At 39.7% G+C, this 288,358-nt stretch overlaps 4 protein-coding genes and 1 non-coding gene across 9 annotated transcripts in view; 2 read left to right on the top strand and 3 right to left on the bottom strand.

Moving 5' to 3' along the window:
* Nucleotides 1–28,215: 28,215 nt before the first annotated feature.
* Eqtn (equatorin) lies at nt 28,216–43,107 on the bottom strand. The gene is made up of 7 exons (XM_076841363.2): nt 43,101–43,107; nt 42,671–42,865; nt 39,010–39,096; nt 36,496–36,540; nt 35,485–35,544; nt 32,955–33,108; nt 28,216–28,507 (listed from the first exon to the last, which is right to left on the bottom strand). Exons 1-7 carry the CDS (start codon nt 43,105–43,107, stop codon nt 28,216–28,218), a joined length of 840 nt encoding a protein of 279 aa, XP_076697478.1.
* A 20,817-nt stretch (nt 43,108–63,924) lies between these two features.
* Mob3b (MOB kinase activator 3B) lies at nt 63,925–249,849 on the bottom strand. Of its 2 annotated transcripts, none has more exons than XM_076845927.2 (4): nt 249,648–249,849; nt 182,371–182,986; nt 95,521–95,723; nt 63,925–69,271 (listed from the first exon to the last, which is right to left on the bottom strand). In XM_076845927.2, the coding sequence occupies exons 2-4, from the start codon at nt 182,786–182,788 to the stop codon at nt 69,242–69,244; spliced, it is 651 nt and encodes a 216-aa protein (XP_076702042.1). In that variant the 5' UTR covers nt 182,789–182,986; nt 249,648–249,849; the 3' UTR covers nt 63,925–69,241. The 2 variants fall into 2 exon arrangements, with proteins under 2 accessions (XP_076702042.1, XP_076702043.1); XM_076845928.2 differs by having other exon boundaries at nt 249,661–249,849.
* Trnae-uuc (transfer RNA glutamic acid (anticodon UUC)) lies at nt 178,799–178,871 on the top strand. The gene has a single exon. It is a non-coding gene; the product is annotated as a tRNA-Glu (tRNA).
* Nucleotides 244,085–244,684, top strand: Ifnk (interferon kappa). The gene has a single exon (XM_076841360.1). It carries the CDS (start codon nt 244,085–244,087, stop codon nt 244,682–244,684), a length of 600 nt encoding a protein of 199 aa, XP_076697475.1.
* A 20,516-nt stretch (nt 249,850–270,365) lies between the features above and the next one.
* C9orf72 (C9orf72-SMCR8 complex subunit) overlaps nt 270,366–288,358 on the bottom strand; it is a 26,693-nt gene continuing 8,700 nt past the window's right edge. For 3 of the 4 annotated variants that reach the window (XM_076843359.2, XM_076843360.2, XM_076843361.2), the window contains 8 exons: nt 286,144–286,239; nt 285,361–285,425; nt 284,068–284,140; nt 281,268–281,384; nt 277,024–277,259; nt 273,581–273,638; nt 272,396–272,505; nt 270,366–272,280 (listed from right to left, as the gene is read on the bottom strand). In XM_076843359.2, the coding sequence (XP_076699474.2) occupies nt 272,094–272,280; nt 272,396–272,505; nt 273,581–273,638; nt 277,024–277,259; nt 281,268–281,384; nt 284,068–284,140; nt 285,361–285,425; nt 286,144–286,239 (942 nt within the window). In that variant the 3' untranslated portion in view covers nt 270,366–272,093. The remainder of the gene's footprint in view (nt 272,281–272,395; nt 272,506–273,580; nt 273,639–277,023; nt 277,260–281,267; nt 281,385–284,067; nt 284,141–285,360; nt 285,426–286,143; nt 286,240–288,358) is intronic. The other variant, XM_076843362.2, reaches the window with a different exon arrangement.

Raw genomic sequence — 288,358 nt, 5'->3', positions numbered from 1 at the left:
TTTTCAATGATATAATATCAGAAAATTTCCCAAATCTAAAAAATGAAATGGAAAATAAAATACAGGAGGCTTACAGGACCCTAAATGTGCAAAATTACTACAGACCCACACCAAAGCACATTATAATGAGCATGACTAACATACAGAGTAAGGATAGAATTCTATAGGCAGCAAGAGAAAAAAAATCAAATTACACATGGGGAGAAACCCATTCAGATCTCAGCTGATTTCTCAACCCAGAATGTCAATGCCAGGAAGTCCTGGAATGAAATCTATTAAGCTCCAAAAGAAAATGGATGCCAACCAAGAACCTTGTATCCAGCAAAACTAAGCTTCAGATTTGAAGATGAAATAAAAACCTTCAATGATAAACAAAAGTTAAAAGAACTCACAACTAGAAAGCCTGCACTGCAGAACATTCTCAGCAAAATATTTCACAAGGAGTAAATGAAAAAGAAAGAAAGAAAGAAAACCAGCAAAGGGAGAAACTACACTAAAGGGAAAGTCAATCAAAGGAGAAAATAAGTCAAGTTAAAAACCAAAAATAAACCAAAATGACTGGGAATACAAAGCATATCTTAATAATAACCCTAAATGTTAATGGCCTAAACTCATCAATCAAAAGACATAGATGGACAGATTGGATTTAAAAAAAAAAAAAAAGACCCAGAATATGCTGTCATCAAGAGACTCAATTCCTAGGAAAAGACTGAAGGAAGGTGAAATGTTGGGAAAAAACATATCACTCACATGAACTGCTTAAACAAGCAGGGGTTTCCATCCTCATATCAGATAAATGGACTTCAAACAAAAGTTAGTTAGAGGTGATAAAAAAGGACATTTCATACCGCTTAAAGGAATCATACATCAACAAGACATAACAATTGTAAATATATATGCCCACAAACAATGAAGCATCTGTGTACATCAAACAAACCCTTCACAACAACACAATAATACTGGGTGACTTCAACACATCTCTCTCACCACGAGATAGATCTTTCAAACAAAAACTAAACAAGAAACTATAGAACTAAATAATACAGTGAATAATTTAGACTTAATGGACATAGAGTATTTCATCTATCATCAGGCAAATACACTTTCTCAGCAGCACACAGATCCTTCCAGACCATATCTTATGCCACAAAGCAACTCTGAGTAAATACAAAAATACAGAGATAATACCCTGCATTCTATCAGAACATAACAGAATGAAACCAGAAATGAATGATAATATAAAAAAATAGAAGCTACTCCAATATCTGGAGACTAAATAACATGCTATTGAATGACAAATGGATAGCAGAAGAAATTATGGAGGAAATAAAAAATACTTAGAGGTAAATGAGAACACCAACATATCAAAATCTCTGGAACACTATGAAGCCAGAGCTAAGAAGAAAGTTCATTGCATTGACCTCATTCATTAAAAGAACAAAAAGTCAACAAATAATGACCTAACATTACATCTCAAAGCCATAGAAAAAAAAAGAACAAATCAACACCAAAAGCAGTAGAAGACAGAAAAAAATTAAAGTCAGAACTGAAATCAATGAAATTGAAACAATTCATAAAATTTGCAAAACATAAAGTTAGTTTTTTGAAAAAAATGAATTGATAAACCCTTGGCTATAGTAATAAAGAAAAAGAGAGAAAACTCAAATTACTAAAATTCATGATGAAACAGGAAATATCATGATAGACTCTACTAAAATACAGAAGATAACTAGAAACTATTTTGAAAATTTATACTCCAATAAAAATAGAAAATCTCAATGACATAAACAAATTTCTAGAGACATATGATCTACCCAAACTGAATCAGGAGGACATACACATCAATTTCTAAACAATGAAATAGAAGATGCTATCAAAAGCCTACCAACCAAGAAAAGCCCAGGACCAGATAGATTCTCAGCTGAGTTCTATAAGACCTTTGAAGAAAAATTAACACCAATACTCCTTAAATTATCAATGAAATAAAAAGGAGGGAACCCTTTCAAACTGATTCTATGAAGCTAGTATCACACTGATACCAAAATCAAACAAAGACACATCAAAGAAAGAAAACTTCAGACTTATATCCCTGATGAACATATATGTACAACTTCTCAATAAAATTCTGGCAAATCACATACCAAAACATATTTAAAGGATAGTTCACCACAATCAAGTGGGTTTCATCCCAGGGATGCAGGGTTGGTTCAAAATATGGAAATCAATAAATGAAATTCATCACATCAATAGACTCAGAGATAAAAATCATATGATCATCTCAATAAGTGCAGAAAAAGTATTTGACATTATATAGCACCTATTCATATTCACAACGCTAGAAAAACCAGGGATAGTAGGAACATACCTCAACATCATAAAAGTTATCTATGCTAAATCCAAGGTCAACATCATTCTAAATGGAGAAAGATTGAAAGCATTCCCCCTAAAAACTGGAATAAGACAGGGATGCCCTCTTTCACCTCTTCTATTCAACATAGTCCTTGAAACTTTAGCCAAGCCATCAGACAGACAAAAGAAATTAAAAGGATACAAATAGGAAAAGAAGAACTCAAACTATCTTTATTTTTCAAAGACATGATTCTATATTTAGAAGATACAAAAAATTCCATCAGAAAACTTCTAGAACTGAAAATGAATTCAGCAAAGTAGCAGGATATAAAATCAATATCCATAAATTAAATGCATTTCTATACATAAGTGATGAATCCACTGCAAGAGAAATTAGGAAAACTACCCTATTGATAATAGCCTCAAAAAATATTTTGGAATCAATCTAACAAAAGAGATGAAAGATGGGGCTGTGACTCAGCGCTAGAGCACTGGCCTAGCATGTGGGGCCCTGGATTCAATCCTCAGCACCACATAAAAATAAATAAATAAATGAAGGTTAAAAAAAAAGAGAGAGAGAGATGAAAGACCTCCAAAGAACACTAAAGAAAGAAATTGAAGAAGACCTTAGAAGATGGAAAGATTCCCCATGCTCTTATATTTTGACAATTAACATTTTTAAAATGGCCATACTACCAAGACCGTTGCATAGATTTTATGCAATTCCTATTAAAATACTAATGACATTCTTCATATAAATAGAAAAAAAGCAATCATTAAATTCATTTGGAAAAATAAGAGACCCAGAATAGCCAAAGCAATCCTTATCAAGAAAAGTGAAGCAGGAGGCAACACAATACTGACCTTACACTATACTACAGAGCAATAGTAACAAAATCCACATGGTATTGGCATATAGACCAAAATAGACATGCAGACGAATGGTACATAGTAAACCCACATAAATATGGTTATCTCATACTAGACATAGGAGCCAAAAACATATATTGGAGAAAGATAGCCTCTTAAACAAATGGTGCTGGGAAAACTGGAACTCCATATGTACAAAATAAAATTAAACTCCTATCTCTAACCCTGCACAAAAATCAACTCAAAGTGGATCAAAGAGTTAGGCATATATGAAGAAATGATCAATATATCTAGCAATTAGATAAATGCAAATCAAAACTTCTCTAAGATTTCATCTCACTTCAGTCAGGATAGCAGTTATCAAGAATATAAGCAACAGGGGGTGGGGATGTGGCTCAAGTGGTAGCGCGCTCGCCTGGCATGCGTGCGGCCCGGGTTCGATCCTCAGCACCACATACAAACAAAGATATTGTATCCGCCGATAACTAAAAAATAAATATTAAAATTCTCTCTCTCTCCTCTCTCACTCTCTCTTAAAAAAATATAAGCAACAATAAGTGTTGGCAAAAATGTGGGGAAAAAGGTATACTCATACATTACTGGTAGGACTGCAAATTGGTGCATTATGGAATGCAGTATGGAGGGAGAGAAGGGAAATTGCAGGGAAATGGAAGGAGACCCTCATTGTTATACAAAATTACATATAAGAGGAAGTGAGGGGAAAGAGAAAAAAAACAAGGGGGAGAAATGAATTACAGTAGATGGGGTAGAGAGAGAAGATGGGAGGGGAGGGGAGGGGAGGGGAGGAGGGATAGTAGAGGATAGGATAGGCAGCAGAATACAACAGACACTAGTATGGCACTATGTAAAAATGTGGATGTGTAACCGATGTGATTCTGCAAGCTGTATACGGGGTAAAAATGGGAGTTCATAACCCACTTGAATCAAATGTATGAAATATGATATGTCAAGAACTATGTACTGTTTTGAACAACTAATAATAAAAAATTAAAAAAAAAACTTGGAATGGAAAAAATTTGACCCAGTTATCCCACTCTTCACTTAAACCCCAAATAAGCATAAGCTTATTAAAGTCAGCATACTACTGAGATGCAGCCACGTCAGTGTTTATAGCAGCTCAATTCACAATAGCTAAACTATGGGACCTAGCTACATGGATATCATATGGATATTCAACATATGAATGGATAAAATATGGTACATATACACAATCAAATATTACTCAGCCTTAAATAAGATTGAAATTATGGCATTTGCAGGTAAATGGATGGAACTGGAGAATATCATGCTAAGCGAAATAAGCCAAACACAAAAAACCAAAGTCTGAATGTTTTCTCTGAAGATGCTAATCCATAATAGGGGTTGGGGAGAACGAAGGAACTTTGGGTTATGTAGAGGGAGTGAGGGGAGGGGAAAAGGTGTGGGGATGGAAAGGATGGTGGAATGAGATGGACATTATTACCCTATATTCATGTATGATTACATTACTGGTGTGACTCTACACCATATTCAGTCAGAAGAAGGAGAATTGTGTTCCATTTGTGTACAATGTGTCAAAATTCATTCTGCTGTCATATATAACTAATTAGAACAAATTTAAATATAAAATAAAATAAAAAAAGACAAAAATGTATTACAACAGTAAAACTGAAATCCAGAGGATCCTAAGGAAATATTTTGAAAACTTAAATTACAACAAATTGGAAAATCTGGAAGAAATGGAGAAATTTTTAGACACACAGACCTAACTGAACTAGGAGGATATAGAAAACCTAAACAGACCACTAACAAACAATAAGATTGAAATGGTAATTAAAAGTCTCCCACTAGATAAAAAATAATCCCAAAACTGGACAGATTCACAGTTGAATTTTACCAGATCTTTAAAGAACTAATGACAAGATTTTATTCTCTTTTATTGCTGAGTAATAATGGCATTTGCAGGTAAATGGATGGAGTTAGAGAAGATAATGCTAAGTTAAGTTAGCCAATACCAAAAAAACAAATGCCAAATGTTTTCTTTGATATAAGGAGGCTGATTCATAGTGGGATAGGGAGAGGGAGCATGGGAGAAATAGACAAACTCTAGATAGGGCAGAGGGGTGGGAGGGGATGGGAGGGGGAATGGGGTAATTAATGATGGTGGAATGTGATGATCATTATTATCCAAGGCACATGTATGAAGACATGAATTGGTTTGAATATACTATGTATACAACCAGAAATATGAAAAACTGTGCTCTATATATGTAATAAGAATTGTAATGCATTCTGCTATTATATATAAATAAAAAAATCTAACGTCAATACTCCTCAAGTTATCCCATGAAATTGAAAGGGAGAGAATGCTTCTAAACTCATTCTATGAAGTCTGTTTCACCCTGATACCAAAACTGGATAAGGACATTTCAAGGAAAGATAATTATAGACCAACATTATTGATGATTATAGATGCAAAAATCCTCTATAAAATATGAACAAATCAAATTCAAGGACACATTAAAAACACTATATACCAAAATCAAGTTGGTTTCATCTCAAGGATGCAAGCATGGTTCAACAGATACAAATCAATAAATGTAATATACCACATAAATAGAAATAAGGACAAAACCCATATGATCATCTCAATAGGTGCAAAAAAAGCCTTCAGCAAAATTCAGCACCCCTTCATGGTAAAACCCCTGAAAACTAGGGATGAAAGGAACTTACTTCTTCAACATCATAAAGGCTATGTATTATAAACTCAAGCCAACATAATACTGAGTGGGGAAAATCTAAAAGCATTTTCCCCAAAAGTAGGAACAAGAAAAAGATACCCACTTTTATCACTGCTATTCAATATAGTACTTTAAATTTTAGCCAAAGCAATTAGGAGAGAGAGAGAGAGAGAGAGAGAGAGAAAGAAAAGGGATATAAAGAGGAAAGGAGGAAGTCAAATTATCCCGATTTGCAGATGATATGATCCTATACTTAGAACACCTTAAAGGTTCCACCAGAAGATTGCTAGAACTGATAAACAAATTCAGCAAAGTAGCAGGATACAACTCAGCATACAAAAATCTATATACCAATAATGAATCTACTGAAAAAAAATCTCAGGAAAACAATTTTATTCACAATAACTTTAAAAAAAAATACTTAGGAATAAACCTAACGAAGGAGATGAAGCACTTCTACAATCCAAACTACAGAATACTGAAAAAAGAAATTGAATAAAGTGCTAGAAGAGAGAAAGATTGTCCGTTTTCATGGACAGGCATGATTAACATTGTTAAATAGCCAATGCAATTACCTTCAAAATACCAACAATAGTCTTGACAGAACTTTTAAAAAAAATCCTAAAATTTGTGACAGAACAAAGCATCCATAATAGCAAGAGTAATCCTGAGCAAAAACAGCAATGCTGGAGGCAACACAATACTTGATTTCAAATTAGACTACAGAGCCATAATAACAAAAGCAACAAAGTACTGGCAAAAAACAAACAAGTAGAACAGTGGAGCAAAAAAGAAGACAGAGAGAAATCCACACAGTTATAATCACCTGACTCTTGATGCCCAAAATATACAATGCAGAAAAGACAGTCTTTTAAAAACTGATGCTAGGAAAACTGGATATCCAGGTGCAGAAAACAAACTAGATTCCCTGCATCTTACCCTGTATAAGTGAATACAAAATGGATCAAAGATCTAGGAATTAGACCAAAAACTTGGCAACTGTTAGAAAAAAAATAGGGGAAATACTTCAGCACATAGGCACAGGCAAAGACTCCCTGAATAGAACCCCTATAGCTCAGGAAGTAAAACCAAGAATCAATAAATGGATTGCATCAAATTTAAAATCTTCTGCTCAGAAAATGAAACTATCAAGAGAATGAAAAGGATCCTATAGAATGGAAGAAAAAAAATTAATCTTACTCTTTTTAGTTATATATACAATATCAGGATACACCCTTTACATTATCACAAAGGTCAGGAACTGAACCCACTCCAGTTCAATCTCCAGTACCCCACCCTGCCCTGATCCCCACCCTGCCGCTCCTCTCCCTCCACTCCACTGATCTCTGCTCAATCTATTTAGTTTTTTTTAATTAGTGTCCTATGGATATCCCTGATGCCAGGATCCATGGAGCCACATCCATGCATGCACATACAAAAGTTTGGTCAGATTCATGTCACTGTTCTTTCCTTTTCCTGTCCTTTCTTCCTTCTCCTCAATCTTCTTCACCTACTCTACTCATCTTTCCTCTATTTTGATGAAATTTCCAGGGAAAAAATTTTGGCAGCTACTCTTCCAACATAATTTATAAAGAACTAAAAAAAAACCCTCAAATCAATAATATGAAAAGACATTCAAATCTTTCAAATCTTTAGCCATCAGGGAGATACAAATCAAAACTATACTGAGATTCCATCTCACTCCAGTCAAATTGGCAATCATCAAGAATGCAATTAACAATAAATGTTGGTGAGGATATGTAGGAAAAGGAACATTTACATACTGCTGATGGGAATGTAAATTGGTACAACCACTATGGAAATCAGTATAGAGGTTCCTCAGAAAGCTAAAAATTGAACTGTTAAATGATCTAGCTCTAGCACTCCTTGGTGCAAAAGAATTAAAGGCAGCATACTTTAGATATACATGCATACCCATGTTTATTGCTTCACAATCAATAATAGTCAATCTATAGAATCAGCAGATGAATGTGGTATATATACATGATGAAGTTTTCATCAATCATAAAGAATAAAATTATGTTACTTGAAGAACAATGGATGGATTAGAGATCATAAAATTGAGGGAAATAAGTCAAACTTGGGGAGAAAGGTATCATATATTTTTCTCTTGAATGAACAGGGAGAGGGAAGAGGGAAAGGTAAGGGAGGTAGTGGGGAGTGAATTACATACACAAATATGCCACAATGAAAGCCAGTCTTCTGAATAAGTACCAAAAAATTGAAAAGGAAAATCCAAGAAAAAAAAAGCACCATATCCTTATGCTAAATGACCCTGAGAATCAATTACTAAGGAAATTCACAGAAAATTGTGCAAGTATATAGCAGCTGCCAGAGTAGACTTGGCGATGTTGAATGTTATCACAGTTTGTATTGACATTATCAAAAAATCAAGTAAGAAGCATTCACTTGAACTTTGTTACACTATGGAACACATCAGCTTAAAATCCATATAGCTCAGTAACAATCAAGATCTCCCACATATACTTCAATTTAATATACACACAAAGAATTCTACTCTTAAGAGTCTTCTGTGAAGTTGGTTACAGTTCAAAACTAATATATTATCCTGACCAAGAAGACAAAGTAAATTGTGTCAAGATGGTGCACAGAAAACATGAATATTTCTCTAAAATTTCATGGATGACAGAAAACTTTGAACATACATGAATATATATGTTTAATATTTATATATATTAAATTTCTTCAGCAATACACATAGAAAAGATGGTGCCATTGCTGTATTATCATTTGGGGGGGAATTGTGGACCTATGATGTAGACCTATGGAAAAATAAAACAAAAGGAAATCACAGGCTAACATTCATGTTGTGAACTGAGAAAGTATAAAATAAAAATGCTCTGGTATTTTTATGAGAACAGACAGATCAGAAAAAGAACAATAAAAATGTATCAATTGACCATTTTTCACATGAGAACTACATTATATTAAATGTGAGTCTCATGTAAGTAGAGAATCAGTGTTAGATAATCAGGTTTCCTCTTTGAAAATATAATGTTTTTATTTTTGCCATATACAAAAATAACTGATTTAAGGTATAAGAGTTAAAAACAAAAATAGGAATTATTATAAAAACTTAGGAAAATAATTTAACATATTAGATTGGATAAAGCCTCTTCAAGCAAGACACAAAGTGCAGAGATTATAAAGGAATTAATAAACTTAGTAAAACTGAAAAATTTCTCTATGATTAAAGATACTCAACAAAGTTTAACAATAAAGCAACAGATTGTGAAAAACTGTTAATACTTTTATCATAGAAAAAAGGATTAATATACTACATTTAAGAGAAGTCCTTACAAATCAACAAAAATAAAATCTGATAAAAACAGGTAAGAACATAAATAAAAGAGTCACAAAAGTAAAAAATATTCAATAAATACAATGATATGATTAACTTCACAAGTAATTACAGTGCAAATGACAAAAAGCACTGAAAATATATTTCACACTTAGAAAACTCACAAAATAGGAATCAGCCACGACCGATGGCATACACCTGTAATCCCAGTGGCTTGGAAGGCTGAGGCAGGAGGATTGAGAGTTCAAAGACAGCCTCAGCAATTTAGCAAAGCCATAAGCAATTCAGCCGGAATCTGTCTCTAAATAAGATCTAAAAAAGGGCTGGGGATGTGGCTTAGTGGTTAAGTGTTCCTGGGTTTAATTTCCAGTGCCAAAAAAAAAAAACCCTCACAGAATAGTATGATTTTTTTTTTTGTAGACATTCATATTGGGTGAAGTACTAGAGCATTCATGAGGGGTGTAAATTGGGGAACAATTTTTGGGTGACAGTTTGGTGCTATCCACCAATATTTCAAAAGATTTTTCCTTTTATTCAACAATTTCAGTACTTGATTTCTAGCCAAAGAGAGATACACCCAAGTGTATGTCTAAGAAGAATAAATACATACGGGAAAATTGCCCACAATCTAAGCATTCTAAAAAGAGACAATTGATACATTAAGTAACATTATTTGGTGGAATATTGGATGTCCATTAAAAATAGTGAGGTTGATGTAAAAAGAGCTCCAGTGTTTTTTTAATATTTATTTTTTAGTTATAGGTGGACACATATATTTTATTTTTATGTGGTGCTGAGGATCAAACCCAGTGCCTCACGCATACTAGGTGAGCACGCTAGGCTAGTGAAGACCTCCAGTCTTCTCAATAAAAGTCCTTAGTACGATCCCATTTGTCTGAGTACTGTAAAAAAATTGGAGAGCTTTTAAGTTTTTCTATCAAAGTAATTGTCAAGCACTTGATTTATTGATCCTGTTTGGTTCAAAAAGAGGCACATATCCTGAAGAGGAACTATTTCAGCTGCTCCATTCAGCACACAGAAGAGGTGACCCAGAGGTCATCTAGACACCACTCCTGTCTCTATTCCTGCTAACTACACCTCTGTGAACATAAGAGATGTTTTTTACCTATAGAAGAGAGATACTGATTCATCAAAGAGATAACAGCAGTACAACTTATTGTTTATAATTTTCATGGCCCTAGAATTATATATGTATATATACATGCCATATATATGGCATATATATATATATATATATATATATATATATATATATACATTGTTTTTCTATTTTTTAATTTTTCTTCAGTTAATGTTAATAAAGATCCCAGGGTAATTGAATGTAATCTGAGTCTTCAACAATAATTTCTTATGAACTTTTCAATTTTTAGAATAGTACACCTTATAACAAAACGTGGAAAGGAAACCCACATAAAGGAATGGAGAGTTATAAACTGAATTTCAATGGACCTTCCAACCATCTAGAAGTAATGTTGTTATAGGTTGAACTGTATCCACCCCTCCCAGAGCCCCCTCCCCCCAAAAGGCTGTGTTGAAGCCTTAACTCCTGGTACCTCACAATGTGGCCTTATTTGGAAACAGGTTTGTTGCAGATGTAATTATGATGAAGTCATACTGCAGTAGGGTGGGCTTTTAATCAGATGGCTGATGTCCTTACAAGGAGGAGGAAGTGTGGACACAGAGGCACAGGAAGAACACCCTGTGAAGAGGGTAAGGCAGAGACTGAAGAGAGAGGTCCTGCCACAAGCCAAGGCACACCTGGGGCTGAAGAAACTGGAAGAGGCAAGGAGGGATCCTCCCCTAATGGCTTTGGGGAGAGCCTTTACTTGATCCACTAACATTTGGAATTTGGACTTGCAGCCTCCATTACTGTGGGAGAAGAGATTTCCACTGTTTTGAGCCTCTGAGTACTCACTATGGTACTTTGTTTTACAAGCCTTAGGGAACCAACCCAACACCTCTGGATACATTTTGCTTAACTAACCATCAAATGAGGTAATTTCTTACTAATGTGAGGTAAGTAGCCACAATGCTGTGATGAACTACCATAGTTAGAATAATCTCCAGGAGAACCCTGCTAAACTTCCAACATCTCAGGAAATTAACTGTAGGAAAATAAGGATTTCATTTTAGACGCTGAAAAGTGTATATGGCAAATCAGAATTTAAGAAATAGGAAACCAAAAGATATGGGCATTTAGAAGGGAGAGTTCAAGTAAATCAAAGCTGTAAAACTCTATTGTTGTTGCAGGTTTTTTTTTATACATTGTTATTAACTTAAAAGTCTTACATTGTTTTATATCTCTGTAATAATTTCCAGTTTTCTCATTAGCAGGAGTAGTTTCCCCATGAAGTTCATTAGCAGGAGTAGTTTCCCCATGAAGTTCATTAGCAGGAGTAGTTTCCCCATGAAGTACTGTACTTGGATGAGGAGTAAAACTTATATGAGTTTCTTCTTTGTGTGCATGATTAATTGTAGTTCCGTCTCCGTGTGCATGATCAATTGTAGTTCCTTCTCCGTGTGCATGATCAATTGTAGTCGTGTGTTCATCATTGAAAGATGTCACATTGGGTAACTCTAAAAAAAAGTATAACACATCATGGATCAGAAATATGTTGTTTTCCTTTGCAACTTTCTATTTTTCACTGCAGTGTTTTACAAACAATTTGAGAAAGCAATTTAAAATCTAAGTTATGCCATGTCCCCCAATAAACTTTACACCATCCTGTACAAAGCTGCCACATACCAGTGTTCCATGGTTAAGAGTCATCCTTCACATCTACCATTCTGTGATATTTGAAATGTCTACTCACCTTCCATGTTGGGTTTCAAGTTGTTAATTCCTGAGGGAAAAAACCCAGATAAAAAAAATAAAAATATAAAACTCATGGGGAAATTGATGTGATTTATCCAGTGATTTGTGACTTCTCCTCAGAGCCTCGTATCTGTGTCACAGGAAGTCCTATGACTAGGACATTATGACATCATTGCTTGTGGGAGTCAGAATGCTGGAGAGCCTTCATCAGAGCTTTGGGACTCGATCTCCACACTATTTCATCTTTGGCACATAGAGAGAATGAGAACATCATGTGAAGATAAGATAAAGGCAGAGACAAGGGGATGCAGCAGAAGCCAAGGAAAGCCAGATGGCCAGCAAGCCACCAGAAGGTGGGAGAGGCCTGGGACAGGTGCTGCCTCTCAGTCTTCAGTCCTCCCAAACCATGAGATGATACATTGGTGCTGGTTAAGTCACTCAGTTTGTGGAACTTTGTTCTGGCAGCTCTAACCTACTAATACAACAGAGAAACCATTTGGGGGTTTGAGGAGCACTTGTCTGATTTAACATTGATACTATTTTGGTTTGGGTTATTATTGTTGTTTTTAAATAAACCATTATAAGAGTTTCTCTGTAAGTTAATAATTGGTTCCTGGGTTTTAAAGAATCATTGATATTCTGTGTAGTAAAATGAAAAGCGACCATTTTGGTTTTAATACAATTACAATATGTTCTTTTGGATAAGTTGCAATCAAACTACGTGCTATAAAAACTAGTCAGAGAAAGCAAGATTCAATCCAAATGTCGTGCAAGTTCTGGTTCATGAATTGTTTAACTACAATTCTTTGGGATTCTAAAATCTAGATCCTATAAAATATCTTTGTTTTGTTTCATGTATTTCTATTAACAAAGTCCATGTTTTACTTCACATTCAGATTGAGAAAGGAATATAAAATTTCAGTGGTCAGAATAGGACTTAGGAATAAATAGTAACATCTTCATGGATTATTGATAGTATGTATTCATATACTATCTCAAGTAATAAGCCATAAAGACAGGAAAGCAAATGGACTCAATTTTTCTTCATGATATTAAAGGCTCACGTATCTTTCCATCTCAGTTTTAGCTGTAGTTCATCATAGCCTCTCAACACTAAGTAACAGTGATAATCAAAATACCACAAGCATCAGGAAAATGCAGGATGACTGTGAAAGGACTTGAAAGTTTTCCAGTGCAGAGAAAGCTCACAAATTAAGTTCAACCTTTGGTTCTATCCTGAACATGACCTAGGGAAATGGACTCAGCAGAGTTCAATTGCCTAAGGTGAGGAACAAGCAGAGAGGACTTGTCAAAGGGAAAAGATGTCAGTCTAGCAAGCCTCAGCATGGGAGCCTTAGTCAACCAAAGGCAAGTGGACCCATGTATAGCACTGGTTTTCTTTTAGACCCTTTAGCTCATTGTCAAGCGAAAGCTGGGAGAGGGGAAAGAATCTGAATAAAGAGCTGGCAGATCTTTGGAGGCCTTTCCTTTGGTGTCTAACAGGCTGCAACCCACCAAGGGCTTGGGAGGACACAGCCATGAGGAAGCTTGGTAAAGCACCAAATTTCACAGGAGGAGGAGTGGCATCTCATGGAACCACCAGCTGGACCTGGTGATACCCAGGAGACAGAATCATCCAGAGACATATCACTGTGTGCCCCAAATCTGCCCAGGGTTTGCAAGTGTGCTTGGTCAATGAGTGCTTAGTTCAGAAAGCACTCAAGTGCCAAAAGTCAGCTTTGCATTTTTTAACACCATATATTCCTCTCTCTGTTGAGTCCTCTTCTAGTCCCAGGACAGTTATTTTTATTTGCTGATATGACAAATGCGCTCCACAGGTAATTGCCTTGGTAGAGCCCAACTGTGCTAGACTTATTTTAAAACTATTTCAGTTAGTTTGAATATTGATTCTAATTTTCCTCTGTGCCATGATTCATCCTCCTTCTGAAATGTCTCAATAGATGTTATTAGTTGAACTGTATGCTTCCAGATTCCTATGTTGAAGCTCCAACCCCCAGGCTTCAAAATGTGGCCTTGCTTGGAGATGTGGTTGCTGCAGATACAACTTGTTAAGAGGAGATCATCCTGCAGTAGTATGGGGCACTAAAACAACATAAGTGGTGTTCTTATGAACAGGGTGTGATTTGCACAGAGGGACACAGAATGAGAACATCATGTGAAGATAATGGCAGAGACAAGGGGATGCAGCAGAGGCCAAGGAAAGCCAGATGGCCAGCAAGCCACCAGAAGGTGGGAGAGGCCTGGGACAGGTGCTGCCTCTCAGTCTTCAGAAGAAACCCATCTGCAGACACTTGATGTAGGGTTTCAGGCCTCCCAAACCATGAGATGATACATTGGTGCTGGTTAAGCCACTCAGTTTGTCGAACTTTGCTCTGGTAGCTCTAACCTACTAATACAACAGAGAAACCATTTGGGGGTTTGAGAAGCACTTGTCTGATTTAACACTGCTATTATGAAACAGTATGAAAGAATTGCAAAAAAAAAAAATGTAGAAAACAAGTAAAATTCAAATTGAAAAATAATTTCAAGTTTCCCATTGTTTAAATGCAAAATAAAATACAAGATATGGAATTGTCTAGATTCACAAAGAGGTGAAGTGAGACTGCTGAGTGTACCCTACTCTCTGAATGTTTTCCACGTGGTGGTCACTGGTTTCACTGTACTGCTGTTGCTACAGTCAGGTTCCCAAAGCAGAGATTTGAACTTCTCATTCTCATATGCATACACATACATACACACTGCTCTCTGTACATTCCAATGCGAAAATTTCCTTTGAAAAAATTGAAAAGACCTAAATTAATCATACCCATAGATGTTTAGATGTAAGAAAATACCTAAAATTTCCAAGGATACAATAGGCCAAACATCTAAAAATTGCACAAGCACAGATCATATCATAAAATGAAAATAACCATATTTAATAGTAACTTAAATATGTTGATATTTCTTTTCAACAGATCAGGCATTTTTTGAATTAGGGATCAGAAAGAAAAATACAGCCTCACCTCCAGAGGCTGAATATGAAGCCAGATGTGATGAGATGCAATTCTTGCGTCCATACTTGGTTTATGTTACCTTTACAGGACAGAAAGAATGGTTTCCACAGGAATGTCTGAAATGCTTCATTTTGTTGGTGAACTTTCTCTAGCTACAAATAAAATTCCCCAACAAAATGTCCCCAGTAAATGTAAAGTAAACCTTGACATAACCACATCCAGATGAAAACTGTATGAGTGAATTTTCTAGAAATTTCAGTAAATTAAAAAAAAGTTATATTTTAATGACACTGGTCCTAAATGTTTAGGGTTTATTTTAATAATTAATAAAAGTTATAACACTTCTTTTTGAATAATTCAAACACACACAAAAAATCCCAAAATATAACACCAGTACATATTAAAAAAAAACTTAGATAATTTATAATGCAATTTGTTTCAAACAATACTTAAAATACTATCATATGTAAGGTTATAGTTAGGGATAAACAATAAAATATTCAAGAATCATGTCAAACTTTTCATATAAAGCTGTGTGTCATTGACTATAGTTTGCAATAAATGGATTTTAGAAGAAATATTTGAATAAGAAAAAAATCTCACTTTGAGTGGAAAATAAAAGGTTTTCCTATACCTTTCCTTTGGATCTGAGAGGTTGAACATGTAAACACACTTTCATCTGCTTTTAAGTGGCTGCTACAAAAGCCTGTCTACCCTTAATGGTAGCCTTTATCTGTACTGCCTTTGATGGGTTATCATGATTAGGTGGGTATCATATTAGGTGTCTCCCAAAAGCTCATGTGTAAGACAATGAAAGAGCATTCATAGGTGAAATATTAGGGTTACAAGAGATTTAACCCAATTGGTGAACTAATCCCTGATGGTATTAATTGAATGATAACTAAAGGTGGGTAGGGGATATTCGGAGGAGGTGGGTCATTGGGGATGTGCCTTTGTGTTATCTGCTTCCTGATCATCATGTAAACAGCTTCCCTTTGCCACTCTCTTCCTAAATTCTGAATCTGCAAATAATGAGGACAGACATTGATGGTTAAAAGGCTATGTGAAGACAATACACTTACTTTTAATGAAAATGGCAGATAATGGGGAAACCTAACACTTGGAAAATCCTCACAAGTAGGAATCAATTTACTGACTGCCCACTTGTGCCCCCTGGTGAAAGGTAATATACCAAGCATTGAAATAACTTTAGAGTTTACAAGGTAGTTGTGCTAAAGTTTTCTGCCAGGTGGAGGTAAAGAAGTAAATGACTCGTGTCAAATCGGTGTACAATTCTCCCTTTTGCTTCAGAAGTGATTTTGAGATCTTGTGGGGAAAAGGATCAAACAATTTTAGAATAGTGAAAGCACAGTAAATTTAGCACATTTCTTGAAAATCCACATGGTTCTATGCCTACAAAAGACAGTCCTAGATATTAGGATAAAAATGTATAAAAGCACTGAATTTGGATAATTTCACATGCATAATAGATTCCTGTAAAAAAAAGAAATCTCTAATTTGTAAAAATTGACTATGAGTTACTGATTATGAATTCTGGCAAATGTTAACTCTGCAAGATAGTATGGCTGGTCAATGATCAGGTCTTTTTCCTTTTCATTCCAAAATATTAGTCATCAAATTACTATATATATATATATATATATTTCATAAAGATACATATATAATTTATATTTAAGAAGAAAAATAAGTAGATGGAGGGAAAAATTCACCAACCTGCTTAGTATTCTTTCCCTTCTGAGCTTCATTTTCTGCGAACTCACTGAAAACTCCAAGACCTTCCTACAATGTGCCATCAGAACCAGATCAGGTGTCACTTTCAGGAAGACCCTAAGCAGAACCATTTTCCATTAATTTTCTGTTTTCAAAGCTAGGGAAATCTTCACTCCCCTCTCACACTCCCAGCACACTGTCCTTGGCAAGCTCATCTGCATCAGAGAACGGGGGCTGGCTCAGAGAGCACCAACATTCACTTTCTTTCCCTGAAGTATCATGAATGGTTCTTACACGCCTTTGGTTCTTTGGACGACTTTCTTTAGGACTTTCTCACTGACCTTCTGAAATAACAGCCACACCTTTTCTCCTCACCAAGGCCTCCCATCTTAGACACATGGGTATCAACAACTCCATAAACTCACATTACTTAACATTCAGTGGAGTTTCCTGAGAGATTTAAAGTGTTTCTGATTTGTTACTGTCATCATTTATTGTATGGTCGTTTTACCTATGTTTTCCTCTTCTGTGCCACCAGTTTGAAAATGTCTCTCCCCCCAGGGCGAGTGATATGTATCCTTTCATCCACATTCTGGTGTCTGAAGTCACTGAGTATTTTGAGGAGTCATGACTGGAGGTAACTCTATTATAAGATCATCTTCATCAGCTTCATGAAGATTGACTGTAATTCTCATGGGTAGAAACAAAGTCTTTGGGTCTCCAGTTTATGCCAATTTCTACCCATAGAGTTTTCAAGTGGCAGAAATGCTCCTGATGGGTCTCATCCCCCTTGGCTTTTGATACTCCAGGCAGTTTGGCAGAATAATTGAGCCAAGAGTCACATTCAAGATCATGTGCTGAGTGGGGCATGGTGTCACAGGCCTGTAATCCCAGTGTTCAGGAGGTTGAAGCAAGAAGATCACAATTTCAAAGTCAGCTTCAGTACTTTAGTGAGGTCCTAAGCAATGTTGTGAGGTCCTGTATCAAAAAAATAAAAAGGGCAGGGGATCTGGCTCAGTGGTTAAGCACCCTGGGTTCAGTCCCTGGTACGTACAAACAAACCAATCAATCAATCATGTGCTGGACATTTGGGGGTGATCACCTACTTTCTAGGTGGATTGTCTTCATTCTTAGATGATTCAGGACATTTTTCCTTTGGGAACAGACCGTCCTCAGGAAAATCTTGCCTCACTTGTGTCAGTTGGGGAGGCCAGAAGACTCTGAGTTCAATGCCAGTGTACACCAGTGGACAGTTGCTTCTCCTTTTCCTTAACCTCAGTCTTGATGGACTCAGTGTTTTTCTTGCTGCTTTCCCATACTTCCATATCTGCACCTATTGCTGTCAATAGAAAAGGGGGGCCACTTACTGGTAAATGCATACTGTCTTTGGCACCAAAACATCTCCTCTGAACGCAAGAAATGGTTATTAAAAGCATTAGTCTTTCTATCTTTTAGTGAGTCTCAACATTCGAAGGCTCCTGAGTCCACAGAATGTTTCAAACACCAAACACCACTCCCCAATATCCATAAATACCTAAAAATCATCAAGAGCAAATTCCAGCAAATTCTGTGGGGTTCACAGGAGAGGGCCAGCAAGACACAAGGCTTGAAGGAGCATCTGTCCCCAACACCCTGGCAGCCTTTCCTGAATTGATGCTACGAGAATCAGATCCTCTTCCCTCTTTATAAGACCACTTTCCTATACCAGTTTTAGGATAATTTAAACATTTTCCCTTCTCCCAAACAAGAGATTGCAGATATGAGATGTGGTCCAAATATGTTTCTTAAAACTCAGTTTATTTTACATAACACACAAATGCATCCTCCTTGGGCAACAAAGATTCTCTTGGTTGAGAGCCTTTCAACTTACCATTCCTTTTCTATGAAGAAATTAACTCCATTGAAATCCCAAACAATGCACCTGGGAAGGTAACCTTCCCATGGAGGAGGGAAGGGAAGACCAAGGAGGAGAATGAGACTGATGCCAGGATCCAAATATAAATGCTTGGGTTTAAATTTTCTTTAATAAATTGGAATGGGCGGAAACCTCTGTATAAACAGCCAGAGATGCTCTTGGATGCTAAAGCCAGATCCTACTAAGCCCTGGTGATTCAGAAGGGCTGGTAAACAGTGGTGGCTGACACTATGAAAGAAAACAGCAAAACAAAAAAACAAAAAACAGTGGTTATATTTCATGAACACAAGGAGTTTTAGCTTTCCTACCTCACCAGCAGCTTGATTTGGAGAGTTAATTTTGAAACTTGAAGGCACACTTAGAATCTTTGCTCAGGCATAGGTGGTTCAGAACAGCTGGAGTTGGAAGATAATGACTCTGTGCTCCTGTCACATGTAGCAAAGGCTGAGCTGACTGTTCCTCCCCCTTCATCAGGGGTGTCCTACTCTCTACACCAAGGTCCTCCACCTACCTTTCACAGAGCACAGGACACCCCTTACAAGAATCCCACATTGGGAATGGTGAAGTGAGGAAGGGTAGGACCCTGTAAGACCACTCACGTGCCCCTGACAACCTGCAAATACCACACATGATATTTTTAGAGTCCTCTGGGGTCCAGTTCTCCCAGGAGTAGCCACGTGCTCCACCTAAGCATACACCACCTGGCTCTGAGTGCTTCCTGGACCCAGATCTCCAACTGGCCTGGAATATAGGTGGTGCCTGCAATCCTATGGGATCTCTCAGGTGCAAGGCGTTCTTAAGTTCTTTTCTCCTTATTGGGTGGTGGTGCCAGCTCCTCCCAGGGGGAAGAAGGGATGTGCTGGAACTGCCAGCCCACACCTGCTATCTTTCCCATCAAGGGGATCTCTTCCAGACAACCCAGGGTCTCAAGAACTGTGTGACCACCCAAAAGGCCCATGGGACATTCCCCAAATGGGCCCTCCACATCAGCACTTCACTGTTCAGCACAGGTTGGGACTTGAGCAGGAGGGAGAAAGAGAAGAAATGGGGCTTGCAATTAAGGTTCCTGGTCCAGGTGTATAATGCAAGGGAGGCTGACTCTTGGGGATTCTGGGAGAGCTTGATTCCTACTTCTAAGGCAAGTGCTTGTGTTTCCTCACCCACCCCAGCCAATCTAGAGGAAATGACCCCCAAGTGCCACAGAGGGAAACACAGAGCAGCAAAATGCAACTCTAGGAATAGAGGGACAGAACTGAAATCCTCAGTGAGGGAAGAGGCAGTAAGGGAAGAGGCAGATTGGGGACATCAGGGAAGGAAATAAGGGGGCTTTTAGAATGGGGAGAAATCCACAGACTGAGGAGGGACTGCTTTGCTGCTGAAGCAGCTCAGAGGTCCAGAAAACCTATCCAGGAAATGCAGGTATAGGACTGACCTGGAGGGCCAGCGTGACAAATGCAAGACCTCTCCCCACCAGCCTGGGCTGAGCCACCCTCTCCTGGCTTGCAAAAGAGGGGACAAGAGACCAATAGGGACTCCCTGACATCCTTCCTGTACCTGACCCAGCTCCCTCAGATAGCTTGCTTGCATTTTTACAATAATACCTCAAGCTGTGCCAAGGAGTCTGAGGGTGAGAAGGCAATTTTTTGAAATATGGTTAACATGTCTCTTTCAACCATTTTAGAGATTTAGCCTGGATCATGCTATTCTCATTAACTAGCTTTCTCTACTTTACTGTAGAAATAGAGACCGATTCTATGATTCAACTTGGACCCTTACACCCATTTCCAACCTAAAAAAGTTCTTAGTGCCTCTCCAGGATAGTGGACAGATGGATAGAGAGAAAAGATGGTAAGAGCTGGCAGTCAACCCCTGCCCAAGCCCACCTGACAATCTTCCCACAAGCCCTTTCCCACCTGTGGACTCAACAGGGCTGCTTTGCATCTGGAGCACCTCCAAGCAGCTGCAACCACCTGCCATACTGGGTCTCCACCACAGCTCCGGGTGCCTGAACTGGCAGTATAGACCCTGGCACCCAACCCTGGGCTGTCCAAAGGGCATAGAAAATGGTAAAAGTAACCAGCAGAGGGTAGCATGGGCTGCTGCTGAAGGCCACCCGGCTGCCTCAGACACTGCCAACTGTTAATAGGCAGAGATTAGGCAAAAGCCAGCCCCTGTCCTTCTCCCTCTTTTTCATCTAGAGTTGGGTCTTAAATAGTCCATGTCTACTTGGGGTGGAGCTTCATCTTCTTCTCAACCAATGGTGAGTGAGACTGAGGAGAAAATGGAAACGGAAGGGCTCCAGAGTAGAAAGTAGAAGAGGCAGGTGAGGGTAGTATGTGTCTGTTCTGCATGGGGAAGGAGGATCAAAGAGACCTAGTAAGCCAAAGGTAGGGAAGCAACTTCCTGGAGGATGGGGTTGAAAGAACCCCTGAGTTAAGGAACCCAGTCCTCTGGGCTAGAGGGCTTACATCCTTCCCAACATCCTTTGACTTGTGTTGTAATTTTGAATATTCACTTTCCTGAATTATGGAGAGAGACTTAGTTGAGAAGAAGATTGTAGCTTTGTCCCTCTTAAGCACAAGGCCTCCAGGAACATATCTAGCTTATTTGAGTTTTCATTTCTTTTTTTTAAAATATTTTATTAGTTGTTGATGGATATTTATCTATTTATGTATTTGTGGTGCTGAGGATTGAACCCAGTGCCTCACACATGTCAGGCAAGTGCTCTACCACTGAGCCACAACCCCAGCCCTGAGTTTTCATTTCTTAATTGGTAAAATAAACTCACATTTCATAGGATAGAAGAATTCAATGTGATACAATGCACTAAAATGCCTAGTATCAAGGAGGCAACTCAGTAAGTGGGAATGTATATCCTGAAAATCCTCAAAATGCCCTGGAAAGGAAAATAGGTATATTTCCTTATTTATGAATGAAGCAGCTTAGAATGAATATTTTTCATAAGTCTCTGTCTAGGATGCTTTTCCTTATTGAGTTTTCCATACCCTAAATTATTTTTACATTTTAAATTACTTTTTACAACCAAAAGTTTATATGTGTGTGTGTGTTGTTAGGGTGCAAACCAAGGTCCTAAGTAGCCAAGTCAATTGCTCTACCACTTAGCTATACCCACAGTCCACAAGTGAGATAATTTTTCATTGAATATATGGAAGGAATAAATGTTTCTTGTTTTGGAGATTTGACAGGCTCCATGCCAGGGAAGGTACACCACAGTGAACTTTGGTGATCCTCTATCCTTCCATTTGTTATTTAAATAGTCATTTGGCCCCTGTTTACCAGTAATTGTGAGATAAGACTCTAAGGACTAGTATTCACAGCTTTTTTGGGGGGGATTTGTTTTTATGGAGAGTATTTTGTTGCTTTGGTTTGGCTTTTTCTCTTCTAACTACTTTTATGTCTAGAATAAGTGGCTCAGTTTCTTCAATACCATCTAAGAGTCCTGTGAGCTACAAACTGAGTGGATAGCTTTCAGCTCTGATTCTACGACTAAGCAGGATTTGGCGTTATGTTGCAACAAACTGTTGCCAGGATGTGTTTGATCTTGATGAAAGGTGACTACTTAATAAATCTTCAAGTTTCCATACTATTTTACAATCAGAATTGTTTTGCCAAAGGTCAAGTAAATGGGATGAAACCCTTTATACACTAACTTTCATGCTCATTCAACATGAGGATTCTAACAAAGAGGGAAGTAGGTTGATGGTTGAGAGAGCAGGAAAAGCCATTATTCCTCTCCTGAATTATGAAACTCAGGTGGAAGAGAAACATAAAGAAATTGGTCTTTTAAATGCTTTAAATCTGCTCCCTGTTGGTGCAGGTGTCATGGTACCACCTCTCCTATGAACAATTGATGAAGTGACACTGGAGCTGTACCTCCTCCAAAATATGAAAGTGAGGCATGAGCTGTCTCTCCCTTTAACACCCACAAGGCACTCAGTTTGGCCAGGGAGCATCTAATTTCCAAGCAAGAAAATATCGTCTAACCTTAATGGCCAGCCAGCAGGATATTATTACTGGACTTATAGTCCATTCTCACCTTCAGATTTGTTAAATTTGAAAGTGATTTACATCACTGTGGCCAAAATACCCAAGAACAATAACTTACAGGAGCAAAAGTTTATTTGGGTTTACAGCTTCAGAGATCTTAGTTCATAGACAGTTGACTCCATTCCTTTGGGCCCAAGATGAGGCAGCACATATGGGGAAGGGCCCAGTGGAGAAAAACTGCTTCGCTCATGGTGGGGTCAAAGCAGAAGGGGGGCGGAGGAGACTACAAGGAAGAGGTACTCTTCCAGTGCATGTTCCAGTGACCCACCTCCTCCATCATGCCCCACCCTACCCACAGTTCGCACCATGTCAGCCCATTCAAACTAGGATGAATTGATTAGGTTATAGCTCATAATCTAATCACTTACCTCTGATTATTTCTGCATTAACAGAAGCTTTTGAGTGATACCTCACATCCAAACTGTCAAAGAAAGGCTCTAATCCACCATATAAAGATGATCCTCAGAAAATGACTGCATTGTTCTATTTTTGCAAAGTGGGCTATTTTTTTTTTTTTTTGGCTACTTACTGCAGGACTGAACATGAGAAGAAAAAAAGAAAAAGGAAAAATGATTTCAGAGAAGTATGAAAAAAAGACCCCAGAGGAAGGGATCAATGTGCTTGTTCCAAAGAGGAAGGATACTGAAAGTGTGATTGTGTGAAATTAAAGGAGTAGGGAAAGAAAAAAAAGCACACAAACAGATGGTGACACAGGACTGAGACTTGAATGATGAATGAGGAAGCCCAGAGGCTCCCTGCAATTTTTCAGAGCTGACTGTAATTTCCCCACAGGAGTCCTGGGTACAGCTGACAGTGGGGAACCAAATGATTGACATTCTAGTAGATACTGAAGACACTCTGAATAGTCAAAAGACAGTATTAATTGCAGGCATAGCAGGGAAAATGCAACAAAAGCCTGTCCTCTGACTTATGGAATGTCAGCGATGGAATTTTAGATTGAAACAGTTTTCTGTGCATTGCCAGAATGTTCAATTCCATTATTAGGACAGAATTTGCTGGCAAACTAAACACTGAAGTGATTTTCTCTTCAAAAAGCACTTCTCGCCAGAACAAGCTCTAGGTTTACAGCAGCTCCTCTCACCCGGAGAAGGAAACAAGGATCCTTTTCCCCTGAGATCTATGAGAAATTCAGTGAAGCTCTGTGGGTGAAGGAGCCCGCAGGTTGAGCCATACATTCACTACCTGTAAATAATGACTTAATAGAGGGAGCTACTATACCACATAATGACTTAATAGAGGGAGCTACTATACCACATACCTCTCAAAAAGGAAGCTTTCGAAGAAATTCAGCCAGTATTACAGAAATTTCTTAAACACGGAGGTAGGGCAAATAGCAAAGATCAGGCTATTTTACTGAATAATACAAACGTTATCTTGAAAGCTACTGCAGCCCTAAATCCAACCACCTTGCTCCCAAATAACAGAAACTGAATCTGATTTGGAAATACAACTGTCTATAAATTCTTGATGCAGTCTATTTCAGCAGAGTGGATTTTATCAAATCAACCGCTGACATCTCATAAATGCGAACTATACAATTGAAGCCAGAATTAGACAGACGGTCAGTGTAGATAGGTAAATCGAGTCAGGTCGGATGAAGGAGGCCAATTTTGAGTGAGTCTGGGAAGTTGGAGACTGTCCCCTGAGGGATCTTATCAAGAACCTGCCCCACCTCCAATCCATTGCCAAGGTAACCTGTCCCAGGAATTTCCCCTCCCTACAAGGAACTATAAGGTTGTTGTTGTGTCCTTGGCTACTCCACCCTGCCCTTTCCCCTTCAGCCCACCTATTTCTCAGCTTTGGGCCATCCCACCAAGCATTCCTGGGCCTAGTCACGTTTGCAGGAAGGAGAAAGGGGGAAAAGGTAGGAGAACAAAAGAAGCCTAGGACATATAATAAGGGCAGAACACCCCCCCTCTTGGGATAGCATGATACCAGCTATGGCCTCCTTCCCCTTTCTCTCCCAGGAGAAGTCTATGGTACCTCTTTTTAAGTAAACCCTGCTACATATGCTTGCCTTGGTGTGCTTCTCTAATGTTCAAACTTCAACACGTGGGGAAGCAGGATTCGTCACTGGTAAATGATGGTATCACAATGATGGGAGCGGCTTTGTGGAAAAAATATACCGCAGTGATACTGCATAAGGCACTAGAAGTCCATGCTCTCCTGATCAGCACATGTACACAAAAAGCTAAATTATTACATTCACTAGAGCTTTACAGTTGTCACAAGGAAAACAAGTACACATCTATACTGACTCCAAATATGCCTTTATGATAGTATACACACATAGAACTACTCGGAAGGAGAGAAGGTTATTAACTAAGGAGAGAAGGAGAGAAGGTTATTCCCAAAGGAAATAAGGACATCAAACATCTGATGGAAATTCTGGCCCTAATAGAGGCAACTGCTTTCCCATCCCAATGGGCTATTAGGTACTGCCCACGACACCAAAGTGGTGATCCCCACATGACTAGAGAAAACCAGAATTCTGATAGAACTGGTAAAGAAGTCCAAGAATGTGTCTTCACTGATATGAATTCACACTTAACTGTGGAAAATTAATAACCACAGGATCAGTTTACTCCCTGAAGGTCTGGCATATTCAATTTTAAAACACCTTCATGAAGGGACAGATTATGGCAGAAATGTACTGATGGATTTAATAGGGCCTTATTTGAAAGGTCCACACCTATAAGGTCCTTGCTTAGCATCTAGATGGCCATCTTAAGTGACAGCCGCCATTTTAAGGAAAAAGTTTCACTTTCCCATCCAAGGGCATTTCTGAGAAAGGCTCACCACTCCCTCATATAACCCAACCCCTAACCACAGGCATTAGGATTTGCCCTGGCTTTGATTCCTGAGCCTCCCGCATATTTGTCACCTTTGACAAATAAATTCTTGTTTGTATGTCTGCCTGGTCTCCATCTTTCATTTCTTGCTTACCTGTGTCTCGTTCCTTACTTTCTCTTCAACATCTTCACAAGGATATCATCTTCACACAAGGATGTCATTTATGTGCTAAAAATAATCCAAAGACTGAACACATCTCATATCAGAAGTAGATGGAGTAGTGAATATGATATAAAGGGTTATGTCCCTTTGAACGCAGGCAAATAGACTTTGAGTCTTTTAAAAATTTTATTAGTATTTATGGATACATTTTCAGGCAGGGTACAAGCACATCCTATTAAAACTAAGATGACAACTGAGGAGATTAAATTTTTGCTCAAGTAAATCATTCCCAGGTTTGGACTTCCCCAGCCAATTCAAAGTAAAAATGGACCATCGGTCTCTAAAGTCACCCCCAAAGTGAGTAAAGCTTTACAAATAACTTGGAAACAATATTCATTATGGAGACTGTAATCCACAGAGAAAAACAGAAAAGATGAATCGTACCTTAAAAAGGACTTGGTCTAAACTTTGTCAATAGACTCATTCAAAATGGGATAAGGTTTTACCTATTTCTTTGCTCCAAATTAGGACAGCACACTGATGTGGGCCTAAACTAAGCCCTTTAAAATTCTGTATATACGTTCTTTTCTAACCTTTAAGATAGGTGCCTTTTAAGTTAGAAATCTTTTAAGTTAGAAAATGAATCTGGGATTAAACAATATGTAGGACGACTGGGGTAGATATTAATGACCTCACATCACTTTGCTCTTTCAAGATTTGCCCACCTGATGGATCAGCCATTCTGCCCCTTCCATCCTGGAGACAAGCTTGTAGGAGTAAAGCCTTGGGGTCCATCGCTCTAGAGTCAAGTGAGCTCTGGCAATGGAAAGTCTATCTGCCCCTTTTCTCCATATCCTGCCTGGAACTACACCTTGGCAGAGAATCTTAAAATACATATTCAAAGAACAATATAACTAAGATAAGTGATGGTGAGTATATCGCCAACTTAAAGGAATCTGATGATTCCTTGGTAAAAGAATGATAAAGTTGTGGACAGGGATGCTGGAAAATTGTGAATACATTCTGCTGCTTATATATTGATATTTCATCCTAAGTAGAAATGAGCATTGATAAAATTAGATGACAGGCTACTTGACTACCAAAGACTTTAGAATATGAAACTCCTTTTCTACAAGGAGTAGACTTGTTTTCAAATTTATTTTCTTAGATGCCATCTGAGAACAGATCCATCCTTGAAGAATGTTTAACACCCCTAATAATAATAATGGGAGCCTACATAAGGATTTATTGTATTATACTACAAAAACTATGCAAATGAATGCCTCCTACAGAACCACCCTTTCCCTAAGGAAAAATAAATGAGAACAAAAATTATGTATTTCACCATGTCAAAGCCTTCTATTCCAAAAATCTCCATCCTTCTGCATTCAGCAGGAAGTAACCAGAATTGAGTCAAAGGCCTACTTTCCGTAGAAATGTAATGAAGGATCTACAGTGGGAAATCATAACAGTGACCACTCCTTTGGGAGTTGTCCTTGACAGTTACTTTTGCTTACTCTCTCTGATTTTTTTTTTTTTTGCAAGGTATCTTTCCCTCTTTAATTCTTTTGACATCTCATCCTTTTCCCCTGGCATTCTAAATTCTAAAGAATAACCCCAACTAAATGGGGTTAAGATGTTAACTGCTATATAATCTTTTTTTTTTTTAGATTTACAGAGACCAGAACATCTGGTTACCTTCAGATAATAGGAGAATATACAATGCCACTCCTGGTTCTTTTAAATCTATGCATCAACTAAAGCAAAGCATATATACACAGTTATAAGGACTAATTTGCATAAAAGAAACATTTGTCTAAAAAGAGTTATAAGAATTAGCCCCTAGGAGTTTGAGGTCCATTGCAATGTTTCAGAGAAAAGGGAAAAAGAGAACACATGCCCTGGATAATAAAGACCTCCCTCAGGCTGGGGTTGTAACTCTTTGGCAGAGCACTTGCTTAGCATAAGTGAGGCACTAGGTTTGATCCTCAACATCACATAAAAATAAATAAAGGTATTGTGCCCATTTACAACTAAAAATAGTTTTTAAAAAAGGACCTCACTCAACATATAGCATTTCTGCCCCTGCCTGCCTTTTCTTTCCTATAAAAGTACTTCATTCCCTGGATCCCCTAAGGTGGAGCTTTGAGGACAGTAGGCCCCACCATCTTTCAAAGTGCTGGACATCTAGTGAACCTGATTCATTTCAACCAACTCTCACCAAATAAAAATTGGTTTTCAAGTGGTGAGCAGCCCAGATCTCAGTCTGATAAGATGGAAAAACAAATTAAATGTCTCAGCAATTTCAAAATGATGACATTAATGTGAGACACAAAGATCTTTTTTTATGACAAAAGAATTAAAGTTATCTATTTCTCTTCATGGCTGTCCTCACACAACTCTTCACGGTTAATTAGTAAATATGATGCCTCAATTAAGCCCGCATCATTTGAGCATGTGGAAACCACATCTGTTATGGTTTTAGATTTTGATATCCTTGTTCTTGATGGTTTCAGCTCTGGAGAAGTGGCATACAAATATGTGCTGCTGTCTTCTGCACTCTTAGAAAAAGATGTATCTGATACACCTTCTGATGGATGAAAGTAAGATAGGGTTGCCAGCTCTGGGTTGATGGAGTATTGACTGTCATAAGTTTTATAACTGAAAAAAAAAAAAAGAACAGATAACAAAAATTGTGTTTGTGCACATTTGTAACTAATTCAATATAATTCAATTATATTTTATTTATAAGAAATAAAATATAATTGAATTGTAATATAATTGTCCAATATACTAGTTCATAATAACAGTATGTAAATGATATAGCTTTTCTTTAATAGTAATCTTATTATATTTAAAGCCTATGTAGATGAAGCATTTTTAAACCTTAAGACTAGAATGAAGAAACCTATTTACTGAAACAATGAAGTTTGCCTTAGCAAAAGTTTAATAAGATGGAAATGGTGCTGTATGCTTGCAATTCCAGCTATTTGGGAGGCTGAGGCAGGAGAATAACAAGTTTGGAGCCAGCCTGGGCAACTTAGCAAGACTCTGTCTCAAAATACAAAATAAAAATGGCTGGGGTATGGCTCAGTGGTAAAGTGCCCCTGGATTGAATTACCAGTACAACTAAATAAAAGAAAAAATATTTTTTAAAATTTAAGAGTAATAAGAAACATGTAAAATGACATGGAATTAGAGGGACTAAATACTTAGCATCAGAGTTTTAATGGACTAAAGAAATATATGTGAAAGACCCAAGCAACCACATTTTACTTGGGACCTCATTTTGCTCTGAAATTTAACCCCTGACCTACTGCAGTCCTAAAGTCAGGAAATACCACAGAAAGCTCTGTGCAAACAGTTCTCTCGAAAAAGCCACAGACAGTGATTGTCTAAGATAGGCCAAGATATCGAAATATCTGAAATTTCAGATGGCTCTCACCTAGGTGGGGTGACCAATATCTAAACCAGAAGCCCTTCAGCTTGGCATGTACCCCCTTGGGACACCCTCATGGTTTAAACCAATCTTTTTTTTTTTTTTTTTAAGAGAGAGGAGAGAGAGAGAGAGAGAGAGAGAGAGAGAGAGAGAGAGAGAGAGAGAGAGAGAGGAGAGATTGTTTTTAGTTTTTGGCGGACACAACATCTTTCTTTGTATGTGGTGCTGAGGATCCAACCCGGGCCGCACGCATGCCAGGCGAGTGCGCTACCGCTTGAGCCACATCCCCAGCCCCAAACCAATCATTTTTAAGAGCATCAACCCCTTGAACTAACCAATAATCCTTTCCAGATTCTTTCTGGCCTCTTGATATGCTAATCATGTTTTAGAGTTGTTATTTGATTTTCCCGCGGTGTGTGATGATTTGCTAAGAGATGCTATGGTGTATGGAAAGTCCCTGCCTTTCCCAAAGAGTGTATAAAACTGCTGCAAACCCTGGGCTGGGGCCTCTCAGCATCACCAGTTGCTGTGTGTGCGTGCGGAGGACCGAGCTAGCTCGCAATAAACACCTCTTTGCTGCTTACATCGATCTTGGTCTCTGGTGGTCTTTTAGGGGTCCTGAATTCGAGCATATCATCTTTCCCTTTCTTCCATGGTGAAGAGAATGCGGAGCAATTTTGGGCAATCATCCCAGGTAGGCTGGTGAGTAAACATAACACTATCCAGGAGAGAGATTAAACTCTTTGGGCTGTCAGAGTAATGGGGGATTTTGATTCTTCCAATTGTATAAATCACTAGTGGAGAAGGGCCAATACTGAAGTCTAGGGTTCTCGGTCTTGTCAGGGGGCCCTATCTCCCTGAGGGGCAAGATCAGGGTGGTGTCAGGATATTGGGCAGGGGACAGGGAGCTTTGGGCTCTCCCTCGGGTTCCCACTGCTGGTCTTTCCAGTGCCCCGTCTGCACTACTCTTCCTGCTCCTCCCTCTGCACCCCCCTCATCAGGCTGGTTGGGGGGGCACATAGGGAGGGGGCGCAGATTCCAAGAGAAGCGGGTCCTTGCCCCCTTGGAGGACTGGATACTGGGGGGCTGACAGTTGGGTAGGTACCGGGGTTCGTGGCCTAGAATCAACCTCTTTTGCCACAAAAATGTCGGCCTCATGTGCCACATGTAAAAAGGGAGTTAGCCAATGGACTCGAGTAAGTCCATCCACCCTAAGATATAAGGGATCTGTTATGGATGTCCCTCTCTTCTCAGGCGAAAAATCACGTTCTTTATTCGGAGGACTGCACTTTTGTCAAAGGTCCCCTCTGGTGGCCACCCTACCCCAAAGTAACTAGCTTTCTTTCCTTTATCTCTATTCCCAAATTATGTCCTCTTTCCCTAACGTCTGTGAAATGATCAGTCAGTACGGTCAAAGGAGTAGTCTGAGTTTGTCCCATGTCTAAGTGGAAAGAGAAAACAGCTACAACTATTCCTCAAATCAAGATCATAACACAGACGGTTATGTGCAAATGCCTTGCATAGCATTTCAAAGAGGATTTCAGAAGGCAGAGTAGATATTCCATTGGACTCCCCTGGTGGCTTACGACCTTCGAGAATTCTGAGGGGGATTAGTTCCCTTGCCAGGGTGTCAAGGTGGAGGCAGACAGGACAATAGAAACAAACACAGAGAACACAGAATGCACAGGGCTGTGTGGAGTGCTAAACTGAGACTACAAGCGGAGGCAGATGGAGGATCTGTTAGCTGCAAAATACAGACGCCTTTAGTAAAGGGCGATCCACTCAGAACCCAGAAGGGGCTAGGGACCTCTCCCACAATCCCCCGTCAGCAGCCCTATAGTGCGTTCACCAGGACCTTTTGCCCACCAGAAAATACAGAACCAAAACCTGCAGGCAACCAGAGTACTGAAAATTACACATCTGCAATGCCTTAATTTACCGGCCGGGTTTTCATCACCTCTGGATCGAGATGTCTGGGAAGGCTTCTAAGGGGGATCCCGGACGAGCCCCCAATGATATGCTTGAGTTCCGGACCCCCCAAAAGACCACCAGAGACCAAGATCGATGTAAGCAGCAAAGAGGTGTTTATTGTGAGCTGGCTAGGTCCTCCGCGCACAGAACAGCTGGTGATGCTGAGGGGCCCCGAGCCCAGGGTTTGCAGCAGTTTTATACACTCTTTGGGGAAGGCAGGGACTTCACATACATCATAGCATCTCTTAGCAAATCATCACACACCGTGGGAAAATCATAAACCAACTCTAAAACATGATTAGCATATCAAGTGGCGGGAAAGAATCTGGAAAGGATTATTGGTTAGTTCAAGGGGTTGATGCTCTTAAAAATGATTGGTTTAAACCATGTAGGTGTCCCAAGGGGGGTACATGCCAAGCTGAAGGACTTCTGGTTTAGATATTGGTCACCTCACCTAGGTGGAGGGGGGCGTCTGGAATTTCAGATATTTCGATATCTTGGCCTATCTTAGGCAATCACCATCTGTGGCTTTTCCAAGAGAACTGTTTGCACAGAGCTTTCTGTGGTATTTCCTGACTTCAGGACTGCAGTAGGTCAGGGGTTAAGTTTCAGAGCAAAATTAGGTCCCAAGTAAAATGAGGTTGCTTAGGTCTTTCAATATGATTTATTAAAAATACAACAATCAAAAGAATTACTGTTAACTGTGAACATAAAGCAATTCTATTAGGATGTTTGAAAATAATCGGTCACACTGTATAAAGGAAAATTTAAAAAACAAGCCCCTTATTCAGGTTTAAGTTGATTTTTTTTTTTTTAATTTTAGTTGTAGATGGACACAACATCTTTATTTATTTATTTTTATGTGGAGCTAAGGATCTAACCCAGTGCCCCAGGCTTTCAAGGCAAGTGCTCTGCCACTGAGCTGCAACTCCAGCTCCAGGTTTTAGTTGAATTTTTTTTTTTTTTTTATGAGAAAGAACGAATGGATAAACTTCAAAGTTTAAATGAGACAGAGGAACAAATGGATAAACTTCAAAATATAAATGAGACAGCGGATCTGCTTTTCCTAAGAGTATCAGGCAAGGCTTGCTTTGGTGAAAAATGTTAGACCCTAAGAAGATCTGCTATTAAGGGAAAATATATATTCCTTATAAGTTCCTTGCTTAGCATCTGGATGGTCATTTTAAGTGACAGCTACTATTATAAGAAAAACTTCCCTTTCCCGCCCAAAGGGACTTTCTGAGAAAGGCTCACCACTCCTTCATATCAACCCCACCCTTAACCTCCTATATTATAACCCACCTGGCTCTCCTCCCTGAACCTGCCCCATAAAAGTCCCAAGCCTGTGTTGCCTCTCTCCGTCTATGGAGAGATGGCCTTTATTTGTCAGCTCTGACAAATTCTCCTATGTATCTCTGCCTGCTCTCTGTCTTTCATTTCTTGCTTGCCCATCTCCCAGTTCCTTGCTTTCCTTTCATCCCTATTGCTGACAATTTAAAATATTGGGGAAAAGTTCAAGTAGGATGTTGCCTGAGATGGCCCCATGCTCCTTGGGAATAGAGGAAATGGAGTCACACTGAAAGACTGACAGCTCCATTATTCAGGCATTACAATATGCTAACAATTTACCCAGGACAGGAGGGACTGAGCTTGATAGCATGCATCAGTTATAAACACTGCAGAGGTTGGTGGGCTTACCTTAGCTGCTTCAGTTTGTACAGTGTGGCACTACAGAATGCCAAGAGAGCGACAAATAGGAAAAGGGTCATCAATGAGATGCCCAGCATTAATTTGATCTTGATATCCTCTAGATCGTCTGATTTGCTTATTTTTGTAGTGTTGACATCAGATTCTGACAGGAAAGAAAAAAAAAGGCAATGGAGAAGAGTGGATTCTTGATGTTTTCCTGGAGACTGAGGATGGTAGAAGATGCAGAGAAGCCCCATGCCACCCTCAGTGTCCACTGCTCATTCTCCTACCACAGGCAATGCAGAGAGAAAGCTACTTCCCATGCCAAGCACTCCTTCCTCTTTACCCTTCACAGCACTCTTGGAGGAGCTGTCCTTAGCTCCATTTTACAGGATCTCAGCAGTTCATGAATTTTCCTCTTGCACACAGCTAGTAAGTGGCAGAGTCTGACTTTAAACCCAGGTTACCAGATGTCAAAATGTGTATGTAGCAGACTTTCTCCCTGACTTTCCTAGAAACCAGTTAAAGTAATTGATCATCTCTGTAGAGGTGACAATTAATATGATCAATGTACACACAAGGCACCAGTGTTTCACAAGAGAAGGGTGATGTTCTGTTGTCGCAACATGTACTGGTTGTTCTTTGAAATAAAAGGATGGTGTGTGCAGGCTCTCTCCATGAGGTTTAAGGGCTAAGCTTGCCTTTAATTACTGAGATGACTAAATCTAATGTACTTGACATTGCATCAAGAAATGCAAACATTTCTTAACTCTTAAAAATAAGTTAAATCAAAAAGTGATGCCTGGATCCAGAGACATGAAGAAAGTTATTAAAACTAGTAATAAAAAATGCCTCTTTACTGACAGATCTGATCTTTTCCTGAATATTCATCTGACTTAATAAACTTGGTTGTCACTTCCTTTTTTCACAGTTCCTCCCACCCCCATTCCAAATGGTCCAAAGATCTTTCTTTTATGTAATAGTTAATAAGCAATAACAAATTCCCATGTCTGAGCTCTCTGATAAAACTTAAAATGGTCAAAGTGTGATCTTCTTCCCTGTGGAAGGAGATATATAGAGCAGTCAATGGCTGTTAGCTGACTCTGAGACCAATTGTTTGGAGAATAATCCAACAAATTGTTAAAATGGAAAATTCTCCTAAGTTGCTTTTCTGCCTCCTTAAAGAGTCATTCTAAAGAGGCTTGTTCATAGTGCATTTATCAAGGTCATGGTCAGAACCAGAGAAGAGTTTGGAATTCCTAATCACTGAAATAGCCAGTTACAGGTGTGTGCAGGGTTTTGCTCTAAGCCTCAGTTTCTTTCTCTATAAAATGGAGATAAAACCAACTTCATGGAGTTGCTGTGAGGATTGACATAATAATGCAGCTAAGCACCAGAATACCCTTTGTGTGCTCAGCAAATGACAGAAAATCATTCAAGCCACATTTAATCACTTCAGTTAAAGAAACAATAAAGCGTTTCTAAAATGACCCAGCATTAGTGATCCCTGTGGATAGCATTTCAAAACAAAAAAGACTCACTCCATTTTCTTGAAGCACCACAAGGCAAATGGCGACATTCTTCAAATAATTCAGTACAGAACTGGGGTGACAGGTCTTGGATATATCACCAGATATATTTCTTTTTCCATCATTTTTTGTAGGACAGGCATTTGGGGGAAAATTAACACATTGCTTTTTCATGAAAGTGTCCATTTAAATTAGGAGTTGATTTAAAAATGCAATTACTCCATTAAGGTAAAGTGTATTCAGCAACAGGAACTCACATTCATTACTGGTGAGAGTGTGCCATAGTACAGCCACTCTGGAGGACAATTTGGTAGTTTCTTATAAAGCTAACTTGTATATTATATTTTGATGATGGGCACATGAAATTATGCATTTTTCAAAACCCAAAGAACTGTAAAATACAAAGTGTGAACCTTAATGTAAACTATGGACTTTAGCCAATCATACTCTTATTTCATAAATTTTAACAAATGTGACACACCCATGCAAGATGTTAATAATAGGGGAAAATAAAGAGGCGTAGGATGTAGGACCCCTATGTACTTTAAATTAAAATTTTCCCTAAACCTAAAATTCCTCTGCAATTAAAGCTTTTCTCTTTCTTTCTTTCTTTCTTTCTTTCTTTCTTTCTTTCTTTCTTTCTTTCTTTCTTTCTTTCTTCCCTTCCTTCTTTCTTTCTTTCTTTCTTTCTTCCCTTCCTTCTTTCTTTCTTTCTTTTTGTTTAAAAAAAGATTACCTTCTCTGTATTTCCACTCACCTACTACTCTATTTTGTTTCTCTGGGTCAGGAATAGAAGCTATGAAGCATTCATCTGCAAATTGGTAACTGAAGAAGAATATTCAGGAATCATTACTCTTCTAAAACAGGAAATGTCCTCTTTCATGTGATATTGGCCACCAGGACACCCTCCTGCCTGCACTACACTTTACTAGGAAAATAGTATCACCAAGGGACAATAAACATGTGAGTGTTTATGTTTATGTATCTATTAACTGAAGTACTCTTCTTACCTGGAATTGGTTGAAATAATTGATCTCTATCATCCATGCTCACTGTTGTTCCATTTATAGCTGTTAAAACAATAAATTGATGGTCATGGCAAATAACATTCTCTAGGTAAAATTAATATATGTGTATGATTCATGTGTTTACAGAGGATGTAGGTCCTGTTCTCAATATTCATGCTAATTATGTTCTGCACAGTAAACAGCAGTTATAACTCTGGCTTGAAGAAAGCTTACCCACCACATACATTTTCTCCATTAGACACATCACTGCCTTCTTGCATTAAAGAAAATTAACCACCTAGTTTAACACCATACTTGGGGGCCAGCTGAAGGGATGACTGAGTGTACTTATCAGGACATTAAAAATATATGAAGTTCTGCTGATGTCTAAATGGCCTTGAAGATGCTGAAAGCATTGATTTTGAGTGACAAAGGTATCATGGTGAGTAGATGATACAGAGTATAAATACAGAATGCACAAACAGTGAGGATTGACTGAATATTGTATATATTTCACATTTAGCATGCATGTATATCTGTGTGGTACATATATATATGCATAACTACATGTGCACATACATACATTTATTTATACATGCATGCATATACTGATTTGGACAGGTGTGCATATATATTTATGATACTATAAATTTTGTGCATGTATATATCTTGATAAATATTTTGCATGTTTACAAGCATCTCTGTATGTTTATGTGCACCCTGTTGCAAATACTAGAGGGCCTATATTGTGCAAGAACCTTATTTAAAAGTTTTAATCATGAATTAAATTGAATAACTAGATTTTAACATCTATATGAGAATGAGCCTTTGGGGGAGTGGATTAAAAACTCTCTTTAGCACCTCTCTGGGTTTGTTTGGCATCTGCTATTACATATGGCAACAAAACACTGACTTATTCTTAGCACTGTACATATTTAGACTAATCATGGCTTTCTTATACAAGATTTTAGAGAACCAAATCTTTTTTCCCAGCTGCCTATGATATGAATTTACCTCTAGCTAACATTGTCCAAAAATCTGGAACATTTGGAGTTGTTTCTGTAGGGAAAAAAATGATAAGTAAGAATACATTGTCTTAAATTAGACACCTAGTTCAAGATTTTAGAGTAGACCTATCCTGTATTGTTATGATTTTACAAATATTTCTTAAGGAACAATAATCTTGGCAGAAAAGTAAAGTGGTAGTGTTGATTTTGTAAACTTTCACTCACAATACCTTTTCCTTTAATAATTTAGGAAGCCCGTATCATTGACTCTATCATGTATATATTTATTCCTCAAGCAGGTAGATTTTTACGTTATTATTAAGTTACATTTAAATATATCTAATACATTGATATGTATATAAGTAAAAACTCAGATATATATGTAAATATTTTAAGTTGGTAAATGTTTTCTTTTATACAATATAAATATATGTTCATTTAGCAGTATGTATTTTATGTAGATACAAACATAACACTTTTTGAAAATAAAATTTATAAAAATCCCAGTACCTACTCCTTGCCAGAAACATCTGAAATGTGACTCAAGACATTTATCACTTAAAAGATTTTATAGTGACTTTAAAATGTAGTAGTATAAATTCTTTAAGCATGCTATTCCTTTACATAATGCTCAGAGTGGTGAATATTATAATTTTAAATCATATGACATGATCCAGATATGAATACAATATAGTAGTTTTAATACTTGGCCTTTTGCGACGAAAGTGTTTTTCTTCAGTTGTTATCCTGGCAATTTTACCTAGGAAGAGAGATAAAGAATTATCAATATATGAAAATATTGGATAAACATCTACGATATTAAGCATATTTTGAAGCAAAAATACAACACAGACAAGGAAAGAGAAGAGATGGAAGAGAAAGATGAAGTTTTCCTGAAATAACTTACAGAGGAAAAAGGAGCAGGCACTGAAGAATAAGATTTGGGGATGATGGGCTGTCTGAGGTGAGGTTAACATGCCTGTAACTTGAGAGAGAGGAAAAGCAAGGCACAGGGGGCCAGGCTCCTCTGGAGGTCTGGGAGATCACTGGCTAAGACACTTGGTTTCAAAGGTCAAGGCACAACCTTAAAATGACAGCTGCAGTCCAGAGCAGCCTGGTTGTTGTTCAATGGAATGACATGAAGAGGAGGCACCAAGAGTGTCCTTGTCAATTGGGAACAGTTTGGAATATAAGGATTTGGGACTGCACATTGGATCGGCAGGCCTCATTCAGCACCCATCTCAGTCTATAATGTGTCTGTCTGGAGGTACATCACTGAGACAGGTGTGGGAACAATTGAGACTGGAGGCCTATTTCCCCCATGTAGTTGGCAATCTTGTTTTTAGTTAACTGTTGAATGCAGGAGCCAGTGCAAGTTCCATATGGAGTTCAGACCCTCCCAGGAGTGGGGAGTTGAACAGAGAGGCAGAATGAATCCAGACTGAGCCCACAAACCCCTTTCAGGTATCCTGCTGACAAGGAAGGATGGAAAGGGAAACCCACTACCAGAGTTGATGCTGACTCAGGGGAGACTCAAATGAATGGTAAGGAATCTTTAAACTCTGCTAGACAATCATTTTCTTCTTCTTGGGAGAGGAGCATCTGGTGGCACCAGCTCATTCCCTTTCTCTGCCAGCATTAGGGACTCTACTTCACCCAGTGATCTTCAAAGTTATCAGGGAGATCTCCATTGCCTCCAGGGACTCTCCTCTAGGGCATCCCTCCCATGACAGAGTGTCTCCTCTATCACAGTCCCCTTGAACACTGCAGGAATTCCTTATCCCTATCCATCTTTTGTGACAGTCCCTTGAGGGCCTGGATTGTGGGGATACAATTTAGTTTTGGATAGCTTTTTCTTGTGTCCTGTGGCTCTCAGTAGCACACATCCTGAGGGGTTGTGAGGTACTGCACTGCTTGAGAGATGGGTATCTGGTTCTTATCCCACATACTTCAAGATGTTTGCTATGCAGAAGCCAGATTCCTATGAGGGAGTATCTAATTAATGTTTGCCTCAGCTATGTCACTGTCTCACAAAGTTTGGAATTGCTCAGAAATATTCCATGATTGCCAATGCCTAATTATAATGGGGCATTTTCCAGTGTTGAAAATGCCACAGCCAGAATCCTTCTCTCCTCTCTGTTGAAGGCTTTTGAAGGTCTACAAAGTAGAAAGGAGCAAAAATGTAGGTTGAAGAAAGATGCATCATTTCCTAGAATCCTCAATTCAGTTATTTGACTTTCCTTTCCCTGCAGACCCAAAATATGAGGTTTAGAATTGTAAGAGCATCTCTGCCTTTTGAAATTTTCAGGGCAATGGACCTGAGCCTCCAGGGTATAGAGTGGGAGGAAGAATGAGAAAAACCTAAAGGATAACCCAGAAGTAGATGGATCCCTGCATGATAGCATCTACTTTAGAGGGAGAATTTTAGTCTGTTTAGGAACAAAGACTTCTTTCCTACACACCAATGTCTTGTGGTGCTTTAAGGGCTTTTATATGTTCAACAGTGCCTTTCAGGACTTACGGTGCTTTACAGCAAATCTCAGACCAGTTGTTGCTGTGACATTTATTTCGGATTCTGTACCATTTGGATTTTTTGTGGTGAACACATCTGAAAACAAAATTAAAAGTCTTCAGCAAACAGATAAGTCACTTATTCATTAAATTTTTTCTCACAGGAATTTTTTCTTTAAAACACATTCAATAATTTTTAAAAATTATAAAATATTTGAGTCATTTTTCATCTTCAAGAAAGATAGTAAGAAAGGAAGGAAGGATGGATGAGGGGAGGAATACACAGGGCACAGTAATACACTGCAGGAATCCCAGCTACTTGAGAGACTGAGGTGTGAGAATTACATTTTGAGGTCAACATGTGCTACTTAATGAGATCCTGTTTCAACATAAATAAAATAGGAATAGAAAATTAGCTCAGTGATAGAGCACCTGCTTCACATTTACAAGGCCCTGCGTTCAATCCCAAGAACTGCAAAAAACAAAAACAAAATGAAAGTGGGCCAGGGTCAAACAGAAAATTCATATGAAAAAAAAGCCAAACTAGTATGCTTAAGCTGAATGTCTTTAAGAAACAATTATTGAAGAAATTCTTGGAAAAAAATATGTTGGTACAGATAGATGCCAAAATAAATTTGTACACGTGCAATATAATCATTTTTTGTACTGATATTATCAAAAAACAAGGAAGAAACATTCATTTATATCTTCTGGGAGACTATGAAACACTACAGCTTAAAAACCAAGTGGATTAACAGCAAATAGGTCTCCCACATATATTTCCATTTACCCATGAACATAAAGAATGCTACCCTAAGTGTCATTGTCAGGTTGGTTACAGTTCAAAGCTATTGAACATATTCACTCAACCAAGGGGTAAAAATAATTTAGGGCAAAATTGCAAACTGAACATATATAAACACGTGTTTCTTCTTTCCAAAATATCATGGATGACAGAAAATTTTGAGCACACATAAATACATGTGCATGTTTAATATTTACATAATGTATTAATTTCTTTAAGCATATAACATGAAAAAGATAGTACCATTAACATACATAATTTGTTATAAAATTTCTGAGGTGGATCTATGGGGAAAATCAAAGGCCAACATTCATATTATGAGTTAGAAAAATTAAAAAATTTAAATACTTTGGTATTTTCATGCAGAGAATTCAGATAAAGAACAATAAATAGAGCAACAATGGACCCAATTTCACATGACAATGGGATCATATTAAATATGAGACTCACATAAGGAGAGAATCAGTGTTAGATAATCAGCTCTTCTCTTTGAAAAGTATGTCTTAACATATGTTATGCCATATTAAAAAATCATTAGATTTAAGTTAAAAACAAAAGTTGGAAATTATTATAAAAAGTTAGGAAAATATAACATCTTGGATTAGATAAAGCCTGTCTAAGCAAGACAGAAAATGCAGGAATTATAAGGGAATTAACAGAATTGATTTTATAAAACTCAAAATTTTCTCTATGATACTCAGTTTTGAAGATAAGCAGTAGACTGGGAGAAAATTGTTAATACTTTTATCATAGAAACAAGGTTAATATACTATATATAGAAAGAGCCCTTGCAAATCAATGAAAATCCATACTAAGAAAAATGAACAAGATATTAACAGGTTAAGTCACAGATGTGTAAATTAAAAATACCCACTAAGGATTAAGGAAAATATCAATCACACAAATAATTAGAGTGCAAATTACAAAAGCAAAGGAAATATATTTGTCACTTATCACACTCAAATATTATAATTGTTGCTATTCATTGTGGAGAATTTTGGGGATGTAAACTGGTGAATAATTTTTTGCAAAGCAATTTGGGTTATCTACCAATATTTAAAAAGATAAGACATTTATATTCAACAATTTCAGTATATAGCTTTTAGCCAAAGAGAAATATAATCAAGAATATTAGGGGGAATTGAACATAATCTAAATGTTCTCTAATGAGATAATTGGTATATTAATGAACTTCATTTTATTGAATACTGTGTATCCATTAAAAATAATGAGGTAGATGTTAAAAGAGCCAAAACTTATTAAAATAAAAAAAGTACTTTGTGGGCTGGGGATGTGGCTCAAGCGGTAGCCCGGGTTCGATCCTCAGCACCACAAACAAACAAAGATGTTGTGTCCACCGAGAACTAAAAAAAATAAATATTAAAAAATTCTCTCTCTCTCTCTCACTCTCTCTTTAAAGAAAAAAAAAAGAAAGAAGTAATCAGCTGTGCCAACCCTCTTGATTTAAAAAAAAAAAGTACTTTGTATAAGCTCATTTGTGTTTTGTGTATATTATGTATAAAATTTCAGAGTTTTTAAAATCAAAGTAATTGTCAATTAATTGCCAATTGTCAAATTGATTTATAGATCCTGTTTGGTACAAAAAGAGGTACATCCTGAAGAGGATGTATTTGAACTTTTCTGTTCTGCATATCTATATGCAGAGGTGTTTCAGAGGTCACCTAGAACTACTTCTGCCTCTGTTCCTGCTATCACACCTCTGTGATTAGGGATGTATTTTCACCTACAGAAGAGGGATACTGATTAATAAAAGAGAAAACAATAGTACAACTTATTGATTATAATTTTGAAAGCACTGGAATGTATACACACACACACACACACACACACATATATCTTCATTATTTTTTCTGTTGTTCTTTGGTTAATGTTAATAAGGATCCCATAATAATTAAATCTGATCTTAGTCTTTAGTTTTAGTAATAATTTCTTATGAACTTTTTACTTTTTAGAATAGTACACCTTGTAAAAATTGCGGAAAGGAAACCCATATAAAGGAATAGTGAGTTATAAAACTGAATTTCAATGGAACTTTCAAACATCTAAAGTAATGTTGTTATAGGTTGAATTGTGTCCACCCTTCCCAGCCCCTCCGAAAAAAGCTTATGTTGAAGTCTTAACTCCTGGTACCTCACAATGTAGCCTTATTTGGAAACAGCTTTGTTGCAGATGTAATTAAGATGAAGACAACTGCAGTAGCGTGAGCTCTTACTCAGATGGCTGATGTCCTTACAAGGAGGAGGAAGTGTGGACACAGAGGCACAGGAAGAACACCCTGTGAAGAGGGTAAGGCAGAGACTGAAGAGAGACTTCCTGCCACAAGCCAAGGCATACCTGGGCTGCAGAAGCTGGAAGAAAGGAAGGATCCTCCCCCTCACGGCTTTGGGGAGAGCCTTTACTTGATCCACTAATATTTGGATTTTGGACTTCCAGCCTCCAGAACTGTGAGAGAAGAGATTTCCACTGTTTTGAGCCTATGAGTACTCACTGTGGTACTTTGTTGCACAAGCCTTATGGAACCAACACACCCCTTTGGATAACATTTTGCTTAACTAACCATCAAATGAGGTAAGTAGCCACAATGCTGTGATGAACTACAGTCATTAGAATAATCTCCAGGAGAATCCTGCTAAAGTTTCAACATCTCAGGAAATAAACTGTAGGAAAATAAGGATTTCATTTTAGATGCTGAAAAGTGTATATAGTAAATCAGAATTTAAGAAGTAGGCAACCAAAAGATTATGGGCATTTAGAAAGGAGAATTAAGGTAAATCAAAGCTGTTAAAATCTATTGTTGCAGGGTTTTTTTTTTTTTCATATATTGCCATTAACTTAAAAGTCTTACATTGTTTTATATCTTTGTAATAATTGCCAGTTTTCTCATTAGCAGGAGTAGTATCCATATGTATTTCTTCTTCATGTTGTATAAAAGGAATACTTTCAGCATTGTTTCCTTCATCACTTATGGAAATATTATTATCCACATTTTCATCTTCTTTATAATAATAATCTCCATCAGAAGAATTCACTTCAGGAAGCTCTAAAAAACATACAACACACCATGGATCAGAAATATGTTGCTTTCCTTTGCAACTTTCTGCTTTCCACCTCAATGTTTCATAAACAATTTGAGTAAGTGATTTAAAATCTAAGTAATGCCATGTCCCCCAATAAACTTTACATCATCCTGTACAAAGCTGCCACATACCAGTGTTCCATGGTTAAGGGTCATCGTTCACATCTACCATTCTGTGATATTTGAAATGTCTACTCACCTTCCATGTTCGCTTTCAGGTTGCTAATCCCTGAGGGAAAAAACCCAGATAAAAAAATAAAAAATATAAAACTCATTGGGAAATTGTTGTGATTTATCCAGCGATCTGTGACTTCTCCTCAGATCTTCCTTCCTGTGTCACAGGAGGTCTTAAGACTAAGTAGGACATTATGATATCACTGCCCGTGGGAGTCAGAATGCTGGGGAGCGTTCCCCAGAGCTTTGTGACTCGATCTCCATACTATTTCATCTTTGGCACTAAAATGGGTTTTAGTATTTTTTTCCAAATAAACCATTATAAGAGTTTCTCTGAAAGTTAATAAATATGATTTCAAGAAAGAATGTTAATTATTGGTTTCTGGGTTTTAAAGAATCATTGATATTCTATGTAGTAAAATTAAAAGCGACCATTTTGGTTTTAATACAATTACAATATGTTCTTTGGGGTAAGTGCAATCAAAATATGTGCTAAAAACTAGTCAGAGAAAGCAAGATTCAATCCAAATGCCCTGCAAGTTCTGGTTTACGGATTGTTTAACTATAATTCTTGGGGAAAATTTTAAGGAACTCTAATTTTGGGATTCTAAAACCTAGATCCTATATAAAATATCTTTGTTTTGTTTCATATATTTCTATTCACAAAGTCCATGTTTTACTTCACATACAGATTGAGAAATGAATATAAAATTTAAGTGGTCATAAGAGTACTCAGGAATAAATAGTAATATTTCATGGATTATTGATATAATATTACCATAGATTATTCATATACTATCTCAAGTAATAAGCCATAAAGACAGGAAAGCAAATGGACTCAATTTTTCTTCATGATATTAAAAGCTCACCTATAGTTCATCATAGCCTCTCAACACTTAAGAGACAGTGATAATCAAAATACCACAAGCATCAAGAAAATGCAGGATGACTGTGAAAGGACTTGAAAGTTTTCCAGAGCAGAGAAAGCTCACAAATTAAGTTCAACCTTTGGTTCTATCCTAAGCATGACCTAGGGAAATGGACTCAGCAGAGTTCAATTGCCTAAGGCGAGGAATAAGCAGAGAGGACTTGTCAAAGGGAAAAGATGTCAGGCTAGCAAGCCTCAGCATGGGAGCCTTAGTCAACCAAAGGCAAGTGGACCCATGTATAGCACTGGTTTTCTTTTAGACCCTCCAGCTCATTGTCAAGTGAAAGCTGGGAGGGGGGAAAGAATGTGAATGATTAAAGAGCTGGCAGATCTTTGGAGGCCTTTCCTTTGGTATCTTTCTAACAGTCTGAAACATAAGAGAGAAACCTGAAGCAAGCATACCCCATGGGGCTACAAACCACCACAGAGCTTTGGAGGACACAGCCATGAGGAAGCTTGGTAAAGCACAGAATTTCACAGGAGGAGGAGTGGCATCTCATGGAACCACCAGCTGGACCTGATGATACCCAGGAGACAGAGCTAGCCAGAGACATGTCAACCACTGTGTGGCCCCAAATCTGTCAAGGATGTGCAAGTGCTTGGTCAATGAGTGCTTAGTTCAGGAAGCGCTCAAGTGCCAAAAGTCAGCATTGCATTTTTGAACACAAAAGGGAATTTTCTTGTTTCACCATATATTCCTCTCTCTGCTGAGTCCTCTTCTAGTCCCAGGACAGTTATTTTTATTTGCTGATATGACAAATGCGCTCCACAGGTAATTGCCTTGGTAGAGCCCAACTGTGCTAGACTTATTTTTAAAATAACGTTAGATTTCATGAAACTATTTCAGTTAATTTGAATATGGATTCTAATTTTCCTCTGTGCATTGATTCATCCTCCTTCTGAAATTTCTCAATAGTATGCTCCCAAATTCCTGTGTTGAAGCTCGAACCCCCGTACTTCAAAATGTGGCCATCCTTGGAGATGTGGTTGCTGCAGATACAATTTGTTAAGATGGGATTATCCTGCAGTCGTATGGGGCCCTAAAACAACATAAGTGGTGTTCTTATAAACAGGATGTGATTTGCACACAGGGACACACAAAGAGAATGAGAACGTCATGTGAAGATAAAATGAAGACAGAGACGAGGGAATGCAGCAGAGGCTGAGGAAAGCCAGATGGCCAGCAAGCCACCAGAAGGTGGGAGAGGCCTGGGACAGGTGCTTCTTCTCCGTCTTCAGAAGAAACCCATCTGCAGACCCTTGATCTAGGACTTCAGGCCTCCCAAACCAGGAGATGATACATTAGTGCAGGTTAAGACACTCGGTGGAACTTTGCTCTGGCCGCTCTAACCTACTAATACAACATCCTTAGTGGGAAGAGATTATGGAAACAAAAATTGAATGTTTCCTCCCTGAAGGTTATGATTTTGGGCTGTAATTAATTCAATAAAAGTAGATAGTCTATTACTCAATATGTTAGAAACTTCCCTTTACAGGAGTGTGTTCATTTTCTTTATATTAAATAATATTTTAATTCTTTAACAAAAACCTTAAGAAGTCTTCATTGTCAGTGCCAAGAATGTTATTGGATTATATTTTCTTATCTCTGAATTGATTTATTTTATGTATGATTTCATGTTTCTTGACCACATCTGTATTATAAACCCCCTCGTATTTTTGTATCTTCTTCTACAAGATCATTGGGCTCAGAGTAAGATGGCTTATATTTGAGTTCAGCTCCATTACTTTTATCCATAGGATCATGAACTAATTATCTTTTCTCTGACTCTGAGTTTGCTAATCTGGAAATTTGGAAAATTAAATTTCACAGAAAGTGGATTCTTTAAATCTCTATTGGGTTGAACTTATCTGAATTTGCCAAGTACATATGGACTAAGAGTGGCCAGATTTTCATTTCCTTTGGGTTGAATTTACTTACTAAACTTTCCATGTATGTAATGATTAGGAGTGGTAAGATTTTCACATATCCTGTTTTAAAAAATATATGTATACTGAGGGTTGAATTCAGGGGTGCTGCACCACTGACCTACATATCCAGCTGTTTTAAAAGTTTTCAGTTTTGAGACAGGGTCTCACTAAATTGTTGAGGATAGCTTAAAGTTGCAATCCTCCCGCATCAGCCTCCATGGTAGCTGAGATTACAGGTGTGTGCCACCACACTCAGCTCATATACCCTTTTATTAAGAAGCAGAGCATGTCAGTACCTTACAAGTAGAATAGGCAATGAAGTTGAAGACATACACAATTTCAGAAGTAAAACAATGTCACAGAATAGTTCAAAACATATTTCAAAGAATGTTGACTTAGTAATCCTTACCTTTAACGAAATTCATTAAATGCAGATAAATTCTACAAGATCTTAATTAGTTGTTGTGGCCCATGAACATAAGCCACAAGGCCTTGCTTAAAATGTTACTTTGAATGTTATTTTCCTTAAATCCAAATAATAAGTTCACACACTGCATAAAATAGAATAAGTGATTAAATAAATGATTAGCTTCAACCTTATAATTTTATAAAACTGAGAATAATGAACTGTGTTTCATCAAAATGGTCAAGTTACATATCATAAAGGATATTAAATTTTCAAAGAACAAAAATATTTTAGTAAAATCCAAGGAGCCTCTTTTGAATAGAATGTCATCTCTTTTCTTTCTTTGTCACACTGTCAGGAATTTATAGTACCTTCTGGATTCTCAACTTCCATTTTGTGTGCTAAATTAGAATATTAAACCCCTGCTGTGACTAGAATACAAAGCAGTAACAGTATTTCTCTCATTCTGAAACCATTCTCATGTTGCCTAAATCACCTGGAGATGATACTTAGCGGCTAACAGCCCTCCAACCATCCACTGACTCTAAAAACAGATTCCAATATGGCCCCTCATGATCCTCTCCTAGTTACTCATGCTTTTGTGATAATTTCCTCTTTGTAAGTATGAGTGAAACATGTAACTTGCTTCTAACAACTAGAGCATGGCAACAGTGATGGGATGCCACTTTTATGACTGCATCACACCAGATTGTAACTTGCATTTTATAAATGGATTATCCCCTTTGCTGACTTAGGTCAAATAAGCTGCCATTTGGGCAGATCCATGTGGCAAGACACAGAGTGTTCTCCAGAGCCATTAGCTAATAAGCAGCTGAGGCTCTCAGTCCAATAGCCCTCGAGAAACTGAATCCTGCCAACAGCTCTTAGGGTCTGTAAACAAGTCAAGATGGCGCCTGGCATTTTGCCAGAGGGAGTTGTTTGAGAAGTAGAGCCATTAAGATGATAGAGATTCCTTAATGACTGTTATGTCTAGATTATGTCAATTAAGTTAAGCTGTGTGTAATCATTAAGATGATGAGGATTCCTTATTGGTTGACTGCTGTATCTAGTTTATGTTAATTAAGATAAGCTGTGTGTAATTAGTTAAGTATATATACCTCTGCTGTCCTGCAATAAAGCGGCTCCCACTGTATCAATCTTCACAAGTTCCTTATCGCCCGCCCCCTCCCCTTCCCCCCCCCTTCCCCCCCCCCCCCCCCCCCCCCCCGCCCCTGGTTATTTCGCCCAGCCAGATTGCGGCAAACAGCTACATGGGTTTAGAAATTAATCCTTTCCCAGATGATACCTTCATTGTAGCCCTTGTAAGAGATCCTGAAACAGGGCACACCTACATCATGGTGAGATTCCTCAATTCCAAAAGCTATGAGATACTAAATCTGTATTATTTTAGGCCAATAAATCTATTATGACTTATTACATAGCCATATAGAACTGATACAGTGGCACTCAAAGATGGATGTAAATAAGGCCTTTAGTGGTCAAAGTCAAGGGGGAGTGAATTAGGTGCTCTAATAAATGCAAATTTCCAAGTCCCACTCTCTGGATTCTGATTTAGTAATTCTTGGGCAAGGCCCAGCAACCTACTATCACCAGCCACCTGTGGGTTGTGTGTGGACTGTCAAAGTAACCTCCTGAGGAGGGGACAAGTGGCATTGAAAACTCCCTGTGGCACTCCCCACAGGGATTGACCGCCTGATGCAGGTGAACTTCTCCTTCAAGGTCTGCCAAAGATCCCACACAGCACCTGAGATGGGTGTGATCTGCCAAGATGTCAGTCAACCTGCTGACTGCAAGACATCATAAGGCAAGACTCCCCCTTGAAACCTTATCCCTGTCTTTGATGGACCCCCTTAAATAAACCACCAGAGCCATTTTCCCTTTGTCTAGTTCCAGAACCCATGTGGACTAGATATATCAGGGGCCTCATTTCCTGTAAATATATTTTTGAGTATTTGTGCTTTGTTATTTGCTAATTATCTGAGATTGTAAGTTTTAGGATGGCTTGGGTTCCCCTGGGAAGAAAGAACCCTGCAAAGAGACGTTGGCCATCGTTCCCTCCGAAAACCTACCTCTTTAACCAGCACCCCTGTGATTTTGAGACAGGTAGCCAGCCCTCTCACTACATCTTGAGAAAAATTCACATAATCATTATGGTTACTATATGGAATTTGACTGTTTATAAACAAATATTTTTAAAAAACAAAGAATATCATTTGGGATCCATCCATACATGAGGGTAAGATTCATTATTCCTGATGCTACAGAAATCCAATGAAGATTATTATTTAAGTCAGTCTTTGTACTGCTGTGACCAAAAGACCTGACAAGAACAATTTCAGAGGAGGAAAAGTTCATTTTGGGTCTCCTGCTTCAGAGTTTCTCAGTTCACAGATGGCTGGCTCTACTGCTCTGGGTCAAAGGTGTGGCAGAACATCATGGTGAAAGAGTGTGGCAGGGGAAGGTAGTGGCTCTGGACATGGCCACCAGGAAGCAGAGAGAGAGACTCCACTTGCCAGGTACAAAATATATACTCCAAAGGCACACCCCCAGTGACCCACAGCTACACCCTATCTGCCTATAGCTACCACCCAGTTAATCCCTATCAGTGATCAATATACTGATTAGGTTAAGGCTGTCACAATCTAATAATTTCACCTCTAAACCCTATTGAATTGTCTGACACATGAGTTTTGGGGAACATCTTACTTTAAACCATAACAATGGTATTTCCAAAGTGTGTTCCATCAACTGTAGTACCATAAAAAGCTTCCACAATTAGCTAGTTTGGAAAACACTTCCCTTGACATGTATGCTTCTATTAGATAGTAATGGTGCATGTTAGAGCCTACAAAGTTTCAAAAGTTCTCTAGTAGGAAATCTTTTTCTAATGTTTTGCCAAAAATGTTACAAGCTTATTTGACCATAAAAATTGTGAAATCTGTGGAATTCTAACGTTTGCAGATAGATTACTATAACTGACTAAGAGCCTAGGAAGAGTGCTCAGCCACAGCAGGGGTGAAAATGTTAACTGAGTCAGGTTGGATTTTTCCACGTTTTCCAGTTTTGAATATTTGCACAACCAGATCTGAGGAGAAATATCTTTACTTTCTCTCCTCAATACGTAATAGTCTTCCCTGGAAGGCAATAGTCTAGCCAGGAACAAGACTGTTTCGTGGGGCCCTTGGGTGACATGAACCCCTCTGATAGGGACCAAAGGGGCAAGAGCTCCCCTGGACTCTTGACTGTATAGAATGTGTAGGGGCTTAGCTTCCTTCCTGGCTTGCTTGGTTAGCAACCTCTGAAACAGGAGCGATGAGCCCACATGTTCCTCTCCCTCAATGATTTTAAGTTTCAGTAATTGTTTTTTATCAGACTCATCCTTTTTTTTATACTGTGAAGGAGGGATTCACTATACCTTGTGAAATTTCCTCATCTTTGCTTCCCAAGCTTCTGTGGGCTTTTGAGGGGTAATTTATTTTATGATCCTCATGGTGTAAGAAGCTCTGTCATCAGCTTAACAAGCAAACAAGCTGAAAGGAAGAATAATCTGTGTGTGTGTGTGTGTGTGTGTGTGTGTGTGTGTGTGTAACACAGTGATTAAGAAGCTCTGGAGATAAACTGTTTGGGTGTGTATCCCAGCTCCACCACTAACCAGCTACATGACCTTGGGTAAGACTCTTACCCCTAACCCTCAATATACTCACCTGTAAAATGGAAATAGTAACAGGACCTGCTTCCTAGGATTGTGACGAGAATTAGTTTATATACTCTAAATAAAATGCATGATGCATAGCTCTACATGAGGACAGGGATTTCCCCTGTGTGAGCTACCACTGTCCCAGCATGCAATCAGTACCCAGATTCTACTTTCACAGACTAGTGAACTGTCACCAATACTTCCCTCCATAAATGTTACAAAGATGGGATGAGACATAATACATCCAGAGTCAAGCACAGTGCTTGGCACCAAATTAATCCTCAGTAAATAAATTCTGAGCCTTTCTTTCCCCTAAAATGCCTTTCTAATTCCTGATAAGGCACTTAGCATACTCATCCTGCTCTGTTCCAAGTCCTTTCTTCTTTTTTTCCCCACATTTTTTAATGGTACATTATAGTTGTACATAATGCTGGGATTTGTTTTGACATATTCATACATATACACAATATAACAATATAATTTGACCAATATCACTCCCCAGAATTTCCCCTGGTTCTCCCACCTCCCACTCCTTGGACCCTTTCCTCTATTGGTCTCCTTTTGATTTTTTTGAGATTCCCACATCTCCCTCAACTTTCTTTTCCTTTTTCCTCTCTAATTTTCACATAAGAGAGAAAAATATGACCTTTGGTCTTCTGAGTTTGGCTTATTTTGCTTAACATAATGGTCTTAAGTTTCATCCATTTTCCTGCAAATAGCATGATTTCATTTTTCTTTATTGTTGAATAGAACTCCAATGTGTACACACACACACACACACACACACACACACACATCACATTTTCTTTATCATCCATCCATTGATGGACACCTAGGATGATTCCTTAGTTTGGCTATTGTGAATTTTGCTGCTATAAACATGGATATACATGTATCCCTGTAGTAAGATGATTCTTTTTAATTTTTTTTTCAAATATTTATTATTGTTCAGTTGTAGATGGACACAATGTCTTTATTGTATTTTTATGTGGTGCTGAGGATAGAATCCAGGGACTCACATATGCTAGGCGAGCGCTTTACCACTGAGCCACAACCTCAGCCCCAAGATGATTTTAATTTTTCAGGATAAATACCGAGGAGTGCATCAATATTTAGCTGCATCATATTGTCTTTCTTGCCTAGGCTTTTGAGGAAACACCATATTGATTTCCACAGTAGCTACACTAACTCTCAATCCCATCAACAGTGTAAAAGAATTCATTTTCTCTACATTTTTTTCCAGCGTTTTATTATTGTTTGCATTCTTGATGACTACCATTCTGACTGGTATGAGATGAAATTTCACTGTAGTTTTGATTTACATTCCCCTAATTGTTAATTATGTTGAACATTTTTTTTTCATGCATTTGTATTTCTTCTTTTGCCCATTTATTCATTAGATTTTTGGTTTAAAGATTTTTTTTAGTTCTTTTTTTTATATTAATCCTCTGTCAGAAGAATAGCTAGCAAAAATTTTCTCCCATTCTGTAGGTTCTCTCTTCACATTCCTGATTGTTTCCTTTGCTGTGCAGAAGCTTTTTAATTTTAGGCCATCCCACTTATTAACTCTTGGCATTATTTCCTGAGCTGTAGGGGTCCTATTGAGAAAGTCATTGCCTGTCCCTATATGGTGGAGTGTTGACCCTAGTTTTCTTCTAGAAGTTGCATAGTTTCTGGTATTATTCCTAGGTCTTTGATCTATTTTTAGTTTGGTCTTTGTGCAGGGTGAAAAATAGGGTCTAGTTTCATTCTTTTACATTCCCAGCACCATTTGTTTATTATTTTTATTATTATTTTTAAATTTTTTTTTAATATTTATTTTTTAGTTTTCAGCAGGCACAATATCTTTGTTTGTATGTGGTGCTGAGGATTGAACCCGGACCACATGCATGCCAGGCGAGCGCGCTACCGCTTGAGCCACATCCCCAGCCCCAGCACTATTTGTTTAAAAGTCTGGTTTTCTCCAATGTATGTTTTTGGCATTTTTGTCAAGGATCAGATGACTGAAGTTATATGGGTTTTTTTTTTTTTTTATTCTGCACCATTGGTCTATGTGTCTGTTTTTATGCTGGTACCATGCAGTTTTTTGTTACAATAGCTCTTTAGTATAATTTGATGTCAGATATTATGATACTTCCAGCATTGCTGTTTTTTTTTTTTGGCTTGGAATTGCTGTGGCTATTCTGGTCTTTTATTCTTCCAAATGAATTTTAGGACTATTTTCTTCTAGTTCTGTGAAGAATGTCATTGTTATTTACAGGTGAGGATATTGAAAAAAAATTGAAATGAAAAAGACACATTGAATGTGTATATTGTTTTTGGTAGCATGGCCATTTTTACAATATTAATTCTGCCTATCCATGAACAATATTAATTCTGTCTATCCTTCTTTCTACTGAGATCTTTTCATCTTCTGAGGTCTTCAATTTTTTTTCTTCAGTGTTCTGTAGTTTTTATTGTAAGAGACATTTCTCCTCTTTGGTTAGATTATTCCTAGTTTTTATTTTATTTTTTTTTTAGGTTATTGTGAAAGGAATTGTTTTCCTGATTTCTTTCTCAACAAATTCATTGTTTGTTTTTATGGTAAGAGATATTTCTCCTCCTTGATTAGATTATTCCTAGTTCTTATGTTTTTTTTAGGTTATTGTGAATGGAATTGTCTTCCTGATTTCTTTCTCAACAGATTCATTGTTGGTATATAGAAAAGCTATTGATTTCTGTATGTTGATTTTATAACCTGCTACATTGCTAAGTTTGTTTATAAGTTATAGGAATCTTTTGGTGGAGTTTTTTGGATTTCTAGTTATAGGTATATCATCTGCAAATAGTGATAATTTGATTTCTTCTTTCCCTATTTTCATACACTTTTATTTTCTTCTCTTGCCTAATTGCTCTAGCTAGAATTTCTAGTATTATATTCAACAGAGTAGTAAAAGTGGACATCCTTGCCTTGTTGCAGATTTTAAAGTAAATAAATGCTTTCGGTTTTTCCCCATCTGCTATGAGATTGGCTTTGGGTTTTTTCACATACAGCCTTTATGATGTCAAGGTAGGTTCTTTCTAACCCTAGTCTCTTCAGTGTTTTTATCATGATTGGGTGCTGAATTTTATCAAAGGCCTTCTTTCCTGTATTAGATGATTAAGTGATTTTTGTCTTTAATTCTGTTTATGTAATGAATCACATTTATTGATTTGTGTATGTTGAACCATCCTTACATTTCTGGAATAAAACCAACTTGATTGTGATACACACTATTCTTAATATATGGTTGAAAACAATTTGCTGATATTTTATAAAGATTTTTGCATCTACTCATCAGGAATATTGGTCTGTAGTTTTCTTTCCTTGAGGTGTCCTTTTCTGGTTTTGCTGTGTGATTCTGGCTTCATAGAACAAATTGGGAAGTGTTGCATCCATTTTTATTTCATAGAAAAATTTGAAGAGTTTTGGCATTAGTTCTTTCAAGGTTTGATAGAATTCATCTGAGAATTCATCCATTCCTGGCCTTTTCTTTGTTGAAAGACTCTTTATTACTGCTTCTATCTCATTACAAGTATTGGTCTATTTTTTTACGTCTTCTTGATTCAGTTTTGAAGACTGTATTTTCATAGAAATGTATCAATTTCTTCTAGGTTTTCCAATTTATTGGAGTGTAAGTTTTCAAAATAGTCCCTTTTGGTCCACTGAATTTCTTTGATGTCTGTAGTGATTTCGCTTTTTTCATATCTAATTTTATTAATTTGTGTATTCTATCTTTTGTATTGTGGTTAGTTTGGCCAAGAACTTATCAATCTTATTTATCTTTTCAAAGACAGAAGTCTTCATGTCATTAATTTTTTGTATTGTTTTTTATTTTTATTTTTTGTACATTTTTAATTCTCAAGTTCATTGATTTGGGCTCTGAACTTAATTATATCCTTCTTTCTAAACTGAATTGGTTTGTTCTTCTCTTTCAAGGGCCTTGAGATTCATCATCATGTTATTTATTGGGGATCTTTCTGATTTCCTTATGTAAGCACTCATACCTCTAAACTTTCCTCTTGGAACTGCCTTCAAAGTGTCCCAGAAGTTCTTGTATGTTGTATCACTATTCTCATTTAAATCTAAGAATTTTTAAATTTCTCCATTGATTTCTTCTGTCACTAATCATTTAAAAGTGTATTGTTTAATCTCCGTATGTTTATATAATTTCTGTAGGGTTTTGTTGTGTTGATTTCTGATTTTATTCTATTGTGATCTGATAAGATGCAAGGAATTATGCCCTTTTTTTCTGTATTGGCTAAGGTTGCTTTGCAGCCTAAAACATGGTCTGTTTTGGAGAAGGTTCATGAGCTACTTAGAAGAAAGTGTATTTGGCTATAGTTTGATGAAATATTCTATAGATGTCTGTTAAATCCATTTGATTTATAATTACAAATTTTGGGGGTACAAAGAGTCTTACTGAGTTTATGTCTGGAGGACCTATCTAACGGTAAGAGAACTGTGTTGAAGTCATCCAGTATTATTATACTGGAGTCTACCTGAGGCTTCATTTTGAGTAGTGTCTCTTTTATGTAATTAGTTACACCCACATTTGGGTCATAAATATTTGTTATTGCTCTATCTTCTTGTTGGATTGTTCTCTTTATGAGTGTGAGGTGACATTCTTTGTCTCTTTTGGTAAATTGAGTTGAAGTGTGCTTTGTCGGATCTGAGAGCAGCTACTTTTGTTTGTTTTAGAGCTCCATTCATGGGGTATATCAATTTCTATACTTTCAGTTTCAGCCTCTGGCGACCTTTGCCTGTAAGGTACAGTTCTTGCAAATGACATATAGTTGGGATTTGTTTTTTTTTAATTCATTCTGAGAATTTATGTCTTTTAATTGGAGAGATGAGACCATTTATACTCAATGTTATTATAGAGAGATGTTTATTAATTTCTGCCATTTTGATTTATTGATGTTTAATTTGGTCTCGTTTCTCATTTTCTTAGCTCCTCTTCAAATGAGATTTGTCATTTCTGAGCTCTTGAGTTTGTTTTATTTCTTTCGTGTTGAGTATTTCTTTAAGTTCTGTAGTCCTGTTTTAGTAGTCATGAAGTATTTTGTTTTCTGCTTATCTTGGAAGGTTTTTATTTCTTATTCAATTTTTAAGAATATCTTTGTAGGATATAGCAATCTTGGTTATTTCCTTTGAGGACTTGGAACATATCATTATAAGCTCTCCTTACTTTTAGAGTTTGTGCTAAGAAATTGGAAGTGATTCTGATTAGCTTGCCTCTAACTTATGACTTGATGTTTTTCTCTTGAGGCTTCTAAAATTCTGTGTTTTGTATGTTGGCATTTTAATTATAATGTGACATAAAGAGGTTTGTCAATGGTGTTCTGAATGCTTCCTGTATCTGGATATCCATCTCATTCTCACAATTTGGAAATTTTTCTGATAATATTTCCCTGAGAAAGCTATCCATTTCATTAGCCTGCATCTCCCAACCCTCTTCAACTGCAATGATTGTCAAATTTAGTCTATTAATATTGTCCCAGAGTTCTTTTATATTCTTGTTCTGGTTACTTGTTTTCTTTTCTTTAAAATCTGACTGTTCAAGACTGACCAGTTTGTCTTTCAGCTCTAAGATTCTGTCTATTAGCATGATGTACTCTATTAGAGAGACTTTCAACTAAATATTTATTTGATTTATTGTCTTTAATTTCCATGATTTTTGTTTGATTCTTTTTCAGTATTTCTATCTTCTTATTGAATTTCTCATTCGTATCCTGTAGTGACCCCTTAATTCGTCCAATTGTTTTATTCTGTTCTATTGGAAATTCATTGGTCAATTTTATAATCATTCTTTTGAATTATTTATCTGATATTTCATCCACTTCAACATCTTTTGGGTCAGTGGCTGGTGAATTATGAACTTTAGGAGGTGTCATGTTACCTTGTTTTTTCATGTTTTGTATCCCTGTGTTGAGTTTCATGCATCTGTTGGGAGAAGGATTTCTCTTCCACTCATATGTGGGCCTGTTTAGGGCAGAGTCTTCATTTGCCAATATGTCTTAGAGTGATCTAGATTGAGATCCCCTTTGTGTTAATTCTCTCTGTTTTTGCTAAAACAGTGGATGCCATGGGTAAAACCTGTTCTATTTGGGGCCTGGTTGTTAATTTGTGTTTTTCTCTTTTCTAATCTTTGTATTACAGTATAGCTAAAGATTGAGTGTCACTACTTTGTGTAGCAAGGTATGCTATATTTTGGTTAAGTTGAGCTCAACAACAGAGTCAGTACCCTATAAACTTGTCCTGTCTCTGTAGGAGACCTCATAGTAGGGGGAACCAAACAATAGCAACAAACAATGCAAACAATATATAGTATTAAAGTAAATACCTGGTTCCTACTATGGCATCTACAATGCTAATTACCACAAAAAAACAGAAGTTTAGGTTCAACAATTGCCAACAGCAAAAATAATAAGTAACCATAAACTGGATCCTACATTAAAGTCAACAACAGGTGTCAATGCTCTCATCTACAGCAGCAATAATTGCAATAGTATGAATGATGGAGGCAGGAGTTATATAAATGCCTCAGTTCCAAAGATGGTAAAAGTGCAGTTAATTAAAAGAAAATAAAATGTGATAGGAGTTTATAATTTCAAAAAGTGAACAGAGACGGCAGAAGAGGGGTATTAGGTGATAGTTTTAAGAAAGGAGGAGAAAAATAGGAAAAATAAAGTAAAGGGAAAGAGAAAGAGAGAACAAAGAAATCTGGCTATTAGCAGGAGAAGAAAAGAGAATGAGACAAGAGAAATAAATAAATAAAAACCAAACCAAACAACCCAAAATACACAAACTAAAAACTCTAACTCTCAAACAACAAGGCAAGGAAAAATAACATCATTAAAAAATGCTATTCATGAGAAAAAAGAAAAAATATGTATATGTCCATGAACCAATCAGCACAGCAAAAACACACACACACACACACACACACAGAGAGAGAGAGAGAGAGAGAGAGAGAGAGAGAGAGATTCTTAATGAAGGAATCATTTCCACCGAGGTGGTCAAAAATAGTACAGGAGAATGGATTGTCATAGTCTATGCCCAATTGTCTTTCTTCCCATTTCCTCTTGGGCTATGTACTAAGGAGGGGGGGCAGTTTAGGGAAGTGGTAACCACTTCTTTTTGTGTTGCTCACCAGGATGCCCAGTGTAGTGACCTAAGGCTGAAGGTGGTTGAAATAAGTTTCAGCTTCCCTTATCATCAGTATGAGGTAGGATGGGATGACCAGTACTGTCAATTGGAATTTTGTCTGCGCAGACCAGATCTATGCACTCCCAGGGTGGGGCTGTTTGAGTTCTGTGAAAGGAGTTCTGGGGCTGGAGTTTAGGTCTAGTCAGCCTTCGGGACTTAGTTGAGTGGTGTCAGAGAGATGAGATCAACATACTACCAGAGCCTGGCAGTTGTTGTGCTCTGTCAGAAGTCTGGATCTCTTGAGCCTCATGGAACAGGGGAGCCAATCCTTCACACACTCTGTTGCCCATAAACAAGTCTTTTCAGTCTTAGTCCCTGAATATATTCACACTTACCGGTTCAGATTCCTGGACTTTTGGGGCTGGTCACGTGAGCCACCAGACTCAGAGGAAAAGCAAGCTGGGTTCCCCTTCACTTTTCTGACTGAAATCCCCGTGGGTACCATCTTCTCTGTTCTTTTTTACTCCCATTCTGCTAGATACACCCTGGGCCACAGGATAGGTGCTTGCCTGGTCAGAAAGTCAATGTTTGTTCTGATCTTCTTGCTCCCTTGCAGTTACAGCATGGCCGCCTCAAGATGGCTCCCGCCTTAGCTCTCGGCAGCCAGCTGAGAAACAGAGCACTTTTCAAATACTAGTTGGTGATGCAGCCTCTGGATCAGCTAAGTTCAGGCTGCTTTTCTGATCTCAGTTTCTCCCTCCCTCTGTGGTGAACCAGCACTACTACCACTGTCACAATTGACTTGGCTCCAATGTACACTTTCTTCTTTGTTTAGTGTACCCAAATTTCTGAGTCTCCAAGACACTTTGACTGTCCAATAATAAATTTTAGTGAAATCCATCTTTCACCCACCTCTCTGGGAAGCAGTACTCCCGCTGCTTGAATCCTGAGCCACAGAGCGACTAGGAATGCAGCCTTCTAGCCTGCCATCTCGAATCTCCCCTAGTCCTTTCTAAAGCAGTAACTCTGGAATGCATGAGTAGCAAGGATGTTTATTTTAAAATTACTCATCTTTCTGTCCTTTTTACAACAGGTGAGGGGCTTGAGTACCTTCCTGTTATATTTCTCTATCCAAGTGACACAGAAGTTTTTTGAAGTCACTTAGGAGAGATAATTTGAATTCCAATTAAATATTATGAGACCGAAGGCTTACCTTCTTATGAATGCAAACAGGACAGGGAAATAATTGGTTTATGATTCTTAGGGTCTTTTGGAGTTGGACTTTTTTTTTTTTTATTATTTCAAACCTGTAAGATCACAGGGTTTTTCTGAATTCATGGTCCAGATTATTTCCTGCTAGTGCTTATACTAAAACTATACTTCATGCCATCTGTACAATCTCATGCTGAAATTGTACTACAAATTGCTCCTTAGAAGTGTAGGGTGAAGCTTGCTTTTTTGAATGAATTTTTCTTACTTTCGTGCAGCATTTGCTTATCTAATGGTTTAATATATTGTATATATGTGATTTTATGATATGATTTATATTTATTGACTTAAATCATTATATGTTATATTCCATTCGTTATCTGTTCATCTCTTGATGAATGCTTCTTCCTTCGATGTTCTGTGGTTAAATTCTTTTGTGAATAATATCAATGAAGCCCTAGGAATGGACATATTTATTTCATCCAGCATATTTATTTTCGTCACAGCATATTTATTTCATCCAGCCTTAAAACCTATGCCTGTATTGCTTCCTGACATATTAAAGATCTCCCAATGGAATCAGGAACCAGAGAACATTTATGGTCCGTATAACTTCCAGTGACCTCAAAGGAAGTTTGAGTGAATCAAATTGCTGCTTTTAACATATGATGAATTCCTATTTATTTCTGAATTAAGTAAATGGAATATAAGCAATAATAATCTTACTGCTTTTCAGCTACAAATTTCTGATGGTTCATGTACCCACATATATTATAACTGAAGAAGTAATGCCACTTAATTTATTTAGTGGAAGAGAAAAATCAGCAAAAATTAACTGTGATAGTTTTTCAAATTATTGATTATAAAATAACATCTCATGCTTTGGGTATTTCTTTTTATTAATTTTTAAAAGCCTGTTTGGATTCCTGTGAGTGAAATGTTTGTTTTGCTTAAATTTTAGAAAGCAAGGAGCAAGACCCAGAAATTTCTTATGTACTTTTCTGTCATAGCAATACCTTGAACCTATCTTGGGAAATTCTTTATGGACTTTTTAAATTGGTTTCCACCTCCTGCTCACTTGGGAGCCCCCCTTTAGCCTTTAGTCTTCCCCTCACATCACCAATGAACAAGTCATTCTGACAAAATTGGTTTCCCCGTCCAATCCATTTTCCCATCTTATTTTTGATTCAGGGTCTCCTTTATAGTCTTGAATACCTGTTGTATGAAAAAAATGTACACTCTGATCTCAGATGGACTGATCATAGAAATGCCAATGGAACCATAGAACATATGACCAGGAAAGAAACTGAAGACTGGATTGCTAACGGCATGGAGTGTGTGTCCAGAGAGGGGACCAGTCTGAAAGAGTGTCCAGTGCCAAATGGGTGAAGGCATCCCTCCTAGTGTTAAGAATGTGGGTACTTGGGGCTGGGGATGTAGCTCAGTACTAGAGCCCTTGCCTACCATGTGGAAGGCCCCGGGTTCAATCCCCAGCTCTGAAAACAGAAAAAGAATGTGACTCCTCTGGAGAATTGTGTGAATTAAATCCTGCTTCATCATTTTCTTGCTTGTGACCTTAGATGAATTGCTTAGTAACCTTGACTATAAGGCAAGGATATGCATGGAGAAGCAATTTCATGTCATTGCCACAACCATGTAAAATGCTTAGTGTGTACTTAGTTTATGAAAAGCACTCGATAGCACTTAGTTGATATATAACTTTTGGTGTTACAGCATCAAATTGATGTTATCATTATTATATATTGTTTTGGATTAATCTTTCTCTAGAGATTTTAATTAGGCATTTATCTCCCATGGGAGTTTATTCATCTGCCAAATGTTTGTTGAGCATGTACTATGTGACAGACTATATTCCAGGTGATACATATCTATACACAATATAGCGATTCTGGATGTCATGGAGTTTATATTCTAGTGGGAGGGGGTAGCGTACAACAAATCTAATTTAAAAAATGGTATAAGTGTTGTGGAGAAAAGTGAAGGAATGTGAAGAAAGGGGGATTGTGAGTGCTGCAAGGTGTGATCAGCAGAGTTGTCACTGAGAAGGTGGCATCTCAGAGAACTTGAAGGCAAGACATTAGAGAAGGGGATTTGGGGGATAAATGTCCAAGGCAAGTGAGTGACCCAGCGTGTGTACCCAGCCTGACTGAGCCCAGCAAGGAGGGCTCAGGTTGAGGGAGTGAGTAGGGGGCAGCTGGAGCCCAGGCTTATAGTCTGAGTGAAAGGGGGTCATATTGCAGGGTTTGGAGGATGGGCTGCATTTGGATTCACAGACGGGTAAGGAACTGTGGTCGTCGGCTTTTGGTTTCTGTGATCAAAATACCTGACAAAGACATCTTAGAGCAAGTTAATTTTGGCTCCTAGTTTCAGAGGTTAAGTCCACAGTCAGCCAGGCCCATTGCTCTGGGTCTAAGATAAGGCAGAACATCATGGCAGAAAGACTGGCAGAGAAAAGCTCCTGGGTACGGCAGCCAGAAAACAGAGGGCAGGGGAGAAGGGCCAGAGGGAAGATGAACCCTTCCAGGGCACTTCCACAGTGACCCACCTCCTCCAGCCATGCCCCAACCACCTACAGTTATCATAGCCTGTATTTTCCAGCAGCTCCGGAGGCTGAGACGGGAGAATCAGGAGTTCAAAATCAGCCTCAGCAACAGTGAGGCGCTAAGCAACTCAGCGAGGCCCTGTCTCTAAATAAAATTCAAAACAGGGCTGGGGATGTGGCCCAGTGGTTGAGTACTCCTGAGTTCACTCCCGGTACCAAAAAAAAAAGTCAGTCCATTCAAACTAGGATGGACTGATAAGATTACAGATTTCATAATCCAGTCATTCTACCTCTGAATATTTCTTCATTAACACAGGAACTTGGGGGGGGGGCACCTATATCCAGAGCATAATAAAGACTCAGTTCTTTATTTTCCAGCCAATGTGACCTTCTCCAATTCAACTTTATCCTGACTAAAAGTTCTAAGCATCTTTACCAAGGTTTTGCCTTCATATAGACTCATGTGGACCAAATATCCCTGTTGTACCTTTACATAATTATACTCCTGATTAAGATGGTCCTAAGTGAAATTGGGTATGGTAGTGTATACTGTAATCCCAGTAGCTCAGAGGCTGAGGCAGGAGGATCACAAGTTCAAAGACAAGCTCAGCAACTTAGTGAGGTCTGTCCTAAGCAACTTAGCAAGAGGCTGTCTCAAAATAAAAATAAAAAGGGCTGGGGATTTGGCTCAGTGGTTAAGTACACCTGGGTTCAATCTCTGGTACAAAAAAAAAAAAAAAAAAAAGAAAAGAAAAAAAAAAGAAGAGCCCTAAGTGAGATAGTTAAATTTTAGATAAATAAATCAGAATCTGTCAGTTCACTAAAGGCTTCTGCCACCTGTGAATATCAGCTATCAAAAAGTTTTTGGCAATACAAAATACAAAGACATATATCAGAATGATATGCACAGTTGTGGGGAATGTTATCCCAATAAACACAATCTTATTCATACTCATTGTCCTGTATGTTCTATATATTTCTTGAAAATGTGTAGATTGTTCTCAATTGCTGATTTGATAATATGTGAGGACAGATCTCATACATATGATATCATCTGCTGTAGAACAGATATTAAACTTAGTCTAATAGCCACATACAAAAACAAAGTTTAATTAGGTTGACTTCCTAATTTAGCTTTTTTTTTTTTTTGTACTAGAGATTGAATTCAAAGGCACTAAACCACTAAGCCACATCTCCAGCACCCCCTCCCCCCATCTTTTTTGTATTTTTTATTTAGAGACAGGGTCTTACTGATTTGCATAGGGCCTCACTAAATTGCTGAGGCTAGCTTTGAACTTGCGATCCTCCTGCCTTAGCCTCTTGAGCTGCTGGGATTACAGGCATATGCCACTGAGCCTGGCCTCATTTAGCTTTTAATCTATTAAATACTAGAAATTTTTGCTTGGTTTTGTCTTCATGAAAACTCAATAAGATGATGAATGCAACATTAAAACAATGAGCTGTTTTTAACTAAAACATCTCATTTTAGTTAAAACAATGAGATGTTTTAGTTAAAACATCATATTCTACCAAAATCTGTTTAGTGAAAGTAAAACTAGATAAGATATATAAATAATATTCCCACTGCTTTTCAATGACATTTATTTATCATTTTGGTCAATGTAGTGAAGAAGCTTATTTGAAAGTAGACTTGAAGATTTAACATTTATGATAATTAAAAGACTAGACAGATTTAATTACCACTTTAATTTCTACAAAGGAAGTGAGTTTCTATGAGAGTATTGATTTTTGTTGGGTGGGAGACTTAAGGCATCTGGTTTGAATTTATTTTTTTCTATGACTTTTTCATTTGTCATCATTAATACAATGTTGTTGCTAGAAAAAAATTAATATGGCAGATATTCAATGGGGGTGAGGAGTTCAAAAATTAAAAGGTGATCTTTGTAGACATGCTGTAACATGGGTTGCAACCTGAGATGTAAATGAGTGCAGACTCCTGGTGAAAGGAGAAATAGTAACTGCCAGTCAGCCTCACAGCTGGGAGGCAAGTACAGGGTGGGACTGGGCTAAATTGAAGAGCATATATGCTGTCTCAGTGATTCAGCCACCTTTCAGCCAATTTCTGTCCCATGAGAAAAAAAAGCTTGGTATTGCTAAATCTGATTTTATAAGAGAAGCCCAAATTTCTGATTTTTTACATGTCAAATTTCCCAATTTTTAAATGGCAACAAACTTAAAAAGAAACATTTTTTTTCCAGATATATATATATATATATATATATATATATATATATATATATATATAAAAAGATACAAGAAAACTCTGGAATCAGAACACAAGAAGCTAGTATGACAGCTTAATTGTTTTGATTAGAAATGGACTCTGCTTCCCTGTATGTTATACAAATCCTTATATCACTGAAAAAAAATATATTTGCTACCAGTTTTTCAAATGTTTCCTTATTCTCCTAAAATAAGTTATATATGAGCAAATCTATAATCCCAGTGGACAGTTCAGGCATGGAGCAATCAAACTACCTAAAAAACAAGTAACATAGTAGCCAGCCAGAGATTAAAAATAGAGTTTGCATGCTCCGATCAATGAACTTTTTCTATGATCTGGTTTTATTATCTTTATATACTGGGTTATCATCAAATCAATATTAAATCCTACTACAAGAAAAAAAGTATGTCTAACACTAATCTGTTGAGAAACTAAACTATATGCTTGAGGTCTCTTAGAAAATTCTGTAATAGGATAAAGAAACTTCTGCTAAATACAAATATGTGCATGTGTGTTTTCAAATAAATTTTGAATTATGTTTTGTAGAATTTTTACTTTTCCGCTTATTAAACTATTCCAGGACAGTTTTAAGATGAAGAAATTAAATACAATAGATATTAATTAAATATTATTAAATTAAATAAATAAATAAGTCAAGGATTAAAAAAAGGCAGACCAGATGATGGTTACATGTCTTTTATTTATGACATTTGAATTTCTAAGCCCACATAGAACTGATTTTATAAATATCCTTTAGTTTTATCTTGCTTTTCTAATTGATTTAATTGTGTTAGTCTATTTTTCTTATAGTCAAACCCTTAATTTAATAACAAATGGAACTAAAAATATAGTCAACATTTTTTTTTTCCCAGAAGTAGGTAAAAAAGATACAAGAAAACTCTGGAATCAGAACACAAGAAGCTGGTATGACAGATTAATTGTTTGATTAGAACTGGACTCTTCCCTCTATGTTAAACAAATCCTTACATAATGTCACTGAAAATTCTTACCCAGAATTAATACCTGCCCAGAGGGAAATAGGTCTATTATAAACGTGTTTTGCTGATATATTTTTTTAAAGCAGGAAAGCAATCATTATTTCAAAACACACTTTGTTTGGCTAATTCTAAGAATCACCAATTTCTTCAAACCAAAGTGATCACAGCAAGAGGAACAACGTTATTATCCAGATGACATCGCCCTCTCCCCTTATTAATTGTGCCTTTTTACCATTTCTTGAAGACATGGCCATACTTTTCCTACAACTTTTTTTTTTTTTTTCCCTTACAATGTGATACTCATCGAGTATGGAAGAGACACCAGGTTAGAGACCATAGGAAGTGATGTGCTTCTATCACTGATAGATTGGCATAAACCACCACAAAGAGATGAGTGGAACTCTAGTTCCTTCATGTTTTCCCTGTTAAAGAGGTGATTGAAAACAACAACCCAACCCAAGCAGTGTAATCTAATGAGATGTTAAAAATAGGAAGAAAGAAAATTCAGGGAGGTTAGCCAAAATGGTTGGTTATAACATAGGGAAGAGTTTTGTATGGATACTTAATTTCTTTTAAAATTCTATAAGAAGAAAGTCAGGACTTAACAAAGACACAACAGGGTTTCTAGAAGGCATGAACTAATTTCTTATCAGATTTATGGTTGGTGACATTCATAATGCAAACTTGGGAAGAGCTTTGGGAAGCTTTCCAGTTGAACAATATAAATGGTTACCAATAGGTCAGCCAAGAAGGTGCTGTCATTCGGAGAACTCTAAAGGAAACAAGATTGAAGGACCATTGGGAACAATCTTGAAAAAACTTCACAGATGTGCAAATGAAGTTCTCTTTATTATGTAATTACTAATGCTGCACTGTCCCTGGATTTTTTAAAGGTGGGACACAGAAAAGATGTGCTGAAATTCAAACAGTACTTTGCTGGAATCAAAGTGGAAGGATTTCAGATATTGTGGAGTTTCAGTAGGTTCTACCAGAGGATGCTGCAGAATTTCTATGCCTGGAGATCTGTGAGAGGAGAACAGATTTTCAATGGGAGTGTCACTGACATGGCCTGGGAGGTAGAAGGAATGGATTAAGAAATCTCTCAAAGTTCCTCCCATTCACCCTGAATCTAAGACTCTGGGTCCTAAGAAATGAGAAAATACTCAGGGAAGAAAAAATTGACAACCTAAGGAGCAGGAATGACTCTAGATGAGTGTTTCTTAGTCTACTTTTTTTTCCCCATTATTTTTCTACTGAGGAACTTTTTTGGCCTTTTACTCCTACTCATGTCCTCCCACCCCTTATTCCATCCTTCATAAGATTTTAAAACCACATAAATACTTTGTATCTGATTATGTGCTATGGTCCTTTGGAGGGGCTACAACATATTATAAGATCTAAGATTCTCCCTCCGAGAAACATTTGGAAATCCCTCTCAACAAGAAGGTTCTCTGAATAAGCCATGGGTCCGAGTGGGAAGTCACTAAGGATAGTAGGATACAATGTTACATGTATTTCAACTCTGGCTACATGACCATACAAATTCTCATCAGCCAGCATGCCCACATATTGCCCACACAGGTAACTGTCCTGTTTCTCTTCCTTCTGTTAAATGGAAAGGTATGAATCCTTTGCCACTGATATATCATTTAACTGCAGTGGGTACTCTCTTTGGGGATCATGGACCCTGGTTATTAAGAAATGGGTGCTTACATGTATAGCTTCACCCTCTATAAAAACTAGGCTTAGTGAATTTCAGAGCTTAATAATGAATCATAGGCGTTGATAATGGTTGGACCAGCCAGACAGCACCTGCAGCCACTGACCCTTCTTAATATTATGAAGAGATGTTAGATTTGTGCTTCCTGATGTGATGCAATAGGAAGAAACAACCTGACTTATATAGTATTCTTGGAAAAAAAAGGGGGGGGGGAGGGAGGAGCATAATGAGGAAACAATCAGGAAACCAACCAAACAAAATCCTCCAGATTTTGGGACATTCCACGAGTAAAGTGGCTTGAATTCTTTAATAATGTCAGTCAGCTGGGTACAATCTCAGCAAGTTGCAAGGCTGGCATGGGAGAATTACAATTTCAAGGTCAGCCTCAGCAATTTAACAAGACCCCGCCTCAACATAAAAAGATTTTAAATATGAACTGAGGATGTTGTTCAGTGGTAAAGTGTCCCTGGGTTCACTACCCAGTAGGAAAAATGATAATAATAATCATAATGATGATGATGTCAGAGTCATGAACTGATAGACACACTGCACCATGTACACGTAACACAACACAGTGCCCCACAAACACAAAAGGGAAACTCTAGTCCATTATCGGATACTAAAGAGAAAGGCAATAAAAGGCAAAGTGTTATTCTTGATTGAATCCTAGATTTTAAAAAAAATAAACTATAAAGAATATTTTGAGTCAATTGAAGAATGGTCAGTTTTTTGGAGGTGATAATGATACTGAAGATGATCAGGGCAAGGATATTAAGAGGAGCTTGATGAAGAATCTTAAAGTTTTATGATGTCTACATCTTATTTTCAAATGATTGAACACTCAGAACATGTATTTATGGTAAGAAAGAAAATGGGGCAAAATGTTAATTGATGCACTTAAGGGCATAAGGATGGATACTCATTATAATCTTTTAACTTTGAAATTTTCACTCCCCCTACTCCCACCCAAGTGAGAAAACGAGGAGAGGGGACCAGGTTGGGAGAAAGAAGCAGGGTTGCCTGTCTCTGACCCAGAGGAATGGAGAAATCTGGAGCCTTCCAGAAGCTCAGATTCTCCATTTGCAGTAAGAGATTTGTGGAAGACAAAATCAGGCCAAAGAGTTAATTTTTTTTTTTTTTCCTATGAAGACTTTCCTTAGAATTTGCCAAACAAAGTTCTGTGGGAATAGGAACATCCTGTAATTAAAAAATACAAGAGCAGTTTTCTAGAATTTACTCTAGAAGAGCTGATTAGTGCAATTAGCAACATAGCCATGAGAAGAATGTTTCAAGAAGTACAAAAAATGTTTGGATGTTTAAATTTATTTCATACAGTTAGTAGACAACAACTTTATTAATGACAAATGTCTTCAGATTCTAGCCTTCCATTGATTAAGCATCATTGAAAGGCAGGAACATGTTCAACTTTCTAAATGCAAACATCCTGTGGTTTTCCATGGTACAAGAATCTCAAGGGTATGGGCTCCATTTCTTTGTCCCACCATCCTGCATTCCCATGTGGTATTGCATATTACACATTTCAGGAATTAGGGGCTCTTGTTTCCTCTGTATCCTTAAGACAGTTTCCCCCCACTCCAGTCAAAAGTTAGGATGAGAAAAATGTTTGCCTATCGTGGCCTTTCAAAGTTACTTAAGAGAAAAAAGAAAGTTTATTGTTGACCAGCGTGAACAACATGGAGAGAGGTAGCAGCGTTTGGGTTCCATGAGACAATGTTTATAAGACAGGAAGCAAGGATCTGTCCACGTGGCTGGGTCAGTGTCGAAGGCCACTGTGCACACAGTCAGCCCCTTCTTGGTTTGGACAGAAATTTCATGCCCTCTAGGTTTTCGCTGCAGCCACAAATGATGTTAACACATTATGTATGATAAAAGAAATCCAGAGTCGCTCATTGCTCTTTTAATTGTTATTATATTAAGTGTGCTAATACATTCTTATCTACTTCCCTCCACCCAACAGATATTTCATTAAACTCAAATATCACTGGAAGTATTATTACCCCCTCGTCACAGGCTGGGCTGACAGGACTATGGTTTTTGTGAATGAATCAGAGAAGTCGACATTTCATCAATTACAACTATGTTAGGTTTCAAAAGGCAGGGCACAGTGCAGACTGTGTTATTCTGTCTACTGAAAGAGAAAAATTGGGGGAAAAATGGAATAATGAAGTTAGCTCCAGCTCTACTGCCACCTTGGTAACTGGGCACAATCAATGGGACTTTCCAGAAGTTAATTTTGTGCCATAACATAACATGGCAGAGGAGAAAGAAAAGTGGTTGAGTTTCAAGCTCAGAGAGCCAGTGAGTAAGGTGACAAATTCAACAGAGTGGGTATATCATTGACATACACCAAATAACCAATTGTCCAGCCAGGACTCCCTGCTCTTTACAGAACAAACACCGCACTAATGTGGCTCAGGGATCTTACTGACCATTCTTGGTCATTTGTAACTTTCTTTTATTTCTCTTTTCTGGGAAACAGGAAAGAATATCAATAGGAGAGTCAGGGAATGATGCTTACTAAAAAAAAGTACATTCTGATCAGGGCAAACTGGTAACTTGTTAGCTTTCTGCGAGTGGCCAGTCTCTTCCCTGGAGTTAGATTGTGAAGACCCTGTTTGGAACAGAGACAAGCCAGGCCCTGGAGTGGTCCCTGATAGAACTGCTTCTTAGGGAAATGGCATGGATGCTGCCAGATGGGCTTCAGATCTCGCAGCTCCACAGCCCTGCAGCATGTGAAGCCACAGGATCAGAGTGGGAGCTTTCAGAGACCCAAAAGGAAGGCTTGTTATAGAAAAACTTGCTGTGTATCCAAAGTTCCCAAATTCACTTGGTACTTAGAAAACAAATGACAGAAAAGTCAACCGGCTGACAAGACAGATAAATGGAAAGGTACTAATAAACATCTCAGTCTTAAAACCTGAATTCCAGTAAAGCTTAGGCGGCAGGTCACAGGCAGAACCATGACATGCACGGAAGTGCAGAGGCCCCTCCTGGACGATTCCTGAGCCGGAAGGGTCAAGGGCTGGTCCTTCTTCCATGTTGTGGTCTTCTGGTCCACAGGTCTGGTCTAGCAGCACTCAGAGGGTTAAGAGCACATGAAGTGAGTGGGGAACGTGTCTCTCGGGGGTCACTGATCGACTCCACCTCTTCTGCTCCGGGAAGTAGGTGCACCATTTCATCCAGGGAGGTCCGCTTTCTGTCCACCTGGGGCTCCAGGAGGAAACGGCTTTCCTTTCTTCCGAAGGACGAGATGGAGCATTAGTGACACATCCTGCTCGTCATCTCTTTCTGGAAAGCAAGGAAAGAAGGATGGTTAGAAGAAACTACAGGCACAGCAGTGATGGGATGAGGATTCTGAAGGCACTCTCAGGACCTGCAGGTTGCAAGCATGGCCCATGAATAAGGTTCAGGATGAGGATGTGTTTCATTCAGTCCACAGGCTTATTTATTTATTTATTTATTTATTTTAATTAAGGTACTGTTTAAAGAGTTTTACTGTTTTGCCAAAAATTCAAGTTGCTTGCTTTTTCAGAGACTTTGTAAGATCTGGAGCCACTGAGCAGCTGGAGTTGAAGAATGGCTGTCCTCTTCAGACAGAGAAAATGCTCTCCAGATTGTCCCAGTCCACCCCCACCCCACACACTCCCAGTTGTGTCCCCAAGGGAAGCATCACTTGCCAACCAATATGATAAGTGGATCTGGATGGCTATTGTTAGAGAACAGCTTCTCTTTAGCTAAGTTTCAGTCAAAGTTGGGAAAATGAAGAATAATTTCAATATGTAGAAGTCAAGAAAAAGCAGGAGAGAAGACATGGAAATGAAGACTGTACCACAGTGTCTGATGTGCAGTCACCTGACATTCACCCACAGACATCATGTGCCTGGCCTTTGCGGGCATTCACGGATCCCAAATGTGCCATCCTTTCTCTTCCTCTGCGACTCTGCATGGGCTGAACCCCTTGCCTACGACCAGTTCCTGCCACATCCCACCTACCCCTCTTTACTTGGTTAATTGACATTCATTTTCCCAGCTCAGAAAAGATGACTTCCACCTGCCTGAGAGAGCTTCTGACACTCCATCCCAACCACAGTGGAGACATCCATTCCCTCCACCTGTGCACAGCTGGTCCTTGCATAGGGTGTACTGGTTGGAACCTTTGTGAGTGTGTGTGGGTGCTGGGCATGTCTGTGGGCTGTACTGGACTGCACATTACTAAGGGTCCAGAAGAGGAAACACTTCTCATATCACCACACATGCTTCCACCTTTTCCCCCATCGCTAGCACAAGACTCTCCACCCCCTTTGGTCAGTTTCCTCCGGCTAGGGACTCCTCTTTCATCTCCAAGGACAGTGTGGGTAGCAAACTGAAAATGAGCTCTGTGCCATTCAACATTTCAGGAGGACAAGGACAATGTTATTTTAATTAGATGAGTGAGTTGTTTCCAAGTTGCATCTCTTGCAGAACTGACTGTAGCCACCACATCGCTTACATGCTGATCCAATCACCTTGGCCTACAAAGCAGGCAACATCCGAATCAAAGGAGCTCGACATGGAAGGGCCCAGGTGCTCAGAGAGAGTTATGTTCCAAAACCATACAAATGTGTTGGTTAAAGAAATAATATACAGTGCAGAATCTAGGCACTTTTGCATCCCTGTAATATTATTAAATATGGAAAATGACATACAAATGCATATATTGAAAAATTAAACATTTACTTATACATATTACTCATACTGCGTAGATGCCTGGGAGACAAGACTGATGTATTCATGGAGCTGCAATCCATTGAGGAGAAAGAGGTGTGGATCACAAGCCAAAGCACCATGACATCAATGCAAGAATTTATCAGAGGAGAGGCTATGAAGCACAGAGCTACCAAGCTCACTTGGATTTCAGTCTTATTTCTGTCACACACTGCCCACCTGTGTGATCTTCCCAAACCTCCAGATCTTAATGCCCGGTTTTAGGCACACTTCCTCTAACCCCAGAGACAGGGTATATTCCCCTCTTCCACCCTTTCATAGCACCCGCCTTCACAACTGGACTCATCTATTGTTATTTTCCTTCCTCCTCCTGGATTCATCCTTTGTAAGATCCTGCAGATCTGAGACAGAAGGGTTGTGACTGTTGTTTGCTGTTGCATTCCTAGAGCTTGGCAATATTTTGTTTGATCAAGGAGTGAACAGGGTCTTTTATGTCCTCATCTGTAATGCAGAGAGTAATACTGACTTGAAAAGGTCACAGCAAGGTCAAATGTATTAACATATGCGCAAAATACCTTAATACTTTTTCTGATCTCTTCTTACAGAAAGATGTGGTTCAGAAGCGAGAACATGGAGGCAGTCTTTCTTGCTGTGGGGAGGAGGCCTTGGAGGACTTCTCTGATTACCCACTAGAGAGATGCAAACTTTAGAAGGGAGGAAACTGACCAATGGGGGTGGAGAGATGATACCTGACTAGGTATCTGGTGTTGCTATGGTTGAAGCAGGGGGAGCCGTGACCATAGCAGGATGTGGATAGGTGAGTGCATAACTGTGCAAAAGAAGGACCCACGCTTCTGGTGTGAGGAATAGATAAACACCATGACAACTCTGCAACAAACATGCTGTTCCTTTTTAAGAGGCTCTTATTCTTCTTCTTCTTATTATTATTATTATTTTTTTTTTGAGAACAAGGCCTCATTAAGTTTCTAGGCTGGCCTCAAACTTGTGATCCCTCCTGCCTCAGCCTCCCAAGTCTCTGGGATTATAGGCATGTGCCACCCCACTTGGCAATTGAATTGAAATGTCAAGTGGGTTAACTTTTGATGAAAGAGGAAAAATGAGGTAGGAATGTCACAAGGGTATGTGTGTACATTTGAGAGAAAAATAAAGGAAGATAGTAAATATGGGATGGACACAATTTTAGCTTTATATCAAATACTATAATTATTTGCAATGGGTTAGCACTTTCAGAAAGTAAGAAACTAGTGTTTGTTAAACACCCATAAAGTGCCAGGTGCTTTGGGGTGGTTATGTCTTTGCATCTGTATAACCTTAAGAATGAATTATGATCTTCATTTGGCAGAAGAGTCCTGGTCTCTGGGCAGGATGATTTGCTGAAGATAAATAGGAAAACTGCAGAGACAAAACAGGAGCAGTTGCGTCCATTAAACAGAAGCATCTGTGTATCAGTCCCAGTGTCTGCTGTTCCGCAGGTGTTATGTCACGTAACCCTGACCCTGACACATGAAAGATGTGCCATCTCTATGGAATTATGAGGAGGCAAGTTCAGGGAAGGAGAGTAAATTATCAAAGTCACGCAGAATATGGCAGGTGTGGGATTTAAATTTAGGCCTATCTGGCTGCAAAGGTCAGCTCTTTCCTCTCTACTATGCAATTTTAGTTTAAAGTTTTTCAGACATTCTTAGAAATATGCATTCAAGAGCTGTTGATGTATAAATTAATGACAGGTAGCTGTAAATCATTTTCTGAATTTTCAAGATGCCAGAAATATTTTTTTTCTCCACCTGGACTTATACCAATTTGAATCATAAATTGCAATGAAGAAATACTAAAACAATTGTGCCACTGAAAAATTGTGGACACTAAAAATATGAAAATGGTTTAAAAAAAAAAAGGTGGGTGAGGATGATCAGTTTCAGAGAGGATCTAGACTTATCCAAGGTACTGAGTTAGTTTGTGAAAACTTAGGATTGGGGCTTTCCTCACAGTGCGCTGCCTCAACATGAAGGAAAAAACAAAAATAAAAACAAAACCCTGTTTCCTGGGATGGCTGTTAAACTTTACAGGGAAAGAATGGTGGGATGGCAGATCAGAAACTTGACATTTCAATTGGACCCCCTTCAAAAATCTACAAGTCCCCAAGTTGTATTCTAGGACTTGTCCACTGGATGGCGCCAATCCGCTGTTTAAAGAAAGCTAGTCTGCGGTGTGGGGTGCGGGGGCGGGGGAATCCAGCGGCCGTCCCCATCAGAGCCCTCCCGCAGGCATCCAGCAGGGCCAAACACATTCCTTCCTCCAGGGGACAGTGGTTCAAACAACTTCTAAGTAGAGCGCTAAGACGATGTTGCCATTGTTGGAGTCATGGAAAGCCAGAAGTATTAAGACAGACCACTGAAAGAATTCCAAAAGGTGCTTTTGGTTTCCGCAGAGGTGATGAGAATTTTCGGAGAAATGTTCATAGAGCCTTACTCGACTAGTATATCAAGATTTTTTTTTCTTTCAAATACCAGATTTTTTTTTTTTTTTTTAAATGTGTCCTTACGGAAGGAATAAAGCAGAGGTTTGGTTGAGCCACTCAGTATGGTTTGGTACCTGGTTCTCCACTGCCAACAGCTTGACAAAGGCTGTGGGTAGCCAGGTCCCTCCACCCTCTACTGATCTGCTAATCCCCACCATTCACCACCCCAGCCAGGCCAACGGGGCTTCTAGCAGTTTCTGGGAGGCTGTTTCTTCTCCCTGGTAAATGCTTTCTGCTTTTCTATGCCTGGCAAAGGTTCACATCCTTTAAGTTTCAACTTCAGCTCCCAGAAAGCAACTAATGCCCCTTGTGGGTTGCCCCAAGGCCTTGCTCACATGCCTTACATCACTTTCTATTAGAGTGGGAATTCATTTCATTTTTGCCTCAGTCTTAGAAAACTCTTAAAACTTTGTTTTATATTAATGTATGAAGAGGGATATTTCTTTCCAAGTCACCCGCAGCATAGATGGTTTGAGGGATCCAGCTATTTTAGGGACAAAATAGAAATTATGGGTCTGACATGAGTTTTTTTTTTTTTCTGTCTAAATGTAATTATGCATGTTTTCTATTTCTGATGTTTTGAGTTTTGCATAGCCTCTGAATTTTTATTATTAATACTCATACTTTTTCTAAAAAAACAAGTTATAGTAATTTAGAGAGAAATGAACAGGGAAGTAGGTGCAGACTCCAGATTGAATCATATTTGGTTTTAGAAATGAAGTTACAGTGACCTTTGCCCCTAGCTTTTGTGGGGAACTTCTTCAATGTATATAACCTCTTTTTAAATTGAAACTGTTCTCCATTTGGTGGCCATTTCAAGAAGTCTTGGTATCCACAGACCAAACTTCCGGGAACTCTATGAGTCAGGTGTTACTCTTATCTCTCAGCTTACCTATTTTTATAACTAAAGCAGAATAAATGGTCAAAAGAAATGCAATCACTTGAATGAACAATTTCTGACCCAGTCAAGTCTACAAAGAAGCCAACTCTAACTCCTATTTTACAGCACTCTGCCATTGCACATTTTAGCAATCTATTTTTTACGTAAAATGCATATAGAAAAAATATTTACTAGATGTTGGCCATCATGCCAGCATAACAATTTCAATAGGTTGTCTTTAAGCATTATGAAACAGGTTCTGAAAAACTGACATCAACATAGTGGACTCATAGACCACTGCTCAGGCAGGGAGGAAACAGGGACATCATCCAGTCCAATGCCTTCACTTCAGAGATACGGAAACTCAGATTGTCAGACAGCAAGTGTCCTCCCCACTATGTGGATCTGGAAGAGGAAAACTGTGTCAAGGAGTCCTCAGATTGGGTTTGGTATGCTTCAGTTAAAACCCAGTGTCACAGGATGGCACCCCTTAGCCTAAACTGCTGTCAGGGCTCTCCACGACTTTCCTGTTAATTCCCAACTGCAGCATCCACTGCATTTCCTGAGCGGGGCTCCTCACACCCAGCCTCACCCCTGCACTCCCCATCATTCCTCCTCTCTTGACGCACCCATAGCCATTCCCCTACGGATGCTTTCACTTGTGCCTTTCTTCCCAGAACATCCTTCTCCCAACTCCATCACCCCCCAATTCTCTCAGTCTGTTGTCACCTCCTCAGGGACATCTCTTACCCTACCTCACTCCCCCTACCATCTGCAAGAGGTCTCAGATGCTCCTTGTCCAGTTTCCCTTCATGCTTGTAGCACCTTCCAAATCATTCTGTGACCATTTATTATTTTTGTTCTAGCATGAGGCTACTCTCAAAGAGATGGATCAGATCTCATTTTATCTTGAACCTTGGTGCAAAGCACACATCAGGTGCTTTGAAAATATTTATTAGACTAAAATTCAATGAAAAGCAATAATCAGATAGGCCAAGTAACATGAGAAGCGGTGGTGGTGGGGGGAACATGCAGTGAGTAGCTCCCATGGTAGAGGGATTTACACTTAATTCTGTGCACTTCTCTCTCACCCTACTGACAAACTAATTTACAGATGAGGAGTCACAGGCTCAGAGAACTGGAATATTGAGTCACTTTCCCAAGTTCACCTAGCTTGTAAGTACAAGAATAAAGACCTGAACCCAGACTTTGTTGACTCCAAAACAAGCAAACAAATAAAAACCATGCTGTTCCCACTACTTGGTGGGGGGAGGAATAGTATCTTAATATATATATATATATATAAAGTGCTGCAACAACAGCATCTTGAGACCCATGTCTTCCTTTTGTTCACCCACTTTCTACTAATTCTAAGAAACAAGAAGGAGAAAATGAATATTCCAATAAAGAAGTAACCGAGGAAGAAAGTTCAGAGACAAAAAGAAGGTGGGTGTCAAAGGGTCAGCAGGAGTTGAGAGAAGCTTCGCGACCTGACTTTTATGTACTATGTACTTGAGCTCCTCCCCTCATCAGCCCCCTCCCCTCACTAAAAATCTCATGACTTAAAATAGGTAGTGAAAAGTATACAATATAATGTTAGATTTGGATCTAATAGAGAAGCAAGTTGCCTGTCCGCTAACATGGTGCACTGGGTACAGGACACACATTCTATCTATATCTGTATCTGTATCTGTATTTCAAAGTAAAAGGAGACAGAAAACAGGAGAGCTTCACTGCCCGGAGCACCTTCCCAATCAACACATTTTAAAGGTTATGCAAGATGATGGCTGCTGAAAAACAGTGAAATTGAGTCCACCAGTAAAAGCTGTGGAGGCAGCAGCACAGCCTCTGGGGACCCCTTCCCAGACCCCATGCTGGAGTCTGGCCTCCTCTCTTCTCCCCTCCTCACCTCTGTTCTCCTCTCCTCTCCTCAGGCCCATGCTCCACTAGAAAGAGATGGATCTAGAATGGGCTTACACAGAAGTTCAGGGCGGACATTTCTGCTGGGTTGGATGTGTATCACCAACATCCTATAACTGGGAAGGTTAGGCACTTTGTCTGTAGAGGCCAGGTCAGAAAGATGGTGTTAGGTGGTACCTTTCACCTTACATTCAGACTCTCCATATCATATTCATATTATATCCATTTGTTTCTTGAATTATGAGCTGTGTTTTTCCCCTCTTCCAGAAGTGTATGGAATAAAAATTTTGGCCATCTCAAAAATTCCATTTATCTCACAGGGGTCCCCTTTTCCTCCATTCTGAAGAGCTGTGCTGGTAAGATCTGTGCCAAGGTTTCACCCATCCTCCCTGCCTACCCTCTCTCCTGTCAACACCCATCTTTCCCTCAGGCCAGATTTCTACACTCAAATTCACATGGGTATTTAGCTGTTTTCTCCATCTCCAGATCTAATCCCTTATGCAAAAGCAAGTCCTTTGGTCCGGGCAGTGTTCTTGAAGGGGTGATGAGGAAGAGAACTAAGAAATGTGGATTGGCATCAGCACGGAATGCTGTGGGACTCGGCTGGTCTGAGATAATTCCTGTCAGTAGACAGCAGCAAGGATCAGTGAGGTTCCTTCTGCCATCATGGCCCCAGGAGAAGCGTGGTGATGCTGACATCAAGGGTCTTCCAGCCACGGGCCAGCATGATCTGAGGGACTGTAAAACCAGAAGAAGTAGCTATAAAAATCAAAATCAACTGATCTCTCTTCCTCTAGCTGAAGGACTCAGAAGTTCGCATGACCACGCACTGCCATGGAATGACACCAGTGAAGACATGTAATGACACTGCTGAAGACGACTCTCTAAACCCTGCCAGTATCTTTAGCAGTGCTGCCTAGAAAGATGAGGCTGAAGATACGAAGAGTTAAGTTTAAACCTGATCTCCATCTCTTCCCAGATAAAGTATCAGCAACTTCATGTGACCTTCATAATTTTAGGACCTGCCTCCCTCCCTTGGGCAGCCCAGCACCCAACCAGCTTCCGTATGTTTCTGAACTGCTCTGCATGGAGTGACCAGACCACTCCAGCTCACACTTTTAAGTCTATGAAGCCACCTAGCAATTTCAAGAAAGGGCACAGGACTCCGGTGTGAGGAAAGAGAAAGAAAAGCCCAGTAGCTGGTTGCTAAGGACATAGCCTGGCAGCTGGCCCTCCCTCAGACAGGGGCACGGTGCGTTGCAAGGGAGATCCAGGACAATTATCAGGCTGTTTGCTGTAGGGAAATCCCTAGAAAAACAAAAGAAGGAAAAAAATTAAGAAAAACAAACAAGCAAAATATAAAACATCCCAAACAACTCTTTGGTCAGTTCCCTGTGGGGAAGCTGGAACTGTTGACGGGTAGAGATGGTCTTTGAGCAGCTCTCTCGTGGCCTTGGGCCTCAGGGAAGCTTTGTCACAGGGCCACAGTTGTCCAAATTAGGATGACTTCCACGCTCAGTGGTGAGGGTTTCCCCTCTGGTTTTCTAGAATCCAAATAGCTTCATGAATCGGAGGTGGTAATGCTGGCCTTCTCCTAAATACCTTGACAATTCCAGGGACAGGGATCTTCCCCCTCCCCCCAACTCTTGTGAATGTGCGGGGAACCCCACCGGTGGGGTGGGGACCTGGGCAGGACCTTCTAAGGAGTCTTCAGTTCCATCTGGGAAGTGTGAGGATGCAGCCTGGCTACACAGAATGCTCTCTTGGACCCTTCCAAGCTGCTTCCCAGGATCCCGTGGGGGGGATGCTGCAGGTGGGGAGCTCTGTGTGCCGCCAGGGAGAATCTTCATGTCCCACACTCAGAGCTCTTCATTGTGGCCCTGGGGCCTCTGAGGCAAGGAGCATCTAGCTCCTCTGCAGCCATCAAGAGGGCAGGGCCTCTCAGCTGGAAGCTTCTGTTCAGAGGAGGCCAAACTGACCATCGAGTAAAGAGCACATTCCTTGGGCAGGGGTCAGGCATGAGGCCTAAACATTATTTACAAAACTATTTTTGTCATGTAGTTGTCTGTTTGACAGGGCCTGAGAAAGAATTCCAGTAGGAGACTGACAGTAGTGACCCTAAATTTTGGAACAAGGCTTTATACATACATACATACATACATACATACGTGTGTGCACGCACACATTTAAAAGCAGCTTGATACATGGCTCGATGGAAGAACAAATAAAGTAGTAGCAGGCCACAGGAGAGTGAGCAAGATAGAGCATGATAACAGAACCCCAACTGATAAACAAAAGTGTCTTCCTCTTCTCATAGAGAACTATCATTCCCTGTGCCTCTCCTGTGTGCCAGGCACTGTGTTTGGTGTCGCACATTCATTATTATTCTAGTCAGTCCTTATAGCAGTCCTGTGTGGCAAGAGGTCTTGTCCTTACTCTAGAGAGGGGAATCTGAGGGTAAGCACCTTGGCCAAGGTCATATAAGTAGTTATTAGGATCACCAGGATTCAAACTTGCCCATCGGTATCCCAAGGCATCCTGCTGAACACCTTCATTTGTATCTTTTTTTTGTTGTTGTTTGCTTTATTTTTTTTTATTGGTTGTTCAAAACATTACAAAGCTCATGATATATCATCTTTCATACATTTGACTCAATTGGGTTATGAACTCCCATTTTTACCCCAAATACAAATTGCAGAATCACATCGGTTACACACTCACATTTTTACATAATGGCATATTAGTGACTGTTGTATTCTGCTACCTTTCCTATCCCCTACTATCCCCTACTATTCATTTGTATCTTCACATCTTTCAGCTGGGTGTCTGAGCCAGCAGCCCCGCCACACCCACACGGGCCACAGACATGGGGAGGTGCAAGCAGTAATGCGGACATGCTGCAGGGAGGTCCACAGGCAGGGATACTGTCTTTCCTCGCTAGCTACAAGGAAAGTCTGAACTTGAAAAGGAAGGCAGGGCGGCCAGATTAAAAAAAAAAAAAAAAAAAAAAAAAATTAAAGTTCTCCAAACTCTATAAATAAATGTGAGCTCTAGCTAGCACATAGGAAATGAAAATGTTCTTTCTGCTGTCTTTTAGGAATGTGGGTGGCAAATAAGCCAAATGAAATAAAAATAGAAACACTCCAGGCCAGACCTCCCTAAACTGGAAAGAACAATATTTATTTGATTAATTCTGTTCCTAAACAGAAGCCCACATTACTGACACGGAGGGTGTTTCCACAATGTGTGTGTGTGTGTGTGTGTGTGTGTGTGTGTGCGCGCGCGCGCGCGCGCGTACATGCACGTGCCAACAAATATGCAGGCTCTCAAGTGCATGTGTACATGTGAATGGATAAACACATACCCGCCACCCACGGAGAATATTTATCCATACTGGTGTAAGAATCAAACTGTTCTTTTTTCAAACCCTACAAACATTAGAAATAAGTCACTAGAGGTAAACATATCCAGCCTCTGGATTTGCACTGGTTCACAGAAAGGCAGAGCTGCGTATTTCTTAAGTCCTCTCATTGAACCACGAGAGATGAGTGACAGACAGGTGGGGCTGCCTCAGTGCCTGAGGAGAGCCAGAGTGTGAATCAAAACTGCTTCTCAAAACTATGTAATGTTTTGAACAACCTACAATAAAAATTAATTAAAAAAAATAAATAAAAAAAAAATAAAAAATAAAAAATAAGTCCAAAAAAAAAACTGCTTCTCAAAATCCCCTCCCTGGAGCCCTGCAGGGACCTCATGCAGATTGACCCACTGGCTCTGCAGATTGACCCACTGTGCCTTGCCATGCTGGTGCCCTGTTACCCTGACTAGGACAGTACAGTGGTGCAGCATGATTTCTGCATCAAGTGATGCGACCTGTGACCCAGCATGGTAGCCCTCTCTGACTTTCACCGCTGCTCTCTCCCACTAACACCCAGCTGGCCTCAGGAGGCCCCCAGGAGGTCTGCGCAGCTATAAGGGTCTAGCCCCTCACTCCCACAACTGCATTCATCAGCACAGCTGGATGGGTGGCTGGCAGAAGCTCCTTGTGCCCTTATTTGGGGATGAGCCACATCTTCTATGAGGGATGGAAGATTTAAACATGGCCCACTATCCACCTGTGCCTGACTCTTTGAAAGCTGGGTGTGGGAGGGCAGGTAAGGAATCCTGACCTTGACTTTCATCAGGGATAGGCGGAGGTGAGGCTACAGGACCAGGCTTTCACCAAATGTCAGACAAGCTGAATGGGCCTAGCTTTAATGATATTTAAGAAGCCCTGAAGAAACATGATTTGTCATTTTGGCGGTTTTCTCAATTTCAGGGCATGGGTCCCTGAAGGAAGAATTTACCTCCCCCTGGGAAAACAAAGAATCCCATAGAAACTGCCAGCTCTGCTGAACTTCACTGTGGGGCAGAGCTGCCATCACTTCATAAGACCTCTATTGTGTGTCTGATGAAAACATATGGGGAATTTTCATCCTCAGTGAGCCTGGAATTTAGGAAGTTTTGTCATTTTTTAGAAGGCTCATTGCTTTGACAGAAACAAAGTATTACTTTGATGAAGTAAATAGACCTGGAATAAACTGGAAATTTTGTTTTAATAAACTCAGATCCATAGATGCTTCTCGACGACTTGCAATGGGATTATGTCCTGATAAAGCCATCACAAGTTGAAAACAATGTAAGTCGAAATGCATCTAATACTCTAACCTACCAACCGACCATCCCAGCTGAGCAGCACAGAGCCCTGCAGAGTGAGGTCTGTTCCCCCAAGCATTGACATGGCTGATGGGAGCTGAGGCCCACGGCTACAATCTGGCATCTTGACAGAGCATCTTAGCACATTGCTAACCTGGGAAAAGGTCAAAACTCAAAATCCAAAGTGTGGTTTCTACTGAATATGTGTGTTACTTTTGCATTATCATAAAGAAAAAAAAAAAACGAAAAGTAAAAAGTTGGACCATCATAAGTTGAGCTGTTATAAGCTGAGCTGTTGTAAGTTATTTGAATACCACCGACTGAAATGTTCTCCAGCTCCCAGAGAGAAAAAATCGAGGATCCTCAGAGCTTTAGCATCTAAATCACGATTTTGTGTCCTACTTTATCACTGACTCTCCTCTCTGTGAGGTGGCCAATGGTGTTCCCCCTGTGGAGAAACTGGAACTTGGTTTGGTGACTTGCCCAAGGTTATGTGATTAATACTTGGCAGAAAAAGAATCTGAACCAGGACTACCATTCAGATCTTGTCAACAGGCCTTGGAATCCTCCTGTTTTCCCTAATTTGTATCAGGGACCAGAAAAGTACAGCTCATGAGTCAAATCCAGGCTTTACCTGTTTTCATGTGACCTATAAACTAGGAATGTGATTGCATTTTCCAACAGTTGAAAAAAAAATCAAAAGACTATTTCATGTGCATATCATATGAAATTAAAATTTCAATGTCCATAAACAAATCTTACAGGAACACAGCCACACCCAGGGGCTCTGTATTGTTTGTGACTGCTCCCATACCTCAACAGCAGAGCTGAGTAGTGGCGACAGAGACTATATGGCTTATATGCCCAAACTTTCAGCACTGGGCCCTCTTCAGAAAATGTTTGCTGAGCCTGCCCTGCACCAGGCCAACACCACAACCAGAGGGGCTCTATAAAGTCCACATGGTTACAAATGGATGCCCAATCTTTCTTTCCAAAATTGATCTGGCAATAAAAAGCCCATTATTTCTCCTATCTCAGGAGACCAGTCATGCCACACCATTAAGTTCCTACACACCTGAGGCAAGAAAGGAGAGAGCTCAGCATACCTGCAGTCCTTGGCAGGTAGATGCCTAAGGCTTCAGAGGAAGGGGGAGGGGCAAGTCCTTTTATTTCCTTATTCTCAGTCTCAGGAGTATGGATATGATATGAGCTATACCTTTAAGAATTCTGCCTACCAGGCTAAAGGTGATTTTTACCTAGTGGATTTCCTTATTCATTTGTTCTTCTGATATCTTATTATGAGAATGGAATTTTAGACTTTTTAGCAATAAGGAACATTATGGGCTATTGTGGTTATTCTGTGTTTTACTCTCAATAGAAAAGGGAAATTGCCTAATGTATTGGTAGGTAGCAGTTTGTAGTAGCACTACCTCAGTCCAAAAGAAATAAAAGTTGTCCTTTTTCTTTGCATACTTTTGGTTCCCAGTTCTGGCCTCAATTGTATCTCCTAAGACCTGCTCATATGTGAGAAACAGCAACAATAAAAATAAAAATTACAGGCCTCAAGAAGGAAAGATCTAGAGCTGGATGGTAAGTAATGGTTGCACAACAAGGTTAGTAAAATTAATGCCACTGACCTGTGCATGTTACATAGTTGATAAATTTTATCTTATATATATATTTTATCACAATTAAAAAACATTTTGAAAGCTTCATAGCTATCGATTTTGGAAAAAATTAAATCTTCAAAAAGGAAGATTTTTACATACAATTCCATTAGCAAAAAGTTTTTTAAAAAGTTCTCAGAGAAGGGGCTTTGGAAGATTTGAAGATTTATTGGGAAAAAATTAACACTACTGTGTGTTCGCGTGTGTGCTTGTGACAGTAAGTGCTTATGCATGTACATGTGTTTACCAGAAAATATCCATTTCCAACTAATTTAATTCCCTCTGTTCCTGCTGCCTGTCTTGGAATTAAAAATGTTTTTAAAAACTCTTCCATTTAGAATGATCTCTATCAGCACAAAATGCCGAGTACCCTTTCACCAGAAAAAGAAACCAAAATAGAATAACTATGTCTGAGAACTGCTTAGAACTTCGCCATCGAAAACCAGTGACACCACAGGCAACCAGCACAATCCCTGAGCACCTCCTGAGAGTCCCCTGCAGTGCACAGAGGAAGGCTGTTAAAGAGTGAGTTCCAAAGAAAGAAAAAAACCACAATAGAAACCTTAAGCTGAAAATGGAGTTCAGCCATGGGCAGGAGTGCCAACCTTAATGAGAAGTCTTCATCTTTAATCACTGGGCTGTAAAGCTAAAGCTGAATGTGCATGTGGTCAAACATCATAACCATTTCCCGTCAATTTGCCAAGTTTTCCAAAGATCCATAGGTTAAAACCTCTCAGCGTGTGCTGCGAGCACTCTGGTGCTTTCCACCAGCTCCTCAGAGCACGGGGGGTGTGGGGTTGGTTCTGAAGACTCTTCTGTGTGGAGCGCACACAATAGCAACAGCTGCTCACAGCCCGGGCCTGGCAGCGACGGGGTCAACACTCTCAATGCCAACTGGCAGTGAAGCTGATGACAAAGGAACAGCCATGCTCTGTATCCCTTGGTGTCTTCAGCAAAACAGTCACTGCAGACCAGCAGTACCCCTCCAGTACAAGGCAACATGTTATGAAGTTGACACTAACTCCATCAAATGACCTGTCTTGTCTGCTTCATCCAAGCCCTATACAACCCAGTTGTCCCCTCTGTTCCCAGCACACACACAAATACTTCACTTCATCTGCTTGCAAATTCTGGATTTTCAAGATCAAGAAAATTTCTTAAAACAGTACTGTAAGTGTAGACACTGTATATGGGTAGCCAGGTTGTAATGGGCCAGAACCTCTCTTACTTCCCAGGGGCTCCATCTGAGGGTGAATGGATAACTCCTGAGCAAATCTGCACTCCTAGAAGGAACACTTTATGCCTGAGATTTAGAAATAAAAGAATTGCTCTAATTAATTGCCACCACTTAAAATTCTTCACCTAAAATGTTCTAATTGCCTTTGGTTTGGAAACACTGGGTGTCTATGTCCACAATGAAACCATTAGCTGGAGATGCATGGTGGATGCTCCCTCAGGGTGTGACCTGTTAAGTCATATTCATTACCTATCTGGCTTCTGTAGGCTAAGGGTTTGGATCTTTGGATTCACAGCCATTAAATGTGCTGAGGGCAGGGGTCATCATGTCTTTTGAGTGATCTTAGCACTTGGCGCCAGCTCTTTACACACCATTATCTCATTTGAGTCCTTCAACCATGAGCAACGCATTGGCTGCCTGGATCACAAGCATTGGAATTACCTGGGTGCCTATTAAAAATGCAGACCCGCGAGCCACATACTGAGGCATCATATGTAGTAGCACAGCCCATGCATCCAGGTCCCTCACAAGCTCCCCAGATGCTCGTGTACAGGAAAAAATTTGAAAAGCCCCACTCATAATCTTACTGGGGCATACCTAGGGTGTCTATGCGAACCACCTGGAGAGCTTTACTTTATCTTGGAGATTCTGATTTAAGGCTGGGATAGAGCCTGAGAATTGGTATACCTGAAATTGCCTCAGGTGATGTGAAGCAAGGAGAGAGAGAAACCGCCTGTAAACACCTGTTTGCATACCTGGAACAGCTATGGTGTATGGGGACTTAGGGCCCTGGGAGACAGATGCATTTCTCAGTCATGGCATCCATTGGGGCCAGTAAGAAGGCTGAGAGATGAGCGGTTTGACTCCTCTGGGCACCCTCTGAAGAACCCCACACAGGCCTTTCCATCCAGCTGCTTTGGAGCCTGATGTTTAGGTCTGATGCTTTTAACTTTAAAATGTATAGTAAGAGACTGACAAAGAGCTAAACAAAAAGTTTCCTGCCAGTGGGTTCCTCATGTCTTTCTCTGTGACATGGATCACCTTTTTGTTATTATAACCAACTGAAATGCAGATATTCTAATTGACCCTTAGAGATGAATTGCTACTTTTTTAGTTTTGTCTTACTAATTACCCAGGCAGCAAGGAAGTCAAAAGTTTTCAGCAAAGACTTGTCAAAACATTGATCTTCTGAATACTGAAGGTGTTTTAAAAATATGTTGGGTGCATTTCCTAAGAATACTTTTTAAAATAAAATTTATTGAGGTATATTTTGTCTTCAGTAATATGCTTTTATTTAAATGCACATTTTGATGAGTTTTGACAGATGTCTGGTCCCATGTAACTAACACCATAATTAAGGTACAGTGTTTCTATCACTCCTGAAAATTCTCCCTTGCCCCTTTGTATTCAGGTCCCTTGACCAGTTTGGGGCCCCTGCCAACCACTGATCTGCTTTCTGACACACTGGATTAGACTGCTCTAGAATTTGACATAAACAGAATCAAACTGCATGGGCCTTTTGCATCTGGTTTCTTTTACTCAGTACAATATTTTTAAGAACTCTCCAATAGCATGAATTATCAGTGAATAATATTTCGGCTGCTTCTTTCATGTACTGGGCGTAAGAGCACAAGGGCCACAGGATCCTACTTCAGTGGAAAGAGCAGGTTTCTGGAGTGGACAGCAGGTTACAGTGAATTGAAAGGGAAGTGAGAAAGCAGAGACAACTGGCTAGATTGGCTTCTTCCCAGGAAGGGGAAGAGGCAGAGATCACAATGAGGTAATGGGAGTTTTCACTGAGGCAGGGGATTTCTAAATGAATAGAAAAGGGTGGAAAGCATGCTTTACCATTTCGGACACTAGTCCATAAAAGATGATGGCTTCCATCTTGGTTACCCTCTCTGGGATCAGGGCACCCTGGGAGTGAGCAGGGAACTAACTTGTAGAGTGAAGGATAGTCATCCCCTAGGAAGGGACAGGTAAGCTGAGACCTGCAGAATTAGCAGGACTTAGGAGAACACGAGGTGGAGTGTTTTGTATACAGAATGGCTTGGAGGTGACAACACATGGCCCATCATTCAAGGAATGCTGGCAAGTTCCTTTTGGAATAGACTATATCTCTTTTCATTTAGATCTACCTGCATGCATTTATTTTTATTTGTTTTTCCAGTTAGATTCATGCTATAATTGGAATCTATTAACACTAACATGGTGGAGCTAGTATTGATTCTTACTCTGTCCCTCTACTACATATAGCTGTACCTTTGCCAATGGCTTGCATATCTGACCTTCATACATAAGATTACATCATGAGAAAAGGTTCTAAGACCATACAAGTGGCCATGTGAGACCCTAGATGGGAGCCTGTCTGTAATCTTATCCTCATGCCTTTATCTTGGTGGGACAGATGGGTGATGAGAGAAGAAACAGTGTTACATTTCAATAAGTAAATCCTTCCTTCCTTCAAGCCAAAATACTCATTTGATGGTTTTTGGAGCCAAAGAATCTGGTCTTATCTGGCCGGGAAATTTGAACTAGTCTAGACCACACATAGCAGCCAAAATTTGGCAGGCTTGCATTTGGGCACCAAGCCATACTGACTATTCATTCACATTTTCATATAAATGCTCAGGAAGATGAATTAATCCCTATTGCGATTGACATTTTGCAGCAATTTCCAACACTGTAGAACACAGAAAGAGAGGCAGTGAAATTCAATAAAGAAATCCCAGAGACCAACAGCATTCCTAATATTTTAAGCTCTTTCCTGACATGGAAGGTCTGATGTGAGTCCTGTGGAGAAATGTTAAGCTGACAGCTTTGAGTTTTATCTATTCTGTACCTGTAAAGTGGGAGAGAAGTGGCTTAGCAAAGAGAAGCAGACCATACCAGGGGCTTAAAGAACAAAATGGAAATGCCCCATTCAGGTAGCATAGGAACAATTTAGAATACATGGGCAGCCATCAGTGGTGGGAGGGTATCCCTAGTGTGTTGTGGGAAGGACCTCTTGAAGACAGAACATTTGATCTGGAAGTGTTGGACAGAATGTTCCAAGATGATGAAAATGTTCAAATAGTTCAAATGTTCAACACACACACACACACACACACACACACACAAATTTCTGCAAACAGCCCTAGTCATCACATGTGGCTTTTGAGCATTTGAAATGTGGCTAGCAAGATTGAGAAATTATATTTTACTTTCATTAATTTTAGTTTAAATGGCCACATATGGCTAGTGGCTACCATTTAAGGTGGTACAGCTCTAAGAATTAGACAAAAGGATATCATTCTTTGAAAATGTAAGCTTCTTACAGAATGGAGATGTGTGTTACTTGACTGTTACTCTGTGCTCAGCACAGTATCTGACATACAAACGTGTTCTTTAATAGACACCCAGCAGCCCTAATAGGGGCTTATAGTACAGAAGGTAGATCACATAAGACTGTGTAGTCAGAATTTCCCAAACGGTATTTCAGAGCTTCAGACTTACAGAATGCTTGGTGGAAGAGATTCCTTGATCAAAGAAATGCTGCACATTCTATGTCTTTCTTAGAGAGTCAGGATGCACATTAGCAAATTGAAGAGACCTGAATTGCAGCATTAACTCAGTGTTTCCCATACTTACCTGACCATGGAACTCCCTTTTCATATAATTTCTTTTGACCTCCCTTAGATCTAGTAGGTTCTGAGGAAAATACTTTGGGTAACAATGAGTAACGATGGGAGTAAAAGGAAAACTTCCAGTTAATTCCTAGAAGATAGGAACCCTTGATTTTCAGCACATGGCCAGCAGCAAGTAATAAAGGTTTACTGAATGGTGTAAAAGGCACTCTGCTCCAGGCCAAATCAGAGGCAGCCCATAAACCATCTCCCCAGCCGAGGTCAGAGAGAGGGTGGAAGTGTGCACGCAATTCTAAACATTCTCAGGCTGCCATAATGGGCACCTGCAGAGCACCACAATAATCCAGCACCTGAGAATTGGATGCAATAGCAATTCAAAACAGAAAAAGAGAGTTATGGGAATATATTAATTGTTTTTAAGCCTGCATTTTAAAATCTAAACAAAATGGCTAAATATTGAGAATTTGTTGTAATTAGAATATCAACCCCCATATAAAGGAAGGATCAATCAGAGATATCGGATGGTGTGAAGCAGGAGGGGGCATGGACATTAGTAGAAAATAAAAATGATAAAATGGAAATCTGAGTGAGACCAGGACAGAGGTTTGTTCCTTAGTACTTTCTGGGCTTGAGTTTTGCTAATATTTTAATAAGGATGGATTGGAGTTAAATATAATTAACTATAGTTTAAGCTAAAAATTATTTCTAATTATTGTTCATGCACTTATCCTTAAATGTAATCAATTGTGTAAAGGCCATTACTTGGTATGGATTAATTTCTTTTTAACAAATCCCTTTTTTTCTCTTTCAAAACTTAAAGTTAGAAAAATCAATATAAACAAATCTCTTCAGATCAAGTTAAGGAATCTGAGCCTTTTATTTTCACTTAGTTTTAATCACCAGAGATAGGAGAGAGCCAACATAATTCTCAGTCCTGGACCTATAGGCCGCTTGTCCTGTGAGCTCCAGTCTTTGTTGTAAAGGCCTTTTACATGCTTGAGGGTTACTGATTACATAAATGATACATGTATGTGATGGAAAACCTGGAAAGCCCCAGAAAGTATCAAAAAGAAGCATTGCCCATAATTCCATCCAGAGAGAATCACTATTGACATTTTTTGCTATATTTTCTTTTTCCACTATGGACATATGATTAATGATTCTCCAATACAGCGCTGGAACCTGCTTTTATTACTTAACATTAAGTGCTGACAACTTCCTTTGGGCACCATTTTCAACCCTAATTGATTATATTTTTAGGCCTGGAAATTAATTGAACCATATCTTACCCCTGACCTGATTAAATACAAACAACAACAAAAAAAAAAAAAAATAAGCAAACAATAAAGAGCAGAAAAATGAAACCCCAAACCAATCACCTACCATACTACAAAACAGAAGTAAAAGCTCCCTGGACATCAACAGGGATGAATAAATAGAACTGGCAAAGACATGCGGCTGAGTTTGCACAATGCAGCTCCCTGAGAATAATGACATATTTCTTTGCTATTTTTCAAATTGACACATTTGAATTTATCTGCCAAAGCTCCTAAAATGATCTCTGGCAGGCTCTACATCTCACCTCTGGGCTTTTGGGTTGCCCTAAGCAACCAACCACTAGCTAATACCAACACACACACACACACACACACACACACACACACACACACACATATGCACATCATCCAAAGAGAAAAAGTCCTGTGGATGCAGACTCCAGCTACTGACTGTACCATGATGGGCTTTAATCCATGAAAATCCACGAAGGCCTCTCTAAGCAGAGAGAGGTTAGCTTGGATAGAAGATAACAAGCCTTGAGACATGTCAAAGATGGTAATCTCAGTCAGTCAACATGGGGGACTCTAGAGATTATTTCTTTTACAGATGGGAAAACAGAGGCCCAGAGACATTACAAGCCTTGCTCCAGATCAGACAACTAATGTGGTAACTTAATAGTGGAAATGCCATTGTAAAGGCCAAATTTGCCAGACTCATGGGCTGAAGATCTTTCTTCTACAAAGGCTGTGTCCATGTTTGAGCCATTTGGCTGAAAGTCAAGGAACCTGCCTAACAAAAAGCAGTCTGCAGGCTTTTGTACAGATGATGTTTCAAAAGAAAAGGTCTTTTCAAAGACCCTACAATGGCTTTTCATTGCCAGCTATTGTGGAGAGCTGCTTGGCTCATGTGAGAGGCTCTGCTTCTTTTCAAGCCCTGACCTGATCTTGCCACTGCAGGCCAATCTTGGCTACTGCACTCACCCAAGCTTCTCCAAGGGAAGTACAGGCACAATCTGGCCATGTCTTAAGGGAACACAAGGTCTGCTTTTGCTTAGGCTCAGATGGTGGGTTTCATGATGTGAGGCTTTCTACATCTTTGGTCTTCAAATGTCTAGTCCTCAAACTGCTTTAAAAAGTTTCCGTCTTAAAGGGATGAAGCCTAGTATGAATGTTAATCATTCGTCAAGAGTTGGCAATCTTGTAGGTGGGGTGGGACCAGTGCCCCAGTGTGACAAAATGTCAGAATGACAAAATGGAGAAGAATGTGGCTCACATGATTAAAAACTGCCCACCACACCTCTCTGAAGTAATGGCGACAAGTGTGAGGGTAAGAAATAGCAGAAGAGTTAACAAAGTATCTGGAAGTCAAGAAAGGGAGTCGCTGCTTATTTCTTGAAGACACTTGCCCATGGTGAGAACATAACCATGGGTGTCACACCACGTGGGAAGACTGAGGAGAAAGAACCAGTAGGACTGGGCTTTGAAGGCCTCTCAGATGGAGCTTCTCTTCCCTCCTCGTTCTTGCTGACTTTCCCTCTTCCTCACAGGCTTTTTGAGGAGCACTCCTGGCAAATACTGATCTTTAGATGTTTCTCCTTTGTTTCACTTTCCTGCCCCACTGAACTAACTCGCAATCCTAGAGGAGAAAAGACAATGTGCCAAAAATTGTATTTCTGAAATTTGAGGATAATTTTCCTCTCAGGTCTTTTTTTTTTTTTTTTTTTAAGCGTGGTCTGCAAACCAGCAGCACCACTGTCACCTGGGAGCAAAATGAACACTCTCAAGTCCCATCCTGTCAGACGTATGGAATCAGAATTTGCATTTTGGCAGATGATTCCGATGCATGATACAGTTTGAGACGTACACTGAGGATGCTTGGTATTAGGCACTAAACCAGATGATTCTGATTTGCATATCCTGGACGAAGCTCAGATCTGCATGTTTAAAAACCCCATCCTCAGGGGATTCTGACGCAGGTAGTGTGTGGACTCCTACAAAGAAACACTGACTGAACCACAGATCTGTGGCCCAAGCACCCAGCCAGAGGTAACAGAATAGCCCTGCTGTAACCCTTGGTTTCACAGCAGTACCTCTACAAAGTGGGTGATGGTATAATCATTTTCCTGGTTAGCAATAAGGAATGGGGTCTGGGAGAAAGAATGGGAAGGCTCTGGACCTAGGTCACTCAAGTGTCAGCGGCTATAGTAGGGTGTACCTTCCTGTCTGTTCTTCCCACCTTGCCACTCTTCCCCTTCCTGCCCTAACCAGCTCTTCATTCACAGCTACTGCACTGCTAACAACCCTCATTGAGTCTGATTTTGTTTTTAGTTAAAGGCCCACAAAATACTGCTGGCTGTTTGTGCTTCTTCAATCAGGGCCTGGCCCATTTTCCAATTACCAGCGTCATTTGGGCTCCTTTCCTCCAACTCTGAACTTGCTTGAGTTCAGGTCATCTTCAGCTGATGCATTTACATGAGAAACGGATGATCTGTCACATCTGTCAGTGTGCCAGCCTCCCCCTCCCTGTCAGACAGCAAGTGAAATGACAAGTGTTTCCCTGGGTTCCCAGGCTGCTGGCTGCAGAGGTGGAGCAGCAGGTCCCAGTGGGAGCCACAGTGCAAGCCCTGGAGGCTGACACACATGCTGGCCTTCACTGTGCTGGCCAGTGTGACCTTTTCCCAGCTTCTGAATTCCAAACTGTATTCCCACTAAGAGGACTGAGAGGGTGACCAACTATCACAATTTGCCTGGGACCAAGGTTTTTCCCATGTCATGGAATTTTCAGTGCTAGAATTGGTAGGGGTGGTCACCCTGTTTGGCATACCAGGACACAAAGGCAGTGTGAGAGCATTCCACATTTCCTGGGTGATCTATCTGGAATCTGGGACAGAGATCATTGAAGGCTGTGGCCACCTTTTTCTCTGTCATGTCTGAAGCTTACAGTGCTTCCCTTCACTCATTTATGCCTTATTTTGTTTTTAATCTCTGTTACAAATTGGATAAATTGGGTAAAGTATTATTTTCAAAAAGTAAATGGCTAAGTGAAGGTCTGCAGGCATGTTCTGAGGTAAGGAAGGTACAAAGGAATGGCGGGGGGTGCAATCCCTTTGTCCCTAAAGTACTCTTCCCAATTCAAAAACATATTAGGTATTTATGATGAACTAGGGACCATGGAGGTTTATGTCCTCTTATTCCCAGTCCTCAGAGAGCTGACAGCCCCATGGGAGAGACTGATTTAAGTACAATTAATTATACTTGCTTCAAGGCTACCTAGGGGTTCATTAAGAGGGAGAAAAGGCCGAGAAACCTAGGGAAGAATTAGGGTAATTCTTCCATACTATGTGCTAAGTACATTTCTTACATTTATGTTGTCATTTAACAGCTAATATTTCTTAAGCATTTACCATGTCACTAACCCATTTCATTTTTAGAACTCTATATACTTATTCCATGAATGAAGAAAATGGGGCTTTGAAAAGCTAAGTATCCTTACTTAAGGTTGCAAATTAATAAATGAGGAGTCCAGGGTTGGAACCCAGAGAGTCTTGAGTCTTGTCTCCTGCCTTGTATGACACTGAATCTCCTACCCTTCAGTGTGTTGGATCCTCAAAGTAACACATGCCAGATACTCAATCAACGTCAGAAAAAAGCAGCTGGTTGGTCTCTGGGAGCAGAGGGTGGCTGTGCGTGGTGGAAGCACAGAGGAAAGAACGTGGTGGGTCTCTGAGTTCTACACTGGAATCCCAAGGCATGACTCCAGGAGCGCACCACTGGTGGTGTGAAACCTCTGGGAATGCTAATTTTCTAAAGAAAACTGTCTGGACAAAGGCTGCCCTTCTGGCCCCTGGCTCTAGTAGAGTCTAAAGAATGTATGAACAGAATGTGAAGGCACAGACTGATTTCTTCCTCATCCTTCCAGGGCTGAAGTTGGGAGAGATTCATTATATTTTATTTCCCAGCCTGCTTTATAAGCTTCTGGAGAACCTATCTTTCTTACGCATGTAGAATATCTGAGCAACTTGCTTTGTGCAAAGAGAGTACTTGAAATAGGCAAATCAGACAAAAATGCATTGATTTGATATGCCACATCTGATCATAACGTGTTCATTGCAACAGCAGACTCAGAAGTCCGATATTCCAGTACCATCAACTTAACGTAAGTTTTATCAATAAGGATCCACAAGTGTAGCACTCTTCCTAGACACCAGATTAAGCATCCAGAGCCTGACATCATAACACATCCTCAAAAACTGTCACAGCATCTATTCTTGTGCTTTATAGGTTTTGGTTTGGGTGAAGCAAATATATCATTTCAGAAAAATTAAGTATTAAAAATACTAACATTAATTTCCCTATAACTATAATTAATAAAACATAAGTGTAGGAAGAATATTGTTCCTACGAAATTTATAGAAATAATAAACTCCTGGGGAAAAACTGATATTTTCTTGCCCACTTCCACTGTTAATAATTCCTGGTTAATCTAATCATAGTTTTTCTCTCAGACCCCAAAGTGGGCCTGTTCAGGGCCTGCCTGTGACTCTGAGACTTCAAGTCAGCTCCTGGCACTGTGAGGTGCTAGAATTCCTGGGGCCGTTCTTCTTCAGTTAGAGAAAACAGATTTTTTTCTTTTTTTTGATGGCAAAGAAAGGCTTTCTCTACTTGCTGATTTATACTCAGCTTTATCCTATAATGGTCTTTATGCTTCTGTGCGTAAAGGAGAAATTGACTTTCTGCTCTATCCATCTGATGTTCTGTTACTTTAGCTCAGCAACACTGAACAAGTGGACACTCAGGACAGGCCTTCTTTAAGGAAGGTGTTTTTCTTCCACCTGTTGATGCTCACTAAAGGGAACTGAACTCAAACCCTTAGATGCAGAACCATGTCCCCCCACTTCTTCATTGACATGGCCCCTCTCCAATCTTTCTTTTGTCCTTGACATTTTATGAAATTAGCTTTATCAATGGTTTCCAGTCTTTTAACTTCCCTGAGTTATTTGCGCAACCTTTTCTTCTTGTGGTGGCTGTTTACCCAACAGCCTTTATAAAGGACAAACTAGTAAAACTCCACCATCAATGAATTTTAGTTTATTTCTATTTCAGTTTTCTAACTATGTACAGAGATAACTTATTTTCTGCCCCCACCCAGAGCTTTCTAGAAAACTGTTGAGAAAGAAAATGAAGAAGGTTAGCTTTTCTTTAGCCAATGATGTAACTTTTTTTTTTTTGTTTTGTTTCAGGGATCGAATTCAGGCGTGCTTAACTAGTGATCCACATCTGCAAACCTTTTTTTATTTTGAGACAGGGACTTGCTAAGTTTCTTAGGGAGGGTCTTGCTAAATTCCTGAGGCTGGCTTTGAACCTGTGATCCCCCTTCCTCCACCTCCCTACCTGCTAGGATTATAGGTATGCACCAGGCTGATACATCTTAATTGTATGCAAAAAGTCTTGCTGTATTTCAGAAGAGTTTAGTGATGCAAAGAAAAATATTTTTTGACACGTACTCCCACAGCACGATCATAGATTGTGAACTGAGAAATTCTGAAGGTGACATAAAGTTCATCAATATCTTCTTTGCCAAATACAGGTGCTGTACTATATTAAACATGTCTTTTATTTTTTGTATTTTGGTTCTTTTACATCTGGGCCCTATTGATCCTGGAGGCGCTGCCTCTCCCAGCAGCACTGGCTAATTCCTAGAGACAGTAAACAGCTCTTACCCAAACTGTTCACACAACAGCCAATACAAACCAGCCAATCCAGAGCCCACCTCCTCCACCAGGCTCTCACACCAACAGCCCCAGGGCCGGGACCAGACAAGTAGGGACAGCTCCTGTGCCCCAGAATCTGCTGAGATTACTCAAACTAGTGAACCCTAAACCTGTTTATCCTGCCATTCCCATTCCTTCTCATGGAAACTCCAGAAAAGGCTCTTGCCCGTTTTTTCCTTGTTCCCTTGGTCTCCTGGCTGACCCTTGCTTTTGGGTTGTGTGAGATTTAACAAAATCTTTTCAATGGCAGTTGTCTGACCTGTCAACCTAGATGTACCTACATCATAGAAAACCTATAATTAAAAACATGTAAATAAGGAGATTCGGGGTAGCAAAAACAGACATCCTGTCCCCAGCATTCCGGACGTCACTCAAATAAATTCAGATGAAACTTTGGTTGCTCTGTGAGCTATACTAAGCAAAACTACCACTTTAACTGTTTTAAGAAAGAAATGTTGATTTTAATACAAAGCAAAGTATGCTACTGGATAATAAAGTACTCAATCAAGTGGAAATTGCTGTGATTAAAGTGTTTACATTAAAGTACCTACGGATTCCAAAGGGGATGGAGTTTTTAGGGTCCTAGAATTCCAAAGCACCCCTTGAATCCAATGGTCAAAGTAGCTTAGAAAGAAAGTGAAAATAAGCCTCACTCACCTATACACAAATCCTAGTGCTTCATCTTCAGTGTTCTGAATTCTAATACATTCACTATAATTTCACTATAGTGGATTCACTGTGAAGGGCAAAGTCTCTATGGCACTAATTCTTGTTTAAGGCTTACTTCCACTCTGTCTCAAAGGCAATTTTACTTAACTTTGTATGCCCAGCAGCTGGCACATAGTAGGTGTTAAAATATTCATTTACTGATAGAGGAAATAATTCTGAAACATCCTTGTGAATAATGTAAGTGATACCATGAGAGATCCAAGATGCCCCCTTAGGATATTAAGTAAATAAGTGAATGGTTTCAGAGTTGAGAATTAAAGCTACTTCCTCCAGCCCAAACCACCATATCCCCCCTACATTATGCCACCTCTCAGGGAGCAATCTCAGACACTTAATGGCAACAGTGGACATCTTGGCATCTCTGGGCTCAGCTGACTACTGAGCCCTCTCGTTCTGCAACTCTCCAGCTAACATTGTAGGCATTTTCCATGGGTCTGGCAATGCACTGTGACAAATGGCTGAGCTCCTGGGGGTGATTTGGGTAACACTTACCAAGGGCTCTAGCTCCTTGCGGTCTATGAGGTTCATCTCTGTGACGAAGTAATAGAAGTGTTTGTAGCAGGTGTTGACGTGAGCCTCTGCGCCCATCACAATGACCCGGTCAAAGTGGTGGATGTAGACATGGACGAAGACTCGGAAAAGGCGGCACAGGATCTTCTTGCAGATCTGAAGGAAGTTCTTTGGGAAGGGAACACCTAGAGAAGCAAAGAGGGAAAGGCATGAAACCACAGTGGTAGGAGGGAGCAGTGGGGAGGTGGCAAGTTAGGAAGTGCTTTTCTGCTTCTGTCCAAGGGGCAGCTGCTGCACTCTAGCCCAAGAGGCCAGAAGGGGATGGAGGATCAAGGTTATTAGAGCTTCTGATTTCTCAAGATAATTCAGAAACCTGCTGTTTTATGTGAGTCTGCTATGTGTTTTTTTTTTTTTTTTTTTTTTAATGTTAAGTGGAAGTTTAAGAAAAAAAAATACAACACTAAATAGATGATAAAACAGAACATCTCTCTAGGTTAGGCTTGATCTGCAAGTCAGCTTGTTTGCACATTCTGGTCCAAAACCTCTCCCAAGGTACATTGTTTCTGAGGTAGGCAAATTCAGCAAACTCCCCAGATACTATGCATTGGTAAGAGTTAGGGGTTATGTTTCCTAAAACAGAAAGGGGGAGCGATTGGAGAGTCACTCAGATTTCCACTGCTCTCAACTTGGCCAAAGCAGCACAGCACAGGGCAGAGTGGCAAGCCCACCTCCTTCCTCCCTCTCAAACACTATTTAAACTCTTATTATTTACACTGTCTTTAAGTGGCAGCATGTTGTAATGGATTTCTAAGTTAAACAGACTTTGTTTGAATTCTTATCTTCTCCTTTTCCAGCTGTTTGACTGTGGGCAAGTTATTGAACCTCTGTTTTCTCGTCTGTAAAAGAGAAATGAAAACAAAACAAAACAGTCATAGTAAGACCCTCCATGCAGTTGGGAGGATGTTACCATGAGTAAGAGCCTCTACAGTGCCTAGAACTCTACAGGAACTCACTCAGTGGGACTCCCTACTCTTCTTTCTGCAAGGTAAGGTCCGGAGCACCTAGCTTCCGGAAAACTTCCTCATCAAGAAAAGACAGACAATGACCAGCCTTTCAGCAGAATCGCAGAGCTCTGCTCAGGGAATGCCCCGGGTTCCCAGGATGCCCAGAGTTTTGCTGTCCTTGCCTCCATGGGGACCTGGGGCAGTTGCCTGCTGTGAGACTCTGTAAAGGGATCACCTGGTCCCCCAGGGCAGGATGAGACAGACAGGACACAGCTGGCAGTCGGCAGTGACAGGATCTGCCTTCCCCAGGGTCCCCGCACTGATATTGGCTTTTCTTTAAAAACAAAATGGCAATATATCAAATGAACCCAGGGAGAGTCTCAGGCAAGGCTTGGCATCTGACTCTCTGGGTAACAGATGCTGGGGGTGTGAGCGTAAGGGTGAGGTAAAGCCAGGGGGAAGGTGGAGGGCAGCCACTTGCACAGCCTATGGGCTTTCTCTGCTGGACCAGGGCCGCTGAACCCCTGCTTCAGGTTAGGGAGGGTCTGGAGCCTTCCACAAAGCCCAAGTCCCAGAGGGGATGGAATCCCTGCTAGGATAGGTGTGTTGACTTCAGAAGATGAGTGCTGTAACTCTTCCAGATCTTATTAGTCCCATTTCATAAGATGACCAACTCTGAGACTCTGAAGCATGATTCAACTTGCTAAAAAGTGGCAGGTCTGGGATTTAAACCAAGTCAGCTGATTCTCAAATTCAAAGTGTGAGTACATCAGGAGTGTGACTGGCTCTCTTGCCTAGGTTAGAGGCACCACACAAAGGGGCACCTGAGGCTTACTCCTGTTTTTTTTTTTTTTGTTTGTTTGTTTCTTTGGTTTGTTTGTTTCTTTGGATTGAACCCAGAGGAACTTAAGTACTAAGTCAAATCCCCAGCCTCTTTTTATTTCTCATTTTGAGACATGGCCTTCCTAAGTTGCTTAGACTTTGCTAAGTTGCTGAACATGCTTTGAACTAGCGATCCTCCTGCATCAGCCTCCTGAGTCACTGGGATAACAGGTGCACCACACTGCACCCAGCTGAGGTTAACCCTTCAGTGGTGCAGAAACATAAGTATGCATAAGAAAAGAGATGGAGAAAGAAGGGTCCAGAAAAAGTCCACAGGGTTGAAAACCACATCTGGAGGCAATAGAAAGTCAGCTAATGTACTCTGCTGCCTACAAGGAAAAATGTGCTTTTCTTTCCCAGGCCTTACAACCGTGGACCTGGGACTAAGAGTGAAAGCTAATATTTACTGAGCACTTAATATGTTCTAGGGCCCATGCCAAGACCCTGGTAAGTGCTGATAGAGCTCTCAGAACAGCCCTTAAATTATTATTTCCATCTTAAATTATTATTTCCATCTCACAGATGAGTAAATAGACTCAGGAAAATTAAGCAGCAGCCCAAGTTCACCTAGCAGGCAAACAGAGGAGGTATTTGCACCCAGGTGGCCTGACTTCAAAGGCATGAGCCCCTGGTACCCTGAAACCCAATGATGCTGCTCTAGGGCTCTACCCACACCTCCAGCTCCACAGACCTTCCTTTCTAGGTTACCTGGACTTCTTCAGCTTACCATTCCCTCCCCCTGGCTCTCTAGTCTGGTGGAGGTTCACCAGTTGCCAGGGGACATGAGGAGTTCCAGCTGTGCCAGTCCCTCTTCCTGGCCCCAAAGGCAGTGCCTGCACCCTATGTGCTAACCACAGTGAGGCAAAATCAAGGATAAACAGAGGATGTTCACAGCAATTTCTGCATCCCTCCACATTATTCCCAGGCTGCTTTTCTCCATCCTGCCTCTGCTCAGCTCTGAACCCCTGGGCTCTGTCCTCTGTTTCTTACCTGGTCTCTGGCTTTGTCTATGGCCTTGATGGCATTTGCCCTTGTCACTTCCCTTTGGGTTATAGCTTTAGTGTGATTGAGAGAAATTGATATCAGAGTCTGGAAGACCTAGTTTCATATCCTAGCCCTTCTGCTTAGTGGCTGAATCAGCAAGTCATGTAATCAATCTAGTTTATTATAAAATTGATAAACATATTTACTTTATAGCATTCTTGTAACAATATATATGCTGTGCCTAGACCTTTGTAGGAACTTTGGAACTAAGCTTTATTTTGTTATTTTCTATCTGAATTCTTTGGATACATAGGTATTCTGGTTTGGATCTAAAAATATCCCCCAAGGAGCTCATATGTGAGGTAATGCAGCAATGTTCAAAGGTGAAAAGACTGGATTATGAGAGTTGTAACCTCATCAGTGGATTAATCCCATTTGATGGGTTAATAATTTGAATGGACTATTGGATAGTAACTGTAGGCAGGTGAAATGTTGCTGGAGGAGTAGGCCATTGGGGGGATGCCCTTGGACTATAAGTGTCATGGCCCCTCTTCCATTCTCTTATTTTTGGACACCATGAGCTGAGCAGCTTTCCTTTGTCATGCCCTTCCAACATGACGTTCTGTCTCACCTCGGTCAAGAGCAATGCTATCGACTAACCATGGACAGAACCTCTGAAACTGTGATCCTAAAGTGAACTTTTCCTTCTCTAAGGTGTTCTTCTCTGCTATTTTGGTCACAGCAATGAAAACTGTAGAACCCCAGGCTCGGAATCTCTTGGTTCTGGCTACACAGTTGGGCCTGACTTGCACTATTCCTTCCCTTGTGTGTGCTTTGTTCTCCAAGAGTGAAAGCTGAAAACGGCTCAAGTCAAGACAAGCTCAGCAGGCATGACTTATCACCCCAGGCCAGTTCTGAAAGCTGAGCAGCAGTTGGGCATTCTAGGGCGTCTGGAGCCAAGGGGGTTTCCCACTAAGCTAGAGATAAGATGCAGGCCACAGAGTGTGGGGTTCAAAATAGGAGAGCTACAGGCATTTGAGAAACTTGTTTGATCACTCAGGAGCCAGTTCTATAGTCCGTATACTATGTTAAGCCTTTCCTCCCTTTCTCTCCTACCTTCCAGACATTCAGATGTGTGTGTGTGTGTGTGTGCGCGCACGCACATGAATGTATTTTAAATGAACCTTCAAAAGATGGGAAGTAGAAAGGATCATTCCCCTAGATATAAAGAACCTGTATGAACCGCCTCTTTGGAAGATTCTGGAATTTCTCATCCTGTGTAACTGGCCTTATGGCAGCAAGATAAGGCCAGAGTTAATCCACTGACCCAATCCCTTCAGTGATAGAAAACTGACTGATCTATTTTCTTCTTGGTGCTGCGAGGAAGTATCTAGTCTGCATTAAACGGCCACAAAAAAAGGGAACCCTGAGTGATCCTGAGATATGCATGGATGTCAGTGAATTCCAGAAACAACCTGAGCAGTGGTATTGTTATTTCTGTATGTCAAAACAAGGATCCTGAGGCTTAGCTCAGCTAAAGAACATTTGCTTCGTGCCACACAACTAAAGGAGATGGAATAGAGATCAGAGCCCAAGCTCATGTGCATCCTGTGCCTTCTGGTGCCAGGGGACAGATGATTGAGTGTCACTTAGCTTACCTGTTAAGTGGTGTCACTTAGCTTACTTGCAGAAGAAGCTCAAAAAAAATTTTTTTGTTGTTGTTCTTTAAAAAAATATAGTAAGAAGAATGAAAGGCTAATGGATTATCTGAAATGGATACCTGGCTATTGACAGGGGCAGCCTAAATATGAGCAGTGTATTCATGGTGGAGTCTGAGCTAAAGGCAGTGTGTGGTCCACAGGGCACCATTCGCTTTCCTCCTGACCAGGGCCAAGCCCCTCCTTCCACCCTTTCCACTTCTTTTGAGTATATAATATACTATGTGCCCTTTACTTCAGGATTTTTCAAGATGTATTTTTTAAAAAATCATAATCCTGGTAATCTTGACTGAAAAGGGAAGGCCATGAGTTCAAACATATTTGCAAAAATGCCATTTTCATAAAAGTTTATAATATAGCCAAGTGTAGTAAAGGATCTCAGAATACCTGTAGCAAAAAAATCCCTTTCCTCATAATACCTGTTGGTTTAAAACAGTCTGTAATCAGTCTGCTCAGGTTTCATTTCTGGCTTTACCACGTAAGAACAATGTAGCCATATGCAAATGGTTTAGTCATCCTAAACCTCAGTGTCCTCATCCCAAAAAACCCAGGATATAGTAATGTTACCTGTCACTCAAGAGGTTCTTGTGAGGATCGAATACATATGCATATAAAAAGCTTTCCTTAATGCCTTGCAGATGGTAAGCACTGTATTGTGAGCTAGTTTAATATCCCATTGACCAAATGTTCTTTGCAACATACTTTGGGATTAAATTCCCTGTATGTTTATTTTCAGGAGAGCAGTCTTGGTATTAATACATCAATTCTGAACTTGCAGAAACTTAAGAGTGGCAGATACTCAATTAAACACTAGGTTATACTCTGCTTTACATTATTTTCTCATACATATGTACTTATGTATTGCTGTAAGTACTGGGGGGAAAAGACTGTCTTATACTTTGATTCTACTCTTTAAGAATACCTGGTACGAACAAGGCAGGTGATATATCATATCGAAATTGAATCAGAAAAGACCAGTGGCATTATTTAGTCAAGACATGAATCCATCATCTCCTATTTGGGAGAGGAAAAAAAGCCCACAGCAGAAATATAGCTTTTTTTTTTTTTTTTTGCCTGTCTTGATATAGTCCTGGCTTGGAAGGCTGCACACTACTTTTGGGAGGAGAACTCTCTGATGCAGAATATTTTTGATCCAGTTTTGGGGTGGCAAGAAGGAATCTGAAACTCCTCTCTTTATCATTCAAACCTCCTTTCTCTTTTCAGTCCAGTTTTTCAGGTGATGAGAGTTAATTTTCAGTCACTGTACTCCACTAGAAAGTTAATGCCAGACAATATTAACTGAAATTATTTCAGTCTTAACTGAAATCATATATCTTAAGGGTTTGGAGTTAGACTTTGACCAGACTTCGCATTCAGACTTTGAACTCTTAATTACACAGATAGACTGATGACAATAATTCCTGACAGGTAGATATGAATCAGTAATATAGAAAGCATCTAACCAGAAGTCTTTAAGTGACTTGTAGTCACTCACTGAATCTTGGAGCATGCTCTTCGCCCTTCCTTTTTCTCACCCTCAGGACATCCTGTGACTCTCAGATTAAAGCTGGGAAATTTCAGAGTCCAAGAAGTTGACCTGAAATGAGAAAATGAGTCTAGACGGGTGCTCCACAAAGAAATGGTAGGCATCCAGGTGTGGGAAGATGACCTGAGGCTCGGATGACCCTAGGTCATGTGGAGTGGCTTGGTCTGGTGGGTAGGTCACTACTGAAATGGAGTTAGTGAACCTGAAACAGAGCCAGGTTGAGCTCTGATTTCAGAATGGGGCCAGGCATCCAACACGCCTGGGCAGAGGTCAGGATCCAAACGCGTCACTCCTATGAGATTCCGGCAGGAAATTGCCTAACAATTAGACCGAAGGCAGGACCAGAGATTGCAGGGAGGAGGCTGGCCCTGGAGCTGGGGCAGAGGGGGAGGGGGAGGTGAGTGCAGGCCTGGGGACTCTCTGGAAGCAGGAGAATTTGGTCCTCAGTCAAGAAGCCAGCCTCTGACAGAGCCCTGCAGAGTTTATGCAGTGTCTAACCACAGCTTTCTGATCTCTAAGCCGAATTCAGGGAGAGAGCTAAATGGAGCATGGAATACAATATTTCTCTGGAGCCCGCCTGTGGATTTGCTCTCATCTCTGACTTAGCAAATATCCTTTTTCCTAAGTGAAATTCAATAAAAATTCCAGCAATTTCTCAGCTTCGAGCCATTTTTCTTGCTTCTTCTATCTCTCCTCTTCCCTCCTTTTCACTAAGTCCTCAAGTGCCCCATTCAATTCTTCCTTTGGGGGCACTCCAGAGAGGAAATCAGTTGCCCATGTGGCTTGTGTTATTCTTTTTATCCTGTTACCAAGACCACAAAGGGAGAGTCCCTTACACAATGTGTAAATGCTTTGGATGACAAAGCCAGACAAGATCTGGGGGGTGTTTCTGAGCGATGGGCTGCTCAGTCCTGTTTTCATGGTTTTCTCTTTGCTTCTGAAGAGAAAGGCTGATGCTTGCCAACGAGACTCTCTCCTGTGGTCAGTGCTAGGCTGAACTTGGGCTTTGGAGGTATGGAGCTTAGGACTTGTCTCCATGGACCCCAGAAAACTGCCCTCAAATACCTCCAGTTCTGCAAGCAGTTGGAAGATATTCCACCCTTTCTCTTTCCTTCATCAATGTCCCTTCTTTCTTTAGGCCTTAGCTCAATCTTCCCTTATCCCACATTCAGGGTCTCTGGCATCTGCTGCCCTGCTCCTGAAATTTTCCTGAGCACAGATCACAAGTGGTGACCCCACAGTATCTGTGGGCATCCTTGCCTCAGGTCTGTGCCCAACCGCCCCCGGCCTTCAATCTCCCTGAGCACAGGGGCTGGGTCAGTCTCAAAATGGTCTCCTTAGCGCCCAGCAGGAAGCCTTGAGTGGGACGGGTGTGAAATCAATACTTGATACCTCTTGGAATGAGAGTCAAACTCCTCTGCCATCTGCTTACCTGAAATCAAAACTCAGAAAGATCATGGGGCAAACTTTTAGGACTTACAGAGCTAAGTCATGATAGAAAGGGATCTGAATTCAAGTCTGCCTTGATTCCAAAGCCTCTACTCTTTCCACTCTGCCAGGAAGCTTTGCAGAGTCCACATGGCTCCTTTTATCTTGCTCCAATCCATTTGTCAGAATTAGGGAAACAAAACTTATTAAAAGATGAAGGTAGGAAAGGGTTGTCTGGTTCTTACTTCTCCAAAGTTTTGTGCCAGGGTTAAGGACACTGGTTAAGTATTTGGCTCTGGAATGCTCCTACTTGGGTTTAGATTCCAGCTGTGAACTTCCATGCTTGCTTGCCCTTGAGCAAATCTGCTAACTTCCAAAAGGTTCAGTTTCCTTATCTGAGGAATAGTGACACTGATACCAGCTGTTCAAGTGATTGAAGCCCTATGCCACAGGCACACAGAGGAATCCAGTGAATGGCAGCTGAACCTTAGAGATGGTTCTTCCTCATCATGGTACCAGGTGAGAACAAGTAGAACAGGAAGTGAAGCTGCCTTTTCCCCAAAGGACAAACTCTTTCCTGGAAATCTGATAAGAAGAAATGCGATATATGGGAACATTACAATAGCTGTCCTGGGAGCTTCTACGTGATACATGACAAAAGCTAATGCTGGCCAATCTTTTGGGGACCCCTGATGGCATATCATGACAGTGACAGGAAACGTCCACTTTTATCCTTTAAACTGCTATTCATTTCTGAGAACATTGGCACTGTTCTTTCTGTCTTTGGAGTCCAGGAACAGGGGTGCCACATGTGAAAATCCCTCTACAAGTCATAAAAATCACTCATTTTCAATAGCTCATGAATAAAAACAACATCCCACACACGTGGGAAAAGAAAACAGACCTCTTCTGGCAGCGTGGCAGAGAACACACTATTTCCAAAATCTTGCAAAACAAAACACAATTGGATCATGAGGGGAAAAAATGAATACAGATGTTTCTTAAAAATATGCAGTCCCCTCCTCATAGTTTACTTTCCTCCTCCTTCATATGAATATTCCCATTCCCCACCTCTTGCAAAATGTAACTATCTACGGGTATATATTTATCAAAAGAAGCCTCATGCTCTTGCTGATGCCGATGAATTCAGCTGCCGAGGACCAATTCCTTCTAGCAGATGTTTTGTGTTATCTCAATATGTTCCTCAAGAAAGTGTCTGTTCATCATGCCAAAGAAAACAATCCCATGCTGCAAGACTTTGTTCCTCTGCCTTTATATATATATTTTTTAAAAAGTCCCCAAACAAACTGACAGCTGCAAATGGTTAGAAATAAACTGGTTACTACTCTGTTCTCCACCTCCCTTTCTCTGCCTTTCCTTAGCTCCCTTGTGCTACCCTCCAACCTACCATGGTGGTTAGACTCAAAGAAAGGAAAAGAGACTAACCTGTGATTATCTGTTCTAAACGGATTGTTAATTCTTCCAGACATGCTATTTTCCAGGGACAGGAAGTGCTGTTTCAGCCACCCAAAGGAGTGACTGTAAATACAGTGTGCCTGCTTGTCACACTTCCTGCTGCTCCCTCAGTGCCACTTCTCAGCCATCAGAGGCTCCCCTCTGCTCCTCTCCAGAATGGCTGCCTTCGCCATCTTGCCCTCTCTCACATGGCATGCACATGGGTGGAAGCCAATTAAGAAAACTTGAGAAAAGTGTCTACTGTGGATGGACAACATAAGCCACTGAAAACAATCCCTCACTCATGCAAACCCGCCCAGTTTCCAGAAAATCAAATGGTCCCAATGCATGAGATGGAACAAGCAGAGAACAAGATGTTAGTGAACTTCAAGTTAGGTTAGAGAACCACTAGTTTGATCATGAGCCCCAGAATTTGAAAATGACCTAGATTCCTTATCTTGGATGTGATATTGTGAGTATATTCATAAATAAAACTTCTTTATTCACCAGCAAAATCTTTCTCCCATTATGTGAAGGGCAATTAGTACTAAGTCTTACTTGAATAGTTTCTAGTTCATAAATTTCTTTCCAACTCTCAACAGCCTCTTCCCTAGCTCAATCTACCATCACCTCCTGCCTGGCTTATGTGGCTCTCCAAAACCGAGCTTCCTTCTTCTAATCCAATTTCTAATTTCCAATATCCATGTGGCAAGAATGGGATCTGCTAATATGCAAATCTAACCAGGAAATCTGTCTTGCTACATAAAACAATAAAGCAGCTTCCTACTTCCTCCAAGGTGAAATCAAAGCTATTTAACATACATTCATTCACACACATGTATCTCTCCATCCTCATTTTCTGAATCCTCTCAACTTGTATACAGAACTCCAGACTCTTGGAGCTAAGATGCTCTGGCTTGTTCCCTTCTGGGTGTCTTTACATGCAGGAGGATTGGCAGCTGGAAACCTCTTCCTCATTTCTCTTTTTTTGTGTGTGGCTAACTCCCATTTGTTATTCAAACCTCAACTAAGCTATCACTTCCCCAAGAATTTCCTCCTTGCCCACCACACCTTCAGTCAAGTTAGGCATGTCGTAACACTCTGTACTTCCCCTACAATTATACTTGACTTTGTATTTTATTTAGAGACAGGGTCTCACTGAGTTGCTTAGCACCTTGCTTTTGCTGAGGATGGCTTTGAATCAGTCATCCTCCTGCCTCAGCCTCCCAGCCCACTGGGTTTACAGGCATACATCACTGTGCCAGGCCAAGAACTGGAGAATTTTGAGGAATGCTGCTCAGATGCTTCGCAGAATGTTCCTCATTTAGGTTTTGTCTGATTTTATTTAAAATTTTAATATTTATTTATTTATTTATTTGTTATCGGCGGACACAACATCTTTGTTTTGTATGTGGTGCTGAGGATCGAACCCGGGCCGCACACATGCCAGGTGAGCGCGCTACCGCTTGAGCCACATCCCCAGCCCTTGTCTGATGTTTTAATCTTGATAGTCAGATAGCATTGGTATGTTCTGAAGACAAACACCACAGAAGCAAAGTGGCTTTTCCTCCCATGGTATCAAAGTTATGTGCTATGAACCTGATTTACCTGTACTAGTGTTAGCTGTGACCACTAACATTTTATTTAAAAATTGGGAAATAATAATATGAAGTTCAAGAATTCTAGCTTTCCTCAGAAAACCTGGCATATCTGGGAACTAAAATTCCCACATGGAGATAGCAGTGTCTGTTCCCTATGCATGGGAGGTACTGTACTTACCTGGGCAGCTCCATTCATGTATTCAAAAGATTGAAAGGATTACAAAAGAATCGTCTTATAGTCTTTTCTGTTTGTTTCCCAGTGGATAAAAATTTTGTAATGACAAGGAATGAATCTGTTCACAGTTACATCTCTGGCATCTCATGCAGGCCAGAACATGGTGGTTCTCAATAAGTATTTGCTGGGTGAAAGAAATAAACTGGATGTTCATAATCCTCCTCAATTTTGTGTTTGAAATTCTAAACCACAAGCTGACGATATCAAGGAGGTAGGAGCTTTGGGAGATGATTAGGTCACAAAAGCAGAAATTTCACAAATGGTATTAGTGCCGCTATAAATGAGATCCCTTTTCCATCTCCTGTGTGACATTTTGGAAAAAAGACTGCCATCTTGAACCAGGAAGAGGTCCCTCACCAGACACTGAACCTGCCAGTGCTTTGATCTTAGATTCACCAGCCTCCAGAACTACAGAAATAAATACCTGCTGTGTCTAAGCCACATGAGTTTAAGCTATTTTGTTGTAGTGGCCCAAATGGTCTAAGACAGTGAATAAATGAACAAATGACTACACAATCCACAGTAATGTGGGGGTGATGAGGAGCTTTCTCTGTTTGGGTTCCCATTACTTTTTCCAACTCCCAACAGTGGCCCTTAAGTCACAGTTTGTAACCATTGCTCTGTAGAAAGATTCCCAGGAAATTGTAATAGGCTCATGTTTACCTTGATATGCAGTGAAAATTAATGCACATTTATCTCGTAATAGCTCTGAAAGACATGCATCTTTTCATCAGGTTTTTAACTGATATTGAGGATAAAACTTCTCCTTCCACAAGTTGCATTGCATATTTACTAATATTCAAGTGCCTACTTTCATCTAAATAGAAAGGTGTGAAATGTGGCTTCCCAGAGTTTATAAAGTTTACAACAAGCTAGGATTGATGGAAAAATAACCCTGAAATACATAATGACGAGAGAAAGGGGTAAGAGAGAACACAGGAAAAGTAATTGATCCTCTTTAGTGAGGTGGGAGGATCTAGTAAGAATGATGATTGGAACCCAATTTGAGGGGTGCTTTGCAGAGCCAGAAGAAAACAGTGACAGGGAGAAGTCATCTGAAGCTGAAATACAACTGTTGGGGGGATCTTCTGCAAACAGAAGGGGTCTAACAAAGGGAAACTTGACAAAGAAGTTCAAGGCAGACTCCGCCTGCTTATGCATGTAAGATCCAAGAAAGGTAAAGTTGATTGGATCCAAATGAAACCAGAAATGTTCTAAATTCTGATCATGGATCAGCGTTGACCTACATTCATGGACTAAACTATGTCATTTAAGTAAATTATTTACTTGAACATGTTTGAACCAGGAATCCTGTATTCAAAAGATTTAAGGTGTTACAAAGGAACATAAATGAGTCAAGTAGGCTGGGTTTAATATGATAAGGAGTGGCATATACTTTGACAATCTACAGAGTACACAGAAATTATACAGGAAAGAGTATCTAGAGTGACTCAGGAAAGAAGCCTCTCAGCCTTAGCTAATTGTTACACAGCAAGAAAATGGGTCCAGGATCACCAGACCCCCTGGTCTTCAAGAGAGTCCAGAAGTCTAGACATGTCTATAAAATCTTCTCATAATTGAGTTGGGTTGGTTAATTAAAAAATATTAAACCATTTTTCCAACATTTTACTTAACATGATTTTTATATGTTTAACTCATCCTGGAAGTCAACTACAAGATGACGAGGGAATGTCAAAGAACCGTGGAGACAAATATGAAGGAGAATGGCCCAAGCTAGGACCATCTGAGCAACTAAAGAAACACAGTAGTACTAGATTATAACCCAAGAATGTTAAAACTAGATTACAACATTCATGAACCTACACTGATATAAATAAATGGTTGAATAATAAATTGGAAGTTGACAACTTTCCTGTGCAGCAGAATTTCAAATAATTTATGCACATACTCTCCTCTGCAGGAGAAGGGGTCCTTGAGAGTGGGCTACACATGATGACTTGCTTTCAATGGGGAGAAACCTGACAAACAGGACCTCAGCCAAGCGGTCACAGCTAACACCAGTACAGATAAATCAGGTTCATAGCACGTAACTGTGATACCATATGAGGAAAAGCTACTTTGCTTCTGTGGTGTTTGTCCCCAGAACACACCAGTGCTGTCTAACTATCAAGATTAAAACATCAGACAAACCCCAAATGAGGAACATTCTGTGAAGCATCTGAGCAGCATTCCTCAAAATTCTTGAGTTCTTGGCTGGGCACAGTGGTGTATGCCTGTAAACCCAGTGGAGTAAGAGGCTGAGGCAGGAGGATGGCTGATTCAAAGCCAGCCTCAACAAAAGCAAAGTACTAAACAACTCAGTGAGACCCTGTCTCTAAATAAAATACAAAATAGGGCTGAGGATGTGGCTCAGTTTCAATCCCCAGTACCTGCCAAAAATTCTCACTCAGTTCTTCAAAAATAAGGAAAAACAAGGAATGTCTGAGAAAAATATCATAGTAGAGGAGCCCGGGGAGACATGGTGACTAAATGTAAAGTCCTAAGTATCCTGGATGGAGCATGGACAGTAAAGGCATTAGGGGAAAACTAGCAAAATCTGAACACAATGTAGTTTGGTCATAATGACATTCCAATGTCAGTTCCCTAATTGTGACAAATGTAAAAGTAACGTAAGATGTAACCAATATAGGGAACTAGGTAAGAGACACGGATCTTCCTCAAATATCTTTGCAACTTTTCCATAAATCTAAAACTATTCTAAATTACAAGCTTATTTATATGGGCAGGGGAGAGGCACTTTGTGGGTCAAAAATATTTGATTGGTTCCAGGGGCTGTGAGTTTGTCCCTCTGATGTATGTGCTGACATTTCTGTGTTTTATTGACAACAATCTCTGATCAGGTCTGTGTACATAATTTGAAGAGCCCCTTGTTCAAAAATTATTCAGAATTTCAAGACAGTGACAACAGAGAATTAAACCAAGCACAGGTTCCGTCTGAGTGCGGGTGATGTGTGTTGGTGCAGGGTGTACACGGGGGAGGACAGTGCTGGCTCCCTTTGTACCAAGATTCCAACAGAGCTGTCCTGGTCAAGAGGCATCCTTGCCAGATGAAATCCCACCACATGTGCTAGATACTGGGAAATTAGCAATAGGCAAAAAAGTTAAATTGGGTGATAAGTCATCTTATACCTAAGTGAACTCTGGCATTGAAAGTGACCCCAAGACCCCCCTCAGGTGCAGATACCCCTCAGGTTCATCCCCTCACCCCCTCTATTTTCTCCCTTCTCAACTGCAACATGATCTATTAAGATGGAACTTCTGAAGAAAGTGTATTTTTTAAATTCTAAAATTAAATACATAAAAGGTTCTTAAGGTTGTTTTACAACATTGATGATTAAATGTTTTAATTACATTGGCTTCTAAGAGAAACTTTTACTTTCTGAGAATCTAATAGTATGAGATATTAATATATGTTACTATCTTTACCCAAATCCAACCAATCAGTGACCCAGGGTAAGTTATTTCTCCCATTTTACAGATGAGAAAATGGGAAGCTCACAGAGGTTATCACTTGTCCAAGTGATACAGGTAGTGGAGCTGGAATTTTGACCCAGATATAGCCTGCTCCAAAGCATCAATTTCCCAAAGAATATACCGTTTACCCCTCAAAAATCAAGGCAGTTTCTTTACAATCATCTTTTAAATTAACTTCATCATCAAGAAAGTACCTCTCAATAGTTAGAGTTTTGAAATCTCAATTGAAATAAATTACCAATTAGGCCATTAGGGAATTTTAAGGTCCTTATGAAACATGAACTTGGAGAAGAATCTAAGAGTTCAGGAAATTTGTCTTTTAGAATTTGGAGGACTGCGAGGATGCAAATGACCAAACCAATTGCCCCTGAGATTCCAAGGCAGAAGTGAGACACTGAGAGCTGTAGCCTAAGTCAGCCAGCAAGAGTGTTTTCTTTGGACTACATAGTTTTGAAATGCTGCCAACATTTAAAAATTGAGAAGCATAGTATGAAGTTCAAGAATTCTAGCTTTCAGAAAAACTCTGAAAACCTGGCATATCTGGGAACTAAAATTCCCACATGGTGACAGCAGTGTCCGCTCCCTATACATGGGAGAAGCTGGACTCACCTGGGCAGCCCCATTCATGCCACTCTTTTGTTTTACCCAGCCTGGACCTTTAAAGAAAACAATGCCTGTGGCTACAAATTGACTGTACAAATGGTAGGCACTGATGTCTTTTTCTTGGGACAGGTCTTCTGCTCTCTAGGCAGGAGGGGCTCTGTCCACCATGGGCCATATCAGGATGGTGCCCACTGGCCTACCATCTGCTCCTTTAGGCTGGATCACAGTCTCAGCCCTTGTAGAAGCTCCTGCCCAAACACTTTTTGCTTGTTTTCTTTTACAAAACCTTGGGGTGGTTGGTTACATAGAAAATATCTACTGACCAGAATTGGAAAAATCATTCCCTTAGCAACACTGCCTCTGAGTACCTCAGACTTTCAGATTTCTTCTTTTACCAGGCACCACTGAGCATTGTAGTGGAATAGTCCCTTTCACATGTGGTAGTTGCCACAAATGTGCAGAAGGCATCATTGGACAGTTGTCTAAAGATAACCCAGGGGGCATGGACAATTAGACTTCTGAGAGTGACAAAGTAAATATTCTTGGTATTTTGCAACAGGGACAAATATCTTCTCCCTATGTCTTTTCTTTAATATTTATAAGTCATTCTCAAGTTACATACACTTGACTTTCTTATTACCTGCATACTGCACAGTACATGTGGACATTGCTAGACCTCTTTAATATGACACATTCGATCTAGGATACATTAATACAGTGATGCTTTGGTGACATTGCACAGGAGCACAACTGGCCAGCTATACTTGTTGGAGGAGAGAACAAGAGCAAAAGCCTACCCCATCCCTTGCATCCTGAAAAGCCCAGGGAGCCACCTTGCAGAGCAAAAGTCCTCTTGCTCAACACCATGTCCCTAGGTGCCTTTGAAAGTTCTCATCTTTCCTGGGCTCAAAGGCATAATAGTATCTTTTGGGACTGTAGTTAAAATGTTTTCTAGTTCTCTGAAAAAGTTTCTAACTTATAAATCTATGGTTTGTATTTCACATAGGTGTTATAGAACACATTTTAAACAGCAGGTAAATGCCCAATTTCTTTTTTATTCTAAACATAAATATAATATTGTTTAAAAACTTGAAAATGATGTCAAGTATAAATATCATTATCATTCATAATCCCACCAGGAAATAGCTTCTGGAAATATTTTGGTGTTAACTTCTGTTCTTTTTGCTGTGTGTGTGTTTCTTTAAAACATAAGATTAGAATCATACTTTATATTCAGCCTGTATATTCCTTTCAGCACCTAAAGTTCATTATAAGTATTAATTTTCCTTCCTTCCTTCCTTCCTTCCTTCCTTCCTTCCTTCCCTCCCTCCCTCCCTCCCTCCCTCCCTCCCTAAGGATTGAATCCAGGGGCACTTAACCACTGAGCCACATCCCCAGCCCTTTTATTTATTTCTTTTTTCATCTTTAAATTTGAGACAGGGCACAAAATTGCTTAGGACCTCACTAAGTTGCTGATACTAGCTTTGAACTTGCCTCAGCCTCAGCCTCCTGAGTTGCTGGGATTACAGGTGTATGTCACCATGATAGGCCTAAGTATTCTTTAAGAACTCATGAAACTTAACATCAAAACAAGTAATCCACTAAAAAAAAAATGGGCAAATAATCTGAACAGACACTTCTCAAAAAAAGGAAAGAAAGAAATTCAAATGATTTGGTATGGTGTGACCCACCTATAATCCCAATTATTTGGAGCCTGAGGTAGGAGGATTGCAAGTTCAAGTCCAGTCTGGGAAACTAGTGAGACCCTGTCTTAAAATAAAAAGTAAAAAGGAGTTAGGATGTAGTAGTGGTAGAAGTCTGGGTTCAACCTCAAGTACCACAAAAAAAAAAAAAAAATGCTCAATATCTTTAGTTATCAGGGAAATGCAAATCAAAAGTACATTGAGATTCCACCTTGTTGAGAGCCACAGCCGAAGGGGCTCCAGCAAACTTTCAGACTGCCAGCTGATGACTGGCTCACAGCGGCCCCAGCAACACCTAGCTGATTGGCTCCTCTGTGGAGATGCTCATTGAGCTGTTTCCCTGCCCTTTCAGACTACCAGCTGATGATTGGCTCACAGCAGCCCCAGCAACAACTAGCTGATTGGCTCCTCTGCGGTGATGCTCATTGGGCTGTTTCCCTGCCCTTTCAGACCACGGAGCTGCTCATTGGGGGACTTTTTTGGCTCCGCCCATGCGACCCAGCCAATCGGCCTCAAGAGCAGGAGGATTGTGGGAGGAAGTTGTTGTTGGAGTGTGTGCTTGTGGGAAGCCGGTGGTGGCAGTTGGGCTCTGAGGGTTTTTTCCTGAGGAGCTGTTTTGTTTATCTTGTGTGGTTCTAAAAATAAAGTTAGTTTCTTTTGACAAGTGGCTCCTGAATTGTGCCCAGCCAGACTGTGGCACCACCTCATTTCAGTCAGAATGGTTATTATAGATGGCTATTCATATTATGTAGAAAAATGATAGAACTGGGCCCAGCATGGTGGTGCACACCTGTAATCCCAGCAGCTCAGGAGGCTGAGGCAGGAGGATCTCAGGTTCAAAGCCAGCCTCTGCAACTTAGCAAGGCTGTAAACAACCTAGCAAGACCCTGTCTCTAAATAAAAAATAAATAAATAAATAAAAAGGGCCGGGGATGTGGCTCAGTGATTAAGCATCCTGGTACCAACAAAAAAAAAAAAAAAAGGAGGAGGAGGAGGAGGAGGAAGAGGAGGAGGAGGAGGAAGAGGAGGAGGAGGAGGAGGAGGAGGAGGGGGAGGGGGAGGAAGAAAAAGAAGAAGAAGAAAAGGCAGATGGGTGATGGAAGTGGAAGAATCATGCTACATGAAATAAGTCAGACACAGAAAGACAAGTGTTACATGTTTTGTATGTTTTCTCACATATGAGAAAACTGAAAAAAAGGAGAGAGAGAGAGAGAGAGAGAGAGAGAGAGAGAGAGAGAGATCCGAATGTATAAAAGGGAGTATTAAGGAAGTAGAAGGGCAGTGGTAAGAGATGGAAGGGAAGGTGGAAATGATTAAAGCAAGATATATACATGTATGCAAATATCTCAGTGAAACATATTGCTTTGCATAATTAATAAGAATTAGTATTTATTGTAATAATAAAAACGGACACAAGTATTCTTATTGTATATTTCTCCATTTAAGAAACACATTGTTGCTTTACAAATTCAAAAAAATTAAAATTAAATCAATAAGGATGTGGAAGGTGGGGATTAAAGGCCGACTGAAACCAATGAGCCCAAGCGCATTTCAGATGAACACCAACCACACGAAAACAGTCTGGGTGGTAGGAGGACTGCAAACAAATCCTGAAGTTCTCTTAGGAGGTTTGTTTTTGTGGTGTTTGGAGCAACGCAATTCTGAAAGTATTTTGGATATACTAGGAGAAGAGCAAATGACTACATATACTAATGTTTCTGGGAGCCTGGATTCTTATGTGAAAGGAAAGCAAGAAAGAACTGACGGGGATGGACACGAATACTGAGGAGACTGTGTGACTTTAAAATACATAAAGCTGGCCATCCTTATCCTTGGATTTCGCATTCAACATTTGAGCAACCACAGATCAAAAATAAACTTTTAAAAATTACTCCTTAATGAAAAATTAATAAGTTTTTCTTTGAACAATGAAAGATAGAATCAATAATTATTAGGACAAAGTAATGTCTAGAAGACACTACTACTATCTTTGGCAGTTAGTCTTCCTTGACTAGACGCCTAGGAGTGGGTTGTATCCCACGCTTTATTATTAAAAGTTCATTCACATTTTACATTATACTCCATGAAAGATCTGTTTGTTTTATAGAAAATATTAAAATTTCCCCAAATCCTGAATAAAATCAGGTAGCATTATTGATCTTGCTGTGTTCACGCTCCCTGGCACACCACTGAGCTCCCCGGCTGTGTGCACACCCCTGTTGGAGAAATACTAATATGGACTCAAAAGCCGAAGCCCTAAACAGCAGTTAGAGCAATCAGTGCTCTTCCTTTGAGTACAACAGTAGTTCTCAACCCTAGCTGTGTGTCTGAGTTATCAAGGAAGTAGAGAAGAAAGAAAACTGAAATGCAGTGTCCTACACTAGAGCAACCGAGTCAGAAATTCCCCAGAACTTCCCTAGCCTAGAGCAGGGATCCTTAAAGTGTGGTCCCTTGACCAGTAGCACCAGTAGTATCTGGGAACTAGTCAGAATACAGCACTGAGTCAAACACTTCTGGAATAGGGTCCAGCAACCTGTCCTAAGATGTCCTCCAGCAATCCAGATCCATGCTAGATTTAAAAATCATAGGCCTAGAATGTTCCTTTTTGTGTAATCCTGCTTAAGGAGACAGCCTTCTTAACCATGTAGTGAGATTGGTTGGAAATTCACAGAATCTGGTGCCAGACAGACTTGATTTCATGCCCTAGCCTGCTAGTTACTGGTCATGTGACCTTGGGTATGACATCCTCTCTGAGGCTCAGCTTTACCAGGTAAGGCATGGAGTATCTACCACCTCGGGTTGTTGTGAAAATAAAATGAAAAATAAAATAGTGAAAGGTATTTTCCAATGTAGGTGGAGCTTGCTAAGTTTTGGCTATTATGACACATCAGAGAGTCATTACCAGTGGCCTAGGGATCTTGAAGTAAGCTCTGGAGGTGGAGGAAGCCACTGATCTAGAGATCTGAACATAGGAAACAGATGTTTTTATCCTGACCTAAGCTTAAATTGAGATGACACCTGCCATAGGCATACACAAATGACTCTTCTGGAACAGCTGTAAGTCATTCCCTTAGGTGCTGTCTCTAACCTGTGGAAGTGCTGGCAATACAAGGCTAGAGAGCCATGAGTGCTCACCTGGACCCAAAAACTGCCAAGGGTAAAGAAGGGAGAGAGCACCCTCCTAACACTTAGACCAGCATTCTCCAACGGGAGCCATGAAAAGCTCTGAAAAGGCTTGTTTAAACATAGACTGCTGGGCTATACCACCAGGTTTAAGTGGTTCTGGTAGTTGGGTGGGGGTCCAAGGATTTGCACTTTTAACAAGTTCTCAGATGATTCTCCTACCGACCTGACCACACTGACTAGGCTGAACTGAAAACACTATCTGGGAGTTTATGAAACTGGAAGACAACTGAACTGAGACTAAAATCAAAGCTTAAGAAGTGGAAGTTGGTTTGGGGGACTTTCACATTTCTTCTGTTAAATTCCAATTTCCTTTGACATGCTATTTAGATTTGCTCCAGAATATGTCTGGCAAGTTTACAGAGTCAGGGTTGGCAACACGTATATCGGAACTGCAGGTCCCATGGAGGTTGGTGGAGTGGGGTGACGGGGCAGGCTGGCTGCTCTGCCCTCATGGGTGGTAGGGAAAGAACTCAATCATTTACTAACAGACCACCAGATCAGTTAGGACCTCCTCCCCACTCCCAAGAGGCTGACACGTATCAATCCTTTAGGATGTTAAGTGTCATCTATTCCTTCCGGCAATCCTATGATGTTTTACTTGTATCCCCATCTTAGAGAAGTAGGAACTGATGCTCAGAGAGGAAACAGACTTTGGGAAGTCATGTGCCTAGTAATAGGGATCTTCAGGTTGAAACATCAGATCTCAAAACCTTTGCATTTGTCTTTCGGACCCACACAATGGGAGAAGATTCCTTACTCCTAGACTGAAATGACCAATGCCTGAGGATGAACCAGGCACAGTTGGTGGGGACATCCTGCATCTGAGCTAGATCAGCTAACAAGGATAGACTCTGTACCTGTGCCTGAGTAAGCAGGGGGCAGCCCTCATTCCTGCCCCACTACCTTCCGCCATGCTCTGATCTCAGCATCTGGACAAAATGACCAGGAGGGAGAGTTGGCTTGGACCCCATTCAGTGTCCTCAGGAATGTGGCCAGGATGACTACATCCCCTCTTAGTCCTAACTCCAAAGAAACACAGCCAGGGATTAATCCAAGAACTCTAAGAATCAGAGGTCAGCTTGGCCAAATGATCATGCTGGTGGAGGATGAGAATTTGGTGTGCCAGAGACTGTTCACCTCCCTCTCCTATGGCTCACTCCTTGGATTTCTGGTGTATTCTCCCAGCCCTGGCTGGCCCTGATGCATTCCCTGGCACAGAACCACTCCTGGGGCAGTGGTAGAGTCTGGGCATGTGGCTGAAGTGTAAGGGGAGTTGAGGTCTTAGATAAGGAGGGTAGAAGAAGTCTGGAAGGATAGGAAGGACAGTCATTTGGAAGATGAAAGGGAGAAGAAAATAGCAAGCCACTTGCCCAGAGTCACAAAGCTAGCAGGTGCTGGACTGGACTTTAAGGCTATTTCTTTCTGACTTTAACACTTGTCCTCTTTCTACTACTTTATCCTGCCTCCTTATTGCCCAAGGCAACCTCTTCATTTTTAGATCAATGTGAAAACAACCTTCCATACTGCCTGAAGGATCCACACGGGGATGTCTCCAGTGATGGTAAGCTCTCCAGGAGGTGTTCAAGGAGAAGCCTGGAGAGCACTCGCTGAGGCTGGAGAGAGGATTCAGACAAGAGAAGATGGGGTTACACATGACACCTGTCTGTGTTGCTTGATAACAGAATTGATTCCCAGACTCCTTTCTGATTCACGTGTTCTTGAGGGCAGTTAGAAATATGGAATTTTATAAGGCACCATATCAGGGATTCTAATATGTTTTTATGAATCATTGTGCTTTCCTTTAACTCTGAAATACTGACTCTATAGAGGGTTCATGTTGGTGATAACAATGTCAACAACGCCTGTTATAAGTCCTGAGTGTTAACTCCAGGCCAGGACCAGCAAGCAGCTCATGAAGTCCTCACAATGACACCTACTGCCCTCCCCTAACCCCAGGCACTTTTCAAGAAGAGGACACAGGCAGAGGAAGAGTATGTTCCCTGCCCAAAGTCACAACACAAGGTACTAGACGAGCCAGGTTGTGAGTACAAGCAGTCTGAACTGATCCAAAGCTATTAGGTCCACGAAAGGTTCTGAATGGAAAGCCAGCAGAACCTAACCTCCCAAGTAACAAAAACCGTACCAGGAAAGTGAAATAGACTCTGTTTAGGGTGAATTATGCCATAATTATGTCGTAAGTCTTAAACAGACTTAGAGGTGACTATGAGTTTAAATTGTTGCCAAGCTCTCAAGGCATAAAGAATTTTATTTTAGAATGTCTTTGGTCTAAATGTATTGTATTTGTTTTTCAATTTAAACATTCCAGCATTATCTAAAGTGTACTCAGGTGATTCCTACTTCCATTTCTTCATTTAAAAATAAAACTTGCTGCCAGGTGAAGTAGAACACACCTATAATCCCAGCTATTCAGGAAGCCGAGGAAGGAAAATCCCAAGCTTGAGGTCAGCCTGGATAATTTAGCAAGATCCTGTCTCAAAAAAGTGAGGCGGCGGGGACAGGCTGTGTAGCTCAGTGTAGAACATCTCAGCCCCCAATCCCCAATACCATGAAAAAAAAAATTGCTCATTAAAAATGGTTTTATCCTCTCATGGAATTTTCAAACAAAGTTTCATTAAGTTTATTGACACAATGGTTAAAACATTAACCCCAGTGAAACCTCCTGATGTGTTAATTCAACAGAAACTCCCATGCTTTTCTGGGAAAAGCCGGGTCAATACCTGTACCTTACAAGATGTGTCCCAGCCCTCACCCACCAGTGGGTCTGGAGGCCATACCAGGAGAGCAGCACTTTCTCAACCAAATGTGTTCTTATTTCCTCTCTCAGGGTGAATCTTAAAGTTCTAGATGGAACTAGAGCAAGCATGGAGAAAGACAAGAGAGTTCTATATTATGAGGGCTAAAGCCAACAGTGACTTTCTCGGTTAAGTGCCTTATCAAATTAACACTGTCACTAAAGTAGATTCTGGGAAAAACGGGGACTGGGGGAAGTGGTCCGTCTCCTAACCCCCACCACACAATGCAAATCTCCCTTGTGCCTCCTTTCAGCCCAAGGCTCTGAAACTATTCTAATTTTTTAAGGTTATTTCTCTCTAAATACATATCTACTTAGGACTAAGTGAACTCCAAGGTTGTTTCAAAATCTGATGAGTAGGAAAAGAAGCCCCCCGACACACACACACACACACACAAAATAAAGTCCAGGGGCTTAGTCAAAGTCACCCAGTTGTGTGGGACACCCTTTGCTTCAGACAGCAGATCAATATTCTTTCAACATAAACTTTTCTGCCTCAAGCCCCAGGCTTCCCATAATACGTAGGATCAACCTAATTATTCCCTGACTCACTCACCCAGAAACCAGAAAGGATGTGTTTTTTCAGAAGATCTGTGCCAACCCTCTCCTCTCTTCCCTCCACCCCCATGGCTTAAGGCAGAAAAATAACACCTAACAAATCAAGGCGCATTATAAGTTCCTCATGCTGACTCAAGTAAATGGCTCCTTGGTTCCTACCTGGGCTGAGTAAAGACAAAACCAAGAATTCCCGGAAACTTGACTTAGCAAGACATAATAAAACCTAATAAATGCGAATTTATAGTGAGATACTATGGCTCTCTGGGACATGAAAGATGAAGGGATATATGCAGGGGCCACTCATGGTGTTGCTACAGAGCAGAACTGGCAGAAACAGGGTGCTACCTGCAATTCCTCCAAGGGGAGAGAAATGACCAAAACTCTTTTCTCCCCGTGTCCTATTCAAAGTCCCATAACACTATCATGAACTTTGAAGACTTGGTGCTATGTGGTCTTTACGGGTGAAACACACAAATGACTAAGCAAATAAAAACGTACTAAGAAAAAAGGTATAGGGTGGGGGAGAATAAACTGGATTATAAGAAATAAGAGCTGCACAGGGAGAAAGGATGTAGAGAAAGAAGAAAATGTTCAGTACACACCTACCATGTGCTGGCCATGATACAGGCTTTTTATATAAAAAATTAAAGCAGTGAAGAGTGTTTAATCTGGGATCACAGCCTGCCTGAGTTCACACTGTGGCACATGGGTGCTTGCACACGTTGCCCCTCCTCATGTGCCTTGGAGGTAGTACCAGAATTCACCCACAGGGTTATAATGAAGACAGAAAGAATTCATTTATATTGGAGTCCTTATGAAAAAAGTGCTATAGAAGGAATGCTAACATGCATAGGGGTTCTCATTTATTCTCTCCAACTCACGTTGATTTTTATGAGGGAGTTATAGTTGGAGAAACTGAGGCACACAGAACTTATCTAGAGTCATGGGAATAGAAAGTGGAGGTTTAAACTCATTTGAACCTAAGTTCAATTAAATAAATAACACAGACTCATGAAGGTGACATGAAAAAAAAAAGTTGACTTTTTTTGTTAACGAGTTGACAGATGGGCTAGGGTGGGTCCTGCATCGAGCCTAGAGGCGCATCGGAGCTGTTCATATGTGCTTGTGAGTAGAGAGGGGAAACTTTCCTGGAAGCAGATTATTTTCCCTTTAAATCAGGACGGAAATACTCTGGGAACCCAGTAGGCTGGTGCCTTTGAAGTGTGTCATATATATATATGTAGGTACATTTCCTGCTTGGGTAATAGTGGACAGCAACCTTCATTTGATATTTATACTGCATTCCATCGTAAACAGCATGGGCACTTGATAATGATTGGGATTCTCCTTACCTACTCCTCTGTGTTGGCATGAGATTAAATTTACATGTATTATCCAGCATTTCTCAAAGTCTGTTGTGATAATACAAGATGTTCCTTAAAAAATAACGGCAATCAGAGTTAAATAAAATGCTTTTATTTTAGCTCTCTAGAAAATTTCCTGGTGTGTGTATATATGTATTATAAAGATTCTGAGAAATTTCACAGTAAAGAAAACTGCTTACTTTTAAAGCGATGTTGCCTAAACCTATTTAGCCATAGAACTCCCTTATATGTAATAGAAACTTTGGGGAAACTGAAACCAGCTGATTGAACTTTGACAACTCTACAAAGGAGGAATTATTAGTCTCATCTTCCAGGTAAACTAATTGAAGCTCATCCCGTAGATGGCAGAGTCATGGCTAAGACACCCAAGTCTCTGCCTCTGGAACAGAGATTAGCTTTAACTTTTAGTTAGCTTTTTTTGTTTGTATGTTTCTTACCTTGCAAACATGAAGAAACAAGCAGCCATCATTGACAAGAATGGTTTACACGTACTCCAGCCTGAAGCTAAGACTTGGACCAGCAGCTGACCTCTGCTGACATCGAGGATTAGCCCCATGGAAGGGACTGGGAAGACTGTTATTTCAGAACTCAACAGCTCAAACAATCCCAGTCCATTTGTCTTAGCAGCTCTGTGGCCTTATTGACTGATGAAAAATAGCTGGTCATTTGGCAGGCCAAATCACTCTCATTAAAATGATTGTTGTGCAGTGATTCTTATTCTTCCAGAGAAAACAGCAGTGGAGGCAAACTCACTTTAGATCTGGAACTTACACAGAGCAACATTCTTTCCAGCATTTCCCTGGCACATCTGAGTATTGGACAGGATCATCCCTGTCCCTGAGGCCTGCCAAATGCCTTGTAGCCCAGGCCCCCCGCTGATCTGTCAGAAAGTAACATCAGCGACCAGGGCAAGTCCTTCTGTCCAAATGGCATCTCCATACCCAGGGAGATGAGCTTGGGTGAGGATGAGGAGCTGAACCTGGTCCTTGGCCAGCAGCCCCAGTCTATAGCCCCTCTGCTGGGATGCAGATAGTTTCTCCTAAGGCACATAGTTGTTAAGCAGGACCCATCAAGAGGAAGCAGGGTGAGCTCCTGGGGACAACTAAGGGTGGAGATGGGCATCTTTCCCTGGAAATTAGCATGAAGTAAAAACTGTGTAATTTCTGCTCCATAGTCCTGCAATGGGTCAGGAAGCAGGAGGACTAGGAAGGAGGAAAAGGAAGATCTTCAGAGGAAGTTCTCCGAAGGTGTTTTCCAGTTGAGTCTTTTCCATGGGGTTTAATGTGCTCCCCTGAATCCTTATATTCAAATAACACTTTTTAAGAAACAAAGCAGGACACAAAAGAACCGTGCTGTTTCCCTAAGTCATATCAACCCAATCTAATATAATGAACACTTCAGAGGGTCAGGTCCTGTGCTAGATAAGGTGAGATACAGTGGCAATAAGATACAGAAGAAAGTAGGCCAGAATAGACCAGTGGTCTTAAAACTGTACTCTGCTGGTTTTACATAGGCACCTAAGAGGCCTTCAAGTAATATGGGGGTGGTGAGGGGCTGACAGAATGGGGTCCTTTTCCTGCCCACCTGCCCCCTCTCTCATTCTCTTTCCCCACCAACTTAAGCAGCTCTTTTGTTATCTGTTCTGTGTTTTTCCCTGTAGGAGAGCTGCTGGGAGGTTTAATTTATTGATGTCTGAAAAGCCTTTGGGAATTTTTGATGGTTTTCTGCTGGACTGGCCTGGGAGCAGGATTCTTATTAAGCATGCAAAGGCAGATGCCAATATTGATTGCCCTAATGGGTTCTGGCACAGAAAACAAACTTAGAGTTCAGCGTTGGCTGAGTCCTTTCAAGTGAGCACAAGCACCAGTCAGGCCTGGCACTTACTCAAGCATCTGCTTGCTCCCTTCCACAGTTGCTTGTGGCAGCTGCTGGCATAAAACCCTGAGGTTTGGACACGTCTCATGCAAACAGCTTGGAGAAGGACACCCTCCACACCTTGTGCATGGGAAATGAAGAAAGTTCTCAGATGCTTTCCCCTCACACATGTCTAGGGGTGGTTTGCAACCTGGTGATCTCTGCACCTGGATATCTGTACAGAAATACAAGAGGCACAAGGACAATTCATCCTGCTGCCTTTTTCCTTGGGCTGTGGTGCTCAAAGGCGAAAGCATGTGGAAAACACTAGGTGCCCAAGAATGGGTTCAAGTTTCGAGTCCTGGCCTATGACTGTCTTACTTGCGATCTTGGGCAAGTGACTCCTGTCATTATGCCTGTGTTTTTTCATTTGTAAATCATGGGACTGTGACTGTTCTTATCTCATGGAATTTAGGGGTTAATGTCTCCACATAAATAAAGTGCATGGTAAGTGCTCCATACATTTTAGCCATTTTTAATATCATTGTTATTATTATCAACATATCCAAGAGGAACAACTCAATAAGACCAAAGAAAACGTCCAATAACAGCAATAACTCATTTGATGATGTTGGTCTGGAAGCGATGCTTGTCAAACCAAAAACTAAAGCACATTGAACAAACTGCTTTGTTGATGGCAATTTTCTTTCTCTTCAAGAATGGTATGAAGAACTTCTTACATTTTTTTCAGATGCTAAAATGAATAAATCCAAGAAACTTCTTTCCTTACAGAAATTTACCAGATGGAAGCTTTTTTCAAAGGAATTTCAAAATCTATATATGTAGCACAACAGGGTCATGTGGAACCCTGTACTGGCTGTCATCACATTTCTTGATGGCCCTTATGGCTCAGGCAGCCTGAGTTCCTCTGATATTTTATTAGCTACAGGAATTGCATTTTAGAGCAGGTTTTGAAGGAAAGCATCACAAGCTTGTCTTTCCAGGGACTAAGGCAACCATCAAAGTATCACCTCAGGGCTTTGTGTTATATCCCTCATCCAAGTACACACCTCTCTGTCATCTATCTGAGGAGTGTCACGAAAAAGTGTGAGCGCTCAGCCCCACAAACCAGAGACGCTGCACACCTGTAATCTTACTACTGCCTGCGGTTGCCACATAATACAAATATTTGTGTTGACTTCTCTGTACGATCTGGAAATAGCAGCAAAATGTGGCGGAGTTGCTTCTGGGTACCAAAAATAACAGTTACAAGTCACAATTGCTGTGACTTAATTGAAGTCTTTGCCCTAAATGTGGCTTGCTACAAAAACTGAAAGTGGATGCCCTCTTTAAACAGAATGAAAGGAGAGAGATGAATGAATGAATGAATGAAATGCCCATTTAAAATATCATTGGTGGGAATCAACAATTTCTAAAATTCTACAGAAATTTTTTACTGAAAGAACTTTTAAATTTAGAAATATGAGTCAGGATTGAAGGTAATGAGCCTTAGCAAGAAGAAGATTTTTACACACTCATACTCTCTCCCATCAGATGACTGCCCCTTCTTTGGAAACACAGAAGGTAAGACCCTATATCTGCTGTCACTTAACTAACTATCTGTGTGATCTTGGGTAAGTCATTGCACCTCAGTTTCCTCACTTTAAAATGGAGATGATAATAACAGTACCAAAGTCATAGCATTGTTGTGAGGATTCCATGAATTAACAGGTTTGAAATGTTTGGATCTGTGTATGGCACACTGGCCTATATAAATGTTAACCACCACAACTACTGTTATACCATTATGATCTTCACCAGATTCTCCTGGTACATTCTTCCTCCTCCAAATACCCTGAAGTTCCTTGTAGCAGCAATATCGACGGGACCATTTTAAGGCTTTTAAGGCTAACGGTGTCTTCACCAGAAGGTCATTACGAAATCTCATTAATCAGTGACCTGGGTGGACATTTCAAATGGATTGAAAGTCACGTTGGAAGACTGGGAAGCTGGCAGTGAAAACAATCACATTAAATGAGGAAGAGTTTGTCTTTGGGGCGAGAGGTACCACCAAAGGGTTGAAATGTCCTCTTAGGGACATACTTCTCAATTGTTCTCCTGCAGGGGATATTTTGTAAAGTCTTGAGACATTTTTTTGATGGCACATTTGAGAGGGGGTGTTACTGGCATCTGGAAGGCAGAGACCACAGATTCTTCTAAACATTTCACAATGCACAGGATGGTTCGCCATTGCAAAGAATTATCCCATTCAAATGTCAATAGTGCCAAAGCTGAAAAGACTGTTAGGTAAACTTTGGTGTAAAAGCCCCCTGGACCCACAGATGCTTGGATATATTGTCAACTTCCAGCTGCCAAGTGCTAACCAAAGGTGCCTGGCCCAATTCTAAAATGGTGCACATGAGGTGCTACTCCTGTAGTGTAGCAGCAATTTATTTCAGATCAAAGACTTAAGATCTCACTTGGTCCCCTCAAACCCATATAGTTCTCATTTTAGCACTGACCAGGAGACTATTTATTTCCTTCAATACTTTTAGTTCATGTACTGAAGCTTCTATACATTCTAGGCTCTGATCCTTCAGAGATGGTTCTTCCAATGTGACCTGTCTAAAAATATCCAATTTATTCTTTTCCTCTACCTCCTACGCATGCTCCTGCCCCAATATTACCCATCTTAATAAATGCTTTGACCCTCTTTCTTGTTTCTCAAGGCAAAACCCAGGCATGTAATATCCTCCACTTCCTGTTGCACATATCACATTAGATGTAGATCACATTGTCTCCACCTCCTAAATTCATCTTGAATGCTTCCTCTTTTCTCTGCAGCCATTGCCCTCTCCTGAACACTGTGGATAACTTCCTAAATCATCTCCTCACTTTTATTCTTGATAATTTCTAACTCATTCTCTACACAATGGTCCAAGTCATTGTTTTAATAATAATAAATTAAAGGTTATCACTCTTGACTCCTTTGATGGCTTCCCATTAATGCTCCAAAGGAAATTCAAACCTCTTATAGGGGCTTGAAGAAGCCTTACAGCGGGGTTCTCAAAGAATGGTCTCCAGACTAGCTGTATCACCTGGAGCTTGTCAGAAATACAAATCTCATTCTACCTCACTCAAGTAAGAATGGCAATTATCAAGAATACAAGTAAAATAAATGTTGGCAAGGATGTTGTGGGGGAAAAGGTACACTCTTACATTGCCAATGGGACTGCAAGTGTTGCAACCACTCTGGAAAGCAGTATGGAGATTCTTCAGAAAACTTGGAATGGAACCACCATTTGATCCAGTTATCCTACTCCTCGGTCTATACCATAAGGACTTAAAATCAGCATACTACAGTGATCATATCAATGTTTACAGCCACTCAGTTCTCAAATAGTAAGCTATGGAAACAACCTAGGTGCCCTCCAACAGATGAATGGATAAAGAAAATATGGTGTGTGTGTGTATGTATATATATATAAAAGTATGGCTTTGTGACTTTTTGTGGGTAAATGGATGAATCCAGAGACTATCATGCTAAGTCAAATAAGCCAATCCCAAAAAACTAAAGGCCAAATGTTCTCTCTGATATGCAGATGCTAACACACAAGAGGAAGAAAAGAAGTTCAGTGGATTAGCCAAAGGAGAATGTAAGGGTTCTTTCTTTCCTGGATTCCTCTTCTAATGGATTTACAATCTACTAAGAATCTTGTTGGACTAGACATCAAAAGACTTGAGAGAGATAGAAACAGAGACAGAGACAGATCTCTCTCTCTCTCTCTCTATATATATATATATATATATATATATAGAGAGAGAGAGAGAGAGAGAGATGCTTGAGATAAAAAGGAAGATAAAAGACTTTAATGGATGGACCCCAGCATTTTATTTGCGGCTCCTCTCTTGCTTTAGATTCTGATGGAGTTCCTCATTAGAGCAATCTTGGCACCTTCTACTGAGTGTCTGAAACAGCACTTCTCTGCCTAGTTTGTCACATGACGCATGGGGAATAATTAAATAGCTGTCACACATGTTTACAATGCTTTTTCTCTTATGCCTCTTCACAAATGAGTTACTTCCCCAAAGTAAATACAGGCCAGGTAATCATTTGTACAGGATGAAGAGATGTGTGTATATGCATACCTGTGTGCTTCTGTGTATGTGTGGGTGTGTGGGTGTTGTGGAAGGCAAGGAGGGGGTTGCTCAATTGTGCAACTCCAGGGGCACCATTCATACTTTATTCTAAGGGAACAATGTCCCATTGTTAATCATGACCCTAGGAATTGAGCAAGATAGTGGATGAGGTGGAGAAAGGGATATAGATAAATATTATTTCACAAAGACCTCAACGTGAACTCCAGGAATTTGTTAAGATAATTTCAGAGCCAATATTTTTTGAGTGCTTATGTGTTGAACACCATCCTAAGCACTTTATGTGCATTGTCATGTTTTATCCCTCACAAAACCCTGTGGTTATTATCCCCACATTCTACCTAACGAAACCAAGTCTTTAGTAGTAGTCACTTGCTCAAAATCACCCATGCTTGTCAGTGGCAAACGCAGAATTTGAAACCAGGTGTGTGGAACCAGAGTCCAAACTATACCACTTTTCTGAACCATCCGCCAAGTAGAAAACACAGGGAGAATGGAGATCTTGTTTCATATTAATTAACTCTCATGGAGGATTGTTTTCCCTTCTTTCCTTCCTCTTAGAAGGCAGTTGGCTAGGTCTGGCTCCTATTTTACCTGTGCCATGATAGGAAATAACTGCTTTGTTCAATAACCTGTTCAATAGTCCCTCTAGCAATGGTGTCTCTGTTTCATTGGGGCAGGGACACTTAAGCATTCAAGGTTCTCTCAGAATAAGTTGGTCATTGTACGCACAACCCCCCTTCTTCCAGAAGGAACCACAGACGCTCTGCTGAACTGGAAGAAAGTAGTAGCTAAGCGTCCTGTCATCAAGCCTCCTCCACGATCCCTCTGGTCAGTGGTTATTCTGGAAGTGGCTCTAATCTGTCATGGTAAGCAGCTTTTGGAAGACGCGCTTTATTAGCTACCACCAAGAGCTAATAGACCATGTCAGGAAGTCTCCGTAAGCTGTAAAAACATTTCCAAAGGTCACTGCCAACACTCCGGACTTCAATTACTTTTTAAAGGAAAAGAAAACAAAAGTGGAGGTCTAGAATTCCAAAACACAGAACTCCCAAGTGAAGCGTTCTAAGTGGGCTGTCCAGGCCATCCTCCACCAGCCAGTGAGCAAGCCCTGTCCAGAAGCTGTCTTGAAGTCAAGGACTAAAAGCCCCAACCCAGCAGTGGGGATGATGGTGAAGAAGGAAAGAGGACACAGTTGTCCCTGGGTATCCACAGTGGATTGATTTCAGGAACTGGCAGTTACCAAAATCTGTAGATGCTCAAGCCCCTTATATAAAATAGCACAATATTTGCATCTAGCCTGGGCATATCCTCCATTACACTTTAAATCAATTTGAGATTACTTACAACACTTAATACAATATAAATGCATGTAAATAATTGCTAGGCTGTATTGTTTAAGGAATAACTACAGGGAAAAAGCCTGCACATATTCAGTATAGAAGGAGCCACCATAGGCCTGACTTTTTGATCCACAGTTGGGATGAAACTACAAATACAGAGGGGGCCAAATGATTTCTCTTGGTTATTTAGATTTGGTGCATGAGGCGTCTAACCCTCATTCCTACTCACACTTCCAGCACCTAACATGGACTCCTTTGTAAGCAATGGTAGAGAAGTGATTAATTTGAAATTAACCCCAATGTATTATGCATTCATCTTAATAAATTACATTTTTCTATTCTAATAGTAAACAGACATCCTAATTTTTTTAAAAAAAAAGTAGTAAAACACATAAAGAAGAATGAATTACATTGCCTTAAAACCTGACAGTCTAGTTTGAGGCCCACTGGATATTTCTTGCATCAGGAGGTTTGCTTTGATTTGGGGATATCTCAAGGCAAGTGACTGTAAGTCAGGGGTCCTACTAGATTGGAAACACGGGTAAGCACTGAGATTTCCATTCACTGCTGTTCTGAGGTCCAGCCACAGAGGAGACAATAATGTTTCATTCTGGCTCAGGATAAGAAATTTAGTCTTGAAATCCATATTTTGGGGTTGAGGGAAAGGTCATCTGTAGAGTTATTAAGTCAAGGTATCATATGGGAGAAGCATCCAAAAACTGCTGAATAGGGAGATGTTGGTCAAAGGGTATCAAGTTTCAGTTAGAAGGAATAAGTTCTAAAGATCTACATACTGTATGCTGGCTAGAGTTGATAATAATGTATTGCACTCTTAGAAGATCGCTAAGAGGTTTGAAATGTTCTCACAACAAGAACGTATGAGCAGTGAAATATAAGTTAATTAGCTTGAGTAATCATTCCACAGTGTATACACATGTCAATACACCATGTTGTACACACTAAATATATAAAATTTTTGTCAGTTTAAAATTTTAATTAACTAATTAAAAACAAAACAAAACAAAACAAAAACATTGATACGCTGGTTTGTCCCAGATGGAGAGAGACAGGTTCTGTCCTGCTTCAGAGCAGTTCCTGGCCTGTTCTGAAGCGCACATTGCACATGGCTGTCCTCAGTGATTTATTGCAGGTGTTCAATAGGAAGCAAACGTGATTCAAACCCTAAACATTCCAGTGTTCAGTGATCTAGTCAATAACGGGAGATCCTGCAGGGCTGAGCTGCTCCTTCCACTCTGCAGTTCCTGTTTTCTTTCTCCTCTCTTATTTTTTAATAAAGACAATCAAAGTACTAAAAGAATCTGGGCCTGGGGCAGGGATGTAGCTCAGTGGTAAAGCTAGTGCCCAGCACCAGGCCTAGTTCAATCCCCAGTGAAGGAGGAGGAGCCGCTGCCTAGGCCTTACCGTCCCTGCTCGGCCCTGTGCGCTTCTCTCTGTAGGTCCCTGTGCTGCTCCACTCAGCTGCATCTTCACCACGGACATCACGACAGGACAAGTCTCAGGTGCACTTAGAGGGTTAAATGAGACATGCTCTTAAGGCATGAAGCTTGGCACCTCATAGGCATTTTAAAAAGTGAAGAATCCACAATCATTGTGTTGCTAGATGAGGAGCTCTGAGAATAGGGGTCATGTTCTCTCTTTTGGAGTCTGAGCACAAGGTGCCTGGGACACCCAAGGGAGAGGAAGGGGCTCTAAAATGTTCAAGAGTAAATGAATTTGGCTGCATTTATTTCAATTCCTTTCCTGGTACATTTGTGTATGTGTGTGTGTGTGTGTGTGTGTGTGTGTACATACATATGCACATACACACACACATACACATATACATACATATATATATATATATATATATATATATATATATATATTTTTTTTTTTCTTTTCTAAAACAGTAAACTACATTTTCTCCTGCTTCGAACAGTTGTATCATCAATAGTATGGGTAAGGTTATCCAATTCTCTCTTATTCTTATTCTAGAAATATTTATATTTCTCATTATTTTTTCTATCCAGCCCTCTTTTCCCCTCTCTTTTTTGTAGCTTTCCTCCCCAAGGCAGTGATTATTCCTCCAGTCACTGGAGTTCCAGCAAGTGCACCATTTTGTTATCTACACCCTCATACCTATGCACCCCTGGTCTCCACATACCCATAATTATCAGTGATTCTGATAAATCCTCTTTCCTATTCAGGTTAGGCAGTCAGTTCCTGTTGCTTGCAACCACAGAGCCCTACCTGACATGAATCTTGTTTTTAATTCCTTTCCAGTCATGTTTCTTTTCTACTTCATGGATGGTTTCCCATACCATTCTTTGACCATCCCCCACCAAATTGAACCTTCTCCACTGAACCCGGCTGAATTTGTTACATTCTGTGAATGAGAGGGGCAGCTGTTCTCTTCTAGTATGTTCGGCAGTCCTCTTAACTGTAGAGTAGTTCCACAAAATTCAGTTACCCACAGGCAGTCTGAATTTTTTCCCCAATTTTTTTCCCTATGTGCCCAAGGGTTTGGCTCTAACAATTCCAAAATGGTAATACACAAGAAGTAGCTACCATTTGCTTTGACTTTCCATTTTACCCTGAGGAAAAAGGAGGAGAACCTTTTAATGACTTGAGCAAATCACTAAGGGACAGATTAGAACAATCTCATGATATTTGATAAGGTGCTATCAAATCTTATTAAGAAACTTACAAGACAGTAAGTATATCATAAAGTATTTTAAGAACTGTCCAAGCAAATGTCTTTGTAAAGTTGTAACATCTACAAAATAATCTTAAAATACAAACAGCTAAATATTGTTCAAAATAAAAGGAGGTCAGGGAAGAAAGAAATGTAGGAAGGGAGAGAGGTGTCAGGAAAAAATTGCTTGGTATTATTTCTTAGGTAATGCAGAAATCCTAAAAAACTGATTACTCCAAGTCATGTGGCAGGCTAGGATGAGATGTTATGACTATGAGAGGGAAAAAGAGGGCTGGATAGAAAAAAATTATACAAGAAATATAAATATTTCTAGAATAAGCAAATAAGAGAGAATTAGATAACCTTACCCTACTATTGATAATACAACTCTTTGAAGCAGGAGAAAAATGTAGACTGCTTAAAAAAAGGAGTTGTTTACTGCCATGTAAACAACTCCTTTTTAAAATAATTAATTAATTGATCAATTTTATTGGTGAACTATAATTATAAAAATAGTGGGATTCATTGTGACCTATTTGTACACGCACATAACAAGATTTGGTCAATGTCATTCCTTTGAATTCAAGGTTTTTCTTCGATTGAGCCACAGACTAGAGTTAGTACAAACATCTGAAAGCATTACCCAAATAAATGCAAATCATTCAGCTCTTCACTGATTATTCCATAAAGCAATATATTACAAAGGAATACATCAACCTGCCTTAGTATTTTGAAGTTTTCACTAATTCCAAGTGGCTACCTCCTCCCTTTACTCTGATGAGTACAAACTGTGAAAAGGATTACATCTCTTTCCTTACTAAAATATAACTTTTGGAGTTCAAAGAATCCAATAATAATGATAGAGCCTCCCTTTTGAGGACCTATGTCATGACTAGTTTATAATTCATAATTTGTAGTCATTGTCTATGTGTGTGCAAAGAAGTGCTTCCAAAATTCTTGAGAGTTCACAAAACCGATCGGTTCTCTTAGACCAGGTGAATGGTTTTACAGGCAAGTGCTCTTTAGACCAGGGTGTCCTCACCTAACTCAATGCACATTTGGGGCAGGATAATTGTGTGAGAATCTGTCCTGTACATTGCAGGGTGTTTAGTAGTAACTGCCCACTAGATGCCAAATGTAACAATGAAAGCATATCTAGACATTGCTAAAAGTTCCCTGCAGAGCAAAAATCACTCCCAGTTGGGAACTTGTGCTGTAGGCCATCACCAGTTGCTTATTAACTTCTCCTTTGTCTTGATAGATAATCCAAAGATAAATTTTATGGTGTACTGCCTCCCCAGCCCAAAGATTGCCCTTCTGGCTACCTGAATAGTCATTGAAGTGGTTTTACCTTTAACTACAGAGCATCCCTAGGAGGAGCTCATGTGTTATCTTCATTTCATTGTTGAGAAAAAGAAACTGATGTCATCCAGAGAGTCAGAGATATACAGTGTGTCCTGAAATGCTCCCCCCACACCCCGTCACCTCACCCAGTTGCCTTCTTCCATTAGGGATATAAAGTTTGCCCTGCAGGATTTCATGGTTCAGAGAAAGAAATAACCAATGACAACCATATCTTAGGTAATGTGGGGCAAGTGATCTCATCTCTTAGAGCCTCAGTTTTCATAGCTATAACAATGAAGACAATAATTATACCTCTAAAGGTTGTTGCTTGGAATTGAGACACATGGCTTACATAAAGCAGAGTCCAGTACACAGTAGGTGAGCACAATGTTAGGTCTTTCATTCCCTCCATGTGGGGAACCTCAAACCAGGACCATGATATGATCTAATTAGGAGTCAAAGGGCTGAGTGGAAAAGCAAGCAGAGCATGTACCACCTACCACAGACTGGAAGAAAGGGGAGACTCAGCAATTATGGAAGAAAGCACCTCTGAGCATCTTAATATTGACTGTGTAATACTGCCAAGTCTTTTTGAAAATGTAGCAAATTATTCAAAAGGTACATAAAATTTCTCTCACTTTCACCTCACAATCTTGATTCTTAGCTGTTTCTAAGTTGGCGCAACCAAGCATATGAAACTGCTGAGGGTTGATTCTATTTTATCTGCAAATGGCAATTAGTCAGGGGTCAACTTAAATTGGGAGGGGATGGTAAACTCATATATTTGAAATATTAAGTCTCTAAATGATCAAATAATTTCTTAGTTATGGGAGAAAAATGCTGAGGAAACCATGCCCATATTAGATCTATCAGGATGTGTGAAATTCCATTCTTCCCCATCTTTCTTTCATAAACCAAAGTTGCAAATTTATAGAGCTCTCTTAAGATCCTACAACCAAACTGGGCACGGTTGCACATACCTGTAATCCCAGTGGCTCAGGAGGCTGAGACAGGAGAATCACAAGTTCAAAGCCAGCCTCAGCAACAGGGAGGCGCTAAGCATTTAACTCAGTTAGACCCTGTCTCTAAATAAAATACAAAATAGGGCGGGGAAGTGTCTCAGAGGCCCAGTGCCTCTGCCTTTGAGTTAAATTCCTGGCACCACACCATCCCCCACAAAAAAAAAGATCCTACAACCAAAGAGGCAGGAGGCAGGTGCTTGATATCAATTCCCAGTAGCACTCTGAATTAATCATGGGGGAGCGTGTCCCATCTGAAACTGCTAGTAAGCTATTGAATAAAAGAGATGGCACATGCAGGTCACACGAGGCAGGTGGAAATGCAGGTTCGGCCATTATGGGCTGGGAGCTAGTTATCGTCCCACTCCCAGCTCACTCATCTCCTTTTCCTGTTTAGGAACAGAAAGCACTGGAGAGATGCGCTAGAGTTCCAGGGTCTGACCTGAGAGGCAAGTCACTGAATTTTAGTATTTTATTCACCAATTGTACTCTGACTGATGCGGCCTGGAGACCGTTCACTAAAACAAATCTTGAAAACTACCTTGCATGCCTCTCTAAACCCTTTCACTACTCAGGATAGAGCGATAAACACTCCCAAACCTGTAGGTTCAATCCTGACTCCTTCCTGAGCCTCAGACCAGTTTTCCTATGCCTTTATGTCTCATATGGGTCTCAAATTAAATATGTCATGAAACAAAATCATATCCTGCTACTGTTCTGGGACCTGGGTTGTGAATCTTGGCAAGGGCTATCACCATGGACTCTACCTTTAAAGAGGAAGCCCTTCATATCTGGCTCAAGATTCATTTCCTTTCTCTCCATATAGCTTAATAATATTGCCTCAAAACTGTCTCAGGCCCAACTGCTCCTGGTGATCCCACAGCCACCACCTTGGATCAGTGGCTTCTTTCTCACTTGGACAGTTACAGCTGCCTACTGCCTGCCATTCCTGGTCTTCATCTCCCCTCATGCTAGTCTTCTCTCCAAACTGCCCCCAGAGTCTTGGTATGTAAAATGTGGTTTTATTTTATTTATTTATTTTTGTGGTACTGGGGATTAAACTCAGGGTCTGGTGCATACTAGGCAAGTAATCTACTACTAAACTACACCCCCAATCATCCAAAAAGTGGTTTTAAAACCTTTACATTGGGTGGACATTATCCACATCACATGTTTGTGGCATTTATTTAAGTGAGAATGTACATATAAATTATTTACTTTGCCTTTGGTAGAGAATAATGAATAACACTTATAATAATTATTAACTGCATTGTTAATTATATATATAATTTTTCAAAATCTGGTCCCACCAAACCTTTTTTTTTTTTTTTTTGCCTCTCATGGGAACATCTGCTTTTCCAAGGGAACGAACTTCCTCCCAGTTCCATGAACTCAACAAGCTGTTGAATATCTTCCTGCCTTTGAACATTCTGTTCCTGTACCTTGAGGGCCTGCTCCATCCTACATTTTCAAAACACCCTTTAGGAGTTCAAGAATTGAAATTAGTCATTCCCTTCTCAGAAGAACATTTTCTTATCTTTACCACAGTAGCTCCCATATCGTAAGTTGACTCATTTGGTTACTTGCCTCTGTGTTAGACTGTGAATACTTAAGAACAGGTGAGACATTACTCATATCTGTCTGCCTGAACCTAGCAAGGAGACCTAGGTGCAGTGATGGTTCTCCTAAGGTTACATTAAGTACTTACTTAAAAGGGACAGCTTTTCCTACCTCCTTCCCATTCCTTCTCACTGTGATACATATTACCTGTTCCTGAACATGCATTTTGATCTATCTATGACAAGGAACAGAAATCTACTCAAGCTATTCAAGTCAATGCGGGATTTGTTGTGATGGAGCACAGTACCCCAGGACACAAGATGAAGCACAGAGGTGGAACGGGGTCAAGGAGCAAAAGAGGGGGACTAGAAGCTCTTTTCTCCCCACAGGCTATGTGGCCTCCCTTCTATGCCTCAGTCCAGTCCCTGGAGCCCTTATCTCCTCATTTTCCATCTGTGAGACTGTACTTCCTCTTCATGGGACATAAAGTAAGCCATGAATGGCAGCCTTGGCCTGGTTCCCATTGCCTTTCAACTTAATGGCTAGCACTGGACTAATGACTTCCCATTGGGCCTTAGCACAGAGGGCCTGAGAGAGGGCTCTAGTTGACTCAGCTCTCCTTCTGGATGGCACACAAATCACATAAGCACAAGCCAAACCACTGGTGAACCTACGTGTCTCAGGTCAGGTGTCCACCCTGGTCCAGTCACCTGTGCTAAGAAGGGGTGGGATCAAAGGCATAGATGCCCCCTCATCTGGGACTCTGAGCAAGCCCAGATGATCTGAGAGGGGTCACAGGCAGCACAAACACCTCCAGTGGTGCGTTCTTCCCCACCCCAAAGAAACTTGCCCTACATGTTTTTCCTCACCCCCTCATTCCTGGCAGCTCTGCTAGTATCCAAGGGCTAGATAGAGCACATCCAGCTGCCAAAAGTTAAATCCTCCTAATATAATAATGAGAATTCAAACCATTAAAGAAACTTCAAAGCAAGGAAAATACAAGACAAACACAGGTAAACCCAAAGCCAGAAACATGTGGCGAAGGTAGCAATCTATCTCCTATCTCAAAACAGCCTTTGAAACATGAGCATCCACAATGATTCAGGGAACTAAACATTATTTCATCTATGACTCTACATAAAAGGTGGGCATTATGCTCCATCTATATCCACTGACCCTCTACAACAGCATGGCCCATAACGTGAAGCTATTTCTGGACTTGTGACCAAGGGAAATTCATCTAACTTCTCAGTTCCAGTTTCTTTATCAAGTGGAAGTAATAAAATCAACCCTGTAGGGTTCTAGTGCATGTTAACTGTGACAATTACAAGGCTCATATTCTAATGCCTGGTGCACAGGAATCTGTCACTAAACAGGAAGTATTAGATTGAACCATATGGGGTTGACATTTTGGTAATTCAAGCTCATATTGTATGTTTCCTCTGTCAGGGGACTTATTATCTTTATTATTATTCTGTGTTCATACTTTTCTACCGATAAATGGTAAGCTCCATGTGACCCTGAACTCTGCCCATCTTGCTTCCCACACAATGCCTGCCACAGAGTTGGCAGGTAGCAGGTGTTTTATCTGTATTTATTGAATGAATGAACGCTGATCATAAGATTGATGCCAATACACCTGGGGACAATTATCAACAATATAGGACTTTACCCCATTGCCTGGTATATATTAGGGCACAATAAATGTCTTAAAAGAATTAATGAGTGAGCAAGGTAGTGTAGCAATAAAATTTCAAGACCATAATAAAAGGCCAAAGAGACCACCAAGTCAGTATTCACTGCTATGACACTGGTTTCTGGGTATCACCATCAAAAAGCACTGAGTAGCCTACCTTTGTTTTCATGTTTCCGGCAGGTTCTCTGGTGTCATGTCAATACTATCAGTGTGCACTCAGCCCTGTGAGCCTCTAGGTAAATGAGAGAGGCAGTGTGTGAACTGCTTGCCTGATGAGCCAGGGGAATTTAGGGCTGTTGTGTGTAGATTCAGAAGCCTGCTGGGTTTTGTCTGCCCAGAGACAGCTGACAGTTTTCTACCCTGCAGTGAGCTTTGGATGGAAGAGACCTGTCCAAGGGACTGTGAGTGGCTCATGCTACTTAACAGTTTTGTCCTAAGGGCCTGCTGGGTTGATTCCCTGCATCTTCCACCAAACTTTCAACTGTCTAGAGAGGAACAGATCAGAAAACAACAAACCAAAAAAACAAGCCAAGTGTGGTGGGGCATATCTGTCATCTCAGCAACTCCAGCAACTCTGAAGGCTGAGGCAGATGATTGCAAACTAGAGGCTAGCCTGGGCAACTGAGCAAGAGCCTGTCTCAAAATTAAAAAATAAAAAGGGCTGGGTATGTAGTTTAGTTGTAGAGTGCTTCTGGGTTCAAGTCCCAGTTCTGTTAAAAAAAATGAATGAAAATATAAATATAAATAAATGAATAATCTGGTATCTGGTCCTAATGACCACCAGGAAAACAGGAGAGGGCCTGGAATCAAGAAAACAGGAAAAAGAATTACAGTAAAAAAGGAAGACTTAACCCATCCATACATGTCTTTAACATTTCAGGTGTTAGCCAGTTTATGTCTCTGCATTTAACAATGGAGTCACATTTAGGTTGGGTGTGACAGAACACTCCCATAATCCCAGCTACTTGGGAGGATGATTGCAAATTGGAGGCCAGCTACTTGGGAGGAGGATTGCAAATTGGAGGCCAGCCTAGGCAATTTAGCAAAACCATCTCTCAAAATAAAAAATTAAAAGGGCTGGGAATGTAGCTCAATGGTAGCGCATTTGCCCCATATATGTGAGATGTTGGGTTCAATTTCCAGTATCTCTCTCTCTCTCTCTCTCTCTCTCTCTCACACACACACACACACACACACACACACACACAGAGTCACATTTTAAAAAGGGGAATGTTTTTTCTAGTTCTGACAACACATAAAGGAGAAAAATGTATCAAAGGCAGAACATACTTACATTTAGAAGAAAATCAATCACTTTATATAAACTTCAGAACATAAGTATACACATATAGAGAGAAGGGGGGAAGAAGAATCACTGAGGTCTACAAAGATGAACATGTTGAAGTTCTGTCCAAGTATCTCCAACACAGCTTAATGCTTGGACCCAATCCTTGTGCTCTCTGTACCTTCCGGGTTTAGAAAAAAACTCAGAGCAGAACATCAGGGACTCATTTCCAAACGAGGCTGAGGTTGCTGCCATTTCTCGGGGTTCTGGAGTTGCTTTTTTTCAACTCAAGCTTCTGTTTACAGAAACATTACCACAGGATTATAATTATGGGTTTCGCTTAGGTATAAAGAGGGTCTGAGTCCTCCATCAAAGGAAGAGGAAACAACTCACTCTCAGACGTGTGGAGTGAATCTTTCACACTCACTGCCCCATGGAATTCCAGTGGTCTGCAGGGACTGGGGCCAAAGCATGAGCCCCTGAGGCATGGAGAGCTTCAGCTCATGCTGAACTGGAGGGTCCCTCTGGAGAAGCTGTGAGGCTGGGGGAGGCTAGGAAGCTCTGGGCTCCTGCGGGGCCAACTCTCCCCGCTGTCAGACTTCTTTCTGCTCATTTCTTCTGTAACATTTGAAACCAGAAGTTCCCTCACGCTCTGAGGGAAGGCTGTCTTGGTTCCAGGAAGGTCGGGAGAGGCTTCAGGGTTTTTCTCTGGCAAGACAGTATGGATCTCCAGAACACCTATTTGCCCCCAATATTGCTTCCTTTCAACTTTTTTCTTCTCCTTCTTTTTCTCTCAATCTTGGCCTTGACCCTGAAACTTGGCCTCTACATTCTTAGATAACCCGTCACATCTTTGACACCTAGAACCCAAGCCCTGATCCTTTTTCACCCAAGCTGGTAGCTGCACTGGGTACTCACAAGCCTCTCTACCTCTAGTGGCTGTTTTTGGCCACTGAGCCTGGAGCCCACAATGCTAAGGGCTCACTGATGTCCTGAGGTCTCCTGCTGACCTCTGACCAAAGGATCACACAGCAGGTTCACAAAAAAACCCTGTGCCTTCAAAAGAATGTGGTGAGCAAAGCGTAGAATCTTTGGGATTCCTTCCTCATGAAAACTGCACAGATTAGCATCTCAGGTGACTCAGCCACTAGAATAATGAAGGCACTGCTCAGAAACACCCAGTAGGCTCTTGTCAAGTTGATGAGACAGGGAGAATCTGGGGGTGAAAGTGAGAAACATTCTCTTCCTAGAGAAATCTGCTTGACACTATCCAGCATCCATACTGGACAGGGAGCAGACAGTCTTCAGTCCATCTGTGTTCCCAAGAACCTACATTTCTGCATTCAGGTGAGAGAGAGATATTTCTATCAACTCTGAGCAAAGGAGAAATCCACAGCCTTTTCAGTCTACTTCCTCCTGGGGCCTGGGACATTTGCATTCCATTAACATTCCGTTACATAAAGCTAATTTTTCCCAGTGCATTATTATGCATCTTGAAAGAATGTGGTAGCTGTACTCACAAGACCTATCATCAATCACTGGTCATTAATCCTCATTGAATGTGACTCCTGCTGCAACCTATCCTGCCGGTTTTGGCTTAAGGTTCCATGGCTGGGACAACTGAGAGCATGCCTCCTGGTTCTCCTCCTTTTGACTCCCCTATCACCGACCCCCAGCATCATTGTCAGGGAGTGCACTGGCTCTGGGGAGCTTTGGGCTTAATGGATTTTGCAGAATTTCCCCTTCCTTTCTGCTACAAAGCTCCAGCTTGATGTGAAAGCTGCCCATGATCCTGAACCCACGGCATCTTGTGTCTTGAGGAACTCACTACATTGCCTTAACCTATAGAAGCAGCTCCCAGCTTAGAAGTAACAAGTATACTTAATGGAGTGCTCACTGTGTGTCAGGCAGTATGCAACTCTGGATGGTGTCACATACATAATCGACCCTGACAGAGGGCATGACTTTATAGTTGAGGACACTGAAACATGTTATTAAATTAGGTCAGGTCACATAGCTAGTAAGTGATGGACAGGAACTCATCCATTCAACAGATATTATTATATTGGGGGGAGAATTGAATTCAGGGGTACTCAACCATTGAGCCACATCCCCAGCGCTATTTTGTATTTGATTTAGAGACAAGGTCTCACTGAGTTGCTTAGCACCTTACTTTTGCTGAGGCTGGCTTTGAACTTGTGACCCTTCTGCCTCAGCCTACAGGGCTGCTGGGATTACAGGTATGCACCACGGTACCTGGCCATTCAATGAATATTATTTACCCCTTACTATGTAAATATTATTTACCCCTTACTATGAGCTTGGGGAAACTTTAGTGATCCAAAACAGGCTTCCCACACAGAGCTGACGTCCTACTGGGTTTAAATCCAAAGCTACCTGATCTCAAAACTGTACCTTATAACCATTTATTTCATGGCACTCCCTAGTTCAAGGAAGGCCACAGCCCCACAAAGGTTCACTTAAAAATGTTTGATCATAATCACAATGAGATATCACTTCACATCTATGAGACTGGCTACTAGGAAAAAAAAAAAAGCTAAGTGACAAGTATTGGCAACAATACAGGAAATTGGAACCCTGTGCATTGCTAATGAGAATGTATAATGATGCAGCTGCTGTGGAAAACTGTTTGGCAGTTCCTCAAAAATTTAAACATAGAATTATTGTAAGCTTGGGCAATTCCATTTCTAGATATATCCCCCAAAGAACTGCAGGCAGGGACTTGAACACATACTTGTATGCCAGTGTTCATAGCAGCATTATTCATAATAGCCAAAAGGTGAAAATAACTCAAATGTTCATCAAGAAGTGAATGGAAAGTGAATGTGAAATATAAATATGACTAAAAAATTATTCAGTCTTTAAAAAGGAAGGAAATTCTGACACTTGCTATGACATGGATGAACCTTGAAAATATTATGCTAAGTGAAATAAGCCAGACACAAAAGAACAAATGTTATATGATTCCACTTACACGAGGTATCTAGACCTTGCAAGCTCATAGAGACAGAAAGCAGACACTGAGGGAGAAGGAAAAGAGGTAACTATTAATGGGTACAGAATTTCAGTTCAGGGTGATGAAAAAGTTCCAGAAAGGGACAGTGGTGATGACTGAACAACATTATGAATGTGTTTAATGTTACTGGATCATACACTTAAAATGGTGAAGATAGTAAATTTTATGTTGTGCATGTACTACAAAAAATAAGTAAAAAGTTTGATCATAGTGGAAATCAGCCCAAGAACAAGAAGCCAGCACCAATCTTAAGAATCTTGGGAGTCTGGAGCACGTACCTATTCTTTGTCATTTGTTTTAAAAATGAACAAACATTTCTGACCAGGACACTTAGGGAAGTAAAAATGTTCACTCGTTACAACCTTAGCTCTTCTCCTATCCAGTGTGCCATTTATTCTGAATATAGTCAGATTAGTACCAAATATAATGAATAAGCCTGATAAGGAGGGTGGCATGGGAATATTGGCACCTTTGAATCACCCAGTTCAAAAGAATTTTTAGAAGCGCCTATAAGAGAATTGCACCTGACCGGGAAAGTGCTTAGAAAAGAGGAAATTTTGCCTTGTGTTTCTGGAAGGCCCTTCATTTTAAGAGCTCAGATGCTTTTAAGATGGGTGTATATTTTGCATCTTTCTGGAGAGAAGCGCAGACACAGTGACTGCTCAGGGTTTACAGTTCTAACCAGGGCTTTGCATCTCCACTACTCCCTATCAGACTTACTATGGAAAAGAGAGTGACTGTTGATCTTTAGGCTAAGCACATTGCCCCCAAGTAGCACAAAGACCAGTATTGCTTTCTTTAAAAATAAAGACATATTGCTGGGATTGTGGCTCAGCGGTAGGGCGCTCGCCTAGCACGGGCGGGACCCGGGTTTGATCCTCAGCACCACATAGAAATAAAGGCATTGTGTTGTGTCCATCTACACCTAAAAAAAACAAATAAAAATAAATAAATAAAGATATTATGTTTCTTTTCCTGATTTATAGAATTAACAATGCTCACCACAGAAAATTTGGAATATGTGAAAACAAACAAAAAAGATCATAATCCATCAAAAATGTTGCCCCAAATTTAAAATATTCCTTAAAAATATGATTTTATGGATGTCTAAAATTGTATAGTATGTGTGATTCAATATTATGAAAGAGAAGACAGAGCTTGGTACAAACTTGGTATTGTTGAGAGTCTGTGAGGAAAAGATCCTCTTATTCCTTTATGCATGCAATTCTATTATATGGATATTATGTTTGTAACAGGGTTTGCTATGGCCATTACTAAGGCATGCATTAGGGACAGGATCTGGAACTAGCAGGAGAGGTTTTCCCTAAATAATGGCTTCTTTCCTGGCATCCTTTTTTTTTTTTTTTTAGGAAATCAGCACATTGCTTTCTCAGTCTGAAATCCAGTTTCTGGGAAAGTCCCAGGATTTGAGAGAAGGGTACTACTATTGAGGGAAGGACTCCAGTTCTTTCTCAAATTTTCTGAGAATGAGCATTTCATAGTGAATCAATATTTTCTAGTTTTTCCATCAAGTCACTTGAGGTTTCTACCAACCTCTTGGAATTAGTGTGGAGCTCACAAGCCAGTTGTGAGGTCATAGATGGTCAAGAGAGCCTGGAGGAGCAGGACAGTCACCATCAGAGCACACATGTTGCCTCTTTTGGACCTTTAAATCGTCTGTGAATTTCTATCTGATCTCCCTTAGGGTTTGGCAGAACTTTTAGAAAATTTGAAGCAGCAGAAAATGAACCAACAGAAAGAATCCTGCTCACACTTGAGGAATGACAAAGAAATAAATAAACAATTCAAATTATAAAGAAGAGAATGAAGAGGGGAGCCCAGGGGGATTTTATGGCAGTGGAATTATTCTTATGTGATATTGCACTGGTGGATATGTATTTGACAAAACTCACAGAATCATACAACCCAAAGAGTGAACCAGTTCAGTTCATAATGAGTCAATTTCATTCACCATGTATAACAAATGTACCACACTAATGCAAAACATTAATAGGGGAAATTGTGAGGGGGAAGACACATATGAGGACACTCTGTTCAATTTTCTATAAACCTAAAACTGCTCTAAAAATAATTTGCAAATTAAGAAGGGAGGAAGATACTTGTTAGCCCCAAATCACTTCTTATTGGTGGCATTTTACCCAGTTTTAATCAAGTGAACTAAAACAATTTACATAGTGTGTGGTGAGATAACATGGGGCAATATTTTTTAATAAGCCAGTCTTATCTAGAAATCTGCCTTTAAGTAAAAATATAAATAAAAAATAAAACAAATTTAAAAAGGAAGAACAGCATGACTGTCCCTTTCAACAGTGGTGGTTACAGAGTGGCTGCCAATCATTCAGGCAAAATCAGGCTTGGCCAGATTCCTTTGCTAACTGGAGATTCTTCCCCTAAGCAACACTTAAAAATTCCTAGTTGACCCCTAATAAAGGTAAGGGATTCCAAGAGGAAGCCCTCATCTTTCTAGGTTCAAAGGGTCATTGTCACACAACAACCCCATTCATACTGTTTATTTTCTATACTTGCCTGTTCAGTAAATACTCAATACTAGGAGTCAATATTCTTGTCACTTCTGCAGTTATTAGCTTAATTTTTTTCTTTTGTTTTGCTAGTTTTCCTTCCTTATTTCTAAATCAAAGCATTGAGTTTTACTTTCCCCAGAGTGAGTCTTCTGGATTTAGAACCATAAATCAAAAATAAAGCAAACATTCTTATTTCAGTCTCAGGGAGGATAATGGAATTCAGTGCTGAGGGCTAATGCAGCATCAACTCTGAGGAAGAGGAAGGCTGTGCCCCTTCCAGTTTTAAACAGAAGCAGTGGCCCTGGCAAGGTAGTGACCCTCTTATTATAGAGGGTCATTTAAGTTGATAGACCATAGCTGCCTATGTTGCAGTTAACTTCTAAAGACCTATTCACGTCCCAGTGGTGGATATGCTCTATGGCAGTGCTACCTATGGGATATACACCCCTGCAAGGCTGCAGCCAATGGAAATGTGGACCAAGCTGATGCCAATCTGGACAGTCAATTCATATGAATTCTCTCATGAAAGGCTCCCTTTAAAAACTTAACTTTAGTCCTCTGTGGGGCCAGACTACACAAAGCCACCCAGCGAAGTAATAATGGTCCAACCCTCTGTTTCCGGCTCCCTTCCCATGCTTTGTACCCCAAGCAGGGTACAAAACAGCAGTGAATAGTGGGAGAAGAAGGAAATAGAATCCTGCATATTTCTATTGTTCCATTCCCCGAAGGCAAATGGCTCAACAGTAAATCTTAGTGCAGCAGACAAGAGAGGGGCAAGGGTGAGAAAGGAATCTTCTCTTTGGAATGTTTTTTTCTTGGGTTGGACTCATTCTCTTTACTGAATTGGTACTCATGTGTGTCGTGTGTGTGTGTGTGTGTGTGTGTGTGTACATGCGCACATGTGTGTCTTAAAGTCACATAAGATTGTTATTACCTGTGACTGATTAGGAAAGCTATGTCCTACAAGAAAGTTATCCAGGAACAAGAGGACTACTGCATTGAGCAAGCTATCTCAGAGGAGACAGAGAATAAAGTTGTGTTTTGGTTGGTAACACTGGTCATACCCACTAATGAATCAATTATATACATAACCAGACTTTGTTTTAAAAGCTTACTCTTGGCTATTCTGAAGAGAGTAGATCCACAGAAGGGCAAAGGTAAAGTTGGGAATCAGATTCCTGGTATTCCTATTGAGAGATGATTACAGAAATGACAATGAAGAAAAACCAAATCCAACACGCATTAGAAGGTACAAGCCACAGGATTTGACGATGGATTGAAAGTGAGGAGGGGAAAGAACTTTTCTAAGTTTCTGTCCTGAGCAACTGGGCAGAAGATCTCAGCAAAACCGTAGCTTGAGAATCCTACAGGAGGAGCAAGTTTGGCATAGGCAAGAGAAAGCACCCCTAGTAAAGCCAAGCCTTAGCAAATCACTGAGGCTCTTATAAAACAAGTCTTCCTAACAGTTTTGGCTTCCTTGGGGTTCCTCAATGAACAGAAGGCAAATGCTGGAGGTGTATTTTAAAAACTGACATATGTGTTGGCTGGAGTTAAGCTTTCATTTAGCTTGGGAGCAACAAAGTATCCCGTAACATCTCCACACCAAGCCTAGCTCTGTAAATCTGGACTGGGTTCTGATGGAGTAATACATGTGATCTCTTTCACTGCTGCTTCCCAAGGGAGGGGCTTGCTTTTCAAAGAAGAAAACGTTTGCCTGCTCTTGTCAACACATGACAACTCCTACAAGTACCTTTAAATGGCTTCAGAAGACATTGGAGCATGGCTGTGAGTAACCATCATTCCTGGCAACAAAAAAAGAAAATGCGCATTCATTTCCCAATGTCCAGAGCAGAAACATCTGTCTGAAGCCACAAGGCCTTGGGGGATGCAAGCATCTGGAACGCAGGGGGCTCATTCATCTCAACACCAGACTGTTCCAGATGTTTGCAGCTGCCGGGAACCCATTCTGAAACTCATGGCCTCCATTCAGCTAGTGCTGGCCAGTGGGATGACCCTGAGGATTCCCCACATGAAGCAAAACCCACTTCTTGCCTCAGCAAAGCAAATGGGAGGATTAACTTTAAAACATCAGTGTTTTGAATGAAAGGGAGTTTTTCTTGGCTCCCACTACTGAGGTTACACTCCCTGTGGCCCCAGATTTGGTGATAAAGAATGGGTTACACGTGGTGTAATTTTCAAAGTGCTGCCTCACTACTTAAATCAGCAACGTAATAACTATGAGGTGAAGTGGTAACAGGATTATTTTTTTCCTCCCCAACAAGTCAAATGCATGTGGTTCTTCCAAGCAGCTATTTGTAGAAATCACTGTTCAGATCTTCACAATTCTCACAATTCTTTTTTTTTTTTAAGATTGTCACAATTCTTATGCACAATAAGGAAAAAATCCTGTGAGAGCCAGGTTGTACTGTTCTCTAGGTATGGTTTTAAAACACTTTGGAATGAAGGAGATTTTAGAAAAAGGCTTTATGCATGTGTACAATTTGTAAAGACAAAACTGCCATTTTTCCCCCTTAAAGATAGTTTTACTATTTGCTTCCAAAGAAATTACTTAAAATTTTAATGTAATATATATCCATTTCTTTGGTTTGAAAATGGCTGTAAGATTCTGTAATACGTTAACAATAGGAGAAGCTGAGTGAATGGTATATGGGAATTCCATGTAGTATTTCTGCAACCTAGGGGTTTAAAAGTTATTTCAACTTATAAAATAAAAATTAAGAATTGGTTCTGTGGTCTCTGCGTTTTTGTATCTATTATCTCCCTCTCTCTGAAAATTTTCTTTCCCATGGATGAAACATTAATCTGCTCAATTGTGGATGGGATCACTAAGAAACAAACGAGAGTGGCACGAATTTCATTATCAGTCTAAACTTTCCAGTACTTGTCCCCAACTTGCTAGCAGCACACCATCAGCTAACTATGTGAGAAAAATCCTCATCTTTCACTTCAAATGGAAAAGGTCCTGGCTGATTCAAATGGATTTGGCTTTAGATCTAAAAACAACTGCATGCTCTGGGAATAACTAAACAGATGTGTGTCTGCTTAACTGAAAAGCTGTCTTGCTGAAGAAAACACAATTCATCACATCTGGTCCTCAACTGCAAGATGAGTGGATTCTATCACTCATCCGGATTTAAATATGGAGCTTGGTGCAACAATCTATTTAGCTAATTCATGCGCATACAGGATTCTATTTGTTTTTCATACACTGCCACACCAGGATGATCTGTAGATGATCTTAAAGGAAAAAACATTTAAACTTTGTTGATAATTTGATTTACAACATGTTTTTGTCCTGTCATAACATGTTCAAAAATGCATTTGTGGGCTGGAAATGTGGCTCGGTGGCTAAGTACCCCTGGGTTCAATCCGTAGTACTAAAAAAAGAAAAATGCATTTGGGATTATACAATATTCTGACTGAAAAACTATATGTAGCATTTACAAGAATTATCGAGTTCTATTCAGAAATTAATTAATTAATTTGATTTGTTAGGATTTAATAAATTGCACTTGTGGAAATCAAGCTTTGAAATTTCCCTTCGTGGCTGGCTGCAGTGGTACATGTCTGTAATCCCATTGACTGGAGAGGCTGAGGCAGAAGAATCACAGGTTTGAGGCTAGCCTCAACAACTTAGTGAGACCTTGTCTCAAAATAGAATTTTAAAAAGGCTGGGGTTGTAGGTCAGCGGCAGAGCTCCCCTGGGTTCATACCCAATACAAGATACACACACACACACGCACACACACACACACACACACAGAGACACACACATACACACACACATACACACACTTCCTTCATGATCTTGAAATCCCTCAAGACTTTACAGGAATGCTTAAAGATCAGTTAGCAAGAGAAATCCAGTAAGTGGCATATTGAAAAAAAGCTTTTCTTGGACTTGAATATAATAAGTAACCCTGGTAAAATGGCCATAGGAGAGGAACCTCAGAGAACATCTGGTCTAATCCCCATATTTGGGAATGCATTATTTAACTTTATATATAATTTAGAGGGTTTTTACAGAACACTTGAGTCAGTTTTCTTTCCCTTCTTCTTCTTTTTTAAATTGTTGTTGTAAAACAAAGGCAAAAGACAACCACCACAAGTCTGTAAATGTGTTTATGAGTTGGGGGTGGTAATCCTGTAATCCCCAGCAGCTCTGGAGGCTGATGTCAAGTTCTCAGCTAGGCTCAGCAACTTAGTGAGACCCTAAGAAACTTGATGAGACCCTGTTTCAAAATACAAGATGAAAAGGGCTGGGGATGTGGCTGCGTGGTTAAATGTCCCTGGGTTCAATCCCAGGTACCAAAAGAAGTGTTCGTGAATGTTAGCATAATCCTGGACAAACCGATGAAAGAGGTGCACACACAAGTTGTTCTCTTTAGTTACAAGGTGGGGTGTGGAATTGGAATGGGATGGAACACAGGAAAGTTTAGGCAGTTCATTGCTTAAATTGTTGCTATGAGGATACAGGATGAAATCCTTTTATAAAGAAAAATGCCTGAATAAATATAGCAGAGAGGAGGTGGAAGAGAAGGAGAGAGAGACTGACATTGCTTGAAACTGAACAATAAAGTTGCTTTGGAGTGCTCTGGCTGCAGCTTCTCTGCTCATAATCTCCTGCCCCCAAGCCTCAGGAATCTACTAATTCTCTTTCCTAGGATACCCTCTTAGCTTCTTTCTGTGCTCAGTGTCCCCAGGGAGAAGAAAAACACCAGTACTTGGGTCTTCAGCAGCCAAGGGATGGCAACAGGGGCGATGCTTACTGAATGCCCGAAAGGCACTTACACAGACCATCTCACAGGCTCCTTGCATCAGCCCTCTGATGTGAGAACACGGGAAGGTCACAGCGCAGTCACTGACCCAGAGCTCATCCTGATGATAGTCACTGTCTCTGTGCCATGCAGAGCAGCCTTGCACCCATCGTCTTCTACAGGGATGGGGAGCAGAAGCCTTCTCACCTGTTTCAAGGTGAGGCATGAGGGGCCCAGGTGAGAGCAGAAAATAAAATTCAGTGCCCATCTCTGCTCACCCCAGTCCTCCTCTTAAGCCATGATGCCCTCTACCAGCTGCTGGAGTCATTCTTTTAAAACACAAAGGGACAGTTTCATGTTTCTGCTTAAAACCCACCTCCAGTTTCCCATTGACCTCAGAATAAAATCCAAAAACCTCACAGAGGCCTTTCATGCTTTGATTTTCTCCAACTTTCCCCATTTCCCACTCTAGCAGCCTTGACCTCCTTGCTGGTCCTCAAACATTCCAAACACATTCCCACTTCCAGTGCCTGACATTCGCTCTCCCCTGTAAGAAGCTTTCCCAGAGGTTCCAGGCTCCCTCCCTTATGATGTTCAGGACTTGCTCAATATTGCTTTCTCAGGGTGGTTTTTCTGCCCTCACTGTATAAAAAAGCCCCTCTCACCCTCTCTGGTTTTCTTCCTAGCACAACTCAGATGCAGGTGCAAGAGAGTAAGGACATAGTCTTTATTATTTTCTGCAGTATCCCCAGAAAGTGTGGAAATACTGCTTGGAAACTCGTAGGGGTTCCCTCCGTGTTTGCTGAGTGAATTAGTGAATGAAAACAAGAACAAATGAATGAATGGTACCTCTCCTCAGGGCAATATGCTACAAGTGAAAAATGGTAAAGATAAATAATTCAGGTTACAAATCTGGGGCAGATCCTGCTTTCTGAATAGGTGGCTGGCTCAGCAGTTTCACTTTGGATTTCATTTCCCAGTCTTTCCTGAGTTCACTCACTTCATCTCCCCCCATTAAAATAAATCAATCACCCCACCATTCCATGCATAAATTCTGTCCAACATAACTCCTTGCTTTGGTAAGTGTGAAAAATGCCAATCAACTAACTACCTTGGTGGCATTTTTCTCATTTTGCTGATTTGGTCAGACCTAGGTTAGCGTTAGGTACTTTGGAGATGTTAAAGTTATTGATGAAATATAACCAAGGTGTCACACTGCATTGAGACAACTGAAGACAGATTTTATCTTTCTGTTTTCAAGCATTTGCAATATGTAGCTTTATAGCTTGCCAACAAATGCAGGCGAGTGCTGTACTTCTTAAGCTTTTTGTATGACAATCCTTGTGAGATCAGTCTCTGATGAATATTAATGGCTTTGAAAAGATCCTATCTGGAGGAGATAATCCTAGGGCTGGTTGAAGCATGTATACCACTAATTCTACTTTGGTTATAAATTTCAGCTCCAGAAACAATTTGTCAGGCACTTTTGTATTGTGATTTTTTTAAAAATTATTAAATGTATGTGTAAAAATTTAAAAGATGAACCTTGAAAATTAATTTTCTCTGTCCTGAATCTAGACAGGAACTAAGTGGGAATATAGATCCGGCAGGTCTAGTTAGGAGAAAAGTGCTGCTCAACTGTCATCTGAAAAGAAGTTGAATACTAGGTGGATCAGCCCAATTGTAATGAACATGAAACCTGAGAACATCACAGGTTAGAGGTTTTGCTTGTGTTCCCCAGGGAGAACCAGAAAGGACATTCCCTACCTGGAAGTCAGGACACCCAGACGCTGTTCATATTCATGAACATTTCTGGTGCTAATTATGCATCAGGTACTGGCCCTGCCTGAGATTCGGGTGTCATTTTGCTTCTTTAGAAACCTCAGGGGCTGGGGATGTGGCTCAAGCAGTAGTGCGCTCGCCTGGCATGCATGCGGCCCAGGTTCGATCCTCAGCACCACATACAAACAAAGATGTTGTGTCCACCGAAAACTAAAAAATAAATATTTTAAAAAAAATCTCTCTCTTTAACAAAAGAAAAAAAAAAAGAAAAAGAAACCTCAGGTTCCTTATCTGCAAATTAAGGATAAACCCTACCTTGCTGATTGTTATGACTATCAAGGGTAAAGAATAAAACTTGTAAGCATTACAACTCTTTTGGTTATTATTAAGATAATTGTTGCAAGTAAATATAATGCTTCATATTTTATGTGTTATAAACATGTTTATATGTTTCATATATGTCATATATATATATATATCACATATATAGATAGATAGATAGATAGATAGATGATAGATAGATAGATAGATATGCTATAAATATCTTTGGCCTCCACATGTAAGATTCTAAGGGTAAGCTGCGCATGGTGGTACACACCTACATATAATTCTAGCAACTCAGGAGGCAGTGACAGGAGAATTCTAAATTGAATGCCAGCCTGGGCTATAGCGAGACCCTGTCTTAAAATAAATAATAAATGGGATGAGGATGTAGCTCAGAGGTAGAGCACCTCAGGGCTCAATTCCCAGTACTGAAAAAAAAAAAAAAAGATTATAAAGGCAATAATTTTTTCTCTCTCTTTAAAAATTTACCCAAGATTTAATTTTCCTCAAGTAAGCAACTATTGATATGACTGAAATAACTTGTTTAATATCTGCCTTCACCACTAAACTAGAAGATAGGTGACTTGCTCATTGTTTTTCAAACACTGTGCTTTCACTGTGCCTTTACATAGTAGGTACAAAACACACACACACATGAATTGACTGTAACTCAGACTCCATTCTCATTAGAAGAAAGTATCAAATATCTAGCTAGAAATTGTTTCAAGCCAAGGGCTTTCCAATTGCTTTTATATATATATTAACTCACTTCATCCTCAGAGCAATTACATGAAGGAGGTACTAGTAGGCCCACATTACAGGTGAAGAAATGAGAATCAGAGAAGTTAAGGTACTTTATGGAGGTGAGATAGCTAGCATGGGGTGGAACTAGACTGGTTCTAGATTCTGCACCCTTAAGCTCAACCCTAATCCAGTGTGAAACGTCTGTGTATGCTTTCTATGTACTTGGCTCAAAACTCTACCTTGCTAATAGCTAATCATCACCGATGTTGTATTCGTCTCCTGATATCCCTTAGGCTTAAGGGGAAAGGACATTTAGAGATGTTTCTGTGGTTTTGTAATGACAGGAAGAACAAAAATAATGTGCTTAGAAGAAATAATTAGGTTAATTTACGGGTTCATCACAAATATCCCAATAGCCATGGCCAAGCGAAACCAGGTCTTCAAACCTGCTGACCAGAGTCAGAAAACTTAGTAGAGTTCAAACTGAAGGAGGGGCCGGACAGGACCTGAGTGAGGGCTGCATTTCAAATAAATTGCCTTTTGCCATCTTTCTCCTATTTTTCTTCATTTCTCACATGTTCATATGTGAATCAAATCCCAGAACTACGGGAAAGACCAAGTATGGGTGAATCCTACTATTGTAAAACACAGTGGAGGTAACACTGGAGGCCAATCACAAGTCTCCTGGGACCCCAGACTACACAGTCAACATGCTGCTTAACCCAGTGGGAGCTCAGCAGAGCCTCTGAAAACCACCATAAAAGAAGTTCTAAAGAAGGCAAATTCTGATGGTGAAGTTAAGAAAAAAGGGCAATTTTTACTGACCACAAATCAAAATACGTAAGACTGGAAAGCCAGTCTGCCAATCAAGATATACATATTACGTTTCTACCACTTGCCAAAAATGACTAGGTCACCAGGGTTTCATTAATGCAACAATGGCCCTCATCCATCTTCCATGTTCATGCTACAAGAACTATGCTATCCTTCAGAGCTTAAATATCCCCAAGGGTCCCCATGTGTTAAAGCCTTAGTTCCCAGGAAGATGCTACTGAGAGATGGTGAAATTTTGGAGGTAGGTTCTGGTGGGAGGTCCTTAGGTCACCAAGGACATGCCTCAGAAGACAATTGTGGGACACCGGACCCTTCCCTTTTCTCTCCTTTTTGTTCTCTGGCTCAGTTTTGTTCTGCCACATGCTCCTAGCATGATGTGCTGCTTTGCAACAGGCTCCCAAACAATGGGCCAATGGATCATGGACAGGAACCTCCAAAACTATGTGCCAAAATTTTCTCTTTATGAGCTAATTATCTCAGGTATTTTGTTATAGCGATAGAAAACTAACACAAACCAGAATTCTAGAGAGTGGGTCCTTGATAACCCTGGCCTGCTTCCAGCCCCTTCTGAAAACAGCTGCATTTATGCTCTGGGGTTCTGTAAAATATGCCAGCAATCTCTGAAATAAAGTTTCCCCCATTACCCTTAATTTATTATTTGTTTGCTTAAACTATGAGTTTATGTTACAGAAAATTCCTCCTTCAAAGTCATTGGAGACAGATTTATTTCTAGAACTCAGTGATTTTCAGAACGCAGATTGGTTTTATGGTGTATATACTGCCCATTACATAACACCCCCAGCAGGACCTGGAGCAGCACTCTGGAATCAAGAACACTGATATCCTTGCTGGGAAACATAAAGATGTTCATACTAAATTAAATAAAGAAAAATATAATTAGCCTCATGCCAGATAAAAACACTTGTGGTTTTCAGATCTTTTCTTGACTTTAGAATGGCTGATAGATAGTGGATTGTCTGCAATTATAACATAAAGTTCCATAGAGTGGACTTTAGGAATTTGGAAGGGGTCAGGGTGGGATGGAAGGCAGGGTCAGTGTGCTCATCGGAAAGCCTGCAGCTCCTTCATCAGCCCTGTCTTCACATCATTTATCTTTTCCTAGCAGGCCCCTCCCCAAGGCCTTTCCAAATGTGATGTACTTTAAGCACACATTTTACCATCTATTCATCGACCATATCACAGAAAGCCCAAAATTTAGGACTAGAAAAGTCCTAGGGAAGGAAGGAAGGGAGAGAGACTGGGAACTGACAGATCCATGAAACTTTACACGACGTAATCCCAATTCCTCCAGCAGAGAGAGGAGGGTAACCTGCTTCTTCCTGGGAAAGGGGAGTGGGAAAGTCCAGTACTTCCTCAGTCAGTGCTCACCACAGCAGAGTGCTGTGCTCCTTTGCATAGAAAGTCTCACTTCCTCCTCTTGGCAAATCTCAAGAGGCAGGTGCTGTCCTTTAACCTGTCATTTTACCCATGACGTCATAGAGACTCAGCAAGGATGAGTAACTTGCCTGTAAGTGGCAGGCTGGGAGATCATGAATGCCAACTTGGATCTTGAATGCCAGAGCCCACACTGATAACTGTTTAATTTGGTATAGATAAAGTCACCTACGTTGAGTGTTACTTGAATGAATTTTCTCGGGAGTTGCAGGCACCACTTAGGAAGGACAGAAGGTCATATGTTAGTGATGGTTCTGTTTTTGTTTCTGCTTGGCGTGAGCAGGACAAGTAGGTTTTGTGGAGCCCAACCCCATTTTTTTGGCTCCACCAAGTAGTGCCCAGCCCACTTCGATCCCCAACTTGTTCCAATTTTGTATCTTCTGGGTCACAGTGCAGGCACAATCCTTCCTCTAACAGTAGTCACAGCAAACTCAACGTTCCGTCTATGTCATTACTATAGGTAGGAATGTATTGGGGGTGGGGCAGCCTTAGGGAAGAAGACAGTTTTTCAAGTCAGCATCTGTTGAGATACCATGTTGGCTGAGATCATGCACATGGAGCTCCAGGCAAGTGACCAAGCCACTGTGAAGCAGGTTTTTTGTTTGGGCACACGTTCCACTCCTGTGGGGATTTCTGAAGCTGATTTAAGAACGTAAGTGTCATTGCTTGTCCGGGAACTCTAGTTCGTGTCTAGGTGGCAGCTGCTATTTCTTCCAAGGAAGTCCAGGCTCAGTTGATCTCTAATCTCAGAATAATACATGATACTCTCCCCGATAAATAGAGGGGAAATGAAATCCTCCAGGTTTCCCAGGAATCATTTCCCTCACTTGTACTTCTTCATTCGCTGCAGCCTTACTGCCTAGACCTGGAGGACTGACTTCCATCAGAACAACCTCTCTCACCTCTGTATGCTTTAGAGCAAGCTCTCAGAGTCCATTGCAAGCACAGAGAGGTGAAGGGGAATGGATTGGGCAGGACACTTGATCTTTCTTGCAGAATTCTATGCTGGTGTAGGCAAGATGGAATTTGCAAGCACATACTGGATTTTTATTCTAGATGCCAACTTTGCAGAGGATGTCCAAGTTTGCCATGAGCAAAGGCAGAGTGAGGTCTACGTGCTCTCCTGAAAGCAGAACTTGGCATTCCGGGGCAGGGAGTACAGAAAGCCCCAGAAGCCTGACTTCTCCCTGGTATGCAGTAGAGTTCTGAACCCCTTGATGCAATCCTAAGGTGGCACAAGTTTATTCTTCTCTCCTACCATAAGTCTAGTGCCTCCTTGGAGTTAACGTTCAGCCAAAGGAGAATTTCGATATCTCATGGGAAATCAATGTGCACACATCCTCAGGGAGCTTCTGGTTATCTCTGGGGAAAAGGTAATGCCAGCAGACATGAACCACTTCACCCACCAGACAATTTCCACCCAGCTGATGCCAAACACTCTTTCAGAGTGACCAATTTGAAGAGGGGCATCTGCACTAATAAAATCCTTCCACATCAGCCACCTCACCTCTCTATCTTACTCTAATGGTGCCTTGATGTCAGTCCAGGTGGTCATGTCTTTGGAATAAGTAGGTACTATAAAAGTCACTACTTAAAGTCTCAGATTTTCTAAGCAGTTTGAGTGATGGATTTAATCACTTTTTTGGCTCATCTCCCCCCTACCCCCAAGATCAAATAAATAAAAGGAATGTGCTGAACCTGGACAATGAAGATTTTGTTCATATGTTTTGCCTTGTCTTTGATCTAGTTGGAATTTGTGTTTTAATATTAGTGGGAAATAATTGCCTTTGAAATTTCAGTGTACCTGTCCAAATTTATTTCCCAGCATGTCCTTATGAACCCTCACAGAGGCTGTACTACCTCCTGGCTTTTCTGGTTCTGTCTTTGCTCCCCCTGTTCCAGGTCAGGCTCCCCAGCAGGCTGGCCAAATAAGCCCACCTGGTTCCATCTTGCTAACTAACTTGGTAGTTAAACCTATGGACCTAGCCTGAGCCCAGCCCAACACTTCCAGTTCTACTGAGTGGTGCACATCCCACTTCCATCCCCAAGTGTTCCAGTTTTGTACCTTCTGGGTCACACTTTAGGCACAATCCCACCTCTAACGGAAATCATTGCAACGTGAATGCTGGTCTGTGTCTTTATTATAGGTGATTCATGCATTCATGGCTATTTATTGAGGGGCTGCCATGGATTAGGCACTGAGGCACTGTCAAAGGGGTCAGATGGTAGCAAAAAAACAAACGAACAAACAAACAAACTACTGTTCTTGTCATCAGAACTCATGAAGTGGATGAAAGTTGAGAACATTATGTTAAGTGAAATAAGCCAAACTCAGAAAGTCAAGGGTCATACGTTTTTTTTTCTCATATAGGGAACTAGAGAGGAAAAAGAAAAGAAAGGTAGAAAGGGACATCTCATAAAAATCTAAGGGAGACTAGCACAACGGTGGAAAAGGACCCGGGGAGAGGGAGGAGGGGGAGAGGGAAAGGAGAAACACTGGGGAATGAGGTTGACCAGATCATATTGTTATATTGTGTGTATGCACAGATATGTGACAACAAACTCCACCATTACGAATGACTGTAATGCACCAATAAAAAATATGGAAAAAAGAGCTCATGATTTAGTACGTTGTGCCTCCCACAGGCACATGGATTGCCTGAGGATAGTGTTAAAATGCAGATTCTTTCCCAGTAATATGATCTCAGGTGGGGCCTGATATTCTCTTTTTAATAATTTCCAGGTGATCCCAACACAAATCAGGTTTGGAGTAGAAGGTAGGAGGAGAGTGGACCAGAAAGTAGAGAGGGCTGAGACTGGCCACACAGATATCCATGATACTGTAGCCAAAGACCCACAGGAGGGGACAATTTGTTCTTGAGAAATAAAGAGTGGCAGAAGTGAAAGGTGAAACAAAGTAAAAATGTAGAGTTTTTATTCACCAAAGTCCCCAAACCTAAACAGAAGGAAGTATTTCAAAATAATGTATTGACAGGACTTTTGCCAGGGAAGACAACAACTCATCAGAAGTGATGGCTACAGGATGGCCGGATATAGGCACCAGGGCCCCCAACTGTACCCAAGATTCCTGTGCCCACTAGTTAGCACAGATGCAACACACTCAAGGGGACCAAGTGGGCTGGGACAACAGAAGCAGTGTAGATAAAAGACCAGGTGGGCTGGTTTATATTTTGGCACTGAGTCAAGTCCTGGGAGCTTTGCCAAATTCTGAGGAATAGTAAAGTCTAAGCAATATACGAGCCTGGGTCCACCACCACCTGGTAGATTGGGGACAGTACTCAGGCAAAGTTAAAGAAAAGAAACATGACATTCTGTTTATAGTCAAAAAAAGTTTTCCCCCTTGATTCATGTATACTTCAGGAACTCAAAGTGTTAAATCTGTATGTGACACCCACAGTCTTTAGGAGATACTCTGACTTTAGGTTCACACTGTGTATGTCACGACACATAGGAAAAGGCCTAGAGCAAGACTTCCAAAATTTCCAGTGCTTCTCACCAACCCTAGGAATGTCCTTTTTTTTTTTTTTAAGTTGTAGTCAGACACAAAACCTTAATTTTATTTATATGTGGTGCTAAGAATCGAACCAAGTGCCTCACACATGCTAGACCAGTGCTCTACCACTGAGCCACAACCCCAGCCCCTAGGAATGTCCTTTTACACTCATTTCAACCAGTAAGTCTTGGTTGGGTTTACAACCTCATAATAACAGTCTCAGATGAGCCATTTGGAAAGTACAATTAGGCAGGACAGTCAATAAACCAGCCATTGCATAGCCCCACACAGAAAAGCTTGATATTTGGAGATATCTCCATGGAGGGACAGGAAGAAAGACCAATAGTATCTAATAGTAGGCATCAGCTGAAATCCTATGATCTCTGAAGTCCTAGGAAAAGATAAAAAGGGGAAAAACACTGTCCTAAAAATATTCAAATCACACTTGTCACAGTGGCACACACTTGTAATCCCAGCAGCTCAGGAGGCTGAAGCAGGAGGATGATGAGTTCAAAGCCAGCCTCAGCAAAAGCAAGGTGCTAAGTAGCTCGGTGAAACCCTGTCTCTAAATCAAATACAAAATAGGGCTGGGGATGTGGCTCGAGTCCCCCTGAGTTCAATCTTTGGTACAAAAAAAAACCACCTGAGTTCAATCTCTAATACCCGCCCTCCAGAATTTGAATCACATTTCGAGCAATTCAGAATGAGAAAAAGAAAAAAAATTCTGAAAATAAACAGAAGAAGTATTCTGGGGGGGAGGGGGGCAGTCATATTCTTAAGTTTGCTGTAGCAGTTTCTTTAAGGCAAGAGGAGAAACTAGGTTTAGCACTAGAGTTAGGAATCTGGGGAAAGGAATGCACACATGCTGTGGCTGTCACAGGGATGGGGAGACCACTAACAGTGCTGGTAGGAGTTGTGCAGTTTCAGGGTTCCCATTCAGCGTCTTGAAGCTGAAGTCTCATAATAGTGACTTTCCAGGGTACCAGTCAAGGAATAAGCATCATAGCCAGGTGAAAGCACAGATGACGTCTCTAATGACTACTGTGAAACTGGGTGTGTGGGGGTGCAGGGGTGGGGTGGGGGGGTGCTAAGGATCAGAAGACCCAAGACAGTGTTTAAGACAGCAAGGTCAGAGGTTGCTGCTCAGGAGTGAATGCAGCAAAGCTCTCAGGAGCTCCAATGGAGTCCACCAGTGGGCCCTGGAGGGACACAGACTGCCTGGTCAGAACTTCCCAGGGCTGTTGCTCAAAAGGACCAACTTCAATAGTTCTAAGATGACATCTCTGCTACTTCAACATGTGAAGGCAACACATGCCCATCTTCTGCCGGGCATACCTTCTCAGGATAGAGAAGCATGGAGGAGATGCTAAGGCCTTGAAGGTGGGCATCCGAGCTCACAGACTCTTCTACCGCATGCTGCATGGTCTCAGGCAGCCTCTCGTGGTCTGTGACACCTCCCTGACTCTCTCAAACAACAAGGGAAGAAGTTTCCAAGGAAAATCATAAATGGCAAACGTTTATGGATCCATGGTGTTCAAACTGCGCTCTCTAAACTTTGGAGTTCTGCCTCCAGAGTGAGGGAGATCCCTTTACCTGGGAGGAGGGGATAGCATGGGTGGTACACTGCAGCCAGTGCAGATCCAATTTTACTTATTTTATTTAAGTTTCTGTGTCTTTGTTTGAAAAACACAAAAAGGTTTGAAACCACCAAAATGGTATGTCTGCAACAGTAACATGACACCACATTTTGATAGTTACCACAGTATAAGAATTGAAGCTAAGGTGGAATTCAAAGGAGATGGAAAATTCTTAAAACAGGTAATCGTGAAACCCAAAAGCTCATCGGGCCACTTGTCTTGCCTATTCAGTGAGGATTTCTGTGGTTGCTGTTTTTAAGCATATTCTGTAAAGTAGGCACAGCTCCTGGTTCTTACCGCAACACTAACCTACTGAACTCTCCTTCAGACCATTAAGCACATGGGTTTCTGTTGCAGTTTGTTAGCCAGCATCCTGCCTGACAGAAGGAAAAAAAGAAAAAAGAAAAAAAGAATTTCCCAGTTAAGGATCAGATTTCACTTGAGACTCCTTAACCTCAAGAATTCGGTCACCGCTAATTTAACCTTTCTTTAAACAGGTCCCTCCACTTGACAATGTGCATAGCTAGAAAAACTGACTTCTGTGATTGGAAAAATTCCTCCCTTTCTTAAGGTTTTTTTTTTTTTTTTTTTTTTTCAGTACTGGGGCTTTAACTCAGGACTTTACATATTTGTTAGGTACACTCTACCACTGAGCTATATCCCCAGCCCTTTTTATTTTTTTTTTTATTTTAAGACAGGGTCATGCCCAAGCCATCCTGAGCTTGGAATCCTCAGTGCCCCAAGCCGTGGGGATTACAGCAGTGTGCCACCATGCTGAGCAGAAATTTTCACTTTTTAAAACTGATTTTCCACCCTTGAAAGGTCATTTCCTATATTCTCCAAGGAGATGCTAACTCACGCTACAATTGAAAAACATACAAACGAACCCCATGAGTCACCTCCAAAGAATGAAAAGTTAAGCAAACAACATTATTTTTCTCATTTAACTAGAGATAAAACATGCAGTTTTATTCTAGTTGTTAAATCACACTCCTAGCCTCTCTCCAAACATGTCTAGTGCCTTAATTACCATATTTGAGAGGAAAGCCAGGAAAGAAAATGGAGACAAGGAAAGACAAGGAGGCATCTTCTTGAATGTTCCTTACCCTGTCTTCACAAGTATCACAGGTAGTCGGACCCCATCAGGAGAAGAACCTTCAGCACCTTCTAGAAAAACAAGGCCTCCCTTGGGAAGGCCAGCTTGACCTCAAGTGGCAACGGGAGCTAACTACTACAGACAAAACACAAGGGCCTCCATAAATCTTGCTTGAAAACCAAAGCACAGCACAGATGGGGGTCAGGCTCAGCACACTGGCCTCTCCTCTCCCCACCCCCATCTTCTTTCACTCTCCCCTTCTAGTCTGCTTTTAAAGTTTCAGGGTTGGGTGATTGGGGAGGTGTGAAGCTGGGAATGTAGGGATTTTGAAATGCAAACCTCCGAGGCAGCCCCAGAGGAAGAAAGAAGGAACATTCTGTCCCAAATGACACCAAGCCGACTTAAATAAGTTTATTTGTTCAGAAAAGGTCAGTAAAGTCGTGCTTTTCCCATTAAAACCGTATACAACCAATCAACACAAAGGATAAACACAACTGCATGTACCAAGAGACCCAAGGCTTGCTAAAAATTCCCCCAGTCTCTCTTGCACATGATGCTCGTGTATCCCACACAGAACTGCTGAGCTGACTTCGCAGGCACCCAATGCAGGTGAGGTGAAAGGGAAGCTAAAGACACCTTTGAGGGCGGGAATAAATGAAAATCAGCCCAGGAAAAAGGTTCAACATCCATTAGACGGTGTGCTTCAGAAAAGCAAAAGACATGGGACAAGCAACTGGTACTTTCAGAAAAATAAAGCAGAGACCTGTACAGCTAAGAGAGAAATTAATGGATGGGAAGAAGGCAACCTGTTGTTCAAGTGGTCAAGGGAAAGAGTAAGGGACCCAAGGTTTCAATTCCAGTCATTTCCATAAAATCTATTTCAATCACCCAACCACTTCTTTTATAATTCCATTTCTTTTTTCCTCTTTGTTCATCCCTCACCCTTCCTTCCTTCCTTCCTTCCCTATTTCTCTCCTTTCTCTCTCTCTCTCTCCTCTCTGAGTTTTTGAGTTTTTTCCCTGGGTAGTACAGGCAGTTCTAGCTCTGTTATAGAATCATTGCCAAAAGATATGTTGGAATAATCTTCAAATTTAGAAATTCTTAGTATTTTCCTGTTGGTAAATATGAATTTCCTATTGGTAAATAGTATTTTCCTTTTGTTTTTACTGGTCTTTTTTCATCTGGAGATGGTAAGATTAAGGACAGGGAACACTTTTTTGTTTTGTTTTGTTCTAATTAGTTATACATGACAGTAGAATGCATTTTGATACATTGTACACATATGGAGCATAACTTCTCATTCCTCTGGCTGTACATGGTGCTGAGTCACACCAGTAATGTAATCATACATGTATATATGTAATAATGTCTGTCTCATTCTACCTTCCCATCTCCACTGCCCACCCCTCCCCTCACTCCAAAGTTCCTTCATCCCCAACCCCACCCCCCTACTATGAATCAGCATCTGATTATCAGAGAAAACATTCGGCTTTTGTTTTGGGGGGATTGGCTTATTTCACTTAGCATGATATTCTCTAGTTCCATTCATTTACCTGCAAATACCATAATTTCATTCTTCTTTAAGGCTGAGCAATATTCCATTGTGTATATGTACCACATTTTCTTTATCCATTTTTCTGTTGAAGGGCATCTAGGTTGGTTCCATAGTTTAGCTATTGTGAATTGAGCTGCTATAAACATTGATGTGGCTGCATCACTGTAGTATGTTGATTTTAAGTCCTTTAGATATAAAAGGAGGAGTGGAACAGCTGGGTCACATGGTAGTGCCATTCCCTGTTCCCTGAGGAATCTCCAAACTGCTTTAAGGGAACATTTTTGTTGTTCTTTCTATGTCCTGCAATGCTTCCCCCATGCCCAGGGCATGGCAGGCATTCCATATGTCTCTTCTGAATTGAAATGAATCTCCCCTAGGGTTGCACACCACCCCCAACCTTTTCTTACTCTCAGAATAGGGACCTTAATTGAGGATCCTTTCCCATAATGGAATGTTAGCACTTGAGAGAACCTTAGAAGTCTTCTAGTCGCATCCCTTCCTATCCAAAAATGGCATTGGGTAAATACAGCATTCTTAATTTTTAAATAGACGTGGGGTTTAATTCTAAGTTCTCCAGTGTCCTGAAGGATATGCTTGCTTTGCTCTCTTCTTGATTCTATACCCGTGTGTGTGTGTGTGTGTGTGTGTGTGTATGTTGTCGGGGCAGAAGGATGAAGAGAGTTAGGCTCCAAGGATGAAGAAGAGAAAGGAAATTGTTTCCCCGCTTTTGGTGAAAACACACAAAAAAATATTCCCCAATTACATGGAATTGTCAGTTTATCTGGAAGACAGACAATAATGCTAAAGATTAGATTTAGGGACATCTTTTCCTGTTCTCTGAGAATACTCTCTTTTAAGAAAGTCAACATTTTTCCTTTTTTTACTAATCAGATTTGCTGATTTTCAACCAGGGAATCCCCAAAGTTTTAAATCAGAAGTTGTGTTCCCTTTCTCCCCTCTTTTCTAGCTCCAAACATATTTCCCACCTACATCTGTCCCATACTCTAGCTGTTCCCATCACCCATCTTAAGCAGTAAGTAAGTTTTAAACTGAGAGGCAGCCAGGAATCAAGCCACATGGATAGAATGAAATCACTGCTGGGTATTCAGTGGATATAGGGTGCAAATCCCTCACAAAAATCAGAGTTGCAAAAGGTCTCGAGCTAGACGGATTTGGTGCCTTCTACCTTAAAAATAGAAGTATTTCTCTATGGTTTTCATAGAGCCAAGGATACTAAAGGAGCCTCCAAAGCACTATCTCCACCCTTCCAGTTAATCAAGTCTGAAAAAAATTCCTGGAAGCAGAACAACGAAGGGAGGTTGTACTGTGAATTGTCAAGGCCTTCAGAATTCCTGTGATTTATAGACGAGAACAAAGCTTTTCCGTGCATGTTGAAGGTGCACGAGGTTCTTAATTTATGGGTTCAGAGTTGCAGGCTATAGCAGTAAACCTGCTAAGCCACTGAATCACTGCCAAGGTTGACCTTCATGCAGCCTGCAGAGGTCAGACAGTCTTTTCTCTGCGAGTCAAAGAGTTCTTGGCAAACCCAACACTCTTTTGGTTGAAGCAAAGAGCAAAGCACTTGAACCAACAGAAGCTCAACCTAGGCAGTCTGTTGGAAAGAAACAAGAGCAGGAAACACTGCCCAGCATCATGAGGGAAAGGAAACAACTGGAAAGTCAAGACCCTGAGTGCAGTTCACCTTCTGTGAAGATGTGGTACCCTTATGTTTTGCGCCTTCTCCTACAGAATAACATCCTCTGCTTTGGAACTGGGAAGGGGAGGTACTGTGGGGCTCTGTTAGGCACTGAAGTAGACCAGAAGGTCTTTGGGAAGACAAATGCTGCCTGATACACGTTTTGCCTCCTCTAGACTGTTCCTCGTCCCTTTCTCTGTGTTTACTACCATGCGTTTGTCTTTTCTGTCCTCATGTTACTTAACCTTTCAACACCTTCTTCTGGGCAGCAAACTCTTCCCTCTGCTCATGGGGACACCATTCTTTCCTGGTTTTCCTCCTCCGACTCCTCTTCAAACTCCAATGATTCCCCCTTCTCTATCCTCATTAAATGTGTCACCCAGAGCTCTGTCCTTGGCTTTTGCCCTTTATTTATTAAATTACCCACTGATGTGATCTCAGCAACCCCAGGACTTTAGCACCACTTACATGGTGTAGCCGAGAGCTTTTACCTGGGCCTGTATATACGGACAGCTCAGGTACATATTGTATATCTACCGGCCTGGTCAGTATTTTTCCATAGGTATCTTAGGAGCACCTCAAACTCAACTCATTCAAACTTTTTACCCGCTACTAACCTTTCCTCTAAGATCTTTAGCCTCAGGAAAATGATTGCTCAGTTGCTCCAGGTGGACACCTCGGAGTTGCCCTTTATTCCTCCTGGTACCTACTTACTTCATATATTCCTCACCAACTCATCTCCTGAAGCCTCTCTGACCCACTGATTCTCTCCAGGTGCTCACCATCTCCTATCTAGATCACTGCCGTGATCTGGCCACCACCTATCACCTACACTCATAGATCCCAATATATCCCCAAATACGAGTGTAGATCAGATCCCCCCAAAATACGCCTCTTTGACATATTGTTTCAAGATGATTATTTGGAGAAACTGCAAACATAAGAGTTCTCTAAAGTCAGCTTTTCAAAAGAGAAATTCACATCTACAAAGGAAATGCCATTTGTAAGGGGGTCTCCTCTGTACCAGGAAGAAAGGGAGGGCTGAATGGGGGGTGCATGGACTAATATCTGCATAATGAGTCCTGGTTTGTTATGGTTTGAATATGAGGTGTTCCTCCGAAAGCTCTTATGCTAATGCAGGAATGTTCAGAGGCCAAGTGATGAGATTATGAGAGCTGTAATCTAATCGGTAGGTTAATCTATGCTGGATTAATCATTTGAGTGGACTAACTGGATGGTAAATGTAGGCTCATGCAACATGACTGGAGGAGATGGGTCACTGGGGACATGGTTTAGGGATTATATCTCACCCCTCCCCCGCACCTGTGTTCCCTCTCCCTCTCTCTCTCTCCCTCCCTCCCCACCCCCACCCCCAACTCCTCCTGCTTCCTGACAGATACAAGCTGACAGCTTTCCTCTACCAGGATTTGCTGCCAGAATGTTCTGCCTCACCTTGGGTCCAGAGCAACAGCACCAGTGACCCTGGACAGAACCTCTAATAAAGCCCAAATAAACTTTTCCTTCTCCAGGTTGTTCTTTTGAATTATTTTGGTCATAGCAATGCAAAGCAGAATAACACACCCTTATTTTCCCTGCTTTTTCTGGCCACCTCCTATCACCAGGGTTCCCAACATCCTTTTATTCTTTGTTTCAACAAATGACAGTATTTAAACTTGGACTTTAAACTCTTTTTCTTTGAAATTTACTATAGAGATTTATTCCTTTCCCCAGGTTTTCTCCCATACATAGCATGTGATATACATGTTAATAAACTTCAGTTTTATTTCCTTTGGTTAATTTGGTTTTTTGCTATTGCAGTACTAGGGATTGTACCAAAGGCCTTACACTGAACTAAAATCCCAGCTCATTTTAAAATTTTTATTTTGAGACATGGTCTCACCAAGTTGCCTCAGCTGACCTTGAACTGTGATCCTCCTGCCTCAGCCTCCCAAGTAGCTAGGATTATATACAGGTATGTGCCCCAGCACCCAGCACTAGTCTTTGTTGTTGTTACAGGGATTCCCTTTTAGCAACTATAAAAGGTAAGGAGAAAATTATGTTTCCCCTACCTTGCCCTTCTCCAATCTGGGTCCAGACCAATCCTTTTAACACTCAAGTCTTATCACTCACTCATGCTCTTAGAGGCATAAAGTCTCCAGAGAACAACCATACTCTCTTGCAAGGTCTCCAAGACCCTTCTATCTTTGTAAGCTCCTTACATATCGCTCACATTTGTCTTCTGTTAGTTTTTAGGGATGCTCACTTTGCTCACCTCAGGGCCTTTGCCCCTATGGTTCTGTCCCTCTGCCCAGAACTCCTCCATTCCACCCTACCGCATCCCACTCACCCTTCCATCTTACCTTAAATATTACTTCTGAGGCACCCTGTTAAAGACTTTGTGTGTGTGTGTGTGTCTGTGTGTGTGTGTGTACTAAACTTTTCACACTTGTCACTATTTATTTCACCTGTTCCTTCATCACTTTGTACCAAGCACTTGCATGTGCCAGCCCCTACTTGAGGCCTGAGTTTGCAACAATGAACAAGAGGGACCCCTATATTCATGGAGCTTCCATCCTTTAAATTATCTCACTCCACTACTTGGTTTTAAGTTTCATGAGGAGAAGGGTATATGAAACATTTAATAAATATCTGCTGACCGATTGAACGGCCTTCTGAAGTAACCACTGTACTGGACACATTGTAAGTAAATACATATTGAGTTGGACAACTGCTTCCAAGCTAGCATGTTTGCAGAAAAAAATAATATTTCAGATTTATTATGACAATTTTCATTTTATTATTTGACTTTTAATAAGAAGTTATTTGTCCTCTTATCTCTGTTGCAATTAGTACAAATGAATAAAAGTGCCAAACAATTTCAGAGCGAAAAACTAGAAGAAAATTAAGGGATGGGAGTACGCTCTGGTGGTAGAACACTTGGCTAATGTGTGTAAGGCTTTGGGTTTGAATTCCAGCACTGAGGATAAAAGAAAGAGGGGAAAAAAAAAAGAAGAAGAAATAAAAGGAAATTAGACCAATTATCTAATAAAGTAAAGGGATTTAAATTACATTATATTGAATGTTTAAAGAAGTTCTCTCCAAGGAAGGGAAATTTGAGCTGAGACCTGAATTATCAAGAAACCAGCTACATATAAATCCAGGGCCAAGTGTTACAGACCTAAGGGACAGAAGTACAAAGGCTTGGGGGTAAGGAGTGGGAGGAAGAACTAATTTGGTGCAGAGGGAGTGAGAAGCATAAAGAAGGCTGGGGTGGCTAGAATCTGATGGGCAGGGGCAAAAAAAAGCAAGAGAAGGTCAGAGAAATAGCCAGGGAGTTGCTCAGGAAGAGGTCCAGGAGGCCATGGTAAGGATTTAGGATTTTATTCTTGTTGCAGTGGAAAGATATTGAGTTGGTTTTTTGGTTGTATTTATTTATTTATTTTATTTTAGCAGAGTAGTAATATGATCTGTGGTTTCAAAGAAAATAATTATTTGCTATGTTTGGAACAGGCTGAAGAGTTATGCCCCTGTTGGCACTAAGATCTCTTAGAAAGTCAAAGATAACTAAAGGAAAAAGTAAAAAGAGATCTGATATTCAAAATATTTTACTTCCCCTCCGCTATTATATAAAGTTTTTCATATACTCCAGTCCTTTTGGTAATTTTTAAGTCTTCAACTTAAACAACTGCCTTCAACTACTACCAACGGCAGAACATGGTCATCCGAGCTCTGCCTTTTGAAACTCACTGATGCATCTTACATTTGTCAAGCTCATTATTTATGAGCAGTGAGCTACATAGTGACGTGAGAGTCGTCCTCAGGGACACATCTGCCTGTCTTACACTTGCCACGGCTTATCTCCAAGGAAAGAAAAAGGCTTCAGTTTTTTATCATGTCATTAAAGAAACATGCTGTGGTATTTTTAGACTGGACCCTTCTTAAAGCATGGGATAATGACTTTGCTGACTCCTATTGATAACAAAAACACATCCAGGAGCTATGGAAACAGTGATACCAAGTTACTATTTCTCAAATTAAGAAGGGCTGCTGAAGTGGATGAATAGGGACCCCTCTCCATTTTTTCCTTCTTCTATTTAGTTGTAACACTATTAAGACAGATACAACTAGTTTACCTTGCAGAAGCTGGATTCACAGGCAGCAGCCACAGTAAATAATCAAAAAACAGTGAGAATTCTTTGTTATTGTTTTTTGAGTCAGGCCCTTGTCACATTGCCAGGCTGACCTCAAATGCAAGAGCCTCCTGTCTTAGCCTCCTGAGTGGTTGGGGTTACATGCGTGTACCACCATGCCCAGCTCTGAGAATTCCTTTAAGGAAAAAGGCAACGGCAGTTTTACTTACTCCCCCATACGGCTGCTTCCACTTCAGCAAAAGAGTATTAACTTTAGAAAAAGTCCTCCAGGAAATTCAGGCACTAGCAGCCAGAAGAGAACTTGTAGAGAGTTCTAAGTTCCTGTTGAGAGTGCTGTGCCCACCCAATGCTGTGGCTGACTTTAAAACTTTTTTTTTTTTTTTTTTTGGTACTGAGAATTGAATCCGTAAGTGCTTTATCACTGAGTTACATCTTAGCCCTTTTTAAAAATTATTGTTTTTTTATTTTAAGACAGGGTCTTTCTGAGTTGCTAAGGCTGGCCTCCAACTTACCATCCTCTTGCCTCAGTCTCTAGAGTCACAGGGATTATAGGCTTGCACCACTGGCTGTGGCTGACTTCAGAACTGCTGTTTCTGAATAGAAAGTAGAGGTCCCTTCAGTGGAAGGAAGTTCTAGACCCCTGTAGATCCAAGAGGATAAGGAAGGTGCTTGGTGCAATCTCAGTAGGCAGCAACTGAGGGAGCCCTACCGGCTAGGCAGAATGCTGGGGCAAGAGGACTAGGTACTGGCAAGGGAATTAGAGATTGGCCAATGTTCTGCATGGAAAGGATTGGCATTAAGGAAGGGGGACTCTACCATTGGTCTGGATATCAGGGGTAGGACTCCATTATGGAAAAACTGGGCAGAACTTAAATAGATCTAGTGGGTCTATTTGTTGGGTAACTTTAAAAGTTCACTTTGAATAGTATGAAGTTTCCTCAGAAAACGAAAAATTAGAACTACAAAAGATCTAGCTATACTGCTTCTGGGTATTTTTCTGAAGGAAATGAAGTCAGCATACAAAAAAAAATAACTGCATACTATTCATAATAGTCAATATATGGAATCAGCTTAGGTGCCTGTCAACAGATGAATGAATATGATTTCTATCACAATGGAGAATTATTCAGCCATAAAGAATGAAATCCTGTCATTTGCAGGAAAATAGATGCAACTGGAAGACCTCCTATCAAGTGAATAAGCCAGATATAGAAGGATAAGCAGCCCTAGTTTTCTCCCATATGTGAAAACTAAAATTTAAAAAAAAAAAAAAAAAAAAAAAAAAAAAGATCTGGGAACTATTAGAGAAGTGGGGAGTGGGTGGGGGCAGGCAAGAGAAAATAGAAGGGAGGGTACATGACCAAAGCACAACATATGCAGGTATGGAAATGTCAGTGAAATCCACTAATTTGTTCAATTAATATACATTATTAATAATTATTTTTAAAAGACTAAAAAAGAAAAGTTCACTTTGACAATGTCTTCTTGTCAGATTGTCCTGGAAAAGGCTATGATACTTTATCTGAAAACCCTGAGCCGCCGGTGTTGGTCACATTTCCCCTGGGCCAACAGAGTGCCACAGGGGCCCTTCCTCAAAGGCCAGCTGCTGTATAGCACGACATGGGGGGTGGGGTGACAAGGGGCTGTCGGAGATGAAATGCACACCTGTGGCACCTGAAATAACATCAAGTCCAGTCAGCCCACGTGTCATCCTAGACTGATAAGTACAGCCAGGGAATCATCCCAGAGATCCTGGTGTTAAAGAGCAGGAAAGAGGGTCAACAGACTAGGAAGTAAAAATGAAAAGCAGACAGATAGTCAGAATCCATACTCTGGGTTGAATATTAAAAGTTGCAAGCACCAAATTATATCGGTTCTCTCATTTGTTAGCTGTGAAACTATAGGGCATAACGTGTAGCAAGTTGGCATACCTTCATCTTCTCCCCCGCCCCCCACTTCCCTTTCTTCCTAGCCAGGAGACTTTTATCTTTAAAAGACACTCATACAATCAACCCTCAGCACACACAAAAAAATTATTGAAACATCTGTCTCATCTTATTAATGGTAGGTTCAGACAACTGACATAGGTCTTCCTAGTTTCAAAAGGCCTTGAGTCAAACTCCACATATTCCAGATACAAGGAGAAATTATCAAAGCCATGAGTTGAAACCTCTTATCTATGTAGTATCTCTTCTGTCAGGGCCTCATGCCTTAATGTCATCGAGGAGCTAAACATTCTGCTCCTTCAAATTATCCTTTCATTTTTCATCCTTCACTTTGCATCCCCCTCTCAAGCAGTCTTTGAATGTATTTATGTTTGTAGATTATGCAAAGGCATGCAAGTACGTGCCAAGAATGCTCATCTCACAGATGCTCCTGGCATAGCGGGAAAAAAACACAAAGGAGTCAGAAACACCAGCAGGTCTCAGCACACGGTGTGACTTGTGTGACCATGTCACCTCTCTGAGCCTCATTCCCCTTATCTGGAAAATAGGCAAAGCCCACCTTTTTTAAAAGATTGTCATGAAAAGTAATGAGCAATGAAATGTGTCTAATCTACAGTAGAAACTCAATGAATGGGAGACACCATTATTTTAGTGTCTGCATAAAATGAAAGCTAGATAGGGCATAACCTGCTTAGCAAGGCAAGTATGAGATTGGCCTCTGACACGAACACTGAAATCACATTTCTTGGGGCATAAAATATTTTCTAAACCCCATTCAGAAACTAGTCTGTCCACAGAGGATAACTCAGAGCTGCTCCTCTGCAGGGTGAAGCAATGCAGCCATGTCTGGCTTATGCTAACCAATGGCTGTCTCCCTCATGGTACCGTCTATTATTAAATTCAGTTAATGCTGAATTGAATTATCTATGGAAAGGGCAGGGTCCCAGATAATCCAAAAGAGCAAGTACTGTGCTTTCTAAATCATTAATTCAATTTATTTTCCATAATAACTACTTTATAATATTAATAAAATCCTGGATAATGCTTGGCATTCTATAAAAATCCACATCATTTGATGATGGAAAGAAACTCATGACCTCTCTGACTCAGACAGAAAGCCCTCCTGAACTTCAATAGCTGTTGTATACAATTTGCAAGGTAGGTAAGAGAGGTAGTCTCTAATGACATTCTAATGTAATGTATGAGACAATAATTATATCAATGCCATTCAAATTTTATAATACTTCCTACATGCACATGAAGTACCACCAGTTAAATGTCTAGTCTGAATTAGTTCATTAGATCAGTGTGAATGTAGTGCTGAAGAAATCAGAGAGCTAACTTTTTTTTTTTTTTTTCAGAGACCAATTAGCATCTTTCTTTTTGTGGTCCCCCAAGAGTGTGTGATAGGGACACCGCAGTGACTAGGGAAAAGTCATCAGCTCTCCTGGATAAATACCACAAAGCATATGTCCTACTAATCAATGGGCCCTCTGAACCTTGCTTTCTAAGAGGTTTATATTCCTATGATACTATGATGTACCTTTAACCAGAGACATACTGTGAAATTCTCAATGCAACCTCAATTTGTATTTATTCAATCAACATTGCCAAGTGCATACTGCGTGCAGAGGACTGCCTCCGCAATTGCTTTATCTATAGCAGGGGTCTTCCAAGCATGTACGGATCCTTGGGAGTCCTCTTGGCAACAAGTATTCAAGTTCAGGAGAGCTTTCTCTCTGGGTCAAGGAGGTCACGGGTTTCTTCACAACATCCATTGTTACATAGCTATGAATCCCTGGGGTTCCTTTCAGAGGTACACAGAGTCCTCCCCTTTCCAGCTACATGTCTGTGTGAGCCTGAACTTGAAGCAAAACAACATATCAGAATCCACTGTTGTGCAGAAGCAGATGTGAGAATCCCTTAGTCTACTAGAAAATCACAAGTTAAAGAGACTTGTAAAAGGTAATATAATGCCACTCTTCTTCCTCAAAAAATTTACTTTGTTTTGGGAAATACAATTATTTTTCATTTAAAGATATTATTTGTTACATATATATTAAGTTTATTATTTTTAATGAGTTAATTAATATTTCTAAAATGTCCTAAGTTTAATTTCTAATATGATAGTTACTAATACATATAACCCACATAAACAAAAGATCTCTGGGATTTTCGATAATTTTTAAGAGTAGGAAGAGGTTCTGAGACCAAAAGAGTTTTGAGAACCACTGTTCTAAATCTCTCTCATCTGAACTTTACAGCAATTCAAGTCCCTTTGTCCATGTTGTCTTGGAAGAATTTATTGCTATCTAAAATGATCAATCATCCATCTTCCTATTATTTTAGCCTGCGCCACTCTGGAAATACCAAGTTCCTAAGCGTCCATATCTACATAAACCATTTCTCTCTTTCTTTTATCATTCTAATACTGAAGCTCTTCAAGCATTAAATGGTGTGTTATAGTTGGATGTGCTGGCACATGACTGGAATCCCAGCGACTGGGAGGCTGAGGCAGGAGGATTGAACATTCAAGGCCAGTCTTAGCAAAATGATGAGATTCTCAGCAAGACACCATCTCAAAAAATGAAAAGGACTGGGGGATGTAGTTCAGTGGTTTAAAAAAAAATATATTGAGGAATTAACAGGGGAGAAAAATCAACTACATCTGTGATTTTACAGATTTCATCTTTTATTTTCTCTTTCTGAGGAATTCAAGTTAATCCAAACAGGCACCCCAACTCTTCAGTGCCTTCATCATTAGAGAGGCCACTCTCTGGACCACCTTCTACTCTTATACACTCTTCTGAGTTGACTCAAAAGCCAGGCACTCAGACTTCAAGAACAACCACCAGGGTTTTTGATAAGACGGTGACAATTTAGTTTGCTTTTAGGACACTTCCTGACCATGCCCAGAATTTCATTAGCATTGGCACTAGATTGGACTTCAGGGTACCAATGTATGCATGTCTGGTCTCTTCCATTGAGTTGTCAATGGTCAACTTTAAATAATTAAAAGAGGAGTAGCATACGTATGAAACACATTCTTTTTTTGCACTTCTGCATAATCACTAATCAAACACAGCATTTCCCCTCATGTCGTCCCATGAAAGAATATTCTGAGAGAACACAGCCATTGTACTAATCTCATGCCCCTAGTGATTCGATTCAGTTTCCAGTAAACGGAAATATCTGCCATTTACTTCACTCATCCTCAAGTTGAGGAGTAGGGAAGAAAAAAAAAGAAAATATAAAATATCCCACATAAACCTACTTTTTTTCCTCCATCCTGTAAATGTACTGGGAAGAAAGGAGACGAACTCTTTCAAGGTAATCATGAAGGTATGTTTCACAAGCACATTGGAACTTTAAATAGAAACATATATGAAAAAGCCAATCTAAATTTTTCAACTTGAAAAGAAATGTTTTATCCCTACTTAATCTCTATCATTTTAAGAAAATTAGGAGTTATAGACATTGCTTTTATCTTATTTGTTTTTAAGTTATTCTGTTTTTGGAAGGGGGAAACGTCGTAATTTCACTGAAGGTAGCTTAACAAAAAGCTCTATAGGTTTGTAGTTAGGCAAGTCTGGATGCTAAGCCTGGATCAACCACCTACTATACAGGTGACTTTGGGAGTAAAAATGTACTGTTTCCTTATTTGAAAATAGGATTAGCAATAATAATAGTCAATCAGGGATACTATGTGGATTAGAAAAAAATATATACATATTTGGGGGCGAACACAGTGCTCACCCCCAAAATAGGTAATTAACATTAGTTAAAATATAACTGTATTTTTTGAACTTTGAAATTACTGCCTTACACACAAAAAATGGAATCTATGGAATCTATTCAGCTGATATTCAAGTTTTGATTAATTGATAGCCTAATGGATGTGGAAAAAATTCTTTCCATGATTATAGTAACTGACGTTATCTATGGCTTTTCTTAATTTTTACTTCAATCGAGAGATAAATGGACATAGGATACTTTACGTAAAATTCTATAAAACCAGGGAGTATAAAGTACAATAAATCAGAGGTCTTCTCTTTTTATGTCACCGTGAAAAGGAAATTAAGCTAAAATTTATTCAGCACTTAACAAGAACAGGCCAAGTGCTTGACTTGCATGATGTCACTTAATTCTCGTGACCTTACAAAGAAGGTTTTATTATTCTTACCCACTTTTCAGATAAGGAGAGAGTCTCGGAGAGGTCCAGGGATCACCAAGTTTACATAGCCCACAGGGAAAGGAGAAGATCTAAATCAGAACTGAACATGAGCCCTTAACCTTGACACTAATTCTGGAACACAGAATTCAAGTGGGTCATTATTCCACATGCTTCGATAGCTTACTGCCCTCAGATGTGTCCTGGGACCTGGGACCAATTGTTGACATATTTGTTCACATTTCTCTTCTGAGACATGGAAGATAGCTGGCCTTAGTGGTAAGCTCTTTTTCCCCACTATGGGATGGCCACATATCTGATGGCCATAACAGTGAATCTCCAATATTCAACAACGCTCTTCCTTCTGCTGCAGGTGGCTATGGCAGGTTCCCTGGCTGGGCCAGGCAATCACAGTGATGTTGAGGGAAGGGTTAGTGATCCCCCAGTGCTGAGGCCAATTTGTGCTGTCCCATTAGGCATTAGGGCTCCATCACTTCAGCTAGACCAGAAGCCAGGTGGGAGCCTGTCATTGCCTGCAGGTTGCCAGGGGATGTGACACAGGAAGTGGGCAATAAACCAACATCCAATTATTGCCTGGAGCTTCTCCCTTAAATCATCACTGCTCTCCAGTGCTGGTGACCTGGGCAGCGTGATGGGAATCACTAAAAGCCTATTGTTTCCTCGAAGAACATTTTTTTCCCCTTAGAAATAGCTAAGACATCAGTTTGTCTCCTGAGAAGGCATCTTAATTTCTAAAGGATCCATTAAATGTATCACTATAAGATGTGTGCACATAATAAAAGGATTCTTTGCCAAGCTTTCTTTCAATATAAAACTTTACCTGAGAACTAAAAATACTGGCCAAGTGACACAATAAGGCAGCCACCTCAGGACTTTCAGGAATACATTTGTTCTTTAATATACATTATACAGTGGCATCAGTTAATTTATATTGGCACAATAGCAACTACTTTCTACAGTGTCAAGCAGGGTCCTGCCGCCTATAGCAAAAACAAGAAGTGAAAGTGGCTTTGTGTAGGCCACATTTGCTGCACACATGAAATGTCCTCTCCAGTTCTATTATGCACCCCTTCCTGCTTCTAGCTGTCAATGCCAGGGGAAATCAGTCTCATCCCTGCGATGTTTCTGTTCCTTCCATTGGTTCCACAAGATAGAGCAAAAGACGAGGGGAACATGAATGATCAACTGCATGCGCAAAGGCTTGATCTAGTTATGAATTTCCCCCGAGGTTCCTTCCTTTCTCAGTTCCGTTCATCTGTTGAGTCTACTTCATCACACTGAGACTGTGTGGTATGTAGGAAACTAACATTTCAACCTTAGCCACTCTATGTCCCAACATTGTGCCAGGTGTTCTACATGTAGCATGATATTTAATACTCTCAACAGTCCCACCAAGTATGTACTTTCCAATGCATTTGCAGACAAGGAAACAGGCTCAGAGAGACTGAACATTTGCTAATAAAAGTTGATGACTAGGATCACACTCAGGTCTTACAGGGACTATTATGCCTATTCCCTTTAACCACCCCTCCTCCCTTCCCAAACTGGCTTGTCTTCCCAGATCATCCCTTTCACTAGAAGACTGAAGGGGAAAACTTGATTATGTGAGGGGAAATATGGATAGAATTATCAATTAGAATTTTAAATTAGCATGAAGTTTTAAAGAATGGTTTCCTCTGCAGAGGCCTCTACAGGTAAGACCTCTCTAGGCCTACAAAGGTACTCTGTCAATCCAAAGGGGAGGCAGGGCACTGGTGGGGAGCAGAGAGAAGGCCTCTGGGGTCAGGGCCCTGCTGCTATGTCCCTTCACACTTGGTGCTGAGCTGGCCTGCCTCCCCAAGCACCACTAGCTTGCAGGGCTCAGCCTTTGTTGATGCCATGGCTACAAGTGACCAGCCACTAATGGAGCAGCAGATGCCCCCTTCCCTACTCAATTATGGCCTTTTTTTTTAATCGCTGGCCTCCACTGAATATCACATGTCCCAATTTCCCTTCCCAGCTGGTGCTGAGATGTAACAACTTGTCACCTGAGATATGGCCCATTAAAATTACATTGCACAGGTAATGGAGAACCCAGAGCAAGTCGGGACAGCAAGTGATTAGCCTTAACTTACAGAACTGTCTTCAAGCCTCTGTCTCCACTGTCTTTTGCTCTGCTTCTTAGCATATTGGAGGCTCTTTCCAGAGGTATCTCTTGGGATTTGTTGAGAAGGGATGGTTATTTAACACTGTCCTCATTAACTCAGCCACCAAGTCACTAAAGTATCGGGTCGCAATATAAGGGTAGAGTTGTGACCCTCCACAAAGCACCATCAATTCTCTAGTGGCAGTAGTGAAGGCTTGGGGGAGGGGAGTAGATTCAGCTGTCTCTGCATGTTCTCCACAAATAACCAACTGAACAAACTTGGGTAGTTCCAGATTTTAGAAGAGGCAAGTTCTTGAAAGGCACAGAGTCTTAGACTTCCCACCTGCAGTAATTTGCATCAAATGTAGGAGCCTGTTGCAAGGCCCTCCTGTGACTGCTGGTTTTCTCTTAGGATGTTCTTTAGAGAGGATTCAACAACTGAGGTGGTAGTCAGGGGAAACCCAAGGGCAATGCTTACTCTGGGGTAAGAACACCAAGGACTTGAGAGGTTGGTGTAGTGAGAACAGGGCTTTGGAGCCCAGCTGTGTTCTCTGTGCTGCCTGTGTGATCCTCGGCAAGTTATATTTTTGAGTCTCACTTTTCTGGTCTGTGAAATGGAAATCATACTACTACTGCCTGATGAACTTGTTTTACAGGTTAAATGATGTACCATACATAAAATGTTAAGATAGTATGAATTCAGAAAGTGGCAAATTTCCTTTTATGCCCTCCCAACTAGTAAATTCCTAGGAACCAAACAATTTACCAGATTCCAAAAGCAAATCCTGTTTGCAGAGCCTTGGAAACACTTCCCAGTTCACAAGACTATTTGGGGGAAGCAGGGAAGAGGGGGCTCTACTCCTGGCAGTAATGGTTTGAGGACACTTACTCTATTTTTGAGAGTTACAATCCAAGTAACCTTACCCAACATTGGTTTTAATAAGCAGATTGCCCTAGATGGGACCAGTGGGCACTCCCCGACTTCTCTAGCTAACCTGCACTCACTCTCTGCTGTGGTTAGCTGATTTGATATTGGACATGAGCAGATTTAGCACTCTTGTCTTTTGAAAACCAACAATACAGACCCATCCTAGTGACTGTCTCCCTAAAGATTTAGGTGGTCATCCCTGAAGCAAGGATTTGGTCTAGCCCCAAAAGAAACAGTAGAATTTTCCAAAGCCTATGAAATATGACAACCTGAAGAATCTGTGATTCCAATCACAGAGTGATTCAGCAAGGAAGTCTGATACTTTTTGTAAAATCTTATTGAGTCTTAAAATACAGTTTATTATTCTGCAGATATGATTCAGAAATTGTCTAGTAGTCTCCATGCATTTTGTCTAATAGTTATATAGAAATGCCTGGAGGTGGAGGAGAGAACACTAACATACATTTATTTTTAGTAACTCATGTCTCAAACTCTGGGATATGTGTTTACACTCATATTGTCTCATTTAATCCTTACAATGGCATGATAAAGTCAGGATTACAATCCTTAGTTAACAATCAGAAAAATAGAAACTTAGAGATAACATCACATAGCAGCTCATAAAGGGCAGAGCTAATTACTTAAACCCAAATCTGTGTATGAGTCTACAGTGTTAGTTCTACCATATTGTAAATACATTTTGTTGAATGCACATTTTTGTCTTGCCAGAGTTATGTGGATTCATATCTAAACTTAAAAATATAAGGGAGACACACAGCAGAAAATTTAAAAGTTAAAACATACACGCTAATTATAAACTGAACCCTTCACCATCCCAAGTCTGAAAAGCCCATCCCTAGGGGCATTTTTACATTCTCACATTCCTTGCCACAATATTTTGAAGGAGGATGAAATCAGATGTGGTCTCATGAGACAGATTGCCAAAGGGATACAGCCATTTCCACAGTGCATCTGACCACTGGATAAACTACTCATGTTAGAAAAATGTGCAGAGTGATTTTAGCAACCAGCCATCTGGACATTATACAAACTGCTCAAAGACAGGGACTCTGGATGCTTTGCTCTGTTGGTAACTAAAATAAGACCTGATCCTGCACAGCAAACACTCATTGAATGGGTGAGTGAGTGAATGAATGAATGAATAGTAGCAGCAGGGAATGGTGGACTAGCAATGGGTTTTTATGAGGCTAAGGAATCTTCTGCCCAATCTCAGAAGGGAGCATGGAAGTTACAGTACCTGGACACATTCCCGAGGCATTGTGGTGGTGATTTTTTTAGAGGAGCAAAAACCAAAACAATAACCATGTATTTAAAAGTTCTAGGGGAAAAAAATGAAAATTTCTCCATCCTACACATCTAGCTAAAACCATTCATTGAAAAGCCTCCAACCACTGAAGGAAGATCTGTGAAATAATGATACACACTATGAACCATAGTAGAGTGTGATGACAGCACAGATTTTTGACTAAACTCAAACTCTTGACTCCTAAATTCTGTAGTAGCAGTGCAAGAGTAAGAAAGCCCTTTATCTTGTTTAAATGTCAGCTTTCTCAGTGGTAAAACAGAATGTTAACTTCATTTTTACTCCATTTGAGCTACTGTAGGAATTAAGAAAGACTAAGTAGCAGGTACTGTCTAGTGTTCAGCAGGCTCCATAGAGGTAAATTCACTTTCCCTCTTCTTTTCCCTGATCTTTCCTGACACAAGACTATTTGGGGGAGGCAGGGAAGAGGGGCTCCACTCCTGGCTCCCATTTTATTAAAAAAACAAACCAACAACAACAACAACACAGACACGCACACACAGACGTGGGTGAGCTTATGTAATTGTGTTTTATGTGTTCTTATTCCTCCTTTTCAAAGACTTTTAAAAAACAAATGAGTCAGAGAAGTTCTAAGCTTTCTACCCAATTTTTTCCCTGAGTTTCAGAACTAAAATATTACCTTATTATATAACAGAAAAACGGGGAAGCAAGAGGCAAGAACACAGAACTTATTCTAATTAGACAGCAACAGAATTTTTTTTTTTTTTAAATGTCTGTGGTTTTCTGTTTTTCTGTCTTGGCTGTTATCTCTGAAGGTGGTTACAGAGAGAATCCAGGAGATAGCCCTTGCTTCTGAAGTTTGCGCTGTTTTAAGGACTTCCCAGAAACATCTGTTGAGTTCCTTACAAAGGAAGCCCTAGGCGTTCAAGGGAAAGTGGAGGAGACTGTGGTTTACAAGGGAGCCACATCTGTTTGGTATTCTCCCATCGGGGAAAGCTGGACTTCTGGACCAGCACAGGTCTCCTTGTTAAACTTGAATCTAGCAACAGATGAAAGCCTTTCTTAGTGTTTCAATGGCAGAGACCAACAGCCGTTTATATCCTTTAATTCCTAACTAAGGGTGAAGCCTTCACAGCTGTTGGTATTTTCCGGTTCCATTTCCTTGGATCACAGTGGCAAGGAAGTGAAGTTTGACCCCCCACCCCCAGTCCCCAAGCAGGAACACAGAAAGATGCCCAAGATTGAAAGCTGAAAATTCTAAGCAGAAGTCCCCGTTTCTTGCCCTCCCAGAGATCTGCTGTTTGCCTAGAATTCTTTTTAACGTTATCCGGACAGACATCTTGATGGTTTCCATGATAATGAGTCATGACAGCGCAAAGATCAAAAGGAATAAAAGTAGGCTAGAATCAGGGGGAGGAAGAAATGGAGTGTAGAAGAGAAAGTGGCTCCTAAAAGTAGGTCCAAAAGACACCAACATCTGAAAGCAAATCACAGAGATACGTGGGATGCTGATGAATATCCTCATAGTGATGGGGGATGCTGGTCCTTTTTAATCAACCCCTAACATTTCACCTTGGAAAAGCTAAACAGAAAACGAAACAAGGTAGAAAGAAACAAGGTGCAGAAAGTAATCAAGAATGTTGACAAAGAGATTCAGAGACACGTGTTACACTTGCTTTGTCCATCAGTGCCATATACATATTGGACTTGAAAAGGTTATTTTGCATCCACCTGTCTATCCATCCAATCATTTATAAGGTAAGAGGACTGGACTTTGTGCTGGGATATTCAAATGCATAGGACGTTTCCTATAATTTTAAGGAGTTCACATTCTAATAGTTGAAAGCCTCAAAGGAGGACATAGCTCTCAGCTGGGCCTCCAAGGATGCACAAGGATTGCCTAGACAGAGAAGTGGATGGTTATAGAGAGAACATGGGGAAAAAAACAAAATAGGAAACTGAATGCTTCCGAGGGAAGAACAAAAATTCTGAGTGGTTACAATTAACGGAAGAGTGGTGTGTGTTTATGAAAACTGAAGGTTCATAAGGAACTCAAACAACTCATCAGAAATAACCAAATTAGAGGGCTGGGGATATAGCTCAGTTGGTAGAGTGCTTGCCTTTCATGCACAAGGCCCTGGGTTCAATCCCCAGCACCACCCCAAAAAAAAAAAAAAAGGAAAGAAAGAACTCAATTAAAAATACACAAAAGAGTCTGTAGTCCCAGCAACTAAGAAGGGCAAAGTATGAGGATCCCAAGTTCAAAAACCAACCTCAGCAACTTAGCAAGTCCCTAAGCAACTTAGCAGAGACCCTATCTCAAAATTTTTAAAAAGGGCTGGGGATGAGGCTCAGTGGTTAAGTACCCTGGATTCAATCCCCATTACCAAATAAATAAATAAAAGTTTTTAAAACAATAATAAATACAAATACACAAAGGATCTGTCTGAATAGACTTTTCTCAAAACAAGACTTGCAAATGGCCAACAGGTATATGAGTGGATAATGAAAACCGTGGTGTATGCATAAAGTTGTATATATCCAGTAGATGAATGGATAAAAAAAAGTAGCATATATACACAATGAAATAATATTCAGTCTTTGAAAGGAAGAAAATCCTGTGATTTATGGATGAACCTAGAGATTATGTTAAGTGAAAAAAGTCAGGCTAAGAAAGACAAATAACATATGATCTTATTTATATATGAAATCCAAAAAAGTTTAATTTGTAAGAGTAGAGTAGAATGGGTGCTACCAGGGGTTGGGGAAGGGGTAGCTGGGGAGATGTTTGTCAAGGGACACAGAATTTCAGTTGGTTAAAAGAAATAAGTTCTTGAAATCACTAGTACAACATAGTGACTAAAGTCTTTTTTTGTTGTTGTCCTAATTAGTTTACACATGACAATAAATGCATTTTGACACATTGTATACAAATGAAATACAACTTCTCATTCCTCTGACTGTAAAAAAGTGCTGAGTCACACCACTAATATGATCATACATGCATATGGCATAATAATGTCTGTCTCATTCTACTGTCCTTCCCATCCCCACTACCTCATCCCTTCCCTCACTCCCCTGTGCACATCAAGTGTTTTTTGCTTTGTTTTGTTTTGTTTTTTCTTTTTTTTAATTAATTATTTTTAAATTTTTTCTCACAATAGAGTGCATTACATTCATATTTTTTTTGCATTGCAATTCTTAATATACCTTTATACCACAATTTATCAAATCTCTGTTTTGTTTTTTTTAAATACAGGTTTTTAGGTCTCACCTAAGAGATTCTAATTTAGTTGTTAAGGGGAAGGATCAAGAATTTGTATTTTGAACAGAAGGCCCAAGTAATTCTGACATAATAAAAGTTTGATGACTCTAACTTATATAGCTTAATGTTCCCCAAAAGGTGATGACAATCTTTCTTCTATTTTTTAAAGTAAAGATACTGGGTCAAATTAGGAAACACCACATACTAAAGTATTCTCTTCTTGGAAATTCATAATGCACAGTGGCATATTAAAAGTCCTGTGGTAAAGAAATCAAGTTCACTCAGTATTTCCCAGATGTATTTTTTCATGGGAGTGGGGTGGGCGAATCATAGTAAGAGCTCTCAGAATACCAGAGGGCTATGGACCACGGACTAGATAGAACTGAAACAGAGGAGTCAAACTGTTCCCTGAGCATACTGAATAAGGAAATGTCTAGAAAAAGAAAGCAAAGTCAGTGACTCTGGGGGACACAAAGGCATCCAACCATTTCCTCCAAAGTCTAAAACCTCCTATGATGCCCTGTTTTCCAAGCAGACAGCCAGAAGCTGCTTTGCTCTCAAGTAACACACATGGCTCTTCATTGCAATTCCTGTTCAGCAATGCTATCTGGTAACCACAGCTGCCAGGGAGAAGGAGTGCCCAGAGCTCAAAGTATCCAGGAGCAGGCACAGGGGAAGGACCAAAGAGGAGGTATCTTTGTGCACATTTATCTATCTTTATTGTTATCATATGTTCTGCTCAGAGCTTTGCCCATTGTTTCTAAGTTTTCTGGAAGAGGAAAATTCCTCCCAGCACTGTAAGTAGCCTCTGGCAGTCAATGAAAGTGCAAAAAAGACAAGAGCCTGAGGAATTCCCATCCTTCCCAGGTGCCCAGAGGAGTTTTTTTTTAACCTACCTTCTGTGCCTCTATGTACACTACCAGAGTCCACCTCCTTCCTGCTTACAAGAGACAAGAGATAAAGAGGGAATTGGAAAAGCCATAGCAAAGGATTCTGACAAATCGGTTTGTGTGCTGAATATTTCAAGATGTACCATACGACACCAATCAATTCATACACATTTTTTTTTTTTTGGTATAAACTTAATTACTTCCATGTGGCCCTTCTCAACTTTCCACATGCCTCATGGGGACACCCCCCCATCCAAAAGTGATTTCAACAGTGTGCTTCAAGTACTTTTTTTCAAAAATGCCACAGTCATCTCAGAGCTTTTCAAGAAGGCTTTCTAATAGCACAATATTTATTCAATCATTCCAGAAATATTTCCTGAGAGCCCCCACAGGCTTCAGGACACTGTACTAGGCACTGCAGATATGATAATGGAAGTGGAGTATTGTTCATTCCTGTTGAGCCCCAGGAATAAAACACTGAATTTTAAATTTAGCCCACCAATGGTCCACAGCAGAAAGAAATACAAGAGACAGAGAAGGTTTGGTCCTTCCTCTTAAGTTTCATGGCTTATAGTACAAAACAAACCAAAGCATTTGCATTTCAAGAGTTCTGGCAGGTCCAGCAGCTCTGCAAGGGTTGGAGTTAACAATGCAGCTTGGAATTAATAAGCTATGATAGGAGAGGGAGCAGAATGCCAGGATCTTCATTTCCCCAAAATGTGAACCCCTATTTGTTTGCTCCCCAATTCATGGATTCCTACACTGGAGCTTATTAATCCTAAAAGATAAATATTGCCAGTAATGCACCAGAGTCAATATAACCTTAAGTAGTCAATCAAGAAACAAAAATCTTACCAAGATAACTGGGTAAGTGTGGAGTCTAGTCCTAAGAAAGCCAATAAGATCAAATCTAACATTGGATCAGTGTTCTCCAGTATGTGACACAAGTACCACTGGGGGCCACAAAGTAACAGTGCTTCATAAATGATTTTTTAAAATTTCAATAACGTTCTTAGGTATGGAGAAAAAAAATCACAGGTATATGACTGATAGAATTTGAGAAGCTGGGCATCATGGTGAGTGCCAATTTCAATAAGGTTCTTAGGTATGGAGGAAAAAAAATTACAGGTATATGACTGATAGAATTTGAGAAGCTGGGCATCATGGTGAGTGCCATAATCCCGGTGACTTGAGAGGCTGAGGCAGAAGGATCACAAGTTCAAGGCCAGCTTCTGCAATTTAGTGAGGCCCTAGGCAACTTAGTGAGACCCTATCTCAAAACCAAAGCTAAAAAGGGTTGGGGATATGACTCAGAGCCCCTGGATTCAATCTCCAAACAGAAAAAAGAAAAGATAAAAATAGAATTGGGGGAAATACTGCCATGGGTATTGTCCAGCATCACAGGCAGCTGGGGAGAATCCCCTTCTGCATACTTTTTGAGCTTGGGTAGTGATAGGTATCAAAAAAATAAACAAATAAAGCCTGAGAAGCTGGTCATGGACTTACCCACACATGTTGGAAATATATCCTCATTATTGATCTGGACCTCGATCCAATCCATAAGAAGATTCATGTACTGGGGAGCTGGCAATGCAGTCGGTTTCTTATACTTAAGGTCATCCTGCCACCGATACTCATATTTGGGGCCCCCTGACATCACAGGGCAGGTCTGCTCGGTACAGAATTCACAGATGGTGCCATAGATGAGGTTGATACGATTGAAGAAGTCCACCACGTGCACTGCCACCCAGTCATTCTGGTCTTCCCCACTAGGCAGCTGCACGGCTGCCTTCAGGTCCACGCCTGAGTTGAGGGACGCCTGAGCCCGCTTGTGCAGCTCAAACCTCTGTGTGCCAGGTTCAAATTTTCTCTTGGGCCGAAAGGTCTTGTCCTTGTTGAACACCTGCTTCAGGGCTATAGACATGGTTTCCTCCTTCTCTTCCTTTCTTTTACAGGAAGCAAAAAGGCACTTGGAACTTTTCAGTGAGAGATCACAGCCCAACAGCGTTTTCCACTGCCAGCCTTCTGGCCCCAGCCTTGCAGCCTCCAACTTATAATCTCTCTTAAATGGCCCCTCCCATCTTCTTCTTCAGTGATATCCAAGGGAACTTCATGTTCCTTCCTAAAGGCAGAAGAGAAGGGAATTTGTGAGTGGTCTGTTTGCATTTAAGAAATGACAGAGCAGGGCATGTTGGCACACATCCGTAATTCCAGTGACTCAGGAGGCTGAGGCAGGAGGATCACGAGTTCAAAGCCAGCCTCAGCAACTTAGCAAGGCCTTAAGCAACTCAGTGAGACCCTGTCAAAATTAAAAATAAAAAGGGCTGGGTATGTGGCTCATTGATTAAGCATCCCTGGGTTCAATCCCTGGAAAGAGAGAAAGAAAGAAAAGAGGAAGGAAGGGGGAGAGAAGGAGGGAAGGAAGGAAGAACCGATGAACGAACAGAGGCTTAGGCACCATTTCCTGGCTGTGGGGCTTCTATTTAGGTTTATAGACAGGAAGTTAAACCTGTAAATCTGCACTGGTGCAGTGAACCATACAAATGACTATAGAAGAAAAGGCATCACTTTCTTCCTTCTCCACCTTTGTCAAATCTCTGCTGGCTCTTCTCTGGGTGATCACAGCTCAATGGGCCTCTCTAAGGTAGCAAGGGCAAGTGTGTGGGCCAATGACCTTTATAGTCTCCTTTTCAGAGCTTCCTCCATTGGCCCTCCTGAGTAAGTATATCATTACTCCTCCTATTCCAGGAAGAGATGATCAGAGCAGGAGTGGCTATCTCACCTAGCTGGCTAATCAGAATTTCTCTATAGGGAATTTGGAATCAAATTACAAATTCCAAATTCCAACTTTTGTTGGATATGATTCAGGAAAGGTAATGAAGAATGGGTCTGGTTGAGCCCTATTTGGACCAAGTGTAGTGAAGTTGAGAAAGATGAACTGTAAAACCAAAGAGGAAGACAGCAAAGAAGAAAAGGAAGGAAGAGGGAGGTGGTGAGAGAAATAGTTATTAACATGCAGAGAAACAGATAAAAGATCAAGAGGACTTAGGGAGAAGAGAAAAAGGAGACAGACAATGAGAAAGGAAAAGTGGTTTCTTTAGTCTCAAATAATCTAGGAAGTGGTTCCAAATCCTCTTGAAGCTTAGCTGTGCTTCCTGCCTTTGGGATTCATTTGTTTTTCCTACATTAGTCAAATAAATCCCTTATTTTAATTCAGCTAACTTGAGTGAATTTTGTTTTTCTCCAACAATTCTTAATTATGACAGGATTTGTCACCCCTACAATATGCCACTTTTTTATATTCTTAATGTCATAGCCTAGCTAGCACTTTGCCATAGAGTTGTCCAATAGAACTTTCAATGATAGTGTGCAAATGTTATACACACACACATACACACACACACACACACACACACACACACACACATATATATTTGTGCAATATGGTATAGCCAATAGTCACATGTGTCTAATGAGTAATTGGATTGTGGCTGTGTTACCTTTTACTGCATCTTAATTAGCTTAAATGTAAACAGGCACGTGTGGCTACTGGCTACCATATTGGATGGAACAACTTTTAAGTATTCAAGGTTTTCTTCTCCAATTTTCTCATTTGACCCTCAAAAAATTAAGTGAAGTTTATCGGTTTATAGCAGCTACAGTAAATTTAGAGCAGGTATTCTTCTTCCTGGATCTCTAAGAAATAAAATTACTTGCCTAACGAGGTTCTACAACTAGTAGAGGACACAGTTGGGATTGAAATTCTTTCATTGACCCCTAGGAAATGCTCTTTCCATGTGACCTAATTTTATAAAAAGTGATATCTTTCTTTTTTTTTATTAGTTGCTCATGACAATACAATGATCTTGACATATCATACATTTAATTCAAATGGGGTATGAATTCTCATTTTTCCATGTAAAGTGATATCTTTCAACCTGCCTTCAACCTGCTGGTTCATGAATCTCCCTTTTAGCCAGAGCTTCATCTCTTTTTACCTTTTATTCACACATTCCCCCCAAAGACTACTAGTTTAAAGTGCTGGAGGTGAGAGCTCCCACCCACAGGTCATACTCTTAACAGATTCAGAAGAGCCCAACATGGAATCTATTTAAAAGGACTTGAAGCACAATCCCACTGAACTGCTTTATTCCCACCTGAAATGGATTCTGTTGTCCCATAATCAAACGTGGCTTGGTGATGCATTTGATCTTAAGTTATTAAGGCAAAAAAATATTCCTGAGAAATCTCCATTCCCTCGTGCAGATGCTGCTCTTTGCTCAGAACTGCTGGCCAGCCTGCTGAGTGGCTCCCTGCAGCTCTCTCTGCCTGCTCACCTCCTCTCTCCCCACCCTGCCATCTTGCTAAGAAGGTTTTCACTGAAATACCCTATCTGGGAGGTGGTTCTTTTCCCTCCTTCTCAAAGTCATTGAGCATTCAGTGCCTCCCCCAACAAAGAGATCCATGTGGAAAAGCAGGTCACAAGGCTCGCTGCCTGAGGCAGTCTGTAAAATCACACTCCAGGGAAAGTGCTGTGGACTCTAGGGAAAGGAAGGGGCAATCTCAGCCCAAAAGAATTACTTCCCAAAAGCTTAGCCTGCTTGAAAACAGGCCTGAGAAAAATGGAGGGTCTTAAAAGGGCATTTCCAAAATAAAAGGGTAAGCTAGAGGTTGGGAAGATAGAGAATGGTGAGGATTTAAAAAAAAAAAAAAAAGACAATAGTCCCTCTATGTTTCCAATGCTTAATTGCTGAGAGTGAAGCAGTCACAACCCAGCAGCTGCCTTTCCAACGTCTCCAGTAAAGAGGACTGGCTGTTCTGTTATTCTGATAATGAGGGTACCATCCATTCCCACGGCCCTCAGAGCATCTTCTTTCATGGCTTTATATGATTCTGCTGTCTCCTGTGGCCTGGAGTGTCCACTTGTGTGGACACCATTACATGTGCCAGGTTCTCGTGCACACCACAAAGTCTATTTGTCACCTCGGATAGGAGCATGTGAATGGGACAGAATAATCATGGCAAATCCTCAAAATCTTTCAGTGGCTGGTACTCAGAAATATATATATTTTTTTCTTCTAGACATACTTAAAAAACAAACTTTAAGATATCAGTCTCTTGAACGGGTTGGGTGTTTACCCAAAACTTAACCAGCTTTAAAATGACCTTCTCATTTTGTCTCCATTTAACAGGCTTCCTTGGGGGGAAAAGACATCTTTGAAGGCTTATTTCCCAGCTGAGTCTCTTAACTGTAGCTCTTGGCCACCATTTATTAAATTCCACGTGTATCACTAACATTCCTGATCCTCCCCACACATTGTATGGTTGAAGTTATGACCATTTTTTTTTTTAAATTGAGGTTCAACTAGATGGAATAATTGCTAGGAATCACAAGGTTATGAGATGGTAAGGCTAAATTTTGAACCCATATCTCTGTCACTGAAACACACATGAAGGTTTCTCACTAAAGCAGTTTTCACCCCTTGAACCTTATGTTTTCAAAGTTCCTGCTCCTGTTTTCAATTTCCTCACAAATAAGGCTATAAGGGAAACCAGAATGGGCAGTATCATCATCCCCATTCTATAGATGAGCACATAGAAGCTCTGATCTCCTAGTGCTGGATTGAACCTGTGAATCATTCTGATGTGGCTGGTCATGAGGTTGACTCTTCTGGGGAAAACTTTTCCTCTACAAGGAAGTTCCTCTACAGGGAAATGGTTGGTCAGGTGGGCCCCCATGCTTAAAGACAACAGCAATCAGGATGGGTAAGAATAGACTCATCATGCCACCAAATGACTGAACAAAGAGGCATCATTTGTGTCTTGTGCTAAGTGTCAGGCATAGATTTTGAAACGAAAAAGGGAACACCGAGCACTCCTGGCCTTACTTTCCATCCCTTATCCCAACTAGGACCCTATCTGTGATTGATTCTGACAGCTAACTAAATGGTTAGAGCAATGTTTGTCACATGTTAATGTGAGACTCCTGTTAAAATGAAGGTTCTGATTCAACTGGTCTGGATGGCAGCTAAAAGTCCGCATTTCTAACAAGCTCCCAGGTGATGCCAAATCTACTGGTCCATGGATGACACTTTAAGTATCAAGGCCTGACCTAACTAAAGGATTTTTGTTAGAAATGCACTCTCAGGCTGCACCCCAGACCTAGTAGATCTAAATGGGCACTTTAACAAAATCTTAGAAGAATATGCTTTGAGAAGCCTGCGGTTGGAGGGATGCCTGGCTGGAATAAACAAATAAACTTTCAGTTGTTTTGCTGACAGTTTGCTTCAACTCTTCAGTTGAATGTGCATATAATTGGTGGGAGGGGGTGAAGAGAAACTCACTGTTGTGACTACAACTGCCTTGGCAGATGGTGACAATGACCCCGTTTTTTGATCTGGATCGATTTGGATAGCATAGCACCCAGCACCTAGGAAGTCCCCAGTGTATACCTTTTCATAATGCCAGATGGGAAGCAGCTGCTGCTACTGCAGTCGCATGTGTGGAAGTTTCTTGGGCTCAGTAAAATGTAGCACTAGCAAGAACACAGTGATTATTCTCTGTCCTTGTCTAGTGTCCAGAAAGAAAATGAAAAGTTCTAAGTTTTGCACCCTGGGTACAAAATCTAAGCAAATTTTGTTAGGAATAGTACCTATTAAAAGGCTGATTCTCAAGAAATATTTGAAACTAATTGCTCATTCAAATAATAAACATCTACTAAAGACCTTTTATTTGCCAGGGTTAAGCACTAAGGACACAGGGTTAATTAATTAATATTTGGGTCCTGTCTATGAAGAGCTCATAATTTTGTGTCTAGAGTTGAGGTGAAGCTGAGATTTTGCTTTTTAATGCTATAATCTTAATGCACCAGAGTGGATACCATGGATACCACCAGCATGACTCTCTCGGCTTATTACTTAGGTTAGGAATGAAAAAGACAACAAGAAGTAAGATCTTAGGAAAGAGAAAACGGAAGTCCAAATAAACAACATAAAACTGACAGAATCTCCATGCATTCTCCATATTTTATGCTTAATAGGTCAATTTAGCAATAAACCATAATGAATTACAAAATATGCTGAGAGAATTCAGCCGGGCTACAAGGGGATGTTGATGAGGTAACTAAGCAACGTTGGCAACATAAGTTCTTATTTTTCTTTTCCTATTGATGTTTTCTGCCTCATTAGCTGAAAATCAGAGTCCTTGCCAAGGATAAGGAAGAAATGAAACAACTCCCACTCACTCCGGAGGACTCCATCTTCTCCAGCTGTGACCACCTCTGAGACACCTTGGTGGAGCAGAAAGGGTAAAAAGGACCAGGAACAACAGGGACCAAAGTTGACACATGGTGGAGGAAAAAAAGTTCAAAATCTCATCTGTGGGGAAGGACCAGCTGGCACAGCAATTCACTATAAGAAGATCATAAGAGAAATACCCCAGCCAGTGCAGTGGTGCATGCCTTTGTAATCTCAGGCACTTGGGAGGTTGAGGCAAGAGAACCACAAGTTCAAGTTCATCCTGGATAACTTAGCAAAGACTGTTTCAAAATAATAAGGGCTGAGGATACAGCTCAGTGGTACAGCTCCTGGGTTCAATCCCCAGTATTGTAAGAATAAATAAAAGCCCCAGAAACACCCTACAAAGAAGGTACAATGTCATCTTTGTGATCAGAGGCCCCAGGAGCAGGAACAATGCTGGCACAGAGCCAACTTCACTGAATATTTGCTGAATGAATTAATAAAAGATAATGAATAAAGAATACTTTACATTAAAGTGAAACCACAAAAGTGAAACCAAATCAGACCTCCTGTGTATAGTTATTTGGTGATTCTACTTCAACCTGAAGCTCACTGCCAACTCACTGAGTCTGGATATGCCGACTTCTGGGCTCCTCTGCAGCTACATGCCCACCCACTGAAGGAACAAGTCCATCTCCCTTTCAAAGGGACACTCCTTTCTTCTGTGCTATCTAAAATTCCTGTTCTTCAGAACCAAAGAATGACAACTGTGATTTCTCATCCTCCCCCTCTATTTTCCTCTTTATGGCTAGAATAGTCCTTGGAACTTTCCTCCTATACCTCAAATATTGAATTAAAGTAGATTAGGTTTTTATTTTAGGGTTGTGTGTGTGTGAATAAAATGAACATCATCTGACTACCCCATGCTCTTCTTAAAGGATGTGCCTAACGCTGCCATTCTGTCCACCCTTGTGCACTGTTTTACTCCTAATCTCAGTAGATGCTATATTTGCTGACGAGACAACCCCCAAATTGAAGAAGATTCCTGTCTGATAAGCAGTTTTACTTTCTTTTCCCCCAACTAACCCACCTCCTCAACTTAGAGCTGCTGTATCGTTGCACTTTGTTAAATCAGTTGGGGGAAACAGGGCTGCCTCACATGAATCTTTAAAGACATGCACAATTTCAGAGTTTCAAAATACCCATGTTATTTCTAAACACAGACGAAGTTAGGAGGAACAGGTGCAGCCCTACACAAGTGTGAATCTTGACCCTCACTCCCCATCATCTTCTAGCTCTTCAATACCCAACTGAGTTGTCTCATCTGCTTCTTTATTTGCGATGAATGCAAACATTCTAACATTAAAAGTATGAGTAAGTATTCCAAAAATGAAAATATTGCATGCCACTCACATGCTACTGCAACAGCAATAGCAGAAATGGGTGAAGGCATAGGTAGTTTTGGCAAAGACCCATAATAATTTACCATGTCCCACCAGAGGAGGACTGTTACATCTTCATTGCTGTGACCAAAACGCCAGATCAGAACAATTTAGAGGAGGAAAAAATTATTTTTGCTCAGTTTTAGAGGTTCAGTCCATGGCAGACCAACTCCATTGCTCTGGGCCCAAGGCAGAATATCACAGTGGAAGGGTGTCGTGAAGGGAAGCTGCTCCACTCATGGTGCCAGGAGGCAGAGAGAAGGGAAGGGGCTGCAGGGAAGAGGAACCCTTCCAGAGCATGTACACAGTGACCCACCTCTTCTAGCCACACCCCACTGGCCTGTTGCTGCCTAGTTAGTTCAGTTAAACTAGGAAGGACTGATTAGGCTACAGGTCTCATAATCTAATCATTTCATTTTTGAATATTCTTTCATTAACCTAGGACTTTTGAGGGACACCTCATATCCAAACTGTAACATTCTGCCCCAAGTCCCCAGAAGTTCATGTCTATCTCACAATGGAAAAGGCATTTAGTTGATTTCCAAGAGTTCCACAGTCTTAATAGTTCCAGCGTTTCCCAAAATTCTAATTCCAAAGTCTCATCTGAGACTCAAGGCAAACTCTTGGCTGTGAGCCTTTGTAATAATCAAAAGCGAGTTACATGCATATAGTATCTCACGGCACAGAGTAAACATTTCCATTCCAAAAGGGAGGAATAGGGGCATGAAAGGAAGGGATGGAACCAAAACAAAATCAAAACCCAGCCAGGCAAATGGGTCCTGTAACTCTGCATACAGCATGTAGGTCACATGCCTATAAGATGTGCTCTCCAAAAGACTTGGTCAGCCCTGCTCCTTTGGCCCAGCATTCATGACCTTTCTCAGCCTGGCTCTTTCCATAGCCAGCATCTTTTCTCAGAAGCAGTCCACATTACTGGCATCTTTTAATTCCTAGAGTCTCCACTCCAGTTTTGGCTTCACATTCACAGCTTCATGCATCCCCCACCTGGGGAGCACCCCCAGGGACTCCGATTTTGCTACACTTTGTTTGGCTTTCCAGACCTGCCACTGAAATCTCCAAGGAAACCTCCATGACTCCTTAACTCCAACCTTCTGCATTCCTGCAGAATCAGCACCATGTGGCTGGCACCTAGGACTGAACTCAGCTGCCCCAGTAGTTAGGTCCCATGGCATCATGGCTAAAGTGGCCTCTGAGTGCCTAGGTGACTCAACAAGGGGAAACAACTCCCTAAGACCCCTTACTAGCTGGTTATCCTCATGCTCGCTCTCTCTCTCTCTCTCTCTCTCATAACTTTAATTAATTATATATATATATAGTGCTGAGAATCAAACCCAGCGCCTTGCACATGCTAGGCGAGTGCTCTACAGCTGAACCACAACCCCACCCCATCCCACCCCATGGTCTCTTAAAGGAGTTTTTGCTTTTAAACCCTTGAGCCTCAAGCCATCTTTTCTATTATTTCTGTGCAAAGTACTTGACTTCTCTTTAGTGGTGGTAACATCTTCAACAATAAGCCTTCCTTGTCATCAGTTTTACAGGCACTATTTTTCTGGCCAAACTGCAATTTTAAAATTCTACTCTGCTTTCTGTTCCCAGTTTTATTCCAGTAAATCTGGCTAAAAGCTGTTAGCAATACTCATGACACTGACTGAATAATATACTGCCTTGAAATTTTCTCCACTAGATTAATTAGTCCATCACCTTTGGCCTCACACAAAGTCTCAGCACATGGTCAAAATATAGACAATTCTTTTGCCAGAAAACAACACAAATGTCATCTAGTCCAATTCACAATAGAATCCTCATGCCCTTCTGAAACCTCACAATGAGCACAATCTTTACTGTCAGCATTCCTATTAGCATTCTAGTCTTTTAAGCTCCAAGTAGAATTGCCCACTAAACTCCGCTAACAACATTCTAAGGCTTCCCCAGCCTGCATTTCCAAACTCTTCTAAACTGTTTCTACAAACCAGATCCAAAGGCTGCTGAATCACAGGGTCAGGTTAGTCATAGCAACGATCCCACTCTTGATACCAATTTTTGTGTTAGTCAGATTTTCATCACAGTGGCCAAAATACCTGACTAGAACAATTTAGAAGAGAAAAAGTTTACTATGGCCCATGGTTTCAGAGGTTCAGTCCATGGTGGGTGGACTCCATTGCTCTGGGCCCAAGCTGAGGCAGAACATCATGGTGGAAGGGTGTGATGGAGGGAAGCTGCTCCATTCACGATGGCCAGGAAGCAAAGAGTGATGAAAAGTCAGAGACCTCAGGGAAAATGAACCCTTTCAGGGCATATTCCCAGGGACCCACCCCCTTCAGCCATGACCCACCTGCCAACAGTTACCACCCAGTTAAGTCTACTTAAATTAGGATGGACTGATTAGGTTACAGCTCTCATCCGATCACTTCATTTCTGAATATTCCCAACTTTAACCCAGGAGCTTTTGGGGGAATGTCTCATATACAAACCATAATAAGGATCTTCAGTAGCAAGAGTAGAAAGGGCAGAAGATAAGGAAAGAGAGGAATTTATTTGGTGTGTTTTAATGACACCACATACTCACAATCCATAAAAGAAAGAAATACCTTTTAAGTTTTTTTTTTTTCTTTTTCTTAAAAAAAGAAAATAAATGTTCTCTTAAATAAAGGCTTTTTAGATACCAGTACAGACTGGCTTGGGTGGCTAGCAATAAGGACAATGGAGACTCTTTGGCCCAAACTTGGGATAGGATTGATCTAACCTTACCACAGTTTTAAAAATAGATAGTGAAGGCAAAATTATTATAAGAGCTCAGTTGACCCATTTAATTTTTATAATAGACATTTTAATGATTTTATCGACATTTTAAAAGGAACAAGAGAAAAGGTAAAACACTTCTTCAATTCAATAGAAATTTGTGATGTTATTTTCAGATCTTTTGACCAGTTAGAAAATATTCATTTTTGTGGTTAAAAAAAAAAACAAACCCATGATTTGAGAAACATAATATCTATGTCAGGTGAGGTAGGAGAAAGTTAGATGAGTAGGGAACTACAGACAATGCTAATACAACAACTGAAATAAAGAATTCAGACAGATCAACCAATACCAGGAAAAAGGTCATTGTCAATTAACATTTTCTTTCTTATTTCTTTGAGATAGGGTATGACCAAACATTCTTGGAAAAGTTTTACTTAAAAGGAAAAATGTTTGAATTCAAGGAAATTGGCTCCTATAACCGTCAACAGACTGATTTACCCTTAGCGTTCTGAGTAAATTTGAGACACAGAGGCTGGAAATTTTTTATCCCTGGCTCTAGGGGAGCTTATGTGTGACACACTGAGAGAACTTTGCACGGAGATGAAGAAGCCAAAATGGGCTGGCAGATTGGAAATTGGAAAACAGAGTTATAGTTTTCAAAAGTGTACAATTTTAAGCTTTTGGGGATCAGGGATGGTTAAAATTGACACTAATCACAAGCAAAACTTAGAGCCAATCAAGCCCAGTGACCACAAACAAAGCTTCTGCAGGGTTGCTATGAGAATTCAAGAGGTTATGTGTAAAATGTTTGGCACATAGGTACTGGGGGGAAAAATGTTGCTATCCCATCTTCATCATTTGGATTTCATGATTGTGAAAGTTTTAACAGAAAATCAGATTCTCGAGAAACCAAACAGCTACTCAGATTCTATCTTGGGATGCTTAAAATTCTATTCAACCTAATTATATAATAGTAACAGTATAAACTGACATTTATTGAGGACTTGCTATTTATTTCAGTCTTCACAATGTTATGCATAGGTATTATTATCCCTATTTTACACTTCAACTGACAGTAAGATAAAAACTTTGTTCTAGGTCATAGAAGCAGTTAATAGCTCAGCTGACTCCAAACCTCTTCACACTGTCTCTTTAGACAGTTGGATGATTCAAAAAAAGATAGGACCAGAGAAGTTCTGGGACACATCTAAGGGGGTCAGGGAAGAAAACAGGAGCCAAACAGACATAGCCCTACATCAGAAGACATCTTTCTTGAACTTTTGTGGTCTGGAGTCAGAAGACTTGAATTCAAATCCTGACAATGACTTCAATTGGTAACATCTTTGGACCAAACACCCTTTACTATCCTCAATTTTGTCTTCTTTCAAGATAGTGATGCTTATGTCTCAAGGTTATTGTGAAAACTAATAGAGATCAGGCCTGTAAAAACACTTGGTAAATGGAAAACAACTATGTGGTTGGTATGGTGACTGGTACCAAAGAGAACTAACATTAATCTTAGTGATCTGATGGTAAGTCAGCATTCCCCAGCATTTATAAATCATTTAGGGCATTCCAGTATTTTTTTCTGCATGTAATAAAATCTAGTGTACATGCTTTATTTCATGAATTTGGATATACCATACCAAATTATATCTCTCAAGTTCTCCCACTAATTCCTCAATGCTTTTCAGAATGAAGCACCAAATCTTGTCGTGCTAAAGTTTAAAATGCTCTACTGTTAGCATACACATTAGGTTATACTCCAGATATAATCTCTGTATTCTAATATGAGGAATAACTTTTTAAACTATTTACAAAGTTACCAGAAATACAGAGATCTTGCTGGAGGGTTAAGGCTGCATCCTTAGAAACTCTCAGGAGAGAATAGACCAGCCACGGGTATCTACCTCAGAGCTTTTCACACTGTCTAGATGCAAATAGGAACTGTGGCACATACCTATAATCCCCAGTGATTCTGGAGGCTGGGGCAGGAGGACCTCAAGTTCAAAGTCAACCTCAACAACAGCAAGGTGCTAAGCAACTCAGTAAGACCCTATCTCTAAATAAAATACAAATAAGGGTTGGGGATGTGGCTCAGTGGTTGAGTGTCCCTGAGATCAATCCCCAGTATTTTCCCCAAAAAAGAAATAAAACTGAGATAAAAACTAAGACAAGTAATTAATGATGCTATCAGCTCTACCCTTGGAAAGATATTCACAAGTAAAACAAAAAGTTTGAAATAAAAATGAGTCAAATGAGCAATGGCAAACCCTGTGCCCACCTTAGAGATTAGAAAATATCCTACCTTTAGAGCCACAATACGTGGGCTTAAGTCCGTGGTCTGGCCATCAACTCATTCCCTCTAAGTCTAGGTGGCTAAATGAGGCATTACTACCAACAGTATATTTGGGGGACAAGTGAGGTAATATAACTAAAGACAGGCAAACATCAAGTATTAAGTTTATTGATCCATATTTCTCATATTATCGGGTTTCAGGCTTCATGAACAATGGGGATTCCCAACCATCATTATTAGGTCTAATCTTTGACTTCTTCCCCACAAGACCTTAGCACCTGAGCCTCACAATGTACAATATCTCGGAATCTGTATGAGTGAAGCATCATTTCCCCACGCCTGATCTTTATGAGGAAGAGTTTTCCTAAGCACAGTACTGGATTATCTTTGTCCTTTTACTAATGTTGTCCCAGGAGAAGAAAAGGAACTAATTTATCTAACTGATAAATTCAAGAATAACTTGAACATGCTCAAGTGGTTTAGCCTTCCCTTTTTTCCTCTGAGAGTAGTACGCTATTTGCTGCTTCCTCAAATTCCTATCCCTGTGAATGGAGGAGGCCTGAGTTCTCCAGTACTGCATGGAAAAAAAGAGGTTGGTACATTTTGGGATTAGAGTTAACAGACCCATTTGCTACAGACCTATGGCTATATCCTCCAGTCTGGCTTCTAGAAGAAGTAAAGTCAATGTCTGTTTTTGTGGTTTTGTTTTAATCAACTTCTTAAAGCTATTTATAGAAGAGTAATAATACTTGTTTTTTGGGCATCCCTCTTGGAAATCCTATAAGAGATTGTGCAGACTGGCTTGCCAGTGCAAAGCAGTAAAAAGTTAGCTGTTTGGGGGCTTTGTTGTTGTTGTTGTTGTTGCAGAGACTTGTGACAGCAGTTCTTAAAGAACCCTGCTCAAGACATAACTCATTCACTGCAGAAGGTCTGAGGCTACACACTAGGAAGGCCTGGGAGAGACTCCAGTCACAGGGTGCATTTAGCCCAGATGCTGCCCAACTGCTGGCACAAAGAGTGAGACTACTTAGAACAGAGCACCTCGTATCTGAGAGTGAGCTTTGGCCTGGCAGTCCCCTGTTCCTGTATGTGGCTACCATCCAGGACACATGATATCAGAAGTGTGCTCTACAGGGAATTTAAAAACTTTCCAGCCACCCAGATAAGGCTTCTCCCTTGCCCAGTTTCAATTTCATCAAACTTCTTCCTGGTTCAATTCCAACCCATCGTAGAAGGGAGGAGGTAGAGAACGAAGGAGGAAATAGCAAATCATCTCAGTCCTGTGCCTTCTGTATCTTGCATGCATCTCTGACATGCAAACGCCATGACCCCACACTACACTGTGTTCTTGTGCCCACACAGCTAGTCCCTTCATCAGATTCCGACTCCATTGCAGCACTGGGAACTAAGGCAGGACTGGCAGGAACAGAAGGTCAAGAACCTTTGTGGTTAAAATGTTCATCTAAATGACTGCTAATCAAATACAACACAGATAAACAGTGCTTCCTCCTGCTGAGAGTACCATGCCTCCATAATCATGATGAGACAAGATCTACCTAAGAAACATTCTCAGAAAATAGCTACTCAACTCAAAGAACCACCACAGCTACTGGACATGCTGTTTCCAAGGCCAATGTAAACAGCTGGCATATTTTCCTTTTGCAGCATTCAGTGAAAAGTCAGCTCCTTTGGAAGCATGCCCAACCTTAAAAGAATGTTTAAAAACTCAGGATGAATCCTTTGTATAGACCTTTGCATGGTGCTACAAAGACCTCTACCTGTGTACTTTGTTTAAAAATAAGTTTTAAAAATATACTTTGAAGGAAAAAATAATGGAGAAGAAATGAATTAGCTTAAGGATTTTTTTTCCCTAATATAAAAAGAAAAGGTAACATATTTTCTTTAGGGCAAGCTCTACTTTGTACGTAGATGCAAATATGGAACTAAATTCCATCATTATGTATAATTACAATGCACCAACAAAAATAAATAAATAAATAAAGCAACATAAGACTTGCTGTATAGTTAAAAAAAAAAAAAAAAAAAAAAACCTCTACTTTTAAATTACCCTTTCCCAAGTTGTGTCTGCTGATGCGTCCATCCCAGTCCCACTGTCTCTTTACAGTTGGTAACCCAATAAAATACCATGCAACAGTTCTCCTCATGCTCTGACCTTCTAAACATCTTTATGTGTCTGCTGGGGAAATCTGACAGCAAAATCGTTGCTGATAAGATTTCACAGCCGAAAGAACTCTTGAAGCATGACTTAATTCAATTCAACCTTTTATTTTGTTAAAAACAAAACCAAACACACCTAAGGCCCAGAAAAGTGGAGTGAATTTTTTAAGCCCACAGTTAGAAAAGGCCTGGGCTGAAAGTGAATCTCGATGCCAATGTTCTTCCCACTGAGCAACGGCTCTCCTGAACACTTGAGCAAGGCAGATGCTTTACTGCCCTTGGAAACTGCCCCAACTTGACTTCTCTTTAGGTAGGCAGGTTTTTTAAGCCCCTGGTGGGTTTTTTTTTTTTAAGAAACATAACTCTAATATTCCCCCCCAACAAAGTTTTACACAGGCTTACTAAATTTATAAAATTAGACCAACATCCTCTCTTCTTTACTGAAGTTGGGAGAGTCTACCCTGTTCCCAAGTCACTTACACCTTAGAGAACCTGCAGGTTGGACTTTATCAGACAACTCAGAAGATCCCTAATGCCCACTGTGCTCGTCAGTGACAAAATCTCTGCCCCTGCCCTTTCCCCCGCCTGCCACCCACCATGATCCTCCACTGGCCTTCCAGGCCCAATTGCCACTGGGTCTCCTGGGAACCCTCAATTGGTGTCTCCTTCAAGTGACCTTTCCTTAAGCAGCTGTTGTCTCTGCTTTGTTCCAGAGCTCTGAATCTGTTACCTTTCCTTTGTATCAAAACAGTTTGAACCATTTGCCATTCTCATGCCTCACTCCCAGCTATGACAGAGCCCACACACCCATCTGTCAGTCACTGTGAGTCCATCAAAGCAGGTTCAAACATGGAGTGCCCCTTGGGTGGAGGTTCAGCCCACTCCTTCCTTTCTCTCCTGACCCTTCCCTAACCTGCCTTTGTTTCTGCTTACTCGTATTGCACTCATTTTGATCTCTTGCTTCTTAGCAAATATTTATGGGTTTGACTCTTCCTATACTCTTTCCCCAGCACTGCCTCCCATTTATCCTTTTTCTCTTTCACTTTTCTTCTTTTGACCTCAAAGTCCTCAGGACTCTAGTAGAATGGTGGCTGCTGAATTTAAAACAAAACCCCAAAAACTCCTATTCATCCTGAGCCATCTGTCTACTGACTGAGTATGGAATTGCCACTGGGTCTCCCGGGAACCCTCAGAAATGAAGGAAGACCAAGATCACTTGAGTTACATGTTTAAAATGTAGGCTATTGGGTCCCAGCCCTCACCTTTGAATGTGTTGGCTCAGATGCACTCTAATGTTTCAGAACTCTGAGCCAGGGAGTCGGCTACACCTGCTCTGGCATATTCAGGGGTCACTGGACTCAAAGTTATTTTCCCAACAGAATGGGCATGATAGAAATGTGGTCACCTGAAGAGCTGAATTTCCTGCAATAAGAACGACAGAAAAAGTCCTTGGAGGACTAACCTGAACTACACTGGGGATAGAGGTGGCCCTTCCTCTGCCAGCTACACCACCCATGGAGAGGATGGCTTCCCCTGTGTTCTGTGTCTGTTGGTCCCTGAATCTTACAGTCTGGTGGTTAAGGATAAATGAGTCTGAGATCAAACTGCCTGAGTTTGACTCCCAGGTTTGCCATTTTCACATCCGCTGTGTTCTTGATCTTATCATATCACATCACTACATTTTATTTTCCTCTTCTGTAAAATGGAGATAATAAAATGATGATCTACCGCATAGTGCTATGGTCAGAGTTAAATGACACTATCCAAATAAAGCACTGGACAAGGCATCAGAGAAGTATGTGATTATAACATTAGCTTCAATTCTTATCATTACCAAAATCCTGTCTTAAATGTATTCAGATATATATGTGCCCCTCCTTCCGGGCAGGGAATTTCTTAAAGCAGATCCCATAGGCTTCCTCCTTTCCTCCTTCCCTGTCACAGAATACACTCTTAGTGGACTGTCCCTTGCAACACTGTAGTGGTGTTCAAACAGGACAGTAGGCGAGAAGGGGTTAGCATCATCAGACCTAATACACAGTAGGCATTTAATAATTGCCACTGATTATTGAAGAGTGTGACCCATCTTGACCCCTTCAGAGAGAGAGGAACAGCAGAACTATCCCCTGTCAGGCCTAAGGCACTGGCTCCTCATCCAGCCACTGAGCAGATCTGCCTTTCTCCAGGGTGGAGTACAGGTCAGGAGGCTGCTCCAGGGTCTTCACAGGAGCCTGGCTAGAAAGCTTGTGTTGACTGGATACTTAGGCCTATTATTTTGTTGTGAATCCAAGCTCTCCTAGCAGTGCCAGAGAAACTCCTCTTGAGTTAACGGATGCTTTTTTAATACCAAGTATCTTAATTCTGATTTTCTTATGTAACCACAATGTGTAGACTTGCCAAAAAAAAAATGTTAAAAATAGAAGGAACCAAAAATCAAAGAGAAAAGCTTCTCATAGTTTCTAAACCAACTTGCATGGAAACTGTTGCCTCACAAAAGCATGATGGATGTGATTTTCTTCACTCATTTGGGGGTACTGTATTTGTTTTCCTGCTTTATTCTTTGGGTAGTTTTATTTCTTTTTTCCCACACTAAAACAATGAAACCTACATGAGGGGAGAAAAAGACCTCAAAAATCTCCAAAGCCCTTACAAACTTTTGCCAGGAGAAATGCCCGCTTAGCAAACCCATGGAAAACAACTGCCCTTGCAGGCCCTGGGCTGAGCCAAATCCCTGCGGGGAGGACTTGCTTTATTTTTGGTCCAAGCAGAGCCCAGGAAACCACATCCACTGACTTCTTATTCATTTAAGAGTCTGCATTCATCAGTAAGTCCTGATGAGTAAGCCCCCATTAGAGAGTCCTCTATTTGCAAGAAAAAAGAGGAAAGAAATATATACTCACTATTCCTAGGAAAATGGTTGACTGTCCAGCAAGAGACCCAAACAGGTGTTTGGTAACAGCTCTTCCTCTATTACCTTTAAATTATACTTTATTCTACAGAAAGAAAAAGAAAAGCAAATTCCTCTTGAAAAAACATGGTGGGTGGTGTAGAATTCTATAAAAACTCTGATAACCATAAGCATTTCTTCCACCAACTTTAGTTACTTAAAAAAAATTCAAAAGCCTAATATAAGTGAAAACTGAAAAATACAGAGTTCCACAAAGACAACTAAGAATGTCATATAAAAAAGAAATCTAAAAACCACTTTAGTACATGTAAAATGCAAACCTTACAAACATTTGTATTTTAAACAACAGATACCTGTTCCAAGATTCTAAAGATTTTATGTGCTTATACAATGAACTGCTCCTCAGTTGGTCTCCTCTAATTTGTCCTAACATTGAGCAGCTTCTAGAAAAAGACAAAACCTGACAGAACAGGGCAGTATAGCCAAGGAACTCTGATTTATTTCAGCTTTGAAAGGCCTCTACACTTGGATTCTCATTTTTGCAGGGAATGCAATCCACAGGACTGAGCTTGCTGTCCTGAATAAAGTACACGTTTTTCTCATCTAGCAGAGTAATCTTGTGAAATGTGAGCACAACCTGCCAGGTTGTCTGCAGAAGGCACAAGGGGGAGGGTGGGGTCATGCTGGGACATGGAAGGAGGAGTCACTCCAGGTTTGGAAAGCCTAGATCCCAGGGCACCAAACTCATAGGAGGGTCCTGACTTCCAAGGTGCCCAGCTTTCCAAGCAGGAATCACAAGAGGAGATGCAGCTGCAGTCCTGAAGGCTAGGTCCCTAAGCTAATCCACCTGGCCCTTTTAGGGGGGGCAACACAGGAAAGGAGAGACAGAGGGTGGGGAAAATCCCAGTTCCTCTCCACCTAAGGCTAGCACAAACAGTGAATGTTGATGATAGACCCCATCAAGACCTCCCCCAGGCTCATCATAGGTCATGTATTCCCCCTAGATCCACATCCCACCCAACTTTGCTCATAACAGGAAGGTACCTTGGATTTCCTTAGGAAAGTTACTAGGACAATCTAAGCTTTCAATGGGGCACGTAACCTAATAGCAGACATAGGGCCATGGACTGAATGATTATGTCCTCCAAAATCTATACACTGAAATTCTAACTCTCAATTTGGTGATATTTGGAGTTGGGGCTTTTTGGGAAGTAATTAGGTCAGATGGGCTCCACCTTCATGAATAGAATTAGCTTTCTTATAAAGGGGATATTGAGAGCTCTCAAGCCCAAGAGGGTCCACACCAGAACTCAAACATGCTGGGATCCTGATCTTGGACATCCAGACAACAGAACTGTGAGAAATAAATACCCGTTGTTTATAAGCCACCCAGTTTATTATACTTCATTATAGCAGACTGAACTAAGATACATACGCACTTGGAACACTAATTATTTCATTTTTATAGTAGTCTAGGCTTCAGATGCGTTTAGTTTTCTAAAGCCACCTCAGATTGTGTGAGAAGGAGACGAAGTAATTCTTATAATAATTTACATTTCTGCCAACCATCATGGTAAATATGAGGGCCCTTTTATATAAAAGAACTTTCAGACTAACAATGAAATAAAATCTCATTGTTCCAAGTCCTACTAGAAGAACCTGAATTCTGAAGACGCAGAAGAAATGATTCAAGTGGATCTTCCCTAGACATCAAGGGCCCAAGCTTATTTTTTTCATCTCTCTTACCAAGATTGGCCGAATAAACTTTACCCTTGCCAGCAAACAAGTAAAGGCAATGGCAGTTTTTAATGGCACAACCCAGGTCATCATACCCTTAACCAGTTACTATGATGGCAGGGATTGCAGGAGCCTGCTGGTTAGAACATTTGTATCATTTGTGATGAGACACATAGTTATTTCCTGTTCTAGGAAATTTCAGATGGTGGATAAGAAGAAAGCCAGGAAGGGAAGAGACATTCTGACAAAATCTGGCAAAGTCTCCTGAGGATCTACAACCTCTCCCCGTCTGGCAGTGGCAAATAACCCCCATTAAGATGAACTTTGAAATCTGGTGCAAAGTTTTTGGAAATAAATCAAGTACTAAAAATTAAATTTTAAATATGCAAACTCACCTTTAACAGTCTATCACAAATTGGATTACAGTGGTAAAAGATTTCTAAGATGGCTCGCAATTACCTCTGCCTGCCGGTGTCCATGCTGTTGCATAATCCTCTCTGCTTTAGTGAGGGCTAAAACTAGTGACTTACTTCTAATGAATGGAATACAGCAAAAGAAATGGGGAACACTTTAAACATCAGGTTATAAGGGACTGTGACTTTTTCTTGCTGGACTATTTTTACTGTCGTTTGCTCATTTTGACAAAGTTAGTCTTTTATAACTATGAGATAATAATGTTGTTTTTAAGCCATTAAGTTGGTAGGGGGATATTTTGTTATGAAGCAATAGATGAATAATAAGGTTATTTAAGCATCATTGTTTACAATCATGCACATGACAAGAAAATGACCCAAAAGTCCATTCAGAAGGAACTAGTTCCAGAGTGATACATTCATACAAACAATACTGTGTAGCCCTCAAAACACTCTGAGGTCAATATCTGATTTGAAATGGAAAGAAGTCCATGAAAATGCAAAACAAGTAGCATAACAACTAAAATATGACAGATACCTATATTTCCATTCCTGTAAAATCCGGACAAGCTCCTTACCCAGTGTTCCCATGTCAGAAAAAGATTCTAGTTGCCTAGTTGCTCTATTATAATATATAACACTTCTCACCTAAGCCACCATTCTCTCTTTCTTTACAGTTGCCATGGACCAGACTGGTTGCCCTGCTCCTACTTCTGCTCCTCTTCAATCTAATTCTAAACAATAGCCAGAGTAGTACTTTAAAAATGTAAGTGAATCAGGCCACTACTCTCTCCGAACCCTGTAACGGCTTCCCATCACACTAAGAATAAAAACCAAAGTCGCCATGTTGGTTCACAAAGCCATAATGTACAGAACTGGCCCTTGGAGACTTCTTTCCCTACAATTTTTCTCTCACTCACCTGCTCCATCCACACTGGCCTCCTTGAAGTTTCTACAACACACCGAAGCTGATATAACCTCAGGACTATTAATTTGCAAGGATGTCTGGAACACAATATCTAAAACTGGGTGACTTAAAAAATAAAAATGTATTATCTGTTTTGGAGGACAGAAATCTGAAATCAAGGTACTGGCATTGCATTGCATTGCCATGCTTTCTGAAGAGGGCCGGTAAGGATCTGCCCAATCCCTCTCTCCTTGCTTCTGGTGGTTTTCTGGCTATCTCCAGTACTTCTTGGCTTGCAAATTCACCACCCCAATCTGCACCATCATTTTCATCTGATGTTCTGGTGTGCACGTGCACCTCAAATTTTCCCTTTTTGTGAAGACAGTAGTCATTTGGTGTTAGAGATCTTGCCTACTCCTATAGGACCTCAACTTAATGAATTATACCTGTAAGGATCCTATTTCCAAATAATGTCATATTCAAAGGAGGTAAGAACTTCAATATGTGAATTTTGGACGAGAAACATAATTCAATTTATAACAAGAGACTTTGCAATTGTCGTTCCCTCTCCCTAAATAGAGAAACTCTTCCACCCAGTGCAGCTGCCATGAGAATGTCTTATAGACATTCAGCTTACAGGGAGATTAATTGTCCAGGAGTTAGTTACAACTGTCTTGCTTTGAAATCCTTCTCTTGAGTTTGTGCCAAAGCCATGCTTCCCACTGACTACTCCTAATGAGTCCCGGAGAAAAGCAGGGATACCAAGGCAATCCTGTTCCTAGGAGATGAAAACTCACATGACACATGGCTTCAGCTCAAAGAGCCCCCAGCAGCCTCACCAAACTCTCAGAATGCCACAGCACTCTAGGATGTTTCCACTCAGCGTTTATCCCATTGCTTCTTCACCTGGGATCAAACTTGCATCACAATCTGATGAGCTTCCCAGGGTCCCACCAGCTCCCTTCCCCTTTTCCCCTTACAGTCAGAGTACTCAAAATGATTGCACTTGAAAGCTCTGCTATAGCCATCTTGAAATTCTTTTTCTTTTTTCTTTTTAATTTGCAATAAGGAGTCCCATATTTTCATTCTGCACTGGCCTCTGGTCTTATAGGAGTTGCCTTAATAGATCTCTTGCATAGATAATCCTGTCTTGACATCTGCTTCTCAGATTACCCAAATGGAAATCCCAGATATCAGCATGACTCTTCATCACATTACATAAGCCTCTGATCAAAGGTCCCTTGCTGTCCTCCACAAAGCACATTCATCTGACCTGTTCCTCTTTGTCCTCACTTATCTTGCTTTAACTTTCTTCATAGCTCCACTTGATTTTACAGTATTTCTCTTTGTTGTCTGTTTTGTCTTTCCTTTGAGAATGTAAACTATGGAGGGGTGAAGATCTTGTGTTGCTTATTTTTGTACCCTAGATCTATAACAAAGCCAGAAACATGAAAGTCAATAAAGAGTGTGTGAATGTTGAACTGAACTCACTCAAATACCCCTTCAGTTTCAAACATATATAAAATATAACCCAATGTGACCATGATAGGAATGTATCATATAGACTTATACAACATAACTGTTCTTTTTTATAAAAGCCAGACATTTGAAAACCTTCATCTATGTGGAAAAAAAAAAGAAAGACTAGAAAAAATACCATTGTCCCCTAAGTAGATCAGGGAAGGCAAGTAAGTCTGCATTCTGATCTTCTACCTAAAGAAAAAAAAGGATAAAAAAAACAACACCAAGCCTGTGCCATGCACAAGTGTATTGCCCCAACTCACATTGCTTAGATTCTGCAATAAATCTGAGCCAATAAAACTTGAACCACAAAACACCATTAAACTGTTCCCAGAATCAGGGAAAATTCTGCAGAACCAAACTCAAATTGCTAGATAGAAATATTTTCATAACTTAGGACACACAAGCCTCCCCCACAGTAAACTCTTTGCTGATCAAACCAAAGAACCAAACCACTCAGAAGGAGGAGCCAGCTATACATCATGAAGAATTAGCACTCAAGAACCCATGGTAATAGAATAACTTGGTAGGTTCTATAAACTATGTTTTAAAGTATTTTTTAATAAAAGAAAGAAAAAATAATGAAAGAACCATCCTCTATGAAAAAAGAAAGGACAGATTTGAAATAAAAAATGAAAAAAATACAGTAAATCAAATCCTAGTTGTGCTGAAAAAAGAATTATTATTGTGAAAGATGGATTTGCAAAACTATTCTGAATGGAACAGAGAAAAAAAAGAGAAAATGTCAAAGAGAGGTTATAAGACATGGAATTAAATCAAGAAAGTAAAACATTTTTTTGGCTGGGGATGTGGCTCAGTGGTAGAGTGGTCACCTAGCATGCATGAGGCCCTGGGTTCAATCCTCAGCATCACATAAAAATAAAATAAAGATGTTGTGTCCACCGAAAACTAAAAAATAAATATTAAAAATCAATCTCTCTCTGTCTCTCTCTCTCCTTTAAAAAAAAAAAAAGAAAGAAAGTAAAACATTTAAGTGGAGTTCGAGCACTTTTATACAGCTGTTGGTATTATAATTAGTGCAACCACTATGGAAATCAGTATGGAGCTTCCTCAAAAGACTAGGAATGGAATCACCATATGACCCAGCGATACCACTCCTCAGTATTTATTCTAAAGAATTAAAGTCAGCATACTATAGCAATACATGCACACCTTTGTTTATAGCAACACAATTCACATCAGCCAAACTACAAAACTAGCCTAGGTATCTGTTAATAGATGAATGGGTAAAGAAAATGTGTTACATATACAAAAAGGAGTTTTATTCGGCTACAGTGAAGTTTTATTTAGTCATCTTCAGGAAAATGGATGGAACTTTAGAACATTATGTCAAGTGAAACACGCCTTTTAATCCCCACTACCAATCAAGTGAAACACGCCAATCTCTGAAAGTCAACGGTTCTATGTTTTCTCTTATGTGGAAGCTAGTGAGGAAAAAGGAAAAGAAAGGTGTATGAAAGGATCTCATAAAATTAGAAGGGAGATCAGTAGAGTAGAGGAAGAAGACCAGGAGGGAGGAAACAGGAGAGGGAAAGGGGAGATACTGGGAAATGATATTGGCCAAGTTATATTGTTATATCTGTGCACATACAAATATGTAACAATGAATCCCACCATTATGTATACTTATAATGCACCAATAAAAATGTGGAAAACTTTTAAAAAAATAAATGGAGTTCTGGGAGGAAGGAAAAAGAAATTGTGAGAGAGGCAATATTGAAATGATAAAGCTAATAACTCAGCAGAAATAAAGCTAAAAAATTGCAAATTCCAAGCAGGATTTAAAACACACATACACATATTTAAGAAACTGGCAGAACATTAAAGTCAAATAGAAAGTCATAAAAACTACCAGAGATAAAATGGTAAATTACCAACCTAATAATGGTAGTCAGATTGGCAGTTTATTTGTCATCAACAATACAAAGGCCGGAAGATTAAATAATAACATATTCAAAATGGCACAAGAACATAAAAACTGTCAAACTAATATTCTATATCTAACTAAAATATTGCCTAAAACATGGGGGTGAAATAAAAATATATTCATACAAAAAAGAGTAGGATATCCAATTTGCAGATTCTCCTTGAAAGAAATACCAAACAATAATAATGTATTTCAGAATAAAGTAAACTGAGAAAAAGAAAAGAAACAACAACAAGGAAAGAAGATAATAATCGTGTTAATAAATTTATAAATACCTGTACTGAAAAATCTTTATCAAATGAATAGGGAGAGGAGTTATAAACTTGAAGCTAAACTATTTACAACAATAATATGGAAGGGCAATTATGTAAAATATTACAAATTCTTTGTACTATTTTATAGAGGAACAGCAATTTTGAATAACTTAATTTTTTAAAAAAGCTAAGCATGCATATTATAATGGGGGGATGAGGAAGTAGGTGAGAGGATAAGAAATAGAGCGTAACTTCTAAGGTAGTAGAAGGAAAGAAAAAAGAAAAAGAACTCTCAAATGAGACATGTGCAAACAAATAAAGCCACATAAATTTGCCATCAGCAGATCATCATAAAAGAAATTCTAAAAAATGCCTTTCAGACAAAAGGAAATTGACCACAGATGTAAGACATGTAAGAGGAGTTTACGGAGTAATTTCTATGACATAGAAAGATAAACGATTCTGAGATACTAGAAAAAAAGTAAAAAAACAAGAAGTGGTAAAAACATAGGTAAATGAATGTAGACAGTGACTCTAAAAGAATAAGAGAAGCCTGGCACCATGTTGCACACCTGTAATCCCAGCAGCTCGGGAGGCTAAGCCAGGAAGTCTGTAAGTTCAAAGTCAGCCTCAGCAACTGCCAGGCACTAAACAACTCAGTGAGACCTTGTCTCTAAATGAAATACAAAATAGGGATGGGACTGTGGCTTAGTGATTGAGTACCTCTGAGTTCAATCCCCAGTACCCTCCCCGCATAAAAAGAATAAAATAAATTTAAAACAACACAGACTTAAAATACTCAAAAATTAGCATAGGGATTGGAGGTATAAATGGGAAAGGTGTTGCTCAGAGGAAGATAAAGGTATTGATCACTTTGGGATTTAGTAAGCTCAAGATGAGTGCTGTCATTCAGGGATTATAGGACAAACAGCATGAAAGACTCCAGCAGATGTATATTAAAATATATCGGCTAATATAACAAATGTCAATCAACTGAACACTTCAGGTAAAAGACAGTCACAAATAGCAGTGCTAACTGGGGCAGAGCAGGTCTTATAAATGAGAAAGCTGGGACAGGAAGGCAACAGCTCCCAGCAAATGGCCACCTCAGGATGGGTTGAAGTGCTGGGAGTGTCTGTCTAAAGGGGGCAGTACTCACAGATCACAGCCATGCGGGAACACAGGCCTGGGCCATATAGGCCAACTTTCCTGCAAGGCAGGAAATTCAGCATTTTATGGGAAATCTGATTGCTAAATATTGACCTCTAATTTTTTTAAAAAAGCAAACATACATAAAGAAGAAGAAGGAAGAAGAAAAGATTAATCTAGGTGACAGAAGCAAGGAAATAAAGTGAAACTAATGAGAGAGGGGGAAAGCATGGTAAATACAATGCAAAAGCATAACGCAAAAGAGAAATTGAAAAAAGAAGAATGCTCACAACATGCATGGAAGTGATGGCTGGTACTAAAGCACACTGTGATCCACCCTGTAATTTCTACCCTGTTCAACCTTATCATTTGGCTGAAGACGCCTAACATTAAAGGACGGGAAAAACACTGAATAGTCCAAACATGAGACACATGGAGCCCCAGTGGTCACTCTAAACTCAAAATAATGTCTGGATGTTTATTCCGTCAGTTCTGCTTACACCCAGTCTCCGTGAGGCCTACTGGATACCTGGGTTTGCCTAGCTGTTAAGAAAAATCATGATATTGAAGAAAATCATGATGTTAAATGGAATGGTTCATGTCTGAAAAGATGAAGAAAGAGGAAAAGAAAATCAATGGCGTTCTCCTTAAATTACTCTTTGAATCTGCTATTTGAGTCTGTTCCTGGGATGTCACTTCTTTTCCCTCAAAAGTTTAGTGTGGCTGCCAAAGCCTTTTGGACCTAGCCCACCTGTGTCCCAGTCCCTGACTCCACATGTTTGTCTATGCGGGATCCTCTGTCGGGATGCACTTCAAACCAAATCCACTCCCAGGAGAAGCATTCTCTAAAGGCTGCTTGAGGTTCCTGACGAAATATATCTGTATGAGAATGTACCAGGTGGCTATTTTCAAACTCAGTTTGAAAATGTGCAATGAGGGCTGGGGATGTAGTTCAGCGGTAGAGCACTTGTCCCCAGCACTGCAAATGTATATATATGGAGAGAGAGAGAGAGAGAGAGAGAGAGAGAGAGAGAGAGATTCTGGAAGGCAGAATGAAGAATAAATGGGCTGACCTGATGAGGCTGCTCCCGGCAAGGAATGCACACCCTATGGGGACAGACTCCTAGGGGGTCTTGCCTATGGACAGGCCTCCTGTTCAACTGCCTTAGACACTGAAAGCATAGCTACAATGCATACTGCTCACTCTTTTTTTCAGGGTGCATATAGAGATTTGATGGCTTAAAAGAGATTATTGTCTCTAGAACATAAAGAGAAAAATAAAAAATCTGTAAACATTTAAGTAAGTATCTATAAACATAGGATGCTTACTTCTTTAATTGTTAAATTTATTATTTGAAAATATTTTATTAACTATGAAAACAATTGTAGGTTAAATTTTTTTTATTTTAAAGACGAGAACTGTACTACTCCTGAGAAATCTGAATCAATCACAAATTGAATGAGTTACTTATAGTCAAATGATTCCAAAAAGCAAATTAAAAACACATTTTTCATTGCTTGAAGCAAAAATAATGTTTAATGTGGGGTGTGGGTGCACATTGATATGTTTGGTATGTGTGTGGGCAGAAAAAGGACCTAGGGCCTCAGAATGTCTCAAAGATCTGGTCCCTTGTGCAGCTGGAAGGTGCAGGGGGTGTTGGGGGAATATGAAGCAATCCAAAGGGAATGGCATTGAAATCTTTAATAAAATTACAGGCCCAGGACAATGCTGAATTCCACCGGATTTCTTGTAGGACTGTATACAGGATAAGGCTTTGAGTCCAGGTAGGAATCTGTGGAAGTGAGGAGCTAATGAATTCTGGAGCAGGAACAGAGAGACAGAGGAAGGCCTGAGGGCAGAGGTGCCATGCTGAGCTCAGAGAGCTGATCATCAGGGTTCAAGACAAGTTCTACCTATGTTTTCTGAGAGGCAGGGATGCACCAAATGAAAAATGTTACTGCATTTCATAAGGTATGCTCTTTTGAAAATGCAGGGCTTGTTAAAATTGTCTGGAACTAAAATAGAAGTGGTCAGGAGTGTTTTATAAGGGCTCCCAATCAGAGGTTCACATTAATTCAGAGAAAAAGGTGTTAGGGCTAAGAAAGTTCTGCCACAGGAGACCCTGATCCAACAAGGTCTCCCAGAATCTCCATGGTAGCCTTCTGTCTACCAAGTCCTTCCAGTTATATTAGACTTCTGTTAAAAATGAAGAAAACCAAACCAAACAAAACAACCCAGGTGGGGCAGCAAGCCATCCCAAGAAGTGACCACGTCTCTGTACAAAACTGATGAATGGAAGTAATACACAGAGAGTGCAGTAAAGTCCACTTATATTATGTTGACTTGTACTTTTAATAAAAAGCATGAAGAACTTGAAAAATATTAGATCTCCAATAGAGTCACACCAACCTATCAACATTGAAGGACCACCATGAAGGTTCCATGGGGAGTAGTCCCAGGATAATTCCCTCCTGTTTGCTCCAGACCATCTGCTCATCCCCATACTACCTCACTGCCTCACTGCCTACCCACAACCTCTTTTTCTCTTCCCCTCTCTCTCTCTCCCTCCCTCTCAGAACTCAGAGACTGACTCCATCCATCCTCAGACTTTTTCTGCAAGCTCTTATATCCAGGCATGGGCTCACCAGAGTACCAGCTAATGAAGTAGATCCACACAGTCAGACTGGGTAACCCACTTTGGAAGGGGACTCTGGGCCACACAGATATAGTGCCTTTTACACCTCAGTTAGTGGACGTGTGACACCTACCTTTTAATCTTGACAACATATGAGCAGCCCAGGAATATTAGCCTTTTTACTATTTTAAACAAGCACTCAGCCAAGCTCAGAATGAGCATTTTCCAGTGCCAGGTGGACAGTTTCAGCTGAACATTTCATTGGCATCCAGTCAGTAACAATAGAGATCATAGCAAATTACTTTTTTTTAGTATTTATTTTTTAGTTTTAGGTGAACACAAAATCTTTATTTTATTTTTATGTGGTGCTGAGGATTGAACCCAGCACCTCATGCATGCTAGGTGACCACTCTACCACTGAGCCACAACCCCAGCCCCAGTAAATTACTTTTATATATGACTTATTTCAAAATATGAACTCATTTAATCCTCATAGCAATCTATAAAGTAAGTCTTCTTATCATTTCCACATTATAGACGAGGACACTGAAAAAGATTAATATATTTACCCAAGATTGCATAGCTAGGAAGCAGCAGAGCTGAGGTTCAAACCTAAACAATCTAGTTTCATAGTATAGACTTAGCTTCTAAACCATGCCAAACAAAACCAAGCACATTGCTGCCACAAGATCAGTCATTCTCCTACTCTTCCTAATGTTAACAAGGTCTTTTTTGTTTGTTCATTTCTGTTTTTGTTGTGTTTTGTGATACTGAGGATTGAACCCAGGGGCACTTTACCACTAAGCTACATCCCCAATCCTTTTTATTTTTTATTTTGTCCTGGCTGATCTCGAACTTATGATCTTCCTGTCTCAGCCTCCCAAGTGGCTAGGATCACAGGCAGGCACCGTGGAGATGAGTTTTTGCAGAAGATAGCCATATACAGAGTCCAAAGGGATTCAGGATAGCACTATTAGAGGCAAGGCAAAGAGTAGGAAAAGCTCCCACTGGAGGAAGTCTGCCTAGCAAGAGAAAAAATCCTGACAGGAGCACAGAATTCTTCTGTAAGTCTTTAAAACACTACAGAAGGTGGTGGTATCTAACTCATTCCTTCACCATCAATCTAGTTCTTTCAGATCCTCTTCTCACACCTTCATCATCTAGGTCCTAAAAAGTAAGCTGCGTTTATCCACAGAAATGCTTAATAACCACTACTAAAACTAATTCAGGTAGTTTTTAAAAAACCTTGTGACAAATAACTGTGTTCAATGTTTCAACTTGCCATCCTTTTAGAGAGCAATGTAACCCCCAGATCAACTTAAAAAAAAGAATATATATAAAGTAAATATTATTATATAATAGTTTTTAAATTGTTATAATATATACTAAATTTTATTATATGTAAATATGTATTTAAATATATGTGTGTGTGTGTGTGTGTGTGTATATATATATAAAATTTTTTTTTCAGTGCCAGAGATTAAACCCAGGGCCGTGAACATGCTAAGCAACTGCTCTACCATTGAGCCATATCTGTCCCACCTTTCCCCTAAACAGCAGATTTCAACAGATTCCAATTGTGTTTATATTTCTTTCTTGTGTGTAGATCTGTGAGCCAAGCTTTATCTTTTATAAGCATCAAAGTTTCATTTAATTAAATGGATCCAGACTTTTGAAAGAAGATCTGGAACAAGAAAGCCTGATAATAGTAACTATAGGAAGGAAAACAGATGACTTCTAACTCTAATTCAAATTCCATGCTAGGTTAACAACACATGAAGGCAACAAATAGAAACGATTCCCTGTGAGTTGGTCAGTCACATCTCACATGAACAGAAACAGAGTGGAAGCTGGTCATGTGGCAACCAAGTGTCAGAGTTTCACAAGTGATTAGATGAGAAGTTCATAAGCAGCCTTTCTGTGAAGAATAATTGTGTACAAAGTAGAAAAATATGCAACTATGTGACAACCTTTATGTAATAAAAATTTGTTTAAATTTTGTTAATTTAAAAAACAAAACCAAAACTTTTACCTAGCATTTGACATTTTAACCACCATCTAATCCCCCAGCTTTGTATTAATTCTGGCCTTCTATAAGTGTGAAGCAGAAACCCACCCAGGCTGGTGTGAGTAATGAGAGGAGTGGTGCTTTTAAGAGTGTAATATTGCAAGAAAGAAAATGTGGGCTTCATGTTAATTCAAATAGGAGACGAGGTAGAATTTGGCTTCATGGGACTGGGAGACTCAAGGCAATTTCAGAGTTCTCAGTGCTAGAAGACAATTCTTCATGTTTCTAAAAGTTTTACTCCAGACTATCTTTTCTGGAATATCTGCATGGCAAACAGCCTGGGAAGCCAGGGGGTGGGATCCCCTGCAGATCAGAGGGGCAGGTTTGTTTTCCTGATCAGCCTAATAAAGACAGAACATCCTCTGCCCAAGGATGTGTTTACTTTCCAGGGTAATAAAGATAATGTTACTGTCTCTAGTGGGGAGGATGGGCAGGTCCCCTTATAAAATTGGGAGTTTCCTAAACCCAGTGTTGCTCAGCTCTGAAATGGACCCCAGTGCTCACAGAAGGCACTTGGCCCACCTCCATATCACCCCTGTGGGAACTGGCGATCAAGGGAGGATGGATGTCAACCTGATGCTCAAGCTGCCTGCTGTGCCCTGAGTCATAAACAGAAAAGACTGTGTTTGGGTTCATTGTTTCCTTACCAGCAATTTAGTATCACTAAATCAGTCTATGCTGCCACGGGATACTGCTTGGCCACTAACTCTTAGAAGCAAAAGTCTATATATAGATCTTCACCTTTGTGTCTGCTATTAAAACAACTCAGCTTTCCCGACAGAATTCTCAAATAAGTATTTCTCATCCTGATGCTACATGTCTTTCCTCTCCCTATTGATTCTACTAAAATATCATGATTTCTTTCTTCTCATAGCTTTGGTTCATTCATAGCCTATCATTTGCATCCTTTCAGCTTCCATGGCTAACTATCTGATATTGTTTACCTCTAAAATCAGATTTCTGAGGGAAATCAATTATTGCAGCAACTGTCTGAGGGGACAGAGATTTCTGAAGTCAGGTGGGTTCACAGGTCTGCCAATATTCAGACTGGCTCCCCTTGAGTCAGGGGACCACCCATGATGATTACTTATCTGCTGTCCCAGCCTCACACCTGGCCTACCACCTTCGGCTTTGTGTTGCCCCTAAGGCTGGAAGTCTACAAGCAACTTTTTTCCCCAAGCTCCTTTGTCCACTGATTCCCTGTTGTATTGAATTCAAGAAAGGTGGAGGAGGGTGAGCATCAGGCGGATTCTCTTGTACTGAATCATTTCAGTGTGGCAACTGCTGTAGCAGTAGCAAGAGTGAGGTGATTCAGAACACAGTGTCTAGCTCAGAGCCACGTCCAGCCTTGTAGATGCAATGGAACATTGCAAACATAATTTCTTACAGAGAAACTCAGATTGGTGTCTTATCTCTGAAGTACTCATGCCACACCCATCAAGTAGCACTGATTCGATCGTGTGGAATACCCTTTGCCTCCCCAGCAGAACACCATGATATCTTGGTCAGCTCACAAAGGGACAGTGGCTGCCATGATGTATGAATTTCAAGGCTGCCTGTGGTCACTTATCTGGTGTGGGGTCTGAGAGAAGGGCAGGTATGGAGTTATAACCATTCCATGGCAGGGGCCCAGAATTACTCCTATATATTCTGGAAAGATTGGTAGCTTGCACAGACTAAAAGCAGGGGGTTTGATGATGTTGGTGGGAATCTTAGATAATTATGGTTCTCACCTTGGTATTGGAAAATTTGGATGCCACTGCCAAGTTTGTTTTTTGTGGCTATTCTGGGCTCATTTTCCAGGTTTTCTCACATGTGCCTTTTGTCAACTGTATTCCCTTTTACTTTTCCTAGTCCATCCTCCTCTTTCACTAGCGGTTTTCTTCCCTTGTCATTTAAGCTTTCTCAGCTATGCATAGAAATCCAACAGAAGCCTTTTGTGTGTGACTTTGCCTTGCTCCCAGGCAGTTCTGAAAGCAGCAGGTGCCTTCTAGGCAAAGGCTTCTGTTAGACCTCAGACTGCAAATGCTGGGCTCTCACTCTCAAAAGCAGTAAGATGAACTTAAGTCAAAAACTGGTCTGGTTGGGGTTAACTTGCACATCTTGAACTAAAGTCACTTGCCTTGACATATTCCAAAAACACACTGAAACTTATTTCTCTCATCATGGGAAGAGAGAAAGACTATGCTTCTGGTATAAAATGTATAGAATATATCACACAGGAGGAGGCAAGGCATGCACTTCCCTAAGCAAGCAATAAAATAAAGCAATAAAATAAACTGTGTGTACGTGGGTGGGGCTGGCTTACCAGGTACTAGAACTACAAATGGAATAACAAACCTCCCTAGCTGGGAATAGGCACTGGAAATGGAAATATCATACCAGATAGGGAAAGAATCTATTTCTTTTTGCTCAGCAAGGCACTGAGGTTCAATATCATATGAATAATGTCCACCTGTATAACCATATACAAAGCATGTTCTCTCCACTCTCAGTGCAGATGTATCTCTGAAATAGGCAAGCTGAAAAGGAAAACAATGATAAAACATGGCTTGATGTTGTTTATTGATTCAAAGAGATAGTAAAAGTAAAGACATAAAGTACCAATGGTTTCTGACTGCAGGGTAGCTGCCAAGTCTAGAGAGAAGAATATTGAAAGAGAATGGGGAATGCCTAGAACGGTTTATTTCTTGAATAAGAAAGGAGGGATCTAAAGCTTTTGTAGAAAACTGTATCTGCTAGATCTGGGTGGTGTGCATTTAGGAGTATAACCCATCATTTTTTTTTATTTCTGTTTATTTAAAATGCTTCATGGTGCAAACAATTACAATATAAAAATGGGAATGGTGTCATAGGATTCTTCAAGTCATAGTTCCTCCTTTAAGCCATCACAGATAGGTTAGACAGAGAAACTGTGGAAATCACATTCACTAAAATGTATCAGAGGAGAAAAAAAAAAAAGACAAATACACACACATCTGTTTCCAAATTATTTTAGGAATGACTCCATCCATCCCACAAACACAGCAGCCAAAGGGATCCTTCTGAAGCACATATGTGATCAAAGTCCCATGCTCAGAGCCCTCAGGGCACTACCAGTGCCTTCACAGCATAGGAAAAACACCTGGTCCCAGCCTCAAAGATCCCTCTGGATCTGGACCTTGCTTAGTCCTTTGAATTCAATGTTCCAGTCAGAATATGCTTCCTGGGTGCCCCGAGGGCTACATTCTCTGACTTCTGGGCTTTGTGAATGCCCTATCTGTTTGCCTTGTGTACTGTCCTCCTTTGGCACTTCCTGGCCTTGCCTGTGGCTCCCTCCTCCTTTCCTTCAGATCTGAGATTAGACAGGCTTCTGGGAAGCTGTCCCTGCCTGCCTGAATGTGGATTAGGTGTCCTCCTTCTGTACTTCCCATGTCATAACTCTTGCCATAAGGAAAGCCAGTCTCCTGGTCCTCTCTTTCCCAACAAGAGAGTGAGCTTGTATTAGCAGGAACTGCTTTGTGTACTCTGTGTGCCCAGTATATGGCATAATGCCTGTGGCTCAGCAACCTTCAGTAAACATCTACTCATAAGTGGAGAGTGCCTGCGTGACTGGATGAATGGATAGCTCCAGAACCAGCACTGACCAGCTTCCCTAGTTACTTCTAGTCCAGGGTCAAGAGGCCCAATAACTTATTTTCGGAAACACATAAAAAACAATGAAAATCTTTCAAGCAGTGTTCGATTTATTAAAATGGTCACTTTTCACTTAGCTAATCAAATTCAACAGGCCAATGTGCTGCACTTACAGATGAGAATGGCTTATTCAAAACTGTTAAGAGACTGGGGGAGAGAATAACGTAATAATTTAAAAGTTTATCATAACAAACTCCTGGTAATTACACTATCGATTCTTAAAGGCAGTGTATTCAGACATCAGGACCAATACCACAGTTCATTAGAGCTTTGAGGAGGTCGTTTGCTTCTTGAGCTCACCAATGTGAAATGGCAACCCAACAAACTTCTTCTGACACTGACATGCTTTCCCTCTGTGCTGCACACACAAATCCTCACCTGACTGACTTTCTGCACATCTAAGTCCTCTTGTTCAAGGTCTCTGTCCAAACACAGAATTCCATAACACTGTTATAACACCATCAGCTCAATCCCCAGCTGCACATAGGAAACTGAGGCCCGTGCCTTCAGTGAGCCAACAGGTAGCAAGCACTTAAAACATCAGGGGAAGCCCTAGGCCCTGGGGAGACAATGCAGATTTAGTTCCTGTGTTAAGGGAGCTTATGACTTTGGGGAGGAGGTTCTGACAGCCCCCACCACACACTTACAATGAAATGCTGAAAGTGTTATCCTGTTTGCAGAATTATGATATTCTCAAACAGGAAGAAGCAAGTGGGAGTATTTAGGAGAGGGTCTTAAGAAAAGAGGTCTTAAGACCCTCGTTTAAATACTACCATCTCTGGGAGATGAGATTTGAAGTTGGTCTTTTAAAGATAAGTAGGAGTTTGGTGGGAGATAAGAAAGAGCATCCAGGGAAGAAGGAATAGCATGTGCAAAAGCCCGTGTGAAAGCACTTGACCTACTGGGGAGGAAGCTGGTGTGGCCCAGGACTTAGCAGTGGCAGGGGCAGTCTAGACAGGCTCCTGACCTGCGCAAAGGTTCCCTGGACCACTGCCCACCTAGCCAGGTTTCTTTCTTTTTCTTTTTCTTTTTTTAATATTTCTTAGTTGTCAATGGAACTTTGTCTTATTTATTTGTATGCTGTGCTGAAAATCAAACCCAGTGCCTTTCACATGCTAGGCAAGCTCTCTACCACTGTGCCACCACCCCAGCACCTAGCCAGGTTTCTTGACTCTTACTCCAGGGCCCTTTTCACTGGACCCCAATGCCTTTATTATCAATAAAATGCAGGCATGTGAAAGGACAATTGTTTTTTTTTAATAAATGCATCAAATGCTGTGGGCATAATGGGAAACTCAAGAGGAGGCCTGAAGGAATTCCAGAAAAGCAAATTAGAAAGGGAAATATAGCAAGGATGACAATCAGAATAAACAAGATGCCAAATAGCACATCATAGAAACTTTGTTTAATTTAGAAAATAAGATATACCAGGAAGAGGAAGATGATAATAACAGGGATAAAAAATGCAACAAATGTTCCTGGTACTTTTGCTTTTAAAATCCTCCCTTACAGAGTACATTATTTCTTCATAAGAATAAAAGAAATTATATATGTGTGCGTGTAATATATGTATTACATATATGCATAGCACATGTAATTTTTGTGGCCAAAATTAACTATAATCCATAACTATAAAGAATAAGATATATCATTTGAGGATACCACTGGGAGTCAAATATAAAATAGATACCTTCATGATAAGGGTTTTTTGTTTTGTTTTGTTTTGTTTTGGGTGCCAGAAATTGAACTTAGGGGCATTGGACCACTGAGCCACATCCCCAGTCCTATTTTGTATTTTATTTAGAGGCAGCGTCTCACTGAGTTGCTTAGCACCTTGCTTTTGCTGAGGCTGGCTTAGTACTCAAGATCCTGCTGCCTCAGCCTCCAAAACTGCTGGGATTACAGGCGTGCACCACCACACCCAGCATTATAACGGATTTAACACCAGCTCCATACAAGCCAGATGGTTAGAGAAACAAAGTAGAAGCTCATTCAAACTGTTTCTTAGGGAAGAAAATGTTTTCCTCACAAATGATGGGAGGCTTTCAAGTTGTGCAAGGAGCAAAGCCACAGGCGTGGGGAAAAGAATGCAATGTTCTTTCAAGGCATTTTGGGCCCTCAATAATTTTGCCAGAATAAGTGATGTTTCTCTCTAAAAATCATCAAACTGCTTAATTTTGGAGAGTGAGAGAAATGATGTTGATATCAGCCCCTCTTGTCCATACATATTTTTGCACATCCTAGGCCCCTTTTGATATCACTATCTGTGAAGGCCTCCCTCCTCAAACTCCAGCCTGCGATGCCTAAACTGAAAATAACTTCTTACTTCCTTATGCGAATTGAGAATCTTTGTAGTGAAGAAAAAAGAATATCACAAATGAAATTTGACAGTACATGGAGGGTTGTGCATGACACTTAAGAGTGAACTGCAAAATATATTTTTATAAAACTGAAAACCCTTTATGTGCAAGTGTCGGCAGATGTTGGTATGAGGCAGGAGAAAGAGTAGAGCTTTGGACACTGCTCACCACTGTGGGGTGGAAATGAAGGGGCTAGGGGACACACTAACTCTTCCCTCAAATAGCCTCAAAATGTTCACATTTGTTACAGTGATCATAAAATGTTACATTTCCCCTTTAATCGAAGAGGAGGAAAATGAATAGTAAAGAACCCAAAAAGGAAAATAAATCCCATGAATGAAGATATCTTTTTAAAATTGATTCAATAAAAGCATTCTCTGAGGGGCTGGGGTTGTGGCTCAGCAGTAGAGGGCTCGCCTCGAATGTGCGGGGCCCTGGGTTCGATCCTCAGCACCATATAAAAATAAATAAGTGAAATAGAGGTATCATGTCCAACTACAACTAAAAAATAAATATTTAAAAAAGCATTCTCTGAGTAAAATATATTCCATAGCAAAGAAATATATTCCACATATTCTATAGAAATATATCCCAGTAACAGTCTCCCAAATGACACGCAAAGTGAAGTATATCTAAAGATTTTCAGAAAAGTAATTCACCAAATATCCAGCACTACCAATTAGGAGTCAGATAGTATTCAACCACTTACCAAAATTGCTTCTGGGAACCAGCAGTGGCCAGGCATCATGCCAGCAATTTGAGAGCAATTATGAATTTTATCAGAGCAGAAAATAATTAACTCCAGTTTGGGAACTGTTTAGGTTTTAATGTGCTAAATTTCTATCATGAAACAGACAGATAAAAGGAAACTAACTGAGTGTTAACAAGTGTGAAAAGGAAACTAACCCAGTATAAACAAGTGTGCAGGGATTGTGCTCCAATATTTGGAGGTCTAAGGGGAACAAAAGTGGGATGAGCAAAGCTTTGGAACCAAGAATCCTAGGTTCAAATTCTGGCTTGGTTACTACTTGCTGTGTGGCCTGAACACATCTCTGAACTTCTGTGAACTTCTATTTTCTAAGGGGCAAGATGAGGATGAGTATTTCTCACTCTTTCCCCTCCCCTACCCCAGCACTGGGTATTGAACTCAGGCATTCTCTACCACTGACCTTCATCCAGCCCTTTTTATTTTGAGACAGGGTCTTGCTCATTTGTCCAGACTGGCCTTAAACTTGTGATCCTCCTGCCTCAGCCTCCCGAGTCACTGAGATTAAAGACAGGCACTACCACCCCCGGCTAGGGATGAATATTTCTATCTAGCAAATTGTACGGGGAAAAGAGTAAAATCATATATTTAAGCAGCCACACCTGGAAAGCAATAGACACCCAATAAAGGAAGCTATTATTACTAAATTTCTGCATTACCTTTTGATCAAGACTGAGCTCTCTTCTCACTCTTCTAAGAACATATATTTGTAATCTTCTGCCATGCTATTTATGAGAAGTTTTGTTCAGGTGACAAAATTTGGATCCTGGAGATCTTGTTAAAATGCAAATTACAATTCAACAAGTTTGAATAGGGCCAGAGATGATGCATTTCTAACAAACTGCTGTTGCTGCTGGTCTGTGGGCCACAAGCTAAATGGCAAGGTTCTGGGGTACAACAGCTATAAGTTAATTTTTTTTTTTTATTAAATGGGGGCTGGAGATATAGCTCAGTTGGTAGAGTGCTTGCCTCGCATGCACAAAGCCCTGGGTTCAATCCCCAGCACCACCAAAAAAACTGGGCTCACAGCTCCTTGAGGGCCAGCAACCCATCCATCCCCACGGCACTCAATTCAGACACTCAATTAAAGATAAAAGTCAATAAATGAAGGGAAGAATGGATCCATGAATGGCTTGAAAAGTGAAGTCAGGGAAGTTGTTGTCAATTAGCATTTAAAAGTATAAATGAGTTCACACTTTATATTTCTTGATTACAGAGTTAGCTTCACTTATCACTGAAGCCAAGGAATGGGTTAACCTGCTCCTAGCACTAGCAAGTCTTATTCACTGTTTCTCTTTTGCCTCACTCCACTAAACCTCTTTCCCCAAATAATTAACCAATAAACTCACTCTGCCTGAAAAGAAGAATCAGGAAAATATCAGAAATCAACACCAGTCATATGTCCACCTAATCAGTAATCTTTCTTCTGATTTACAGGAACCAGGATGTCTGGAATGCCTGCTGACCTGCGGACAACATGTCAAGAGAACCGATTACTGTGAGAATTAATGACTACTCCGGTGCCCACCTGGCTATGGCTGAAATGAAATGCTCTAGAAACCCCACAGAAGCTTTTGTGTTTGTGATCCTGGCAAGATGGAATTTTGGAAGAAGCTCTCCATCTTCCAACTTGCTGGCTTGTTGCCAATAAACCTGTTTTTTCTCCTGTCACTCTGTCTCTTGAGTCATTGGCTTTATCAGGGAACAGAGGAACCATGGTTACATTACTAGTGTTGTTGGTGTTGAGTGCTTTATTGAGCTTGATAACAACCATCTGAAAAGCTCAATAGTGGACTTTCACGTTAGAAATATAACATTTCAAGAATTCACTCTACTGTAACATAAAAAGAAAGATCTAGAACCTCCTTCTTTCCAGGAAAGTCTCCCCACTTCAGGGAACAGTAACTACATGTCCCAGTACACCAATGTAACAACAACTCTTACAAAACAATCATACTGACAGTATATTATAATTAGCATAGCTTCTCTTCTAAGGCATTTAACAGGTTCATCCCTCTATGCTCTTCCAATTTATAGATTTTTCTAAGTAATTAAGGATCACTTAAAACAAAGAAGCAAATATCCATCATCACACCTATGACAAAATATAGCACATTTTCCAACTGAATTTTCCCATTATAGAATCAACTTGTACAATGAAGTCACTGTACTTTTACTTAATGCTACTGCAGGAATAAGTGGAGATCAAATTTGCCAAGTAAACCACTGAAGCAGAATCTATTTATTGCTAGGAGTTAGAAACCTGTTAAACTCAGAAAGACCATTGAAAATTTCGTATTAGACAACATTAAGAAACAACTGTCCAAATGTGATCTATTTACACAGCATGAGTCTTCTGATCAGAGAACAGAGGAACCATGGTTACATTACTAGTGTTGATCAGAGCCTCTAGTTGTAATCAATTGTTCAGTTCAAGGCCTACCTTCCTATGGCTCTTTTGTTGCAAATTAAAGATACTACACACATGGATAGTAGCGTGGCAACTACTCAGCTTCTCCAGTTTAGTTCTATAGTCTAAGTGTTCAAAAACATGGGTGTGGGGGCTGGGGATGTGGCTCAAGCAGTAGCACGCTCGCCTGGTATGTGTGCGGCCCGGGTTCGATCCTCAGCACCACATACAAAAACAATGATGCTGTGTCCGCCGATAACTAAAAAAAATAAATATTAAAATTCTCTCTCTCTCTTTAAAAAAAAAATGGGTGTGGCTAACCATGGCTAATCTTCTCAATAGAATTATAGGGCTCTAATAAATAGAATGCATCCCATTTGTAATAAGGGACTGTAATTAGGTATGTTTTAAAATCTAGCTCTGATTTAAACAAGCCACCCCAGGCAGTCATATATTAGTAATTGTCAGTAAAGGAATCCATCCTTTCTGAACTTTAAGCTTCCAAAGAACTTTAAAACCTCATTGTGCAGTTGTTATAAAGCATTTTATTTTCTTGGTCCCAAAGCTTTTCAAAGTAAATGCATGTTCCCCAGCAGACTTTTATGTTTTCTTACATAAGAGTCAGTTTTCCATTGATAATCTAAAACAAATGTTAATTAAAGTGACGGTTAAGATGGTCCACACTTTTCCCAAACATTTCCACAGCAGGCACACTCCACTTTCCTCTTCCCATATTCTAAGAAACTCTAGCAAGTGTTAGTTTTCTTCTTTGGATAAAAATACCTAGAAGAAAGCAGCCAAAGAATATTCAGACCTGCTTCCTGGAAAGACTGTCTTAAGCAGCTCACTGTTTGGGGCTGTCACACAATGCCTGGGAAGGTTCAATTCCTATAGTATTCGTGGAGGTCACTTTAAAGCCCAACTATCCTTTGATTCACAAATCACTCTGAGAATGTTTCCTGAAGAAAAACTGTGGATTTACACAAAACTTGGATGCAAGAGTTTAAGCACGTGGTTATCACAACACTGTTTATCGTTCTAATTTGAAAAACACAACTATCCAAATTTCATGGAGTATCCAAATAATGAAATTCTACCTAGATATTAAAAATGCTTTCATAGGACACTTAGATATGAGAATATTTATGATTAAGTATTCTAATGAAATAATATGTCTATAATTCTGTTTCCTAAAAAAAAATTAGGACTTGACTGAAAGTCAAGTTCACAATAATTACTTTTAGATAGGATGATTTTAAATGTCTTCTTTGTACTTTTTTGTAGTTTTACATTTTCCACACTAGATATATATTACTCTGTAATTAGGATAGAAACTTTTCCTCGTTTTTTTCTTCTTATCAACATGAAAACAGTCTTTACACATGTGGAGCCAATCGCTAGATTAGTAGGAAATTAATGGATTTAAATAATGATGGGTGAACATAAAATCCACTTACCATATAGATTTGGTTTTAACTTCTTATATTTAAATAAATTCTTCCCAGTAGATTCTCTACCACCTAGTTCCAGTTTCAACTAGCTGATCCTTTCTCTGAAACAGTTCAGTAATTCCTAGTAAATCAAAATGAAACTCCAAGACAGATAAGGAAATAAAATGTGCCCAGGGAGCTGGCCTGGATGCTGTGCGGAGGGACGGCAGCCATGCCTGTGAATGGATGAAGCGCTTAGACAGCAGGATAATGGAAGAGGGAAAGGCTATTCAGATGACAGCTGCCAACTCCCTCTCCCAGTCCTGTCACTCTGCTGCCCACCCCCTTCCCCGGGCCTTGATTCCCAGCCCACAGGAACACTGTGGTGCATGTGGCCTTCATGGTGTTCTCACACTCCAAAAGCACAGAGGATAAAAGGCTGCTGTGTTGAAAGCTTGTGCCTCATAGAGTAACAAGGATGCTAAAAGTGCATAAGAAAACGTCGCTCCTTTTCATATCAATCACAGCGTTTGCCAGGCTACTCCCCAATCTGCTGGGAGGTACAAGGGTGAGCATTGTTTAATTGGCTTTGGGAATCTGAGCTGTGCTAGACCTTTAATTAGAAGTTGTTAGAGTAAGCGTGTGTTGTGTGTGCCAGGGAGGGGCAGGCCGGCTCTGCCCTGGTCTTAGTAATGTGCACTTAAAAGAAAGAATTCACTTCTTATTAAAACAAAGTTCAAGGTAGCAGGACCCTAAGCTTTTATTCATGACCTTAATCTCTTTGTATACAAATATGGCTTCATAATGCTTCAATTGTTTTATTCTTCAATTGTTTATCCTCAATTTCAGAATTTTCTTATCTAGGCCAACAGAGAAAACTCAGATTTTCAGAATTGGAGTTTCATACTCAAATGTGTTTAGCTGCCAGGTAGATACAAGAAAGATGAACCATTGAAAAAGGGTAGTTCCTCAGCACCAGCTGCGTGGAATCCATGACTGGATCTCCTGATTTTTTTTAGAGTAACTGAAAATCCATATTCTCATGTGAAACCTACGTATTTTTACACAAAGAAAAATCATTGCTCCCCATGAGCAAAACAAAACATCTCTGAGGGTCAAAATAGGCCTACGAACTATACATTTGTAACCTCTAATTCAAGAAGAAAAAGATCTTAACATAGGATTTTCAAATGCACTAAATTTATCTGTTCATGCATATAAACAGACTAGGAAAGAATCATGAATTTAAATTCTAAACTGCCTGACCAATTTATCCTAGTTTAGTTCCTAAAATCATTTGGGGTCTGTTTTCCTCTGTTAATTAAAATAAGAATAATGTGCTAGGGTTTTAGAATTTAAATATTTTACCCAAGGACTTAATAGGGAAAATGCATTTATTTTTGCACTCAGAGATACTGCTGATTTGTCTCTTTTATGTGTGAAAAGAAACGAGGGACAAAGAAAAGTCATGTATAAGGTAGAGCATGAGGCTGGAACACAAAGTCCTGTCTCTTTATGATTCAGTGATGAAATAAAAACTTCTCTAAAGGATGACCAAGAACACAAGCCTATTAACCCTTTAGGTTCCTGAAGCAAGTCATCATGCAAACAAATTACTTTTATGGTAGTCCCAGTAAGACAAACTCAGGTTCTCAATTCAAACCCCTGGAAAGGAGAACTGTGAGGTGATATATCTTTGTATGTCTTTAACAAGTGGACTATTAATCACATTTACAACAATGTATATTTTAAGATTAGTATTTTAAGATCAGATGGTCACAGGGATGTCCAATTTAATGAACATTCCTAGAGTCCTGGAACTGACACTTCAATATTCACTAATTTGCTTTCTACACTTGGCATTTCTTGATTGAATGGCATCTTCCGGTTTATGAGGGAAATGAGTCATTTTGGGCAACCATTCCATCTTCTGAAGGACAAGTCAAAGCAAGAAATAAATGATATCCCCTGCCCCCCGCTGAATCAGTACAGGAAACCTGTATTCTAAAAGTGAAGGAGCTCAACTTTGGTGTATCATTTGTTTATAGATAATATTTGCAACTTTCAGAACCCTGTCTATCTATGAAAATAGCACAGAATTCAATTTTTTCCATGAAGTTTTAAGTTGAAATAATATGTAATAAATAAGATACTAATATAGATACCAATTTCACTTTAAATGAGTCTAGTTCACCCCGTTAGTGTCTTTCTTTTGGAGTCTCAAATTTCCTGTACTAGGAAAAAGGGAAAATAAAACTGTGATCTATAGATATAAGATAGATTATGAGAAATACAAAATTCCTTTGCAAAGCTGCCTTATTTGCTATCCAAATTACAGAAAGAACCAACAAGAGTCCTTACTTAAAGGTTGCAACCAGGCATCCTTTAAAACTCCAAACGCAACAATAGAACCTTTAAAAAGACACAATTTGTGAGACAGCCATATACATGGAATGATGTAATGAACTTCCAGCAAGGAAAAGAATCCAAGAATTGATATAATTAGGGCAGCCTCTGGTTTGTTTGCTCAACAAGAAGAAGTTACTGGGCAAAAAGAAATTTTAAAATAACAGCTGAAGTGTTACCCTTGACACTCTCTTGGGAAAAGATATCCTCAATAAAAAAAAAAAAAAAAAAAGAAAGAAAAAAAGGCAAAGAATGGAATCTGACCCAGTTTGTCCCTGTCTTCTGCCACCAGGTCAGCCCTCTTTTTTCTTCCATGTACACACCATCCCTCTTCCCAGTTCTGCAGATCTCCAGTTTCTAATTGTGATTTCCTAAGCATAGTGCTGCAAGCTCTGTTTTCATATTTCAACTTCTTATTATCAGATTAATAAAATAATGAGAGAATTCTCCTTTATATCAGCATGCCCAGCCATGCAGGACCTAGAACTATCCTAGTAAGGTCAGTCATTGACCTATATCTCCTACACCATATCAAAACCAAATAATAATATTTATATACTCGAATCCAACTCTGTCTTTACTATTTGAATACTTGCTGTAAGATTTATCTTTCACCCTTCTCCTAGAGTCCAGGGGCTACATAACTAACTCTTTAACTTGTCATTGTATATTCAGCATTTTATCTGTAACTAAAAAATTCCAGTACATCCCACACTGGATTAAAGGTGTGCATTTAATATAATCTTTTTTTTTATTATTACTATTTTTTTTTGAGAGAGAGAGAGAGAGAGAGAGAGAGAGAGAGAATTTTTTTAATATTTATTTTTTTTTTTTTAGTTTTCGGCGGACACAACATCTTGTATGTGGTGCTGAGGATCGAACCCGGGCCCATGCATGCCAGGCGAGCGCGCTACCGCTTGAGCCACATCCCCAGCCCCTAATATAATCTTGAAAAGTGAAACACCTTCGGCCAACTGAGGGCAGTTATGTGGAGACTACAGTCCAGAGATGGCTAAACATGTGTCAGTGCCACTCCTTCCTGGGTATACAACTGTCCCCCAGTCAGACAAGGGCTTTAGCTGACTTCAGAATCTTTCTTGACACAGCCTCTCCAGGCAGCCACTACCTAAGGGTCATACTTGGTTCTTCAGATGAAAAGCCTTTATCATGTGGCCTCCAAACCCTCTGTCCACCAGGATGTCAAAACTAAATTCTTATAGAGGGCAGTGTCTTCCTTCTTCTTAAGAGAATATCACAAGGAAGTAGGCAGGACTCTCTTTTTATCTGGTATTTAGCCTAAGCCTTAAGATCAGCAATTCTAAAACACAGCTGTCAGCTCTCTGTGACAAAGTCCTCTATTATCCTGTTTATCTCCCTGCCGAATTCTTAGCAACCACCCTCAGAGGTCTGCTGACCCTTTTTGGAGGGTGGGGGTAGAGAAAAGATTCTCAAAGCCATAAGTGCAAGCAGATCAGAGGTGCTGACCCCATTGTTTCACAATTCAGTGACATTGGAGCCAGACTCCAGGCATGTAATTCTTCATGAATAAAGACCTGAAGGTGGCTAACAGGAGGTAGAACATGAAGGGTGCTGGAGGGGTCTAATAACTAAAAGGAAAAAGAAAATAGGGGAGGGACAGGGAGATTAAAAAAAAAAGTTCTCTTGTTTTTACATCACATTTTTACTAGAGGAAAAAAAGCCCAGAAATGTCAAACCTAGCAACTATTTATTTCAAGTTCTTGTCACTGTCTACATCTGCTCCAGTTCAGAGCCCAAGTGCCCTAAAAAGACAAGATTAGACCAAGTAACAAGACCTCCACATTCCTTCAAATTATCAAGTTGCAGTAACTGAAAGCCAAGGTGGAGGCTGATCAATCCACCACGTTGGGGCTACTGTTCTCTCTGGGGAGGGAAGGCTGCCACTCAGCCTAGAAGGCAGGCTTGCCTTCTTCCTCCAGCAGTTCTGACCTGCCTGGGTTCAGCACCCTGTCAGCTCCCCTCTGCTCCTGTCTCTTCTCCCTGCTTACAGTGCCCAGATTCTGACTTGGGCCTCGCTAGAAATACTGATTGGATCTCTGTAAAGTTTAGCTGGCCAAGTAGCACCAGAACCATGGGAAAATCAGTGTATTAGACCCTTAATGTACTGTCCAGATTTCTTTTAGATAAGTGTCTGTATGCTCCCAGTATTTGGGAGTACTGGAGGCTAATGGCTCTCAAGGAAATCACAATTGGTTAGACAGAGACCCCCCAGGAGGGAGCTTGCCCCATGGGGGATGAGCAACCTGCATCCACTAACTGGCTGATGGAGGCACCCCTTGCCTTGATGAGGGACAATTCTTCAGGCTGTCTGAGCTCCACAGCCCCCTGTTTATCACAGTCAACTTCTCTCTCTGTCCAGTTCTGCTCCTTTATTTGTCTTCTGGGTGTTGTTGCCATCAGCTGTCCACAGTAAACCTCCTACAGGCAAATCTCAGGGTCTTAGAGAGTGATTCCTGAAGAACTGAACTATAACCCTCAGAAACAAGGTACAAATAATGCTTCATTATTGTTTGCTCAACTTTAAATCCATGGCATATTTACTGAAATCCCCAACACTTGTATCAGCCAAATTTAGTCTTTGGTATTCAGCATATGCATGAGGGCACCGCCAGCCTGTCCCCTAGTCCTGTTAGACCAACTGTATTGTTGGACTTACGCCATAATTTTAATATACACAGTACTTATACTGCATGATTCTGATATGCTTCATTTCAGTGCCTACAGGGTATTTTATTAGTAACTGAATGAAGTATATATTCAGTGGCAAGTTCTTCAGTTCACAAATTATTACATAAATAAAATATGTACCTCACAGCTCGTGACCAAGCACATCACTTTTTTCAAAGTCTGTTGGTGACTCATTTGGTCACTGCAAATCTGAACAGTGAGCATGAGTCAAGGTGATGGCTGGCTCCTGGAATTTGAGGACGTAAGGAAAGGACAGCAAGAAAGCTGGACCCCTAGGCCAGATGCTAGGAGCAGGGTATTAGAAAAGTCCTAGGAGTATGTTAATTCATCCACCCATTGCCTTCAAGCACAAAAAAAAAGTGGGACCAATATCAATGCTCAGGTGTCAGTTTTCTGTTGCTTCCATAACAAATTATCACAAATCAGTGGCCTTAAACAACACGAATTCATTATCTTACAGTGTGGAGGTCAGGAAGCTAGGACAGGTGGCAGGGTTAGATTCCTGCTGGGTCCTGTAGGAGAGAACCCATTTCCTCACTTTTCTTGCTTGCAGAGGCTGCCTGCATTTCTTAATTCATGGTCCTGCAAACTCTGCCCTCTGCTTCTGTCACTGTGTCTCCTCAGACTCTGACCTGCCAGCCTCCCTCTTATAAGGACCCAACGATTACATTGCAATTACCCATTTCAATGGCTTTAACATAATCCCTATGAAAAATCCCTTTTGACTTATAAGAAGTAAATTCATAGGCTTTATGGTTTAGAATATGAACATCTTTAGGGGAATATTAAGTCTCCCACACCCCATCAGTTTTTCCCAATGACTGGTGCTCTCTGGACAGTGTCTGGCTTTAGGCTGTCAGAAAGACAAAGCTGCCTGCAAACATCTGTCTACAGAAAAGCTCTCTTGTTTTTGACAAAAAGCAATCAAAATTGTCAAATGACCAATGGAATTTTTTTAGGTGCTCATTATTTTATGTAAGACACAAATTCATTCAATCAATAAAATAGTATAAAAGAAACGTTAAGTTTCATAGTTCTAAAGCCAAATATTAGTATCAACATATATTTGTTACAGGAAGGAAGGGAAGGAGAAAAAGAAGGAAAGAGAGAGTGAGGAAGGAAGGAAAGAGGGAGAAAGCTCCCCATACACCTCAAGTTCCTCAAATTTAAGGTTTTCAGTTCAATAAAAATGCACTTTATTTACAACTTTATTTTCCTTTCAACGGAATTTTAACACATCTTCTGAAAAAGAAACATAACTTTAAGTGCTCATTTAATGAAAGTAAGGCGTTTATGTGGTAACAGAAAAAGAGAAAGAGAAAGAAGATAAAAGAGGGGCAAAAGGCATCTACAACATGAAAGATATGAGTTTGTCAAGCTTTTCTTTTGTTTAAAATCAAAGGAAACAATGATATTATGTGGTGATCATTACTGCTGCTTATGTTGCCCAAATAAAAGAATAATTTTGTAATCTTCCATGGAGATGGCCATCAGATTTTAGATATTGGATTTCTTTCCTAACATTGTCTTCTTGGTCCACTCTATTTAGATCAGTGTGTCAGAATTGGTTCTCCAAAACACTAGACCCTCCGGATGTTAAGTGTAATTTTTTTTTTTTAAGTATGTAGTCACATAAATTTAACATGTCATGGGTTAAAAGTTGAACGCTGAGTCTACACTTACCATTTGGTTTTCTAGATTTCTTTAACTACAAAATCCTTTTGTGGTGTTTCTGGCAAAACGAGAATTTCAGGGAATCAACTTTTGGAAAATGGATGCTTTCTTTGTGGTGGTGCTGGGGATTGAACGAAGGATCTTGAGCATGCAGAGCAAGCACTCTACCAACTGAACTACATCCCCAGCACCCCTCAGGATGCTTTCTGAAAATCCTTCCATCCCCTCTTTTAACTGCCTGATGCTTCTGGTCCTTCCTGCGGCCTGTCTCTGTAGTTCCACACAGTACAGCTCCTGGGATACTCATCACATCTGCTGCTGTGCAGAGACCTTGGCAGACCCAGGCTTTTGCCTCTTATCCCAGGAGCAGCAGTGTCTCTTGCTCCTTCTACCACAGAAGCCAGAAACAAATTCCAGCCACACCCTGGAATCAAGTCTGCCTGGTCCCCGAGGTTAGTCAAACTGCAGAGACTCATAAACAGCTTCCAAGCATCTAAAATGACCACATAAACAGGGAAAGGACTGCACACTCCAGAGGCAGAAAAAGAGACCCGAGTGTGTTTAACTCATCTTATCAGAGCCAGAAAGACTTTACCAGTCTGTTTTTTAAAAGTTTTGAGAGGTTAGGGTTGTAATATTATTAGGTGACAAATTTTCATCTTTATTTAAAAAAAAAAAAAAAAGGAAAACATGACGTGCTCAAGACAACCATTTTTGACATAAATAACATTTTAATGGAAAATGATGCAGTCTTTAGTTTTATGTGACACTTACCAAGATGTACAACTTTTTTGTAGCCCTCATCCTTTAACTATAAAATGAGGATGAAAATATCCATCTTGCAGCATTCTTTGGGTGACAAAGTGAAATAACAGATGCAAGCTAGTAATGCTATGCCCACTGCAGTACTAACTGGCGATGGTACTCAGGGATCTTCTTCTGTGTGTTGATCCCTATAGGAAACAAGCTCCATGAGGTCTGGTCACCCCCCCACCCCCAGTTTGCTATTTTATTTATTTATTTGTTGTTGTTGTCATCTTACTATTTTATTCTTTAATTGACAAATAAAATTGTTATGTATTTGTCAGGTACAACATGATGTTCTGAAGGGTATGTATATTGTGAAATAATTAAATCTAGCTTATAACATGGGTTCTGATTTTTTTAAAAAAGCCAGTGACAATATCTTTCTACCAAAATAGTATTTTGTTTTTGTTTTTCTTTTCTTTCTTTCTTTTTTCCTTTTCTTTTCTTTTCTTTCTTTTTTTTTTTTGTAAAGAAAGCATTTTCTTTTTAAGATGGCAAAGTAATCATTTATCTTGTTATCTGTATAACCTTGAAAAGAAATGTTAAGTCTTTTACTTTAAAAGTATTACTTCTTCTACTCTTTCAAAAAAGAAAGTAACCCTGCTAGAAAATTAACTATGGCTGACAACTCCAATTCCCTCCAGGTGGGTTTTAAAACATCTCTACTGGGCATCTACAGCGTGCCCCATCATGCCAGGCTGCACTGTGGGAGCTAACTTATAACAGTGCAAGTACATTTTGATTGATAGACTGTTTTTCCAATGGATCAGGAGCATGGCAAAGGTGAGCTAACTGTTCCTCAAACTGTTCCCTCTCTCTTCTGGGCATGTGACATTTCCTGGAATCCCTTGAACTTAGCTGTGACCATGTGAGTAAATGCCAGCCCCTGTAATGTGAGTGGAAGTGGCATGTGTCCCTCTGCACCTAGCACACTTCTCTGTGCTCTTGCCCCTGGACCCCAACTTGATGAGGATAAGCCTTGCAACTTGGGAAGCCATGTGGAAGATGGCAGAGCCACAAGATCCAATGTCTCTATCCCTGATTACTGTTTGGAAAGGGCCCGGGCAGTTCACATACCCCTGTTCCAAACAGAGAAGCCAGCAATGCTCTCTCATGTTTGAGCCATTCTATATTTTTAGATGCATTTTTTTTTACAGTAGTATCTGAAAGTCCTGAGATTTTTACATAACATTATGAGATTATTTGTAAAAATATGTACTATTCAATGGGTACCAAATCAGACACTAGCTCATAAAACAACTAATCTAAATCTAAGAGATCATTGCAGACTAGATTCTACTAGGTAAACCACCAGAGGCACCAAAAGTTTAAGAAAAATGTTGAAACTTTATTTGAAATGTAGAAACTTCTTTTATTTAATTTTTCTGTGACACAAGAAAGGCTGCTGATGTTCAGTTTCAGGGACAAGAACATCTTGATCCACCCTATTAAGCACCAGTGTTTCAGAGAAGTACAGTTTGAGTCAGAGCATTAGTACTGGGAGACATTTATGTGATTTAAAAAAAAAAAAAAATCAGAAAGAGATGGCATTGCATTCATCTATATTTCATAAATAACAGATTAGTATCACTTTCTTTAAAACTTCATTATTTCTTAAGTTATGATTTTTGTGTTTATATAACTATAAACTATACACATATATCCATAAAACTATAGTTATCTGTGATTTAAGTAGATCATGAAACATTATTTAATTAAATGTTGGAAATACAGGGATACTCACTATGTCCTGTTGCACACAGGAACTACATCAGGAGATACTTTCAGAAATTTAAAGCCTCAAGCCAAACCTGTGAAATTCAAACCCTAACCCCAACCTAAGTAAACCAATTAAGTAAATTATTTATGCCATTATCTAACAAATAAGGACCTAACCTAGTTTAAGGCCATGGAGTTAAAGATCTAATGCAAAATGTGATTACTTACTTACTGATTACAAAAAACTATCATGTTTAATTTGGTACAGACCTCATAATCAAATGGATAATCAGTGGCACTTTTGGAAACTGCCTTTGGTGATAACAACAAGATGTCAGCCTGGACCCAAAAGGCGTCATAAGCAATTTACTAAATCATGTCACAGATCAGTCTCTCACCTCATGCTCCTGACTTTGCCTAGACCACCAGAGTTCTCACCTGTCTGCTGAAATACCACTCTCAATCTGGTCTCCTTGCTTCCATGCTTGACTCTTTTCCAAACTGTCCCACCACAGGGCCACCAACATGTCTCTTCAAAGCACATGTCGCATCCTACCACTCTCATTTAAAACTCTTTCGTGCATTTTCATTAGTCAAATCATCAATTTGGAATGCCATCATGGCCTACCATAGCATACCCAATCCCAACCATCCCAGTAGCTGCCTCTCTGTTCCCTTGACTCTAACTCAACTACGCTTTGTGTTTAGATCTCCTAGGCTCTCTTGCATCAGGGTCTCTGAACTGGCTGTTCTCTTGGGCCTAAATGCTCTCCTACCAGTTCTTCATGGCTGACTTTTCTTCATCCTGCAGATCTCAGTTCATCTATCACCTCACCCAACCACTCTCTGGTGCTATCTATTTCCTTCAGAGCACTTATCCAACCTTATAATTTTACTTTTATTTCCTGAAATTCTGGACACTTTATGAAGATACTAACCTTCTCCCATCTGCTTTTTTCACCATGTTGTAGCAGGCATCATATCCTCAGAAATGGATGATGGATCGAATATAGTAGGCCCTTTCACTATTGTTGACCTAGCAACTGGGACCAACCATGAGAATCTATATTGCCATATTTAGCAATAAGCATTACTGTCCTGTCCTGACGCAGATGTTACAGGGCAACCCCAATTTCTGTTCTCTTAACTTCATCTCCACTGAGAATATAAAGAAACTTTAGTTCTGGGACCATTCACATAGTTCTTTCCACATAATGAGTTTTACTCTTAAAGGAAAAATACTCAATTATACAATACTGATAATCCCAAGGGGATGTGTCAATACTTGGATGTAACATTTGGAGACTCGAGGCTAGCCTGGCTTTAAATTTAAAACCATACAACTTATGAAGATGTTCTTTCAGGGAAAATAAAAATTCACTTCAATGTAGAATGAACCCCCAGGCTGCCTCCTTAGGTGGCTGCATCTAGTTCCTTGGAGCAGCACATAGCAACTCAACCTGTGACTGTGTGGACATCCAGTATGCGCTTTCCCTTGTTCATGGCACAGAACCATCCCACAGGATAGCTTGTTTCCTCAGTCCTGACTAAATCGGAGGGAGCGGGGCCTATAACTTCTTTTCCCAAAAGCTCCTCTGTACATTTAATATGAAGTACAGGACTAGATCTGGGCAACAGCTCTGGAAATGCCAGAGCAGTCTGTGGAGAGACTGCCAACTCGTGTGACCACACTTTTCCCTACTTTAGATGATGGGGAGGAAACAAATGCACAGCAAAACGACTTCCTGTAGCTTGACATGAGGAACCCACTGAACCCCTGCAGAGTGCCTGCCACAGAACAGCACACTGGCAAGAAGACATCTGCCCACCCAAGGGAGGTTACAAGATTCAGCCCTGTCATGCACATGGTGGTGGTTACTCCTGTGAGGATGTTGCCAAGGTCTCTGCCCAGGGTAACCCACAGTTATCGCTTTGAAGGCCTACGGGAGAAACTCTTCCTAGAACTTGGCATCAAGGAAAGCTCTGCTTCTACTGAGGACAGTCTTGTTGTTGCTTTGTTGGATCTTTTGGACACTGTGAAACTTTTAACTGATCACATCTCTGCATGCAGAAAACACAGGTCAAAATATGAAACTCTCTGCAATAATTACCCTGGACATTATGACATGCATTCTTATGTACTAATTGTACCCCTGACTTCCCATTTTCTTCCTCTTATTTTTCCCTTAACTCTGATTTATTACTCTTTACTCCCTTGTATTGTATATCTTTAAGTAACTTTCAAATCATTCCTCCTCCTCTTTACTGAGGATAAGAACACTTCATTGTACAGTGGCTGTAAGAATTAGAGAAAATGTATCTAAAGAGTTGGCACTTGAGGGCTGGGGATGTGGCTCAAGCAGTAGCACGCTCGCCTGGCATACACAGGGTGCTGGGTTCGATCCCCAGCACCACGTAAAAATAAAATAAAAATGTTGTGTCTACCAAAAACTAAAAAAATAAATATAAAAAAAAGGTTGGCACTTGAGTAATTGCTATCTTTTGTTATTATTAAAAATCTATGCAGATTATTACTAAAGAAAACTTAAAGATGATCCCTGGGCTAATCATGTTGGTAGATTTTTGAGAACTAACATCACCTAGTGGCTAACTCCTAATAACATTGTACAGCACATTTCTTTCTAACAAAGACCTACAGTTAAACAACTTTCAGGTGAACTCACTGTCTGTCGTTTTTTACAACATACTGGAAATGGTGCAAGAACCTGTCCCTTTAGGCCTTCCTGCAGCATATCTCCTACTATAGATTGACTGTGTCCTCCCAAAAGACATATTCAAGTCCTAACCAGCAACACCTATAACGTGACCTTATTTGGTAAGCGGTCTTCACAGACTGAATGAGGTGAAGATGAGGTTATACTGGATCATACTGGATTAGGGCGGGTGCTAAATTCAGTGAGCAATGTCCTCATCAGCAGGCCATGTGCAGGGGCCCGTAAAGGGACACACAGGCACATGGAGAATGCCATGTAACTATGGAAACAAAAACAACAGATCTAGAAACCAAGGATCGCCAGCAGTTACCAGAAGCTAGAAGAGATAAAGAAGGGTTCTTGCCTAGAAGCTTTGGAAGGAGCATGGCCATCATGACTCCAGAACTATAAGAGAATAAATTGTTATAAGCATCCACTAATACATCCCCCTACCCCTACAGCCCCAAGTGGCCAAAGTAGAGAAACCAAACCAACCTTCAGTCTAGCTGACTTTGTCAAAAACTCAGACACACATTTGGCAATAGGATGTTTTTCATGGGGGGTATATTCTAGAATGGCCCAAAGAGCTTGACCTTAGGTTATAATGGATTACTTTCTCTTTAATCTTCAGATATCTCATATGTAAGATGGTATAATCTATAATGTTAGATGTAAGTCAACAGCGGAAAATAGGGCTTATTGGGAAGGGCTGCATTCAAGTGTGGTACTGAGGACAATTCTGCAGCCATCTGGGCAAAGTGGTAGAGACAGATAAACAGTTGAAGTATTCCCTCTCCATTCTCCTGGTGCTTCTGGCACTATCCTCCTTGGTATTTGTCCTCTTTTGCTGCCTACTCTTTAAACACAGGAGATTTTCAGGGTTCTGACCCAGTTTCACTTCTTTTCATTCCATATCTATTTTCCTTAGCTGTACTCACTAATTGTTATGGTCTGAATTAGGATCTATGGCTGCTAATACTTTCAAATCCTCTCCCCGGATCTCTCCTGATCAGTCTCTTGTCCTAACCTGGACCCATATGTCCAGCTGAGAAATTACCAGCAACACTTGCAGGCCTGCTCACCCTTCACATGCAATCACATGTGAAGCTAGTAAACTTGCACTGGTAAACTGGCACTTCTCCCTAGTTTCCCTTGGCCTCTCTCTCACTCTCCTCCTATTCCAAATAAATTGTCTAGATTTGTCATTCTTACCTCCCAAGTAATTCATTCATTTCCATATCTACCTACATTGTCCTAATTCAAACTTTTACCTTTTAAAACTGAGCTCAGGTACCACTGCTTCTGTGAACTCCTTCAAGGGATGACATCTGTCTTGTCTGCCCTGGTACCCTTAGAATTTAGCCTTGTCTAAAACCATAGGCAACTGAGGATGATGAAGATGACAACAGTGAGGACAGCTATCATGCACTGACCCCTTACTATGTACCTGGCACTCCTGTCAGCACTGAACATCTCCACAAGCATGATCTAGCTAGGTATTCTATACTATCCCTATTTACAGAGGAGCACAGAAAGTTTCAGCGACTTTCTCAAAGCTGCAACGGTTTAACAAAGAGAGTTGTTGAACTGATCAGAAATTCCATTTCCATTACAATATATTCATAGGTTAAAATACTGAAATGTATTTATTCACCAAATGTTTACTGAATGCATGCTATTACTCAATACACAGAGTGCCTGCATTGATACAGTCCTAGGCACAATTTGATGCATTTGATATACCTGATGAATGTGTTTGATGTTGTATTCAATGAATACCTAAAAAAGTCCAGTATCTCTCAGGAAACCCATTATAAGCCACTTTTCCAGGAGAATGACTTTAGGCCTGCACTGACCTAGGAGGCGGAGAAAATGGAGTCTTTATTTATATAATGATAAATAACTTTCTACAAACAGTACAGGTGTCAGACTCAAATCAGGGTTTTCTCCTTTGCTAGGCTTCTTACCAGAGCTGAGAGAAGCCCTTGCAAATTCCAGTAAGAGCCTGAGTTATGGCTACTCTGTTTGGCCTTCCAGTAGAGACAAACTATCACTGGATAGGGGAGCTGCTCCTCTGGAAAGAGTCAGAGGGAAGGGAGCTCTCTACATAACACTGACAGGCTTACCTTTTTGGAGTCAAGGTGAAGGGCCCTGGATCTCCACCCAACTTTGGACCCAAGTAGCAGTGTGACCTTAAGCAAGCCACCACTCTCACCTTCGTAGTTGATGTTTAAATAAGTCCTCTGAATTCTACTTCCTATGATTAGAGTCTCCATGTCACAGGCTTCATAGGGCAGGGGTATTACCAGAAAGAAAAATATCCCCTCTGGCTCTAGATTGTTCGTAGACACCATTCCCAATCACAGGCATTGAGGGATACTAAAGAAGTTCAAAAATTTGCAGCACATGAATCTTCTTCCTGGAGAAAGATCATTTGATTTTTTTCCCCATAAAAATGCCTTTCTATGCTCTTCATGAATGTCAAGAAACATTATGATCACATATGAGCTCAACAATAATTAGGTAAGTGGATGGAGTAGGAGAATATTATGCTAAGTGAAGTAAGCCAATCTCAAAAAACCGAAGGCCAAATGTTCTCTCTGGTAAGTGGATGCTGATCCAAAATGGGGACGGGGAGGCATGGGAAAAATGGAGAAACTTTGATTGGGCAAAAGGAAGGAGAGTGAGAGGGGTACACAGGGTAGGAAAGATGGTGGAATGTGATGGTCATCATTACCCCAGGTACATGTAAAGACTACACATAGGATGTGATGCTACATCGTATACAACCAGAGAAGTGAAAAGTTGTGTTGAAATTGTGTACAATGAATCAAAATGCATTTTTCTGTCATATATACCTAATTAAAATAAATTTAGGGCCGGAGTAGTGGCTCAGTAGAGCATTTGCCTAGCATGTATTAGATACTGAGTTCAATTCTCAGCACCATATATAAATAAATAAAATAAAGGTCCATTGATCCTGTAATAGCCTGATCCTGTAATAGAATAGCACTCTGCACATAGTGCTAGGCTAAATAAATAAAATTTTAAAAATTTTTTTAAAAAGAAACATTATGACCACATACGAGCTCAGCAGTAATTAGGAGAAGACACTTCCCTCATCTCTGCACCACCAACTCCTTAGATTTTTATCCGAGACAGAGCACATCCATCCATTGCTCACTTCACTCTGGTCATTTCTTCCCAACTACGGGCACTCTCAGAGGTTGTCCGGGAAGAAGTCCACATCTGCTCAGTGAATAATGAGGAAAGATTATCCTGGATGGTGACATCTTTCATTGTCACCATCTGAAAGTCCTACTACTACTACTCCAGAAGTGAAAGCCCTATTGGGGCTCAAAAAAAAAAAAAAAAAAACCACAGAGAAGCCTACAATGGAGTAAAAATGTGGATGGAGTCTCTGCTGGTAACCCCCAAACAGAGAATACATTTTACTAATGGTGCATATTTATTTACTTAAGTACTTATTCCACATGGTGAATTACTTTTTGTCCAGGATCATTTTCTAATGATTCAAAATTATTTCTGTGTAAGAAGTTACTATGTGCATAGTTTCCAGCAGGGCTATAAAAAAGAAATGGGTGTTAGTTTGTCCAGGAGACTCCCTAATGGTGATAAGATAAAGTGACCACTACTGGGAATATCTAGAACAAAGAACTGGCCATATGGAGGATGGTCTTAGAACTCAGCAGTGTTTCCCACAGTAATTAATATCCATCAGACTTGAGAACCACAAGAAATCACATGGCAGCCATTTGATTCAACCCTTAATGTCCACATGTAACAGCTGCCCACGGATAAAAAACTGAGTAAGTCACTTTTCTAGTCTGGAGGGGAAGATAGAGGAATCAACCAAACAATACACAAGTGCTTGATATCACTAGAGTAGAAGTACCAAAGTGCTTATGACTTACACAGCCCCAGGAAATTTCAAAACAGAAGCATCAGAAGTAATAGATGACATGAAATGGATACTTGAGTTGCCCTCTATCATTCTGTAAACTCCTCAGTCCACCCCAAACACCTGACTTTGTCCTCCTTACATCCCTACACAAAAAGAACTAAATGAAGAACTAACTTCCCTGTTGAGACATGGCTTCGTTATCTTCATTCAATCATCCAACAAATAGTAACCGAGCACCTACTATGTGCAGAGTGCTATGCTATTACAGAATCAGGCTTCAAAACATATTGCAGTTTTTATAATAGTATTTTGACAATTGAATAAATACATGTACTAGTCCTCCCATCCCCACCCATGGAAGTGATCAGGCCTCTCAATCTTTGAGGGTCCTACTGAACATTCAGGAGGGAGCAATAAACAAGCCAGCAACTGTATGCGCTATCAGAAAAATTTGTGTATAATGGGGAGAAGAAAATGAGGTCACATATCAAACTGTTAACTAAGTTACGGCTTGAGAGGAGAGTAGCATGATGTGAGGCTGAGCTTTCAGGCAGCCTTCACTTCCCCTGAAGTGTTTGAATTTTTGCAGTATGGACGCATCTGTGTATTATTTGTGTAGTTGTCATAAACCACTATACCAGGTAGAGAATTCAAAGAAATACAACCAAGAAAGGGACAGAGGACCCTGTGAGATGCTGGACCCCATGAGGAGGCAGTGAGATTGAGTTGATAGCGCTTACAGGGTTGGTCCAGGCTGAACAGCTCCAGCTTTGGGGAGACCATGGTCTACACACCCTGAGGGAAGTTCTGCCTGGCCTGGATGCAAACCTCCTATCCCTGGGCTCTCTCCCGGCTCAGTCACCTTCTGACCTCCCAAACAGAATGACTCATGTTAATGTACCAAGTAACAAGATGATCAACAAGATACTCTCATCCTGATCTGAAACCTGCCTCTTCATGGGAAGCAATAAATCTTAATAGCAGATGCCATGTGCCTCTGAGCTGAATCAAAGCTAGCTTGTCTAGACTGAAATGTCTCATTTTTTCCATTTTGACAAATAAGGTGCACCTTGTTCCCCACTGTTAGCTTTGTAATCCCCACAGACTTAACACAGTTCCACGAATAACAGGGCAGCCCCTGCTAATCAGCTTCCCCTCTGAAGTCAGTCTGACTACACAGGGATCACTCCAGGTCACGCTAAGGAACTAAGAACCTAATATTACCAATCACATCCTGTTAATGATAGACTGGGCAGTTGTGACAGACACATTCTAAGGATAAAGGTGTTTTCTTAAACCGACATTCAATTTTCTGATCATCTTTTGAGATACAATCAGGTGACAGGGCTTCAACAGAACATAGGCAAGACCAAGTAACTAAGCATTCCAAAATGTTTCTAATCGCAGTGAATCTGTGAATGCATCCATATGTGTATACAGTGTTCTCTTTGGGGTATGTACTGTTCTTAGAAACATGTGCACAAGTAAAGCCAGCACAGAGAATGAAATCAAATGCAATTCTGTAGGAGAGAGGGAGGGAGGAAGGGAAAAAAGGGAGAGAAGGTAGGGGAGGGAGGGAGAGAGGGCACACAGAGGAAAGTAAAGTCTGTATCTTTTTCAAACTCTGCTCAGAGAGCTTGCATGGTGAAGAGACTGGCCAGATAAAATAAATTTGAATATTGGATAAACAAAGAATGTGGGTTTTTTTTTTTTTCATGTAACAGTTTATATCAAATATTGCATGGCTGTTCAGTAATTTTATTTCTAAATCAGACAATCCCAATGGTGGAAGAGGGGCAGACATGCATGCCAACCATCTTTCCGTCTTTGTCACAAATATTGTCAATATCATCATCAATTAACATTTACAGAACATGGGGAAGGAGGTAGATGCTACAGGAAGGCCTAAGGTTTTATCCTCCTACTTGAAACATTCCAAAAGTGCCTATTTCTTCAACTGTGAATTCCTTGAGATCATGCACTAAGCTTTATTCCTCCTTATGTGCCACTTGGCCATGATTTATATGTGATAAGTGCTTAATTTTTTTTTCAATAAGTAAGGATATGGAATGGCAGTAAAGGGAGGAAATTTGGGATGAGAGTGTAAAAATGACAACCACGTATAGCGGAAAAATACAGGAACTTCAAAATGGTTGAAAAAAGCCAAATATGTTGCCACTTCCATCACCTATGAGCAGAAACTCCTTGTCATAGTAAGGCAACTGAACAACCTGAGTTTGGTTAATATTGCTGAACTATCTAAACAAGTACAAACCATACCGATCACCATGGGCAAGTTGGGGTGTGGGGTGGAGAATATATTAGATTAGGAAAGCAAAACTTACACAATTACCTATTTCAAACTTGTAATTAAGGAGACAAGGCACTGCAAAAGCTCAAAAGAGGAGAAAGCAAGTCTAACTGGGACTAGGCAAGAAGGTTTTAGGTAGAAGATGTATGAGCTATGTAAGAATGCATGGTCCTCCCTGGGCACAGTGGGTACACACCTGTCTGTAATCCTAGTGACTTGGGAGACTGAGGCAGAAGGACTGCATGTTCAAGGCCAGCCTCAGAAACTTAGCAAGAACCTGTCTCAAAAAGAAAAAGAAAAAAAAACGGTAAATAACAGGCCTGGGGATATATCTCAGTGATAGTGCACCACTGGGTTCAATTCCCAGTGATGGAAAGAAAGAAAAAAGGTGGAGGACAGAGAGGGAGGAAGGAAAGAAGAAAGAAAAGAAAAGGAAGAGGAAGGGGATGAGGGAAGAAAAGAGAAAAAAAAAGCATAACCCATGATCCTCAGGGGTGCTTTGCATTTTATAGATGGTGTGTACATGTGTGCATGTTTAAATGAGTGTGTGATCATAAATGTATGTATTCATACATACACATGTATTTTTTAAATCAAAAGCTGCAAGAATAGTATACTGAACTCCCACATAACACTACATTGCTCATATCAACTGAATTTGGAACTGAACCTTGGGGGAAATTGACATTTCCTTTTGAAATACTCCAGCATGGACAAGTTTAAGTAAACATAATAGAGATTCCATTTCAGATATATAATAATTTTACTTTTTAAGTGTATCGTCCTTTAAAAATATAGTCTTGTCTTTTACTGATCACAGAAAACTTAAAATTTTAGATAAATAGAAATATAAGAATAAAAATTACTCATTATTCTTCCAGTCAGAGATAACAACTCAAAAATTTTAGCATATATACCTCAAGATTTTTTCCTGTACATCTATGCATATATCTATATTTAACAAAAAACAGCATCAGATTCTACCATTGAGGATCTTGTTTTTAAACTACAAAGTGTCTTCTACCCAAGGGACCAAATATAGTAGCATACATAATTTTTACTGCTTGCACAGAAGTCTTTATTGACAGTTTACTGAGCCAATTACCCATTGCTGTACATTTAAATTGTCTTCCATGCTTTAGCTGTGATGAACTTCCTAAGAGCCTAGTCTTTAAGGACGTCATCATTATTCCTTGGAGATAAATTCCTAAAGGGCAAATTGCCAAGTCAAAGATTATATACATTTTTAAGGCTTTTGATCCATAGCCTCCACTATTTTACCCTTTATGAAGGTTGTGTCGATTTATAATCTGATAAAAAGGGTCCATTTTTCTAATTCCTTCTCAAACTTAGTCACCCCAAGAAATTTGCCTAAGAAATCAGGTTTTATATAGCTAGAAAATATAGAGTAATATATGCAGTAAGTTTTTTATTCATAAGACACCAGTCCAAAAAGACAAGATTTTAAGAAATCTCATTTATCCACAATGAGACTTTGATAAAGCCAACTGATTAAGACAAGAATTTTTAAGCCATTTTTTTCAATCAATGTCTGTGGTTGTTGTGGAATTTTGGCTGCTTACCATGTTTAAATGACTATGTTGAAAACTAATGCATTTCTTTTTTTAGAAAAATGATAAAATAAGCTGGACTAATTTAATGACATCCCATTTTATTTTCTTAGGGAAAGGAATCCATTTGCTTTGACCACGATCAGAAGATTATTTGGTCAAACAAGTTAAAGGAGGATAACCATCATTACCATACTGGTCCAGGTGTGAATTAGCTTGGCTAAAATGGATGGTATTCTACCCTTTAGCCTCCTTAGTGAAAAACAAACACAAGAACAAACAAAAATCTTTATTGTCCAGAACCAACAAGCCAAAGTTTTAAAACTGTCTAAACTATATCTAAAAAAAAAAAAGAAAGAAAGAAAATGTATAATACCACAAAAAAAAAAGAAACGTTTAAAAGCAGAAAAATATTCTCCAATATACAACTCACTGGAAGATTTCTAAGGCATATGAAATGCAAGCAAGGCATGGATTTAACTGAAGGAAAGAACAGTTGTGCAATTCCAACCTCTTCTAATGGCAACAGAAAACAAACCATGTCAGTCTTTTTTTGATAAATGCCACGCTAAATTGACCAACTCTGTTCAGCTTTTTTTGAGACTCAGAAAAAACAAATAAAAAGAAAATATTCAAATACCAAAACTTAATTTATCAAGATTGAAAAAAAACCTAAATCAGATTATGCTCTGGTGACCTGACTATCATCACAAGTCATCTCATCAATGTCCATGACTAACTCAAGGAGAGATTTTTGACTATAGGGCCAGGCATGAAAATATATTTTCTGAAGCATCAATCTCTATAATGTAACAGAGTAGGTAACTTTTTTAATTAAAAAAATATATATATTTCTTTTCCAGTTCTGGGGATCTAACCCAGGGCCTCCTGTGTTAGTCAAGTGCTCTACACTGAGCTACATTCCCAGCCCCTCTGTATCAGTTTTATACCGAGATTCTTTAGTGCTAGGATAGCCCAGATAGGCTATCTAGGCATCTAAGGTTAAACAATGGTAATGCTGTGCTCACTTTTCTTAAAAAATAAAAAAAAATAAAAAAAATCTGTTTTGTCAACCAAAGGTAAAATAGCCTCAGGGGCAAAAGAAAAGGGTTACAATCCTGACAAACATCAAATGAGAAATGAGAAAACTCCTCCCCCTAAAGAAATTCAGGTATATAGAGTCCCATGAAAGAGAACTTAAAACAGCATTGTCAACCTTGGGTGTGGAGATTTTTTGGCTTGGGGAAAAAATATCAAGGTTGACATGACCCCAAACTACACCAGGCTTGCTATCCTAGTGGGTCTGTTTATGACCCACATCCTCTGTCAGGACTGTAACTTACTAAAAGTTCATTTGAGCACGTTCACCTGGCAAAACCTGATGCTTCTGAACAAGATGAGCAATTCAATTCCTGTAGAATGTCTCAGAGAAATCCACGATTTTGAGTTGCCCAAAGAGATCCTATTATCCACCCAGCCTGAGAAGACAAACATCAAGTATGTCTTCTATGAAATGTTCACACAGGCCATCAATATCTTCAGCCAAAACACCTTCAACTCCAGTTGGGACGAGGAACATCTGGTACAACTCCAAATCAACCTTTATGAGCAAGTGGAGTATCTGAAACAATGCTTGAAAAAAGAGAATAAAGAAAAGGAAGATGTGAAAGCTGATGAGAAGAAACACTCAGGAGCTGGGGTGCTCCCTCTGGGCAACCTCAAACTGAGGAGATACTTCAGCAGAATATACAATTTCCTGAAAGATAAAACATACAGTCGCTGTGCATGGGAGATCGTCCGAGTGGAAATCAGAAGATGTTTCTACTACTTTAAAAACTTCACGACACTCCTTACTAGGAAATAAGGTATATTTTTTAGAATGAAATTCTTATTTCCTCCAAAAATCTCCCCCTTGTCCTCCGTCTTCATCTTCCTTTTAAGGATGCTTGTACTATCCTAGAATTAATCCTGTCCTCAGTCAGACTGCTGGCAGTTCATGAAAGGTTTGTTGTCTCTAACTGAAGCCTGAGCTTAGCACATCAGCCACATTTGCCTCTTAGAAAGTCCTGATGACAGATTTAAAGGATGAGATTTCCTCTCCATCTTATTCTACTTTTTCTTCCTTTTTCCTTTGGCCATTTTGTTTAGCTTTGCTCTACCACCTTCAAAAGTCACCAGAATAATAGCTAGAAGTTATGGAGTAGAGAATGCTGCAGAATATAACATCCCAACGACCTACCCCTCTGGTGACCAAGGTTGTTTATTCCATAAAAGTTCAGCACATTAAAAAAGTTTATAGAAGCTCTGTAGAGCCAACCCCCCCACTCCTTTCCCAGAGGAAAGAGGTTGACATTTCTGGACATTTGCTTGGCAGCTTGGTTGGTTTTAAATGATGTAGTTTGAAGAATGGTATTCATAGTGATATTTAGATGGAGGGTTGAATTCGATGACCATTAAGCTTTCATTTAACCCTTGGGAATTTATGACTCTGAAGCAGAGTGCTCATCATGCCAGATGCATACTGTCTGATTCCTACATCTAAAGGCAGAGAAAATGCTAGAGAAAGTAAAGTATGAAGTTTCACTGTTTTTGTATGTGTGTGTGTGTGTGTGTGTGTGTGTGTGTGTGTTTATACACATCCATACATATATATGCCTAAAATGAATGACTTAGTCACTTTATGAAAGAATTTTACGTTGAATTTTTCCAGTTACAAGACTACTGCCTGTCAGTCAAGTAAAGTAGCCTTCCTAATAATATATACTACTTAGATTTCATCTTTTATCTTTTTAAAAAATCATTTTATAACCAGATTACCTAGATTATTTACTTAACTCTTCTCGTATGGCTTCTTGTCTATTTTAATTTGCCACCTACATGAATGAATTTTCTCTTTCTCTTTCTCCTCTATTCCATTTCAGAATCCTCTACCTTCATTCAAGAATTAAGCCAGAGAAAGTGGTTACACAAATGAGGGTGAAATGTACCTGATCCAGTTCTTGGAAGACTTCTCCTGCTAATGCTATTAACAACACATTGCTAAAGAGTTCAGATTCAAGATTGTTCCAAGTGCAGGATTCCTGGCCAAAAGAGCCAAAGAAAGTCTTACCCTAAAAGCGAGGCAAATTTCAGCCAAAAATTTAGAAGAGATGTTTAAATGAACAAGAAGCTGTGGATCATGGCAAACAGGTTATCAGCAGAAGGATCAGACAATAAAATGAATTAGTGTAATCCCTTTAGCAAAAACAACTCATCAACAGAGTTCTTCCAGATTGGAAAAAAAAAAAAAAAAAGAAAGAAAGAAAGAAAAGAAAAGAAAAATAAAGCAGCATGAGTTATAAAGGAGTTGGGGCATGCAAACTACTAAGCAGAAAATATATGCTTGATTTTTTTTTCCTATGAATTTCTACTACCTTTACCTGCTCTAATTACTAGGATGATGGTGGTTACTTTAGTAATTTATGGTTGTAGTTTTGCCAAATATTTCCCTGCACGAGGGAAGATAACTGGCAAATAAAGCTGACACTTTCTAATCAATATAGATTGTCTGATTGTGTGGGCAGGAACAGCCATCACAATGGTATGCTTTTATAAAGAGCACATCTAACAAAAGAGAAAGCAGAATATCCCCACTGAAATGAATAGTCAAGGACACCAATGGGTATCATCATAAAGGAAGAAGTAGGAAAAGTATTTAATCTCACTTTCAACTTAAGAAATGCAAATAAGGCAGCAATAAAGATCCCTTCCCATCTGTATGGCAAAGATGAAAAACAATAATATAGAGTGTAAGTAGAGGGTAGGATATGCAAAACAGATCCTCTTGCATATTGTTAGGGAGATGATAAACAAGACAATATGGCAATCTTAAATATCCTAAAAAGTATATCAACTTCTTTCAGAAAGTTATTTATTAAGGATACAATTGGATAAGATTGTTCCCTGGAATGCTGTTCATAAAACTACCTCCTCCTCCTCTTCTTTTTGTTTCTTTTTAATTTTCACTTCTGTGTTTTCTATTTTTTTCTACAATGATTTTGGGGAAAATTTTTTAAACTCTAAAATTAAAAAAGATAAGCAAAAGCTTATCTTCCTCTATGAGTACCCTGTTTTCCTTATATCCTTTCACATTTTTAATAATACTTTGTGGGGGGGCTGGGGTTGTGGCTCAGTGGTAGAGCATTTGCCTAGCATGTGTGAGGCACTAGATTAGATTCTCAGCACCACATATAAATAAATGAATAAAATACAGGTCCATCAACATCTAAAAAAGTTTTTTTAAAAATAATATGTTTTGTGGTACTCCTTGAACAAGTATCCAAAGCAGGCCTTCTTATATAAGGCCTCATTGTTGTTTTGCTGCTGCTGCTGCTAAATTTAAAGAATCTTTCCTTGGTGATCATTTTCATAATGAAATTGAAGTGTCTCCCAGTACTTCAAAGATTTTGCTTTTTTTTCTTTTGGTGATGCTACTGGTAATTTCCACAACTTGCTGGGAAAGTTATCTGTGTGACCATATTCCTGACTTAGCAGTCTCACTTCTCTGTTAAATGAAAGCTCAAAAGTTCTGTCAAGTCAGGAAAGGTAAACCTAGACATGTGCAGGGCCCAGCACAATAAAATTTCACTAAAAATCTCTGAGTAGGGACTGGGAATGTAGCTCAGGGTCACAGCACTTACTTACCATGCAGCACGCATTAGCTACTGGGTTCCATCACCCAGCATGCCAAAAAAAAAAAAAGTTTGGATGGGTACATGGTTCACAAAAGTCCCCACATAAGCTTCCTCCTTCCCCTGCACTCGGGAGGGATCAAAAGTAGGAGAGTGGGAGGACAAGGGATGGAGAGGTAGCTCAGTGGTGGAGTGCACAAGGCTCTGGATTAAATCTGCAGTAGGGGGTGGGGAGCAGGAAGAGAAGAAGAATGTAATTGAGTCTCCTTGGGAGAGAGACTGATTGGGACTGGGGGAGGGGGGGAGGAACCGGCAACACCGGGTCAACCGCAACGCTAAAGAGAGGTATACGTTCCAACAGGTGCACAGGCTCAGCCTCCCCTGATAGAAAACCAGCTCTCCAGAAACCATCTGGGGCACCTTCCTTCTCAGGATGGCTAATTTGCTTTCACCCTAGTTCCTTAGTAAATGGTTCACACTCAATAAGAATCAGTTTTGCGCATCTAATTTTTACAGGCAAACAGGGCCACCTGTAACCTACCAGGCGCACCTACAACGGAACTTGAGGGCACCTCACGCCACAGTTCTCAGCGGCTTGGAAGCAGGAATACTGCTCTGACCCCATCTGCACCATGTGCGGTGGTCTGCTTTTTCTACAATGCAGGGAAAGGATTTGGGGTTTGAACTTGAGCCCTACGAGAAATTAGAACTCTCCATATACTCTAGAGTGAGCCACTACACCACTATTTCCGAGTCTTGAGGTTCCTAAGTTATCAGCATCTCCAGTCTTTACGGAGAATCACATGCCTCCCTGCCCTGGGAAACCCAAACCCGAGAACCTCGGCCTTACGACTACCAGAGGTGCCGGGGCCCGCTTCCATTGCCCTAGCAGTGGCCCAGCCACAACGTCTTTAGCTAGAGATTGAAATCCTCTTGAACCAACCGCTGGGCACCCTCGATTGGAGAAGAACCTTGCTGTCACTCTTTTCGAAAGCAGCATCCCTCTGGGATTTTCATCCTTTGCGGCGCCCTTGGGATAAGATCTGAGAAATGCGCCCTGGGCCACAGGCAGCAGAGGAGGCGGGGACAGAACAACTTTCTCTCCGCCCTCTAACCACAAGGCCCGAGTGCCGCAGTCTCGGTAGGGTCGGGCTCTTCTCCTTCCCCAGCCGGGATCCCAAACCCGAGCTGGCCCAGGGGCTGGCAATGGAAGGAGGGGGAGGGAGGCAAGAGGTGCTTCCTTCTCTCCCCAAGCCCCACCAGATGTTGGAAAAGCAAACAATAGGGGAAACGTGGAGAAACAAAAGGCCATTCGACACGATCTCAGTGGCTCGGTCGCCGGATCCCTGCGGAAAGGGTTATGGGAGGGTGTCAGGAATGGGGATTGGAGCGATCTGGAATGGTTTGGGGTCCCCTGGTAGCGTCGGGCGCCAGAAGTCAACCATTCAGTCCAATCCCCGCGCAGGGGTCCAAAGGTGGGGTGGGGAAATCAAAGAAAAGTTTAAGGGTTTCCACCTTCGTCGTGCAGGGAAAGGCAGGGGCTGTAATTCTCGATGTTTGACAGTTGGCCTAAGAGTTCAGTAGAATTTGTACGTCCTATATACCCTCCTTCCCTCGGTGAACATCAACATCCCGTCAGCGGGCGGGGGGGCTAGGGAGCCACCCGGTGGAGGGTGCAGAGTTCCCTACTCATTCCCAAATCGAGCCACTTCACTCAAGATCAAGCCGCCCAAAATCTGTCCCCCTGCTCAGACGCACTTTTGTAAGTTTGTCTTCCCGCCATCCACAGCCCAGCGCGCACCCTGCAGGCACAAGCGATTCGGAATGGCATCGGGATAGATTTGCACCCTAAAAGGAAGATTTTCTTGGCATATCTTTTAAAATAAAGGCCACAGACCCCTGATTAGAAACTGGACCCACGTTCCTGCCCGGGAAGTGCGCACCGGGAGCCAGCCAGAAGCCGAGACGCAGGCAAGGTTTAAAGAGGGCTCCAGCCCCGGAAGCCCGCGGGAGGCGGCTAGAGAGTGGGTCCACCACCTCCAGGGTGCCTGTTGCACCGGCCCCAAGTGCGCCCCACACCTCTGCCGCCTAGACGCAATCAGAAGCGAGTTGCTGCGGGATTGTGCCACCTTCCCTCGCTGGGAGCGGGGTTCTTACCGTGGGGCTTTACCTTCAGCCTGGGGCCCTCTCGGCTCCCTTTGCCGGGTCAGCAGTAGCAGGAGCAAGAGAAAGAAGGTGAGCTCCAGGAGAAGGGGCGACGTTTGCCGATCCACGCGAGGGACTTTCTGGTCCGCGCGCTGGGCTCCGGCTGCAGTCTCCGCGGCTCCAAAGCAGCCCCCACTTGCACCCAGCACGCCGCACAACCCTCCCGGGCTCTACTATCGCCACGGGGCGCTGAGCAGGGACCTCTGGCGGCAGCCTACGGAAAGGCAGCTACGTGGGGGAGAGAAGTCAAGTCGCCTTTAGAATCACCCTCCCTCCAAAAGATTTGGAACATGGACAGTCTAAGAGAGCTCCCAACCTTGCAGAAAGACATAACGCTGGTGGCTAGGGTGGCAAGAATGATGTCGGACCCAAAGGATGCGTTTTGGGCACACGATGGCCATTTCCAAGGCACCCAAAAAGGGGACAAAAGGCTCACCTTTTTTGAGAATGCCACAGACACAGAATGGAACAGTAATCATTGGGAAATACTTTGGAACTTCAGCAGATTAACTAGAACAAGCTGGGAGCCATGGAAAAAAATATGCACTTTGAAGCAAAACCCACACAGCCTTCCACTCTCTATTTGTGTGATCTTGGTCTACCTAGGACCTTTAGGCCTCAGTATTCTCCTGTGTAGGTTGAGGGGAGAGGAGAAATATGTGCTTCCCAGGGCAGACAGGGAAGTTGTTGAGAATAAACTAAATATAAAAAATATTCTTAGTTCATAGAAGTTGTCTAATATGAGCTTCCTGCCTTTCTGAATGAAAGAATTGGATCTTCTCTTATCTTTCTATTCTTCTTATGATAGCATCTTAATACATATTTTTACATTTTACAATTTTTACTTTACAGTTTAAGGAGGTGTGGAAACATAGTAAGTAGAATCTAAGATATATAGAGAAAATATATATCCTCCTCTTTTTGAGGAGGCTCAAAAAGATTTTTCCAGGTCTACTAAATGAGAACCTCTAAAATCACATACTTTGCCATATCAAGTCATCTCTGATATTGCAAGAATAATTCAATGAGTAATCACAGCCCAGTGAGATCAAACTGGATTAAAGGATTCTATGTAATTCTGTGTCATTTGGGCAATAAGATGTTGTTGACTGTGAATATAAAACTCAAACATAATGGAGGAAAACTACCATCTACAAAATTGCAGTCACCAAGCAAGGTTTTTTCTGTCACTGAGGAAGACAAGCTTATTTACAAGCTGCCCCAATCTTTACACACTCAAACCCCCGTCACTGCATTGAGAGTTTTTTGGGGCACTGTGGCAAGCAAAGAGCTTATCCATCATGCAGAACAGTTAGGATGAAACTGTCTCTTAATTACATCACTTAATCCTTATCAGTCCTTCTCTAACTCGTTAGTCCCTAATTCAGAGGAGAATGTTAGCTCCTTGAATTCTCATTACATGATATTTTTTTTTTTCCTGTCAAGAAGAAAGGATAAATAAGATTCTTTGACTCAGAAACTAAAGTAGAACCTTGAGATACAACTTTTGCCCTTAGAGGTAGGGCTCATCCCTCTGGGCACAGATAAGCAGGTCATGGACAGAGCTGAGGGCATTCAATTTGACCAACAAACATTAGCAGAACTGTCTGTCTCTCTCCTTGGGCTTCATCCTCGCCACTAGGGAAAAAAGAGATTTTATCCCACTTCTATCCCTGTAGTGGCTCCTTTCCTGGGGAGGACTGGCCACTGGAAGAAGTCTTTGGTGTTCCCTAACTTTCACTTCACCCACCCAGCTGCTCTGCCTGTGACCAGGTGACTGGAGGAGGACGGCTCTACTTTCAGCATCTGCTCTGAAGGGTCATCATTCTATATTTAAGCCCTCCTTGGTCCCTCTGGGCTACATCTCTATCCATGCTACCATAGAGAAATGCCAGGGAAGTTTCTACCTTAGACCTTATCATTGTGACCTCTGCTACAGCAGTCTTTCTGATGGCTCAGCTGCTTCATGGCTCAGATACTTTCTCGCTTCCTTCAGCTCTTTGCTCAAAAGTCACAGAGGTCTCCTGTTTCAATCTTATTTAAAATCACAATCATCCTCTTCTTCTGACACACCCTGGCCACATTCCTTACTCCAGTTTTCTCCATAGAATTTACTGTAATCTGATACACTATATATTTTACTTGTTTTGTTCATTGCCTATATTAGTATTCCGTGGCTGCAGAACAACATACCACAAACTTACTGGCTTAAAACTATGCAAATTTATTACCTTATAGTTCTGGAGGTTAGAAGTGCAACATAGCTCTTGTTGGACTAAAATCAGTGTGTCGGCGTGGTTGCATTCCATTCTGAAGTCCATAGAACAGATCCATTTTCTTGTGTTTTTGTTGTTATTGACCAGCTTCTAGAAGGTTGTCCGTATCCCTTGCCTCCTTTTTAAAGCCAGCAATGACATGTTGAGTCCTTCTTTTACAGCATCACTATGACTTTTCTGCCTTCCTCTTTCATTTTTAAGGACTGTTGTTGTTGCCCTAGGTCTGTTGGGTTTCCTTCTCTATGTTAAGGACAGCTGATTAGCAAACTTAATTCCATCTGTGACCTAATTCTCCTTTGCCCTGCAATATAACATATTTGCAGGTTATGGAGATATATTGTGTAGTCTCTAGGCACTGTTATTCTATCTACCCATGCTTACTTTTTCTACTAGAATTAATGTAAACTCTAAGAGACAGGGACTTTGGTCTATTTAGTTCATTGCTATATCCACAGATTAGCTCAAAAAAATGTATAGACACTTGACATTGACTGAAATGTGTTCCCTTGAAATTGATGTATTAAAGCCCTGACTCCCAGTGCGATGTTTTGGGGGATATAATTAGGGATTGATGAGGTCATTCGAGGTAGGCCCTTATTATAGGATTAGTGGCAGCAACAGCAGAGGGAGGAGAAGGGAAACCGGAGGAGAAGGAACAAGGGGAAAGGTGAAGAGGAAAGTAGGGAGAAGGAGGAAAAGGAAAAAAGAGCCCTTTTTCCACCATGTTAAGGACACAGGAAGAAGGCAGCCAGCTGCAAGCCAGGAGGGGCCCTCACTAGAAATCAAACTGACTGGCTCCCTGATGGTAGACTTTCCAGACTCCAGAACTGTGAAAAATAAACATCTGTTTAAACCACCCGGGCTGCAGTATTTTGTTATGGCAGAATAAATGGATGAATAAATTATTGAATTAATGAATAAGAGGACTCACTGTAAGCATTGCAAATGTTTAACATCTACAAGGTTCCCAAAATATGTCAGATGCTTGCTAAATATTTTACATGAAACAGCTCATTTAATTTTCCTGAGATCCCATGTGGTAAGTACAGGTGACTATAGACTAGAAAGTTGAAGTAACTTGCAGTTAGTAAGCACATAGCCAGATTTTACACTTGGCCTTGTGACTTGAACTCATAGCCTCACACTGCCCTGCCACTATTGTGTGTCAATGGGCAACCTGGATCTTGCCCTCACAATGCTTAGGCTGTAAGAACAGCAAGAGAAACACGAAGAGCACTGGTGCAAGAGAAGATGGGGGTGGGTAAGATTTTTTTTTAAAAGCCCAATAAATGTATATGGAACACAGACACAGGAAAACAAAAGGGCTGAAATGACTGTGCAGAGTTTTAGGGTAGATAAAGTATTTGAGCTGACCTTCGACCTTGAAAATGGGGGACATTGCTGGAGTTAGGTTCAGATCATTGAGATAAAGAGAACCACAGAAAAACACACAGAAAGGAAGAAAAAATTGAGACATATTCTGGAAATAGAGATTAATTTAGTTGGTATGAGGACCAGGCAAGTAGATAGGTGATAAGGGCTGGGGTCCCAAATGCTAGGCAAAAGATGAAAGGAAATTTAATGATTCTTGTTAGCAGTTATCAATGGGGAAAAATTACCTGAAGCAATTGCCAAAGTCATGTTCAAGCTGTTAACTCAAAAAGCAACAAATTGAGGAGAAAAATCTTCTTGCTGGTTAAAATGTTTTTGAAGAGTGTTCACACTGTTTTCCAGGAAGACTGAGGCAGGAGGATTGCAAGTTTGAGGCCAGTCTAGGCAACTATGTTAAAAAGGGGCTGGAGATGTCTCTCAGAGGTAGAGTTCCCCTGAGTTCAATTTCCAGTTCTGAAAAAAAAAGAAGAGAGAAAAAAAAAAAAAAGCTGGGGGAGGGGCGGGGGGCAATTTTGAACCAATAATTCTGAGTCTAGAGTAAAATCTCATATATCTTAGATTTTAAGGTTCTAAAAGAGCAGAAATGGACAATAAGGGTATGTAGCCCTTTCCTGACCTCTGGACAAGCATTTTATTTTCCCATTTCCATTGCAGAAGTGAAGTATCTGGTTGAAACAATTGAATTCTCAAGATTTCAAAACTATCAAGACAGGGGCATTGACTCCAGATCTTATGTACGTAAGTGCTCTGTGTGTTGTGTCTTCATAAATATATGGAAAAGGCCACATTTGTCTGAGATGAAGTTGTCAGCATTCGACTGACTTCTTCCCGGGTTCCTGTGGAAGAAATCTGAGGAATTCATGGATCTTAACTGCAAGCTCTCCCAGGGAAGAGAGGCCAGGTTCATCTGAAAGATACCAGGGAGACAAGGTGGTGTGGTGATTAAGGGGGTGGCCTTCAGAGTCAGAGAGATGCATAGTAACTGAGTCTAACTTCTCTAAACCTTAATGGCCTCATCTTATAAAATGGGGATATCAATAAAAGTAGTTATATGAATTTAATGAAGTAATGCATAAAATGTGCCTGGCACAGTGCCTGTCCCATGGTAAGGATCAAGGCATGCCACATGTTGTTCTTTCCCACACATAATTCTCACGCCACCCATAGGTAGATCGCCCCCCTCTTGTGAAGGCAAAAGACCCTAGCACATGCTATAATAGTCCCACTGAATCTGGAAACTTCACTGTCCCTTGGGATATTAGTCTCTGGAATTGAGAACAAAAAGAGAGTATTTCCAGCTAGTTTGTTATTGAATGAATAACATTCATACTTCTCACCCATTTCTATCATTTTCAAATTTTACATTTCCTCTAAAAGGAAAGCCACACTGGTCTTCAATGGCATGTGAGCAAAAACCCCCAAAGATTCTGTTACCAAACCACTTCCTTACATCTTCCCCTCAAAGAGTTAAAGGGTGCCATCATAGCAAGATCCTAACAGGTGGCAACAGAGTAAGAAGGAAGAAGCATGTTTGCCTCCTCAGTGACAAGCTGAGATTCATCATATGCTCTGGACAGCAGTGCTCAGAGTTCAAGGGCTACTTGATGAGAGGCTAATCTTATTCAAATTTGCTGAATCTGATTACCCAATGTTCTGGTGCTCCGAGGTGCACTAATTTTAATGATTACAGGCAGTTACATAGATATGGTAGTCATTCTCATGCCTTTGTATCTCGAATGAAGAGACATGACACATCTAAGTGAGTACCTAGCAAATCTGCAATAGTAAAGCATACTTGTTTTCAAGACCCCGACTAAGCCCAGGGCTCAAGGGATTGTCTCACTGTTTTATGGGAACATCTGTGATAATAGAATTTATATTAATGAGCCCTGGGTCCTGAAAATGAATGTGCGTGGCTCCTCCTAAAGACAGAAGTCATGGAAATTCAAACAAGAGGACAGACAGATAGATCCTTTTAAGCAAATCCAAGCTGTAACAAGAATCATATATTATCTTAAGGAGTGTTTTATGCTAGCACAATGCTTAACATTTAACAATAATGACACTCTCTATCTACAGTAATTTCCTCTGAAACCCACATTACGCCAATCACATTTTGCAGAAGTGGAAATGAGGTATAGAAAGGTCAAGTCTGGGAGTGGGGCAGAACCATGACACTGTTCAAAGCTGCACCTGTGACAGCTGTTCTGGACAATGTAGTGTGCAGTTAGAATAGCAGGCATTAACCTTCCACTCTATAGGAATGGAGTGAATGGGTTTTTCCAAGTAATTTTCAAGATAATTTTATGGAAAAGAGTATGTGCTCCTTGCTCCCACTCCTGCTCTGTTTTTATCATTCATAGTGATCCAGTGCTCCTTCAGATATTCCTACTCGACTATGTGTTTTCCTTTTTGAAAAAAAAAATTTTTTTTTCAACTTTTAATGAGTGATTCTCCTGGCATGATGGTGGTCTGCCTCAGTACTTTTAATGATGCACAGGAATTCCCTCATCATAAAATGGATTGGTCTAGTTATTGTGCAAGGAAGGTTAGTTTCCAGGAGAACCAGTTTCTAAGGTAATCACTCCTAAAGACACCCTAGGCAAAATCCCCCAAATCAGTTCTAGAGCAAAACTTTAGTATCTTATTTTCCCAAACTTTAGTATCTTATTTTTCCCACACGGTGTGTGCTTAGTAGTTTTGGGAACTCATGCTCTCCAAGCAATGAATTCAGAAAAGTATAGGAAGACAAGAAAAGAAGCTGGTATGTCAGGGATGCTTCCAACTTGACATACCCAATCCCATTTTCCAAATAGGAAAATAACCAGGATCTCAAGTAACTTTCGAAAGCTGATAAATGTTTTGGTTTTTTTTTTTTTAATTGTTTTTGTGATCAGTGCCCACCACCATCATGAACAAATCAATCATCAGTCTCCAGCTACCTTGTATGGAAAACAAAGGAGTCTTTTTTTTTTTTTTTTTTTTTTAATCTCCTCTGCCTTCCTTGAATGCTTTTGAGAAAAAAATAAAGAAATGTTCTACTGTCAGACTGAAGGCAGTTTTTGAAGAACTGGAAACATCTCCAAACCACCCCTACTACCCTCCTTTCATAAGAAAATAAACAAGACTATTTAAAATTTCACATCCTAATTAAGGCAAGAAACCAAAGTCAGAGTACCAGTCATTATGATCTTTAGCATCCAGCTGACCTTAGGACTCACGATCCTATTTTCTCAAGATTCCAATTAGGTTTGATACACCATTCAATAATCATTTCCTCTTAAGAAGCTATTTCACCAATTGGAAATCCCCTTGAGCTGAAAATTATTGAATTTCTAAATGGCTTCTGACCAGCCTCAAAGGTGATTATATTTCATGTCCAGCAATACAAAAGACTTGAGTTGTATATTTAACAGCCCTGATGATGCTTTTCAGAGGAGAAACATCTCTCAGAAAAGAGTTTTGGTAAAGTTTTAGTTAAAATTTTCCCCATCTTTTTTTGCATAATGCTCTGTAGACATGAATCCAAAATTTCCTCCCTCCTTCCCTCCCTTCCTTTATTACTTCCTTTTCCCTCCTTTGTTTTTAATTTTCTCTTCCTTTCTTTGATACCTGTACCAAAGAGCATTACCCTAGGTAATTAATCAGGACCCCAGAAAAACAACTCTTCTTTTTATAAAATTGAATTACACATTCATCCCCTTTCCTGTATGTTTTCTGTTTTTTTTTTTTTTTCTTCTTTTTAACATATGGTAACCCAGGTTTTCATTTGAAGTAGCTCCTCATTGCAGCCCCAGAAGCTAAAAGGAAAACATATATGGCAGTAAGAGAATCCTGGGGCTGGAAAGGATCTCCACAACCCCGAACCCCTAGGAGAAAGATGGAAACCCAGATGCATTAGCCACCAGTTTAGTCTCAGTTTGTCCGTGGCAGCACCACTATTAGAACTCAGATCTCCTGGCTTTCAGGCCAGGTGTTTTCTTGGTTCGGGAGGGGATTCCACTATTGGCATTGACCAGTGATCTTGGCACTCTCCTGTTTCTCCTCCTTGCCTTCTCTCTACACCCTTACTCCACTATCTCCCCACCACCCTGCCCCAGGCTATAGTTCACTGAACCTTCTTGGCTGATGACATAGGAGTCTGGCATAATCTCTTTAAAAATTCCTTCCTTTTACGAAGTTTGTTTGCCCAAACCACTTCATTTTTAATCCTACCTGCAATTTCCTCATTCCTTGGTTTAGTTTTGGAGTTTTGAAAGAATACACTGGAACTCATGGCTTTTGCCTTTTTCCTTTTGCCTCACACATAGTCCATTGAGGCTGACCCCTTTCAGCAGAACTGCCCAGATGACCCATGGTATCGATTATTGATAAATAACTGGTTATGGTTTTAAGTCACTGAATTTTATTGTTGTTGCTGGTGGCTAGGACTTGAGCAAGGGCCTCACACTCTTCCACTGAGCAGCACCCAGCCCCTAAGTCACTCAATTTTGCAGTGATTTGTTATATAGTATTATTGTGACAAAAATAACTGATACAAATAATGTAGAGGCTGTGACTACTAAGCCTTGGCTTGTAGGCAGACAATAAATGTTTGCCAGTCTAGAATGAACTGGCATATAACTTATTGTTCATCAATAATGGCTTGAGGAAATATATTTTGGTAGAGGTCAACAACAGACCATTAAGCAGCTATTAAAAACAATGAGTATAAATTCAATGAGCTGTTTAGAACTTATGCATTTTTCTAATGTACCTTAGACATCAGTAAAGGAAAGCATGTTATAAAGCAGCATGTAACATATGCTCCCAGTTTTTAATATTTAAAAAGACAACATTGTGGAAATTTGTGGAAAAGGACCTAGGAGTATGTCAAGAAGTCAACAATGGTTTTCTGGGTGAAATCATAACAGGTATTTTTAATTTTTCTTTTCTATACTGCTTTATCTATCTTAAAAAGTTTCAATTTTATTTTTATAGTAATGAAGAAAAAGGGTCATAAGAAATATTTTTATGGAGTCCAAGACACCTGGAGTGAGCTACCCTGATACGACATTTCCTATTTATTTCCCTAAAGCACTAGCTGTGTCACTGAGGACCTTGGAGGGCACACAGGGAGAGGGCGACACAGTTAGGCTTTGTTTCACTCCAAATGAATGTGCTGAGTCCTTGCATTGTTCCTGAACAGCTCTGTTTTGAAGCTCAGCATTGGGCCACATTCAGCCCCTGGCTGGAACTCTGCAATTCTGCTGGCGTTGACAGAAGCTATATATGGATCCCGCCTCCCTAGTGTGGTGTGACTATGGGGGCCTACCAGGGTGACTCTCCCCTCAACCAGAAGTAGCAAGTAATGGCTGGTCTGCCAGGACCTCTTCTGTCCATTTCTGCGTCACTGTGTCCCTCTTCTCACCTTGTCTTAGTGAAGTGTGCCAACATGCAGCCTTTCCCCACACCCTTCCTCTGGCACAGAAACTTTGCCCCAGCCCATGGGATTCCAGCAGGCTCCAGTGACTTCAAGGGCCCCACTTTCTGGGCATTATGTATGTACATGAGCCAAGCAACACCCATCAGAGTCATCCCTGAGATTTCACACACAGACTCTGAGGTCACCAAGCAAGGATGATAAAAGCTGGAGTTCTCCATGTCTAGAATATCATCCTCTCACCACTCCTGAATAAGGGTGAGCCAAGCTATAAGATAGGAGAAAGAAGTAGCAAAAGAAGCAGCTGAGGGGATACAGAGAGAAGGCATCGGTGACATTATTTGAGTTCCTGTACCCAGTTTAGTGCCTGAAACCAATGCCAACCCTGGAATTCCCAGTTACAAGAGTCAGTAGTTTCCTTTTTTCTTTAGTTTGAGTTGGGCTTCTGTCACTTGCCACAGTGAGAGTCTAATACAATTCATAACTTGTCAGAGAAATCTCAGAAGGATACAGTGAAGAATTGGAAGGATCCTCAAGGCCATTGGATTAAGTATCTAGTGCAGCTCCAGAGCATGTATATAAGGTAGAGGGCAAGGAACTAACATCTTTTTGAATATCTATTATTGCTAAAACTGTTCTAGGCACCAGGCATTTTCACATAAACCAGCTCATCCAGTCCTTCCAATGACCTGGGCTGGTAGGTAAAATGTGACTCCCACATTTTAGAGATGGGGGAACTTATCTGAGATTTATACTGTGCTTCTTCAGTGCTCTAAACCATGACCTGGTGTCTTCTCATATCCATCAAGCCTAAAATAACTAATATTAGTGTTTAGGGAGGAGGGCTTGGTGCAGTAGACCAAAGATAGAGCTTTATCACAGCTCTCAATTTAGTGCATTATGAAGTGGCTAGTTCCTAGACCTCAGGTGCATACCAGGCTTCCTTTTGCTGTCTGCTGTAAGACTGTTCCCACAGCTGCAGGAGCTTGTTCAACCCAGGAGCCAACACAGTGTCTGTGCTACAGTAAAGGAGGGTGGTCACATTCTCTGGGAACAACCAAATGTGGAATGAGACCAGTGAATGAATGCTTGAGGTGGGTGATCATGGGAGGCCTTTTTCATGTTTTTTGGACACTCAAGAAAAATTTAACACCAGTTGCCGGAAGTGGTCAGTTGCCAAATTTATTCTTACTTTGGCTTTTCCTTTGTGTTCCAGTCTGCCCGAACTCATGGAATCACTTCCTAGATAAACTAACGGTGCTCCAGTCCTTGTCTCAGGAGGATTTAGGGAAATCCAAACTGAAATACTTGGTTCCATGTAGGCTGGAAATGAAAACCATCTTGTGTGCTGACCACTAGAGGAAGAGGTTATTATTGTGAGGCATATAAGAAAAATAAGCTCAGGGAGAGGCCCTGAAACAGACACTGAATTCCAAGCCAGGAACTCTATTAAGAAATACTTCCTATATAGAAATTCCTTTGAGAAACAACACTCAAAGTGTGGATTAAACATGCCCCAAAGGAACTACATTAAAATATCAACCATTTTTTCCTCCTGAGTAGATCTTCAGTGCAAGTTCGTCAGAGCTTCCTCACTTCTCATGTTATTCAATAATCTTGATCTGCTTTCTGAGGCATCTTAATTCTTGTCACTGCAGATAATGACCCTTTTTCCTCCTCCTGAAATTAGGTAGAAGCCAGTTGACTATCATTCCCCATCTGGAAGGCAGTACTGAGTTGGTCTAGGGTCTGGTGTTTGCAACAGAGGAAGGTCAAGTTCTAATCAGCTGGGTGACTTGGTCTCTAATTCAAGTTTTGCTATAGAAACAAATCCCTGATGTGTCAATTTGATTGAGCTATGGGATGCTCAGATAGCTGGCAAAACTTTATATCTTGATGTATCTGTGAGGGTGTGTCTGTGAGGGTGTTTCTGGGAAAGAAAGCAGTTTCAGGAGACAAGACATCTTCATCAATGTGTGAAGGCATCATCCAATCTGCTAAGGGCCTGGAACGAACAAAAAAGCAGAGGAAGAGAAAATCGGCTCTTTCTTCTGGTGCTTTCTGGGAAATCATTCTTCACTGTCCTTGAACATTGCCTGGTTGGGACCATCAGTGCCCCCACAACACACACTTCTCAGGCCTTTGATTAAACCATGCCATAGGCTTTCCTTCTTCTCCAAATTGTAGAAGGCAGACTGGGATTTCTCAATCTCCATAAACATGTGAGGCAAATTCCATAATAAATCTCTGTATGGATGGATGCATACAGAGATAATCTCTTATTGGTTCTGCTTTGGTGGAGAATCAAGACTAATAAAACTCTCAAACCCAGTGGCTAAACACTGCAAAATTTAATGTCTTGCTTATGCAACATGCATACTTTGATGGCAGCTGAAACAGAGGCTCTGCTCTAGTATCTTTCTCAGTGAAACCTAGGCTGAAGAGCCGTCACTGTCTAGTTAATGGTCACTGTGGCAAAGTGAAAAGGAGGCAGAGCACCTACTTCCATACTATCTCTTTTAACCATTCATCTAAAAGTGATAAATTCTGTTCATGTTTCATTGGCCAGAAAAAATCATGTGGTCATGTCTGAGTTCTACTGAGAGAGAACACACAGTCCAACTTCCAGGTTGAGAAAGGAAACAAGCAGAGTGTGAAAAACTGTCTGTCACATTTGAACAATCATTTACCTGTGATCGGTGTTCTCACGTGCTATGTGTATTTATTTTAGGAGGTTATTATCAGAGTTGAATTCAAAACGGCCTGTAAAGGATATGGCACAAAGCCATTATTCAATAAATGTTGATAATTTAACCATGATTTTTTTGTATTCCTTTATATTCCTGAAATAAAATGTTAAAGTTTTACCCCTGTCTTTTCACAGATCTCTGGGGATTGAAAATTCATTAACTATTTTTTCCATAGGTTGCATTTTTCTTTTTCTGTATGGGGTAGGGGGATTAAATCCAGGGGCATTTTTGTCACTGAGTAACATCCTCGGCCCTTTTATTTTTTTTTATTTTGAGATAGGATTTTACTAAAGATATGGAGGCTGGCCTAAAATTTATAATCCTCCTACTTCGATTGAAGATATGGAGGCTGGCTTAAAACTTATAATCCTCCTACTCCTGAGTTGCTGAGATTACAGAAGTGCACCACTGTGCCGGCCACAGGTTGCATTTTCTACCCTTAAAGACAATTATTTGTGCTTTTTCTTTGAATCCTCCAAGTTCTGTCCATTCTAAGATATGGCACAATGTTTTCTACATAAAAAGGATCTGAACACCACTAAGGAATAAGAACATACTTTGTTTGGAAGGGGAGCTCTACAAATATGAAGTGATAATTGCACTTATAATCTATAGCATGTATTACTCTAGTACCCAAACTCAGTGTAAGTACATTAGAACAGTATGGGCCTCATTAGAGAGAACATAGTATAGTGGTGCTCAAAAAACTAGGACTGGGTACAAAGTTATTATAATAACATGCACTCTGTTGGCTGAGTATGTTATTACAGTTTCAATGGGACCATTATTTTGTCAACAGACTACATGGTGAAACCTGTAGAGGCTTCCTCTGACTTCATGAGAGTCTGTAGAATCTGGCTTTCCCTGGGGAAGACAGGGGCCTGGTAGAGTCTGAGCCAGAATCTGAGGCCTAGGCAGTAGCCCCTCCATTCCTCACCATCCTAGTGTTTGATTTGGGAAGCCAGTTTTTCCAGAATTTAATCATAAGACTTTCTTACTGTCTTTGGGTAAGGTCTAGGCTCCTACCCCCTTCTTGTTTCCATATAAGGTCATTGACCCTTAGTTTTATAAGGTGTTATTTCTGCAGAATTTGGACCAGGGACTCTTTCTATTCAGCAAGTGATTCTGCTCATGTGGACCCTGGGGTTGTTTACATTTTCAGGAACTGCTATTGCGAAATTCTAAAGAAGTTTATTTTGTGTAGTGAGATTGTGTTTGCCAGATGAATACACTTGGTCAAGTTATTTTTAAAACCTTTTTTTCCCCTTAGCTCCTTAGAGAAACTCTAGTCTCCTCTTATTTTGTGACTCTAGGCCAGGAAAAAAAAAAAAAAAATACGCCAGTTCTACTGAGAGAAGTCAGAGAAAAATGTCTAGCCTAACTGGATCAAAGAAGGTTCTCAGCTTTGAACAAAACAAAACAAAACAGAAAACCCTCTACCCTGAATGCTGGGATAGGACACTATATGGTGCTAGTTCCAGGGCCTTAAATCTTTCATGCTCCTAGAAGGCCCTGCAAATGTGTCTCAAACTGCTACTACAGATATAGGGGGTTAGAGGTGGGGGTAGCTGGGGGTGGGGCTGGATATTCATTCAGAAGAAACATTGGCTACTGCCAACTGGAACTGCCGCAATACAGCAGCAGGGAGACCACTAGAGGCTGGAGGCAGTCAGGGTGTAGAGCCACAAGCCTGATCTGGTCAAAAGCCTCTGGGTCAGAAGGCCTGAAAGGACCCATTAGGCTACCTTGCACACATTTTATTTAACAACTGATTTTAAAAAATAATTCTTGGGCTGTAGTTGTAGCTCAGTGATAGAGCACTTACCTAGCATGTGTGAGGCACTGGGTCTAATCCTCAGCATCACATAAAAATAAATAAATTAAATAAAAGGTACTGTGTCCATCTACAACTACAAATTTTAAAAAATACATAAAAACTAATTATTTAGGACATAGATTTTTATGTTTTGGAGCATCAGAGACCTCTTTGAGAATCTGGCGAAGGTTATAGAAAAAATATCTGAGGAAGGTTTTGGGGAAAAAACCCACCATTCAGAAAAATATATAGACATGCAAATTTTTGCATACTATTTCAGTGGTGTAACTGGGATAACATTCAAGAACCATCAGGAAGATTCATAAATCCCTTTGCTGTAGAATTTAGGGAAACGTCAACCTGAGATTAACAGCATGTACATACTATTCATATACTCATTCAGAACTAAGCTACTGTTTCATAGCAGGCACTATGATGGAAGATGGGGAGACAAGGCCCCAGCCATGTGCAGCTCAGTCTAATGGGAGATACAAACTCATAGTGATTATGCATAATAATGAGTTAAGTGCTGTTAGAATTGTAAGCATAGGAACTAAGAGCCCCGAGTAGGGAGCAGTTAATTCAACATGTGTTTAATAAAATTATTATGTGCCAGGCAATCAGGTAGAAGTTAGGGCATAGAGTAGGTCTCTGGCTCAGGGAGGCTTAATGTCTGGAATATTCTAAATCCAAAGTTAAGGGAGGGTCCTAGAATAACGTGACACCCACCTAAGATGAATCCTGATAAGTGAAATTTACCCAGGTCCATGAAGTGACAGATTCCAAATGATGAGAGCTGCATATATATGCACAGGTCCAGAAGAGCAAGGTGAGTTGGGGGAAACCACAGAGAGCTCATCAGGACTCCACACATACAAGTGATGAGAGGAAAAAGCAGAGAGATATGCTGGGGTCTGCTCCCAGAGGCCCCTGTGCTTCACCAGGGTGTATGGGCTTTATCTTCTGTCAAAGGTTGCCACTGAGGGTTTTAAAAGGAAGTTTGTGAAAAGATCAGTTTTCTATTAGAAACATCACTTGGCCTTCTGTGGAGAATATGGATTAGGCAAGGGGGTACGGGGTGGTGAATGGGTGAAATCCTGAACCAGAAGGAAGGAAGCTGATGAATTAATCAGGATGAGGAATGATGAGTCCTCAGCATGACATTAGAACTGAAAAGCAAGATATGGCCTCTAGGCACATTCACTGCCCCATTCCCTAAAACAAATTTCACCTAAGGCAATGCTCTCTGTTCTGTGCAATAAGGTAGTGATGGGTGCAAACTAATAAACTAATCTTGCTACTAAGGGAGTATCACCTAGAATCATGACTTTTCTTTTCTTTCTTTTTTTTTTTTTTTGGTACTAGGGATTGAACTCAGGGGCACTCCACCAATGAGTCACATCCCCAACCCTATTTTGTATTTTATTTTAGAGACAGGGTCTCAGTGAGTTGCTTAACACCTTGCTTTTGCTGAGGCTGGCTTGAACTCACAATCCTCCTGTCTCAGCCTCCTGAGCCGCTGGAATTACAGGCATTGTCACTGAGCCCAGCATGACTTTTAATAATCGGATGTGGGAACTCTAAATTTAATTGCTTAATGGTGATAATGACAATGGTAATAATAGCTGCAAAACAATTTTATTTGTATTTACTCTGTCAATTATCTTTCCAAGCACTCTGTATTAAGCCAATTAATATTCAAGCAGCCCTGTGATGTAGGCTCTATTCTTATTCCTATTGAATAAACGAGGATACTGAAGCTGCACAGAGAAGTTAAATACTTTGCTTAAAGTCACACAGCAGGTAACAGAAAAACAGGAAGTTGAACCTTGGTAGTCTCATCCCAGTACCCCTGCTCCCAACAATTCTATTTTTGCCTACAATAACAACCAGAAACATAGTCTTTCTCCACAGAATTTATATAAGCATTAAAAATGACTTGTTTTCCCCATTTGTTCTGAGTGTTCTGAACAAGCACAATAAAAAGGTTTCCACATCACTCACATCTCCAGAAACGTCAGAGAGGTACATAGAGCAAAATGCTGGGTGTGAGTGTTTTTGCAGATTCAAACTCCAAAGAATAGAAAAGCAGAAAAAACAAACAATGGTGTTTTTACACAATGAATGCTGTTTTCCTTTAGACATAAGAGAATTTTAAAACTTGATGAAGCCATTCAGCTTTCAAAGCATTCCACATTCCCCACCCACAGCAAATGCCAGAAAAGTGCCAGTTTGAGCCAACTCTGAGTTCAGGAATGATTTTCTAAATACTGGATCAGATTTCTTGAATGTCCACACTCCACAGATGGATATCTACCATTGTCTTGATTGGTCTGATGAATAGTGCTTAGGAATTGATCAACCAATTTGAAAAGAACATTTCAGCAGGATATGACAGGCACAAATGCAGAAGCAGAAAATGATAAGGCATTACTACTTCAAAAGATTGAACACTGTGGCCTAAGGTCTTTGAAATTTTAAAGCTGGATTATGCATAGGCTCAATTTCAATGAAGGTTTTTCTGAAAAAGAAGTCTTGATTATGTTCAGAAAGTAATTTCCTCAATTTGTGGGAAATTGTTCTTTTTAAAGAGGAAAAAGAAAATAATGTTTATTATATTCAGTTATTCATTTATTCAACTAATGGTTTCTGGAAGCATGCCCTATGTTCAGCGCCATGTAGACACTGAAATATCCAAATGGAAAAGCATAGATTTTTTTTTTTTAATAGATCTATGTGCTAGCATAGATCTAACACAGCTGGGGAGATGGACAAGCCAGGGAATTGTGTAATAAATGTGACACATATGTACTAGGTGCACCTGCAGAAGAAAGGTCAGAGAGATGAACGGAAATGTGTTGCCAAGAGTTTGGACTTAATTCTGTAAGTGATGAAGACTCATAAAGCAGAAATAATTGATTTAATTTCAGAATAATCATGCTATTATCAATGTGAAAATCAAAGGGGGTGGAAATCAAAGGCAGATGGAGTCCTATCCTTTATAAAAATCATTCCACAATACTTTGGTGCCTCGTTTTTTGTTCTCCAATCCATTTCCCCTTGCTCCCGAATATACATAATTTAGATATTTTCTAACTTTAAAAAGTGCTATTTAGTTTCCACGTTTTTGAGGTTTTTCCATATATACCTCATTGGTTTATAATTTAATTCTTCTATGGCTGACAACATACTTTGCATGGCTTGAATCCTTTTAATTTATTGAGACTTGTTTTGTGTTTCTGAATATAGTCTACCTTGGTACATATTCCATACACTCTTGAAAATAATGTGTGATCTGCTGTGTTTCACAAATGTCACTTAGTTTACTTGGTTGACAGTCTTGTTGAAAACTTCTAATTTTTTTTTTTTTTTAAGAGAGAGTGAGAGAGGAGAGAGAGAGAGAGAGAGAGAGAGAGAGAGAGAGAGAGAGAGAGAATTTTTTAATATTTATTTTTTAGTTATCGGTGGACACAACATCTTTGATTGTACTTGGTGCTGAGAATCGAACCCGGGCCGCACGCATGCCAGGTGAGCGAGCTACCATTTGAGCCACATCCCCAGCCCCTGAAAACTTCTATATACTTATTGATTCTATATGCTTATTGACATTATTTAGAATTACTATGTTCTCTTGATGGATGACACTCTTATCATGAATTGACTGTTATGCTCGAATTCGGGACCCCCAAAGACCACCAGAGACCCAAGATTGATGTAAGCAGCAAAGAGGTGTTTATTGCGAGCTAGCTCTGTCCTCCGCATGCACACACAGCAACTGGTGACGCTGAGAGGCCCCTGAGCCCAGGGTTTGCAGCATTTTTATACATTTTTTGGAGAGGGCAGGGACTTCACATACATCATAGACTCTTTTAGCAAATCATCACACACCGCGGGAAAATTAAATAACAACTCTAAAACATGATTAGCACATTCACTGGCAGGAACAAGTTGGGTAGGGGTGATTGGTCAGTACAAAAGGGGTATTCATTTGAACTGATTGGTTTAAGTCAAGAGGGGTGTACATGCTGAACTACATGGTTTCCCAACACCATAAACTACTGGGAGGGTCATCTGGCATCCCAGGTATTTCCCTGTCTCATGCTGATTGGTGGCTGCTAGGGGGCTGCTATGGGTCCCCACCTAGCCTGACTGAGTCAGGGACACCTGGCACAGCAGATCTCTCCTGTAGATAAACAACTTAGCAGGGTGGGAATGTGCCTAGGAGTGCTCTGTGGGTTTTTCCAAGGACAAAGGTCATGTCCCTTCCTTGGACAGGCTTTGCTCTGAGATAGAGGCTGGTTTTTCATTTCCACATACCAAAAATGAATTTGCTGAGAAAAAAGTAATCCTATTCACAATAACTATAAAACAATTCTAAAATTCATACCAAAAGACCCTGAATAGCCAAAGCAATCTTGTGCGAACAGGAAAAAGCTGGAGGTATCACAGCACCTAATTTCAAGATATCTTATAGAGCCACAGTAACCAAAAGAGCATGGTATACTGGTATAAAAAGACACAAGACCAAAGGAATAGAATACAGATTCCAGAAATAAGCCCATGTATCTAATCGATTTTCAACAAAGGCTCCAAAAACATACATTAGAGAAAGAAAAGCCCCTTCAAATAAATGGTACTGGAAAAACCGAATGTACACATACAGAAGATTGAAACTTGACTCCCCTCTCTCAGTGGGGGAGGGGGGGGATCAACTCAAAATGAATCAAGGACTTAAATTTAGAACCTGAAATTACTAGAAAAAAATATAGGGGCAACACCTAAGACACTGGTAAAGGCAATGATTTTTTTTTTGGATAGTACCTTAAAAGCACAGAAAACAAAAGCAAAAAATTGACAAGTGGGATTATATTGCACTTAAAAGTTTCTACAGAATAAAGAAAATAATAGACAACATACAGAATGGGAGAAAATATTTGCCAACTATTCCTCTGTCAAAAAGTTAATACCCAGATTATACAAGGAACTCAAAACACTTAAGGAAAAAAAATAGTATTAGGGCAATATTAGGGCAAATGATCTGAGCAGTTACTTCTCAGAAGAAATACAAATGGCTGAAATGAAAAAAATTCTCAATGTCATTAGTCATTAGAGAAATACAAATCAAAACTACAATGAGATGCTGTCTAACCCCAGAATAGCTACTATCAAAACAAACAAACAAATAAATAAATGCTGGAGTAGATATAGAGAAAAAAGTACTAAAGAACTTTTATATACTGGTGGTGGGTATGTAAATTTGTGCAGCCATTATGGGAAACCTATGGAAGTTCCTAAAAAATTTAAAACTGGATTTATCAAATGATCCAGCCAAACCATTTTTGGGTATATATCCAAAGGAAACAAAATCAGCATATCAAAGAGACACCTGAACACCTATGTTTATTGTGGTACTATTACAATAGCTAAAATGTCCATATACATATCCACCTAGATATCAGTCTAGGTATCCATAACAGATGAATGGATAAAGAAAATTTGGTCTATTTACACAATGAAATATTATTCAGCCATAAAGAACAACATCTTGTCATTTGCAGCAAAACGGATGAACTGCAAGTAGAAGACATTGTTAAGTGAAAACAGGCTGACAGGAAAGACAAATGGTGAGTATTCTCTCTCCTAAGTGGAAGTCAAACTGAATGTAGACTAGTAATTATAGAGCTTGGGAAGGGTGTAGGGCAGGGAAAGTGAATATAGACAGGTTGGATTTGATCATGCATGCTGTATGCATATTATGGAAATATCACATTGAGCCCTTTGATATGTAAAATTGATGCATACTATTAACTTTTATAAAATTATAATTAAAAAGTAAAAAATACTTTTTAAAAGATCCTCAGAAAGGTTCAAACAACACAGTAAGGTACTATGAAGTGCTATAGGTCCATAATACTTGCTTCCTTCTCTCTTCAGTTTAACAACACTGAGTACGTGCTACATTGAGGAACAGTGCTAGGCGCTACGTTGCATGGAAACTACAATTGTCCAGGAAGATAACCAACTCCACTAGCTGTGTGACCACTGGCTGCAAGTTATACTTCTTTAATAAATATTTTCATATTTAAGATGAAAATAATGAGCCTGATAGAGTTATAGTGATGATAGCCTGAGAAAGTCCAGTGGATAGGGTGTGTTAATTGAGAGTAGCTATCTTTGTAACTTTAAGCTATGCTCTGTAGATTCTAGGAGAGATACCAATTTGTGCAATTACACATCAAAATCTAAATACTGTTATTTAGATTTTATTCAGAGGTGACATTCATTATTTTTCTGTTTAGCCTGTAGCATCACAGAAACATATCATATAAATAATTATATCATTTTACTTTATAGCATTTTATGAAGCTTTGGTTTCTTCTTTGAGAATGTTACTAATGAAATAAATCACTTTTTTTTTTTTTTTTTAAAGCATGGTGGAGTTACTGGGAATTGAACCCTCGGGTATTTTGTCATTGAGCTATATTCCCAGCACTTTTTACTTTTTATTTTAAGACAAGGTCTCATTAAGTTGCTAAGGCTGGCCTTGAACTTGTATCCTTCTGTTTGGGCCTATTTAGATGAAAGAATTAAAAATCAGTTTGTGCTTGGCAAATCAGTTTTGTTTTAAAGAAATCTTTCAACCCAATAGCTATATTTATTAATAAAACTTTTTTCATGGAGTGAAAATGCCAATCCCACTTCTTGCTTTCCAAATTAAAGAGTTCAGATTACTTGTACTTTTACCTTGGATACCTGTACCAGATACCTAGAATAAGTAACTTCAGGTAATATTAGTATCATTATAACAGAAAATTTAAAAAAGTTTACCTAACTACTATTTTACATTTGAAATATGTTAAGTGAAAAATCAAAATGCCATCCTGAAAGTTAAACAAAACACTATTTTATTTTTTAAACATAAGAGTGCAGCATCATACAGTACCTTTAAATATATTTTCTTTGAAGATAGAAAATTTAAAAAAAGATAGTTTAGATCCAACATGACTGTCAGCCATATCAGAAGCTAATCAGTCTTCCAATATCATAATAGTGTTTTTTCCTGAACAATAAGTGAAAGAGACAAAATTTCAAAGATATTTTATTCAAAATTCTCCAACTAGGAGAAAAGGTAACAATGTTTACACATGCTTTAATAACTTAATTCACTGTACATCTTGCGTTCTATACAACAATACAATAAACCAACAAAAGAAAATAAGTCAGCACTTAAATAGGGATCTACCATATAAAAGCATTGAGCACATACAGGACACTAAAAGATGTTATCTACAAAATTTTTCTTGACTGAGCTACATGTAGTATATCCATCTTGTTCAGTGTTTAAGATGTCTACCTCTTTCTGACTCATTATGCAAAAGCTATTATGACCTTTCAGAATAGAACATATCTTTTTCATTAAATTTTGTAGATGGGAGCAGAAGGGCTCTATCAATTTTATATCTTTCATCTACTTATATTTTCCCTTTCATGTCACTTCCAGTTTTAAATAAAAATATCTGTGTTTGATATGCTCCTATGTCAACACTTCTCTAGCAGAGAATTATGTTAATTATTTTATAGCCAGTAAAATGGTCCAAACACATTAAGGAAAGTAAAGAAACAGACCACTTAGTTCTGACAAAAATAGCACCTAGAAAAATATCACTTCTGTCAAGTTTCTCCTGCTGCTCTTATGTGATGCAGGCAGTGAGGCAATAACTTCCAATACGTGGGCAGAAATAAAAGGTGGAAGAAGACAAAAAACTGTTTTCTGTTCTCAAAAGATCTTATTAGTTAGTGTATTCTCTAATTCATTTTATAAACTTGAATCACCATGACTGCCAAACCAGGTAAATGATAGACTCTGTATGAGAAAAATAAGTGGAAAGGACTGATCAGTGGAATCTGAACTTCTTCAAAGTAATTATACTTTCCATGGGGGGGAAAAAAGGCACAGGAGGTGCACATTTATATTTGGCTTGGAAATAATAAAAATTAATCTAAAAAGTTGGCAACAACTACTAAAACAATTCAATTTCCTATATTTTCCTGGACAGAGCTTAACCATATTGGTTGTTGACAACAATGATAAACAAAAACCACACTGAGTTTACCATAATCAGGGACTGCACATAACTGCCTGACATTTTTATATAGACTGAATTCTAAAGGCTAAATCTACAAAGTAGGATCTAATGATTAATTTCAATAATTTTTGAATTATTGATCAATCTCTTCTTCCTATTCAAGCTAACTTCCTTTCTGTGGAACTGAAAATTTTAAATGCTCTAAATTTGCAGATGATTGCAAAAGTCTTACAGTAATCCTACACACCAAGAAATACTAAAAAATGTCAAGTCAATTACTATGATATTTGTAGAAGCTAACTCAGATTTCACTTTGATATGTGTAAACCATGAATCATAAATTTCAAAAAAAAAACAGTAGTTGTGGTCAAATTTATATACTATTAATATATCTTTAAAAGACAGCAATAGTATTTGTTATAATTGTAAACAGAAGTCCCCAAGAGAGCACATCTAGAAAGAGAGATATTCAATGTTAACGATGCACCTGACATCCCCTACAGACCTTTTGTGGCAATTGTAGTGTAACTAACTTTAACTGCAATGCTGAGTAGGACTCTAGAGGTATAACTTGGGGGAATGATGCTTCCCACGCCATGGAACTACTTCAACAGCAATAGTGACTGTGATGAAATATACTTAATAAATTACACGTTTAAAAAGTCATTAGGACATCTCGTTCTTGTACACTTGTGTAGAAAGGTCTTCCAAAGATAAAAGAATGTAGGCCTGGTTTGATTTTCTCTGCTAGAGCCATTATTATGTTAAGATCGCCCTCTGCTGTTAAATCAAGGTCTATCTTCAGATTCCGAAGAGATTTAAAGGGCTTTTTCCCCTTCTGCCTACAAATAATAAAAGAAAGAAAGAAAGACCCAAACATTATAATACAGCAAATATCAAAAGGGAACAAAACAAAAACATACAAAGGCTTTTCTTCTGTAGAGGACGGTTACTCACGTATCATCTTCTATGTATTTTATTAGTGTCAAGGCTTTTCTGTGAAGGATAAGCAGAAACTGTGCAAGGAAAGTACTCCTGAGAGATAAACCAGGTTTCAAATGAAAGACCTGCAGGAAAATGAAGCATTTTAACACATAGATTTCCTACCATTCTATGTATATAGCATGTTTCCCTGACAGTGTTGGGAGTTACCTGGCATTTTCACTAATGCCCTCTAATATACAGGATGTGGTAGTAGCACTAGTCTGAAAGCAATCTGAGTTTTTATAATTTCCTATTTTATCTATTTTGGTGCATTCAAATTTTGCATTCTATATCAAAATATATCCATGATCATTTATTTTATTATGAAAAATCATTATGTAAGTTATTTGATGCTGTATTATCTAACTTTTTCTAATCAAATCTTAAAATTGAAGCTCTCAGAAGTTAGGCCATGCTCATGGACTATGGTTTTGAAATACATATCTATATTCTAGCATGGGTAGGAGAAATGTGTGCTTACGTAGGGGGAGAATAGAAGGGTTTTACTTCGGCATGAGAAACATGGAAATTGCATGACTACAAATTATCCTTGAACTTTGCAATATATCCTTGAACTTTGCAATATATCACAAACTACACAGACCTGGATCCAAATTTTCCAGTTAACATAAGGATCTCATTATTTCAAAGTTATACGTATGACAGTATCCTGGCTCAATCCCCAGAACAACATTACAACAATGTTTTGTTATATAAGAAATAAGTCCCAGGTATCTATATCATTTTCTTCAAATGTGTAATTAAGTAAATATTTTTTAAAAATAACAATAAAAATGTTATAATCTAAACAGAAGTATACTAAGTTTTAAGAACATTTTTGGCTCAATAAAAGCAAATAAACAACTTACCTCCCCTCAAAAAACAAAACAAAAAACAAAATTCCTGAGTGAGGCTAGCATTTGAAATTAAAATACTTATTTTCAGTGGGAATGCTGAATCCTTAATTGTTAATGAGGCTAGTCTCTACTAATAATTCATAAGAAAAATGATTTAGGAGCTTTAGAAAGATCATAGAATAGGTATTACAAAAAAGAGAACTTAATTCCATGATGCTTCAAATATACAGCACAAGCACTATATGATATGTTTGAAAAGAAAACATTTAATCATTCTGACAATGGATTGTTCCATGTTTACCTGATCCAGGAAGGCTTTGACTAGAGTGTCTCTGTGTAAGACATCCTGGAAAATATTCCTACAAAGAAAAGAAAAGGTCCAAATGTTGAAATGGCTGTTTAAGATACTTTCTACAACCTCTCACTCCACAGTCAATAAGTTAAATTCATATAAATGGTATATCATGCATAAACATATTTATTAGATTATAGATGTACATATTTGGAGATAGAAAATATATTTCCAGAGGCTGGCATTGGGTATTTAATAGTACAATGTGTGTTTAGCATGCATGGGTCCCTGAGTTCAATTCTTAGCACCAAAAAGGAATAGATAAAAATAAATAAATAAAATTTAAAAATACACAGATCCAAACTCAAGGATATTATTGGTGTTTATCAGGTTAACAAATAATTATTTTTTCTAAATAATATTCCCACACTATGGAACTACTTCAACAGCAATCATGATTATAATGAAATATACACAATATACCAGGAAGGGTATGTGTACATCTACTATCTATTTCAGAACTCTCATCTTACACATACAACAAAAGTCTTGGGGCTGGGGATGTGGCTCAAGCGGTAGCGCGTTCGCCTGGCATGCGCGGGCCTCTGGATTCGATCCCCAGCACCACATAAAAATAAAATAAAGATGTTGTGTCCACTGAAAACTAAAAAATAAATATTAAAAAATTCTTTTTTTTTAAAAAAAGTCTTAGACAATTAATAAATATAATTGCTAATTCTGACAATCTCACAAAAAAATAAAACCAGCAGCAAAAATAACACTAATGTTATCACCAAAAACTAAAACAAATCAGTGACATGTGAGTGGGATCAAGGAATAAACCCAGTTGATAATGGGCAATATCACAACCTCTGGGTTAGCATTAAGAGGACACCATCTGCAAATAACATGAACTAGAAACCTAAAAAAGTGTCATCTACCTTGGCAATGACCAAAGAGACAGAAGTCAAGACATGATACCCATTTGAAATGATTTGTGTCTAACACAGCACCTAGGACATACCAGATGGTAAAATAAGCAAGACTGTTTTCTTCCCAGGCCTCACAGCCCTTCATTTTTTCTCTTCCATCTTCCTTAGGTTTCATTCAGATCAGAGAGGTAACATAACATTCAATAAACGAAGTAATTTTTTAAATGAAAGAGAGACTGAAAATAGTATAGAGATCATCATATTACTGATAGGAGGGATACAGAAGAGAATGGGTGGTGCAAACTAAGTAAGAGAGTAACTCAAGTTTCTTAATTTAGGAGATGAGTGTAACTAACTACAGCAGGAACTGAGAAATGAAAAATCAACATTTCAAGATTATTGGCTGGGCATTAACAACACCACTTTTCAAGCTTTGAGGAGAAATTGTGACTATAAAGCCGTGTTCTGGTTTATTTCATTGAATGAATATCTCGATCATATCAGAATTGTATGAAGCAAAGTATTTAAAAATATTTTCAGTGACTGGATTTTAATATATAGACAGTGACTAAAATTATTTTTATAAGTTAAGTTGAGGTAGAATGTTTGCCTAGTATGTATAGGTCACTGGGTTGGACCCCAGCAGAGTAGAAAAAAAAACAACAGCTCCCATAACATAGAAAAAATAAGTAGTATTGTTTAAAATACAAAAAATGGTAAAATGAGTCTACCACAAACTAAAGTTTACACATATTCTTGTAATTGAAACTATTTTTCAAACTTTTATGTTCAAAACATTTAGGGTTGTAAATAAAATTTTAAATTTATGACATTATTATGCCATGTTCAGCAAAACAAGAATAGCTGGCTTAAACATATCTACAAAACAAAATGAAAACACTAAATGGTTGCAAACCCATTCTTTTTTTTTTAAATACAGCAACAACAGAACTATTTTCTTTTCTTTATTTGTATGTGGTGCTGAGGATCGAACCCGGGCCGCATGAATGCCAGGCAAGCCCGCTACCGCTTGAGCCACATCTCCAGCCCGCAAACCCATTCTAAAGTTCACTAAATTCTCTTAATGGAGCTCCTAAGCAGGCAATCAATCAAAAAAAAAAAAAAAAAATCTAAACCTTTTAGAAAGTGCAGATTAATTTTGAGAAATCTATATTCATACCCAAACTACTAATATGTGAAAACTCAGTGACATGGAATTCCAATTTGGCCAATGCTTTTTTTCTGAAGCAATTCCTCTAAAACTTTCTAAATAGCCAATGAGAACACTGGAGACCTGAGAAAGATGGACCCTAATTAAGTCATCTTTATGCATATAAAGACCTATGTTGCTGGGGATTCCTTGGACATAATGTTCTTATTCTGTGCTTTTGGTCAACATTTTACTATGGCTACTATGCTACATGAGTCTGTTGCCTCAGTTCAAAATTTTCCTTAAAAGCAAAGCATAGAGCTACTCAATCCAATTTTATTGCTGCTTTATATACTTCAGCCTGGGTTATTATAGTTATGGTTTTTGAGTATATTCTATGTGCCAGCACTGTGCCAAGCACTTTTAATTGATTCAAAAACCCCTAGTATACTACAATTCTTTTTCTGACTTCAGAACACCATTTAAGTATTTTCTTGAAGTTTTATAACTATGAATTATCATCATCATGTTTTTTCCTTAATTGATCCACAATCAATATTTAACTGTCATTATTATTCTTTTTAGTGCACTGATCACACTTTGTGGTAAGAAATGACTAAGGCAAATATAAAATAACATAAAATATATTACATGCAATATAAAACACAAAGCATAAGAACACTATATTAATGTATTTCAACAGTTTAATTTTTTTTTCACAATATCTTTATTTTGTTTATTTATTTTTTTATGTGGTGCTGAGGATTGAACCTAGGGTCTCAGACGTGCGAGGCGAGCACTCTACCACTGAGCCACATCCCCAGAATTATTTAATATTTATGTACAAGAAAAAAAGACTTGGAATTACTTTATATAATAATCCTGTTCAGACTATTATACACTAAATTATAAGTAGTGAAGGGAGGCTATTTGATGCACTACTATTAACCACACTATTTCCTACAGGCTATGAGCTCAATACCTATTTGTTAAAAAAGTATTTAAATGTTTCTTTTAAGTGCTAATTTTAACTTATTTTAGGGGAAACACAATAATATTTTCAAAATGGATAGCTGTTTAGAGCCACACACGTCAAACAAAACAGCTCCTCAGGAAAAACCTTCAGAGCCCAATTGCCACCACCGGCTTTCCACAAGCCTCTCAACCTCCCCAACTCCTCCTGCTCTTGAGGCCAATTGGCTGGGTCGTGTGGGCAGAGCCCACGTTTTTTTTAAAAAAACAGTTGATTAAATATTTTTTAAGCATCATTATGCTAGTGATATTTCTTTCCTTTTAAATATAATGTGTTTGTTTTTACTCATAAAAGATTCATATTATTTGCCAAAATCAAAAGGCAGAGCATTACATACAAATCAGGAGTGAAGCTCTCATCTGTGTAGATGATGGTGTCCTGTGCCATGTCTTCTTCTGAAGTGGCTCTCCAAAATGCTGTCAGCTCCGATCTCATGTATCTACGCTGATTATAAATGTGTTCATGACAGGGTGGCATCTGCTTCACAGTATTGACATCCACATCAATATGTGTGGTGGGATATGGTGCATACATGACTTGACGGAAGGGCAGTACAAAGCTTCCAGTTGAATCCTGTCAGAATGAAAAGAGAACTTACTGTCTTACATGCCAAATGATATGAAGTTTTTTTTTTTCCTAATTAAAACAATGGCTTTGATTTTATTCTAGAATTTTATCATACCTTACAGACAGAAGTGTTCATTACAACATCAGTTTTAAAGCAAAAACATGAGAAACACTTTAAGCATCCAAAAAGAAGTGATTAAATAAATTTAAAATGAATTTATTATCTAATTGATAAAAATAAAATTACTGAAAAGTTCATATTGAAATTGGAAGAGGTTTACAAAATATTGTGAAAAAGCAGGTTAGAACATGCAGAGTATAATTCAATGGTGAGAGGTTGAAGAAACTATATAATTTACAAAGCTGAATTAATATTTCCAGAGATTTTATTGTTTCAATATATTTTTCATTTTTAATCGACACACAGTAATTATACATATTTGTGGGGTATAGTATGACATACATACAGAAGAAAAAAATACTAGAAAGATATGTGCCAAATAATAACTGTGGTTATATCCAGGCATAGTGGTGCATGTCTATAATCCCAGTGACTCAAGAGGCTGAGGCAGGAGGACTATGAGTTCAAAGCCAGTCGGAGCAACTTAGCAAGGCCCTGAGCAACTAAGTGAGACCCTGTCCCAGGATAAAAATAAAAAGGGCTGAGGATGTTGCTCAGTGGTTAAGTACATCTAGGTTCAATTCCTGGCATCAAAAAAAAAAAAAAAAAAAGTGGTTCCTTATTGATTGTATAATTACCTATTGTGTATGAGATACTATGTTATGAAGAGAACATAGAAGCTATTTATATTTTTTCACTCTAATAATGCTGCAGTAATCATTTTTATATTATGTCAAGGTATTTTCTGGAAGGTTATATAATTTAGATTTGCATGGAGAACTCCTGAAATAGTTTTTCACTAAATCAGTTTCAAGTTTTCCATTAAGCATCTGGTACTGATCTCTTTCAGGATAAAATTATATAATAAAATGAGAGGCTGCTGAAGAAACCCTTTATGTTATGCCTTTAGTAGAAAGAAGTACAAATTTTCAAATTTGTAAAACTTAAATTAGAAACATGCTTCTTTATTTTAATACTATTCTTCTGAGTGCAGTACAGGCATTTTACTGTGCTGAATTAATAATTTATAAAGCTGAATTAATATTTCCAAAGACTATTGTTTCAATACATTTTTATCTTTAATTGATATATAGTAATTATGTATGTTTATGGGGTATAGTGTGACATTTCAACACATGTGTACAATGTGTAATGATCTGATCAGGGTAGTATATCAATCACTTCAGATATTTATCATTTCCTTTTGTTGAGGATGTTCAAAATTCTCTCAACTAGCTATTCTGAAATATACAATTGATTGCTGTATTAATTCATAATAACGTGCTACAGGACACTAGAAGTTATTCCTCCTATCCAACTGCATCGTTATACTCATTAAGTATCTTCTCTCCATCCCTTCTCCCCCACACCCTTTCAAAGTTCTGGTAACCATTACTCTATGCTTCTATGAGATCAACTTTTTAGCTTTTACATGTATGTTAGAATACAGATTATTCATCTTTCTATGCCTAACTTATTTCACTTAACATAATGTCTTCTAGTTTCATCAATGTTGCAGCAAATAACAGAATTTCATTTTTAATGACTGAATAATTTTATTTATCCACCCTTTAACGAACATCTAGGGTGATCTCATACCCTGGCTGTTGTGAATAGTACTGTAATAAACACACCAGTGAAGATGTTTCTTTGATATATGGATTTCATTTTTATTGAGTATATACTCAGTAGTAGGACTGTTAGATCAAATGGCAGTTCTATTTTTAGATTTCTGAGGAATCTTCATATTGTTTTCCACAATGGAGTGCTAATCTATGTTCCCACCACATGAGAGCTCTCCTTTCTTTTTATCTTTGAAAGCATGTTATTTTTTTGAATTTTTGATCATATCTACTCTAACTGGGGCTAAGATGGTATCTCATTGTCATTTTAATTTGCATTTCCCTAGTGATAATATTGAACATTATTTCATTTGTTTATTGGCTATTTGCATACATTTGACAAATGTCGATTCAGATATTTTTAAATCTGATTACTTTTTTAAAATTTGCTGTTGAGTTGTTTGAATTCCTTATACATGCTGGATATTAATCCCTCATCCAATGAATAGTTTGCAAATATTTTCTCCTTTTCCACAGATTGTCTCTTACCTCTGTTGACTGTTTCCTTTACTGGGCCAAAGCTTTCTAATTTGAGATTATCACATTCTTATTTTGAATTGATTTTGTACAGGTTAAGAGATAGTGGTATAGTTTCACTTTTCTGTATACAGATATCCAGTTTCCTAGTACTATTCATTAAAGAGACTTTCCTTTCTCCAATGTGTATACTTGGTCCCTTTGGCAAAGATCAATTGGCTGTAAATAATGTGAATTTGTTTCAGGATTCTCTATTCTGTTTCACTGGTCTATATTCATGTTTTTATGCCAGTACCATGCTGTCTTGCTTACTATTACTTTATAGTATGTTCTGAAGTCAGGTATTAGGCCATCAAATTTGTTCTTTTTCCTTAAGATTGCTTTGGCTATTTAAGGTCTTTTGTGGTTCCATACAAATTCTAGGAGTGTTTTCTATGAAGGATATCATTGGTATTATAAGAAGAAATGCATTGATTCTGTAGATTGCTTTGTGTGGTAAGAACATTTTTAGAATATTAATTCTAGCTCATGAACACTGGATGTCTTTCCATTTTTTGGTGTCATCTTCAACTTCTTTAATCTGTTTTGTAATTTTCATTGTAGAGATCACATCTTTGTTTATATTATTCCTAGATATATGTTTTTGTAGTTATTGTGAGTAGGTCTTTTTCTTGATTTCTTTCTCGCAATTTTGTTATTATTATGTCAATCAGTACCATTTGTATGTTGACTTTTTTATCTGTAAATTTACTGAAATTGTTTATCAGTTCTAACAGTTTTTTTGGTAAAGCCTTCAGGTTTTTTGATATATAAAATCAAGTCATCTACAAACAGGGATAATTTTATCTCTTCCTTTCTTATTTGGGTGTCTTATATCTTTCTCTTGCCTTCTTGTTCTAGCTAAGACTTCCAATATCACACGGGACAGGAGAGGTAAAAGAGGACATCCTTATCTTGTTTCTAATCTCAGATGAAATTATTTCAACTTCTCTATAATCAGTATGATATTCGTTGTAAGTTTGCCATATTCAGCCTTTCTGGCATTGAGGTGTGTTCCTTCTATCCCTAATTTTTTAAGGGTATGTGCAACATTTTAAAATATTTTAATACTTATTTTCGTTCATTTTGCTATGCCTACATCCTTAAGAAAGCATTTACTATGAAAGAATCACACAACCATAAGGAAAGCATTTCTTCATTTCTTTGACTGTAACTGAGACATCAATAATAAATTCAATAAAGTGCATAATTGCTTTTCCCTTAATTATTGAAAATAATTATCAATTACCTTTATATGTTTTAGTCTTTGAAAAATAAACTCAATTAAATGAATATAAACTTTTTCTAATATGTATTAGTAATACATACTTTTTCAAATGTGTATGTTAATAAATATATATGAATTACTCAAATCTTACACACTTTTAAAGATCTTTAAATTTTTTCAATAAATTTCATATGTAAATACAAAATGGTAACACAAAAATTCAAATTGGTTCAGTAAAAAGAAATATTTAGAGGTGCAACCTAATTCAAGCACATATTTTAAAAAAAATCTGGAGGCTATACACATATCTATACAGGAAACCATCTGGCAAAGAAAAGATATTTCATGGTGTTACACTGATGATACTAAATATATATATTATTCATAAGATAATATAGTCTATGCTCAGAACTATGTAAAGAAAGTCAGTCCTTGGGCATTAAACAAAATACTTCAAGTATTTTTACAAAGAGTCTCAAAAATTATTTTAAAAAAATGGTTTCACTTGTGATAAATGGAAAGTATACCTTTAGTAGGCCTTGCACAAAGAGTCCTGACTCATATTTAAATGATGATTCTGCTTCACATAATCTGGAGCATTTTCTCTCTGCTGGAGTCAGAAAAAGGCATAATGTTCTCACTATCTAGAAAAGAAAAGATTTTAGCATTAAAATATGAAGTAAAAAGACCACTGATTTGCTTATAAATTTTTTTTTAAATTAAAAATTTTAATTGTTTTGTCAATTAATATAAAAATATAAATCCTGAGTAATAAGTATTCCTTAGTCACCTGGAACAGTCCATAGGATATAACACTTATTGCTTACAAAAGGTGATTTTTATGGCCAAATGAGTTCAAGATATGCTTAGTAAATTAACTGTATGGTGTCTCAAAACCTGTAACTTTTTTTTTTGGTACCAGGATTGAACCCAGAGGCACTTAACCACTGAGCAACATCCCTAGCCCATTTAAAAAATATTTTTTTTTTTTTAAATTTTGAGACAGGGTATTGATAAGTTGCTTAGGGCCTCACTAAGTTGCTTAGGCTGGTTTTGAATTTGTGATGCTCCTGCCTCAGCCTCCCCAGCTGCTGGAATTACACCACCACATCTGGTAAAATCTGTAATATTTGAATACATATTGTGACTCTCCAGGTGAAAAATATAATATATACCTTTTCTCATACTTATTTGGCATATTTGTATTAGGTTATTAATTTAGTGGGAATTTATGACCTAATACAGTAATTGGTTATATCTCCACCCAGCAACAATTGTTTTTCAAGCAAGTAAATAACTTTCAAGAATAAAACTAAGTGCATTTAAATTAGCCCAAATTATAACTTATGTTGTAACAGTTCTACATGTAAATCCCATTATAATGAATATCAAGGAGTATCCACATTCTTAAACCAAAAGAAAATTAATTCTATTAAATTTGACTTAATATAAACATGCTATTGGTGGGGGTTCAGAAAACACTGATTCTAATAGCATCTGACCTAGGGTACAACTAGAAAAAATAAAAATGAGCCATATAACTGTTGGAATTCAGACTAGAGTGATAATGTTAAAGCACTGGTTTTTAATTACAGAAGTGGAAACTTTTCTGTCAAATTAAAAAGACAAAAGGCAAGCTATTCAATCTTAAGAGGATAAAGGATGAGAAAAAAAATTTTAAATACTTTTTTAGTTATACATGGGCACAATATCTTTATTGTGTTTATTTCTTTTTATGTGGTGCTGAGGATCGAACCCAGGGTCTCACACATAAGAGGCGAGTGCTCTACTGCTGAGCCACAACCCTGGCCGGAGAAAAATTTTTAATAAACAGAGCCTTCCTCCTTTCATAATGCAGACTGATAAGCACTTCTAAAGAACTCTAAGGCTTTGTGGGGGCGGGTCACAAATGGGAAGCCACATTTTTGGGGCAACACAAATAAGATTAATAGTCTCTAGATGAAATATAATGAGAGAAGAATATTAATCTCTCATTAATGGTTGTATAAGAGATATAATTTTGGCAAATTAAGGCTCATGTGACTACATGGGATGACAAATTAAACAAACAAAAGTAATGAATAGCTTTGTAAAACAAATAATCACCTCCAACATATCTCTTGTTTAAAATGTTGTTAAAAAGAAATTAGATTTGCTTAAATTGATAGACATATGCACTTATCTCTGGATTCTTTCTAATTTCTAACTAATGGTCAGTGAAGAAAAGTATAAAATATCTTAATTTACCGACTAATGCTTGGAAATATAACTAACCATTCACTAATTATTTACTCAAAGCACTGAAGGAAGTAGTCAAAACATTACTGAATAAAGTACAGCCTCCACTTACCATCTAGAAATATTAGCTCCCTAAAAAGGATAGACATGGGGTAAAAATCAAGGCAATGAAATCAAGGTGATCAAATGCAGTTCTTCAGAACTAGTATTATAGGCCAGTCTATATGGGCAATGGCCAAACAGACTCCATTTTACCCTAAGATTCCATGTCATGTAAGAAATCCTTCTCTCCTGGGAACACCCTGCCTCTGTACCCATCAACAGTTGCTTAGCATAGCATGTGTGACAACACAAAATGGCAATTCTTATATAATGTAAAATTGTTCTCTTTGGTTCCCATTTTTCTTGAACAAAGTACTCTGTCAAAGAATGATTGCCTAGACGTTAGTAACCATTCTTTAACTTGTATTCAACTGGGTCATTTTGACACACTTTCCCTTCTGTTTATGATTTTAGATCTCATGACATTTGTTTATGGTTTTGAATCATAGCAACAGTCACTTATAATTAATGTGGTTCTGGAATATAAAGGTAGACTCACACTCTGGGATGGAATCGAAGGGTGTAGACTTGTAGCCTGTCCCTTGGCCTGCCAGCTGGTGAATTCAGACTGTCTGCTGGTGAATAAATGTTCCACCTCTTGCTTTAAGATCAACTTAGTGATTTATTGCAATCTTGCCATAACACTAGTACCAAAAGTACATAGCTATCTTTATATTTATTAAAGATAAAATTGGGAAATAGAAGGCTTTTAAAAACTATCTGATTTTAAAATATTCTCAAAACCCTTTATACACAACTGAGATTGGTGTTTATGAGTTATCAAAATGAAACTGATAACTGAATTCCTATTCAAACAGTTCATTTCAAATTCATTCTGCCATAGGGTATCACAATAATTCACTAACATTTTATTTTCTCCTTATACTATTAGACCATTTGAATTATAACTTAACATGTAAATGACAATCCATGACATGTTAGTAGTATTAAAATTCAGATCATAGTCTATGTTATAAAATGAATTACCTTATTTACTTTCTCTGCACTGCTGCCTACTACAACAGAGCAGCCACAGGTTTGCAAGTGTGAGCTGATGGCACTGTAGATCAATAAATAAAACAGATTTAAAACCCTGGCTATAAAACAATTTCATAAATTTTAAAAAAATAGTAAATAAGCTTCAAATAACTCAGAGTAGTTTTACATGATAAACATCAACACCATAAGTATAATACTATCTTTTATTTGTATGAAACTTCACATTATCTAGGGGCCTTTCACAGAGATTGTCTTGTTTGAATATTAAGATGACCCAGTTAGTAAAATATTATTTTATAGCTGAAGAAACTGATATGTAGAGGGGTTAAAGCCAAAGAGATTAAAAATAATATATGAAAGGCTGACTTAATAGATTTAATACTAAAGGGCTTATGATTCAAACTATTAAGATTTTTTAGGTTAAACAGGCCTGATACTCCATCATGAGCCTAAAGAAAAAGAATGTAAACATAAAAGTTAATACTTTACTTTTTTACTTCTCATTTTAAAAAACAAAGTTCATGATTATCTGCAAATGTAAAGAAATATGAGATAATACATGCAAGGCACTTGTATTAGGAACTAGCACATAGGCGCTCAAAAAATAGTGGTCATTACTATTATTTTCCTTAGAAGAAATATAAATAGAAAATGTGAGCTATTGGCTCATAAGTGATTTTATGTGCCAGGTAGTGTTGTAAGTGCTTTATATGATTTATCTGATTCAATGCTCACAATAACCCTAGAAAGTAAGTACCATTATTCTTCCCATTTTATAGATGAGGAAAAGGAGGCACAGACACTTTAGGTGGCTTATCCAAGGTCACACAACAGTAACCCAGGCAGTCTGGCTTGAGAGTTACACTCTTAAGTACTAAACTTCATAGTTAGATAAAAAAGATCAGTACAAATAATTTTAACGAATAATTTCCATTTCGAGGCCTAAATTACTTGACACTATCTATAATACAACTTAATTTAAGGATTCTTAATTTTAACATCAATGGGAAGTAAAACAAGAAATCAGAAGGAAAGGACCAAGCTCTCTTGTCTGGGCACTATGGAAACTCAGCATCTTAAAACACTAAAAGGAGTAACAGCAGATATATCACAATGAGTGAAAAAGTAACACAACTGTTAGTTCAGATATGCAATGTTATCCTTAAATTGTCTGGGGAAGTAGGTATCATTATTTTCTTCCTTCCAAATCTTGTTATGGGTGAGCATATAAGATTTGTATCTGTTTCATTCAGCATTTAGGAAATGAAACAAAATTCTTACTTGAGAAGAAAGCCTTCATGACAACTGTCACCAATATCATCATCATTGAGTACCGTATCAGCTATCTAAAATGCACCCAAAAAATGAACAAACAAAAAAATTAGTCTGGGTAAAACAGGGTTAAGAGAATGCTTTTATACCTAAGTTTTAAAGTCTAGGTTCAATATAACACACTGTCCTCATTTTGGAGCATCAAGAAAACCCATAAAATAATCTCTTTGAACTGTCACAACCTTTTAAAGAACAAATGTGAAAGGTGGTCAGTCAGGTTAAGCAACATTTTTTACAAGACAACTTCCTCTTCTGAACTGTCAGAATCAAGAGACCAACCTCAATGACAAAGTCAGAAAGCAGTAAGAATATTTTCCAAAGATCTCTCTCTATACATGCATAATGTGTGATTTAAAATGTTCTCAACAAATGATTAGGGAAACTAAATTAGTGAATGTAAGTAAACTTCCATTAATAGTCATTAATTTGCACATTGCTTTGTTGCAAAAAATACTGTATTAAATACTTTAATGTTTCTATAAATCCTGGAATTTTCCCACTTTTAGGAAACATAAAGGTGGTAAAATAGCTAAATTTAATTTTGCCATGACTATCAGTGATAAAAAAACTGATCATAAAATTCAGGATTCTATGTGTGCTTATTTGTGGCTAATACTTCATCCAAATAGTATAATGATAAAATGCTCACCAGCAAAATTAGAATGTTATTAATATATATAATAGTAGAATAATTCAGGGGAACTGATAAAGGTTACCCCCATAAGAACTTACATCTATTTCTTCAGGAACACTGTGAGATTTCATAGATGAAAGCAGTTCCATTACAGGAATGACTTCTCCAGTAAGCATTGGAATAATACTTTGACCCTGCACAATAAAGTAAAATGAAGAGAAGACATAATAGAGGACAAGATGGGCAATAAATGCTTAAAATGAACTTAAAGAATTTTCATGCTATTTAAGCTCAATTTCATTCTTTTAGGAATAATGTTTCTTTAGTAAGCATGGACTCTCGGGTTTATCATTTACTATTACATGCAACAAATAAACAACTGTGCCAAATTTAGAAAGAATCTCCTTTGATATCTAATTGAGTTATAAAAACTTTATTAATTAAAGGCAATCAAGTTAAGAAAGTCAAGCTTAAAAAGACTTTGAAACCCTTACCAAATAACTCACTAGTAAAACTTCAATAAATGGCCAACCTCCACATTGGAAACAGGGTATGATCTATCCAAAGGCAAATCAAATCATCACAAATATTTTAAAAGTATCTTAAATAAGGGTGATTCCTCATTTACTTACTACCACACCACCATTCAGTTTTGCAACCAATGTAAATATGTGAAATTTTAGAGATGTAGATAAAATTGTCAAATCTCTATTAATTTTTAGCTAGACACATTTAAAATCACATTATTTGATCAATTCAGTAGGTTTTCTTTCCTTACATTTCATGAAATAATTTTATTCAAATTCTTCTCTTGTATCTTCAAATTAGGATCTCTGTTATCCCTATATCCATTTTTTTAGTACCTTAACTCAGCTTTTCAAAGTCCCTTAGCATTTAAATTTCTTAAGATTTAAATGTGCTGCTACCTTTGGAAATTTTATCCTAAACCTCTTTGCATAACAGGCATTTTATTATTTTAAAAAATGCATTTTATAGTAACTTCCATAATTAACCACACTCATTGCTTTTGATTTTTAAAATAACTGTTGAAATGCTTGTTTACAATTACAATTAATATAACAAATCTCATAAGAACAATGACTCAATCTTTGTTGAACTTCCATCTTTGGTAAGTGATTTACCAGATGACAGCTATGAACATCCAAAATCAGCACTCACTAAAATTGTTTCATACTATTGTGTCATTCCTAAGAAGAATTTATTTTTCAATATAAGGCTGTTGAAAGCACATAATGTGAGACATGCAAGACTCAATTATAAGACAACTCCCCCTTTTCAGAAATAACAATTTTAGAAAAACATTTCCCCTTAGGTTTAGGCTCAGATAATATTTTGGACAAGGAATCTCAGGCATTTATCTGACTCTAAGTAAATGAATAGTCTAATGCTCAATAGCAACAACAAAAATCCTACAAGACTGAATACAGAAGAGGATCTTAAAAAAAAATACATACATATATATATGTATGTATATGTGTTTGTGTGTGTGTGTGTGTGTGTGTGTGTATGGCCCCACATACATAAAAGAAACCCCTAGGGATTTCTTTTCCTCCTTGTTCTTCTCTAACTTGAACTTCTGAGTTTCCTCTCTAAAGTCTCCCATTTGTCCCAAATATCCTTTCCTACTGACACAGAAGGATAAGATAGCAGTTTTAAGAAAAGCCCTTAAGAGAGGCAGAAATTCATTAATCATGGCAGAAACTCATTAATCAAGGTTTCTGGTTTTTTTAAAAAAAAACAGTTTTACTAAAAACAGAATTTTATTTGGTCCTCAATTTCCTTATCTTGAGATAATTCTATTAAATTACTCCATGAATATCAGGCTGGACATTGGTGAATCATCACATTCCTAGGGACCTGTTTACCAACCAGCAAAGTAAAGGCAAGCTTCTCTGGATGAAGGGAAATCTTTTCTTATAAGTTTTAGCCTTTTCCCCAGAATTACCTCATTTGATTTGGAAGGTTATTTACAGAAGTACAAAGATGATAATCTTGAAAAGATTATTTTATAGGCTTTAATATTTTCTTTGTTAATGCCCCATACGTTCACAAGAATTATTTTGCTTTTTTTGTAGGCCTTGTACATGCTAGGCAAATGCTCTTCTACTGAGCCACACCCCAGGAAGCCACACCCCTAGTCTCTCATGAGTATTTAGAAAACTAAATGATTTTAAAGCATCATTCTGTCCCAGTCATACTAAGGAGAACCAGAGCAAAGGCAATGTAGCAATGCTTAAAAGACTGGAATTTTACAAGAAGAAACAAAAACGGAGGATGGCCTATCAGAGCAAT

The sequence above is a fragment of the Callospermophilus lateralis genome, chromosome 2 (genome assembly GCF_048772815.1).
Source record: "Callospermophilus lateralis isolate mCalLat2 chromosome 2, mCalLat2.hap1, whole genome shotgun sequence".
In the NCBI taxonomy this organism is placed as follows: Eukaryota; Metazoa; Chordata; class Mammalia; order Rodentia; family Sciuridae; genus Callospermophilus; species Callospermophilus lateralis.
The sequence above is the reverse complement of the archived record's forward strand: the minus strand, read 5'-3'. Positions and strand labels throughout refer to the sequence as shown.

Coding starts and splice junctions, on each gene's coding strand:
- Eqtn (XM_076841363.2), bottom strand. Junction 36,541..39,009: donor GAGATTTGCTGTAAAGCACC/GTAAGTCCTGAA, acceptor TTTTCCCTACAG/AAACAACTCCAAATGTTCCA. Junction 28,508..32,954: donor TACAAACTGAAGCAGCTAAG/GTAAGCCCACCA, acceptor TTTTTTTTTCAG/TTATAAAACTTATGACAGTC.
- Mob3b (XM_076845927.2), bottom strand. CDS start 182,788: ATGTCTATAGCCCTGAAGCAGGTGTTCAACAAGGACAAGACCTTTCGG. Junction 95,724..182,370: donor TATATTTCCAACATGTGTGG/GTAAGTCCATGA, acceptor TTGCTTCTCTAG/GTGTTCCCTTCCCAAAGAAC. Junction 69,272..95,520: donor GCAAGGAGCTAGAGCCCTTG/GTAAGTGTTACC, acceptor CTTGCTTTCCAG/AAAGAGATGACGAGCAGGAT.
- Ifnk (XM_076841360.1), top strand. CDS start 244,085: ATGACCCCAAACTACACCAGGCTTGCTATCCTAGTGGGTCTGTTTATG.